This window comes from Felis catus, chromosome B3 (genome assembly GCF_018350175.1).
Source record: "Felis catus isolate Fca126 chromosome B3, F.catus_Fca126_mat1.0, whole genome shotgun sequence".
Taxonomy (NCBI): Eukaryota; Metazoa; Chordata; class Mammalia; order Carnivora; family Felidae; genus Felis; species Felis catus.
Genome location: NC_058373.1, coordinates 105388916 through 105653426, shown reverse-complemented (window position 1 = coordinate 105653426; position 264511 = coordinate 105388916). Strand labels below are relative to the sequence as shown.

The window sequence follows — 264511 nt, the reverse complement described above, 5'->3', positions numbered from 1 at the left end:
TTCAGGAATGCTTGACATCCCTATGAGACAAGTAACTCACAAATAGTTATTAGAAGATTGGATTAAGAGAAGTTGAGTGTGTTAACGAATGAGTGGTGAGCAGATCTGGTTGTTATGGTTCCCAGATTGGTATTTTATCTCCTGGGATAAATCACATTGCCAGCATAGAACTCTATTTGAGAAGATCAGACGCTACCACAGTGAATGGAGGTTAATTCTAAGAGGTATCAATTTTAAAGTTGGGTCCTGAAAAAGACATGAAAATATCTAAGTAATCCAATAAATTTAACTAGTGTGGGGCTATTGACTGAATAATATGGCTCTCACTCTAACATGTGTGTATGTTTAACCTCATACATGTGTCCTTTGAAAATCCGTGTAGAGGGGGCGCCTGGGTGGCGCAGTCGGTTAAGCGTCCGGCTTCAGCCAAGTCACGGTCTCGCGGTCCAGGAGTTCGAGCCCGCGTCAGGCTCTGGGCTGATGGCTCAGAGCCTGGAGCCTGTTTCCGATTCTGTGTCTCCCTCTCTCTCTGCCCCTCCCCCGCTCATGCTCTGTCTCTCTCTGTCCCAAAAATAAATAAACGTTGAAAAAAAAAATTTTTAAGAAAATCCGTGTAGATATAATTTTTTTTAAGTTTATAATTCAAGTTTTATTTTAAATATCCCAGGGGAACTCACCATTGAAAGAAGGAAGCCTCTTTTGCACATGCCTATCCTTTTTAGAACTTGAATCCTCACTCTCTCGTTTGGAGGCTTTAGAGTCTCAGATTTAGTACATTTGTGTTTCCTGATAGCAGGGCTTGCCCAAAGTTTGAATTAATAGGAAAATAATATTTTGTAACAGTTCACGTTTGGCAGATGTATGAGAGTTGAATATATTCATGAAAGGCTTTTACTTGTATTGTAGGCAATGGTATGAGAGCAGTAACTGATACCAAGGCAACATTCTTTTTTCTACTAGATAAAATCTCATAAACATATTTTTAGACCGTGCCCATCTGCTCCCATGGCCTTAAATTGTTAGGCGTGTCTTATATGCATGGGTTGGCTCTCAGAGAGTTATCTCTTTCACAGATATCTGTCTAATTGGTAGCAGCTGTTAATCAAGCACATTGTCACAAATCCTGTAGTGTAGCATTTATCCTAAAGGTTTGTGGATTTTTACATTTTGAAGAGAAGCCATATGCCTTAGGCAGCATGGAATGGAGTAGATTTCAAGTAATTACATTGAGTCAATGTAATTTGGCCTGAAATATCTGATTTGAATGTTTATGTTGATCAAACTCCCTGGGAAACTGTCAGGGCTTATCAACACTTTGTGCTGTTCACACATAACCTAAGAGGAAACGTCCCTTTAACACTCTGGTTATAGGCCTTGGGAACAGAGAATTGAAACATAGCAGCGTGCTGTCAGCGGAAGCTTGGCTTCAGCAGTCTGGGGCTTGAATCCACATTCTATCATTAATTCGTTAAATTACTCAGCCACCTTTCAGTGTCTGGATACACGTAGCACTGTGCTAGATGCTGGGATACCAAGGTAAGTGAGCCATGATTTAGCCTCAGAGGCTCCCGTCTACTGGGGGACACTTCAATCACCGGGGCACAACAAGACCAGGCTGATGCTCCAAGACAGCCAAACCCATAGACCCCTATATCCTCCAAGCCTTCTACCCTAAAATCTGTCAGACCAGGCTGAAACTACCTCAAGTTCAAGGAACCAAAATATCCACCCTTGGGTCCAGCGCCTACCTTCCAATGGGAGACGGTCAGGACTAAACCCATTCAATCTTCTCATCCCAGTTCTTTTCCGTCAATGCCCAAGTCTAAGCTTCCTGCTCCTTTAATCTATTCTGCAGGCATTACAGTCGCTATAATACTCTGTCCTTCCTTATCCTCAACTTGATAACCTGACCTCTCCCTCCCCTGAGCTCTCTGAGTCCCCTCTCTGTTATCAGACTGCTCTTACCACCTCAACCTACCCTGCAGGGGCTTCCTCCACTTCCTTTCATGTACGGAAAGCTGACCCTCCTCAAATATATCCACTTCTATATAGTTCTGTCAAATGAGGCTCTTTACTCTCATACACCAAGCACCCAGGGTTGGTGGTATGCTTTATGTTCCCCCATGCCTTAACCCTTCAACCTCTTAAACATGCCTTAACCTCTTAAACATCTTCAACCTCGGTGGCAGACTGCATTTCCCAAAGGTGGCTGTAGCAATATCCCCCATTTCAACTGTCACCTTGCCATGGGGACAGGAACTCCCTCATCCTCAGCAAATGTACATGCATCTGCCTCATCTGCCTTCCCTCTCCTTCTACTTTGGAGTCCATTCTTGTATCCATTCTCTTCTCATTCCTGCATTTTAGGCTTGCCCCCTCTAGTGAATCCTTCCCAATGCCAATAGCATTTACACATTTTCATGTTTGGGGGCACCTGGGTGGCTCAATCAGTTGAGCATCCAACTTTGGCTCAGGTCATGATCTCACTGTTTGTGGGTTTGAGCCCCACATCAGGCTCTGCGTTGACAATGCAGTCTGCCTTGGATTCTCTGTTTCCCTCCCTTTCTGACCCTCCCTGACTTGTTCTCTCTCTCTTTCTCTGTCTCTCTGTCTGTCTCTTTCTCTCTCAAAATAAATAAAGTTTTTCAAAAGTCCATGTTTTTGCAAACTTAACAATAAAAAAAGGTACTTGATTGTCCAACCTCAAAGATAGCCTCCCTTATAGCCATGCTTGTCAAGAGTTGTTTATCCTTGCTTTTTCTGTTTCCTCACTTCCTTCCCACTCTGAAGCCAGCCCCATTTGATTTCCATCTTACTTATTCACCAAGAGAGCATTCACTAAGGAAAACACAGACCTCTGTGGTGCTCATTTTTGTAGATATTTTTCAGTCTTTGTTATAAATGGTGCCAGATCTAGGGATATGGTTTTAGGGGCGAAAATAGGGATAGGGATCCTTCAAGGAGAAATCCTGAATACCAAGAGAGACAGGGGGAGGGAGAGGAAAGGAGAAGACCCAGAAAAAAGAACTTCAGAGAAGGCTAACACATGGAAGGGATGAGAAAAAAAAATTCTGAAGAAGACTGAGAAGGCATGGTTACAATATAAGTAGAGATCAATATTATGGAAGCCAAGTGAACAATAATACATGTGTTATTGCTTATATGTATTCATGTAGTGCTCATGTATGACTGAGACTGAGAGGGCCCACTGGATTTAGGAAGTAGGAAGTGGATGGTGACCCAAGCACAACAGAATAATGAAGCAAAAGACTGATTAAAGACAACAGCAGGGGTGGCTGGGTGGCTCAGTGGGTTAAGCATCTGACTCTTGATTTCAGTTCAGATCACGATCTCACAGTTCATGAGGTTCAGCCCCACATTGGGCTCTGTGCTGACAGTGCAGAGACTGCTTGGGATTTTCTCTCTACTCTCTGTCTCTCTCTGCCCCTCCCTCACTCTTGCCCTCATAAGCTCTCTCTCTCTCAAAATAAACAAATAAAAATTAAAGAGGAAAAAAAGAAAAAAGAACAGGAATGGAGACACTCTTTTAAGAAGCTTACCTATAAAAGAAAAAGAGAGCAGGGTGCCTGGGTGGCTCAGTCATTTAAGCATCTAACTCTTGGTTTCGGTGCAGGTCATGGTCTCATGCTTCATGGGTTCGAGCTCCGCATTGGGCTCTGCACTGAGAGTGTATAGCCTGCTTGGGATTCTCTCTCCCCCCTCCCCCGCCTCTCCCCTGCTCGCACTGTCTCTCTTTCAAAATAAATAAATAAACTTAAAAAAAAAAAAGAAAAGAGAGAGATGAAGCAGCAACTAGCATTCTCTCTGCACCTGTTTTCAATTCTGTGAAGTAGTGAGAGTAATCACTTACTTGGCGGAATTATAGTGAAGGCTAAATTAGATGAGGAAGAGAAGATGTATGGCATGTAGCATATGCTCCATAAATGATAGCTATTGTTATTAAAGGATGAACATGAGAAATAGAGTACATTTGCAGTTGGCAGGAAGAAACTAATGGGGAGGGGTTGAAGATGATGGGTGCAGGAGAGAAACGGTAAAGAGAGGTCCTGTGACCCTACTAAATGAGATCGAGCAGGTAGGTGGAGAGGCTGCCTTGACCAGAAAGAAGGAAATATCATGGCCCCAGACTGAAGAGAAGGGGAGAGGGACAAGTGTGGCTACAGAAGGCTGCCTCTGGAGGGAGAAGAGCCGTGAAACTGAAGTGTGTGACTGAAAACCAGGATCTATTAGGCAAGTACATGGGGAGGTGATCTGCTGATAGTAACCGTGTGGAGGAAGATAAAGGGTGTGAGTAGGATAGAGTAGTTGCCAAAAGGAACAGGACACAGTGCTGCCCAAGACAATTTAAGTAGGTGGGCATTGCTGAGGGGGATCACTGAAACTGGAAACCAGAGATGTGCAATGGCCCCAACCCGCACCGTGGTGAGCCTTGTTCTCATTGCCCTGGGTTGATCCATGCATTGCCCATCTTCCACCAGGAAACACAAACTCCCTGAGGGTAGGATCTGTGTTGATCTTGGTCACCACTACATCCAGGGACTGTGCAGAGTAGGTGCTCAATAAATACCTATTAAAAGAACAAACAAATTAACGGATATAGAAATGCAAAAGGAAAACCATAAAGTTGTGTGGGTTTTGGATGTGTCAGATGGAAGAATTAGGATGGGAAAGAAGTGAGGGAACACATAGGAAAATTATGAGAATCTGTGGTGCCTGGGTGGCTCGATCAGTTGAGAGTCTGACTCTTGATTTCACCTCAGGTCATGATCTCACTGTTTGTGGGTTCGAGCCCTGCATTGGACTCTGCGCTGGTAACACAGAGCCTGCTTAGGATTCTCTCTCTTCCTTTCTCTCTGCCCTTCCCCTGCTCACATGCACGCATGCTCTCTCTCTCTCTCTCAAAATAAATAAATAATCTTTAAAAAGAAAATTATGACAATCACATAAGTGAATCAAACTATTACTGGAGATATTAAATCTAGGACATGTCCAAAGGACTGAAAAATTAAAAAGAAATGGAGACCAAAGTCAAAGGACCTGACGGTCAAGGAACTATGAGAACAGAGTGAAGTTTTAGTCATTTTTCTAGCTTTAGTACCATGAAACAGACTGAAAACAAACCATACTGGATATCTCTCCTCCCAGGGTTATTTGTACTCATCTTATCTTCCTGGAGGGTAGGGACTACACCATACTAATTTTAGGTCAATGGTTTGCACATAGATGGAACTTTGTTGAAGTGAATAAAAGATAAGGGAGAATTGCCTATTCCCCTTCACTCAGACACACCACGAAGCCAGAACTGTCAATCAAAGGTAATTATATGAAAATCTGTCCCATTCATGTTCCCAGGGAGGCTAGCCAAATGTTAAAAAAATAAGAGATTAGCAATTAATTTAGCAGCAGAGATGATGTCAATGACAGATTGCCTCAAATATCAGTTCTATGATTCCTCCCTTTAAATGACTCTTTGTTAAAGGTGAGATACAAAAAAGACTTCAAAGTTTAAAGTTTTACAAATATCGAATCAAAAAGATACAACTGGGATGAATTATCTCAATTATCAAAGTGCCTGGCCAATTGGTCAGCATATCCTATCCTCTCTCATCCTCAGTTTTCTCATATCTAAAGTAGGGGGATTAACAGTACTATCCCTCCAGGATGTTTGTAAAGACCTTAGCATAGGGCCTGGCACATAGTAAACATTTAAGAAATGAAAGGTATAGCTATATTTATCCATGAGAATGATGCAAATCCCAGGCCTCCTAACCTACCTCCTTATACCCAGTCATCCACAGGAATAGCAACTCAAAAGTTAACTCTGGCCTTCCAGTTCAATATGAGAGATAGAAAATAGGCATTGACTTCTCCTCCCCCAAACCCAATGAATCACAGTAAAGAGGCGTAAGAACAAATTCCCCTGGGGTGCCTGGATGGCTCAGTGAGTTAGGCATCTGACTCTTGATTTTGGCTCAGGTCATGATCTCATGGTTTCTGGAAACGAGCCCCATGTTGGGCTCTGCACTGACCATATGGAGACTTCTTGGGATTCTCTCTCTCCTCTTGTCTCTCTGCTCCTCCCCCACTTGTGCTCTCTCTCCCTCTCTAAAAATAAATACTTTTTTAAAAAGAAATTCCTGGGGTGCCTGGGTGGCGCAGTCGGTTAAGCGTCCGACTTCAGCCAGGTCACGATCTCGCGGTCCGTGAGTTCGAGCCCCGCGTCAGGCTCTGGACTGATGGCTGGGAGCCTGGAGCCTGTTTCCGATTCTGTGTCTCCCTCTCTCTCTGCCCCTCCCCCGTTCATGCTCTGTCTCTCTCTGTCCCAAAAATAAATAAAAAACGTTGAAAAAAAAATTTTTTTTAAATAAAAAATAATAAATAAATAAAAAGAAATTCCTGTGTGAAAGCCCTAAAAAAAATGGGAAGGGTGTTAGTTTGCTGGGGTTGCCATAACAACATATCACAAACTGGATGGCATAAACAACAGAAATTTATTTCCTCACAGTTCTAGAAGCTGTAAGTCCAAGATTGAAGTGGCAATAAGATTGGTCTCTTCTGAGAGCCTCTATTCTCGGCTTGTAGATAAGCATCTTCTCCCTGTGTCCTCACGTGGTCTTACTTCTGTGTCTGGCATGCCCAAATTTCCTCCTCTTACAAAGGCACTGGTCAGATTAGGGCCACTCTAATGACCTCATTTAACCTAAAGAGCTTATTCCCAAATAGAGTCACATTCTGAGGTACTGAAGGTTAGGGCTACAACACATGAATTTAGTGTGGGGACACAATTCAGTCCATTAAAGGAATACAGGTAAGAAGGAAAAAAAGATATACATAAATTTTTGGAAAACAAAATACAGTTGGAAACCAGATGATGGATAATCCAGAGTGGAGACAGATAAGGGTCAGAGAGGGGGATTCCAGAGGATTCAGAGATAATTGATGGGGGAGAAAATAATACAAAATAGAATTAAAAAAAAAAAGATATACAGAAATCAAGGAAAAATATTAAAAAAGAATTGAATGAAAGAAAAAGGAAGGAAACAAACCAGGACAGTCAATAGCGTTCTAACAGGAGTTCCTGAAGATGAGGACAATAAAAGTAAAGGCATGGGGATTATCAGAGAAACAACAGAAGAAAAATCTTCCAAAAGACCAGTCTTCAGACTGAGAAAGTCAGACAGCACTGAACCGAATGGAAGAAAAAGACTCGCAAAACTCCAGGACATCAATCATGATGAAAAAGTTGCCCAAATTTTGAGAAATAAAAATCACGTTACTCACAAAGGAAAGAGAATCAGGTTAACATGATACTGCCTATCAGCAACCTTGAAGTTTAGTAAAAGAGGGACCAAGGCCTCTAAAGTTTGAAAGAATGGTCTTGAACCTAATATTTGGTATAAATAAATAGAATTCTCTATGCAGAAAAATTCTAATGGAGTGAAAAAGTGAAATACAGACTTTCAGACACATACATACTCAAAGTCTCCCTCCATGAATCTTTACAAAATAATTTTAACAGACTCTTAGCTACAGAGAACAAACTGATGGTTACCAGAGGGGAGGTCTCAGGCAGGGGGGTGATGGGTGAAGTACGTGATGGGGAGTAAGGAGGACATTTGTGATGAGCCCACGTGTTGTATATGAGTGTTGAGTCACTAAACTGCACACCTGAAATGAATATTACACTGTATGTTAACTAACTGGAATTTAAATAAAAACTTGGAAAATATTATTTAAAGGTGAGGATGTATTTGTGCAAAACAAAGAATAAAAAGAATAGGCAAAGAGGGGTAGAGGCAGAGAGAACTGTAGGAACATGAATTGCCTGTGTTAGCTATTTTTAAACCCTTAAATAAATGTAATAAATTAAGATATAGACACTTAACTATATGATTTGAAATTATGAACACTACCAGTAGATTATCTGAAAATAGAAACACATGGAAAAACTAAATTGGGGGCAGAAAAGGATTACTGTTAGTTAGCTAAATTCCTCAATCCCAAACAGGAAGATAATAAAGCTAAATGTCTATTACGTGGCATCATGCGGTTAACTACTAAAAGAAAAAGACACACAAATAATCAGAAGAGGTTATCTTTGAACTTGGAAGGATAAATAGAAAATGCAAGAAGGGCCGTGGGTAGGTCAGTATGGGAAGACTTATTTCTATCATCTGCACTATCTGAATTTTATCTCCATGTAAGTGTATTATTTTCATAATAATTAAAAAGGAAACTCTTCTCAAAGATTCCTAAATCTCAAAACCATCCCCCTGAATCACAGTTATATCCACCTCCACTGGGCTTAGGGACATTCTTCAAATAGCTACATGCTCTCCACCTGGAAGAAATGTCATCAACACTGAAAAACTGGACACTTGTATGTTCAGCAGTTTATCTAATACAGCCTTTTCCTAGCTAAGCAATATTTCATAAAATGTTGATTATGGTTCTATTCTCTACCCTATCCCCACTCCTTTTTTATTCCCATCTTTCCTTTTTTTTCTGGTCACATTGCTATGAACTCACACATTCTGTGTAATCTAATTATGAAATATCTTCTCACAAAAACTCATTAGCACCTTTAGTCTGCAAAATACATCAAATCTATATCTTTCTAATGATAAAGTTAACAAATGTGATAGTATTTTTTAAGTGCTATATTTCACACGTATGTGTATGTAAGTCTGTGATATAACATAGCTACAATTTCCATCTTAAATGAGTAGCAGAGGACTGACTGGAATAACGCTTTTATTCAGGACCTCAGATTGAATCACCGCGGCATCACTGTAATTCACTCCCCTCTGCTGAAAGTGGAGGGCAAAGGTTAAGCTTTCAGAGGTCCCTTTGCTCATGTTTGTGCTGGTTCCTCTTGGCCATCTTGCCCAAGAATCTCACTGATAAGGGTCATTTTTCCACTTGCCTATTGTAACACCGTCAGTAAACTTCAACCTCACAGTAAATAAACTGAGGTCTCTCTGTTTCCAATACCCTGAACAACGAACAATTGAACTTTAGACATAACTGTTCTACTGCTTTTCTCACTGAGAAAGTGCATAAGCAGTAATATAAGACTTTTCCAGTTTTGCCTTATTGTACTAGTTTCCTATTGCTGTTATAACAAATTACCACAAACTTAGAGGCTTAAACAGGGCACATTTATCTTACTGTTCTGTAGATCAGAAGCCAGATATAGGCTCACTAGACTAAAATCAAGATGTCAGCAAGGTTGCATTCCTTTCCGGAAGCTCTGAGGGAGAATCCTTTCCCTTGCCTTTTTTGGCTTCTAGAAGCTGCCCACATTTGTCGATTTATGACTCCCTTCTTCCATCTTCAAAGTCAGCAATGAATGGGTCCTTCTCACATTGTCATCTCTCTGATTCTTCAGAGCTGAGAAATGTTTTCCACTTTTAAGAATGCATGTCATTAGGTTGGGCCACCTGGTTAATCCAGGATAATCACTCCTTTTCAAGGTTCTTAACCTTCATCACCCCTTTTGCCTTCTACATAACATATGCACATGCTCTGGGGATTTGGGTATGTATATCTTTGGGGGACCATTATTCTGCCTGCCATTCTTATCAATTGTTATTCTTTGATGCCCTGGACAGATTATGCCTGTAAATGAGAATGAAAGCATGATCTTGATTTAGGGACCAACATTTTAAGTACTTCAAACACTTATCAGAGTTACATATTGATAACCAGGACTCTCAGTGAAGGAATCTACAATTCTAAATGGCATAAAAGAAATTCACATACCACACCTGATAACTTACACAAATATAACTTAATAGAGTGTGACTTTGAGTCTATGGATGTCCTTTATAGCAGAGAAGAAATAAGCTAGGCTCGTGGCAGGGACTCGGTGCATTAAAGGGGTTGTGGGAGGTGGGAGATTTTATATTCTTTATTTTATTTTTAACACAATTTTTTACTGAGTATAAAATGAATATATGCTCATTTTGAAAAACTTGGGAAATATATAAAGATGTACTAAAAAAAAAAAAACAAGAAAACTGTAAATCGTCTCATCTCTTCCAAAATTCTTATTTAGGTTCACATTCAATAGATGACCATTGATAGCACTTGTTGTAACACCACCACCATAAGAACATCCCCAGATATCACATTTTCTACATTAACACTAGAGATTATTTATACTCAAATGAAACAACTTTTTTTTTAATTTTTTTTAAGTTTATTTATTTTTGAGACAGAGAGAGGCACAGCATGAACTGGGGAGGGGCAGAGAGAGAGGGAAACACAGAATCGGAAGCAGGCTCCAGGCTCTGAGCCATCAGCCCAGAGCCCGACGCGGGGCTCAAACTCGCGGACCACGAGATCGTGACCTGAGCCGAAGTCGGACGCTTAACCGACTGAGCCACCCAGGCGCCTCCAAATGAAACAACTTTTAAAAGACTGAAGATCACCTTCAGTTGATTCTCTCCGCTTGAAAATCTAGCTTAGTCTAATATCTCAACACCTCCAGAATTGACTTGCCCAAAAAGCAAGCAGTTGGTAAGAATCTTGAAATGTGACCACATCGAGGCTCTTACAACAACAATAATAAAGATTTATGGGGTATTTCTAACGTGCCAGGTGCTGGTCTACATTTATTAACTCATTAAATCTTCACAGCCACCTATCGGGTCGGTGCTATTGCCACTCCCTTTTTACAAATGAGCACAGGCAGACACCCAGAGATTAAGTGCCTACTCAGGTCACTCAGTTAGTATACAGCATTCCCGGGGCTTCGGACCCCTGCTCGCAACTTCGATTTATTTTTCCAGCATCCCCGAAGCTCCAGGATGTCTTGCTCTTTGCTTCCCATCAACGCATCAGAGACCAGAGAAGATAGATATTAGAAAAACCGCATCTACCTCAAATTACAGAAGGAAAGGTCTTTAATGGTGTCAAAATCCCAATAGCGGCTAACATTAGGAGTCACTGTGGGCCACGTGCTGCCAGATGCTTTATCTCATTTAATTCAAACAACGATTTCATAAGGGAGGAGCTATTATTGACACCATTTCACAGATGAGGAAGCTGAAACTTAAAGAAGTTCAATAACTTGGCCATGGCCACACAGGAGGCAGAACCATGATTCCACCCCAAACCTCAAACTCCCGGGCCTGCCCTGTTAGCCAATGCCTTTTACGTGATTCTGTGCCTGTCCCAGTCCTGTTCTGTAATTTTATGGATAAAGACACAAAAGGCACAGTGATGGACCACTTCAAAATTCAAAATAAAAACCAAAATTAAACTTGACGGCCTGGAGTGATGTACAAAGAGAAGAGAATGGAGATGTCAAGCCATGCCCCAGGGGCCTCAAAGTAGTTCACCATGCTACTGGAACCTATGAGAAGCTGGAATCTAGGAGGGCTACTGAAATATAAAGTCTATCTAAGACAAGATAATTTGACAAAGATAATTTGTAGTTGCAGAGGGAAGGTGTGGGGAAGGGCACAGTCCTAAGCTGGGGAGCAAAACCAGAGATCTGATGGCCCAGTCAGTAGAGCCCTTCCCCAAAATCTGAGCACAAAGAGGCTAGACTGTGTGATATCATAGGTATATCTATGAAAGGAGTCTGAGGAAATGGAGAAGGGGAAATCAAGTAAGTAAACAAAAACAGAAAGGTTACAAGAGCTGATTTCAAATATTTGGAAGACTAGCTATTGTGTATAAGTGGAATTAACTCCAGGGAGGTAGCTTAGGGTCAACAAATATATTTTAAAGAGATTTTGATGAGCAGGTAAATTTGGTTGGGCAGAAGGAAGACCTGCAAACAAAGTTGTTCAAAATGGAAATTGTAGTATTATGTTCCCTCCTCACCTGGAAGATTCAGCCGCAGGCTTCATGACCACCTGCTGGGAATGACATAGAGGGCCCAGTGAATGTGTGGATTGGGTAGGGGATCAAAGGGGAACCATTTGCTTTAAGTTTATTTTCATCTCCACAGCTCTGTGATTTCACGAAATGGGCACCGGCAACTATAGCTAGGAGGTAAGAAAAAGGAGGCAGGACATCAGTAATGGGAAAACATGAGGGGGACAAATTTCATAAAGATGGGAAGCTTGATTTCTATCAGTCTTAGGGCTCCTACCCACTATAAGATTTGCAAAGAGTTTTCTGTTGTGGCTTTCATCTGAGAAAAGGAAGGGTTCAGTGTTGTTTCCTAGTTCTCAGGAATTACATTTCTGCCTAACTAATTGTCAACCTGATTATTAGGTTGTAAATATGTTTCTACCTGTATTGTGAAATAAAAGTACATTTTGATGGATGTCAGTAATGAATGGAATATATCGGCCCCAAAACAACTCCAGGCTGTTGGGAGGAATGGAATCTCAGAAAAGGTGGGTGGCCACTGGAGATTTGGAAAGAAATAAAACACCTTCAGAATCCCTGGGATCTGGCCTTTGGAAAGTTGTCAAAATTATACCTTTGAAATGCAAAGATTCTATCAGGGGTTTAGTTTTTGTTCACTTTCAATGACTACAACAAAAAATTAAGGCAACGCATTCTTTTATTGAAAGGCTATAATTTGCACTTTATTGTCTGGCATTCTTGATAGTGTATTGACAGTGAAGCCAATCTCACGTGTAAATGTGGCTGTATGCACACCCGGAACACCTTCCACATTGGGAACACATGTAGTTTTGTTCTGCTGAGTAAGTGACCGCATGTTTCTAGGATTTGTCTTGTTGGCAGCTCAGTCTCTATGCTTTGCTAGGTATATATTTCTTTTGTTCAATGTGTGCCACACATTTCTGATTATAACATGGAGCTTAGGCTGCAAAACAAAAATCCCTGCAAATGTGTTGCCATATGGCCTGAGGCCATGCTGAAACATACTTTTATCACAATTTTTTCTACCTTCTTCTTTCGTGGTTTTGGAATCATAGCTTGCTACTAAGTAATTGGCTCAGAAGTCTTATTCTAATTTGCCTTCCTTCTTTGTCTAGATCAGGGGAAACGAATTATACGGAGTATCATTCTGATTCCAGCCAACTTGTGGGTCAGAGAGTCATTGCTGTGATCTTACTTCATGACAAATGACAAACAAAAGGATGCCAGTAAAAAGATGGCACTCATATTTGATGCCATATCACTGCCCCCATTAGATTTTTGGCCATAAAATAGATAAGTACCTCGAGCTATGGTGAAGCTTAAATATAATATACATAAAGTACTTCAAAGCTTGGCACATAGTAAACACTCAATAAAAAAGGCTTATAGCTAAAACCGGCAACTGAGCAAGGTGCCCTTGTCTTACATATTCATAGACTTAATCTCTATCACAGAGCTTATCACACTAATGTGTTGTGCTCTCTTTATTTATCTGTCTCCCCATGCAACCAGACTTCATGTCTGTATCCCAAGCATATAAATCAATGTAATTTGTTGAATTGCAAATTGTAGAAGACTCGCCTTTGGACTCCTAAATCAATCAACAGTTATGCTGACATCTAACTCCATTGGCTCTCGAAAGATTAGCAATATTTCTTGTTCACATTTTATAAGTATTCTTTTTATTGATGCAATCAACACATAAATCAAAGTTTTTAAAATATTTGGATGTAATCATACTCTCACATACGTTAATGAAGTAAACTTCACAGTTACAGACTGATCATTCTGGAACTCACAGTACAGTTCTGCAACATAGAGTATATGGTAGTTGACCATGTACATGCAACTATTATGTCAAACCACTGAACCGGACAACAAAAAATCTGAATAACAGACTTCCTTCCTGGTCGGGTCTGGGGAGACCGTGGAGACAAAATTCAAAAAAGTCACACAACCTGGAAAACGACGTACAGGGAAACTAAGAACAAAACCAATGATTCCTTAGCCTTAACCTAGGTATTATAGATAACCCAGCCACTAAAAAAATAAATAAATTTCTCTACCAAAGTATTAGAACGCTCAAGAAAAATAAAGAATAAGATCTTACATGGGGCGCCTGGGTGGCGCAGTCGGTTAAGCGTCCGACTTCAGCCAGGTCACGATCTCGCGGTCCGTGAGTTCGAGCCCTGCGTCAGGCTCTGGGCTGATGGCTCAGAGCCTGGAGCCTGTTTCCGATTCTGTGTCTCCCTCTCTCTCTCTGCCCCTCCCCCGTTCATGCTCTGTCTCTCTCTGTCCCAAAAATAAATAAAAAACGTTGAAAAAAAATCAAAAAAAAAAAAAGATCTTACAAAATGTGGCAGATTCAGTATGCAGTGGTGTTAAAGCAGGTGGGTAGAGGGGGAATGATTGGGACAAAAAAAAACACATCCTGGTTATGCCAATAAAACCCTAATTCCATTTTCACCATTAGCTCACGTGCCATTAAAGATTCTAAAAAATAAGTACATATTTTCTCCAAGTGGATGAGTTTTGACCCAAATTTTTGGGCCACAGCTTTTCTCATTGAGTTCAGATGAAGACCATTGCCTATTTTGGATAATAATACCATGGTTTCTATCCTGCCACTCTCAACCCTGCCTTAGCAGAAAGACAGAGACCAAATCCTACTTGCCCAGTACCATTACCCAAGTCCTGGTTCATGAAAAGATGTAGGCAAGAAGAATTTTAGCCCAAGTGGACTAACATAAATGTATAATGAGCATCAAAAATATTTTTAAATCAAAAGTTCTCCTAACATTTTTAAAATCAAACTACCTGTATAATTTATATACGGTTAGTCACATGTTATTTAATTGCCTGTCACAAAGAGGAGATTGTGTTCTCAAAATGTAATTTCCAGAGGATTACAAAGTATGGCAAGATGCCAGTCACTGAGTTGGTTTCCCTGTAATAACCAGTAGCAGGCTTGTGATTTTACAAGGACAATTATGCTTCCCAAGGCCAGTCACCTACCCCACAGAAAAGCCTGCCGTTCCCAAGCAGCATCCATAGTTACGCTCTGCTTTGTCAACATATATCCGTTACGCACCCACTGTGCCCTTGATTCTGCCCTGGGCAATGGGGCACACAACTGTGACCAAGACTCAAAAAATCCTACAACCCAAGTAATGAAATAAACTAAACATAGTTGCAATGCAGAGCAATGAGGACTCTGGTATGAGATAAAAGCACTAAAATCATGTGAAAATTAGTAACTACAGAGCAGCAGAGGATAAACTGAGTCAGCTAGTGAACTGTAGCAGTTATTCAGAAATTAATGCGATTGTCTAAAGGTGTTGAAATTTGCCTGCATATAAAGATCTTTTTTTTTTAATTTTTTTCAACATTTATTTATTTTTGAGACAGAGAGAGACAGAGCATGAACGGGGGAGGGTCAGAGAGAGAGGGAGACGCGGAATCTGAAACAGGCTCCAGGCTCTGAGCGGTCAGCACAGAGCCTGACGCGGGGCCTGAACTCACGGACCGCGAGATCGTGACCTGAGCTGAAGTCGGACGCTTAACCGACTGAGCCACCCAGGCGCCCCAAGATCTTAATATTCTTTCACATTCTTCTCACAGGATTGAGGGGATCCTTGAAGCACTTATGTTTCTCTGGCCAAGTGTGGTTAACCACATAACTCAAACCATTAGGTGAGCCTGATGGAGAGGACAGGAAGGAATAGAAATACATTTTTGGAGCAACCTTTAGTTCTTTATTCCTAAAGCAATATATTGATATCACAGTATAATGATGGCTCACAACTCCCAGTAGGTACTTTCTACACTTTTTCTCCTCTTTAAAACGATAGGACACTTTCTGATTAACTCATTTTTCAGTGGCATATTTAAAAAACAAGGATAGTAAGAGGGGTATGTGACCAAAAGCAACCATAAGAGGATGTCACAGACCTGGAAGAACGGTGTCAAAATACAGGATGCTTTCAGAACTAACTGCATTGAAACTTGAGGAAAACACCAAAGATGATGCATAGAAACTTTTGTTATACTCAAGCACAAAGGATGGAGTGATAAATTTGCTCTTGAGAGATCAGCTGTAGAACAATTACAGGGGAGTGTTAAAATAGAGACACTGATGAATATCTATGTTGCTTCTCTTTTATGAGGATGATGATCTTCAGATGGAAAAGGACAGCACTGGTATCAGCTAAGAAAAGATCACAAGCAGTTGGGGATATTATAAGGGAGTCCCTAACTCCAATGAATATTTCTCAGGGTTTCTAGATGATTATTAGGAATGATCACCACAGCCCCAGCACATGATTTTTCAAGTACAGAGTATTCTAGGCCAATTTCCCAGGAAGGTGATGTAAAGGTCAGGATTTTGATACAAGTGGTTTATTTTGGAGGTGATGTCAAAAAGCATAGGTAAGGAAGTGAGAAAGAGAGACAGAAATGAGAAAAAAGACAATATAAGATGGGTTAGTAAGCAGGTGATCTCCATAGGCAACTAGGACTTCATTGTGCTAGGGAACACTGTGTGACAGCATGAAGATGTCTCAGAGTAGTCCTATCCAAGGCACAAGGAAGTGGGAAGTTTTCTCTAACTCTAGAAGTTTCTCCTCCTGGGTCATTCACTCTTCACCATTCCAACCTGTCACACTGCCTAAAAGAAAACCTTAATGTAGGGTCATAGGTGTTTGTGGTAAGACTCTACGGGCACACCAGGAATGGGTGAGCGCTGAGGGAATATGAGTGGGACCCCCAACAATGCCTCCTACAAGTGGCAAGGAGAAAATGGGCAAAAAACTAGTAACCAAACAATGTAGACCCAGTTTTCAAAAAGGGAAAGTGGAGTTCTACAACCAATCTTGGAGATCTTGCCAGTATTGTGGGGGCAAAAACATACTGTTACAGGGTCAGTTTGGGGTACCTAAAAGAGGAAGCAGAAGTGATGGGAATCTAACAAGAGACTCATCAGATTAATGTCATATCTCTTTTTTAACAAGGCCACTAAACTGAGAAGTGAGGGAAATAGGATGAACCAATCTAACTGATGTATGCAGCTCTAGGTTCTTTGAATAACATGAAATTGACCAAGCTGAATCAGAAACTGCCATAAGCAAATGGTTTACTCAGGATCAGGTGGTACAACTTCAAAGAATGCAATCTACATAGTATTCTGGGCGAATGGTGCCCCCTGGAACAGAACATAGACTATAACGTGACTAGAGCTATGCAATACCACTGACCCTGTGGCACACAGGTGTAGTGAGAGGACATAAAAGGACGTTCAACATGCAGAGAAAGGCTTCGACCCTTCCCCTGAGAGGCTTGCAAATCTGGAGGAGGAGCCAAATAATCTGACCAAGGTTCTCAAGTTTATGCAGCTCCTCTTGCAAGCCCTTTAAGTATGCAAGGCAAGTAGGATGTTCTTCAACATAACAAGACAGAGCTTAACAAATTCAACATTTTCATGCCCATGGGCATCCATGGATATTAATCTATAGAAAAATCCTTGTGGCATGCCAAAACGTTCCTACCAAGATTTTTATTAATGACTTAGTGTCTCTGTTTATTCTCTCCCTTCCCTCCTCCTCCTCCTCTCTCTCTCTCTCTCTCTCTCTCTCTCTCTCTCTCTCTCTCTCTCTCACACACACACATGCACACACACACACACACACACACACACACACACAACCATCTTACGTGCACAAAATGCTCACTCACCTGAAGCCAAGTGATACTAAATTTGCAGATCACATACATTTGGGAATTGTGATAGAGACTGAAGGTTAAGCTTCTCAACCTCCATTTCACTTTCCTTCTGTTAACGATGAAGAACAGTCAAAACAAAGAAACAAAACACCTCTTATAAGTAGGATTCTGGGTGCAAACTGCATTCCACCAATCAGGGATGCTCATGTCGAATTTGGAAGATGGAAGTGAAGCACATCCCATTTTCCTACCCCTTTCCATTGTTTCAGTACCCTGTGAGGTCGTGGAGCAGGAGTGTTCCTGCAGCTGTGTTCCAGTGTCTCTTTTACATCCTTCTAGATGTAAGGAGTTGCACATCAGTGGTGGTAGCATCTTTATCCCTGGATCACAGCTAGGGCTCCGTGTTCTTGAATTCATAATTTCAGAGGTGGCCTTAGAGACAACTGTGTAATATTCTTGGAGCTATCTCTAAAGACTCAGCTTAGGATCCATTCTTTCCCTCCTTCCAGTAATTTTCCAAGCACCTAACTGTGTGTGTTAAACTTCTTCCTGTTGAAAGTGCCTGGGGAAGTTTCTATCTCCTCCTGCATTGGATACCGACTGACATAACAGTGTTGATAAATAGTATGTTGAATGACAGAATTAGGGTAAAAGGCAAATATAACATAGTTGAATAGGGAGAAGTGGAGAAGTTCAGTGCTTAGGTCCAAAAAGTCACTGCACATCTACAGGCTAGAGGAAATATAACTTAGCAGCTTCATGTAAGAAAAGTCAAGAAAGGGGCCACCAAAGATGCTAACGTGGTATCAGAAAACAAACAAACAAACAAAGATTAGACATGGTCTACTAGTCTATTCTGGTTAAGACAACACTTAGAGAATAGTGATTAATCCTAGGCACTGTGCTTTAAGAGGGATACAGCCAAAATAGAGATCCTTCAAGGGAGACTAAATAGATTAATTAACCTAAATAATAGATTAAATTAAATCAAGGAAGACCTGAATCTATATCACAGAAAAAAATGCTTGAAGACCATGGGAGAAGTATACCCTGAAGACTAGAAGAGATTTAAGGTGGACCATGATAGACATCTTTAAATATTTACCTGATTTTCCGGTGAAAGATTCATTAGACTTGCTCTGTACATTTCAAAGGTTTGGAACCAGGACCAACAGGGGGGAGATACGGGAGGCAAGATAAAAGTTCTTCAGTAAGAGATGTCAGAATATGAGAGGACTATTCTGGGAGGCAATGAATTTTCCAACATTTGGAGTATTCAAAAATAACCTGGAGATTCACTTGATGGGGTGACTGTCGGACACACTCAAGCATCAGATGAGTTGCTGGTCCAAGAAAGTAACCTTTGAGGCTTATTCCAAAGCAAATAATTTTTATACCAAAAATTTTATAAGACTCATTAGATATTCTTATAAAACTCATACATAACCCATATTCTTGGAGATACAAATAACACACACACACACACACACACACACACACACACACACACACACACTGAATGGAAGATGTATGGAGGTAGCTGAAAGAGCCCAGGATTCAGAATTAAGTAGGTGCAGGCTCACAGCTAAGCACTGCTGGGCTCCATTGCTGGTTAGTTGGATGACCTTGAACAATTTAAATAATCTCTAATTCTTTGTTTCTTTCTTGGTGGGAAATGATACCTACCTTATGACTTTATTATGAGACTTTAAAAAAATATGCCCTATGCCGGATAAATACAATTGTTACCAAAAAAAGTTGTCTTCTAAGACTTTTTAACTTTTTTTCCTTAATTTTTAACTCTTTCAAACTGCTAGATAGGAATGGATGAGTGAGGGTTTTATAACTATCTAAGTTGAGGTAGTTTCCCCTCAGATTTATAATTTTGCCATAAAGTAGGCAGTATAGCACAATGGTTAATAGTAAAGGCTCATAGTCTAGCTGATCTGGGTCTAGCTTAGCCTCTTCTTACCATGCAACTACATAGTTCGTAAACAACTGAGAATTCTAGATCTCTTATCTGTAACATGGTACCAGTACCTAGCGTATAAAATCTGGTAAGGATAAAATCAAATAATTTAAGTAGAGCATTGTGCTCAGTGGGTGCTCCAAAGCCATTCACCAATAAAAAAAATTATGGTATGGGGCGCCTGGGTGGCTCAGTCAGTTGAACTTCTGACTTTGGCTCAGGTCATGATCTCGTGGTTCATGAGTTCGAGCCCCACATTGGGCTCTGTGCTGACAGCTCAGAGCCTGAAACCTGCTGGATTCTGTGTGTGTCTCTCTGCCCCTCCCCTGCTCGTGCTCTCTCTCTCTCTCTCTCTCTCTCTCTCTCTCTCTCTCTCTCTCTCTCAAAAATAAATACATATTAAAAAATTTTTAAAATTATAAAACCATTATGGTGAATAATAGTGATGGTAATGATGAAGACACAAACTATAGGGAGCATCAATCTAAAACATTAATGCTGTTGACTTTCTTATCCTTCAACATGTTTATCCTGGATCTATTACAGCATTCCTCATGTGGTAAGATTATTTAGATATTTACACTTTTTTTTGTAGCTACACCACATTTCACATTGACTTCTAATTGCCTTCATGTTTCATGAAGGTGACAAAGACATACAGCCATAACTTAACTTAGCACATACACTGGCTATAGACCTATTTGGGAGGCCAGTATACCAGGAAGGCTAGGAAAACACTATTTTTTACTAGCAGCATTAACTCAATAAACCTCCCAGGGGTGCAATAAAAATGCAGTAGCCAGCGGTCTTAATGAGGACATGCTCAGAGCATAGTGAAATCTTATAATGTGCTCAGTGCCCTGAGGAATCCATAGGAATTTGATTTAGCAACATTAGATTCCAGTTTCTCAAGATATTAGCAAATATGATTTGTAATAACTGGTTCTTATTTTAGTGGATGACATTGCAAATTACAAGTGTTAATATGGCATCGTTTATAATTCAGAGATGTTGCCACAAGAATCTACCTTTCAGCTGTTGGCATATGTGAGTGGAGTTTGCCTTTGTTAACACAGCACACGCCAAATTTTTCCTTAAGGCCTTTAATCGGTGTGGTGCATCTATCAGGGCATATGAGAAATCCATTTAGGCAAAACAATTTAAAAGGCAACCTCTAGGGGCTCCTGGGTGGCTCAGTTGGTTAAGTGTCCGACTTTGGTTCAGGTCATGATCTCGCAGTCTGTGAGTTCGAGCCCCACGTCGGGCTCTGTGCTGACAGCTCAGAGCTTGGAGCCTGTTTCGGATTCTGTGTCTCCCTCTCTCTCTGCCCCTCCCCCACTCGCGCTCTGTCTCTCTCTGTCTCAAAAATAAATAAACGTTAAAAAAAAATTTTTTAAAGTCAACCTCTATTCTATCATTATGACATTTCCAATGAATCTTTGTCTCTTTCACTCCCCAAATATTTTCAACTGGGCCCCTATTTTGCTCTCCACTAATCCCCTAAAACCCCGAGTATTGGAATGGCCTTATAAATTGAAACGGCCAAGAAAAAGAAGTATGAGAAATGTCTTAGCACTTCAAGAACTCCCAGGTTCCACTTCTCAGGAACTTATTATCTTTGAAGTTAAAGGTAATAATAGAAATGATAATCACACTTAAGTGATAATTCATAGGCAATGCCTAGGGATAGCTGGGAGGGAGTACAGAGAAAAAGGAAGGTTTAGGGTGAATATTAGTAACTTCCCCCAGATGAAAGAACATTTATCAGCTATTTCAAAGGCACCAAGATCAATCTAAAAAGAAATCATGATAGAAATGAGCTGAATATGTCCTAATTGGGAACTAACTTAGGGGGAATTTTCAAAGTAATTATCTGGCAAGTATAAAAAAATCTCCTACAGCGTCACTTGAACATAAAAACTAATCACTCAGCATGTGGGCCTATCAACTGAGTTAACAGGAAAAAAAAAAAAACTGCGCTGAAATACACCATCTAATTGAGAGTCCTACCCAGTAGTGGCACTTATTCAGAATATAACTGAGGGACTCAAGCCTAGAAAGTCAGCCCCTCTGAGCAGCCACAACAGATGTGTGACCCACAGCATCTGTACCTCAGGCAGGTTGTATCACGTCTCTGTGCTTCAGTTTCCTCATCTGTTGAAGGAGGTACAAACATAAAGCACACGGTGAAAATACTCAATGCTTTTGTTGTTAATTTTATTGTTATCATTTATATTACTGTTTTTACTACTGCAACAACTACTATTTCTACAAATGTCGCCACAGGGAAGCCTCTTGGGCTCTACTGACCTTTTTCACTCACTTCTAACAAGCGTACAGATAGCTATGTGGCAAGCACCTAAAAGAGTATCTGGCGTGTAGTAGGTCCTAACTAAAAAAGTTTTGAGTGAATAAAGGCTTTTGAGTGATCAAGAAGGCCCCCAGTATTTATTGGAACACATGGATATCAGAACAAAGGCTACATTTCTCAGCCTCTCTTGCAATTAGATACAGCACACTGGAAGGATGAAAGATTGCTAGAGAAGGCATGTGTATTATAGCACAAATTAACAAGGCATCTTCTGAACTCAGCAACGTTAGTTTTCACCCTTCCCTATGAAAACCAGACAGAAGAACTCAAATGTAGCAAAGGAGCAATTTCACATACCTCTATAGCCTTTAAGGGAAATCACTGATGTTGATAATAGTGATCCTGAGTTATCACTATATCGGGACAAATTCTCTTTGCCAAGGACACATATACATTTAGTAAAGATTACATGTATATGTAATATATGCATAAAATATTTAGAAATACAGCTAAAATAAGTCTTAGCGTTCAAAAGATAGTAAGGTCCCATTAAGAAGTCAGAGACAAAAATATTTAGCAGCAACCCAGTCGGGATCCCTCACTCTTGACAGCTTTGTACTTTCATTCAATAAACTCTGTATCACTTTGCTAAAAAAAAAAATAGTAATCTTTATCAAGAAATCTAGCATTTTCCATTAATGTCAGATAAAGTGGGTAATATTAAACTTTTTTTTTTCTAGATACAAAATTAAGTAAGCCACTTATTTTGAAGTCTTTTACAAGGTGTTGGAATACCTAGTAAAGAAATGCAATCACCAGAAGGTCTGAGAGGTGTATTGATCTCAGTTGGTATTTTATTCATTCCTTCAATAAATAATGACCAATGTGTAAGGCCCTGTGTTAGGTGCAAAGTTTGTACAAGGTGGAAGTCTATGTTCTCATGGAAGTTACGATTTGGGAAAAAGATGAGATGTCCACTCAGAAGCCACTTTGAGACAGGATACAGTAGATAATGTTGAAGGAGGAAACAGCAAAGACCTATAGAAGACAGAGAGCCACTGCAGCAGAGAAAAAAGGAAGCATGGATCTTGGGTTTAATTAATTAATGATCCAAGAGCCCCTCAAGGTGAGCCAAAGTTGCCCAACATTCCACTGAGAGCCTAGAGATGATTCATCCTAAAATGTCTTCCAGCAGCAAAATTCTGCCTCTCGAAATTCCCTTTCCTTATCACTAATAGCTGTTTTCAATCTATTACCCCACCTCTGCTTCCTTTATCCTAATTATCTTGCCAATTTATCCCCAAGTGATGGTTCATGAAATTATTTATAATAGCTAAGATTTACAGATTGCCCACGATGTGCCAAGTACTGTTCTAAGTACTCTATACAATATTAACTCACTTAAGTTTTACAATAACACTGTGCATGCAACAGGTACTATTATTATTCTCATTTTATTATTTTTTTAATGTCTACTTATTTTTGAGAGAGAGAAAGAGACAGTGCTTGTGGGGGAGGGGCAGAGAGGGAGACACAGAATCTGAAGCAGGCTCCAGGTTCCGAGCTCTCAGCACAGAGCCCAACGTGGGGCTTGAACTCACGAACCACGAGATCGTGACTTGAGCCAAAGTTGAATATTTAACTGACTGAACCACCCAGGCACCCCATTCCCATTTTGTAGAAGAGGAAACCAAGTCACAAAATGGCTAAATAACTGTCCCAAGGTTATACGGCTAGTAAATGGTAGTGAATGGACAAAATATTCCCTATTATATGTCAAACTGAAAAAAAAATAAGGTAGTGATTTCTGATAAATATGTCTGATTTTCAAAAATATAATTATACATGATGGGGCGCCTGGGTGGCGCAGTCGGTTAAGCGTCCGACTTCAGCCAGGTCACGATCTCGCGGTCCGTGAGTTCGAGCCCCGCGTCAGGCTCTGGGCTGATGGCTCCGAGCCTGGAGCCTGTTTCCGATTCTGTGTCTCCCTCTCTCTCTGCCCCTCCCCCGTTCATGCTCTGTCTCTCTCTGTCCCAAAAATAAATAAAAACGTTGAAAAAAAAATTTTTTTTTAAAATATAATTGTACATGAAAACATATACAATTAAAATTTTTTTAACGTTTATTTATTTTTGAGGAAGAGAGACAGAGCATGAGCAGGGGAGGGGCAGAGAGAGAGGGGGAGACACAGAATCTGAAGCAGCCTCAGGCTCTGAGCTATCAGCACAGAGCCCAACGCAGGGCTCGAACCCACAAACCGTGAGATCATGACCTGAGCCTAAGTCAGACGCTTAACCAACTGAGCCGCCCAGGCGCCCCGAAAACACATACAATTTCAAGAACTGTCCTGTATTCTGAGATTATGCTCAAATGTCTAAGCTTTCATGAAATGATAGTCTAAGGAAGTTACACAATCACCATTTTTTTAAACAGACCCATAAAAATCTAAATCCACTGAACCCTCCTTCCTGCTTGGGGAGCAAACCCTGCCCCCTGGTTGCCCCCATCCAGCTCTGCTCCAAGTCCTTTCCCTCCCTGCCCTTTCCTTCACTAGCCTTTCATGTTCCCCTACGAGATGCCGGTTAAAGCATGATCATAATCCGTATTTCCTTCCAGTCTTCCAGGTAGTTGAAACCTGACTCCCGTCAGTGGAGCCACTTCCTTGGCTGAGCATACTCCGTACTTTTCAGATTGCTCTTCTGCTACCATTGGACAGGCTCTCCTCCTCTCCTTTACCACCCATTCTTCCTCAATCATTATGCCTTCACCTGCTTACTTCTGGTACCCTTTCTCCGTTTCCTCCATGACTTTACCACTGATAATTATGTCCTTCTCCAACCCAAACCCCTGCTACCTGCTACCTATCATCAGTGTCCAGAAAGATGGCCTTTATAACATCTAACCATTAAATAGCCTCCCCAGTTCCGAGAGTATTTATTGTCACCCTACTTTGCTTAACCTTGCCATGTGTGTCCCATGCTGAAAACATGGGGAAAGAAGAAGGTGAGTCTGTCGGATTTGGCAGTTAGCATATCAGTGGTGATATGCTTCCAGAGAGCAGCTATGGTAAAGATGTGGAAACAGATCCCTGGCTGCAGGAGGCTAGGAGGTGAGTGGGGGGCAAGAAAGTGGAGGCCACCATCACTCAAGAAACGTCCCTTATTGGAATCCATTTGATCCCATGGCCAAGCACCTTCTCTTTTTAAACCCTATTCCCTTAGCTACACTGACACTAACCTGATTTTCCTCTTCTATCTCTGACAGGTCATTCTCTGCTTTCATTTAATATACAAAACATTTCTTGAACCCCGATTGCATATCAGGCAAGTTGCCAAGCACTGAGGACACCAAAGGCATAGTTCCTTCCCTCGAGTTTTTCAGTCCTAGACAGGTGATTATTATAGATTCGGTACATTATACCCACCTTTAATGAATAAAATGGGAATAGAGAAGAGGAAAATATTATCTCTAGCAAAGGGCAGGAATGAAGGTCAAAAAAAGCTGCCTAAAGGAGGTGACACCGTCCTGAGTGTTGAAGATGAGGACGTGTCAGCAGCAGTAAATTGTTAGGGAGCTGGCATTACAGCCGATCACACAGTACCAGCAAATGCATAAAAGTGTGGTCTATGTGGGTATAGAAAATAGGTTGGTGTGGTGACAGATACTAGCCAGAGAGTGGTTAAAAAAAAAAAGATATATATATATATATATATATATATATATATATATATATATATATATACATACACACCATTGAGAAGGGTATAATACCACTGGGACCAAATTGTGTAGGATCTAAAAGAAGATGCTTATAATTTGAATTTTACCTTGTAGGCCACAAACAATTACTGAAAGATATTAAGACAGTGACACCGTAACAGGTATGTTTTAGAAAGACAGTTCTAGAAATGATATGGAAGATGAAAAGAAAAAAAGAATACAGAAATACAACTCAGCTGGTGCAATGTCCTAGGACACATAAGCCCTACCCTGTGTTTCTTCTCCCTTTTTTTTTTTTTAATGTTTATTCATTTTTGAGAGAGAGAGCATGAGTGGGGGAGGGGCAGAGAGAGAAGGGGATGAAGGTACCAAAGTGGTGTCTGTGCTGACCACAGGGAGCCCTATACGGGGCTCACAAATTCATGAACCGCGAGATCATGACCTGAGTTGAGGTCGGACGCCCAACTGACTGAGCCACCCAGGTGCCCCACCCTGTGTTTCTTCTTGATTTGCCTCATAGCCTGTCTCAGTGAGAGCTGCAGGAGTAGCTCTGATAATAGAGAAGGAAAAATAATATGAGTCCCCTCAAGGTGATTTAATCACTTCAATCAATGGGACCTGATGACCAATTAAATATAGAAATTTGGAGATCAGGAAGAATCAAGAGTGATTGAAAGTTTTAAACTTAGCTGACTAGTGAAATAATTATATTAGCACCCAAGACGTAGAGATTCTTTGCCAACTCTCCTCCCATGTCCTACTCCAAAAGTTTTCTCTTTTATCTTCTTTTCATTTTCTAAACTCTTTGCATGACATTTTCACGTCCTTCGATTGTTCAGCTGTCATGTGGATGATGCCCGAGTATTTTCCTTATAGCCAGTATCTCGGTGGGTTCCAAGCACACTTTCTCAATTTGCGTTCTAGAGACCTCTGGCCGATTCTCTCACTACGATCACAAGTTAGCTTTCAGATGTGAAACTATCCTCTCCTTACCTTCCAACCAAACCAGCTCCTCCAGGCTTCTCTCTTCTGTGCTTAATACCCTCCCACCCAGCCCTAAACCTCTCAGTAATCCAGTCCCACAACAAGAGTTCGCTGCTGGAACATGTTGAGTAAACCTCGATTCACCCTCCTGTCATCTCTCACCCCCACCCCTCCTTTCCATTCCTCCAGCCAGCTCTTTCCTAAATTAATCCCTCACTTCACTTCACCTCCAGGACTCCCAGCAACACGGGCTTACTGACACATGCTTAAAGCTCCATTTTATTCTGTCTCTGCCCAGGGCAACAGTGTTCAGTGGGGTCCTGACAGTGTCCCCAACCCAGTGATAGACATTTTCACGTTTCATCATTTTAAGGTGCTCCCAAAGCAGTAAGAAAGTAGCATTTCACCAAAGCATCAGTTGTAGCTCTCTTGGGCAAGAGCTGCTTTTCACTTAATTTGTTACTGTGTGTAACACATAAGGCAGGCCCATGTTCCTAGGATAATGCACTTTCTTTTTTTTTTTTTTTTTAATTTTTTTTTTCAACGTTTATTTATTTTTGGGACAGAGAGAGACAGAGCATGAACGGGGGAGGGGCAGAGAGAGAGGGAGACACAGAACCGGAAACAGGCTCCAGGCTCTGAGCCATCAGCCCAGAGCCTGATGCGGGGCTCGAACCCACAGACCGCGAGATCGTGACCTGGCTGAAGTCGGACGCTTAACCGACTGCGCCACCCAGGCGCCCCTGCACTTTCTAATCATAGAAGAAAAACGGTTTCATACACCACCCTCCGAAATGTCTACCCCTGAAACAAAATTTTCTATTCGAATAGATTTTTTTTCTTAATCTTTAAACTAGTTCCACAGCAAGATTCCGCTCGCGTCTACACATCAAATTCCTTTCCTGAGATTCCGTTTTCTCAATATGAGCTATTAGACACACCGCAGTAATTGGCAATCATGGGAAAACATTTGCAAACCAGAGCCCATGGGTCCGTTTATTTTCTCTAACACAGTCCTACTAATCGCTCTGTCTCATTAGCAGACTTCTGAGTCCACAACTGACTCCAGGTTGACGCCCCTTCACAAAGGCAGCACAGATGTTCTGTCCCTGCCGCAGGCTGCAGTTTCGCACTGTTCCACGTGAGTGAGATATAGGTCACCAGTAGAAAGTAATTGGATTTCAACCCAGGGAGCCCAAAGTGCCACTTTGGAAAGGCAACCTCTTGCTCGGTCCAAGCGCGCCTCTGAGTCCAACGGCACGGCTTGCCTCTGAGGGAACTTTCCAGTCTCTACCACCCAGACCCGGGAATAAAAGAAAGGAAACTCCTTTCCAGCTGCCTTAGCAGCTCCACTCCACCTGGCTGCAGACTCACAGGGGAGAGTTCCCTGGGCTCAGAGCTCTGGTGAGCAGTCGGGAGGGGCTGTGACTCCACTGCTATGGTTCAGAGATCAGCACAAATGGATGGGGTGCCCTGTCCAAAGAGGACACTTTCGAGAAAGACCTCAAGATGACAAAGTGATACCTGTGACTCAGTCTTCCTGAGCCCCGAGCCCGTGAGCAGAAGCAGCTGACTTCACCATTTTCTGAAAACAAGACAAACTCTAAGCAAGCATCACACTAGCACACAAGCCTTACAGGAGCTTCTGGTACTGCTCCCCAGCTACAGGTGGGCTTTCATAAGAGAAAAGACACGGGGCACCTGGGTGGCTCAGTCGGTTAAGCAACCGACTTCAGCTCGGGTCATGATCTCGCGGTTTGTGAGTTCAAGCCCCGTGTTGGGCTCTCTGTTGACAGCTCAGAGTCTGAAGCCTGCTTCACATTCTGTGTCTCTCTCTCTCTCTCTGCCCTTCCCCCACTCATGCTCTGTCTCTCCTTCCTTCAAAAATAAATCAACATTTTAAAAATTTTTTAAAAAAATAAGAGAAAAGACAGGAAGATTCTGATTAACTCACCTTTTAGGGTCATTTTTAAAGTGACCATTTTTTTACTGCAAAAAGAGTACGTGTTCATTGGAGAAAATACAATAAAGAGAAGAGGAAAATAAAACATAAAATAAAATCATTATGATCCCAAGACCTAGAGATATCTACTACTAATAATAGACGACATTTTCAAGAATATGCCTTCAATCAGTGTATGTGCATGTATGTGCATATATTGCATGCATATGTATGTATTTTTTTATTCCCATATATTCTTTTCTCCTCCACCATCCTAAAATGGGATAGAGCTGTACTTAGCATCTTGTAACCAACTTTTCTCACTTAACAGTATATCATAGACATTTTCCCATATCACTAAAAATTCTCCCATATTGTTTTTAGTGGATGCTTAGTATTCAAAAACAAATTTTACTTTAAAAACATATTTGCATCAACCTAAGGTTACTATTGTTTGCGAGCCATTCATAGGGCAGAACAAAGGGGCTGGTCAGGCATTGCTTCAGCCTGATGGATTCTAATATTTGGAATAGATATTGCTAAACTTCTTCATAATTCTGTACCTCAGACATATTTTTATCCAGAGCTCAAGGGCATCAGAGATATTTTATGTCAAGAAAATAGAAATATATAAAGAACTTATAGAACTCAACACCAAAAAATAATCTTATTAAAATTGGTTAGAGGACTTGAATTGACATTTTTCCAAAGACATACAGTTGGCCAACAGACACGTGAAAAGATGCTCAACACCACTAATCATCAGAGAAACACAAATCAAAACCACAATGAGATATCACATCACATTTGTCGCCATGTCTAAAATAAAAAACACAAGAAACAACAAGTGCAGGTGAGGATGTGGAGAAAAAGGAACTCTCCTGCGCTGTTGGTGGGAATGAAAACTGGTGCAGCCATTGAGGAAAACAGTATGGAGGTTCCTCAAACATTAAAAAGAGAGTTACAATAGGACCCAGTAATTCCACTACTGGGTATTTACCCAAAGAAAACAAAGATGTTATTTCAAAAAGATACAAGCACCTCTATGTTTATTGCAGCATTATTTACAATAGCCAAGATAAAGAAGCAACCCAAGTGTCCATCCATAGATGAATGGGTAAAGATGTGGTCTATATATACAATAAAAAAGAATGAAAGCTTGCCATTTGCAACAACATAGATGGACCCAGAGGATATAATGTTCAGTAAAATAACTCAGAGAAAGACAACTACTCTCTGATTTCACTCATATGTCAAATTTAAGAGCCAAAACAAATGAGCAAACAAAGAAAAAATGAGACAGACAAACAAGCCAGACTCTCAAATGCAGAAATCAAACTAGTGGTTGCCAGAGGGGAGGTGAGAGTGGGGGCTGAAATAGAAAGAGGGAATTAAGAGTACACTTATATTGATGAGTACTGACAAATGTATAGATTTGTTGAATCAATATAATATACACCTAAGACTAATATAACAGTATGTTAATTACACTTCAGTTAAAAAATAGACATAATAACGTCTAACTTTTTTTGCATTCAAAAATGCCAGGCACTGTGCCAAGCAAGTCCCATGCATTATCTCATTCAATTTCATCAACACTCTTTAATATAAGGAGGACTGTTGTTTTCCATATTTTTCCCATAAAGAAACTGAGACTTACTGAGTTATATGACAGACCTAGCGCTCAGCCCAGTTAATCCAGAGAACTGGACTCATGTATAACTCATCCCATGCTTTTCCAATAAGAATTTCTACTCTCGGGGCACCTGGGTGGCTCAGTTGGTTGAGCAGCCAACTCTTGGTTTCAGCTCAGGTCATGATCTCACAGTTGGTGGGGTGGAGCCCCGAGCTTTGGGCTGCTGGTGCAGAGTCAGCTTGGGATTCTCTCTCTTCCTCTCTCTCTGCCCCTCCCCTGCTCATATGCACTCTCTCTCAAAACAAATAAATAAATAAACTTAAAAAAAAAAAGAATTTCTACTCTCTAAGAAATGAAAGGATAGCCCACGTTAAAATGAACTCCTTGGGGCGCCTGGGTGGCGCAATCGGTTAAGCGTCCGACTTCAGCCAGGTCACGATCTCGCGGTCCGTGAGTTCGAGCCCCGCATCGGGCTCTGGGCTGATGGCTCAGAGCCTGGAGCCTGTTTCCGATTCTGTGTCTCCCTCTCTCTCTGCCCCTCCCCCGTTCATGCTCTGTCTCTCTCTGTCCCAAAGATAAATAAACGTTGAAAAAAAATTGTTTTTTTAAAATAATAAAATAAAATAAAATGAACTCCTTATCCCTTCACACAATTACTCAAAAGGTCATAAAGTGGGAGAAACCATATAATCCTTGTGTCTGTGAAAGGAGTCTTTAACTTTGTGTTTTGAAGCAAATGATAAGAAAAACTGAAATCTTTTGTTCCAAGTGACTTCTAACATTTAAAAATACAGTCTCATGTGTAGATATTTTTAAGAATGATCTCCTTCACCACCTCACACTGCCTTTTAACGAGAGAGCCACCTCTCACATCCTGCGCCCCCAAGCTCAGTACAGGCGACCGATGAAGCCAGGCTCTGCAGGACAGGTAATTTGCAGACAACGGCTGGCTTTCAACACTAGATGATTTCTGCTCACAGAATGACTTTCTAGGTACTACAGAAAAATCTTACTTCTCTGGAGTAAAAGTCACAGACCTTAAATTTCTTTTTTTTTTTTTAATTTATTTATTTTGACAGAGAGAGCATGCACGAATGCGGGCAGAGAGAGGAGGAGAGGGAGAGAATCCTAAGCAGGTTCTGCACCATCAGCAAAGAGCCCAACTCGGGGTTCAAACTCACAAACTGTGAGATCATGACCTGAGCTGAAATCAAGGGTCGGATGCTTAACTGACTGAGCCACCCAGGTGCCCCCCGGACCTTACATTTCTTAAACACAACCTTTAACATTTGCTTAAAAATTTTTTTTCTTCTCCTGATGATACAGCATAAATTTAAGGACATAGATGATCGGATCAAGTAGCAGCCCTTAATCTGTAAATAATCTCTCTGGCTTCGTGGCAATCAGGAAAACAGTGGGAAACAGCTGGTTTAAAATGAAAGCGACAACCTATTAGCATTCAGAGAGAAATTATTTCTCTCATCACCTTTACTGGAAGATGCTGTTGCTATGGCAGCTGGTCCCTGCATTCATCCCATATCCAATTGCTGAGATGACAAGGAAGCTGGTCAGGCCAGCTTTTAGGTGACAGCCAGTAAGACCTGTGAGGGAGATTCCTCATACAAACCCAGCCCTTTTCACTGTGGTGAAATGCTGCTTGACTAAGCTTCCCTAACTTGGGTCTTTGGCTAAAACTTAAGTTCTTTAATTTAATTCAACTGGTTAACACTTAACTCATGAACTAGGATATGCCTCAGGGACATTTGAAACGTTTTTCCTTCTATGCTTTGCTCCACAAACTAGGTGTGTCTGGGGTATGATATGTTCCTAAGGGATACAAAACACGCTGGACAGAGATAATCTGCAATTGGGCTTATGGCAGGAGTAGGGCCACAGCTGTCCCCTCAACACCTTGGCAGTCAGATTTCAGGCTGAGGCTGAAATGCGGATCACGGGGCTGTTTTCTTATATTTTGCCCTACTCTCAGAAGCCCAGTGGGATTCTCTAGAAGCTCTAAACTCACACTAAAATCACAAATGGGGGTACGTGTGCACTCTGTGGTAGCTACCTTGCCGTAGAACCCATGGAGTGCGTTTCTTTATAAGTCTGAACACACAAACACATCTCCGGTGGAAACAAAGTACGCAGCCAAATCATTTAATTCTATTTCTTGAAGGAAACCCAAAGGACTGGCTTATCTTGGGTGACCACCTCAGATGGTTCCTGGAGCACCTCAAGATCGTGATGTTTTTAAACCTGTTGCAAGAACAGAGAACCTATATTCATCATCCTGCTGAAATAATAAATGCATAGCTTTTAAAAGTTTCATGTGAGCTGGAAACCAAATGTCCTTCAGGGAACGCTCTCATTCATCAGCAAGCAATTTCCATTCATGACTCGTGCTGTGGTAGGCTTAAGAAGAATGAAAAGGAAGTCCATTTTCAAAATTATACGGTCCTCTAGTGCCCACTGATAGCCCTTTGTCTTCCGTTTCCAGGGGGCCGTGTCTATTCCCTCCCGACTCCAACATGACATAATAGACCCAAGTAATTTCTCTGGGATTTTGCAGCTAATATCCCTTGTTAGTTCTGTGCCCCAAATAAAAGCATTCTCGTGCTTTGGCCCAATTGCAAGGGAAACTCTCGGCTACTTTGAAAACTTGATGGGCAGAAGAGAGAGTAAGCAGCAACAGAAATAATTGCTTTGGGGTTAATAGTTATCAGCTAGGGAGACTCTTACGTGTGATGTATGGCTTGTGATTTGATACGCACAGGTTGGAACAAACTTTTTGATTCCAGATTGAGAAAGCTTTTTGCTTTTTAAAGACATGCTGCTATTGGCCTTTGGCCATTCCAGGAGTTTCTGGAACGCCACTGTCTTACATACTTCTTCCTTCGCTTGAGAGCTTGTCTCTTTTCCTGACTTGCCACGCACTGTGTGTATTTTCCCCTACTGGACTCACAATGCAGATTTTAGAATGCCTTTTGTAACCGATGATACTGAAGGACCAAAGAATGCATCTTGTTGTCGGATTTTGTTAAGCCAATACGGGCCAGCCCTGGGCAGTTTTAGAAGAATAAGGATTTTGTTTCCCCAACATTAAATAAAAGTATGGCACTCGAAAAAGAAAACTGCCTCAGGCAGTAGCGTGTGGCAAAGTTCCAACCCACTAAAGCAAGGTTTTGAATAATCTCTACAGTCTTGCAACGCCTCATTTCATATCCTAGAGAGCAGAACAAGTGTCTGTTCGTGGTCCCATGAAGGCCTTCCAGCCCCAGGTTGCAGGGCTTCTCTCCCTGCTAATGACAGACACTCACACAAACCCACACAAGAGCAGAATAAGCAGTGCCAAAGCAATTGATCATGGGGTGCATATGACAGAGCCTAGTGACGTCTACTTTGGGTTTTGTTTTGTTTTGTTTTTTTAATTTTTTTTTTCAACGTTTATTTATTTTTGGGACAGAGAGAGACAGAGCATGAACGGGGGAGGGGCAGAGAGAGAGGGAGACACAGAATCGGAAACAGGCTCCAGGCTCCGAGCCATCAGCCCAGAGCCCGACGCGGGGCTCAAACTCCCGGACCGCGAGATCGTGACCTGGCTGAAGTCGGACGCTTAACCGACTGCGCCACCCAGGCACCCCTACTTTGGGTTTTTTGAGGGGGGCGGTTATTTCTTTTTTTTAGTTTTGAAATTTAAGATAACAAAAATTACATTGTAGAAAACTGGAAAAGACGAGGGGCGCCTGGGTGGCGCAGTCGGTTAAGCGTCCGACTTCAGCCAGGTCACGATCTCGCGGTCCGGGAGTTTGAGCCCCGCGTCGGGCTCTGGGCTGATGGCTCGGAGCCTGGAGCCTGTTTCCGATTCTGTGTCTCCCTCTCTCTCTGCCCCTCCCCCGTTCATGCTCTGTCTCTCTCTGTCCCAAAAATAAATAAACGTTGAAAAAAATAAAAAAATAAAAAAAAAAGAAAACTGGAAAAAACGAATAAACCAAAAGAAAATTTAAAACACTTATAATCCCATTCCACAGAGATAGCATTTAGTGTGTATGCTTCCAGAACTTTTCTATTTTTCCTTTTCTCAAGAAAAATGGATTATGATATACCTATTGTTTTTATAAATCTCCTATATGGTGAACACCTTTACACAGCAATAATATTCACCTGTGCTGTTATTTCAATAGTTGTATGGTCCGTCTTATAGGATTAAATCACAATTTCTTCAGCCAAATTCTCTGTTGTTGAACCTTGAGTTGCCTGCACAAATACTTTACTGACCATCCTTGAATGTAAATCGTCACATCCTTGTGATTTGGCTGAGATTGATTCCTGGAGGTGATCTTGCCAGATCCAGGGATATGTAAGTTTTTAAGGCTTTTGATACATGGCTTCAAAATGTTTTCCAGAAAATGTCAATTTACCCTCTACCGACAGTGATTCAGAGTATCCTTTTTTCTTCTCTTAATCAAAATCTCACATATCCTAGAGTCAGATAGAAATACTTTTCGGGAGCCCGCACCGTTGCTTTGCTCCGCTGACATTGGTGACCACAATTACAGAGGGCCACAATGAGCTCTCACACCTTACCACATTCCTGTAGCATTCTGCTCTTTTTCAGAGGGAGTAGGTGTGGGACACACCTGCAGACACTGCCCTAGGGCACTCTTCCCACAGGGGCTGCCCAGCACCCCCGTGAGTCACAGAAAGGAACCCCAAGTAGGAACTGGCTTGTCTGTGATCACTCATCTCAGGACAGTGGGCTTGTTGGGTCAAGGTGAATTCCAGTCAAAGGTACAGATCTGATTTCAAGGGTCTCGTGAGCCAAGTTTATATCAGGGGCCGCCCAGGTTCATGGATTCCTGGAGAGGCTATTCCAGACTATTGGGAAAACATGCCTTCCTTAGCCCCTCAGGGGAACTCAGAGGTTCCCCTGAACCAGAGTCAATTGGCTCAGGCTGGTACCCCCAGAGCCCTACAGCTCACCCCCATTTTCCTGTCAAAGCCTTTCTTTGTCGGCAGGATGGGGCGGGTTCCCCCGCCAGTGTACAAATGAGAAGAGTCCATATGCAAGGGTACCTTCTTTAATAATTAAACGTCAAACTCTGTTCTGGGATGGAAAACAGTTATCTAGTATTTCTAGAGTGGGTTACAAATGATACACTTGATTCTCGTTCTTTCATTCACTCATCAAATAATTATCGCATGCAGTAGAGACATTAAGAGTATGACCCCTAGAGTCAGACTACCTGGGTTCTAATCCCAGCTGCAGCTCTTATTATGTGATCTTACACAAGCTACTTTTCCTTCTGTGCCTCGGTCTTCTCACATATAAAATGGAAGTGATACAGGAGAGCATTTCTGTGAAGATTACATTATATTTTTCCTTACTTTGCTTAACTTAGAACTTACATAAAGCAATGTCTGGAAGCTAAGGGCTCAATAAATCCCAGGTATTATTGCTCCTACGTACCCAGGGGCTGGCTAGAAACTAGAGACACGAAGACAAAAATTCCCTGGATTCCCAAGGCTTCCTTTTCAATAGAGAAGGTGATTATGTAAACAAATCATTAGGGCTGCGTGCTAAGTGTGATAACTGTAGACGTGAAGAAGGCGCGACAGGACAGGATCGCAGGGAAGGAGTATTTAACTCTGCCTGAGGATGCTGGGGAAAGTTTCTTCTCTCCCCTGGGAGTCTGAGTCTTTAGGGTAGGTTGGAATTTGTCATGCAGAAAAGGGGAGGAAGGGCATTCAGGCAGCACAACTCACGTGAATTCATGGAGAGGAGCTATGCAGGGAGAATTCAGCTGAGTCAGGTGGACTGCATGTGACTTGTTGGTGTGGGGAGAAGGGGAGATGAGCAGGGAAACGTTGGCAGAGATCTGTTCGTGAAGTCCCTCCTATTTCATGCTTAAACGGGTTCTCCCTTTATCCTGTAAAGTCTCCCTTTCTCTCACCCTGGGGTCTTGGGAGCATGTGCCAAGATCTTCCAGGCGTCAGAAGCATAGTTCACTCAACAATAGGTATGATAACTTGCATCGTTATTTCCCTATTACAAAAAACCTCAGGGGGCGCCTGGGTGGCGCAGTCGGTTAAGCGTCCGACTTCAGCCAGGTCAGGATCTCACGGTCCGTGAGTTCGAGCCCCGCGTCAGGCTCTGGGCTGATGGCTCGGAGCCTGGAGTCTGTTTCCGATTCTGTGTCTCCCCCTCTCTCTGCCCCTCCCCCGTTCATGCTCTGTCTCTCTCTGTCCCAAAAGTAAATAAACGTTGAAAAAAAAAATTTAAAAAAATAAAAAATAAAAAAATAAAAAAATAAAAAAAATTAAAAAAAAACCTCAGATATTGTGGAGTGGACTATAATATTTGCATAACTGTCCAAGGAGCTGCATGAAATGTAGAACTTGTAGTAGAATGGTTAGGGCTGGCTATATACCTCCAGCCCCCAAGAGCAGGAAGTTTTTCTCCTCTGCCAGTCAGGTCCACCAGAGGAAAAACAGGAAAGATGGCTTGTCTGAGAAAAGCAGAATACAATTCTGTGATGGATCTTGTTCAAAGACAGCTTTGCAAAAGTATTAGGGAACCATAGAAGGATTTGGAGGCGGGCGAGGTGTTACTAGGTAGATTTACCTTGAGAAGGATCACCCTGGCTTCAGGGTAGCCCCAAAATAATAATAATAATAATAATAATAATAATAATAATAATAATAACAGAGGCAGAAAGGCCAGTGAGATTATTTTCATAACCAAAACCCAAGATAGCTCCTCCTTTCGTTATTCTCAAATACCCTGCACTTTTCTTACATAGCTGGAACTTTATTCAGTGTATGTGCTCCTCACTGAACTAGAAACCCCATGAAAGAACAAGCTAGACATTTATTGCTACATCCCCAGTGCCCAGCACTATCTCTGGTATATATTAGCTGCTAAATAAATGGTTGTCAAATCAATGTACGAATAAACAGCACTACATGGAATTGTTGTGAAATTATTCTCAGAGGTCTAAAATTTTTCTTTGGAAGAGTCTAAAAAGATAAATGCCTAATTTCATTCATGATTTGATGTTCCTTCTTATTGTTGGAATTTAAACTCGTGAAATGATACTTGTTCAGTTCATCTCAGTTTTTTTTAATTTTTTTTTAACGTTTATTTATTATTGAGAAACAGAGAGAGACAGAGCATGAGCATGGGAGGGGCAGAGAGAGAGGCAGACACAGAATCTGAAGCAGGCTCCAGGCTCCGAGCTGTCAGCACAGAGCCCGACGCGGGGCCTGAACTCACAAACCACGAGATCATGACCTGAGCCAAAGTTGGCACTTCACCAACTGAGCCACACAGGCGCCCCTCATCTCAGTTTTATTAATACTATTTGTTGGTTCTAAATATATTGTCCTTTTTACAGATGATGGACTGAGAAGCTCAGATTGAGATTAAATACCTTGCCAGGGTCACCCACTCAGTAAGGAAGAAAGAACTTGACCCTGTGTCTGGCAGCTGGAGCCTGTACTCTTACTCACTGTACTAGGCTTTAGACTTAAATGGGCCAACTAGAGAAAGCTTGGTGGAAGCCATGACATTTAATCCGGTTCCCAAATGGAAGGTAAACTTCCACGTTTGAGATGGGGATGGGACATTCCAATTCCAGGGAGCAAACAAGAGCAGAATCCGGTGTCTAGAGAATTCCTAGTACCCTGGGAGAAGAGTGAGTAAACCAATGTGGCTTAGATACATAGAAGATGGAGAGAAAGAAAGTCAAAGTGGGAAATCCAGTTAGTGAAATGGGTTAGATCCAGATGTTGTTAGGCCAATGCAGTCCAGGAGAGAAGTGAGCCACTGCAGGTTTCTAAGCGTGAGAGGGCACTGCCTAAGCTGAATGACATGTGCATTGTTTGAGGCTTGAGCTTTTATTTTAAGTTTTTTAAATATTTACTTATTGTTATTACTTTTGCACAGTTTTTTTTAAGTAATCTTTCCCCCAACATGGGGCTCAAATTCACAGCCCTGAGATCAAGAGTCACATACTCTATCGACTGAGCCAGCCAGGCACCCCAAGGCTTGAGCTTTTAAAGGTAACTTTGGGGAAGCCAACTCCTTTTGCTTATCAGTTTCCATACCTGTAAAAGAGCAACAATGTAACTCAGTCTTGAGTCCTCATTCCTCAGCTTGCTAGGAATGTAGCCTAGTTAATTACCACAACTTTACTGAAAGTAATTATGATGACAGGTTTTCCTTTCAACTTCGAATTCATCAGTGGATGTAAAAACTAAAATTGCTTTTCTCTGCTGCTTTCTCTGCTTCTGGCTTTTGTGAACCTCTTATTTACTTAAGCCAAGTATTCCTCTAGTTCATGAAATCATACTATGGACGGATGTATCATTTGTCTCTTCATTACAAGACCAGGAAAAGATGCATCTGGCCTTCTTGGTTTCTAGCCATCATTCGAATCATCTTGGCTCAGGGTCCACAATTTGTTGTGGATCTTAGTGGGAAGGTTTGAAGCTTGCTTCTCATTCTCCAGGTCTTACAGAGTTAAATGAAACGACATGGGAGTAGGAGCTATCTGGCTCCTTCCATTTGTCCCTCCCTCCCTTTTCCTTAATGTTAGATGTTCATCAGCCTTGCCTTAAAGGAGGTTACAAGCCAAAACTAGCACATAGTTGGGTGAGGTCTGGAACACAGAACCCTAGTCAGGCAAACAGCAACCACCCCCACCCCAGCCCAGAGGATTTCGACATTCACATTCCCACGTCTGAGCATATATGATATGGTTATATCCTAAACATCAAATGTAAGCTATGGAAACAATATGGAAAACACTCCTTGTGTATTCTAAAACATGGTAATTGAAACCAGACTTTGGATCCTTATTTCTTCTAAATCCAGGTGAAAGTTCCTTATCCTCAGAAAGAAATTAATGTGATCAAAGTGTTTTTCTTGGACTTGGAGAATATTGCTCAGACTCCACTCCATCTTGTCCGTTTGAACCCCCTCTGCCCCCACACCCACCTATTTTCTTCCCCTCTTTCACGGGTTTGTTGTCCCTCACTGTGCTGCCTGCCCTACCCCGTTCCCACTCACGGCTCCAGGACCTACAGGAACACACAAGGGTTATTTCCTCAGTAGGCCGGGCTTTCAGTAATGTTAAACTGTTTAGTTTGGAGCTGTGGACTGACTTTGTCAAAAGCCATCTGGTGCTGAGACAAAACTGGGGAGAGGAGAACACAGCTAAGATCCGCAAGATGTGTGGCGAACCAAAGCTGTGAGTTTAATGAGGAAAGAAGAGATTAAGGGAGTTCTGGCTTTTTTGGAAAAAGCCCCAGTTGAACACAGGAATGCCCAGAGGCAAAAGCAACTCAACCTACAATAAATTAATAAAACAGCCTATTGATTCCAGCTTTGTTGTCCACACAGTAGACTGAAGCTGCTTCTCAATTTTCAGGAAATATGCGCTCTCGGGCCTCCCAATTTTACACGTAGGCATATGCCCCATCTCCAGGGACCACAGAGGATGAAGTGCTCTTTGCAGGCCTTTCTCAACTGGGTAGTAAACTAGCAACGTGTCGCATTTATAGCAAAGTTCCCTTTCTTTTGTGAAAGAATTTTGTACACCCGTCCCACATGAGTTACCAGTGTGTCAGTGGGTTAGTCCGTATAAAATCACACTATGAAGAGAAGCCTCTTCATATTGGTTTCGCTGGAAATAAACAGGAGAGAAAAATATTCTCTTTTTAAAGATGTTCCCATGAACGAGAAAGTAAATTACCTTCTACAAGTTAACATCCACAAAAGTCATTCACCCCCCCTTAACCCATCATATAAAATCAAAATATGTTTATTCGAGTGGAATTTCTATTCAAATATTTTTGACATGGGGTGCATCTTGTCATCTCCAAGTCTCTCATTTCTAACTTAAAAAAAAAAGACTTTAATGACTCCAAAACACAGAGAAAGTGAAAAAACTAGCTGTACTTGATAATAAATAAGTTGATTGCATTCATCTCAAGGCAAAGCAAAGACAGCCCTAATAGCCTGACAGCCCTAAATAGGCCACTGCACTGGAAAGAATTAGAAATGGACAGGTGCATACTGGGTAAACTCACCGTGCGGATTGTTACGTATGTAAGAAAGTCAGGCCATGAACTGGACTCCTAATTTGGTAAGGGTAGAAAGTTGAACAATTTACCGAAGATATGCTAATATAAGACTCAGAGCAGCACTCAATACCAGCTAACACAGAGGAAGAGAGTGATACCCGAAGCAAGCTCTGAACAAAGAGGTGAACACCTGCGTGGGAAAGGAAGAACTTCAGGCACAACAGTAGAAAGGACTATGAATGTTTAAATTTTTTTTTAAAAAATTTTAATTTTTTTTTTTGAGATAGAGAGAGAGAGAGAGAGAGAGAGACAGAGTGTGAGTGGGGGAGGGGCAGAGAGAGGGAGACACAGAATCTGAAATAGGGTCCAGACTCGGAGCTGTCTGCACAGAGCCTGACGTGGGGCTCAAACCCACAAACTGTGAGATCATGATCTGAGCCGAAGTCTGATGCTTAACCGACTGAACCACCCAGGCGCCCCAAAGATTTGGAGGAATATTTAAAATTTTGTTTAATGTTTATTTGTTTTTTAGAGAGAGACAGGGAAACAGCGTGAGTGCGGGAGGGGTAGAGAGAGAGAGAGAGAGAGGCAAAGAATCCGAAGTAGGGTCCAGGCTCTGAGCGTCAGCACATAGCCCGATGCAGGGCTCAAGGTCACGAACTGTGAGATCATGATCTGAGCCAAAGTTGGACATCATGACCTGAGCCAAAGCCGGACACTTAACAGACTGAGCTGCCCAGGCGCCCCAGGACTATGAATGTTTAGTTGGGCTAAATATTCCTGCTTCCCCATTCCCACAGGGATCTGGAAAGCATCGGGTCAGCAGCAGATGGGAACTCCAAAGGAGAGAAACTGAATAAAGCTGACAACTGAGGTAGGAGGAAGAAGGAGAGATACCGAGAAGGGCAAGGCAGCCCAGGAAGAGAAGCCAGACAGAACAGCCAAGACTGTTCATTTTGCCTTCCATTAAGGCTTCAGCAGAAGATAAGGAAATCTAAGCCACGTCAGTGAAGGGAGGACAGCAGGAAGGCCTGCGGGTGGGGGCTGGGGGGTGGGTCATGATGTGGATTCACTCAGCATTGATGAGAGCAGCTCCCCAGAGAGAGATAGTGAGGTAGGAACTCTGGTTATTAATGGAATCGGGATGAACTCAGAGAGTGTCATTTGTAATCGTTTAAATTCCAGGAAACAGAAGAGCTTCAAATCATCAATATAACTAGATTATGTAAAGCCTATTTCAAAGAAAAAGACTAGGTCTAGGAAAATAAATTTGTGGCAATTCTGTTTAGCAGTCCAAGGTCAATGTTTCAGTTCTTCAAAAATGACAACGAAAGTAAGCCATCTGTGCTCAGGTAAAAGGACATTGTGATGTTTTAACAGTTGTGGGAAAGTAAAAACACATTTGGAATTTATGCATGAAGATATACATGAGAAAAAAATATAGCAAGAGAAGTGGAGTTAAATGCCCATGATGTACTTTTCAATTAGAGGTGGAAAAGGTACAACAAGATAGCCAAAGGCAAGACAGAGGGATAAACAGAAATGGATGGGTGGATGGATGGATGGATGGATGGATGGATGGATGGATAAATAAGCCAAAAGACTAATGGATACAATTAAAAGATAGGGCAATGTGCAGAAAAATCTATTTAGGTATTTGAGGAGATTCAGTTTCCAGTTTTGCATCCTTGTAAAAATAGAATTTTATACAACCTTGGTGATGGCAAAACTAAAACATACTTAGGCAAACGGTCCAATTCACATCAAAACAAGAAGAGGCCTACACAGCTGGGCCAGTTAACATGAATGAATGAACAACTGAGCCAGTAACATTTGCCAAGATGAATTTAGACAAGACTCCAGAGGTTGTAAGAGGAGAAGGCAGACAGGAGGCTTCCGGAAGAAAATGAGAAAAATAAAGGTGGTGAATTTAGGATTTAGGAGTGAGAGTGGAAAGGTCAGAGAGTACAACATTTTAATAAATGCAAGTACAACATTCTAATAACTAAGCCAGCAGGAATTACAGAACTTAGGAAACAAAACAGAGATGCATGGATTCATATTACAGAAGTGAGGTGTGTGTGTGTGTGTGTGTGTGTGTGTGTGTGTGTGTGTGTGTGTTAAGACATGCCAGCCCATGGGCCAGAGAAGTTGCTGGCTGCCAGCCTCTTGAAGACTTTGCATGTGCTGATGTGCTCACCCAGCTCCAGGGTCTGGCCTTCAGCCTTGCAAAAAGCTGGATTTTGTCAACACTGGGACTGGATCCAAAGCCCAGGCTCACAGAGATATATGAACCCAAATGTCCGTGTATACACGCACAAGGACAGTCTTCCCCACAGACAGTCTCCAGGGGAAAGCAAACAACTGGAGTATCGCCTGGTGTAGATGGTGTTATGCCCAGAATTCGTGATCCCCAAAGACCACCAGGGAGCCGAGTCCGATGCAAAAGCAAAAGAGCCTTTATTCGAGCTAACTCGAGCTCAATCCCCTACCTGCACCAACCCAGCGGTGAGATACCAGGGAGAGAGAGCAAGTTTCAAAAGGACAAAGGTTTTATTGGGGCCTAGGGGCAGTTGGTGAGGTAATGGCTATGGCCTCAGCCGATTGGCTGGGGAAGGGTCCTGGGGAAGGGTCCGAGTCCTGTTAGGCAGGTGAGGGGGGGGTTACTCAAGGGGAGGAGGTGTGGTCAAGGTGAAGGACACAGAACAAGATGGAGTCAGCAGGCGTAGGCCCGCCCTTTCAATGGCACTGGCACAAGAGAAGTCCTGAGGCACAGAACTAAAACCCCACACTGCGTAGCACATGGATTTGTCACTTGCTCGCTACGTGGCCCTGAGCATTTGATTTAATCTCTGTGTCTCAATTTTCTCCTCTGTAAAATGGGACATTCCGGTTATCTAGTCCTACATACCAAATCACTAAAATTCAATGACTTTACTCAATAATCTTTTTTTTTTTTCTTTCGAATCTGCCATTTGGCAGGACTTGACAGGGACAACTCATATATATAGCCCATGGCATTAGTTGGGGTGGCCCAGTGTGGGGCTGCGGGATCCATTTACAAGATGGCAAGTTGGTCCTGACTGTTATTTGGGTTGTCAGTTGGGACTATGGTCCCAGGATTCAGTTCCTCAACGTGGGCCTTCCCGTAGGCTTCTTTCTGAGGCTTCCTTAAACTGTGGTGGCTGAATTCCAAGAGCAAGTGCCCCTAGTGACAGAAAGCAAAAGCTGTTCCTCTCCTAAGGCTCTTGACCAGAAACTGGCACCTGCCATATTCTATTAGCCCAGCAGCCACAGCGCACAGATGCAAAAGGGGCGGGTGTAGGGCCACGCATGCCTCTCAATGGGGAACGTGTCAAAGAACTGTAGGGTAATGCTTTAAAACTGCAAGGTCTGCTCTCTGGCCACAAATAATTTATGTTCTTCTCATGTGCAGAATACATGCACCCTTCCAAGACCCCCATCACAGCATCACACTTCTTTTTTGTTTTGTTCCATCTCTTTAGGCCAAGCTGGTATTCCACTACAACAATTTTCTGACATTTTGGGTTTTGTATAAATCACATTGCGGTTATTCTATTTGACATAAGCCCTAACCGCAAATCTCTTCAAAATAAGTCCTTCTTTACTTGGGCTCCCCGCGAGGCTGCTATGGAACAAACATCCTTACGATACTTAGAAGCCTTTTGTTTTTAATGAGGAGCATCTAAGAGGCATCCCTTCAAATCCTTACTGGACCTTTTGTCTGTCTGAAAAATTCTACGAGGCACTGCCTCAGATCTTTCTGAAGTCTTAACAAAGGATTTGATAGTCCCACCCTGGATTTGATCTTTGGCCTGAGGCCCTCGCTTAATTTGAGAATTGCATGCCATCTGGAGAAGCTAGGAGAGAAATGGCTTCGTTTTCAAATCCAGCAAGTCCTGGCTTCTTTATATTTAATAGTTCATTCTTTATCTCCCTATCTCTTCTCATTTTTTAACCATAGACAGTGAGAGGAAACCAGGCAGCACTTCTAATATTCTTCCTGAAAGTCTCCTTAGCTAGAGCACTCAATAGGTACATTTCTTATTTTCCACACTACTTCAGGCAACAGTGTTTCCAAACCTTCTACTGCTGCATAACAAGGATCCCTTTATTCTCGCTTCCAATAACATTTTCCTTAATTTCCTTTCTGCCCTCAACCAGCAGCTTCCTCCAGGCTCTACAGGCTTCTGCCAACACCCTCCTAGAGGCCCAACCACCTTGTACCCTCCACCCGGTCTCAAACCAATTCCACATGTTTTAAGTTTTTGATATACAGAGCCCTCCCTCCAGGTAGCAAAATCATCTTGGTTTCTTATGAATCAATTCATACTTTATTAAAAACTATGTCCTTAGAGAGTAATTGTGATGATCAACTTAACGCCTATAATGTGTTGAGGGCATATAATAAGGACTCGGTAAAGGTTTTCTGTTATTTAAATGCTTTTGATAGATGCTTGATGTATTGCTTGAGAATATTCAATATTGCTATAGAAGACAAGAAAACAAATGGGATGCATGAGACTCAAGATGTTTCAAGTATATGTGTGTGTGCGCATGCAATTTAGTAACTTGGATGACATATTTAGAAATAGGAAACATAAGTAGAGCATAATGAGTGTTCAATATGCTTCACTTACATTTTCTCGATAAAAAGAAAACAATAGGATGGAAGATAAAAGAGATAAAAAGTATGGAAGGGCCAAATAACACTTGGTCATGAATATTATAAATATTCGTGTATATTCATGATACATTAAAACAGGAGATATGAGGGGCACCTGGGTGGCTCAGTTGGTTAAGCGTCCAACTTCGGCTCAGGTCATGATCTCACGGTTCGTGGGTTCAGGCCCTGCGTTGGGCTCTGTGCTGACAGCTCAGAGCCTGGAGCCTGCTTCGGATTCTGTGTCTCCCTCTCTCTCTGCCCCTCCCCCACTCATGCTCTGTCTCTAACTCTCAAATATCAGTAAACATTAAAAAAACAAAACAAAACAAAACATTAGATATGAGACTCCATTCCCGAAGGCTAATTTGATCATCCACTGGTGACATCCATCCTGGTCCCTTGTGTTTTCTGCCCATAGCTGCTCAGTAGACTAAATGATAAGCTACAGTTGTATCTCTCTAATAAAACAAGTGCTTGTCATTGAACCCAGATACTTTCTTTTTAAAAGATATCTTTTCAACATTTATTTTTGAGAGAGAGAGAGAGACAGGGTGAGCAGGGGAGAGGCTGAGAGAGGGAGACACAGAACTCGTCAGCACAGAGCCCTACATGGGGTTCCAACTCAGGAACTGTGAGATCATGACCTGAGCCAAAGTCGGACACTTAACTGACTGAACCACCCAGGGGCCCGAAGCCCAGATACGTTCTTATTGGATCCTCTTACTCAAACCTCAACACTGGTCCTTGTAACCACATCAATAAAGGAGAAGGCTGATGTGGCAGAGAGATGGAAAGTCATGTGATCATTGTATAACTCGGGAATTTTGTGGTGTGAGCTTTCCACCATTTCTTTCCCCTGTGTTGTGAGTGGAGTTGTGCATCACTACCCATAAAAGATGTGCTGACGTCCTAGCCCTACGTACCCATGAAGGTGAATCTTTTTTGAAAGTAGGGTCTTTGCAGATGTAATCAAGTAAAGGTGAAGTCATACTAGAGTAAGATGGGCCCTAAATCTCATCACTAGCGTTCTTACAGCAAGACACACAGAAACACACACACAGATAAATAATGTCATGTGTAGATGGAGGCAGAGATTGAAGTGAGGCATTTACAAGAGAAGGGGCATCAAAGGATTGGCAGGAACCAATCGGAGCTAGGAACGGGCGAGGAAGGTCCTCCCCTGGAGCCTTCAGAGGGAGTATGCACCTACCAACGTCTTGATTTCAGACTTTCATTTTCCAGAACTATGAGAGGATAAATAAATGTCTGTTGTTTTAAAGCTATCCGGTGCGTAGTATTTTGGTATGGCAGCTCTAAGAAACTAAGATACCTAGCTTCTGGCTGTGAGTTTTAAATTGATCTGCGGAAATAAATCGGATTATTAGAGTTATTAATGTGGTCCGTGGGCCTTTCTGTTTTGTGACTCCTCAGGTAGCCGTGTCGCCATGTGGTAGTATTCTTGGCAGCTGCCATTGCATCAGGACATTTCCCTCACGCCAAGTCACATACAGTCACGTCTGCCTTGGACAGTACTTCAGTAGGGGAACTGCCAACTTCTGGCCCCTGCAGTGTTCATGTTTTGTCCTCTAGGGAACAGATTTCCAGCATTTAATATCACCTGGGGCTCTTCTTTATTTGATTTTTTATGATAAAATTGAGATAAAACACTGTATATTTTAAGGTATACAGTATGTTGATTTCATGTACTTAATTTTGCAAAATGATTACCACGATAAAGTTGGTTAATAACTCCATCACTTCACATAATTATGATTTCTTTGTTTTGGTGAAAGCATTGAAGATCTACTCTCCTAGCAGTTTTCAAGTATATGAAAACATTATTACCAACTATAATCACCATGCTGTACTTAGATTCCCTAGAACTTTTTCATTTTATAACTAGAAGTTTGTGCCGTTTGACCAACGTCTTCTCACTTTCCCTACTCCCCACCCCCTGGTAAACACCATTCTACTTTCTGTTTTTATGAGTTTGGCTTTTTTAGATTCCACATATACGTGAGATCATACAGTATTTATTTTTCTATCTGACTTATTTCATTTAGCGTAATACCCTCAAGGTTCATCCCGTACTGTCACAAATAGCAGGATTTACTTTTTTCTCATGGCTGAAAAGTAACCTACTGTGTGTGTGTGTGTGTGTGTGTGTGTGTGTGTGTGTGTGTCACATCTTTATCCATTCATCCATTGACGGATGCTTAGGTTGTTTCCATATCTTGGCTATTGTGAATAATGCTGCAATGAACATGGAAGTGCCAGTATCTCTTCAAAATATTGATTTCATTTCATTTGGACATGTGCCCAGAGTGGAATTACTGGATCATAGGGTATTTCTATTTTTAATTTTTTGAGGAAACTCCATACTGTTTTCCACAGTGACTGCACCAATTTATATTTCCACCAACAGTGCATAAGAGTTCCCTGTGGGGGTGGAAACTTGTTTAAACATGGATTTCCTCCCCCCAAACTCACACCCACATTAAGTGTCAATTCAGTAGGCGTTGAAGACATTACTGGTGCTCACCCATGTATCTAATTCTCCCCTCCTTCCTGGCATAAGCGACATTATACTTACTACCTCCCCTGGAGTTGGGCAGGGCTACATGACTGGTTCCAGACAATAAAATGTGATCGGAAGTGACATGTGCCACCCATTTAGGCAGAGGCAGTGAGAAACCCTAGTGTATTTCTCCATTCATTCCTCTTGCCCTGCTGCCACGACTGCAAAGTCCTCATGTGAGACGGAGGGGCCCCAAGAACAAAGCAACTTAGGTGAGTGAGTCCCTGAATGGAAGTAGGCTGTTGTAGAGAGTTGCCAGACATGGATCTGAGTTTGGGTTACCAAGAAATAAACTCCTGTTGTATTAAGCCATGAAAATTTCGGCAAAACCTATTTAGTTCTGACTAGTAGATACGAAGTGGGGTCCAGACGTAGGTACCTCAAGGTTTACTTTTTCTGTCATATAGGTCCATGGACCACATTTGGAGAAACATCCTGTCAGGCTGACCATTTACCACCTTCTACTCATGGTCTTTTTCTAAACTGGGAGCTACGCAGTTGAAATGTTCTTTTGTAATTCTCTTAGAATCATATTACCAACTTCTTTTACTTTCAGATCATTTCCATGCACATTTTGGTTGCTTTCCAAAGCACGTATTCATGGTCTCTTTGTTCTCTCAATTGTTGGAGATTTTGGTAAATTTCTTTTAATCTGATTATTATCTTGTAAGTACATTACCACTACTCCAATATAGTGAAAAGAAAATGCCTGCAGAAAAGGAAATGGAGAAGGAAATAAAGGAAGCATCCAGAGAAGGTAATAGAAGGACAAGTGCGGAAAAAATTACATGATCATAGTGGATGGAAAGAAGTGAAATATAAAAATTTATCAAGGGTAGATCTTATTTAAGTGTTCTTATCACAAAATAACAACGATAATCAAAATGAAGAGGGCACGAGGAAACTTTTAGAGGTGATGCATACGTTTGCAGCATAGATTGTGATGGTGGTTTCATGTGTGTACTTATCTCCAAATTCAGCAAGTTGTATTTATTAAATAGGTACAACATTTTGTGAGTCAATGATACAATACAGTGGCTTAAAAAAAAAAAAAAACCTGACAGGTAAAAGATAAGGTGCAAAGAATCAACGAGGGAATAAAAAAAAAAAAAAAAAAAAGACAGAGAAAGTGCAAAGAACAACCGAATGGAACAAAAATCACAAAGTCCAACTAATCAAATCCAAGTTACCGAATGTAAACGCTACAGGCCATCGGGACCAAGTAATCATGACAACACTCATCATAGCAGCTGCCAGTTATACAACATTGGCTATATCCAGGCATATATTCTTTTCCTTTCATCCCTACAACATCACAGAGTAAATTTTCTTACCACTAAGATGAAAAATCAGGCTGGAGGACATTCAGTAGTTTATTTAGGGTCACATAAGAGAGTAAATGGCAGAACCAGATTCAAAACCGGTTCTGTCTTGCTCCAAAGCTTTGGGCTTTTCCAGGATATCACAGGGCCTCCTCATAACATAAAGGTTAGAATGGGAAAGCAGGGCTAAATATAAATAAGAAAATGTACCGTAAACGAAAGGCCTAGAACAAGGGCTCCAGAATTCTAGTCAATACAGAAGGGAAATGAGACTGGAGGGCAGATTTATTTCTTTTTCCCCCTTTTTAAACATACAATCTGGGGGTGCCTGGGTGGCGCAGTCGGTTAAGCGTCCGACTTCAGCCAGGTCACGATCTCGCCGTCCGGGAGTTCGAGCCCCGCGTCGGGCTCTGGGCTGATGGCTCAGAGCCTGGAGCCTGTTTCCGATTCTGTGTCTCCCTCTCTCTCTGCCCCTCCCCCGTTCATGCTCTGTCTCTCTCTGTCCCAAAAATAAATAAACGTTGAAAAAAAAAAACACTATGAAACATACAATCTGGAAGCTTAAAAGGCCAAGATTTTTGTGGGAATATGCATGGTCACAGGGGTGAATTGGAAAGGGGGAAGGAGAGGGAGGCCCTAGCTCTCACTTCCTACATATAATACTAAAAGCCGCAGTGGCAAGAAGTTTCAAGTGAGATTTTGGAAAAGGTGATGGGCCTGGAAATAAATCAAAGTGGCCCCCAAATCGAAACATTTAGAATCCCTCGATAAGAACAGATAACTTAAAGATTACTTACTTAGCACACATGCTAACTGTCCCCCAGAAAGGCCTTGAGCCCAGGAAGTTTAAGAGCCACAAAAGGAATAAAATCACTTTATTAATGATAAGGAAATAACTGAAAATAATTTATCAAAATGAGGGATATTTTACAGAGGTATATGGCAGGTAATCAAGTTATCTTCAAACGAAATACCTTTGTAAGAAGAATCATTGAGTTGATGAGAGCCCTCCTGGCTTTGGAAAGGATAAAAGAATGGCAGGGCATGTTTAAAAAATGATACAAAGAAACTCAAAGGAAGGAAGAAAGCCAAAGTCTTTTTTAAAAACAAATAAATGCTCCCAGCTGTGGTAATGGCTAATAAAATGCATAGAGAAAGGGGAAAGTATGGAAACTGAAGCCAAAAAACAAATAAACGAACAAATAGGAAATGTTGGAGGCAAAGTTGAGGTAATGAGAAATGAAAAAGGAGATCAAGAAAGAGTGAACTATCCTCTTGTGAAGATTTTAGTGTTCAGAGAGAGAGCAGAGAAAATGGTGATGGGTTAAAAGAGAGGCAATAAAATTGGGAGAGAAGTTAAGAGACTGGGTTTAAAAGTCAGACACATGGGGTTCCCTCCCAGCCCCAGGTCTTAGGCAATTTTCTTCTTCTTTTTCTTTTCTTTTTTCTTCTTTTTATTCTTCTTCTCCTTCTTCTTCTCCTCTTCCTCCTCTCCTCCTCTTCCTCCTCCTCCTCCTCCTCCTCCTTTTTCTTCTTCTTCTTCTTCTTCTTCTTCTTCTTCTTCTTCTTCTTCTTCTTCTTCCTCTTCCTCTTCCTCTTCCTCTTCCTCTTCTTCTACTTTTCTTCTTTTTTTTTTTAAGGAACTTTCTTAACTCTCCATGCCTTAGTTTCTCTTTATGTATAAAATTGGAGACAAGGGAGATTTCTATACTTATATATTACATTTACTAGCCTAGAGATGATAAAAAATGAGGAATAAAATGAGATGATACATACGAGCCTTTTAACATGGGGACTGGCTCATCAGGAAGAGTCAATAAATATTCATGATTGATGATTAATTATTTATGATAACCTTGGAAGATAAAAACCAGCAAATAGCACTGAAGGAGAAACTGCAGACAGAGGAACTGTTTCAAGGGGGAAAACGCACAGAGATGCAGACTCATGTTTGAGAATCAATAAAAAAGAACAGGGGCGCCTGGGTGGAGCAGTCGGTTAAGCGTCCGACTTCAGCCAGGTCACGATCTCGCGGTCTGTGAGTTCGAGCCCCGCGTCAGGCTCTGGGCTGATGGCTCAGAGCCTGGAGCCTGTTTCCGGTTCTGTGTCTCCCTCTCTCTCTGCCCCTCCCCCGTTCATGCTCTGTCTCTCTCTGTCCCAAAAATAAATAAACGTTGAAAAAAAAAATTTAAAAAAAAAAAGAACAACTCTCAAATAATTGATTTAGCAAATGCAACTCAACAAGTGAGCCTCACTGTTGAAGTGTTTATTGATGGGAAAGGATTCCTGGGTCTAGCTGACTTACTGCTGGGTTCTTAAGAAGACAACTGACAATGTCCAGCATCCTGCCTTCAATGAAGTATGAGAGAAGACTGAAACAAGATCCACGGTGAAATAATGAGGGTTAACAAGAGCTGCTTGAGGAAAGAGGAAACATATTGACAATTTGCAGTCACATCCTAAATGCCCATCAATAAAGGATAGTTAGTTAACTAAGTTATGGTTCGTCTGTATCCTCAGAGATTGCTACAAAGAATATAATGGTTCTGCATGCACTTTTCATGGGATAACTCCTCTATAAGGTGTTTAGTAATAAAGTGCAGAACATTGTGTATATTAAAATGCCCTATTTTAGGAGAATATTTTATATGATTATATGTACATAAATGAATCAGATACACAACAGACGAGGAAATGGGGCTGGGATATGGGAGGGACTTTTCCTTTTTATTATTTACCCAGAGGAAGGTGAAATGGTACAGTGGTTAAAAACCCAGGATCTGGGGGCACCTGGGCGGCTCAGTCAGTTGAGGATCCAACTTCAGATCAGGTCACGATCTCTAGGCTTGTGAGTTCGAGCCCCGCATCGGGCTCTCGGCTGTTCAGTGCGGAGCCTGCTTCAGGTCTTCTGTCTCCCTCTCTCTCTGCCCCTTCCTCGCTTGTGCTTTCTCTTTCAAAACTAAATAAATCTTTTAAAAAAATGATATGCACCACTTAAGTAATCCTGGGTAAGTTACTTAACCTCTCTGTGCCTGGTTTACCCATCTGTAAAATCAGGACACTAGCTCGATAAGGCTGTCATAAGGATAAAATAAGATCATGAACGTTTCCTCCAAATAACACTTGGAACAGGGCTTAGCACCTAGAACTCTCCATCACTGTCCGCTGTTGGTGTGACGGCTGCACCTCGCTAATGTTTGCCGTCACGTAACCACAAGCCCAAGTTGCTTCTGTAAATCTTTAAAAAGCCCAAGTGAGGAGAATGGAGAAGATTTATAAAGTTATAAAAATAAAAAGAAGTTTTCTCCATTCTTGAATGTTTATTCCTCTGGGAAAGTGTCAGCGCCACTTTGCTAAGTTTTCCACAAAATCTTGTATTTTACTTGGCACTGTATTAAATTTTTGGATTTGTTGAGGGAGAACAGACACTCTCACACTGTTGAGCCTTCATATCCAAGATCAGGGCATGCCTTCAAGTTTTTCTTACATTCTCAGGATACTTAATTTTTTTTCTTTATTTGGGTCTGCAGATTTCTTAGGTTTGTTGCAAAATTCTTTTTTATGTTAACGTTGTAAATGGGATCTTTTCTTCCATTATTTCGTCTTACTTGATGTTGTTTGTATATAGGAAAGCTATGAGGGGGATGAGCCCTATCAGATAAAATGTATTAAAAGGACTATAATAATTAAAAACAGTTTGGTTCTGAAGAGGAAATGAGAAGAGCAAAGGATAGAATAGGGAATCCAGAAATAGACTCTAATTCATATGGGAATTTAGCATATTCAAATCAAAATGAGAAAAATGAGTTAACCTGTAAATCACAATGCAAAACTAGCTAACACTTAGGAATACATAAATGCCTTCCTCATTCTTTTTACCAAGCAAATTCAAATTAATGTGAGGGTTTTTTTTTAACTAAAACTATAAAATTAATCTTTGATTTAAAAACATCAATTTAGTATAGGAATAGAAGAAAGCATAGATGAATTTATAATCTTAGAATAAGAAATGATTTCTAGGTAATACATATAAAGCCTAGACACCGTAAAGGAAATTAAAATATTTACGTGGTCAACTTCATCGAAATATTTGTTTAGAAAAAAATACGCATCATAAATAAAGTCAAATGACAACAAACCAAAAATATATTTTTGGTGGATATTAAAAGGGCCAATTTCTACAATTCCTTAATTCATGCAAATCAATTAGGAAAAAAATCTGACAACCGAACTGAAAAATAAAATGAATGAAGACCATCAGCTCATGAACACGGTTGGTAGAGATGAAGTAGAACTTCATAACCACCAGGAGCAAATCCAAGCGTACAAACAAGTCCCAACAATCAGGCAGGACCTCAGGGAGGACAGAGGGGATCGAGGACTAGACATCTCACTTGGCAGGACACAGAGCATGGATTGTTCATGGGCCCAACAAGTCCATAAGCTGTAACCCACACCTTTTCTGTGCTTTTTTTTTTTACTGGGATGATCATTTGGAATGGCTTTCACGTCAGCATAGTATATGGTTAAGTCAAACTCACATGGATGAGCTAGGTGTGAACAATAAAGAATTACTTTACTGTCAGGAATGACTTTTTAGTTTGGTGTTCTCAAGTCGCAACTTTAAAAAGAACTGTATCTTGGTGTTGTGGTCACCTAAACCTGATTGAGTTTCGTCCTTCCTGTAGCCTTCTGTCCTCAAGTGTTCCATCTCATGTGCGGAAATGTTACGCTAACAGTTTTGTAATGTAATATGTTCTGAGTAGGGTCTCTGCTGAAGTGCAGTTATTCTTCCTGAAACCTCTTAAGGTTTTTTGAATGTCCCAATTCTCTTGTCTGACACTTTTTCTTTTCAGTATAGGTTGCCGCTGGTGTTTCTCCATACAAGATTTTCCGTTTCTTTTCTAGATCCTTCACCTTCAGATAGGACTGTGGCACATCTGTCACAATAGCCTTTAATTTTTTTTTTTAATGTTGATTTATTTTTGCAACAGAGAGAGAGAGAGAGAGAGAGAGAGAGAGAGCAAGAGGGAGAGGGGCGGGGAGAGAAGGGGACAGAGATTCCAAGCGGGCTCTGGGCTGACAGAGTCTCAAACCCACGAACCGTTAGATCATGACCTGAGCTGAAGTCAGAGGCTTAATGGACTGAACCACCCAGGCACCCCTGTCACAATAACCTTTTCACGTGTGATCTGTCTGTGTTATTTGAAAATCTTTCTCTTAGGGGACCACCACCTTCCTTCTCCCAGTCTTTGGGCATGGAAGCTTGTTCTCCAATAACTGATTATATTCCATCTTCTTTTTTTTTTTTTTTTTTAACGTTTATTTATTTTTGGGACAGAGAGAGACAGAGCATGAACAGGGGAGGGGCAGAGAGAGAGGGAGACACAGAATCGGAAACAGGCTCCAGGCTCCGAGCCATCAGCCCAGAGCCTGACGCGGGGCTCGAACTCCCGGACCGCGAGATCGTGACCTGGCTGAAGTCGGACGCTTAACCGACTGCGCCACCCAGGCGCCCCTATATTCCATCTTCTTAAAATTGAGACTTGAAAGCACAAAACTGTAAAATAATTCCAAAGGAAAATAATTCTGCCAGCATTCTCTGTTCCCTGTGAGAACCTACCACCTGATGTTCTGGCTCCTCTCTTAAAGGCTAATGGACTGAGTGTCTCTGCCATTAGCAACTCAGGAATCTAACACAGAGGAGCAGGTCAGTTGCCCTCCTGTTTAGTTACATTTAGTTGCATTTAAAAGAAAACAACTAAATAAAAGAACTCTTCCTGCAGGGATCTATTTCCCACAGTAAGGAAAGAGATTCACCATGCAAATACTAAGATACGAAAATAACCTAAGGATTGTTAATATCCACAATGGCCATCTTTTTGGTAATTATATAAATATAATTAAACATGTAATTTATACATATCTATAGCCTCTGTACATGTCAGGTAGTCACAAAATATATTTTATAAGTTTTATAATTATATATGTATGTATGCATATATATACATATATGTACTATATATATATGTCTATATGTCTATATATATGTCTATATACTATTACTACATACAAATATGTTATATATACGTACATATATGTATATATATATACGTATATATAACATATTTGTATGTAGTAATAGTATAGAGAGAGACATGTTATGTATATATATGTACATATATGTACATATATGTATATATACGTATATATAACATATTTGTATGTAGTAATAGTATATAGAGACATGTTATGTATATATATGTACATATATGTACATATATGTATATATATACACGTATATATAACATATTTGTATGTAGTAATAGTATATAGAGAAAGACATGTTATAACATCTAACACTTAATGGAACATTTAGTCTGTGATGGATGCTGTCGAGTACTTTATATATACTGTCTTAATCCTCTCCATTACTTGATTAGATTAGAACTATTGTAATCAACACCTGGGGTTGATTTAAAAGGCCCACAAATTCTTTGACCCTCCTCCCATTGAGAGGGGAGGTCTAAAACCCCTCCCTTGAATCTAGGCAGGCTCCGAGACTGCTTTGGCCAGTAGTTTGTGGAAGAAGAGATGCAGTGCCAGTTTCCAGGCCCAAACCTCAAGAGTCGCCCTTTCCCACCTCATGTAGGCTCCCTCTCAGAGCCCTGGGCTGCCACTGTAAAAGCCCAACTACCCTGCAGAAGATACCACCCGGAGAGGCTCTGAGCCCATCTGGAGAGAGAAAGGGGCACAGCTGAGCCCAGCCTCCCTTCTGGACCCCCCCCCCAAGGTGCCAGACCCTAAGGGAATTCTTCTTGGAGCCTCTAGACCAAAGCAGCTGCCAAATGAATACCACCAAATGACCCAGTCAATGCCACATGGAGTGGAAGAATTGTCAGTAGAGCTCTCCCTAAAATTAACTGGCTCACAAGATCATGAGCTTTAATAAAATGGCCATTGCTTTAGGCCACTAAATGTTGGGGTAATTTGTAATAATACAGCAAGAGACGACTGGGATTCCATATCCCAGATGCAGAAGCAAAACCACAGTGAGTGAGGTAGGGGGCTCTGAATCACATGCCTTGTTAACAGTGCAGCTGAAATTCCAACTCGAGCAGGCTGCCTCAAAAGCCTATAATCTCAGCCACTCAACTGAATTCTTTTAAAATTATAATTAACTCTTGGAGATAGGGCATATATAACATCTTGATTCTTCTTAGCATCTAGTCTAATTCCAATCTAATGAAGAATTTGTGCCAAAGGCATATATCCTCTCTGCATTCACAGTTACCTATTTATGCTTATTTTCACACCCTTCTGAATTTTAAAATGTGATGATTTTCTCCAACAGATTTGCCTGTGTTTATTTTAAGAGGGCAGGATAGAGATCCTCATTTCTCTTTCGCCCTCGGCATAGATCATATCAGCAGTGCCGCTTAATACCAAAGGGCAGACTAATTCTGGGACTCAGGAAGTTGATTTCTATAGTATTAAATGCGGCTTAGTAATTTTCCAAGGAGACAGAGACTCTGAGGTCTTGGTAGTTTCCCCGATAAGCTATCATCCCATCTATTTTATATTAGAATGTATTGTTTACTGAAAAGGGTTAGGAATGGGGCAAAAAGGAGCCTCGGTAGCAACTCCTTGACAGGCAAATAGATCTGTACCTGCAGCCTTTCTGGAGCCGAAAAGGTCAGGGGTCGAGGACCCAGAGGTACTGATGAAATCAAGGCCCTTAAGCTAATTAAACACTTCAGCAATATGCACTGTAGTGTAGATACTGTTGTTTCCACCACAGGATAAATAACATGATACACTACATCAAGGAAAGCAGATTCTCTGTGCAGGTGTCATCCTCTGATCACAACAAATAGGAATAATCAACAAAGCCTAGATGTACGTTTTTTGGCGTCACTCCCAAAACATTTTGATTTCCGCTTCCCAAGGACTAATCCCATTGTGACAAAGAGCCCAACAGTGATAGGCACACGATTATCAACATTTCCTAGAGCTTAAAACATAAAGTTAGGAAGCAAGCACAAAACGCTTCTAAGCACTCCAACGATTCTTGTTAGATTTGACTTTCTGAGGTTACACTTTAGAAAAATCTAGAAAAAAAACAACAACATAGAATTCTGAGATTTTAGAGGAGATCAATTGGCCAACTGGCTCATTAATAAAAGTAAAATCACAATGTAATTTTATTTTCTTCCCTTGGCTTCCAATAAAAGTAAAACCACAATGAAAAACAATGGTCCTATGTCCCAGTACTGTTCTAAGCATTTTATATTGACTAGGACATTTATCTTCACAACCACTCTATGAGGTGATTATAATTATCCTTTTTATAGATGAGGAAACCAAGACTTAGGTTAAGTGACTTGCTAAGATCATACAGACAGGAAGTCAGGGAGTCTGGACTTAAACCTAAGTTAACAGTTTACAGTTTACAGCATACAGTCAAATATTTTCTTCTGTTATATCCAGCTGTTCATGACTGACCATAAATTAGGTTGAATATTTTTACTCTTTTTTTCTTTCCAGCACTATCCCAACTTCTTAATTTAGAAATCAGAACAGTTCCTTTTATTTAATTTTTTTTAAACATTTATTTATTTTTGAGAGACAGAGAGGCAGAGCACAAGTAGGGGAGGGGCAGAGAGAAAGAGGGAAGCACAGAATCTGAAGCCGCCTCCAGGCTCCGAGCTGCCAGCACAGAGCCTGACACAGGGCTTGAACTCACGAACCGTGAGATCATGACCTGAGCCGAAATTGGACCCTTAACCAACTGAGCCACCCAGGTGCCCCTGAACAGCTCCACTTTTATTCGCTTTTATACATAAGATTGAGAAGTATATTTATTTTTCAATTAGAGCTCAATAAATTGCTGGGGGAAAAAAACCAGACAAATCCTAATTGAGAAACATTCTACAAAATATATGACCAATATTCCTCAAAATTATCAAGGTTATTAAAAACAAGGAAACCTGAGAAACTGTCACAGTCAAGAGTTGCCTAAGACATGGAGATTAAATGTAATGAGATGTCCCGGGACAGAAAAAGGACATTAGAGAAAAACAAACACGTTATGGACTTTGGTTAATAATAATAATGATATCGGTTCATTAATTTTGGCAATATCCTGCTAACATATTATTAATAGGGAGAAGTAGTTGTGGGGTATTCTCTCTCTACTATCTTCATAATTTTTCTGTAAACCTAAAACTATTTTAAAATGAAGCTTATTTTTTCAGAAAAGAAATATATACTTGATTTTTTTAAAAACTCCTTGAAAATCACTTTTTTAAATGTTTACTTATTTATATGGTAGGGGAGGGGTAAAGAGAAAGAGGGAGAGGGAGAACCCCAAGCAGGCTCTGTGCTGTCAGTGGGCTGGAACTCATGAGCTATGAGATCATGACCTGAGCCAAAATCAAGAGTCAGACCCGTAACCGACTGAGCCACCCAGGTGCCCCTGAAAATCACTGCTTTAATCTAACCATTGCTTAGTTCTGTGAGGCAGCAGAAGTGCCCAGTGGTTTCTAGACCTGCCCACACAGAACTGGGGCATGCACTGAGTCCAGAACCAGAGATCCTCCCTGGTGTACAATCAAATGTTTCTTCTGCTCTAGCCAGGAGGTATTCTTGGCTAACCATAAATCAGATTGAATATTTTTACATTTTTCCTTCCATGTTATCTTTCTCTCTATATAAAAACACACCACTGGTGGGGGAAAGGACCATTATTTTAACCCGCTTCCACTTCTAAAAAGGAAGACCCCATGAGAATGTTAATGCCTTGAATTTAAGCACATGACATTCCCACAATTAGTCTGGGGCCAGGAGGAATTGAGCATCCACGAATCTTGGGCTACCCATAGGACACCAGCAATGGTAAAAAAAAAAAAAAATACTATTTGCAATAAATATAAGCAAACTAAAGAAATAAAATCAAGGAAAGTACATTAATGCTATTAAATTCTCACTGAAAACAGTTGCCTGCTGACGACAGAGCCTGAGGTCTGCTCTCTCTTTTCATAAGAAAAGGAGATTGTAGGGGTGCCTGTGTGGCTCCATTGGTTGAGCATCCAACTCTTGATTTCAGCTTGGGTCATGATCCTGAGGTTGTGGGACCAAGCCTGGCATTGGGTTCCATGTTGAGCATGGAACCTGCCTGGGATATTCTCTCTCTCTCTCTCTCTCTCTCTCTCTCTCTCTCTCCCTCTCATCCTCTGCCCCTCTCCCTTACTCACATGTTCTCGCTCTCTAAAAAAAAAAAAAAAAGACAGAAAGGAAAGGAAAGAAAACGAGATTATAGAAAGATGTTAAAGACGTTCCTTTCTTAATAACTGAATAATGGTAATAAACTTCCTTTCTTAATAACTGAATAATAGTAATAAACTTTTTTTTCTTTCAGTAAACAAAGCCAATCATGGTCCTTTCATTGTTGCTTCCTCACAGAGGAATTTTTACTGTTGTAACAGGTTCGGCAGTCTTCCAGAGATAAATTATGATGGGGAAAAAAATTACCTCTTAGTCTTCTTGAAAATGAGAGCAAACCAGTGAGTAGGAAGAGAAGAGGAAAAATACAAACACATTTTATGTCGTAAGAACCGAAAACTGCACTGAACATCACATGATAACGGTGCACCCAGCCCATCCTAGGCTGCTCAAGCCTAGAACTGTGAAGCAAACGCCTTTCTGCATGTCTCCATGACTGCCAAAATCTGGCGTGTGTAGTGGATACCTCCATAACCGGCCTAAATCTCTACCCACAACCCTGGGCAGCTGGCAAGAGCCGACCTAGATCTCAAGTTCAAACAGTTCCTTTTTTCTATGACAACGCAGAGCTACAAGAGTTAGATCGGAGGAAGGTGGCTACCAGCCTTGATTCCAAGGGGCACCAGTGGTGATCAAAGACTAGCCCTGCAGCACACAGAGGAGGTTCGCATGCCTGTGTACACATGAGGCAAAATAACCACGAGGGGGCTTTCCACTTAGGGTCCACAAACTATTCAAGGTCTGCTGTGAAGTTTATATGCCCGGTTATAAACGAGAAAAATTCCACACGTTCGTTTTTCAAACTTTGGTCTTGGTAGAACATATATTTCAGAGTATAGTACGAAGTGTGCACATCGGTGAAAAGGAAAAATAACATAGTCAACCAAAAAATGAGTGTGGAATCCACTTTATCAGCACTTTAAACGCAGTTCTTAAAATAATATCTAAATAGAGGCTTTCCATGCCAAAGTGGAGACAGATGTGCTTTAATATAATATCCCGATGTTTGTCTATTTCCCGATGACCCTTAGACTTCTAGGGTGGGCTCCTATTTTCTCTTTTGAAACAGATGTCGGTAAATGTCTACTCCTAAAACCAAAAATTCTGATCTACAGAGAGTCCAACCAGTTTTTTTCTTCTTTCTCTCAAATTTGCCTCAGCCAGATCACATTCTTTGTCTGCAGCTATGACTAATAGACTGTAATCGGAAAATAAAGTAGGAATACCTTGATAATTCAGGACGAAAGCTTTCGTTTCAAACATTCAAAATGTGCTAACCTAAACACAGTTCCAGAGACAACTCAGGAAAAGTGTAATTTTCCCCTCTACCTCCTAAAACTGGATATTCAGTAAATGTAATTTTATACAGTCAAACATATAATTACTGTGCTAACCAAATGTTGCCTAGCAAAAAGCCTATTAAAGCACTAATCAATAAGAATGGCTTAAAGCTAACATATTACAGCTTCAGCATAAGCATTGTTAGCCTCGACAGGACACTAACACGGCAGTTTGTCTCTAAATTACTATTTCTTAAATGCTTGAAAACACTTTGGTTCTCTTCAATAGACAATCATTTCCTTTGAACTTTGTTCATAGTCTTGTTAACAGGCTTTTATTTTCCTCCAAACAACATTTGCAAAAAAAAAAAAAAGCCAACTTCATGACCCCAGTAAAAATATCACAAATTCTAATTACTCAACTACAAATCAAGGCAATTTTACTATAATGTCTTTATGGTGCTTTCTTAGAAAATTATTAATAAATCAAATTCTTTTTTTAAAAAAAAATCCACCAGGAGCTCATTAAAAGAAACCTTTGATCAATCCAAGAATTTTTGACAACACTGATAATTATCTTCTGATGGACTTGTTTTGTGAGTTCAGACATTTAGCAATGGATTATTTTAAAAAGGTCACACCTGTGATTTTGGCTCATCAAGATACCATACATTTCTCTCTTTCCTTTTAAAGTAAGCCTTATTTATTTTATTTTTTGAGTTTATTTATTTATTTTGAGAGAGTTGAGAGAGAGAGCGCAAGCAGGGGAGGGGCAGAGAGAGAGGGGGAGAGAGAATCCTGAGAAGGCTCCACACTGTCAGCCCAGAGCCTGACATGGGGCTCAATCCCATGAACCTTGAGTTAATGACTGGAACTGAAATCAAGAGTTGGATGCTTAACCGACTGAGCCACATAGGTGCTCCCTAAAAGTAAGCTTTATGAATAGCAAAAAGGACTCTGAAAACTTCAAATATTAGAACAATACTAAAAGACAACAATGAGTAAAATTCAGTCTTTAAAAGTATAATTTTGACAAAAATAAAGAAAATTGTTTGCTTTAGTCCGTTAACCCGTTTTCTACAGAAAGAAATTATACCTTGTTATTTCTAAAGGTTAAGTTTATGTCTTTAAGGAAAATCACTAAACCAGAAGTGCCACAAATACTCTTTATTTAACCAGGTGTTTTGCACATTAACAAAAGAACTAATGCAGAAGTCCAAAGAGAGTAAAATTTTGCTAAACAGGGAATATGATAAGAAGAATTACCGTATCATCCAGCAATTTCACTTCTGTATATACTCAAAAGAACTGAAAGCAGGGACTCAAAAAGATATTTGTGCACCAGTGTTCACAGGAGCATAATTCAAAATAGTCAAGAGGTGGAAACAACCCAGATGTCCGTTGACAGAGGAATGGATAAACCAAATATGGTCAATTCATACACGGACTATTATTCAGCCTTTGAAAGGAAAGAAATTATGACACATGCTACAACATGGATGAACTTTAAAGACATTATTCTGGGGGCACCTGGGTGGCTTAGTTGGTTCAGCATCCGACTTCAGCTCAGGTCATGATCTCACGGTTTGTGGGTTTGAGCCCCGTCTCGGGCTCCGAGATAACAGCAAAGAGCCTGCTTCAGATTCTGTGTCTCCCTCTCTCTCTCTCTGTCCCTCCCCTCTTGGGGGGTGCTCTCTCTCTCTCTCTCTCTCTCTCTCTCTCTCTCTGTCTCAAATATAAATAAATATTTAAAAAATAAAGACATCATGCTAAGTGAAATAAATTAGACACAAAACAACAAATATTGTATGATCCCACTTATATGAGGTACCCAGAGTAGTCAAATTCATAGGGACAGAAAGCAGAAAGGTGGTTGCCAGGCACTGGGGGGAAGGGGAACTGAAGAGTTACTGTTTAACAGGCTGAAATTTCATTGTTACAAGAGGGCAAGTGGCCTGGAGATAAACGGTGGGGGGGGCTGCCCAACAACATAAATGTATACACCTAAAAATGGTTAAAAAGGTAAATTTTATGTTATGTATATTTTACTACAATTTTTAAAAATGTGGCATTTTCAGCTGTGATAATAATCAGTGATGTTTAAATTGGAACTGGGTATCAGGGAAACTCAGATTCCCCAAAACCATGCTGAGGGCTCAGCCCAGTCTCACAGCAAAGGGTCAGCCACCAACAGACCTCTCCTGACGTCCAAGATAAGAGCACTGCCTTGTGAAACTGAACTAGGCAACAAAGGGAGTAGAGTCATTTTCTATTTCATTCTGGTCTCTTCCTTTTCCAAAAGGCCATTTCCATAAATGGTTCCTTCTGGGTAGAATTTGAATAAATTTCATGTATTTGCTGGTTTTTTACTAGAACAAAGAGAAAAAAAGGTAAGAGAAATCCCTTTGGGGGAGAACTTTGATGGAAGTGAAAGTTGACTCAGAAGAGAGTTTGATTTTATTCTTTTTAATGTTTATTTATTTATTTTGAGAGAGAGCTGGAGCGCAGGGGAGGGGCAGAGAGAGAAAGAGAATCCAAAGCAGGCTCTATGCTGTCAGCATAGAGCCCGACACAGGGCTCGATCTCACAACCGTGAGATCATGACCTGAGCCAATATCAAGAGTCGGGCACTCAACCAACTGAGCCAACCAGGCACCGCAGAGAGTTTGATTTTTAATAAAATGCTAGACATAATTACCAGGTGAGAGAAGGGAACTTACTGATACAAGGAAGTAAAGGACAAGAGATAAGATCATCTACACATTTATTTCCCAAAATGCAATGAATCCTGCATAAGAACGTTAGATTAATCAAAAACATTGAGTTCTGTGAAAAAGAAAAATTCCAGGTCATTATACATTCTCATTTGCTAAAGATGTGAGATACTTACTAAGCTGAATGTGGGGATAAAGTTAAAAATGTGGCCTAATCACTACATTTTACATTACACTAAAATAACCAAAAATAAGCAAAGGAGCATAGCACCACAGAAAGATTTTTAATATCAGTACTATGTGCTTAGGCATATAAGGACTGTGCTTTTGCAAATTGTCTAGAGGCTATTTGGACGCATTCTGAAATAAATAATCTCTTGTCCAATAACAGAGTATGTATGTTATTGAAAACAGGGAAAAGAAATTGCAGTAGATGCTGATTTTAAACCCCCGGCAGTGGAGAGCAATGAGACTGACTATATGGAAGGTATAGGTCTCAGATGCTATATGAATGGACATATTAAACCATTCACAGCCCATCACTTGGCATCAAAAAGTCCCACATTACATGAAGAGCAATTTTGAGCCAGTGAGCACAAAAATAAACCCAAGGAAAATCTGCACTTGATGATTACATTAAATCTTGCACTGATGAGAGCCACCTAAGAAATCCTAGCTTTTAATAAGTATATCAGAAAATAGGAATTGCAGAGAATATCCACAATCTAAATAAGTAAGTACCTGTATGAAATGAGTGACAACGTTTTTCCAAAAAGCTTATATACTAGGTTTGATCAATGTAAAATCTGTCTTTTAAAATTGAAGAGTAATTTGAAGTGTATTTCAGAGTTAGAAAAATTGCAGCAATAACAAAAAAACCCATGGTTCCTAAAGTCCAAAAAGGACATCACGAGAAAGACTAGTCACTGTCTCCATGTACACATCCATTTATAAGGAATGATCTATTTTTTATTGGTATGGAAATATATGAATCTTTATAACTTGCAAATCTGTGATTAAAGGGAACAGTGTGGCTCACATATTTTTCAAAAGCATAAGAAAAATGGAAACTATGCCCTTCAAAATTTTATCCCAAATGTAAATGTTAATTTAAAACAATTACTTGGAGGAAAAGTAATTTTAAAATCCCAAGCAATAGCAAGCATTTATTAAAGCAAATTGTTTCAGGTAAAATCACATAATTGCTCTTGGCAAAATTATGAAGTTTGTTTAGGAAATAATACACAATTATACAGGGGAGAGCATTAATAAAGCATCCAATATAGCACTTAATGAAATGTTTTCTGAAGAAAATTTAAATTAGCTTGGAAATAAACATTGTCAAATAAACTAAAAGTTGGCTATATTATTTTAAACAAAAGAAATTGATAAATGGCTCCGTATCCAACTGAGACAAGATATTTGGCAGAAGGTCTATTCTCTCTGGTCTCAATAAAAATTTTATAAGTGACTTGGAATAGAGAATGAGCATTAGATTATTGATATTAGAAGTTCTGTTTTGAATAGGCAAAGATTGTGCTCAAAATACGCAAAGATCAGAAGGGACTGGATCTAAAGCCAAAAAATGATAAGCTAGAGTCAGCTTAGAAAAGTCAAGCTACCATAGCATGCGAAAAAGAATTTGAAACTAATTCAATTCCGTGAGAAAACATAAGGAATAGTAGACAGAATATTAAGTACCCACTTAGAGAACAGTAGGAAATAGAAGCGGGCCAGTGCTGATTTTCCAAACTGTCCATGTCCGTTGCCCCGCGGTGGCCGTTAGCCACAAGTAGATGTCAGTGATTAGGTAAGGTTAGATTGGCAGGCCTTTCCTACCTACATAGTCTGACCACTTCCATCACAGACAGTGGGAAGGAAAATGGTAAAATTTTCAGCAGAACCCCATGGTTGCTGAACCCTGCCTCATACCAATGTCTGATTTGTTTGCTTTAGCTGAGGTTGGATAGAAACAGAAATGAATCCTCTAGCCATTGATAGCAATTCAGTGAAATGGGGCTGAGCACTAGACTGGAGCTAGACTGAGAGCACTAGCCTGGGAGTCAGCGCATCTTCCACTGACCCAGCCTTCATTGCCTCCTTCAGACGGCAAAGAGGTTGAACCTTTACATTCCTAAGATCCTTCCAGCTCCAAATCTACACGGTGGTTACTTGGGTCTTTTGAAAATAAACTGTATTTAGAACAAAGAGCCTGTGATAAACTTATAGAATATATTACTCTGATAGAAGAGGCTGAATATATAGGTGGATTCAAGAAAAAAATATGAAACTCTTTGGGTTCTGATTAATAATTCATGTGTATTGAGTATTTCCTATTGCGGGGCACCATGCTGAGCCCTTGACACGGATTGTCTCATTTCATGCTTAGAAGACTTTTTCAGAGTAGGTGGGATTTTTATCTCTCCTTTACGGACAGTCTCACTGAGTCTCATAGAGCTTAAGTAACTTATCCAGGGTTGCACAACTAGTAAGGGGTAACATTCTTGGACAAAGTCTTCCTTAGTGAACTGAGAAAAATAAGGACAACAGTGCTCCAGAAATATTTGTTAAATAAGTAAAGTGACAACTGGGGGACACCTCCCTGCACACTGTCTTTTGGGAGATAGCGCAGTGAGGGAACTGGCATAATATCTGTTAAATGCTGCCAGGCACAGTACTAGGCACTTTACCAATATCCCATTTCACCCTCACAATCAAACTCTGCCTAGATGAGATAGATGTTGTTATCCTCATTTTACAAGTAAACAAACAGAAGCCAGCCTCTCATTGATGTGACCCCACCTGGACAGCTACCCCCAGAAATGTGGCATTTGGAAGTAGGTCTGGAGCAGAGGGGAGCAGAGAACCCCCCCCCCCCAACCAGCAGCATCCCAGTCCCTTCTGGCTAAGTTAGGAGGCATGTGGTAGACTTGAATCACTTTTTAGCTTGACAGCCTCCAGCTTCCCACTGCCTTGCTTTTGTATCCAAATGTCCTTTTTGGAGAGTCCCCATTTTGTACGGCTCCGGTGAGAAGGGCAACTGCTACCTACTGCACCTTAGAGGCCGAGGAGGCCAGGCCCTTCTCTTCCCCGGCCCGCGCAGCCTTCTCATGGAGGGTTGGGAGGCCTTGAGTTTAGATTGAGCCAGATGAAGGTTTTTCTCCCAGAACTTTGAATCTCGAGCATGTGAGAAAAGGGCGGATGGTTGGGGGTCACACTTCTCACAGCTGTGCAGGTGGTGCATGGGGCAGCCTGTCCCTGCAGGGGACCTGAGAAGCTATAGTTCTTTCTGAGGACTGTCTTGAGGAGACTTTGGTTACTTCCCATTTTTCAAGACTATTCTTCAGCTTCCCAGTGATTTTGTGAACCCCAAATATCCTTCTAACAAATCCTTTTTGGTTTAAAATAAACACAGCTGAAGGGGGGAGGGGTGCCTGGGTGGCTCAGTCAATTGAGGGTCCAACTCTTGATTTAGGCTCAGGTCATGATCTCATGGCTCCTGGGATGGAGCCCTGCATCCAGCTCTGTGCTGACAGCATGGAGCCTGCTTGGGATTCTCTCTCCCCCTCTCTCTTTCTCCCTCCCCTGTTCGTGCGTACCCTTTCTCTCAAAATAAACAAAGAAGCATTTTTAAAAACTACTTTCAGATAAACAGAACTGGTTTCTGCTGCTTGCAACCTAGAAGCCTAAGTGGTACAGACTGTGGGTAAAAAAGCAAAGGCAGGGATTTGCAGAGCACTTAAAATGCATTCTTGTTACAGCACTCTCTCAAGTGATAACTTCTGTCCTCCCGCTTCCCAAGTACCGAAGGATCATTCCCTGATCTGTGGCTGAATATCGGTACCAATTCATATCTTCACCCCCAAATTCCTCAAATTCCTCCTCTCAGCTCCACCAGCTTTAAACAAAAAGTGTGCAAAGGCACGGTATAACAATCGAGTTTTGCGATTTGTGCTGTTTATGTCATTTTGATATTTGACCCCCTTAAGATGAAATCCTTTAGGTAATGAGAAAAGAATGCTTGAAGTTCTGTTGTAGGTACTGCATGTATTGACAGAAAAGACAAGGCTTCTTACAGTAGCTCAAGTGTCCTGCATGAAAAATGACTGCTCACTACTGAGTTAAGCCACGAAAGGTTCCCCTCTCCTTTTCTATTATCCTTCTGCACAGACACACACGTGCTCACTTGCAAATGCATTCACTCACAGCTACACACCTTGCTTTATTTTTCCCTCACAGCCAAAGCGAAAGGTATAGCCACCGCTCTAAGCTAACAGTACCTTTCTGAACAGAATGGAAGAACATCCATTCAAAGAGTTTCGCACTCAGATTCTGTTATCTCTGTGTTGGAAGAAAACCCTCCTCAGGCTATTCTGAGCTGTTCTCCACACAGGTCTCTAGGTAGGTGGGGAAGCTGGGTGAGAAGCTCCGAAGTCAAGAGTGATTGAGGTCCTCTGGGAGAAGGTGAGGCAGGGCCTCTGGGGCAGATCACGAAGAGGGTGGAAGGAGGTGTGAGGGTGGCCCTGGGCAGCCTCTGGAGGACAGGACCGGGAGGGACATGGGGCAGCCCTCCACTGTGGCTGTCCACAGGAAAACTGCTGCCTCCGTATTTGTGCTTGACAGGAGAAAACCTGGGAACAAGAGTTCCAGGGAGAAACCCAGGAAAGAAGCAATGAGTAGGAGAATGGTCCCTCAAAGTATGTGGAATAAGAAGTATAACAGTTTCTTTCCTAAAGTCTTATTCCTAAGAATGTTGTTAGACCATGAGCCCGTGAAGAGTTATAACTGGATTTTCTCAGACTGATTTTCCACGGATTCTAATATATGCCAATAGAAAAATGCTTATATAAACAGAGTGCAGTAGTATTTTATGCTACAATGAACCAGTCCACTGGAATAAAAAAAAAAAAATCTCTTTATTGCTTATATGCACTAAGCACATTTTTGCCCCAATTTCGTCTGGCTGCAAGCCAGGATCTTTGCAAACTACCTCACTACTATTCATTTTCATAATGCTTATTACAAAGCACTATACTGTAGGTCCCTTGAAAGTCTAGTGTAACCCAAAGTCAATAGAAGGGTCTTCTGCCCTTTGGAGACCTAGGAAAAACTGACTCAAGTCTCCAGATTCTGTACACTGGAGAAGTCCAGATTTCACCCCAAGATTTCCACAAAGCCCCTTAACGGCCTAACCCTTGTGATGGCTTCCGGGCCTCCTGTGGCTCCAGGATGGCTCTGTGCTGTTCTACCGCTCCCGGGGCCCTCCTGCTCACTCACAGCAGGAACAAATCAACATCACCTTCTTTACTCAAGGTGTTGGGAGGGAAATGGAGGGGGATTTCCATGTTAGAAATTCAAATGGAAACATTGTCGATACGGTTCTTCTGTATGCTTCAACCCCTCCATGTCCAGGGGCCCATAGGCCCTCCATCCCACACTCCCAGTTGGCAGGCCTCCCTGCTTTGTGCTCTCCTTTTCCACCCCCTCAGGCACCATTTCTCTCTTGTCTTCCTTGATGAGGTGTGGGCACCAGTCCACCCCCCAGCCTCACATCTCAACTTCTGCCCTTAACTATTATTATCATTATCGTGGCCCCTTTTCCCAACAAAGAAATTTACTTTGTGTTGGGGCCCTGGGTGGCTCAATCAGTTAAGCATCTGACTCTGATTTTGGCTCAGGTCATGATCTCACAGTTCATGGATTCAAGCCCCGCATCGGGCTCTGTGCTGACAGCTCAGAGCCTGGAGCCTGCTTGGGATTCTGTGTCTCCCTCTCTCTCTGCCCCTCCCCCACTCACAGTCTTCTCTCTCTCTCTCTCTCTCTCTCTCAAAAAATAAATGAACATTAAATTTTTTTTTAAAAAAAAGAAGAGGGATGGGAGCTGATGATGTAAAGAGTTCAGGAGTTTCTGCTCGCCATCCCTGAGGTAAGTCTGAGTGTGGCACACCCTCAAAGGGCTCAAGCAACCAGGGCTTGAGTTGACTTTCGATGAGACTCAGACCCTCAAGTTTCTCCCTGACTCAGTGACCAACCCAAAGCCATAACCTTGCACCCAATGGCCTGTGCTGTGAATGCTTAAAAAAAAAAAAAAGTTAAGAGACAAGTGTCCCAGATCTTTTTCTCTGCCTATTTTAATCTCAGATTTTCTATGCAGTCTGACACAAGCTGTTACTCTCCTAATACTACAAACCCACTACTAAATGTCATCATGAAGAATAATTTTGAACAGTGCCAGGAATTATGGAAGGAACTGGAAAGGTGGTAACTATCTGCGGAGAAAGAGGGAGAGAGAGAGAGAAACAGGAGAGACAGAGACAGAGATGAAGAGACAAAGGTGGACAGAAAGAGAGAAACAAGGGGGAAAAAACACCTCAACAGAAGATAATGCCCTCAAACAATAGCATCCAAGCTTCAAATAGCAGTGACTGCCTTCTAATTTCAATTTGACGTGTGCAGAATTCTTTCTTTTCCAATGCCAAATCCTGAATGAAACATGCAATAAAAATTACTGCCTGAAACATGGTGATAGCATTTAATCCTCTGGCAACACATTAGAAAGGCTTTCAGCTTTAAACCGAGGACTGCCACACTGCAGTCTTGCTCGTGAAATTATTTATTCATGCCTTGGTTTATAAAGTCCTTTTTATATGCTTTCTATCGGCTAATAATGGGCTGGAGCACTTATGTTCTCAGCCTGACAGATTCCACATTATGAGGCTGGAAGACCAATGCCTGGCAGAGAGTTGAGGCCTGGAGGGAGCCATCCCATCTGCTTGAATGGGTTTTAGCATCAGGAAGCCGCAGGGACCATGGCAGGTTGGGGCACCTCGGTGACCAGAGGGTTGACATGTGGGGAGACACAGAGTGCAAGGCAATGAGGGAGGAAGGTGATGTTTGAATACGCAGTAGCTGCTGGCAACTATGTCCTAAATGTCTAGGACAGTGCGGGCAGAAAGGGAGGAGAAAACTCCAAGGACACAGAACAAATCTCTCCATAAGCCAAATATCAGTGATCATTAATTAGTGGCAATATGTAAGGGCTGACTTCCCTTTTGTGACTAGGAAAAAAATGGAAAGAGGGTATTGATTTGCTGAGCAAATGAAAAGCAGACGCATCTTACAAAGAAAATGTTATATATTTAGGAGACCAAATTAATTTGAAGCGCTTTAGTATGTATTTATTTACGTGCAATTTATCTCTAAGGAAAGGTAAGGCTATGGTGGGGATGGATAAAAGCTTACTGAGATCATTCCAATCCACTCCTTAAAGTAGGACTGCTAGAATATAATACTTATGTGGGTTAACTCTTTCCTGACATTTTGATTTGGTCCACTCCTGCTATTAAGTATTTTCATAATACCATACAACCTCTTTTTCTCAGCACCTATCACAGTTAACAATTTGATTTAATTTTCCATATATGTGTGCGTGCGTGTTCCAAGAGGATTCTCTGAGGGACTGTGGTTTTTTCCCTTCAACTAGTACCTATGAGTGCAATAAAATTACTTTAACTCAGACTTTCCATTACATATTGGTTATAGTGAAATGATAGTAAAGGGTACAGCAAATCACCCAAATAATAACATACATTGAAAGGAAAAATATTATTCTGGTAAAATATTGGCAATCGTGGACAATGTTAAGATCTCTTGGCTTTAATGTGAAAATAACTATTAAAATTAGTAAAGTTCAAAAATCCTTAATGGTATGGTTTTGTAACTGTAAATATACTAAAGTACCGTTCAATGAGCTAAGTTTCCACCAGAATTAAACAAGTCTTCAATGCTTTGCTCTCTATTGTCAGAGAAAATACACTGATTTCCTCTTTCTTTTTTTTTTTTTTTTTATTTCCAGGCTCTGAGCCATCAGCCCAGAGCCCGACGCGGGGCTCGAACTCACGGACCGCGAGATCGTGACCTGAGCTGAAGCCGGACGCTTAACTGACTGCGCCACCCAGGCGCCCCTGATTTCCTCTTTCTTGATCATTCTGTGCAAATAGACCATCTTTCCACCATCCAACACCTCGACTGTTTTGCTTCAGCCCATTGGCCTTCTTGCCACTCTATTCCCACCTCAGAGTGTTTGCACCTGCTGTCCCCACGCCTTTGTAGGACTTCTTTCTTCTCTTCCTTCTGGTCACTCCAGAGAGGCCTTTCCTGACCATGCTGATGATACTCATCCCCACTTGCTCTGAAGCACATTTCCCTCTTTCATTTTCTTACTGGCACTTGTCCTTATCTAATATTATCTTACCTGGGGACTCATTGGTTTGGAGGTCCATGTATTTTAGGTCTCCCTACAAGAATGCAAGGTTCTGGAGAGGAGGGTACTATATCTGTCTTTTCATGTTTGAAACCCTAATGCCTAGCATGGTGTCTGGTAAGTAGTAGGTACGTCATGAATGTTTGCCAAATGAATGAATGAACGGAAAGCAGCTGGGGGAGTAAGTGAACCTTCTTTGCTGCATAGTTGCAAAAGAGTTTGATACCATATTCTTAGATGAGGTGAGACAACAATGTGTAAATCTTGCCATTAAAGTGTCTCATGTAGGGGCGCCTGGGTGGCGCAGTCGGTTAAGCGTCCGACTTCAGCCAGGTCACGATCTCGCGGTCCGTGAGTTCGAGCCCCACATCAGGCTCTGGGCTGATGGCTCGGAGCCTGGAGCCTGTTTCCGATTCTGTGTCTCCCTCTCTCTCTGCCCCTCCCCCGTTCATGCTCTGTCTCTCTCTGTCCCAAAAATAAATAAAAACGTTAAAAAAAATAAGATAAAATAAAGTGTCTCATGTTAGCTGAGTTGGCTGGCTGTCTATGCATCTAATAGCTTAGAGCTTAGGTCAGCATTTACAGTGTACTTGAGCATGTGCCTACATTTATTTATTTGTTTCCCACAACTATCTCGTAAGTAGGCAGGGCAAGGACAGAGGCAGGATCATTGTTTTTACAGATGAAGAAGCTGAGTTCAGAGAGGTTAAATTACTTTCCCAAGTCATGCACATAATAGGCAATAGGACCCGGTCTCCAGTTCAGTTTGGGTTTTTTTTTTTTTGTGTTGTGTTTTTTGTTTTTGTAGCTTTCCTGCTATACTAGCCAGAATCTGACTCTTTTGTTTCCAAACAAATTAATCATTTATTTAGTTATTCTTTCCAGAATCCTAAATCAGTCAATCCTAAACCTACTATTGACTGTGAAGGACTCTCTTAGGCACTATGCAGGAATAAAGACGTGCAGACAACAATTTTTCTCTCTGGAAGATTAAAAGCACAAATGGCTAACCCACCTAAAGTTATATGAGTTAAGCGTCTAATTAGTAGGAAAACCTCAGTGTTATCAAGGTAGAAAAACCTGGCTTGTGTAATAGTGGGATGGGCCTCCAGCAAAAACAATTTTGTAGCTCTCCTTGGAAAGGTGGATGGATTTTAACAGAAGAAAAGTAGAGAGAGGACATTCTAAGGAAAGGGAACAAAATGAAACAAGAAAACGTGATCTGCTTTCAGTAACCAGTATGGCGCTAATCGAAGGAAGTGTTTGAAGCAGGGAAAAAATTGGAGGAAAGACTGGAATTCATCTTAAATGACAATTGCTGTTTGATGCCTTTAACATATCAGGGTGGAGTCTTGTGAGTCTTGTAAAATGCTAAGCCAGCTGCCTTAGAAATGCATTAGTCACATGCCATAGAGGAAGGTAGGCGCCCAGCTGGTAGCAGGAGCAAGAAAATGGTATCCCAAAGCCAAAAAGTTCAAATTGCGACAGGTCTGGGGCCAAATGTACTCATAGTTAAAGTTTGAAATGCTTGGTATGGAATATCTACTTATAGTAAAATATATATATTTTTTGCACCCAGAGAATATCAATTTAAGTTCCATGAAGGCAAAAAGCCAGAGAAATGTATAAATTAGCTTGGCGGGGGCGGGGGGTGTGGAGAGTTCTTTCCATGGTTATGATTTAGTTAGTAAGACTCTATGGCTATATATTTAACATTTATTTTATTTTTGGGACAGAGAGAGACAGAGCATGAACGGGGGAGGGGCAGAGAGAGAGGGAGACACAGAATCGGAGACAGGCTCCAGGCTCTGAGCCATCAGCCCAGAGCCTGATGCGGGGCTCGAACTCCCGGACCGTGAGATCGTGACCTGGCTGAAGTCGGACGCTTAACCGACTGCGCCACCCAGGTGCCCCTATGGCTATATATTTAAGTAGATCTATAGAAATACAGAGATACAGCACAGAAGCATATCAGACACACACACACACACACACACACACACACACACACACACACACACCCCACACTGTACCACCACTTTCATTGGTACGTGGATGGACAGTTCCATCTCGACAATACTTTCCTTACATGTTGGGATACGTTCAAGTTCACTTTTTACAACAGAATCTAATCATTTTAATAACCAAACCCGAGTTAAACTTGCGATTCACTTACGTTGGTGGAACATTGGCAAGGTGATCTAAGAGATCGATGGTGAGAGCTTCTTACTTCAGAGATGTGGTGTTCACAGAGTAGGTAGGTCTCGCGCATCCTCATAGACAACACCATATTTGCATATACACACTCCTTGGTACTCTCAGCGAATGGGCTGTTTTATTCGAAACCAAATTTTCTTGTTACTGTGGTTACGAAGAGTGTGCACTATGTCATCAAAAGGAAATGGACTCAAATCCCAGCTCTTTCCTCTGGTCACTGTGTGATCTGAGGAAATAATAACCACCTACCTCCCTGGGGTGTTGTCAGGATGAAATTAAATTTGATTTGTGCGCAATGTTTTGAACAATATCGCACGCCTATTAGCCACTTAGTAATCATACACATTAATAATCATCATCATAATTACCTTTAAAAATCAATGACGATCATTTCTTGAGCGCCTAATATGTTCTGGTTACCTCAAACACATTAATTCTAATCTTCACAGAAACTCTGTGGGTTACATTATACTATCCCACTTTACAAATGGAAAAAAAAAATGAAGTTTTTAGGGACTCATAAACAAACAAAATTGCCCAATGATAAACAGGGGAGCTGAGCTCCGACCTGTATTTGACCCACCTTATTCTTCTTTGTTAATTTTGCTGTCGCTCTAGTACCTTGAAGTACCTCATATGTCTCAACAGGCAGAATTCCTTTTGTCTGGAATAATGCCTCATAAATATTATGACATACAAAAAAGCTCAAATAATACACCATTTACTGAATGGGACTTGAGAGATCTAACAAAGGAATTAAATAAAAGAATAGTGTGCAAGGCAAAACCTGTGCAAGTAAGCAAACAGACAAAAATAAATTCCAGTTGATGGGTCATCTAATAGTCATTGATACGTGACACTGGTGAGGCGCCTGGGTGGCTCAGTCGGTTAAGCGTCTGACTTTGGCTCAGGTCATGATCTCGCTGGGTTTGTGAGTTCGAGCCTCGCATCGGGCTCTGTGCTAACAGCTCCTGTGCTAACAGGAGGCCTGGAGCCTTCTTCAGATTCTGTGTCTCCTTCTCTCTGTGCCCCTCCCCCACTCACACCCTGTCTCTCTCTGTCTCTCAAAAATAAACAAACATTAAAAAAATAATAAAAATAAAGACATTATCAAAAGCCAAAATAACAAGCCTGAAATAAATATAATAAGGCACATAACTGTTTCTTTTTGATTCTTTACAATAGAAAATTGAAGGTATGTAATCTTCATTTCATTGCAATTAACTTTAGATCACCTTTAAAACCTAAAATGAGTATTTTGTGGGCGGTATAAATTATTCCAATAAAGCCAACTTCGTTCCCTATTTTATTTGGAGGCTGACTGGGCAGGGACCCCCTGGGAGGCAGTGCGGTATGATGGTTAAGAAAGCAGAGTTAGGTTCCCACTGCATTTTTCCCATTTATTCGCTGTGTTAGATTGCACACGTTAGGTAACTTTCTAAGCCTCAGTGTTTTCATCTGGGTGGACATGATAATAAAAGAATCTGTCTCGCGGAGTTGTTGTAAGGATTAGGGAAGAATACACGTGAAGCTCTTATTTCACTGCCTTGCCAGAATAAGTCTTCAATAAATATTCGTGGTTACTCTTTTTACTATGGAAAAGTAGAATGGTTTAGCAGAAAGCATATGAGATTTGGATAGGATATACAAGGCCTCATTCAATTACTTCCTATTTATGGAACTAAGCACACACAAAACTGTCTTCCAAGAAGGAAATCTTGGAGAGGTTGGATTCTTTATTGGAGGGGTTCTAAGGGTAAAGCCAGGATAGATCTTGAGGGATGAAAGTAGTTTTTTTCTAGGAAAGCCGCGATAATGTATAAGTTGTCATGCTAAATCTTCAACCCCAGCGAAGATATTGAACTTTTAAGCGGAAATAAAAAGTTCTCCAAAAAGTGACATAGACCAGAAAGCTGGCAGGAAGAAAAGGGGTTTTTGATTCAAACAGCTAGTGTGTGCCACCGAGAATCACATCCAGTGGTACGAACCGCTCAGATGCTATGACCTGCTCCACGATCTCAACGAGCCTAGAAGGAATGCATGTCAAAAATTATAAAGGATCTGGTATTTTATCCAACTTGCAAGCTAGCAAGTTAGCGTACCACAGTTTCATGGATGCTGATAGAAGAGGCAACACTCCTGGATCAGAGATGAAGGACAGTTAACTACTCGCAGCAGTAGCAGTAGCCGGAGTATTGGCATTTGGTTGTGCAAGTTTCTCAAACTCCAATGCCTAATTTTAAGGCTGTGCAAAAAAAAGGGGATGATAACATCTGCACACACAGGAGGTTGCATTGTGAGAGGGAAGTCCGAGCTGAGGAAATCCAAATCTTTAATAATAGGTAGTAGATGTTTGCCTGCCCTTTTCTCCAGAGGTGGACGCGATCTTTATTATAAGGGACAATAAGCATGCCTGCCCTTCGCCCAAGAGGGAGATCCTATCTTCCAGGCTGATCACTATGCACACATTCTTGTTCAGGACGAAGGTCAGCCAGTGTCACTGCTCACAAGATATGCAGCCATGTGAGTGACCCACAGAGAATTATTGCCTAACAATGCGGCAAGATGCATAGAAGCTTCTCAAGTGACCCATGTTGGGAAGGAAAGTGCCACTCACAAAAATCTCTTTAGGATTGTGAAACCCATCTATCAAGGCCTCGTGTTCCCTACTCTAAGTTCCCCTTGCCTAAAGCTGGGCTGATCACTGCAGGAGCCAGCTCTAACAATGTACTAACCACCAGCTTTGCAGAGCCAGAAAACACCCCTTCTGATGTGCCAGCTGGTTTGGGGCCTGATGCTTTGCATCCTCACAGCTGCCCGGGGCGTGTTCTTTGCAGTGGGTGAGTGATTCCCTGGATGATGAAGAACGATAGGTGATTTTTTTTCACCTGAACCCCGTTCTCTATTGACACACTGTGAAAAAGCAAAAGACGGCTTATTTCAAACCCACTCTGTAACCGTCCCATTGTTGTGAGAGGAGCACAGTGTCACAGTTCTGACTGGGGGGTCTCCCTGGGGAACCCTGGCTTGCCAGGCTCCCGGGACAGGGCAGCAAGAACCAGAAGAAGAGGCAAATCTCTCAATCTGCCCTGGAGCTCCGTCCATGAAAGTGAAAGTTTGCTACCCAGGGATGGTCTGGGATTCTTTTCCGGGGACCTTCTTTCAACATCAGGTTGCCCAGTCCTTCCCATCAGGATCCATTCTGAGAAAGGCATCAGACATCACACAAATTTTACCTTAGTGTGGTTTAAGGTAGTCTCGGTTGTTGTGGGGGCAGGGGAGACTTGATTTTTAAGCCTGTTCTTCTAATGAAGAAATAAATCACTGTCTCTAATTCAGAATAATCATAGCATTTGCCAGGTGCCAGGCACTCATACAAGTGCTTGGCATATGTTTACCCATTCTGTTAAGGTTACCTTTGTGTTATAAATGAGGAGCTTCAGGCACAGAGATGTTATATAACTCCAAGGTCACACAAATAAGTGGCAGAGCTAGGATTTGAACCTAGGCAGTCCAAGGCTAAGTCTGGGCTCTTAGCCACTAACCAAGACAGCCTGTGGGATAAGAGAGTGTTACCCCCATAGTTGGCAGACTCCACCCTACAGGCTGAACTTGAGTAGTGCATATTGATATGCTAATGGCTTTTAACGTGTGTATGGGAAATAAAGTTGAGTTTAGAATAGACGAAAGCTAATTCTCACTAAAAAACAAAGAAACTTCTCTTCCACTCCAGATATGAGGCAACAAAACTCACCCACCCAAAGTGATTAGCAGAAAGATCTCCTAAAAATAAACCATGAGTATGGTGGGGCTGGGATTTACTTTCTCAGATCTTTGGAACTACATTCCCTAAAACAATGACAAATTACATCTCCATCAAGCACATGGCAACTGAAGCCCAAAGCTCATAAATCATCATCGAGAAGCCAGGACGCCTTATTGCACCTGCCACACTCTCTCCTGATGGGACAGCTGCAGCACACCTGTTCTTCCCTGCTTCAAAGTCAGGAGTTATTTGAAAAGAGTTGTCCCAGATTCAGGTTTCAGGGACAATCAATCGGTGCTGATATTACCTCCTTCTGGAGCATCCTATTTACCAATTTCCAATTGTTTTTCCTTCTTTTCCTGAATGGCAATTTAAAAACCCTTCTTTGACACATTGACACCTATGCTCATCAACACCTGAAGTTAAGAAGTGACTCCAGGAAGGGGTGCCTGGGTGATGGCTCAGTCGGTTAAGTGTCCGACTTCAGCTCAGGTCATGATCTCACAGTTTGTGAGTTCGAGCCCCGTGTCGGGCTCTGTGCTAACATCTCAGAGCCTGGACCCTACTTCGGATTCTGTGTTTCCCTCTGTCTCTGCCCCTCCCCGACTTGTGCTCTATCTCTGTCTCTCAAAAATAAATAAATGTAAAAAAAAAAAAGAAGTGACTCCAGGTAAATAATTGAAAGCTGTGTTTCTATGTAACCATGTCATATATGCAGTTGACAACCCCCTCAAAGTGTTTACTGTCTAAAACTTGCTGGTTTGGGTTCCATTTATCATTTGTGGCCCATTTAACATTTTTATCTGGCAACAGATGGAGAACCTCATGATTGCCTACACCCTTATCACCTCCCACAACCACACATGCACACAGATAAGCACACACACAAACATTTAAAATTACAGAAATCAGAGGAGTCGCATAGATAATTCAGTTTACACTGCTTATTTTATGGATAAAAAAAAAAAAACTGAGGTCCTGAGATACATATATGTCTACTTGGTCACTGTATTAGTTAGGCCCTTTAGTTGCAAGCAACAGAATGTCACCTCAGACTAGTTTAAGCAAAAAAGGAGAATAATTACCACATGGATACAGAAATGCCTCCAGGATCTTGAGGGCAGAAATATAAGCAGACTCAGGAACCTGACGGAATCCAAGCCCTGTCTGCAGCCTTGATTTCCCTTTCCTCTACACCTGCTGCTTCAATGCGTTTTTTCTCTCTTTCTCTCTCAACCTGCTTCCTTGACTTCCCCACCTGAAGCCCAAATTCAGGGAATAAACTCACTGACCCAGCTAAGTCAGCTGCCAACTTCTCAATCAAGAACTCAAAACCCAGGAACACGGTCACATGGTAACATGACTGCTTCCACCACAACAATGTGGTTGGGAGGAAAATTCCCAGAAAATGAGCAGAGGACAAAATGTTCCATGTGAATCTAGAATTTAGAACTCCTCACTCTTGGTTGTGTTGCCTTTCCTGCTTCATCTCTTAGCCTGCTTTTTGGGTGTTTTTTTTTTTTTTTCAATTTTTTTTTCACTTTTTCTTTGTTTGTTTGTTTGAGAGAGACTGAGCGCAAGCAGGGGAGGGGCAGAGAGAGAGGGAGACACAGAATCCGAAGCAGGCTCCAGGCTCTGAGCCATCAGCACAGAGCCTGATGCAAGGCTTGAACCAACAAACACAAAATCATGACCTGAGCTGAAGTCGGAAGCTCAATTCACTGAGCCACCCAGGTGCCCCTCTTATCCTGTTATTTGTAAATTAATAATTCAAATATATGCAAAATCTATACTGTACTCATTCATAACTATTATTTATTGAAGACCTCCTAGATATCTTCTGTGTACTTAACAACTACATAGTTGCATTTTATTTTCATGATTGCTTGGCAAAAGAAGTAATATTAACTCCATTTTCTAGATCCACACTGAATCTCAGATAGAAAGAATGAATAAATAACAGCCAAGACCCAGAAACTAATGTTCATCAACACATGAACGGATAAAATAGATGTGGTACAGATACACAATGGAAATTAGCCACAAGAAAAGAGGCTATCCTTTCATTTGCAACAACAGTGGATGGACCATGAGCACATTATGCTAAGCAAGTTAAGTCAGAGGAAAACAAGTACCATAAGACATCATTTATATGTGGAATATAAAAAAAAGTCAAACCTTACTGTAAAAAAAGAAAGAGGGGCGCCTGGCTGGCGCAGTCGGTTAAGCGTCCGACTTCAGCCAGGTCACGATCTCGCGGTCCGTGAGTTCGAGCCCCGTGTCAGGCTCTGGGCTGATGGCTCGGAGCCTGGAGCCTGTTTCCAATTCTGTGTCTCCCTCTCTCTCTGCCCCTCCCCCATTCATGCTCTGTGTCTCTCTGTCCCAAAAATAAATAAACGTTGAAAAAAAAATTTAAAAATAAATAAAAATAAATAAATAAAAAAAGAAAGAAAACAGAGAGTAAAATGGTGGTTACTGGGAGGTGGGGTGGAGGTGGGGATAAGATGGACGGTGTTTAAGAGAACAAACTTTCAACAAGTAGTGAATAGAGACCTAATACATAATATAAAGAATATAAATAATATTGTACTACAATTGCATCATGTGGTAAATATCACTACAATGGCAACCATATTATAATATATAAATGTATCAAGGTAAATTTAAATTGTATAAACCTTCCATTTACACAATGTTACATGTCAAATTTATTCAATTAAAAAAAAAAGGTGAAAAGGAGGAAGATGGGAATGAGCACAGGGGAGAGTACATGGTAGAGGGAAATAAATGAAATCGACTCTGAGCTTGAAGAGAAGCGTACCAGGAGGCAAACTCTAAGTTCAAAACACCAAAATCACTTATCCTATACAAGAGAAAGATTGTGAGTTTCTTTTTAAGAACCCACAGGCAAGCCAGCCTCACTAAATTTAAAGGCTATCAGTTAAGGTTTCCAGGCCCCAAAATATCAATGCCACGACCAGTTATTCCACCATTTTTCATCATGATTTCATGGCAAGGAGGTCTAAAATATTCAAGGAGACTATTATAGAGGGAGTACGTGATTATTACAATCAAAATTAAAAGTTAGAAGTTGACTGGTTATGTTGATTTTTGTGTACATTTGGATTGTAGAGTAATTAAGCAGGTCAGCCCAAAAAGATGTGTAAGCAACACATTGAGCTGCATCCTATGGAGGGTGAACTGGAGAACCAGTGCTTTGCAGGCTACTGTGCTGGAGACAGATGAAGTCCTTAAGTTCCATCTCCACTAGATGTGGGGGAACTAGAACTAGGCCTGTGAGGGACTAATGGCCACTCCAGTCCCAGAGAATCATGTGCCCCTCAGTGATTGTCCCTGGGCATTCTCACAGAGCAGTAACTCCCCATACCCATGAGGCAGTTTTCTGAAAGAGGCTGAGAGGAGATTAAGAATTAAATTCAGGCACATGGCACAGTATCTCATTTCCAGCAGCAACTTGGGGAGGTAAATACTCTCATCTTATTTTACAGATGAAAAGCCTGAGGCTCAGAGGACTCAGCTATTTGCCTGAGGTCACAGAGGGAGGAATAACACATCTGTCAGACCCTACAGGCTCTATATGGTATCTCTTACCACCGGCAGGACAGTCCCCACACAACCTGTCCTAAGCTGGGAAGAGATGAAGAAGGGTCTCCTCATAGCCCCCCGATCCTTGTTCTCAGTTTTAGAGAGAGAGAGAGAGAGAAGAAAGCAGACACAGAACACTCTAGAAAACTACTTCCTCACCCTCTGAGACCAATCCTCTGTTCCCGGTCTTGTATGAATCACTTCCTATTCTTAATGTTCTTAAACAGAGGCCAGCCCCTCCTTTCATACCCTACCTTTCATCCTTGTGTACTTTACATACCCCTCACTTCCTCTTCTGTCAAGTCTCTCCCTTCTCTTTGGGTGTTCTCTCTCATCTCTTTGCTCCTTTGTATTTTCTTTAATTTAGCTCTTCTCAGCCCTTCCTCATTTTCTTGCCACAATAGCTCGCCAGCTGTGCTTACCTTGGGGCTCCTCCTACCCTCCATTCCCCCTCTCCCAACCAACTCCAGCCCCCCAAAGGCCTCCAGTATCAAGTGGGTTGTGCACCCTGGACCCTCACCATTTACACTCCCCCCACCCACGGCACTGGCCCCACCCTTGCCCCAGTCTGGCCTGCATGAAAGTTGATGCCTGCAAATGCTCTGTAGGGGATACACAATAGCAACAAAAGAAAAATGGAAGAGGAAGGCATAAATATTTATCGAGTCAAATATATTCCAGAAACACAAATGTGTATGTTTAAAAATGAACTTTAAAAATTAAGTAAAGTGTTGAGTATCGTGACACTTTTGTATCCAAATGTGTATGCCTTCGATAAAGAAATACAAGATATTGAAATTAGATTGCCACTAGGGACCTATCTTTACCCCTGTGAATTGTAGGAATTTTTATGGTTTCCATCCAAAAACAAACAAACAGACAACTAGTAATTCTAATTCTCCAACACTTTTCTTTGAATGAACTACATGCCTTATAGATCAAATCCACAGTTCCACTGCTTTACTTTCTTTAATCAATATCTGAGTAAAAAAGAATTATATTCAGGAGAAGCAGCAGTATGGGAAATCTGATGCCCTAATTGACTTTCCAGATAAAAGTTCTGGTGTAGAGTAGACCACACCATATATATATATTTTAAAGGTTTATTTATTTTTGAGAGAGAGAGCACAAGTGGGGAAGGGGCAGAAAGAAGGGGAACAGAGGATTCAAAACAGGCTCTTTGCTGACAGCAGTGAGCCTCATGTGGGGCTCGAACTCACAAACCATGAGATCATGATGTGAGCCAAAGTTGGACACTCAACCAACTAAGCCACACAGATGCCCCCGAGAGCAGACCACACTATAAAAGATCATCCCATTTAAAGTGGATCTGGTACATGAAAAACCTGGGTTCCCCTGAGTAAATGAATTATTTGGTCATTCTTCACCATGCAAAGGTCTCTCTCACACACACACACACACACACACACACACACACACACACAAATTCTTTAAAATGTGCTGACCTTAAAGAGTTAAAGCAGTATTCAATTCACCATATATGCATTTGCATACAACTTCTCCAGACTGGAATAGTTCCTCTGAAAGAAGTACACTTGTAAGCAAAGCTCAAGTCAAGAAACCCCAACCACTGATTCACAGGAAAGACAAAGAGGGGCACCTGGGTGGCCCAGTCGGTTAAGCAACCAACTTTGGCTCAGGTCATGATCTCACAGTTTGTGGTTGGAGCCCCGCATCATGTTCTATGTTGACAGCTCAGAGCCTGGGGCCCGCTTCAGGTTCTGTGTCTCCTCTTCCCCTCCCCTGCTCATGTTCTGTCTTTCTCTCTCTTAAAAAAATAAACAATTTAAAAAAAAATAATAACAATTTAAAATAAATAAATTTTATTTAAAATAAATAATTTTAAAAAATTAAAAAAGAAAGACAAAGAGAAAATTGTTAGCTTCTTGGAACAGCCCACAAGAAAGCCAACCTTAAAAATAGTAGAATTGAGGGGCACCTGGGTGGCACAGTCGATTAAGCGTCTGACTCTTGGTTTTGGCTAAAGTCATGATCTCACGGTTCGTAAGTTCGAGCACTGTGCTGGGCTCTGAGCTGGCAGTGTGGAGCCTGCTTGGGATTCTCTCTCCCTCTCTCTCTGCCCCTCCCCCACTTGCTCTGTCTCTGTCACTCTCAAAATAAATAAATAACCTTTCAGAAAAAATAGTAGAATTTAAAGGATATTGTTTGATGTCCCCAGGCCCCCAAGCACCCATCACATTACCATTCATTTCATCACTCACTAGATTGAGATTCAAGTTCTCAAGAAACATCAATGCTAAGTACAATTCCTCAAGTCCTTTGTTTTTAAGATTTTTGTTACAAAACTCTTTCAGATTATGATTTTTTTTTTAAATTTGAGAGAGACAGAGAGAGCACATGAGCCAAGAGAGGGGCAGAAGGAGAAAGAAAGAATCTTAAGTAGGTTGCATGATCAGTGTAGAGCCTAACATGGGGCTTGATCTCACATACCAAGAGATCATGAGCTGAGCCAAAATCAAGAGTCTGATGCTCAACAGACTGAGTTACGCAGGCACCCCTAAAATTCTGATTTAAAATTTCCCCTAAAATATGCTCATCTACCAGAGATACACCAAATTTGGCCTTTTTTTTTTTTTTTTTTTTTTTTTTGAAGGGTCGGTCAGTCCCCCTGCCTGAAGCTAAGGCCTTAATTATCACTTAGCAACTTAGCAAGAAACTAACAGTCAGCTGAGCACAAAAACAGAGCAGAAGGCAAGGCCTAAAATCATGGCATCAAATGAGTGGGAAGTATCCCACGAACCAACAAATTCTTTACGATATTACAGATCACCAGACCAAGCTGGAAGAACACATCCTTGAAGGCTCTGAAATTTTTGCACTGGGGGAATGAAGGTAGCAGAGGTTGAGAATTGTTTTAGAAGAGTTTACATAACTTTCAAGTGAGTGGCAATCCATTCCCTGAGAATTCTTTAGATCAGAATTCTACCATATCTTTACAATTTCTTAAATTATACATTCTCAGACAATGAATATCCAAGATGTGGCCAGAGCTGTTACGAGACACTTCAGAGCATGTGAGCATAATTTCATACTGCATTATAAGGGATTTCTACGAAATTACACGATGCATCTTTCTGAACCTCAAGTCTACCCAAAAACAAAAGTGCTCTGAAACTTATCAGTACATTCTGACTACTTGGCTTTCTTATAACAAAGCTTTCAGAAATGAAGAATATTCTTTAAGACTACTTAAATCGGCCAAAATAGACAGTCCCCAATTTAAACAAGAGAAGTTTTGTCATTAAATGGCTGACTTGGCTAAGCATAACATTCTTTTCATCACTTTGTTTTTTACCCAGTGTTTTTCTGTCTTAAAGATATTACGTCTCCTAAACTTTTCTCCAGTTTTTCTTTCCAGTGAATCCACTTAAGTCACAAAAGCTACTCATTGGAAACAAACTTCTTCATTAGCCAATAGGCAATTACAAAGCTGGTCAAATTTTAGACTACAGCTCTATTTTAAGGCAAAAACGATTCTTATTCTTGCTTTGATCTAAGATCACTTGGGAAATCCAGAAGCGCTTCTTAAGGAACTTAGCTCACCGTTTTTGGCAAAGAACTCAGAAAACATGGAATAAGGATCTGACCACCCAAGATGGACCACCTAATACATGTGTAAGAGAAGGGCAAAGGTGTATTGTCCATTTGTTCAGGCATATTCTAACGGAACTCAGGGTCCCCCAAGGATCACCATCCCATTTGGACAAATATGGTCTAAATCATTAGTATTCATCTCTCCGTTTTGCTGACACCGGTCCAATGTGCTAATAAGAAATTTCCAGCTGCTTGAGGAGTGCTCCCCGTTCATGTATTTCTGGGAGTCTCCAGAGTCTGTCTTCCATGTGCGGTTCCCACAGCACCCACAGTGCATGGCTGGCAGAGGCTGCTCTGGGAAGCACGGCACACTTCTGCTGGGGGCCACCTGGCAGACAGGACAATTGCTGCCTGCAATTGCTCCCAGCCCTGCAATCCTCCCGTGGAGAAGAGGCTCCCTGCCTTTGTGGCACACTCTATAGATGGGTCCCTATGCAGTAGGTCACTGAGCCCCCATGTGTCACAGATTGGCATGGCATGGCTTTTATTTACAGTTGCCCCTCTCTTCCAAGCCCAGAAGGGCTCCAGGAGCTGGGCTGTGATTCGAGTCTCATATCAACTCCATGGCTGGACTCCATCTTCCTCCTTCTCTCTGATGAGTAAGATGTTCAGATAAAATCCCCCTCCACCCCAAGGGCTGTTTCTCACAAGATCTCCTTAGCCCCCTACAAACAGTCATCAGGTCAACTTACCTGTTGTGGATACAGCTGAGGCCCAGATGAGGTCCTTGCTGCTCAAAGCCTACCTCGACAAGGCTCCAAACGTTCCCTTGGAGGTGATCAGACACGATCTATGATGTAAAATTGTCTTGATTAGAGGAACTAAGATGTCCCACATCATAAAGAACAAAGAGGATTTGATTCAGGAAACAAAAGACCACCAGGGCAGGCAAATAAGGAAAGGCAAGGGGAACAAAAAAGGGAAAAATATAAGAAGGAAATAGAAAGCAGTGGGTTTGTGCCAGCAAAGGGCTTCCTGGTAATGTGGCTGACAAGGTTTAAAAGCAGCTTTTCATTCCGGCAATGATAAGATGGTCATTCCCAGTTGGACCAGGCCCCAGGCTCCACTCCAAAGCACTTTGCATAAAGGGTGGGTAAATGCAACGTGACCTACTTGTGTCTGTAATCCAGGAAAGCCAGAAGAGGAATAATGACAGGGTAAAGAAAATTCATTATGCTATTTACCCCCCTCGGACTGAATGCCCCAGCTGTTTGATTTTGCTGATCCTAACAAGCTGTAGTATGGTGTTGGGGATGGCAAGAGCCTGCCAACAGTTGGACGTTTCCATGGGTTTAATTATTCTCTGATAATAACTTCTCCCTATTTCTATAAAGAACAGATGATCAACAATACCAGCCCAGGGTCCTGCATACTACGCAGGGGGAGATACAGCTTTTCCCAAACACAGTTTACGAATGTCGTATCCACATTGTGATGTACTCACTGCAAAGCTTTAATATCAATAATAACAGTCTTTCCATTACACATATTTAAATAAATGCTTTCCACGTGAAGCAAGAGTAATTATTATCAATATTTGGGTGAGCCAGAATACCGGTGACAGCTCCAGCAGCTGCATTCAGCTTTGGCTCAGTAACAAAACGCAGAAAGCTCCCCAGTGAGAAACAAGGCAGGGTTTGATGAGTTCCACTCAGCTCTTCAGTTACAGATTATTAAAAGATGAATTATAAAATTGGCACAATAATGGCCAGGCACATTCTTTCTGGCCAGCATCATTCCCAAGACTCTGATAGTCACAGAAGAATCTTTAAATCAGAGGACACTTCGGGTCTAACTCAAACAGACAGTGTTTGTAAAACTGCCACGCATCATTAGCACGTTCACTTCCCTGAGCGATTGTTCAATTACTCACCACAGACAGCCACATGCGGTTGCTAATGGGACAAAGACAATACGGGATGACATAAGGGTGTGGACATTGCCATTTTCTAGTCCCTGGATAAGAATGAAGGACATGGAGCAAGTAGACAATGCTTTCAAAGATTCTTAACCAGAAGCCCTGGACCAAGAGCAGAGTTCTACGTGGTTTCCCAAGCAGACAAAGGTTTTTAGCCGCATGTTCATGGGAATTCTAGGTAGAAGTCAGCAAAATATGCTGAATCTATTAGGATGTTGACTAATTCCAGTACCACACACTAAATATTTATTCCCTTTCAGATTTCCTGTTTTAGTAAGAGTTCTCCAGATAAACAGAACCAGTAGGACAGATGGATCTAGATCTAGATATCTGTAGACACATAAATAGATAAATAAGGATACAGATACAATATAGATAGATATATTTATATTATGTTATATAATATAATAGATACAATGTATATATATATTATATATTATATTTATTATACATAATTATATATTATATAGATACTGTATACAGAGAGAGATAGAAAGATAGATATATCTAGAGAGAGAGAGAGAGAGAAAGAGAAAGAGATTGAGTTTTAGGAATTAGTTCATGTAAGTCTGGACATTGGCAATCTAGAATCTGTAGGGCAGGCCAGCAGGCTATATTCAGGTAAGAGTTGATGTTTTAGACTGAAATCTGCACAGCAGGCTGGTGGGCAAGAGATTCAGGCAAGATTTCTATGTTGTGGTCTCGGAGCAAAACCCAACTGATTAGATGAGGCCCACCCGCATTACAGAGAGTAAACTGCTTTATTCAAAGTCTACTGATTATAAATGTTTATTACATCTAAAAATTATCTTCGTAGCAACATATCGACTGGTGTTTGACCAAACAACTTGACACCATAGCCTAGCTAACGTGACATTAAAATTAACCATCACAGGGCACCTGGGTAGCTCAGTTGGTTCACCATCCAACTCTTGATTTGGGCTCAGGTCATAGTCCCAGGGTCATGGGATCGAGTCTCATGTCAGGCTCTATGCTGAGTGTGGAGTCTGCTTAGGATTCTCTCTCTCTCTCTCTCTCTCTCTCTCTCTCTCTCTCTCTCTCTGCCCCTCTCCCCTGCTCACGTGCTCTCTTTATAAAATAAAAATTAAAATTAAATAAGATAAGATAAAATAAATAAAATAAAATAAAACCATCACATTACTTTTTCCTAAAATATAATGGCTGAAAATAGAATATGTATATTAATGAGGGTTCTCAGCATTCCACATATGTGGCTGAGTATGGCTGCCACTGTGTGTCTCACACTCACACACATCCCCCAGGACATGAAGATAGCAGGCATCTTTCAGAGTGGACCCAGGAAGGATACATGTGCACAGGACTTCAGTGAGCTGAAGTGAGGGCTGGTGTCTCCCTCCCTGACCCTTCACCCTTTCTAGGTTGACCTTTATCTAGCACACTTGAGGGGAAGGGAGCTTTGACGGGTCCCTGTGTACCTATCACTTGACCCTCTCACTGGTCTCAAGACGACATTGGACCTCCACTTGTGATGCTTCTGGGAATCCCCTGAAGAAGGCTAAGAACATGGTTTGTCCTTAACAAGAGGCTAGCCTAGGCAGATGAGGCCAGGAGAAGAACTCTTCAGTGCTCCTTCCTTTAGTTCCTCATCTAACACACCAAGTGGTATGGGTGCAATAGACTTTACTGAAGGTTTGGAGATAGCTAGAAGATACTACAGCATAGAAATAAATTAATATTGAACACTAAGCATGATTGTTCAATGTCTGTAGAAATTTACCAAGATAAACTCTTCTTAGGGACTCCCCCTAGGATACAGCCCAATTCCAAATCTCAATTCCCTGTTTTATAGTCCATCTTTCCCTTACCCTTTGAAGACAGAGCTATTTCTTCTGTCCTTCCCAGAGTGACTCTCCATCCCCTCTCTAGGACTGATCTGCAACCGTACCAAGGCAATCTGTGGTCCTCCACAGTCTCCAACAATATCTTTCCAATCCTGGGATTATTCATCCAGAATGTGTTCTGGTCAATAATCCAAGTTAGGTTATGGTATTTCAAATATAGTCGCCCGTGGAGATTTCTCCACAGTGTGATGTGACACATGATCTACTATACCCCAGGTTCTTCCTTTAGTCTTCTAGGGTACTACAGATAACTTCTGGACAAAACACACACATATGATGCAGACATACACATAACAAGAACAAAAATAATTCTCTGAAGCAGTGCAGTCTAAATTTAGAAGAACAAAGAAAAATATTTTCTTCAAACAAGAAATCTGTCCAGCTTTGTCTACCCACAACAGGAAGAATAATTTCTGTTTTTGTGCATAGTGATACTAGTTCCCCTTTTCATCAGCTCCCTATTCCTGATGACTCTCGGAAGCCCAGCTAGGCATGGGCATTGGAACACATCAGAGGTCCTTTCCTAACAGCAGAATTCCTCTCTGCCTGAGTAATACCCTAAGACAGTCCTTCCCAATCTTGATCATGGCACATAATAAACTCATAGTATGATAAACTCATATAGTGCAACAGGACAAATGGACTAGTACGTTTATGGCAAGAGGCTGCCCCAGGCCCCATCTGGCCTCCCAGAGTAAGAAAGGAACAGCACCTTGGCACGTACCTACTCTATACATAACACCCCCAAGGAACCCCAGCATACCTGTAGGGAAGCTCTGCCCGTGCTACGTGCATCTCCCTTGAACCAGATCAAAATTTTAGACAAAACTTCCTATCCCAATGTCATTGACAAGTGGCAGGAGAACCATATAAAGATAGATTGTCCCACCATGACAGTAAAGCCTCCAAAACTAGACTGAGAACCTGGGCTGTGGTTTATTAGATGCATCTATAATAACTGGCCTTCAAAACATTGAAAGAGAATCTCTCTCTGAACTCAGCTATAACAATTCCTGAGTTGACAAAATGTGGTTTGAAAAAGATGATTGGAGAGGTTGACTACTCTTTTTATAGGGGAGAAAACAAAGTTCTTATCCTCTAGAAAAATCTCCCTCTTTTTCACCTGAAAAGGTGAAGAACAACAAGAACAGAACTGTAGTCCCAACCTTCTTGATAAACATGAAAAATTCTATTACTTAAGAGTATTTGTACCCAAATCCTGGTTTTTGACTGTCATTAAAAAATAAGGACAGTGTCTTTCTTATTTTCCATTGTATCCCAGTTGCTAGGAAAATGTTTGGCACCCAGTAAATGTTCAATAAATATTTATGGAAACAATGTGCCCCACACTTTGAAGGACTGGACAACTTTTAGTACACTCATCCAAAATTTAGGGAATTGAAATTCATTCCACTTGTCAATTATAGTTTAAGGAGATTATCTAGCGGGGGGGGGGGCGGCTTTCTTGAAATAAGATTTCAGACAGAACTCCATCTGTTGACTAATGATACAGATATTAAGAAATAAGAAGTCTCTAACAAAATTGTGAAGTCTGGCCTCCTGCCTGTGTAGAGAAGCAATTCAAGTGCCATTATCTGCTTACACGGCAGGACATGAATCCTTCAACTCCTGCTCTTCACCTTCAGAATTTGTTGAGAAAGCAGATACCCCCACCATGGAGCAAACAGGCGCTCCTGCCGGTTAGACTATAAGACATCCTGCTGGCCAAATTCTTCTCTGAGCATTCAAAATGTTTCTAAACATATTCACTAGTTTCTTGATGAGAGTCAGTAGTTAATGCAATGCATATGGCTCAGTTAAAATAAACACAAGCACAGTTAAAAATTTATTCAAATCATCATTCTTTTTGTTGTTGTTGTTCATAATAACTGGACCAGAAAGGAGCCAAAGTTTCTATCTTTCACATCTATGACAAAAGAAATTGTTTAAGCAAATACATAGTATATATAAGCAAATATATTAATAAAATTATAGGAGACCTCACTAATCCTACTGTGAAACCTAAAATTTCAAATATCTTTATAATATTTATACATAAAAGGGTTTAGGCTTAAATTTTTTTTTAATGTTTATTTATTTTTCATAGAGAGACAGAGTGTGAATGGAGGAGGGGCAGAGAGAGGGAGACACAGAATCTGAAGCAGGGTCCAGGCTCTGAGCTGTCAGCACAGAGCCCGATGCAGGGCTTGAACTTATGAACTGCGAGATCGTGACCTGAGCCAGTGTCAGATGCTTAACCGACTGAGCTACCCAGGTGCCCCAAAAGGTTTAGGCTTTATCAAAAAGACAGTCATATATTTATTAAAGCATGCTAACCGGATTTCTCCATCAATGCTTTGTTGTAGTCTGTTACCTTTAATGATGCACTAAAAAGTGCGAAGTACGTAATCCACAGTATTTCGCTTTATAGTATCTTAATTTAGTCTAAATTGGTGAGGTTTTGTTCTATGAAAACACTGAGCTTCTGAACACAAATAATACTGCTTAACCAAATATATGGGATTAAAAAAAAATAGAATGCTTCCACGCCAAAACATACAACTCTTTTGCAAATACCAATTCTTGTCCTTTCTCCTTGACTATGGCCAACATGTCACCCTAGAAATAGTGACTAACACAATGGAAAGAAGGCAAAATAAAGGAAAATTTTTTTCTTATCATCTGTATTCTTATATTTGTCTAGTTTGTCACTAAACTATTCACTTTCTAAAATTTAGATCCTAGGTCACAGAATCACAGAAAAGAGAGTGAGAGCCAGACCATGCCTCTGTCGGCAAAGACAAATGGGTTTTTATCTTGGTCTTAGATTCCCCACAAGGTATTTTTTGTAATGTTATTTGAGATTCATTTCACACATACTTAATATGCATCTTCCCTGTGCATACTCACACTTCTATTATGCTTCTAGAAATATTTCCCTTATTTGGTGACTTAAGTCGGAGGACACCTAATTAGCCACTTCTGGAACTACTCGTTTCTAAGTTTACACTTTCAAGAAGCATTTTATGACCTTCTCTGGACCCAGAACTGGGCCTACAGGGAAAATTAGGCAGTCCTCTGCCTAAGAAACAAACTCACAATCTAGAGAAAAAATAGACCTGTAACAAATCAAGTTAATGCCACTTTATCTGGAATACAACAGAGGTAGTTACAAAGGAGGGCCAGCCAACTCTGTCTGGGTGCCGAAGAAGGACATATGGAGAAAACAATAGTTCATCTGGTTCTCTGAAAGATAAGGAGATATTCTCTGAAGGAAATATGAGCACAAGGCATTCCAGACAGCAGGAATAGCTGTGCATGGTGAGGGAAAAACAGTAGGCAAATGATGCATAGGCCATTATCATCAGAAAACAATAGCATAGGGGATGGGTAAATGCTAGAAAGCCAAATTCAAAAAACAAATCATGAAGGATCTTATATGCCCAGGATAATGCTGCTCACTTTTATAAAAGCCAGTGTCTTTTAACCTATTTTTAAGTGACAGAAAGCTTCAATTAATTGTTGGAAACTATGACTCTTCTCCCTAGCAAACACACGACATGTATACACAATGTGTTCCCTGACCACATGGTACCTCTCCACTATCCAGACACACCACCCTTTGTCTTTTCATTGTCCTTGCATCTCCAGACTTCTTAATCCAAAGATCAGGGTCTCCCTTCAGACCTTGACACAGGAACTTGAATATGAGTGAGAAAGTCCCGAGAGATTGTCTTCACAACTCAGACTGTTTTTCCCTCCTATCTCCAGTCCTAAACTTGCCAATAAAATCTGCCTTTCCCATGTCTTTTTATTCTCTCCTGCAGCTATGCCATTGAGGAGCCTTCAAATTTTGAAACATCTCTTTCTTTTGGAAGATCTCTTTCTGCTCTGGCTCCTTCATTTTCAACTTTGGGTTGTAACAACCACGCCACCAATATCTGTGATCACTCTCATCCAGCACAGCCCAGCCTATAACTCTGAAGATATTTAGAGTCCCTCTTGTTTCGTCCCATCTACAATTAGCTTCTAGATGTAAAGATGGGCAAGCTAAAAATAGCTATAACTTTAACATTTCTTCTTTGAGCTTATTTTTCTATTTTAGTAATTTCTGTTACCTTATTATGGATCTTTTACAGGTTCTCGGGAACCTTTTTAATAAAGAGATGTAAGATTAAGGCTAAAGGCAACGAGTAATTAGCAGTTCCCACAATTTGATGTACTATGCATGCATCCTACATCACACTGTCCTTCCTAACCCCAGAGTCTGATTGCCACTTTATTATTTTTTTAAGTTTATTTCTTTTGAGAGAGAGAGAGAGAGCACGCACATGAGCAGGGGAGGGGCAGAGAGAAAGGAGAGATAGAATCCCAAGCAAGCTGAGCTGTCAGTGCAGAGCCTGATACAGGACTCCATCTCCTGAACCATGAGATCACGAGCCAAGCTGAAATCAAGAGTCAGAGGCTCAGTTGACTGAGCCACCCAAATGCCCCTGGCTGCTACCTTAAATATAACTTAGGGCTCATGACATGTTTTTTCTAAACATCTCAACCCACCATAAAAATATCAAACAGATCATTGTGTCTCCATGGGTAAACAACAAAGCCTGGAGGCCTATGAACAAGTCAAGAAGGAGACATTCTCCATGTTTCCTACCCCTGCTTGCCCATGTGTGCTTTAAATATCTCCAAAAAAGTCTCAAGAAAATGTGCGAGCTGAAGTCCCAAAGACAGAGGAGTCAAACTCATGCCTGGAATAAGTATAGATATCTGTCAAAATAAATCACTGCCCCTTTAGGGTGAAAAGGGTCCAATGTGGTTAATTTATGACCGAGAGGCTGGATGGTTTCCTCAAATGATAGTCTGTGCTTCTGGCCATTGAGCATGTGCTGAAGCAGTAGCTAGATCTGCTGTGGTAACTGGGAGCCCTTATTGTTGAGCTCACACATAGTCCCCATCTCAACCACCATGACTGCTGGTATTCACAGGCTTATTCAGGCATTTTCCCTAATAATCACTGCCACTGAAGGCCAACCCTTGAATGGACTATCATGCAGCTGTATTATTTCCTCACATTCTATTTCTGAGTCAACCCGTCTGCAACCCAAGCTCAGGATTTTCCTTCTCTCAGTTGGTCAGAAGAGATTACTCCTACGTCCCTCAGGTGTAAACTGAGGGAGAGGTGCCGAATGCCTTCACAGGGAAATCTGAAGCTGGGATGACAATTCAGAGTTACTTCAAACTGAGGTGAGGGGTACAGATCTGTATATCCCCACGTAGACCAGTCTACAGAGAAGAGCTGACCTAGGAAGGAGGTGTGACCATGGATTAGGAGACTCTCCATCCAAGACAATTCCATCTGGTAACTAGGAACTATCTTCTAGCAACAAACACTCCCAGAGGCAGACCTGAAGGAGGATCTAGGGAGCATATCACAGAATCCATTACACAGCCGGAGTTCAAATCCAGAATTTGCCAGTTTTTAGGTCTATAATTTTGTGTATTAGTCTGGGTTCTCAGTGAAGCAGATACCAAGACAGGATTAACATACAAGAGATTTGTCAGGAGGGTAACACTAGTGTACCGAGTTTCATAGTGTTCCCACCAAATTCAAAGCCTTCCCAGGACCTCAGAATGTGACCTTCTTTGGAATTGGGTTTGTTGCAGATGTAATTAGTTAAAGTGAGGTCATAGTGGAGTAGGGCGGTCCCTCAATCCAATATAACTGGTGTCCTTTTAAGAAAAGGAGCAGAGACATGCACAGAGAGAACACGTACAAAGGCACAAACACTGAGAGAAGATGGTCACAGGACAAGAGAGGCAGACACTGAAGCTATACAGCTGCAACCCAAGGAGTACCAAAGACCGCTGGCAATGCCAGAGGCTAAAAGAAAGGCATGGGACAAGTTCTCCCCCAGAGCCTCCAGAAAGACTGGCCCTACTCGCGCCTTGATTGGAGACTTCTAGACTCCAAAACCGGGGACAATAGATTTCTGTTGTGCCAAGCCACCCAGTTTGGGCACAGTAGCCATGGTAAACTAATATAGCCTGAGAGGAAAAATGGGGGAAGGAGTTGGAAAATGTTGGGAGTGATGTGAGCCTGTGGTGCCTGACTGACACTTGTGAAGAAAAGCAGACGAGAAGGAAGAGGGATGGAAGAAAGGAGATGTTTCTGCTTGTCACAGTGAAGGGGGTGCTCAGTGTCCTGCAATGTCCAGGAAAGCCCCCGCAACAAAGAAGTATCTGGTCCAAAATGTTCTTAGTGCTGAGGTTGAGAAACTGAGCTAGAACAATACAATTAACCTTTAAGTTTCCCTGGCTGTAAAATGAGGTCATTTATTTATTGCACAGCTAGTACGTGTGAGTGAAACAAAGTCCTCATGGAGGTTATACTCTAGTGAGGATAATAATATCACCTACTTCAAGAGGTGATATTATTTAGGCTTTGAAGCTTAAAGGATTAATAAATGTAAAACACTTAGAACAGTACTGGGCACATAGTAAGAGCTTTTTTAAAGCAATGATTACATTACCTATTACAAAGTATGTGCTCATTAAAAGGCAACTGATAGTACTGTAAAACATAGATGAGTCAATATTTCCTAGCAGAAAGTTGGCTTCCTGAGTACCTCGTGTCTCCTGTGCCTGTCATTCATCCTCAACTTCCCATGGGGACCTAGAGGCATTCCAAAGCTTCAGAGGGGTAATAAGCCCATGTTAAAGAAAACAATTAGTAGATCGAGGTGGTGCTTTTTTTTTTTTTTCTGAACAAGTGTAGTAGTTTCCTAATGTTCTCAAAGAGGAACAAACAAAGAAGGATACAAATATACAAGGGGGAAAATTCCTTGGCAAAGGCAGCCTAACTCTATCTCATACTAGAATTCTGAATTAATGATGCCCCTCCAGAAAGCTCAGTACCCATCTAATGGAAAAAGGTGGTAACAAGAAAAAATCATGGTGGTCCTTTGCACAAATTTCCACCAAAGTTACAGATACGGGCATCATTTTGTACTAGGCTTAGTCAGCTGATCCTTGTTTACACATTTTTTTGGTGATTTGTTTTGCTTCGCAGGCTTAGCCACCCCTGGCTCAGGAACAAGAAAGCCCTAAACATTTCATTCTGTGAACTCTTGACTGATTCAAGGGAGAGGCTGACCTAGAAAGGCAAATCACACAGCCCAAAGGACAGAAGCTTTGATTCCACGCAGAAAAAGCTCTGACTTCAACTCTCTCCTACATTGCTTGCTAGAGAATTTGGGGAGGATGAATTGCCTGTGTGTGCTCCTTGCATTCCTGCCGGCATAAGAGGTTGTGTCCAAAATTTGATGAGGGATTGATAAACAAGAAAACCTCACTGGAGGAAGGGGAATGCAGAACTCATTTTTCTCTAATAGAGCAGAGCTAATTAGTCAGCATCAGATTTTTAGGTAATTATGAAATCACAGAGAATCACCATTGAAATGATTTTCTGCTGCTTATATTTCTCATGGAATTGTTTCTAGACATGAAAAATGGATCCCCCTCCTATACTTGCCCAAGAGAAAAGAATGACTATTAACAAGATTTGTGTGTTTAATAAGGATTTGATTAGGATTGGTGTTCTTTCCAACTGTGACCCTGACTTGGGTCCAGAATGTAGATTTGCATTCATTGACAAAGATGAAAATGAACAATGGGCACAATGGAAAATACGGAGAGAAGTTCCATGGATGTTTAGGGACATGGTCTGTTTCATCATGACTAATGAGTTGTAACTTCTATCCTCTCTTCTATGGCATTTAAAAAAAAAGGGGGGGGGGCGGATTCTAACAGATTTCAGTAATACTTTCCATACATTCTTCCTTTCCTCTCCAGGGGACAGGTATACTTTATTACCTATGGTCCCTTCCCATACTTGACTGCCCCATGATAGAATTTTAATTATTTGTTTTAAGATCCAAGAATGAAATTGTGTTCCAATGTATTGAAAGAAAGAAAGAAAGAAAGAAAGAAAGAAAGAAAGAAAGAAAGAAAGAAAGAAAGAAAGAAGAAAGAAAGATTGAAATAAAGAAAGAGAAAGAGAAAGAAAAAAAAAGAAAGAACGAACCTGTCTCTATTTTCCACTCTTAATTTTAGAAAATTTTCATCACACTTGAAATAACAGCATTCATCCTCCTTAGCTTTATGGTACAACTTTAATTTATAAATGTCAGGGATTTGTAAATCTGTTGTGTGAAACATTATAGGAGAGAAATGAGTCTTTACATTGTTTTTCTTAAACAGCACAGGTTTTGCAATTAACTCCACCCTGCCTTAGAGGCACGTAAGTTAACATAGCTCAAGGCCACCTCCCTGACAATATCTCCTCAAGGGAGTTGGCTAGATCTATTTATACACTTTAAAATGCGTTAGGGTGTTTTCTGAAGTTGCAAATTTCAGTGATAAACTTCTTCTACCCTAGAACTAATAGACCAATTTTTACAGTTATGACTATGTGAATAGAGTTTAAATGGACCCTCAGCAAAAATTTTTTGAAGATCCTTTTCTTTGACAAAACATACAAATGACAGACATCCTTTTGATTCTAGCACCAAATTTCTAGTCTCCCAGTGTTTACGAATAGCACAATCGGGGATATATCAAAAAAACAACACATAGAACTTTTGATATTCTACCTTTCTCCTCATGAGAAGTCGGACAAAACCGACGTACTCTACCAAGAACATTATGAGCAACCTAGACTCAAGATTGGATGTGTTAGCAAGTTTCAACCTCTTTTCCTGTCTGATATCACACAAAACTAAACTTTTTTTGCTAGAGAATCTAGAAGAATGGTTGCAATATAAATGGTCAAGAAAATTCCCTCACAGTTTTTTTTTAAAGATGGTTTATTTTAGTTATATTCTGTTATATATGCTACACATGGCACAAAAGTGAGGCAAACATATAACACGGAAAGAGAATATTACCTCGACCTCCTCAGTCTCATGTCGCTTTCCACACGCCTCTGTTACGACGCACATGGTGTACTATCTGTCTGCCCTATATTCCCACTAAGCTCAGCTCTGGGAGAATAGAGAGCAAGCCTTGGTCTTCATAAGACCTAGTTCTTAGTAAGTATTCAAACATTTGGTCTTCGTAAGACCTAGTTCTTAGTAAGTATTCAAACATTTATTAAGTAAATAAGAATCAGGTAGTTCACTTCTACTGTTACTTAGTAGCCAAACAAGGACTAAAACTGGAAAAACTGATAAATAAATTAATTACACATTTCTTGTCTAGTAATCAAAACAATCTCAGCCCTTCAAAACCAGGATTCCTCCAGAGAAATCAGCCCTGCAGAAAATGATTTGCATGCTCGTTTTTTTCAGTTCTCTCAAGGATGGTACATTCTTGATGCATAGAAGAGAAATTAATTAGTTCATTATATACAATAGTTCCTTAGGGCATTAGGGCTTAAGTCTCTCAAACTCTTGTTGAGAAGGGTTGGTATTGATCGCTATTGCACAAATTTAAAATACGAATATGAAAAATATTTAAATCAGTTTTCTGTCTGACCTTAGGGAAAATAATGTCATGTATTGATTAAGTCAATCTGCTAATGAGCTGGTTAAAGGTTTAGTGATTAGTGTGGTATCCAAAGCCCAGACACCCTAGAAAGCAGAGCCTGAGACAAGGGTTTAAGGTATTAACACTTTATTTGGGAGATGTAAGCCCAGGGCAGGAAGGAAAAGAATGAGTCAAGAAACAACATGATGCAGGTTACTATCTCCCTTCCCCGCACCACCCCCACACATGAGCTGGGAAGGGACACAGCAGGTCACTTGGCAGGCATGTTCACATAGCACCTGAGATTTGTCCAGAAGGACAAGGAGGAACTGTACCCCAACATGGTCCACGGAAGCTGGGATGGAGGGAGAATTTATCTATCCGGCCCCCCTCTCATTTCTCATTGGTCAAGGCTCACCCAGAGGAAGCCAATACCCACCCACTTCTTGGCTGCATCATCCAGCCCCTCTGCAGTCCCTCAAGATTCCAGATCTCACACCCGCAGAGCAGTATTTTAGTCAAGTCCAAAAATGCAGGGGCTACCAGTTGAGGGTGGGGTCCACTGACAGGAAAAAAAGAAGCAGCTATGGAAATCTAAGACTTACTACCTAAGACACAAGGCTTATGCCTCAGCGCAGCTAGATTAAACCAGGGTGAGGGGCTTAGAAAGCACTTTCTCCCTGGAGACCAGTTGTTAAGGCATACATGAAGGCGCGTTCCATTATAATAAGAAAGGATCCTCCAAAGACTCTCTCTGCCTTAGATTTCATGTTCTGAGGAAGTGGCTCTGGTCCAAAACACACACTCTCCTTTTACCTTATCTTGGAGAACGCTGGGCGTTAGTCCAAGCTACTAGTTTACCATGTCTCCCAAAAGCTAAATTGCTATGTCTGGGTAGAGTTTGAGGAGACCACTCCAAGGAATTGTTTAGCTTGGGTTGTTTTCAAAAGCTTACTATTTGTACAATTCTTCAGGCAATTTGTGTTAAGACCTGGTGTCATCAGTCTTTCACCTTTATTTAGTCTTTTGGCTAATTCACCTAGACTCATGAATTAAGTATTTCAACCAGCCCTATCTAACTCCAGATAAACTAAGCCAGGTAAGAGTTAGTATGATCTGTCTCTTAAAATGGGTAGGTGACCACAATTCTTAAATTCTCTGCTAGAATTTATTCTCCTACAATAAAACTGAACACTGATGAACTAGAGGTTACACAAATGTCTAGGGGCACAACACAGCTTTTCTAACAGCAGAAAACTACACTCAGCGAACCTTTCTAGGCTTTGGTCCACTTCGACACTACCATTTGGAATGATATATATCATTCCTTAGGTACCCTGTGGAACAAATCTACCTGTAAATCCTGCCACTCATTTGAACAGTTAAATGTTGAAACGCATCTACCCAAGTCCAATCTATCCAGATCCAACCATACATGATAAGATATCGGTAGAGACCACCAAAATTTTGTCAAGGGTTACAAGCATTTGGGATTTACCATCCAGTTTCCTTAATCTTCTGTTATAATGTTAACAGTCCCTAGAGCAATTACTCACCTTGGAAAATTTAGATTAAGAAAATACCTAAGTGTATCAAAATCCATTAGGCAAAAAAAAGTCTAAGAACATTTAGTGTTTTCAAGTTAAAGCTAAATAAACTGGAGCAGTGCATTGAACTAAGGCCCTGAGGAAGAGAAAGGCTGCTAGATCCCTTGTGTAAAGGAGCAACTCCACTCCTGAGTTCTCCCTCTGTGAAGCCATTTTTTTTGGCATCAGGCTTGCGTTTGATCCATTAGCCTTCACCCATTTGAAAGGCTCATGACATCATCTGTGCATGCTCGCAGTACTGAAGGTTCCTTTTTGTGGAATACTCTACCATGTCGCATCATTTATCAAAAGCAGCTGGCCTCCATCTATACCCTGATTTAGTCTGAACTGTGCCTAAGAGCTCTGCAATCACTATGGAGACTGACTTATTACATTTCTGCTGAGATCTCTGCTGGAATAAGTGATTGATGGCCAAAGCTCTCCCCCTTGACCCATTTTTCCCAGTAGCCCCTTCTTCTATAATTCTTTCTATTTGGCTCCACTGTAACCAAAAGTTTGTGCTCATCTTAATAGAACGAAATGTATCGTGGTGAGACAAACACAAAATGTGGCCCCTGCAGTGCCAATCCTAGCTCTAAGGCCACCTGCAACTGTGGTCTTAGGCAACGTGCTAGATACAGTTTCATAGACCACAGAACATGTAGGACTGAAATCTAGCAGATATAAACTAGTACAGTCACAGTGATAGTCAAAATGTTGAAATATTTTTATATTTCTTGCTAAGGAGCTGCTGCCCCAAGCTCCCTACTCCAGCTTCAACACCCAGCTACCCTGTCTCCTCTCCCTGAATCTTTGATTCAGTAACTACCATGCAGTAACTAAAGGGGTAAACCTAGTCCGTTCTCTGCTCCAGCATTAGAGCTGGCACCCACTCTGATCCATCTTGACCCATCTGTGCCTGAGCTATATCAGTTGTTCAGTCATCTGAACAGCACCCCTGAGAAAATGTACTTAGAAGCAATAGCCATAAAACTGCGGGGCCCTGAAGAATATTGAGAACAATTGAAATGACCACTCTAGAATAAATTTACTCCCCTTCTAAACATCTGTTGCTAATTTCTCTTGTCACTTAACTGAACACCAGGGACTCTTTCCCCTGCTGTCATTTTGGCCCAGTCCTTATTTTCCCAGTGCCTATTGTGATTTCAATTAGTTTCTCAAAGCAAGACACGTGTTAACCATCCTTTGAATATAGTTATAGAAGAACAAAGTCCTCTCTGAATTGATGTATTAACTCAAAAAACTGCCAATCAAAATTTCTAGGAAAATTCAGTATTGGCAAAATAGAGCAGAGAGAAACTGAAAAGAGTAAGAAATTGAGCCTGAAAAAAGAGAAAAGTAATGTGAAAGAGAATCCAAAAACTCCCCCTTAAACTTAAGCTACCGAAAGAAGAAATGGAGAGAGCCAAGATGTGCCAGGCTTTTCAGTAATCCAGGAGCAGCAAAGTCCTCTAAATTCCTCTGGAATGTGGATGGCTAAGCTCAACTGACCCAACATATGGAGATTATGCCACTGAGAGACCCAGCTTCTGAACAGACATGAATATCACAGTCATTGTCACCAAAGCCACTCAACAGCAATATTTTAATAGATGACATTTTGAATTAAACTAAAAATAGTCTGAGAATCTAAAGACTCTTGCACCTCACAGATACAGGAGAGAAGGACATGAAGAAAAAAATTACTGAAATACACAGGCTTTTGGGGACTCTGTAGCTCTTTGGGAAAGAAATCAAAGAAATAACCACAGCCTGTTTAGTCATAAGTGACCACCAGTCCACTTACACCTGTTCAGTGAACAGGTTGTAAGAACTGAGTGAGAAATGCCTTACTGAGCCCTCACTGTATGCTGGGCACTGTACTAACAAAGCATTTGTATCCCCTATCACACTTAACTCCATAACTACAATAACCCCATCTTAAAGATGAGGAAACTCTCGCACAGAGAGGTAGAGTAATTTATCCATATTCAGAGGGCTATTAAGAGGCAGAAGCAGGATTAACCCCAATCAGTTTGTTTCCAGAAACCTTGCTTCTAAGATATTATATAATTTCAGAAGTATTAATATCCTAAAACATTCTTAAAGTAGAGTCGGTATTTTCCTAGTGAGCGCATTGTTATTCTCTCTTGCCCTTTTCCAGAGTTTAATCCTACAACTGTCCAGTCAAATAAAGGACTATTCTGTTATCCTATAATTGCAGTAATCTTTTAATCTGAGTTCTTAAAACAGCCATCTATTCTCTTAGCAGTTAAAATCCACACTCACCTCAGTTTGCATTCTCCATACCCTCTCCAAATTCAGTATTAACAAACACGGTCTTTATTATATCATGTTTCCTCCTCAGAAGGACAACACTCAGTCGATGACTTAAATGCCACATTTAACTGCAACACCAGCCAAACAGAAGTGGTTGGATTTTTTTTTTTTTTTTTTGACATCTCTTAAGCAGTTGAACAGCTCACAATTTGTCTAAAGCCAGTTCAGTGCTAACTGAATCCTGGGAAGGTCTGTTTTCATTATCTGTACCCCAAGACAATGGCTGGTAAGGGCTGCATTTCAGAAATCAGATCACCAGGACTCTAAAGGAAGGTCCAGATGAGCCCAAACCTAATGAAGAATTCCTCCTTCCCTGGAGGAAGATGAAAAACACGATATTGGGTTCTCCTCATAGTGCCCAACTGAGACGACTAATCCATACCTCCAAACTGAAATTAAGCAGGCAAAACCAAACTGGCCTTCAACAGAGCACATCTCTGGAAAACCACTGAATTCTCTATCCTCAGCTCTTTGCAGTAGTTAAGGAGTGTTCCCATGACTAAGGACTAATTCCTTTCCAATGAGCAGGGAATAATGTCTTCTGCTTTGTTATATTACTTTTCTCCAGTGAAGACTTAATCACAATCAGCAATGTATCTCCAGGTTGTACCATGACATATGAGAGATTTCTATCTCATCTGCTCTTACAAGGTCATAAGAATTTTCAAATCCTTGGCCGTGTAGAGTTTTGAGAACCCTACATGCAGTAGAGTTTTGCACCAAAATTCACTTTTTTTCCAGTGTAGTAATCTCAGGGTATATTTAACAAGAATTATAAAGCCTGAGGCTTCTATGATTTTGAGATATGTCATCTATTTTTTTCTTCCTAGCAATATAAATTACCAGTTGGCAATCATTTCCATAAAACTAAAGTATTTGCAATTCTAGTCCCCTGAAATACTCATCTATCAAATAATTTTCACTCACAAAAGGCATGAAATAGTCAACATTTTCTAAGCTTATTTTATTCCTTCTCTTTGGTATGGAATCTCAGTTTTCAATCCCAAGATTTAATTTCATTTAGTTGTGGTATTTATATTTCACTAAATGATTCTAGAACCCCATGGGTAAAAGGTATGTTTAAACATATAACAACAACATAAATTATTTCCACAACTGCTTGATTCTTCCTAGTCCTTTCTCTTCTCACCCATTTATTCCCACATAATTCCTTCACAAATCCCTCCATTTAATACAGGAAAGTTGATGATTCCTAACACTGAAGTATCCTTGAATGTGGAAAAGCAGTTAACTATTTCAAAAGAAAATGCTACAAAGAAAGTAATACATTGTGTAAGTATAGAATCAAAATGAACATTCATATTCTCACATTCACTAATCTGCCTCAAAAAAACACATGATCTGAGTCTCTAAGATAATCTAACTGGTGCAAGAAGAATATTCCCATGTGAATGTCTTGTTTATCAATCATTTCAGCCTCAATTCAATCATTATTCCAAAATGATTTGTATGCCTACTCTTTATGCCTATTGAGGCTTCATTCTTAAAATGGAGATAGTAAGTAAACATGATTATCTTATGATGATAAGGTATGAAAGGAATGTGCTGTGGTTGACATGGAAAAAGTGCCAAATATAAGCTAACAATGGATGACAATGTTGATAATAATGGTGGGCAATGGAAATAAAAAAAAAGATAAATATTATTTTATTGACCTCAGTTTGGTCAAAATCTAGCAGGGAAGATATGTGGCTATAATAAGAGTACAAATGGCACCATAAATGCAGAAACATTATATTCTGGATATTCCAGGATAACTAGATTTCAAATATTTTGCCCCATTGACAGACCCTTGAGTTCAATACATGTCTCATTATGTTATTCATGAAATATGATTTCTATATCCATAACAAAAACACAATTGAAATAAGAGAATAGGGAAAAGGAATTAGAAACTCTTGCTTTTAATAAGTATATAGTTTTGTTAAAAGCTTTATGCATATAAAACCATTTAAAAAGCAAGGTAAAATAGCCTGCAGCCTGGGGCATCTGGATGTCTCAGTCGGTTAATTATCTGACTCTTGATTTCAGCTCAGATCCTGATCTCACAGTTCCTGAGATGGAGCCCTGCATTGGGCTCTGTGCTCACAGCAGGGCCTGCTTGGGATATTCTCTCTCTCTCTCTCTCTCTCTCTCTCTCTCTCTCTCTCTCTCTCTCTCTCTCTCCCCTCCCCCCTGCCTTACCCCCTCACTCATGCACACTCTCAAAATAAATAAATAATCTTTAAAAAAAAAAAAAGCCTGGGGGTGCCTGGGTGGCTCAGTCGGTTAAGCCTCCGACTTCAGCTTGGTTGGTGGGTTCGAGCCCCATGTCAGGCTCTGTGCTGACAGTTCAGAGCCTGAAGCCTGCTTTGGATTCTTTCTCCCTCTCTCTCTGCCCCTCCCCTGCCTGTGCTCTTTCTCTCTCAAAAATAAATAAACATTTTAAAAAAAATTAAAAAAAAAAAAGCCTGTAACTAGGCTCAACTACACAGACCAGACAATAAGTACTAAAAGGAATATAATAATTCAGAGGAACTTTTAAGGATAAATTGGACTTTCTGGAGAAACTTGGATTTTAGCGTAAACTCAAAATGGATAGGAATTTCATAGCAAGAAACAAGATTACAGGGAAGAGGCTGAGCATCATTACATTGAAGAGGATAATAAAGGTACAGATAGATCTAATTTCAGATTCTAAAATTGTTCCCTCAAAGAGGTAAAAGCAAATGTGTTCAGTATAGTGGGGGAAACACTACTATGGATACAATAATCAGGAACAATGTCCTCAGACAGTGTGTTTCCTAAAGCAGCTTGAGAAAGGGAATTCACTGGTTCCTGGACCAGTGGAAACTGAAGGTATAAAAAACATTTTATTTAGCTGCAAATCCCCTTGCATTTATTTAGTACTTTTACCTTGGCAAAGTCCTTGCTATATGGGCTCAACGAGTCTGCCATGTAACTGTAGCTAGTGGCTGCATATAAGGCAGCTCCCTTCCAGCCCTGAAGCGGTGTCTGCAGTTCAGTGTTCAGAGTCCTAAAACATTGGCTAAGGAATCCATGCCTGTCCCTCACTGAGTCAGAAAGCACTGCTAATGGAATTGGGCCCCTAGGAAATGTAAACTCAGCCTTGATTTAGAAAGACCTTTAGTGTTATATAATCACTGACTAATTGATTGGTTTCCTTCTTACATTTAGATATGGTTTGAGACCCTTTGGAAGCGAAGTAAGCACTCCCACATCATCAATTCCCTCATGTAATGAGTGGTGGGTATTTAGCTGTGTTCCATAAGGATCCAGACGCAAAGAACAGCAGAGCATTAAGGGTTTTTTATTGACCAATAATACAAAAGAGTAAAGGCTGTCTTTTTTGATTATGGAAATAGATGTACCATAATATATGCAGCTCTCCAAAAAATGTCCTCCCATAACCAACTTGTTAGAGAAGTAGAATGTTCCCCTTCTACCAGAGCTAGGAAATGTTTGGAAATGATGCATGTCAAGCAATTTTATAGTACCCCAATTGCTCCTTAGCATTTTAGTCTGTAGTAGCTAGCTACTCTTGGCAAACTAAGAAGTCTGGCTTTAAGTGGAGTTAAAAGCACCATGTAGACCCAACAGATCCCTTCATGACCATAAGACTGTGCCTTTCGCCATCTGGAAGAGAATTATGCCTTGAATTTAAAGAACATCTTGACCCTGTTCTCTCCAAGTACATTTACATTTAGGGCATTGACTTTTCCTATAAATCTTTCCAACTTTCTCATCACTGCTTTTCAAAAAGGTAACTTCAATATTTACAGGCTAAGTGATTTGTCCCAAATCATCTGGGGAGCCCAGATTTCACTAAAATAGTCATTTTGGGGAGCCACAGTAAGGAGCTCCTAGAAAAATAAAATTGGGAAAAGTTCTCCTTGGAGAATGAAGTCAGTAGGAACCACTATACGTGGAGTTTAAACAATTATAGAAACAGACACCCCTATGAGATAGTTTATAATAATATTGTTCCTAAAACTGGGCAAATCAGTGAGTATCCTCAGGAAAACAGCTGAAATGTAATTGATACAAAAGAAAACTCAATGAAACTTATGTATTATAGGGCAAGGATAGCTTTGGTGAAAAGTTTTTAAAGGCAATATAATGTTGAAAATCTCTTCATGATTATCAAGCTGTCTTGAAGGCAAAACAACCCTAACTTGAAGAATCCATCCCTCAGAAATATCTGCTCTGATCACTATCATTCTGTCTTGACCAAGAGACATTTAGGCCTCTAACTTAGGTACCTGCATAGAGGTACATTACTCACCAGGAGGAAGACTCCCAAAACTGTGTATGACTACAAAAAATTATTCTGACAGATATTATTTATACCATAATTTAATGCATAGGAATCTGATTTTCAAACCAATGCCTTGTGAATTTTATTAATGAGACACCACCTAGTCATCTCTGAGTAATTGAACAAATCATTTCTGGACCTGTGAAGTTGAGGATCTGTTCATCAAATGTGATGCCCTCTCCAAGGTACTGATTCCCATGGGGTTCTGGCCATATCTGCCACACAGCCTCTGTACCCGTTCCTACCCGTGGCATCTTTGATCCAGTGCTCTAGATCAGTCTTTCTCAAACTTTAATGTTCTTTCAAATCACCTGGAATTGCTTTTAAATTGTATTCCTTTTCAATTGGCTTCACAAACCAAACAGATGGCTTAAATTCCTTTTAAATTGGCTTCACAAGCCAAACAGATGCATTATTTTTTGCTGCATAGAATCTAAAATATTTCTATTTCCTTATCTATAAAATAAAGGGGGTTGATGATTCTTGATGGTGAGTAGGTTTGTTCTCTTGAACCATTTATGAGCTGTTGGTCATGACTGTGGTTGTGCTATCTTGGGAAGGAGTCTGAAGCTGTCTCAGGAAAGGGTGACTGATTAATAATGTCTGCCACATATTTAGGTTAGAAAAAACATGGCAGACATGTGACATATTTAAAATTCCATATATATATGTACATATATATATTCCATATATATATATATATATATATATATATATATATATATATATATATACATATATATTTAAAAATCCTATACAGATATCCTGTAAACTTCCTAACTTTCCATGATTCTTGGAATTCATAATGTTCTAGACATCTTGGGAAAGATAAATGTTTCTTTGAATAATGAAAACAAGCTATCTACAATCCCAATATTCAACATTTGTGAGTGTGCTTGTATATGTGTGTAACAGAAACAGCTGCTAAGCCCAGACTTTTGAAAGTTCATATTTTCTCTAGGGAAGTTCCAAAAATAACACATACCTCTGGCTCACTGCCTCTACCAGAGTGGTACTACAGCTTTGTGTGTGTGATCAGGAGTGAACGAGATGTGTCTATCACACTGTCACAGCTTCCAAGAGCTGCTGTAAAACAAATCCGTTAGATTTTAATGAGACATGGGCAAGATCCAGGTAAAATGTGAGGAAGTTGTGAAAAGATGAAGAAAAGTTCCTCAGTCCTTCTTGAACTCCTCTTAATATATATATTAAGATCCAGTAGAAACAAGTCACCTTAATGCTTAAGGTTAAGGTATATCCATTTAAGGGGATGTTATAAGGCCATTAAAATTGTTTATGAAAAATATGTAGTAGCAATTTGAAGTACTCATGTTCCAAGTAAGGCAAGAGAAAAATGAGATGAAAATTTTCACAGCTATTAAAATATATGCTCGTGGAGGGAAGGAAATAGAGTGAAAATAGCCTTCAAAGCAACAAACTTGTTTTTGAAGAGTCAGTCTAAAGGCACAATGTTTCTTAAATTTCCATATTTGCTACAATGAAGATGTATCTATATTGCTTCTATAAAAGGAGATAAATTACAAAGAAAAGCTTACCATGTTTGATTTAAAGGAATTTTTGCCTTGTTAGTTATAGAAGTAGTTTAACAATATTAAGACAAACTGGAAATGTGGATTCACATATAATCTAATCACTTGGTGACATGACTTTTTTACTTTTTGAGTATTACCATAAATATATCTTAAAGTTTTAAATAAAAGCAATTGCACCTTCCAAGGGAAAAGTGTCTGTGACTGGGGTGTTAAGCTGTAAAACTCAAAGGAAGCTAGCTGTTTGTAATTAAGAAAAGAGTTATGTTAATTCAAAACCCATCTTTATATAAGCTTAGGACTTCAAAAACCAGAGCAAGAAATACAGTAATAGCCAGAAGACTATGCCCCCTTCTGACTAGAAAATAACTGACGTAAGGGATTCAAATCTGGAGTGATTCCACAAATGATTATAATATCTTCTTTCCAGTTTGGGGCTAGCTACATGGAACCAAAAATCAGTATTTCCTGTGTGCAAAAAGACATCATGACAGTAATGGTAATATAAGTAAAAAATACCAGCATTTTCCCATTTATGGAACACTTCAGTTGATTTTAGCTTATTCTTCTCAACAACCTTGGAAGGGAGGTACGGTTATTCCCACTTTACAGACTCACATCCTGAGGCTCAGGGATGTTGACTGGTCCACACAATTAGAATAAAACTGAATGCTTACAAGAGAAACTAAGCTGCCTATGAGAATGAGGAAGGTCATGTCCTCAAGAGACTCCTGACTAAAGCACAGTGATTCTCAGAGGAGCACAGAGGCCTACCAGAATCATTTGGAGGGGCTTTTTCAAATGGTACACCAACACCCCACAGGGTTCTCCATAGCTTTCTAGAGGCACCATGTTCCCTTCCACAGAGCAGTAGACCTCCATTGCATACTAGCATCACCAATGTGTGATGTGTACTGACACTGTGTTCTCCCATTCCTGTCTTTTGAAACAGAAAAAAAGGTTTGAAAACTACTACTGTTTTGGCAGAAGAAAAACTCTAAGGAACACAAAGCCTAATGTGGCTGAGAGTTATGAAGGTCTTAGAGCCTTAGTCAGAGACTGTGCATATCAAGAAAGATTCCAAAATTGAGTGGCTTCTTAGAGAAGGGTCAAAATTCACTAGAGTGAGATGCAAGATGCTGATTCTTCTCCATTTGTTCACCAGCCCAGGCCCTTCCTCTGTGTTTCTCTGGCTGTCTGTGTCCCCGCAAGACTGATGCTCACGGGCAGTACTACCTAGGTTCAGCTCTAGTGTCCTGTAGGGTTCTGTTAATGGAAAAAAGTAGCAGGAGGTCAGAGGGTGGGAAAGAGAGATGCTTGTTCCTGCTCAGCCCCATGGTTCTGGCAATGATTAGGTCCCGCTTTGACTACAGCTCCTGTCAGGCAGCTACTCTTCCATAGCATGAGCTCTCAAAGGACCCCAGAAACACTGTTTCTTCTCTGCCCCCTCAGTCCCAGGAAACACTTTCTCGTGCTGCTGGTCCCTGGGTGCGTCAACATTCCTTCTTGGTCCCTTTAACTCTGCCACAGCTCGGTAAATTGTCCTTTTACTGAATTCTCTTCAAGGTATCTATTGACTAGGGGCACCTGGATGGCTCAGTTGGTTAAGCATCTGACTTCAGCTCAGGTCATGATTTCACAGTTCGTGAGTTCAAGCCCCACATCGGGCTCTTCACTGACAGTGCAGAGCCTGCTTGGGATTATCTCTCCCCCTCTCTCTGCCCTGTCCTGCTCATGCAATAAATTAATTAATTAATTAATTAATTAATTAATTTAAAAAATCTATTGAGTATGCTGAAAAAATGATAACAGGCAGAGATTGATGTAAAAACTCTTGCCTGTGCCTAGTTATGCATATTTCTTTCGATCCTGCTCAAAACAATCTTTAAATGCCATGGCACCATGATTAATTGACATTAATGTATTGATATTTTACTAAAGAATATATTTGTATTTTGTAATATGTAATTTAAATAATCTCCAAGGCCCCATGTGACTCAGCTTGGAATTACATTCAAAAGAAACACAAATCTGACTTCATAAACTTTGGATTATATTGTAAATATTTGTTACTTGTTTTAATGGATCATCCAGGAGTTTCATAAAGAGTACCAACCAGGAAGTTTTCCAGAAATTAACTTCAGACCTCAGTCCTTATCTCCCAAATTTCACACCCAGTATAGCTGCTTCTAAACCTTTTCCTGTCCTCTCATTTTTGAGACTGTCTCACCATGATTCTGCCCTCTTGTTCACTTCCTCCATTTGTCTCTGAGCCCTTTCCCAGGCTAACTAGCCAGGTGTGACCATCCCGATTGACCCACACCTGGCCACCTGGCTGGAGAACTGACTGTATAACCCCATGTCACCAGATCCTTCCTCAATTCCCTGAGAAGGAAGCGTGCAACCTTCTGGGAATTCTTCTGACTTCTTTTTGTTAATAAATTTAATGGAAAATTTCTGATGAATAAAGTTCTTCCTTCCATTTCAGTGAAAAATATGTTATATCCTCAGTTACCCTCACCTAAGGAGAAAGCTTTGCCCTTTGAACCTTGGATCTATAACCTAAACAATATGGAGTCACCTAAATACAAACATACTATACCCAGAAGGAAGTGAATTATCTCCTTTAGGGAGAGAGCCCATCACTGAAGACAGATGAAACGTCCCACCAATGGAAAAACCACATTGACTAATGGCATCATACCCAATGTTTATTTATATTTTAAAGAATAATTTATCCACTAAGGAAAAAAATTAAGATGTTTTCTTCTACATTCTAGAAAGAAAGAAACAGATGAAAATATTTTTTGAAGGGGCATAAAGCAACTCACTAAATCAAGAAAATATGGTAAATCTGTGGCCAAATCTATGATGAAAAAGTCAAAAAGAGTATCCAAATCATTCAGGTATCTTTCTATAAGAAATCCAGACTGCAAGTCATTAAATCTATACACTTATCTCAATAATTCAGTTCTGTTGCACAGAATCTAGAATAATCATATGAAATTACAGGATAGATTCTAGCCAAAAATAATCTCATCATTTTCAATGTCACTGCCATCACACAAAGGGAACAAAAAACTAAAGGCAGACTTATGAATTGCACATACTTCTTCTCAAGTTTTAAGCCCCCTTTCTAACTTACATAAGATGCATTAACATTACTTGCCAGAAGCAAGCCCAACAGCCAAGGGAGTTGGTTGAGAAGCACAGATGAAAACAGCAGACCACAGGTGCCAAGCATTTGGAAGCCAGCCTGCCCCTGGAACCATTCACCCAGGACTGACTGATAAGGAAAATTGCTCCTTTTTGTTTCTGAGTCAACATCAAGTTCTGGCACATCTTCCTTTGTATATTCAATGACAGTTAAAGAAGGTGTCTGAGAAAAGGTGGGCAATCAAGTTAGATATCTCTACTACTCTATTGGTCCATTCAGACCACCCTACAAAATACCAGAATGGGTAGCTTATAAACAGCAAAAATTTATCAAGTGCTTATCATTATATCCAGAGGCTAGGGATCCTTAGCCTCTGTGGGATCTCCCAAAGGCCTCACCTTCTAACACCATCACACTGGGCATTAGGATTCCAACATGGGAATTTAAGGGGGACACAAACATTCAGACCATAGTAACTATTATAATCCTGAATGATTCACAAAGAATTCACCTTATGAGCAAGTAGCTGGACCAAGAGGTCACCCCCAACGATTCACTGTGCTAAGAATCTCTAGTAAATATAACAATACACAGAGGAAGCCATCCATGGCCCACATCTTCAGCATCTACGAATACTTATGTAAGAGAACGCGATAAATGGGAACACCTTGCCCCTTACAATTCCCCAGGGCTTGGACAAAGGTGTACAGGTATACATAAATATTAAACGTGATAGAGTAGGACATAATAAGAGCTCTTAGCAGACTAAAGGAGAGGTCTCCATCACAGGTGACACATTCCCACTGGGAAATCCAAGAAAGCACTGAGGTAGAGCAAGGCTGAGCGCCCTTCTGGATGGGTCTTTGAATGGTTTCCCAGATAGAACTTCACATAGGCGGGAAATCCCAGTAGGAAGGGAAATACGATGAGGGCTTAACAGCCTGGAAATCTCACACTTGAATCCCAGCTCCCTCATTGACATTACTCCTTTCCCTCCCCAGCCTCAGCTGTCTCACGGGGTTTCAAAATGGGGTTGGTGTAAGGATTAAATGAAATTACTTGCATAAAGTGCTTAGCATAGTGCCTGGTGTATAATAAGCACTCAATAGGATCGTGGCTCTGGCATCATTACCCATATATTCCCTTATACTTTTCTCTTTACCTTTTTATATTTGAAAGTTACTTTCCAGAAACCTTTCCTAGGCTCTGAAGGAGGCACACTAGAAGAATCCTGTCTTTTTCTCTCCGGAGCTTGGCCACAGAAACAATGATTTGACATCCTCTCCCACTTTCTCCTCCAAACCACCTTCCCTTATGCCTCACTTGATAAGCCAGAGTCAGACCCAGATGGAAAACTAGGTAAAATGTAAAAATCCATGAAGTCAGCTGTTTTCAATTATAAACATAATACACTAATCATACCCACAACCTTCTTTGTAGGAAGCAATGAACTGACGGAGAAAATTGCATGTAAAAATATTACAACATGCAACAGTAAGAATGAACTGTTATGTTCCACTTTTACAAAAAAACTTGCAGGGGGTGGGGGTGCAGATACGGAAATTGTGGCACAACCAAACTAACCTTAACTGGAATGGAATTCTGAGATGCCAGTGCATGGCTTGTTTGGAAAACTGAGCACCGTCCTGCAAATCAGAACCAGCTGGAAGATTCTATCTAAAACAGATTTGGCCGTGGAAAGGGAAAAAAATCTTAAACTGCCTTAAACTGGCTTTGTCAGCCTGCCCTTGGACTAGCAGAAAACACAGGGTGGACCCTTCGGTTTCAGCCTTTTTAAAAATTTTTATTTTCCTAATGGGGTTAACTTTTTAGGGCCAAAGATACCAGATCCCAGCACAAAGTATAAAGCCCGTTGTCCTAGTTCCCCCACCTTTACAGTCAGTTTGGCACTAACAAAAAGTCGTGTCACTAGGGTAGGGACTCGGCTTTGGCATCAGGTTCCACTTATTTCATTTTTCTGTTTCCAGGCTTCCTCATCTCTAAACACAATGATCTTTTGAGGATCAAATGAGTTCATGTACATAAAATGGTGCTTAGCATCTAGCGAGCCCTCAAGAAATGTTAGCTATTATTATTTCAATTCCCCGCTCTTACTGGCCTTATTATTCCAAAGCAGTTTTTTTTAATTATTAATAAAGAACAATTAAAAAATACAAGGTCTGAGAGCAAGCCTCCTCTAAAACTTCAGATCCTTGAAGGATCTGAAGGAGCACCAGCTTCTAAGTAATGACCCTCCAAATGCTTCTGCAAATACAGTATTTGCACTACAAAGGCCAAAAGAGGGCGGGAATAAAAACTTTCCTCCCTGTGTTCTCAAGAGCTCTGGCCAAGCTTGTTTTAGAGAATTCTCCTCTCCCTAAAACTCGGGGTGTTTTAGACACTGTTGTGTTCTAACACATCAGGATATGTGTTTCTCCATACCATAATACTAACAGTAAAAATTTATTCACAGCCAAACTACAATCCAAAGCAACTAGTAGAAATGCAAGGATGTTTTCACAGCCAAATTGCTTCATTTTCGCTTCTTCTTTTTTTTTTTTTTTAAGTAAAATTATCAGTGCTCTTGGGATTTATAGAAAGCAGTCAGCAAAATGTGTTATAAACACCTTCTTCAAAGAGACCCCAGAGAGCTTGACTACAAAATTTCTCACTCTTATAATCCTCCCTATGCCAGTTCCGAATAATCTTAGAGGCACTCTGACATAGAAATTATGGAAGCTCAGATGGTGGGCTACTATAAAGATGTGCTTAGAATGTTTCATGAAGAGTCTGTCAATTATGTTAAGGCTCTGTATAAATGCAACAGCTATTTGATAATCCTATACAAGACACTGGGGATGGTGGGGAGGATACAAAATGACCCATACATGACCCTTGCCTTCAAGAAACCTATATCCCAATGTGAAAGAAATAATCATCTCTTCTTATATAACATTAAAAACAAAATCACTACATATGAAAGGTTTGCTTCACCCTTGTTCTCCCACAAGCATCCTTGAATCTTTTTCTCTTATCTGCATATGAACTCATCTTCCCTTGGCCACCATCGTGTGGTCTTTGGTCTCAGTACTCTCTACCCTGTATTGAAGACATTACTTCTGACTCCTTTATTGTTCAGGCTTTGCCAAAATTCCAGAACTGTCTGGGTGCTATGAGTGTGCTGGAGGTAAGGGGGATAGTTGTAGATGTGAGGGGAGATGGGGGGCAATGTTTATACATGTTGGGGGTGGGGTGTTTGTTAAGAGATGGGTATACCAGTAAACTCTCTTCCAGACTGTTCTTCATCCCACCCACACCCACACCCACCCCCGAGGCCAGAGTTATCTTTAGTCTCAGGCTTGAGACATACCAGGAAATAAAAAGAATAAACAGGTCAGCTCAGTCTCCTCAAACAGCCCACATATCTACCCCAAGGCTCTAAGTTTCCAAGGTTATTCTAAGAGAAAAGTTGATGAGGATGTTACCAGGTGCCTCTCAACTCTGTTAGGAGCCCCTTCTGGAGGCTAGGAGTCCTGGTCTTGTCTACCTATGTGCCTTGGGAAAAACACAGGTAGGCTAAGATAAGGACAGGAAGGAGGGGAAGGAAGCAGGAAAGGTTACGCTGTTGGCATCAGGACCCTCTGCATCTCTGAGCTGACTCCAGGCAAGAAAAGATTCACAGACATGGTGGGAAGGAGAGAGAAGCAGCACCCACAGCCATTCCAGGGTTGTGATCTCTCTTTGCCAAGCAGAGGCATGCTCTGATCACCAAGTCCTGCCTACCACTTCCTGCCTACACTGATATTTGAGCATAAATATTACACTCACCCAAACCAACCCAACCATCCATGTTGCACGCTGCCATAACTGGTGGGTCTTACCTAACAAGATATACCTTTTTCCTCTCATAGGAATTCATGAACCAATGAGAATCCACAAAGATCCAGAAACTATAGTGAAAACCAGGATCCCTTAGGTAAGAAGGCTACTGCAATGGTGTCTTCAAGTAGGATGGTGGTGAAACAGATAGACAATCTACAGATACATTTTGGAGGTTGAACAACAGGGCTTGTAATTGGGTTAGATGTGAAGAATAACATCCAGAAGGCATCAAGAATGTCTTTCAGTTTTCTGTAGTTTGGCAAGTGGGTGGATGACATAGCCATTGACTAAGGCAGAAGAGGATGAGAAAGGACCAGTTAAGATAACAGATTTGAGAAATCTACTAGGTATTCAAGTGGTCATGTCAAGACAGTGGTTGGGTATATGTTCTCAAAGGAGAGGACTCTTCCCTAAATCTGTCTTCCAAATTACTGCTCAAACTAGACAGTAGTGAGGCCCACCAGGAGCTGAGGATCGTTGAGTACCCTGGGAAGAGGAACCATAATGAAATAGCAGGACACACACAGTGAGGCAACTATACTCATTTCACTTTTTATTCATTATTTTAATAAATATTTACTATATGCCAGGACCATGCTAGGTCCCAGGGGAAAGATGATGAATAAAACCTACATAGCTCCTGCTGTCACAGAAATTAGATCTAATGGAAGAAAAAAGATTAAAGGTTTATTTTTGGGGTGCCTGGGTGGCTCGGTCGGTTAAGCATCTGACTTCGGCTCAGGTCATGACCTCACGATTTGTGGGTTCGAGCCCTGTGTTGGGCTCTGTGCTGACAGCTCAGAGCCTGGAGCCTACTTTGGATTCTGTTTCTCTCTCTCTCTCTCTCTCTCTCTCTCTCTCTCTCTCTCTCTCTCTGCCTCTTCCCCACTAGTGCTCTGTCTCTCAAAAATAAATAAATGTGAAAAAAAATTTTTAAGTTTATTTTCAAATAAATAAAATAAAACAAAACAGAGCACACATTCTGAAGCCAAACAGACCTAGAATCAAATCCTAATTCAGCTGCTCATTAGCTATGATAACCTTGACAGATTTCTTGACTTCTCTGTGCATTTGCTTTATCCTCAGCAAACTGGGGATGAGAATTCCTACTTCACAGCTGTGAGAACGAAATGAAATAATCAGTCATATACAATACTTAGCACGGTGTCTGGTGTGCCCTAAGCACTTAAAAGATGTTAACCAATATGACAGGCGCCATGGAAATCATAGGAGGTTTATGTTTCTAAAGATTTATTTATTTTTTAAGCTTTTATTTATTTTTGAGAGAAAGAGAGAGCATGAGTGGGACAGAGAGAGAGGGAGACACAGAATCCAAAGCAGGCTCCAGGCTCTGAGCTGTCAGCACAGAGCCCAAAACAGGGCTCAAACCCACGAACCGTGAGATCAAGACCTGAGCCGAAGTTGGAAGCTTAAGCGACTGAGCCACCCAGGTGCCCCAGGAGGTTTATGTTTCTAGAAAGAGCATGTGTGAGGGCCTGAGCAGGAGGGAGCTGGACAGGTCTAGGAATGAGTTATGGTGGAAAGGTTAGATGGCACATTAAGCACAACGGAAAGCCCTTGAAGAGACTTGGGTAGGAGCTAGGACTGTCCCTCATGTGCCCCTCCAGTCCCCACTCACCACCCCACCTGTATTTACATACTAAGTCTACGCCCTCCCATGCCCAACACATGCAGGGACATGCCTTTCTTCCAGACAATTCCTTTCCAATCTGTGAAAACTCTGCACTTTAAGGAGTGATGACAGGATGTGAAGGAGGTTAAAACAGGAGCTGAAAGCATCTGCTTTGTTAAATGGACCATTGTCTTTTCATCATTCCTTCTGAAGGTGGACCATTTGGGGCAGGGGAGTAGATTTGTCATGAATAATACTAGCACGGGCTGCGAGAACTCACAAGCATCCTTGCTCTGCATAAGCCTTTTTCTCTGGCCTCCACAGACATGGCTTTCCTAGTTCTTTCTACACTTGGGGGAGAGCAGAGCTGCCCTGCCGGACAACAGCACAGGCCCAGGCTCCTGGTGCTAATGGCAACGCTTCTGGGAGTCTCCTTTCAGACTCAGAGGGGCGAGATCATCCATCACCCTTCTCTTCCTTTCCCCTCTGCTCCTCTGACTTCAGGGACGGCTCAGATAGGGAGCCTCTATCCCAAGCCCTCGACAAAAATCGAACCACAGAAGTCACAGGCATTTGAATGAGAGCTGGCCGTGAAGGATTAGCAGTGGGTGATTGAAGGCCCAGGTCTGGCTTAAGTGAGTCAAACCGCAGTAATGGATGGAGCAGTGCCGGTCTCTGCTCTGCAGCCAGCTTGGTCCCATTTCTTTTTCTTTTTTCCCCCTCAGCTTTACTGAGGTATAATTGACAAATAAAATTATATTTAAAGTATACAATTTGATGATATATATATATATATCAAATATATATGTCAACAAATATATATATACACTCACACATACACACACGTATACATGGTGAAAGGTTTCCCACCACTGACTTAATCAACACATCTATCACTTCACACTTACTTTTTTGGGGGGTGGGGGGGGTGAGAACACTTAACATTTCTCTTAGCAAATTTCAACTGCACAGTGCAGTGTTATCAACCATACTCACCACGTTATACATTAGATCTTTAGACCTTACTCACCTTATAACTGAAAGTTTGTAGCCTTTTACCAACCTCTCCCTATTTCCCCCACCCTCCAGTCACTGGGCACCATTTTCGATGAGTTGGGAAAATGATAGGATTGTCATTTTTAAGGCTGAATGATATTCTACTGTGTGTGTATATATATATATATGTATATATATGTATATATACATATACATGTGTATATATATGTATATATGTATATATACATATATATACATATGTGTATATATGTATACATACATATATATACACATACATATGTATACATACATATATATACACATACGTACACACCACAGTTTTCTTATTCATCCATCCATAGATGGACACGTAGGTTGTTTCCATATGTTGGCTATTGTGAACAATGCGGCAATGAACCTCGGAGTGCAGATATCTCTTCAAGACAATGATTTTGTTTCCTTTGGATATAAGCCTAGAAGTGGGATTGCTGGATCATACGGTAGTTCTATTTTTAATTCCTTGAGAAACCACCATACTGTTTTCCTTAGTAGTTATATATCAATCCCATTTCCAACTCTTGAACGGTGCACAGTTCGGAAGAGGGCTGGGTCTCAGGAGAGTTGACCGGCACAGAGACAAGAAGCATCTGATTGGTAAGAATATGTATAACTCCAAGCCACGCAAGGAAACATGCACAAGAGTTTAGCTGGCTTGAGCACATAGTAAGAAAAAAAAAATGTAAGGACAACGGGCAGAATCAGTGCAATGCCTTTTGATTTTGGACTTTTAACCCCAGGACAATAACAGAAGGCTATTTCTGTGATTCCGGTTTTACATTACTGACTGTTGGACACTGCGTCAAGATACTGTAAATGTGAAAGAACATTTTTATGAGATCATCATTGTTTAATAGAAAATTTCAGTTAATTGGGGAAAAAATATGTGCTAAGTGTCAAAATGATGGAAGAGTCGTTTCCAAATGATGTATCCCTGACTCTCAGTTAATAGGGATATCATCATTGATTTAAATATAAAATCTTATTTGTAACAAACATTTTCAAAGGGCTTTCAAAATAAAGGAAGGATTTCTTGTCATTCCTAAGTCTATCACTAAATAAATACAAGAGTGAATCTCTATTGCAACAGTATAAATAAATATCCACTTTATTTATCCTTCAAGTTTCCTGGGAACTATAGGATCCACACACAAGGAAAACAAATTAGTGGGGTAATTTGATGACAGAGGTCCCAGCATTCAGACTCCTTCTGTGTGTATGCAGCCACAGAATGTTCAGGCACAACTAAAGGGCTCCTGCTACTTGAGGAACCAAAGCCTGGCTGAGCTGAGAAAGGAAATGACTGGATTCTGGAGTGGAGTGTGGAGATGGTGGTAAAACAGCCCCTGTACTAGGCCCCCTCAGTCCCTGGGGAACAAGCACTGTCCTCTAATGACATTTTCTCCGAGCTTATATCACCTGTGTCCTGATGAAAGAGAATGTTGGGGCCCATGACTGTGGCAGCACACACAGTGTCACATGGGTGAGACTTTTGGATGAAAGGACATATTTTTCCCCCATTCACTTTGGTCAAGTTTCACAGACTTCAAGGAGGGGGGGGGGGTGGGTGGTGAGCTCTGTTACTTAATGTACACAATTTTTCATTTGGAGTCCATGACCGATTGGTCACTGTCTCCTTCAGCTATCACCTGACAAAACTCCAACGTTTTGCCTATTCCACATACCTACCTAGGTAACTGAGCATAGTCAGAAAAAAGTATGCAACCACACTGACAGATCTTTCCTCAAATTCTCACATAAGACCTTGGCTCTGCATCAGATATACCATTTTATCAGTTTCCTCTGCCTCTCTTCTAGAGAGGCTATTTCACTTCTCATCTCTCTTCAAATCTCTGGCACAGCACTCCGCATCCACTTGATTAGCCCCTGGCCTTGCCTCTCATTTCACCAGGGTAAAAGAAGCAATCAAAAGAGGGCTTGCATACTCTCCCACAACTCCGTCAACCATCCTACCTGCATCTGCGCCCATAGGCTGCCTTCCATCTTGTTGATGAATGAGTTATCTGTGCCCTAGCAAAGGCCAAACCTTCTTCTCTTGTACAGAATCCCACTCCCTCCCATCTGCTCAAGAACAGAGCTCCTACAGTTAGGTCATCTCCCTCCTGTTTCATCAATTTTTTTTCTATTGCACTGGATCACCCCACTATTATATACTGTGTTGTACCCTCACCTTTTTGTAAAAAAAAGATTCCCTAGATCCCACATTTCCTCCTCTAGCTATATATATCTCTCTGTTCCCTTTTATAGCAAAGCTGCCACAAAGACTTGTATATACTTGTTATTTCTACTTCTCCTTCAATTCTCTCTTGAATTCATCCCCATTTGCTTTCAATCCTACACGCCATCAAGATTGCTTAAATTCTCCAATAACCTTCTGTGGCCAAAAGCAATGCTCATTTCTAAATCCTCATCTTACCTAACGTATCAGAGGTATTTGACGTAATTGATCCTTTCTTCCTGAAATACTTTCTTCACCTTATTGCCAAAAAACCTGAGTTGGTCACTCTTTCTCAGTCTCCTCTGGCCTCTAAATATTGGAGGGCCCCAGACCTCATGTCGTCTCTATCTACACTCACTTTGATTTTATTTAGTACCCTGACTTGAAATATTCTCTATCTGCTGTGGCTCTCAAATGTACATCTCCAATCCCAGTATCTTCCCTTTAGGCCAAGTTCACATTTCCAATCACCTACTCAACATCTATGTCAAGCCCTATCCTCTTCCAGTTGTCCCCATCTCAGTAAATGACTTTTCCATTCTAACCAATTGCTAACGTCAAAATCCTTAAAGTCATCTTCTCTTTCTCTCATACTCACATTCAATCCATTACCAAATTCTGTTAACCCTTCCTTGTAAATATATTCAGAATTTGACCACTTCTCAGCACACCCACCATTACCTCTATATTATAGGACATTACCATCCCTCTCCTTGACAATTGCAGTGATCTCCTAACTGGTCTCCCTTCTTCTACCCTTCTCCTCGCCCCCTACAGTGTATTCTCCACACAGCAGTCAGAGAGATTTTGTTAAATTAGAAATCAGATCATGTCACTCATCTTCTTGGTACCCTTCAATGCTTCCTGTCCCACTCGAAGTAAGACTTAACATTGTTCATGGGGCACCTGGGTGGCTCAGTCGGTTAAGTGTCCGACTTCGGCTCAGGTCATGATCTCACAGTTCGTGGGTTCGAGCCCCGCGTCGGGCTCTGTGCTGACAGCTCAGAGCCTGGAGCCTGTTTCAGATTCTATGTCTCCCTCTCTCTCTGCCTCCCCCTGTTCATGCTCTGTCTCTGTATCAAAAATAAATATTTTTTAAAAATTAAAAAAGGACTTAACGTTGTTCCATGGCCTATAAAATCCCATGGGACCTGCCTCTACTGCCTCCTACTCTCCTCTCCCTCCACTATTCCATTGCATCTATATTGGCCTTCTTCCTGTTCCTTAAATATATCAAGCCTGCTTGTACTGCTTTGAACTCGCTATCTCTTTGCCTCAAATACTCTTTCTTCAGATAACCAGATAGTTCCCTCTGTCACTTCCTCCAAATCTCTGCCCCCAAATCACCTCATCTGTATTAAAGAACACCCACACCCACCATTGCTCTATCCCCTTTTCTTGCTTTACTCTCCTTTGTATCACATACTACCACCTGACTTGTACCGATCCATTCCTGGAGCATCTCTTTCCCCTCTTTAGATTGTAAGCATGATGGAAGGAGGGACTGGATCTATTTTATTTATAGACATACCCATACTACCTAGAACAACGCTTAGCACGTAATAGGCACTCAATTTAAGTGTTTGTTGAATAAATTAATTAATGGGGCCATTGGTATGAAGTACTGAGAACTTCCCTCCAACAGGATGAAAAAGACAAATGAGAGCATTATGCTGCGGTGGGTAGATGCTCTACATTTGTCATTTTCCACGGAAAATCAGGTAACTGGGTAGAATGTGGAGAAAGATGGCAATTTTCAAGATGCCACAGAGTCCCTCTCCCCTGTCCCAATCCTCCTGCCCTGAACCCAAAGGGAGAACTTAAAGGGGGCTGAAGTTTCTGCAGTTCATTGAGAAGATAGCTGAGCCTGAAAAATAGCATTCTGTTACTATTTTGGAGACCGTAATGTACCTCCAGCTGGCACCCTAGGAAGCACCTGTTACCTTTATAGTGATAAATGGTATATGTGTTTATACAGGTCAATAAACAATTCCATAGTAATGCTCTAAATGACCACAATTTGAGATACTCCACAAAGGGGATGGAGTCCATTAACAGGCTCAGTCATTCTGAGTCTCTCCAGAGGTGGTTCAGATTCCACAGGATGGCTTGAGATCAAAGGTTCCGTGGCTTCCTGGGCCAGGGTCTTAACCCAAAGGGCTACTTCTGCCTCCTTCTGGGAGACAGGAACCAGGATGATAATTCTGGCTGATGAGGATATCATAAGGGGACTGTAAACCACCCAAACCACATCCTAGGATTAGGTCAACAAAACTCTAGGAATTGGGGCAGGGGGGATGCTGCTGACTCATAAACTCTATGGAATAAAACTAAACCTAACGCTCAAAGTACATTGGGACCTCAAGGCACCAATTCCATTTGAGAAAGGAAATCAATAAGAAAAGCTGGAATAGATCCTTTTTTCCCTAAGGGACCTTAGTAAGAAAAGAAAATAGATGCACTAAAGTCACATTTATGACCTCAGAATCTAGTAATGATTAATAAACATGCCTGTGATATACTTATCAGCACGCTTAGCAGATTATAAAGCCAAATAAAAGCCTTTTTGTATTTTACAGACATATACCCTCCCTCCTCTAGAAATGCCAAATATATTGTTGAGCAATGTTCAGTATATGAGGAACTTTCCTATCCTGGTAAAATCAAACAAACATCTATTTTCTTAATGTATATTTAATCCATTAACGCTCTACTAATCCATTTCCAAGTTCTCTAAAATTTTCTTCTTTTTTTGTAAAGACTTCCACATGCAGCAGAAGCTCCACAGTATAGCTAATCTAGTTGTTTAAGAGAGATTCCCTTCATGTGCTTGTTCTTTCTGCCTGTGTTGCTTTCTGCATGTGTAGTGCATGTATGCGATGGTCAACTCCTAAGGGATTCGTCTCCTGAGCTGCTCAAAGTATTCTGGGTGCTGTGGGCTCATAGCTACATTCTCTCCCAGAAGTGCTCTAAGCGCCATCTAAAGTTATGCTCCTTCCTGGGGCAGCTCACAGCTTATGACTGGTAGGCACTGGGGGATGAAGGCCTAACCTCCTGTCTCAATAAAGAACAAATCCAAAGAAGAGTCACATGTGCAGAGCTCCTCTTGGACCAGCTGAGGCTTCTGAATTAATTGTACTTAGCTCAACTATCTTCTGTCCCCGTTCCCTTCCAGTGTTCTCAGCATTTATTTCCCAGGGAACCCCACCTAGGAGATCCTAGGTGAACTTCTAGGAGTACCAGGTAAGTAAAACATGGTCCTGTCCCTGTCTCAAGTTACTCAGAGGCTGAAACACCAAAACAACACAAAAATACACATGCTGTATACAGGCAGAAGGTGGGGCGAGCACCAGCACTTACTTTAGAAGACTCCACAGGGGCAGCGATGCTGGGACTCACCCTTGTCGGATGAGTTCAACTGATGGAAAAGGTGACAAGGTGAGCAAGTGTTATAGGTGGGTGCGACAGCATTGGCCAAGTCAGAAAGGTATGACAGAGCCTGGCTGGCTTCAAGTAACGGTAAACCTGTCAGTGTGGCTGAAGCATACCATGAGGCAAGAGGGGAGATAGAAAGTGTCAGAAATGAAGCTCAGAAAGCAGGATAAGTGCTATTACTAAGGGATAATCTAGAACTTCACCAAAAGCTTGGATTCTGGGGGCGCCTGGGTGGCTCAGTTGGCGAAGCAGCCGACTTCAGCTCAGGTCGTGATCTCACGGTTCATGGGTTTGAGCCCCGTGTCGGGCTCTGTGCTGACAGCTCAGAGCCTGGAGCCTGCTTCAGATTCTGTGTTTCCCTCTCTCTCTGCCCATCCCTCACTCGTGCTTTCTCTCAATCTCTCTTTCTCTCTCTCTTTCAAAAATAAAACATTTTTTAAAATTAAAAAAAAAAAAACACACCTTGGACTGCCTGGGTTTGAATGTCGAATCCACAACTCACCAGCTACGTCACCACAGGTGAACTGCTGAATCTCCCCAAGCCTCAGTTTCCTCATCTAAGAATGAACATAAAACTATGACCTACCTCATAGATATTGCTAGGGAATTAAATAAGATAATGCACAGGGGCGCCTGGGTGGCGCAGTCGGTTAAGCGTCCGACTTCAGCCAGGTCACGATCTCGTGGTCCATGAGTTCGAGCCCCGCATCGGGCTCTGGGCTGATGGCTCAGAGCCTGGAGCCTGTTTCCGATTCTGTGTCTCCCTCTCTCTCTGCCCCTCCCCCGTTCGTGCTCTGTCTCTCTCTGTCCCAAAAATAAATAAATGTTGAAAAAAAAAATTAAAAAAAAAATAAGATAATGCACATAAAGTGCTTTGTAGAGAACTGGGCTCAGAGTGGGCTTTCCAAAAAAAAAAAAAATTATTTGTTGTTACAGGCTTTCTCTTAGAGGGGCTGGGAAATTATTAACAAATCGTAAACAGATTTATACTTTTAGAAAATAGCTCTGATGAGGTGTCTCCTTTCTGGAGAAAGGTTAACACTGGAGAGGGAAATTTACAAGAGACTTAAAGCCAAGAGCCCAGGACTTGAAGCATGGGCAACGCATACAGAGTGAGAAAGGAGCCTGTTTAAGGGCAGACCGAGCAGCAGCAGCAAGAGAGGACAGAAATCAGCACGGGCTGCTGGGAAAGCCAAAGATGCCTGCAGGGAGGACTGGAGTCCCATTCTGAATATTGCAGACCATAAATTATAGGAAAAGCTCTGAGAGCTAAGTAAATAACATTCCAAGTGTTGCTGCAAAACATGCAATGCGAACATCCCTGAAAACTAACATGCTTGCTGTCTTCATTCATTCAAAGACTACATCCTCAGGAGTCTGTTTATCAAAGCCTATTCCTAAAAGCACATCCCTTATTCGCTTCCTAAGATACACCTCCCACCCAAAGAAGTGTTATAATGGATATTCTCGTACGAGTGAGTATTAATGAACAGCAATCAGGATGATTTGTAAAAAATGTATTTAACTAAGCCTCAGGATAATTTAAGAAAAGTGCCTATATGCTCCAATCTACTTCTGGAAAATGAAAATTAAAGTTAAAAGTCCAGCCAGGGATACTGATCAATCAAATGTCAATATTTAGAACAATGATATACCTAAGTTAAACTGAAAACTATATAAGTCAAACCTTTAATTATATAGTTAAACAAGTATGGAAGTTAAATCTTTAACATATATAAAAATTCATGTATATTAAAGTTAAACTTTTATTAAAATCATACTGAGATATCACCATATATGCAGCAGAATGGCTAAAATCAAGAGGAACAACAACACCAAATGTTCACAAACACGTGGAGCAACCAGAACCCTCACACATTGTTGGTAGAGTGTGAAATGTGAGAATCGCTCCGGAAAAAATATCCGCCAGTTTCTTATAAAATTAAGTCTACGCATACTCTGTAAGCTAGTCATTCCATTTCTAGGTATTTATCCAGGAGAAATGAAAACATATGTCCACAACACGACTTGAACAAGAATATTCATTGCAACTTTTTTTTTATGTACTGACAACTGGAAACAGCCCCGCCCCAAAACTGGAAGACTGGAAGAACACAGAATGGAATATTCATGCAATGGAATTCTATCCAACAATAAGAAGGAACAAACTACTGAAACAGACAACAAAAGAATCTCAAAAACATTATGCTGGATGAAAGAGACTTTACACAAAGGAAGCAAAGTGCATGAGTCTATTTCTATGAGGTGCTGAAACAGGTAAACCTAATCTATGGGAGGAAATAGAGCACTAGCTGCTGCTGAGGGAATAGAGGTAGGTATTGACTGAGCAGGGAACTTTCTAGGTGATGCCAATGTTTTATATCTTGATAGGGGTTTGGGTTACCCAGATGTATGCATTTGTCAACTCACAAACATACACTAATGATACGTGCGTTTCATTGTATGCAAGTTTTATGTTAAGAGAAAAAAAAATGCTTTATGCCCCCAAGAGAGAAGCAACTATACATAAAGCAAATATTAAAAAAGAAAAATAAAATAAAAACTAAACAAATATTGAAGTCTAGTTACTGATATACGTAACAAAGTAATTAGGGGTTAGGGTACAGACGTCTGCAATTTACTTTGAAATGTGTCAAAAATGAGACGAATAGATGGATAGATATATGATAAAGCAAGTATCATAATATGTTAATAGAACCTGGGTACGGATTTACAGGTGTTCACTGTAAAAACCTTTCTACTTTCATGTAGGCTTTTAATTTTTCATTAAAAATGTTGCGAAGGTGCTTTTATTTTAGAAGACATAGATTCAAGGGGCACCTGGATGGCTTAGTCAGTTAAGCGTCTGACTTCGGCTCAGGTCATGATCTCACAGTCTGTGAGTTCAAGCCCCATGTGGGGCTCTGTGCTGACAGCTCAGAGCCTGGAGCCTGCTTCGGATTCTGTGTCTCCTTTTCTCTCTGCCCCTCCCCCACTCACTCTCTGTCTCTCTCTGTCTCTCAAAAAATGAATAAGCGTTAAAAAAAAGTTAAAACACGACACGGATTCAAGTCAAAGGATGGAAGCTTAATCTCGCAACTGCCACAGCCGGTTTCTCTGGGTGGGTCAGAGGCCAGCTGGAAAGTGAAAACCCCGATGAAAGTATCAGGGGTGGGGGAATGTAGGGTGCATGGTGGGAAGAGCAGGGGTGCCGAATATATCAGGACAAGGCTTCCCTTTCTTGCTCAATCCGGTATTCGGCAGACCAAATGAAATCCAACAGCTGAATATTCCATAGACTGAGCACTTCCCCATTAGCTTTGAAACTTAGACCTAGCAGACAGTCTGTGGGCAACTCAAACAAATAAATTAGCTAGCAGGTCTTTGCAGGGGTGAGCAGTAAGTGGTCTACATGTGCAGCGCAGAGTGGAGCAAGGGGGGGGGGTCTTCTTCCTCCTTCCTGTGGCACAGACAGGCAAAGCTGCTGTGAAAATAAACAAATGGATCTGTGGGGTTGAGGGGCTGTTTGGCTATGCTTGGGCTAAGCCCCCTGCCCTCTGATCCCACAATGTTTGTGGAGCCTATGTTACTGTCTAGCAATAGGGTCTATTTTTCTATCCCATGGCACTGGTGGATGCAGCTGTCTGTGGCTGATTTATAGGAGGAAGTCACCAGTAGGAGCCCCAGGAGGCTCTCACAGCCCCCATCTTCATTTTCACTTCCCAGTTCACAAGCAGCCATGGGAACTCAGGGGTGGGGTACTCAGTGAACTGAGGGGTGTTGGGGGCTTTATCCTTCAGGGAGGCACCCCTCACTCCCAAAGAAGCCCCAGAAGGCTGTCAGACTAGTCATTTTCTCTGCAACTGATTGGATTTAGATACTGTTTGCCATGCACATTTTTCATTGTTCTTCGTCTCTAGCTCTAGAGATGCTATTTCCCCCTTCAGGGGAGGGTTTAGAGGTGGGGCTTGGGGTAAAAATGGACATCTTTTTTCTTCAGTTTATTAAAGTAACACTCTTCTACATTTGTGTACCTTAATGGAAGCAGTCCTGCCTTTCAAATACGTACGTAAGTATACAAAGAATCCAGAGTCTTTCCAAGAGGGGCAACCACAGAGAAAACACTTTCCATCCATTATTCTGTGCAATGCTTGCCATAGCCTATAGAATGGGTAGTATTATCTCCAGTTTACTGCTGGGGAAACTAATGCCCAGACAGGTTGAGCAATCTTCATGAGACGCACAGTTAGAAAGCTTTAGAGCTTTCTGTCTGACTCCAAGTTCCACAGTGTGAAAAGCGATTACCTACCATTCAGACTGGGAGACACTTTCACCCATATTGTTTATTTTATATCCATGGTAGAAGCCAATCAAGTAAATCCTCATTATCATAAACTCCCTGAGATTTCTCTCTCAGGCTGAACTTCAAGAGCCAGTAACCCTAACAGCAATGATGTGGCAGGCTTTATATACGATGTGGCCCAGTCAGTTGAGCCTCTGACCTTTGATATCAGCTCAGGTTGTGATCTCGTGGTTGTGAGATCAAGCCCCACACTGGGCTCTGTGCTGACAGCACAGAGCTTGCTTGGGATTCTTTCTCTCCCTCTCTCTCTGTCCCTTCCCTGCTTGTGCCCTCTCTCTCTCTTCCTCAAAATAAATAAATACATTTTAAGAAAATAAATATAATGGGGTACCTAGGTGGCTCAGTCATTTAAGCATCCAACTTTGGCTCAGATCATGATCTCATGGCTGATGAGTTCAAGCCCTGCATCAGGTTCTGTGCTGACAGCTCAGAGCCTGGAACCTGCTTCAGATTCTGTGTCTCCTTCCCTCCCTTCCCCTTCCCCACTCACTCACTCTCTCAAAAATAAGTAAACATTTAAAAAATAATAATAAAACTAAAAATACTGATTATACTCAAAGCCATCACTAGGTATGAATCTGGCCTAAACTGTGAGTTGCAGTTTATGCCCCAAATTTGCCCCCCAAACCCCATCAAAACCCCTGAATCATTAGCACCCTACCAAACCCCAGGAAAAATCCAAGCCCAGCCCTAAGTCGTGACTCTTGAGAAGCTAAGTAGCTCTCCGGAGCTTCCTTGAACACCAAATAAGGAGATTATACATGTTTTCATCTTTAATCTTTGTATATATAATTTATAACTTAACATTAATAACTTATAGTAATTTTAGTTATAGTAATAACTTTAAGTAATTTATAACTGAAGTAATTTAATATATTATTTAATTCTTATCACCACCCTACAAGGCAGATACCATGATCGTTTTACAGATAAAGTAATTGAGGCCCAGAGAAGTGAAGAAATGTCCAGCAGCCAGGGGTGCCAAGATTCACATCCCGGTCTGTCTCTCTCCTAAAGGAATCTAATAACCATGGTGTAGCCATTCCATTCTCAGACCTGTCATTGCCATGTTATACTTCTTCCTACAGGTTTCCCTTCCCCCTCTGCTATATATGAGTATCCACTGGAGAATGTGGGAGGAGCTAAAAGTGGAGGCAGGTGATAAGCATGTCTCAGCAATAGACTGGAGCCTGGAGGTAACTGCTGGGCTCGAGGGGATGGAGAGGAGGAATCTGTGAGTGAGCACAGATTTCCAGTTTGATGGCCTCCCATAGGGTATCCCCTCTCTTCACAAACACTGCAAAGCAGTAAATCCCTAGCCGCAACAACACTCAGATAGCCTGTGGTCTTCTTCAGCTGGCCCACCGATGAATTTTCTTGGGTCTTTTAACTGAAGTAAACGTCAACAATTAAAAATGAGATTTCACATTAAAAGCCCGATTTCTAGCTTCTCTCAAGAAATCAGAAGATTCAGCAAGACAAGGCTCATGTTCCCAAATGGCCAGGTCCAGCTGAACCGACAGTAATGGCTGTGTGCCAGTATCTACATTCTCCAGTTTGCCCAGCATCACCACCATGTGCTCGTCTTTCCCCAGGGTCACCACCATGTCCCAGTCTTTCCCAGGCATTCAGACATTTACTTGGCTCCAGGAGCTTTTGAGGTGGCAACCTCTACATATGTACCAAGAAGCAAATATTCATTCAACAAGCATCTTAGGCCCTTGGCTGGCAAGGCATAAGCTGCTACCAGGGATATGAGAAATATGATATGGCTTCTGCTTCCCAGAGAGTATGGTCTAGTGGGAGATGTGAGTGAACATGCCCCCTAGAACATGAGCTCCCCAGGACAGGAACTATATCTATTCTGTTCACAGTTGTCTCTAGCACCTAGAAAGTACCACGCATACAGATGCCCATTACTTATTGTTGAATGGAAGGAAGGATAGAACAAAGGAAAGAGAGAGTGAGAAGAGGGAGGGAGGGAGGCAGGCAGGCTGCTTCAGTCCCTTCTAGAACATTAAGCAAGAGATGACAGGGAGTTTGGCATGCAGGGCAGCCAGTGATTAAAGCCACAGAGAAGTGATACTAAGTGCTCTAGGAATACAGAGGAAGAATTTTTCTATGTGGCATGACCAAGGAAGGCTTTTCAGAAGAAAAGAGGCTTACTGGATGTTTAGAAACACTCCTGATATTTAAATATTTGCCCTCTCTTTAGTAACCTGGATTGACTTGTTGAGATTGCTTCATCTCAAAAGAGAAGGTCCAGGTCTAAAGCCCACAGACTGCTCAAATATGCTCCCTCCATCAGAACAGACTCTGGCCAGGAGGAGCATTGGATGGGACCCCAGGCTGCTGTTCCCATGAGTCACAGGGGTAGCCAGACCACAAGCTACTACAGTGGTAGTCTGTGCAAAGAAACCTATCTGGTCCCAAGGCTCAGGAGGTGGGAGTGGGAGCAGCCTTTATTTCAAAGTGGACCGTGCAGAAGCTCCCAGTTTAGTACAGTGAAGTGCTGTACTAAATTGACTGACCTCAGATTTCTGATTGTTCTGTGGACAATTCTCTTGTTTCACCCTGAGCCATTCAGTGAAGCACACGGGCCTCCAGCCACCTCTGCCTCTCGCCTGGTCTTCTGGAGCTTCTGTCACACAGGGCCTCACTTTCTCTCCCCAAGGTAGGAGAATATGCGTCTGTTCAATATCTGAGCTCTTGATTCAAGTCCAACAACACACTGGGCTTTCCTGAGGACTCCTGGTAAGAAGACACTACTTATCTCCATTAACCTCTGACCCAGCTAAGATGAAACAGCTTCCATCTGCAGGTCTGAGTGCCCTTGTCCCTGAACTGAAGCTAAATAAAGTATGAGGGAGGGGGCCGGAACCTGGAGTGGCCCCAGACTCGCTGCCTTCATCCCCAGGGAACGGCTGCCCCCTCCCTCTCGGGTATATACAGCCCAGAGCCTGTTAATAGATGATGCCTTGGGAATCCCTCCAGGTGGCCTCGGGGTTAAGAACTACATCTGGAGGAAGCAGTGCCTCCTAGGAAGATGGAAGGGCCATAAACCCTCAAAGACCATCCATTTGATTTATGTAATAATCATGGGAATGTTCATCTCCAACAGCAAAGCCATTCATCCAAAACTCCAGCCTCCTCTGTCTCCACACCTGACTTTCATTGGCTGTTCCCGTGAGCTGTGAGCCAGGCTTTTTACGTGCAGCATCCCATTTAATTCCCTTCACAAGCCAGAGAGCCATATATTCTCAGGATGCTCTGTTTACAGATGAGGAAACAGAAGCTCAGAGAGATCAAGTGACTTGCTCGAAATCACAACTACTGGTTGCTGAGTTGTTCACAAGAGTGAGTGGCCCAGCTTAGAGCATACCACGTCTGCCTGACTCCAAAGTCTATGCTTTTCACCCCTGTTCCACACTTCCCCAGCAATCACACCGCGAAGTGCCTATTTGGTTAAAAAGAAAAAAGTCCAGTTCATCCAGAGGCTACGATGATCCTGCTCTTCAGTTCTTTTATCGAAATCTTAATTTATAGGACAGCAGAATAGGAAATGTATTATCTGCCCTCTGAGAACTGTACTTCACTCCAGTTAATACTAGATGCCTGCTCGGAGGCATCACAATCCCAGACTTCAAGCTATACTACAAAGCTGTAATCATCAAGACAGTATGGTACTGGCACAAGAACAGACACTCAGATCACTGGAATGGAATAGAGGACCCAGAAATATAATATATATATAGACCCACAAACGTATGGCCAACTAATCTTTGACAAAGCAAGAAAGAATATCCAATGGAATAAAGACAATCTCTTTAGCAAGTGGTGCTGGGAAAACTGGATAGCAACATGCAGAAAAATGAACCTGGACCACTTTCGTACACCATACACAAAAATAAACTCAAAATGGATGAAAGACCTCAATGTAAGACAGGAAGCCATTAAAATCCTCAAGGAGAAAGCAGGCAAAACCCTCTTTGATCTTGACCGCAGCAACTTCTTACTCAACACATCTCTGGAAGCAAGGGAAACAAAAGCGAAAATGAACTACTGGGACCTCAACAAAATAAAAAGCTTCTGCACAATGAAGGAAACAATCAGCAAAACTAAAAGGCAACCAACAGAATGGGAGAAGATATTTGCACATGACATATCAGATAAAGGGTTAGTATCCAAAATCTGCAAAGAACTTATCAAACTCAACACCGAAAAAACAAATAATCCAGTGAAGAAATGGGCAAAAGACATGATTAGACACTTCTCCAAAGAACACATCCAGATGGCCAACCGACACATGAAAAAATGCTCCACATCACTCATCATCAGGGAATACAAATCAAGACCACAATGAGATACCACCTCACACCTGTCAGAATGGCTAACATTAACAACTGAGGCAACAACAGATGTTGGCGAGGATGCGGAGAAAGAGGATCTCTTTTGCATTGTCAGTGGGGATGCAAGCTGGTGCAGCCACTCTGGAAAACAATATGGAGGTGCCTCAAAAAACTAAAAATAGAACTACCCTACGACCCAGCAATTGCACTAGTAGTAAAATGGCATTTATCCAAGGGATACAGGTGTGCTGTTTTGAAGGGACGCATGCACCCCCATGTTTATAGCAGCACTATCAACAATAGCCAAAGTATGGAAAGAGCCCAAATGTCCATCGATGGATGAGTGGATAAAGAAGATGTGGTGTATATATATACAATGGAGTACTACTCGGCAATCAAAAAGAATGAAATCTTGCCATTTGCAACTATGTGGATAGAACTGGAGGGTATTATGCTAAGTGAAATTAGTCAGAGAAAGACAAAAATTATATGACTTCACTCCTATGAGGACTTTAAGAGACAAAACAGATGAATATAAGGGAAAGGAAACAAAAATAATATAAAAACAGGGAGGGGGACAAAACAGAAGAGACTCATAAATATGGAGAACAAACTGAGGGTTGCTGGAGAGGTTGTGGGAGGGGAGATGGGCTAAATGGGTAAGGGGCATTAAGGAATCTACTCTAGAAATCATTGCTTCATTATATGCTAACTAATCTGGATGTAAATTTTAAAAAATAAAAAATAAAGTTAAAAAAATATATATATTAGATGCCTGCTATCTGCCAGGCCATATTATTCCATGCAATACCCACTGTAAATACTACAGGAGGCATCACTAAGTATTAGACAGACCAAGAGTCTGTTTGTATCATTCTCTGAAATTTGTGGATTTTAATTCCCATAAGTAATAATTCTCTTTGAAGACGATAAGCAGTGATAATCAGAATGAATTAAAATTAATTTAAATAAAGAGAAATCAACAGTATTTTTTTTAATGGTCTCCTGCTCGGTGGAGTTGACCAATCAATGGACTCAAAATGAAAGCAAGGCCACAAATCTGAGACCATAAAAGAAGTCTTTTTAAAAGGGTAATTTAGGTAAATTTGGATGGGTCCATAAAGAGCCCCTTGGGGGTAAACTATGTCTTATTTGTTTTTATATTCCTAATGCCCAAGACGTAACATGTGCTGAGTGAAGAAGCATATGAATGAATGATTTGCAGGCTTTTCCAAGCAGAGGCATTTCCTGGGCTATGCCACGAGCATGCTATGCCAACTGCATAGCATATAAGCAAACTTAAATGAATTCATCACGGGGAAAAAATAACCTCTGAGGACTTTCTTCATACTGCCTAGGTACATGGAGGTGTGTTCTCTCATTTGATACAATAAGACTATGAAAGCTCTATTGTGCACCTTGAACAATGAGCAAACTAAGGTTTATAGAGTTGAAGTGACTTACCAAAAAGCCCAGAGCAAGAAAGCAGCGAAGCCCCAATCCAGACTCGGGTGAAGGCTCTTGAGCGCACTCCCTCTCCCTCACCACACCTTCAAGGAGTTCGTGTTTCTCTGCTGAGGAGGACGCTGCAGTGGACCTCCAATTCTGCAAAGAAAGGCAAATGGCAAATCACTTTGCAAAGAAGAGAACTATAACCACTTAAAATGGAAGTGAGGCCACATTGTGACTAAACTGGAAGTTCTTAATCTTTTTGTTTTGAACATCACCAGCCAGAGGAGAGAGGGCTGGGCACATCCCTGTCGTGCAGTCTGCCCTGTTAGTGCACGATTGGTGGAAAAGCAGACACTAAGAGCCCAGCAGTTAACCTCCTTACTCTCAGATTCTTGCTCTAAAACCAGCAAATAAAGCCCCTCGCTAGCACCTCCACCAGAGACTTTAGAGAAGAAATAAATGAACAAATAGATTCAAAGGGGGCATTATTGCTGTTTGTAACCAATTATAGGTTTGTTTTATCTTTCAGGAGATGAGGAGTATTAGGAGGATACAGATGGGGAAGAAAGTTGAAAGGACATTGTTTTTAAAAATGTGTGTAATTTTCTTTAAATTTAAATGTAAACTCCTTTAAACTCCTTCTTCTAGCTAACCCCAATTGGCTGTAAAACCAGGCAAGTTTGAACTGTTAGTCCTGTACACGAATTAACAAAAATATTTTATTGTGTGTACCTTATTGCCCGATGCCCATTTTGCTGCCTGCACAATTTCTTTGCAAAAATTTCCAAGGTCCGATGCAACTGGTTTAATTTGGCCTGTAATTGAGCTTTGCAGACAGCTAAACTCTTTTGAAGTAGGGTGGATAAAGAGGGAACCAGGGAAGCAGAGTTCCCTAAAAATCTTTCCATGTGCACACATTTTTTTCCAGCCTGGTGTGCTCTCTGAACCATTTCCTGCATTTAGCAGGTGGAGCAAGGGCTCATGTGAAGAAGGAAGCACACACATCATGACTCCTCACTGAGAGTCAGCTCTTTTACCCTCTGTTCCTGCTTCCCCCGTTGTGAACATATTTGCTGGATCAAAAATTGAGACACATGGTCTGGCCAGGAAAAATGAAATTAAGAAAATTAAGAATGCTCCAGAAAATCTAGGACATACGTTCTCCAGAGCTGTAGCAACCTGGCACTATGTACACAGTAGGTGCCTAATAAATGCCTGCATTGAAAATCACAGCGGCATTCCAAACGGCACTTTGAATTTTCTTCAAAAATCTTATCTGCAGCTAGAATTTTTTCTAAACCCTAAATTCCTTCAGAACCCAGGAGTATGCTGATTTGCTATAGGCCTCTGCTGGGTCCATTCAACTTAAGTACCACTGTTTTCATTTTGAGATTTAAACTAAATCTAAAACTGAAACCTGGGGTAACCGGGTGCCTCAGTCCATTAAGCATCCGACTGTTGATTTCAGCTCAGGTCATGATCTCAGGGTCTTGATTGAGATGGAGCTCTGTGCTGGGCATGGAGCCTGCCTGAGATTCATTGTGTGTGTGTGTGTGTGTGTGTGTGTGTGTGTGTGTGTGTGTGTGTGTGTCTGTGTGTGTGTGTCTGTGTGTGTGTGTGTCTGTGTCTCAAAAAAAAAAAAAAAACACCCAAAACGAAACAAAATAAAACCTGAGGGCTCTCACTTAAATCCTGGGAACTTTAAAATATGGCGAAAGATGCAATATATTCTTTTCCACTTGAAAAATAAATAACTGGTTTGATAAGTAAAGTGCTACTCCAAACATACAACAGTAAAATGCCCCCAATGAAGTATTAACTGTTGGTGTGTTTAGATAAGAAATACATCGAGTCAAAATCAAGCTGCAATTACAGGACTTCAAAGCAAAATAATTTGGCTCGGCAATGTTCGCTCTAATCTCACATCAAAAGCAGCTGTATCATACTCAGCTTATGAAAAGAAAACAATTCTTTTGAACCGATGTGAAGCATGGGAAAACAAGGATAATATTTCCTGAAAACTTCAGGGAAATAGAGTCACACGTGGAACACACAGAGAATTTCAGAAGTTTCTAAAAATATAAGATGCCTAGAAACACTACATTTCATGAAACAAGAACAAGCATAAAAACCCCAAAGGGAACATCCAATTTTCATTTTTAAGACTTCTAGAAGAGCATTCATATGAAAGAAATCACCATAGCTAAGATCCGTCCTGGACACCTGGGGATGGAGAGACGAGACACAGAGGTGAAGAAGGGTGAAATCCTAAAATTCATCCAACGAATCCCATTCTCTGGACTACAAAGTGGACCAGTACTTCTCACGCTTTAATGGGAAGGAAACCTGTTAAATGCAGAGTATGGTTCAGTAGGTCAGGGGCAGGGCCTGGGAGTCAGCATTTCTCACAAGCTTCCAGATAATGCCACTACTGCTGGTTCACGGACCACACTTTGAGCAGCAAGGATGTAAAACTTCTGACCTCTGAATCCCATACATCAATCACTCCTTGCAAAAAGCCAGCAGCCTAACTAGATAAAATGTGGCACAGTGTGCAACCCTGAGGAGGTAAGGGGTATTTTCATGTGTTAAATGACCTCCCTTAGAGCCAACACAACAATATAAAGCAAAACAAAAGCAGAATTTCAATGGCAAAGACCAGCTCATTAAAAGCATATCATTAGAGAGATTTAGATAAAAGGCAACTGAAGCCAGCTGAAGAGGGTGCTGGAGCTTTTACCTGAAGCTTTTGATTTCTCTGTAAAGTTTGGTGAAGAGTCGCAGAGGGAGGGCAGTCGAACAAGTTGGTAGCCAAAGTCATTATCCGTCCCAACTTTGACAGATTGAAAAACATCCATGTGAATTTGCACCAGAAACAGCTGACTTGGAGAAGATTTCATCAGACTTAATGAAGATTTGTAAGTTCGTTACTTATATTATTAGGCTTATATTACATTGATTTGGGATATCCAAGAATCTAGTTCCAACACAAAAGGATCATAAGCTATGAAAATGTATGGGGCCTCACTAGGAAAGTCATCCACTGAAAACAGCCTATTAATCTAAAACTGGTGACAATCACTCAACTAGATACTACTTGTTGGAGACAGACATTTATGGGAGGAGGGGGGAACCTGTTAGTACTTCATTCCTCGCTTAACACAGAAATAATAACATGGGGGAAAAAGTCATTTGAAAAGAAGATATTAGGCCTACATGAGTTCAAGGAGAAATATAATTTTTCAACCTCCAGTGCAGAGGTTATTCTTAGTTTAAGAACAGTAAACAAAACAGCCACTAAAAAAATCTATATTTTGTTGCTGATGCAATAAAATAAAAAACAGCAATTAAAAAAAGCAATATTTTCTCAACAGTCCCCAGCCAAAGCCCACATTAGTCAACGCTATGAGTTGAAAAAAGAGCATGTCTTTGCCAGCGGGTGGTAATGTTCAATTTTTCAAGAGAACAACTGTATGCTAGTGAAGGAAAATGTCAGCATATAATTTTATTACAGAAGGTTCTCCCACACATTTGCCTTGGTCCTTATAACTCTAGCATCAAATTTCAGAAGGGTCATTGGTCAAAACACTGCCTTCTTTGGGGGCACCTGGGTGGTTCAGTCAGTTAAGCCTCCAACTCTTGGTTTTGGCTCAGGCCATGATCTCATAGCACCTGAGTTCAAGTCCCACATCAGGCTCTGTGCTGATGGCGTGGAGCCTGCTTGGGATTCTCTCTCTCCCTCTCTCTCTCTCTCTCTCTCTCTCTGCCCCTCCCCCGCTCTCTCTCTGTCTCTCTCAAAAACAAATAAATAAACATTTTTTCTTGCCTCATGAAGAACTCATTTCCAGCGAGAAGTGAGATCTGGAAAGTGAGTATGGTATAAAGAACTGGGCAGAGACTGGGAGATGCTGGAGACCCACTAGAGAGTACCTCAGTGAGGGCAGGAGTTCTGTCTGGTTGGATCACCAAAGCGGCCACATCACCGAGAACGGTGCATGAATGTGTAAACCCAGCTTCGTAAATCTGACCACCGGGCTTTACTTCTCTCATTGGCCAAGTAGGGAGTTAGAACCCAACATGGTCCCTCTCCATTAAGATTCAGTAACGTCCTTCCACCGTTAACATTCCAGGATTTTATGACTATTGCTGTGTATGGCAGAAACCTCACGGGATACATATTCCCAATGTTAGAATATCCTAAAGATTGGCTTCCTGCTGAAACAGGCAAGATAAACTGGACTAGTCTCCATTTTAACCACTCTTCAACAGACAAGAGGTATTCAAGTCCATTTTTAGGCTGGACAAGCAGGAGCCTCCTGCTCTCTAGGCATTCTATGCTAACTTGTGTTTGAGCGCATGAAATGCTTGGCTGAGTCTCTGAAGAAGCCTGGACTTCGCAAAACCTTGGACATCTTTTTTTCCAGGCCAATGAGGCTAGAATCCAAGGAATTTCCCAAAGGGAGCTCCTCTGCTGAAGCTATACCAAGGACTATACCCCCAAATAGTCATACAGTTGCCCATGTATACATTGCTCCTGCATCAAATCCCAGAAAGCCTTCCCCAACCTCTCTGACTAGTCACATCTCCATATCAGGAGCGCTTATACCCCGTATCCCTCCCTTGCATGGCACTTAGCCCAAGGGAAATTGCACAGTTGTGTACTTATTTGAGTATACTAGACTCCAGCTTCAAGGGCTCATCATCCATGACTACTGTTGCTTACCATTGTCTGCCCAGCATTTAGCATTTGGCACATGTTAGACACCTAACAAACACTGAATGAGTAAGTGAATGATTTAAGTGATCTGCTTAACTAGGGGAAAAAGGGGAAATGCCTAGAACACCTAAATATTCCTTCTAATTCTAATACCAGGAACAAAGCCCTGTGGGCTTTCTATAGAAAGGCAATTTCAAAATCAACCGGGCATCCCCGTGCCACCAAACTGAAATATAATCCCATGTGCTGTGGTTGGCATCCAGATGCGTAGCCCACACCATGGCAGGGTAATAGTGAAAACATGTGCTTCAGATCCTTTCAGAGCTGGGTTCAAGCCTTGGCTTTTCCACATGACGGCTCTGTGACCTTGCAGAAATTGCTGAATCTCTCTAAGCCTCAGCCTTTCTTATCTATAAAATAAGACTCATTCATAGGACTGTTGGAAAGATGAAATGAGAATACATCCAAAGTGTTTAGCAAAGTGTGGGAAATATGGAGAGTGTTAGGAAAATGTTAACTCTTCCATGGGGAGCCTGGGTGGCTCAGTCGGTTAAGCAGCCGACTTCAGCTCAGGTCATGATCTCGTGGTTCGTGAGTTTGAGCCCCGCGTCAGGCTCTGTGCTGACAGCTTGGAGCCTGCTTCGGATTCTGTCTCCCTCTCTCTCTGACCCTCCCCTGCTCATGCTTTGTCTCTCTCTGTCTCAAAAATAAATAAAACATTAAATCAAATTGTTTTTTTTTAAAAAAAAAAAAGAAAATGTTAACTCTTCCCAAATATCATTCATCGTGTCCTGAAATCAAGTCTAGCATCCATACAGCCAACAGAAAATACTCAAAAATAATGATTCTCAAACATTTTCAATCCTATGACCATTTTCTATCATACCTGGATCTTTTGTTTGTAAATTACTGCAATTCAGTGAGGAACATCTTGGATGAGCTCTCATAAATAAATCATTGGCTTATCCCAGAAAGAGAAACTGAGAAATTGTTAAGAGCCGGCATAAGACCCTAGCCAGGGGCCACATAAACATCCCCGTGCTTAAACACCAGGCTGGAAGAACAGAGTGAGATGTTGTGATTGGAAGGTCAAGAGGGCACTTACTTTACTTTGACTTTCTCAGCAGCCCCCGGGGCCCCCACAAATACTGCCCTCTTGATAACAAACTTCCCAACATTCATTTGCCCCCTGTCCCGGGCCAATGTGACAGTTCAAACCAGATCCAGTCTCTATCAACTACAACAGAGCATTTGAGGATGGCAAGATTAGTAAACTTCAAAAGGTTAGAAGGACTTGATAAGCCAAGGGCAGGGGTGGGGATATTTATTTAAAAGCTTACAGTGCCTGAAATATTCCATTTGAGGCCCCTCATCACCCCCTACCACCCCCACCTTCTTTCCCCTTGACCTTTCTGCGACCCTCTCTCAGCTCTGGAGGCTTCTTGCCTTGGGTCAGCTGCATTTCCAGACATAATGCCTTTTTTTTTTTTTTTTTTTTTTTTTTTGCCTAGTTAAGGTTCCAGAGACATCCCTCTCCTCAGGGTCCCTTGAGGGTTTAAAAAAGGAGATCAACATTTACATTGGTAAAATACACTCAGCTGTGGGGAGGGTTTAATCTTTTTTACAACCTTCCCCTGCAGCTGTGCTGTCCGCTTACCCCCCCACTGGCCCTCTGCCTTCCTGGAAATAGCTCTCCCCACACAGCACTGATCCCAGCCTCACTAAATATAGTTAAACCGAGATCTCTCAGAAGTCTCCTAACCAGATGGGATAACTTCAGTGGGGTCAATGCATCCAGGAAAAGAGCACAAGGAGGGACAGAAGGGGACCTCCTCGTGAAAATAAAGCCCTACTAAATGATCCTGTCTGCTCAGGGAGGGGCATACAGAGAGAAGCACCAGGGTTAGGGAGAGGTGCAAGATTCTTTGGTGGGAGCCATCAGGAGGGGAAATAGTCTTTCCTGACATTCCTCCCTGAAGCAACCAAACTAAATTCCTACAGCCTTTCCCTCCCTCTTTTGTATTAATTTTTTTCAAAAATATGTAGGAAATAGAGAATGAATCAGCCCAAAAAGTTCCTGGGCAACAATTCAGATCCAACTGGGCCTCTTTCACAAGTCGAAAGAAGAAAACAAGAACAAAGGAGAGAAACGGTTTGTTTAAGGGGAAAAAAAAAATGTTCCTTAAAAATACAACCTTAAAGTCACTCAGAGGTCTACTTTAAGTATGCTTTAGGAAATAAGGAAACCTGGCATCACAAAAATAATTTTTTTTCCCCACAAAGCTTAGAGGTGGCCCTTACCACATCCAGAATAGAATTCCACATTATCACCATTCAAAACCCTACATGCTCACCTTTGGATTCTGGGTCATGACCTGAATCTCCCTGTTACAATGGCAAGCTGTGGTTTACCATTCAACTTTTAAGGAGTCACAGAATGAAATAACGATTTAGAAAAGATTAAAGTACAGCATGAAGACAGCGAGCTAGGAGAGCAACACAAAGATGGACAAAAAAGTAGCGGCATATTCACACAGTGTAAATTACAGCAGTTAAAATATTATGGACTACATGTTTCAACACGGATAAATCCCCAGAACAGAATGTTGAACAAAAGAAGCAAAGTATGGGAATCATACAGTCTGATGCTATTTATGTCAAGTTTAAAAACATGCAAAATTTGACTGTACACTATTTACAGATAAGTACATATATTTATAGATACATATGTAAAGTATAAAATGTGTGGAAACAAATGATGAATGCCAAAGGCGGAGTAGTGTTTTCCTCTGGGGAAGAAGGAGGGGGAAGGAATCCTCAGGGCACTTCACTGTACCTGTTTCATTTCTCTTAAAGGTGATGTGAAACAGATATGGCAAAAAAAATAAAAAATAAAATAACAAGGATTTGAGGAGCTTCGGTGAGTAAGTGTTCGTTAGTGTGTGTTTAGTGTTTTACTGCATGCTTGAGACATTTCATCATAAATATGTTAAGAATCTCAGGCAAGAGTCTTCATATGAAAGTCAGTGCAGAACTTCAGACACCCACTGAGTTCAATTATAGGACTTCCTGTACTTCCCCAAATATCTTCAAGGACCTCAGATAGGGCCTCTGTGGTGGGAGGCCTGAAATCTTCATCCTAGCACAACCCTAACCAGCCTTGGGTGCGGGAATGCCTTTTTAAGTCACTTGTGAAATCATTTCATCTGAAGGAGTCACGAAAAAGTAAGCATTCGGTATCTAAAAGCTTCCATTAGGAATTCTTAGGAGGAAATGGAATTTAACAAGCCTCCTTCAGACTAAAACATGGATACTTGCAAACCTGGTCTTTTGTCAATTCCACTACTGGGAGAGGCTGGCTCTCTCCCCAGCTTGGATGCCTAGTGAGTGACATAATCTTGGGTAAAACCATTCACGTCCCTGGGCCTCAGCTACTTCATCTGGGCCTAGAAGACCTTTCATGTCTAAATTTGAGAATCTGTGGTTCAAACTGGAGAATTAAGAAAACAAGGCAGATGTGGGCAGGTAACAAACGCTACCTCCCAACTATAATTTATTCTAAGGGTGCTGGCATCTCTTCATACGTGGCCCTAACCCCCAAACACACACCTATCTCCCCCACAAGGCTTCCATAGCTCAATCGTCACCAACGGACACTCCTTCAGATTAAATGCCACGTTAAAATGCAAACGATACCTGGGACCACAATCACACCTTAGCCTCAGCAACATGGATTATCTCTTCATTCACACACAACCACTTTTAACATAGGTGAGAAAACTTCAGTGATTTGCCCAAGAAAACACGGTTCTTGAGGGGGAAACCCAGGTTTCAAGGCCAAATCGTCAAGATTTCAAGCTTAGGTCCTTTTCAGGACAAAGCACTTGCCTCAGATTAGCGTTAAGAGGTGACAGAATCCCAGAAGAAAGCAAGAGTTAGGGGGCAGGGAAGGACGGACAAGGAGATGCAAAGATGCATCTGTAGGAGAGTGAAAGGCACTGAAAATCCCTTTGTCCCCCTTTGTCATTTTGTGTAAGGCCAGTTCCCTTCACAACCTTAGGGGTTTCAACATGGCACAAATCATCATGGGTCTGGAAACAAGCTACTGAGGTGTGCAAGACTGTTATTTCTATTCCGAGTCTTCTGACTACAGGCAAGCAACTGTGCAACCCACGAGAGAGGATTTGTGTCAATCACTATGTGCAGCCCTTGGCGTTGTAAGTGATCAGTGAACGATAGCAATGATTAAAGTGTGGCCGACAACGACGGTGAGGACCAAATCAACAAATGACCCAAGGTCACTCCAAAACATTGTATAGAAAACGCTACCCAACTTCATCAATAAAAAAAAAAAAGAAGAAGAAGAAGAAAAGAAAATGTCATGCAATCTGACAGGTGCACCACGGGCCTTTCATTATTCATGATATTTTCAACAGTTAAAACCGTTTTAACACGATTCAGTCTCTTTCCCTGTCCAAAGTGCTAGGTTCAAACAGGTTTGCTCGGCAAACATAATCCTCCCTGTCTCTTTTCTAAAGGATTTTTAATCCCTAAGAGAAACAACAGCAAATAAGCAGAGGGGCCTTCTCCAAGTTTCATCCCATTGGTCAATCAACCTTATTTGTAAGAAGAAAATAAAAGAAAGGGATAGACTAACAGGTACTTCTACATATTAAGCAAATTAAATGGACACTTTAAATAGGAAAATAAAGTGTTTGTATTCCTTTCATTAGGGAAACTCACAATATTATATTGCAAATGCCTATTATAAAGCAAAGATTTTCTTTCACCTCCCTGGGATGTCCCTTATAATAGGAGTTGTACGTTAGGTTCTTTACAACATCTCACAATACTAAGGTGTTTTCTCATTTATTTTATTTTGAATTTCAATGTGCTTTGAGAGTAAGGCACAAAAGCCCTAAAACAACCCCAATCCATGATTGTTTGGGGGTACTTACAGATGTCAGTGTGGAATTGGTTAAAAAAAAAGGAAACAAAAGAAATGTAACCCAAATTTAGTCATTTGTTCTTGTAGGTAAAGACTTACATTTGCAACTACTGAATGTAGTTAACAATAAGCCAACAAGCCTTTAAAAGTAACTTTTAAAAGTAGGACCTTAGGTGGTTACATTTTAGAGATCACAAGTACGTACCTACATGACCATAAAAATTCAACTACCTAATGTTAGCCAAATAAATACTTGTTGCTTGGCACAGTGGTTCTTATGACCACATTAAACAGGTACTCAAAAGTGCTATTTTTCAAATAACTTAGAAGAATTATGAGCTCTGAAAGCTGTATCAGGTCACCGAAGCAGAAATCACTCACACACACACACACACACACACACACACACACACACACACACACACACAAATACATGTAAAGAGAAAATAAATAAAATTATTTTTGGAAACTGGGAATGGAAAAAGTAATATTTCTGTTTTATTATTTTAGATATATCATCTTAAATATAGATGAGTACTTGTATTAAGTAAATATCAGTTAATATTTACTAGCTCAACTAACATTCGTGAAAGTATATAAGGAATTTTCAAACTGACCAGATCCCTTTTTTTGGCTCTTAATTGTCTTTTATTCCTATATTCAGGTATATATAGTATGTAGTAGTTAAGCAAATGGGACTGCACTTAAAAAAACAAACACAAATAAATCATTCATAGCCTTTGGTGGGGGGAAAAAAAGAAGACAGAAGCCACTTGCTGGAGCACCCGTGTGAGATGAGCACAGCATCGGAGACCTCAAGCCTTCCTGATTCCAGCATCTCCCCACAGGACTCTCCTTTGAAACACACTATACAATGAGATTTTCTTCCACCAATCTTAAAGGTGGCTGGCTCTGAATTAAACCACCCTTCTCCCACATCAGGCTAGCAGTAACCTATAGAGAACAATGAGGCCTGTAGAGAACATTTTGTTGTGTTGTGTTTTATTTCTAACATCCCTAAAAGTCTGAACAGGGGCACCCAATAACCATGATAAACTGGAGAAGCCAGAATGAATTAAAAATAGCTTATGAAGATTCTGACTCTATGTCATAAAACTCGACTCTATACAGAATCATAGAACTGGAGCAAGAAGAAATCCTAGAGATTTTCCAGGAAACACTTCTGATTCAAGGTAGAAAAAAAAAAAATCCCTTCACACATTTTTCTTGTGTTCGAAATAAGGTATTTCCTTTAGGTCCTGAGAAAAGCTTACCAGACATTTTTCCCCAGGCTAAGTAGAACCAAAACCCCTCTTTCTACTGAGATTAAAATAAAATTAAGTTTAAAGCTCTTAATACTTGCCGATCTTTTTGAGTGAACTGTTAGCTTTGATTTACAGGAAAGGTAGACACATTTTCACACTTCATTGGCATCACTACATCTACAAGACACCTGCAGCTCCTCCCTGACTTCATGTCATATGGTCACCATTTGAGGTCACCCCAACTGAAAATTCAATTCATACTAAATCATCTAGGAGACTATAGCTACAGGCCTGAGAGCTTCACATGAAAGAATCCTTACAATAAAGTGGGTAGTGTGTTATCCTCAAGCTTTTAGTTCTGTTATTGTTTTTAAAGCCAAAAATATATTTATAGATACAAATAGAACTCTACATGAGATTCTAAAACTTAAAGCATTTCCAATTTTGCTATTTTAAGTCAATAGTGTGTGTGTGTGTGTGTGTGTGTGTGTGTGTGTGTGTGTGTGAGTGATAGTTGCAGCTGTAGATTTTCCATGTGATCAGAACTTTTCCAGTCCAACTTTCAACCAATAACAGGGTAGAAGAAAGTGAAATCAGGCTGGTGAACCACTAATTCAAAATTCTTGAAGATAGTAAAGGCAAGGACACAAAAGATGAATGTTCCAGTACATAGCCCACATCCCATCCCTTTGGGTGATATTCAAACTTGGGTAAATATTGTAGATAAAACTCTAACTTTAGGCACCTTGGGCAACATTCAGAGAAACAGATTCATGAATGAACCTGAAAGTACTGATTTTTAATGAAACAGAAGCTGGTTAAGATGAGATGCAATAAAGGTGAGGAACACAATGTGTTGAGACTTCTCAAAGAGTATAAGAGTATGAAAGGCGAGTCAAAAGGGGTGCCTAGAAAAGACCAGGTTGAGGAAAGAAGTATGGGGAAGATTAATCAGTGAAAAAGAGACTGAAATTTGAAGCATAGTGTACCTAAGGAATGATTCCAAATGGTTTGGAATCTAAGATCCCAGGAATTAAGTACTTACTGTACCCATGGAAATCAGTTTTCACTTGAACTCACGAGTTGTTTCTGAAATGTATCCAAGAAATGTATTTTCCTTCAGGATGAGGGAATCCATACCCGTAAATGAAGGGGGAGGGGGAAAAATGTGTTATGCTAGGTCACAAAGCTCTACCATGAGCCGTCTTCATGTGTCTTTGTGGGTCTTTGGCTCTTACCTTGGGAATCCTCACACTATGGAAAAGTGGAATTTTCGATGTAAACATCTGGCGGGTGAATGATACGTGGATGTGGCACCAGTTTTGTTCTTATTCATTGGGAAAAGGGAACAAAGAACATTGGGAACAAAGAACAGAAAATTGACCAATGAGATTCTGATTTAGGCTTTAAGAAAAGTGTGATCCAAAATCTACTGTGGCAAGGGCATTCTCATCCCTCTCTTTGGGGTTGGTCAAATCACAAAAGCTGCAGTGTTGCCTTGATTTAGATGAAGGGAATGTATCTACTTCTTCCACCAAGCTTTATGCACCATGAGGTCAGTTCCAGCCCATCTGTGATAACTTAATACTGATTCCTACTGAGCATTAAAAAGTTTTGTTTCATTTTTTTGTTTCATGTTTTCCACTTTAGAGTCAATTTTTTTTAATTGCTTGATAAACGGGGAAATGGTGCCCCTAAGACCAAAAAAATATTTTAAGTCACATTTGCTTTCTTATTACTTCATGTATTACTTAATCATCACTTCTTAATATTTTACATTTTCTTCATAGTTTAACCTGTACCTCAAATCATCATCTCAGTTCACATCTTGAACAAGAAGGAAAAACTCAATGCATGGGCTTGGAAGTCGGGTAAATCTCTGCTCAAATCTATATCCTGCCACTTATTAGCTATATGATCTTTTCAAGTTAATTAGCCTCTCCGAAGGTAATAGTATCTACTTTACATAGTTATCGTTAAGATTAAAATGAGGAGGAAATGCATTTAGCAGAATGCTCGGCACACAGTAAATATCCAATAAATTTGTTTAAAAACATTCTTCCTAGGGGTGCCTGGGTGGCTCAGTCAGTTAAGCGTCTGACTCTTGACTTCTGCTCAGGTTTGTGAGTTCAAGCCCCACCTCAGGCTCTGCACTCACAGCACAGAGCTTGCTTGGGATTCTCTCTCTACCCCCCTCTCTCTGCCCCTCCCCTGCTTATATTTGCCCTCTCTCAAAATAAATAAACATTAAAAAAAATTCCTCCTATCTTTTTATAGTCACCAGATTGGCAAAAAGTTTAAAGGTTGTCAATACTAAGCATTAACAAGGATATGCACAACACAGACTCCCTTATTTGACTGCAGGAAATATGTAGCAGATTTAAGATGGTGGCCAGAAATTATTGCTCTCTCTTATATTTACCACCAAAAGATTTGGGGGGGGGGTCTATGTCCCCTCCCTTTGATTCTGGGCAGGCTCTGTGATTACTTTGACCAATAGAATGTGGCAGAAAGGATGCCACGTAAGTTTCTAGGTCCAGACCTGCCACTTCCAGACTCTTAGAACATTTGTTCTTGGGACCCTGAACTACCATATGAGAAGTCAGGCTACCCTGTGGCCACCATTCTGTGACAAGCCCAAGCTATGTGGAAAGGCCCTACAGTACGAGATGCCATGTGAAGACAGTTACTGAAGAGCACCAAGACATAGGTACATGAATGAAGAAGCCATTCTAGAAGTGGATGCTCCAGCATCAGCAGCCTCAGCTTACACCATATGAATTAGAGACAAACTGCTCTTCCTAAATTCTTGACCTACAAAATCATGAGCAAAATAATATTGTTGTTTTAAGCCACTCAAGCTGGGGTAGTTTGTTATACAGCATTAGATAACCACGAAAGGATGAAATCAATGCAATCACTTCAGAAAACCATTTGGCATCATTTTATAAAGTTAAACATACATATACTGATGATCCAGTGATTCCACTTCTACAGAAACTCTAGCACATAAACACCACGAAGTAGGAATAAGAATACTGATAACAAGCATTGGAAACAGAAAAAAGACACAGGAAACAACACAAATGTCCATCAAGGGAGGAACAAATAAAGAAACATGGTATATGCACACACAAAAATGCAACAGCTATCTTTAATGAACTAGGGGAACCCAGGTGGCTCAGTCAGTTAAGCATCTGACTCTTGATTTTGGCTCAGGTCATGATCTCACAGTTTCATGAGTTCAAGGCCCTTGTTGGGCTCTGCACTGACAGCACAGAGGTTGCTTAGAATTCTCCCTCTGTCTCTGACTCTCTCAAAATAAATAAATAAATTTTAAAAAAAGAAAGAAAAAGAAGATTGATAAACACTAGCTACATATAGGTACCTGGATGGTTCTCAAATCTTAATACCGAGAAAAAAAGATAATATTGAGAGAATAAGGCATGTGATAGAAGAAAATATAGAGTATTATTTCAATTACTCAAGACTAAAAAGACTAAACATCTTATATATTTACATATACATATGATAAAAATTTTTCAAGCAAAGGAATGAATACATAAAATTCAAAACCATAGTTAGCTCTGGGAGAAGGCATTGGATGTGCTCAGGGAGGGGCACTCACAAACTTCAAAGATATTGGTGATATACTGTTTTATAAAGTAGGTAGAGGTGAAAGGAGGGCTAATTTATTTTTCTTTTTTTTAATTTTTTTTTTTACGTTTATTTATTTTTGAGAGAGACAGAGACAGAATGTGAGTGGATTAGGGGCAGAGAGAGAGGGAGACACAGAATCCGAAGCAGGCTCCAGGCTCCGAGCTGTCAGCACAGAGCCCCATGCAGGGCTGGAACTCACAGACCATGAGATCATGACCTGAGCCGAAGTTGGATGCTCAACTGACTGAGCCACCCAGGCGCCCCTATTATTCTTTAAACCAGGGGTTAACACACTTTTTTTGTAAAGGGCAAGATAGTAAATATTTTAGGGCCACGTATGGTCTCTCTTATATTTTATTTTTTCTTTTTTTTCACGATCCTTTAAAAAGGTAAAAACTTTGTCAGCTCCAGGGCCCCACAAAAAGAGGTCATAGGCAAAATTTGGTCCACAGCCTATAGTTTGCAAACCCCTGCTTTAAACTATTTGTACACGTTATATCATCTTTTGTGTGCATGACATATTTCTCTCTCACAAAAAAGGAAAAGAGTGAAACAGGAAGATGGTAGCCACAAATTTTTTTTAAATTTTTTTTTAACTTTTATTTTTGAGAGACTGAGAGAGACAGCACAAGCAGGGGAGGGGCAGAGAAAGAGGGAGACACAGAATCCGAAGCAGGCTCCAGGCTCTGAGCTGTCAGCACAAAGCCTGGTGCCGGGCTTGAACCTACGAACCGTGAGATCATGACCTGTGCCAAAGTCAGACGCAACCGACTGAGCCACCCAGGCACACCTATTATTTACTATTTACTAATATTTACTATCTACTATCTTTTTACAGAGAAAGCATACATATTCCTTCTAACTCAGATCAAAAATCCATCAATTAATCCTCCAGTCTGTTGACAACTCGTCTGTACCATTTCACCTTAAAGAAAGACACTCTACCTTTTCTGTTTGTAAAGGGGGAAAAGTCACGTAATCCTCCATTATTCTTGTCCACTGTAGACTTTAAGCAGATTCTAAATGCCAAAGTCAGCATGGTAGTAGTAGTTCTCTGTTGCTTGAGCAGGAGGGTGGGAAAAAGTCATAGATAAAATGCCAATTTGGCCAAATAATAGTAATCATTGAAAGCTATCATCCAATGAGTGTCTGCTCTCAACTCAAAGCTAACATATCCTGGGCCTCACCATAGGCTGGGCATTGGTCTCACACTGTACATGTAATTTCCTTTTGTTTCTCACAACAATCCCACAAAGCGGGTACTATCATGAACCTGATTTTAGTGTGGTGGCAACTGAGGCACTGAGAGATTAAGTCACTTGCTCAAGGTTACAAGGCTAGGAAGTGACAAAGCCCATATCCACACCCAGGCAGTTGGATCCTGAGCCCACAATCAGCCATGACACTATTCGAGTTGTTAAATACATTTGTCTGCTCACCACAAATGAAGTGGTATTTTTATTCTCATTCTACAGATAAAGAATATGTACTTGGGCCTGACGTTGGTCCAAGAAGCTTGGCTGGAGGCTAGGACTAGAGCTAAGGCTGTTTGTGCTGGTGACATCCCACTTTGGCTTATTTAAGGAGCATTTTACAAGTCTCAGCTTGTCAGTGGTGGGCGAGGAGCTGCTAAGAAAAAAATAGGTAAAATGAGAAGTCAGACTTGTATCCACACGTCTTCAGAGTGACAGGGGGCAATCCTTCACCAAGGCCAGATGAAAATAATTATACTCCATCTCCAGGCTCATACTTGGTCTTTGAGGGGAGCGGGCAGGGCATGAAGGTTATTCCTGAAGTAAGGAGGAAATCTTGGTAGCTATGAAATGGAAAAATAATCAGCATTCATCTGACTATAACTAGAACGTGGAAACGTCATTACCATTTATTCAACAAACATTTTAAATCACCCACTATGTGCCAAGACCCATGGTGGATGCTGGGGTACAATGACAAACATGCCACAGTCCCCCTCCAAGGGTTTGGAATATCTCCCCTGGGCCTTCAGTGGAACATGTTTTTAAAAGAGCAAAAATGGAAGGACATTAGTTCTTTAGTCAAAGGCAGGAGAATGGCAGAGGTATGACATCTCTGGGGGCCACTCTGCTGGCCATACCAACACTTCCCACCCCGTACCTGGGCAGAAGGCAGAACCACACCCTGCTCTGATGAACTTTCCCTGCAGAATTCTCTCTTGGTAAGAGTTTACAATTGCCTTTTGTCCTGAGGGATAGGGTGGGGATGGGGTAGGCAGAAGAAGGAAGGTGGTTGTCAAGAAAACGGATCCTCAGAAGTGCAGTTTCAGGACCTAAGTGATTCAAAAGTCTCCCTTTGGTATCTCAAGCTCAGGTTACATAAGACTAGCACATCTGCTCTGAATCATTTCTTTCCTCTGTCTACACCCAGCCTGGGCAAACTCTCCAAATTATAATGATCCAGAAGGAGGGCTGAGTTTGTATTTTTCCTATATGGATATTTTGGGGGAAGTGAGAGGAGAAAGGCCATGTAAAAGGCCATCCCCAGGGAGATTACCAAATAACTTTGCTCAAGACTACCTTCCCCCACCAAGTATTTCTATGCTGGGGACATTTATTTCCATGCTAGAGAAACATGGTGATCACAAGCCTGAAAGAAGGCCTTGATGAAAGGACTGATGTGCAAACAGCAGGCACAACCCGGTCACTGGGTAGAAATGTCCCCGAGAGGAGGTGTCACAAAAGGCGCCAAAGCTGCTGGCTTGTAAGTACTGATATACTTACATACTGATGCTAATTTCAGGGCCAGCTGCCAGCTGCTAGCTCCTCCTCTCCCCAGCTGCTCTGCACAGCCCAGAGCCTAAATATCATTCAATTTGGCACACCCAAAGGAGGCCTCTGAAGTGGTAAGGAATCTCCCTCTTTTTCTAATGGCAGCAGAAATTATCTCCCAAATGACTAGCCCACGCTAGCTAGAAACCCTCTTATAAAGACTGCTCCCATTTGAACACCAAGCCCCATTTAAAAACAAGCCCCCTATTGCAGAATCTCACTAGGCCTGTCCACACATTCGGGCTTAGGTCCCATTTTCAAATAGTCAACATAATGATTCTCTGCCACAGGGAAGCACTATGCTATAGTTAGTGACTACAACACTTCAATTAAGTATCAGAATCACTTGGGGTGTTTATAAAGCAGATGCCCAGACCTGTCAAACCAGAATTTCCAAGAGTGAGGCCCAAGAATTTGTGGGTTTTTTTAAGAGCTCCCCAGGTTGAGAGCAACAGCTGATCAAAAAACCTTTGTGGCCCCCCCTCATACTCTTTGGAGCCTGTTTTCTCAAGAGTCCAACAGCTCAAAGGATCTGAAACTAATTCACATTTGGGATTGAACAAGCAAGAAGGCTTAACCATGTAGGTTCCTACATTTTGACTGAACTCTGCCCTAAAGGAAAGAAATGACTCTCTAAAGAGTGAAAACTCGGATCCAGCTATAGGGTTCATGGAGATTATTCTGATGAGAACATAGATATAGCACATCCACATTCAAGATACAGCTCAACCATCCCAATTTCAAATGTTTTATTCCATAGTCCCCATAGCATTCACATATTAAAAGCCATGGGACCCAATCTGAGAGTATAGAAAGTATGTGTTCTATGCCCAGAAGTGACCTCTATTTACTTAAAATCCCCTATCAACATTTTTTTCAGGTTTTTTATATTATTATTGAAGTATAATAGACATATAATGTCATTTTTGTTTCAGGTGTACAAAATAGTGATTCGACTATTTTATATACATTACTCAATGTTCACCACAGTAAACGTAGCCATCATCTTTTACTATACAATATTATTACAGCATTTTTCCTATATTCCATATGCTTTACTTTTCATCTCCATGACTTACTTATTTTACAAGTGGAAGTTTGTACCTCTTACTCCCCTTTATCTATTTCACTCACCCCCATACCTACCTTCCCTCTGGCAACTACGAGTTTGTTCTCTTCATTTAAGTGTCTGTTTGTTTGCTTTGATTCCACATATAAGTGAAATCATATTTTACTGTGATAAAGACCACAACTAAAAAAACAAATAAAAACAAAACAGTAGAATAAAAAAATGATGGACTTTTTCAAGTGAGAAATCAATTGTGTACTGGGTACTGTAATTTGAAAACGATTGGTATAAGATGACCCTGTGAAATAGTTTAGGAAACCTCAGATTAGTAGAGTCCATTGGCTGGGGGAAGCTGGAAGCAGTAAGAAATATTTGAGGGCAGTGATAAAGTGAAGTGGAGGCATCTGAGCCAGAAAGACTGAAAGAGGTAGAAGGATAGGAGCAGAGAGGAGAATGGTGGTGCCTAGGGAAGATCTTTCTTCCTAGAACTCCTATGCATTCTCCACTGCCAGTGTCATGGCCAGAATCAAAAGACAGGGGTACTCATCCCTCTTATTTCTACTCTGAGCTTTGTTCAACTGAAACCTGCCATGTGGGCAAAGCCACAGAGCTCTGGGCTGCTGGGGACCTGCAGGGGGCAGGGGATCCCTGCCTAGTGAACAGTTTGCAAAGATATTAAGAGCACGCTCTCCTAGGTCCAGATCCACAGTAGGGAGAATAGGAGGCTCATGACAGAAAGGAAGGGCCAGAAAATGGAGAGGCGATGTATTGCAGTCTCATTAGCAAGACTTCCAAAAAACAACTGGATATCATTAAGAATAGCCAAGATTCTTCCATTGCCTTGCGTGGGTAGATAGAGAAAGTCTTACATAGGCTGGGAAAAGGAGGAAGCGACTGGAAGGCTCGAGAGGCCTGGGAAGAAGAGAACAGAAGAAGATGAATTCGAATAAACCAGAGGGAAAGAAAGATAGGGACCAAAATATAACACAAAAAAAAAGACATTCATTCAATAAATATTTGTTAAACACCTTCTTCCATTCTTAAATTCCAAAGTCTTCATTAAAAGCAGTCCAGATGCTGAAGCATCCCAAGTATGGTTTTCCACTACGGTTCAGTACAAGTCTTTAATTTCACCAGAGCTTCCCTATTAACATACCCTGTTTCCTATCCATGATTATTTCCATGTTCATGTTTTTGCTCATTTTGCCTGAAATGCTTTCCCATTTTCCCTTCACCCTTCAAATGCTAGCCGTTCTCCAAAGCACCTCCCATGCAAGCCCTGGCCTGATGTCTTCTCATCACTCCTTGAAACATCTCATTGAGCTTATTATTGCATTCCACACAAACACAAGACATTTTTCATTTTAAATCGTTCTATTACTTTTGACGGGAACAACAAAAAGCCCAGAGGAGTTGGTTAATTAGATGGAGATTTGATTTAAAATTAGAATGAGAAACTGATTTTCCTGTAGAAATAATTATATATTATTAATAGGATAAATTTTACTGCATTGATAGTTGATTGAGATTCTAACTGCTATCTGTAATATTCTGCGGGTATGTATTTTTAGTTCCCAGCTATCAGTTTACAAAGAATTTTTTTTTTAATTTTTTTTCAACATTTATTTATTTTTGGGACAGAGAGAGACAGAGCATGAACGGGGGAGGGGCAGAGAGAGAGGGAGACACAGAATCGGAAACAGGCTCCAGGCTCTGAGCCATCAGCCCAGAGCCTGACGCGGGGCTCGAACTCCCGGACCGCGAGATCGTGACCTGGCTGAAGTCGGACGCTTAACCGACTGCGCCACCCAGGCGCCCCAAGAATATTTTAGAATAAAGTATGTTTGTGAATTAAATATTGCTTCTGTGAAGGACAAGTGAAGACAGAGATTAAAGAGGTGTAGGATATAAGAAGTATTAGGAACTGAGAAACAACTGCCTTCAAAAAAAATTGCAAGGTTGAGATTTTTTTAATTTGTAATTAAAATATAGAGCTTAATGCCTCCTCACTTTTATATGTGGTCACATTTTATTGTAAGAATTTCTATCTTCTGTTTCTTTTACCTTAATAATTTAAGATCCCATTACATTTATTTTTATTGGTTAAATCAGCACCAGGAAGGTTAATCTGTTAAGCAGTAACATTTAAGAGTCTCATGCTCTACTGACTGAGCTAGCTGGGTGCTTAAAACAGTAACATTTACTAGAAAAATAGGAACTAGTAACATGGGTATGGACCCTTTCATAAAACATGTGATGATCTATCCTCAGAAGTCACATAGTGGACTAATGGGAGGAGGGGCCTTCTTTCAGTTTTCTTAGCTTCCAAGACTCTTGGGGCAACCTGGAACCCATTCAGCAAAGTTTCTAAAAGTTCCCTGCCACTGCCTGCCAAATCTATCAGCAACACTTTTTTGCTCTTGCCTTTTGCTTGGGACGATGTTTCCTACCATTGCCTGTAACTGTAACTTAGCCTAGACCTTGCCAGGAATACTCCTTGATTCACAGCACTTGACTGGAAGTATTAATAAAACCCCAATGAGTATGGGCCATACTCTGAGTCTGGAATAAACACTGGATTCACAATAATTGTGTGTTTACTGAGGTTTTCATTAAAATATCACATCATTTCATAGATTTAACTTAGAAGAGGCCAATTTTTCTTCCCTCAAAATACAGTATGTGTTTTGCATGAAAGAGACATAGAACAACTATGCTCATAATTTAAATGACTTGTTTTATGGAGTGAAACAAAGTATTCCCAATTTGAATTAAGAAACACACTGAAGCAGGTCATTGTGGCTTGAGTTAGTCTTGAGATCAGCGTGGGTCTTAGCACCCAGTGACAAAAGCTGTAGCTCATGTGTCCGACCTTTAGTAACTCAAAGGTAACCATGACGTTTCCTTCTTCATCAGCTAGTTCCAGGCTCCTATTCTTTCAAACAGCAGCAAGCTGCTCAGAGGACGTTTGCCAAGTCAGGCGTTCAGTTAAAGTTAGCCCCTCATCTATCTAAATATATAACTTTGGGCCAGGTACTTAACTTTTCTAGGTCTTAGTTTCCTTATCTGAAAAATGGCCACAATGATTATATTTTCCTTATAAGACTTCTGTAATGGTTTAATTGGACTGTGCCTGTAAGATGATGCGACTGGAATGAAGAAAGGGAGGTTGGCACTGTGGTGGCTATTTGTTGAGTGATACTATTGCCCTAAAGCACAGAGAAAATTAGTCGTCTACCTTATTCCGTTTACTAAGTCACACACACAGCTTTTAATCTCACTCCCATCCTAAATGCTCACAATGGGTAGAAGCTCCATCATTTATTACAGTGTTGAAGCTCACTATTCTATTTCCTTTGTGATCTGAGTTGGCTCACATGTACCGCAGAATAAGTTCCAAAGAAATGTGAACAGAATACTGTCCAAATTGATGACTTCTTAGCTAATTGTTTTCTTCTGGCTTCTGCAAAGCTACTAGAAGAAATGAAGGCAAGGATGCAGGATAAGAAGAAGAGACAGAGAAGGGAGGTTAACAGAGCAGATCATGCAGAGACTCTTATAGCTGGAAAAATCAGCAGTCACATTTTAGTTCCTTTGTCTCCAAGTAGGACTATATTTAACCCTAACCCTCAAAACGAATGAGTGAGCTGTCTCAGATCTTAAGGATCCTTGGGAAGAGTCAAAGCCAGCAATCCCATGTCCCCTATTAATTCAAACTTCATTCCAGCCCAGCAGCTCCAGGTCTCAACAGAAATCCAATGACATGTCTTTATTTCAAATTTCCATGAGCCACTGAAAGATGTCTATTGTATAAGAATAAACATAGTGAAAAGTAAGAAATCTGTTTCTTTGGTTTGAAGGAAAATATACAGACCATTGGCCAGTGGGCCACAGAAATTTGAAAAAAAGATGAAAAGTGCCCACCAGATTGGTGTTTCCATAGGGAGCCCCAGGAGATGAAAAGATAACTATCAAGGAGGGGGAAATAGCCCCCACCTATTAAAAAGGAGGTTGTGATAGAATGATATATTTTCCTTCCTAACTCAAACATTTTCAACCATTCCACAAACACAAAAGAAGACAAATCTGCAATTTTCCCCCATGTTATTCTGTCCATGGCATGTTATTCTGTGAAAACAGCAGCATGGAGGGTCTCTAGAGTTTTGGTGAGATCAAATAATAAATTTGTGAGTGGCCCTATGAGTTGGAAGTAGAAAGTTTATGTGGTAAGAGGAGCCAGTTGTGATCAAGTTTGCAGATGTCCTTACTGCTGACTCCACCCCTATCACAATTCCAACCCTCGTTTTGTTGGCACTGCTGTGGCAGATACTCTACTGATCCCTCTCCATCTAAATCACTCCTCACCAGCTCCAGAAGACATGGGCTTTGGTCCAAAGGTAAACAACTCTCTGACTCATTTAAGCTCTGAAAACATCTGTCTGACAAGACCTCTTTGAACACGTTGCCAACTTTTCCATATTGCTGCATTTGCCCACCACCTTAACCCCCTGAGCACTCACCCTCAAGATTATTCACAATTCTCATGAGATCTCAGAAAGAACAGATCTGCTTCATGCCCTGCGAAAATTAAACTAGACTTGTTCTTAAAAATACAACTCCTAGGGGCGCCTGGGTGGCGCAGTTGGTTAAGCGTCCGACTTCAGCCAGGTCACGATCTCGCAGTCCGTGAGTTCGAGCCCCGCGTCAGGCTCTGGGCTGATGGCTCAGAGCCTGGAGCCTGTTTCCGATTCTGTGTCTCCCTCTCTCTCTGCCCCTCCGCCGTTCATGCTCTGTCTCTCTCTGTCCCAAAAACAAATAAAACGTTGAAAAAAAAATTAAAAAAAAAAAATACAACTCCTAGAAAACCAATGGGCATTATCTTTTAAAGCTGACCGTTTTTATGCCCTGCATTCCATTCCTAGATATATACTCAAGGGAAACGCTTGCTGTTAGTAGTGAAGTATTACTCTTAGCCTTGAATAGTGTAATATTAAAAAACCGGAAATAACCAAATACCGTCAACAGTAGGAGAAATAAATGGTAAGGTGTTGATGTAGTGAAATATTATATAGCAGAGAAAATTAACTATAACAAGAGAGAAAAATTTTAGTATATAATGTGTGAAGAAAGCAAGTTCCAAAAGACTTCATGTAATATGATATTCTTTGTATAAAGTTTTAAAGTAAGTAAAACTAAATAGTACATTGCCATAAACCAAAAGAAAAATCAAGTAAGAAATGCCTCTGGGAATGGGGGAAGAAGACAGAATAAGGAGAAATCGTTGGTTGGTACAAGTGGTTGGTCATGTTCTCGTTCTGCCATGGGTGAAGGTTTCACAGGAGTTCATGGCATCAGTTAATTTTTAAAAGGGTCATGCATACACAAATGATGGCAATATATAAAATAAATAAGCAAGTGATAACCCCACAAATATCCACTGCGCCTTTGTGCTGAATATAAATCTAACAAGAACATCTTCGTAGCAGTAGGAGAGAAGGTTAAAAACCACTGTAGGTGGCTTCCCCACTGCTCCTCTCCCTGGCATGCTCAGAATTCATTCTTCATAATAAAATCAAGCTACCATTCAGGATAATATTTCACATAGAGGGGGAGGAAGTCCCCAGAGTCAGGATCTCTTATTCAGCGGCAATTTTGTAAATGACAATTTTGTCAGCCTCCAGCACGGCAAAGTGGAAAATTGGTCACTCTCCATCATTACTATGTTTATTTTGCTGGTCTTGGGCAATGCTGAAGCAAGTTTAATAGAACTCAATTATTGCTCAATAAACCCCGGTCTTCTTGCTTCTTGCAGCAAATAAAATTAGCTTCTGTAGGTCCCCTCTGAGCCACTGTGGCTACCCAAGATCCAGGGAGGTCTGTTTATGGTTGGCCTGGTTGGCAAAACCTAGCAGAGTAAGAGCAGAGTGAGCTAAGCCAGAAGGGAGCGATGTGGTGGCTGTGACGTTCCTCCTCGGAGAAAGGTTTGCCCACTGCCCAAGTCATCCAGAACTGCTCATCAGGGCCTCCCCTCTGCTCACCCGCATTCCAGAGGTCAGTAAATTCATGAACACCCCTACCGGTGAATGAAGGAAACCGGTTAGGAAGAAATAGTTCTGTTTTATTAACTATTTTCAAATCACTCAAGGAAAACCTAAGTTACCAATTACTAAAATAATTGCCTGATTTAGAAGTGTTTAGTCTGTTGTCTGCTGTGTGAAAAATGACCAATTGAATTGACTCTATTTCTTGTACCAGTTTACTGCCAAAAATAGAAATTCTTGCACTCTTTCCCCTTCTATGCTGAATATAATTAGTCTCTGCCATTTAGGAGCCAACTTTCTGTTCAGAAACCTGAGATCTTCTCAGTTAATCCCCATGTGAATAACACAAGCACCATTAGCAATCCATATTACCAGCGGCATACTTGCTATTTTGGAGCAAAGAAGCCCTGTCGGAAAAGTGAGCTTTCCGGAATCTGTGATTAATAAGAAATGGGCACAAACCCACGTTGCCTAGCCCTAAAAGCATCTTTCTCTGCTTTCAGTTCATCTGCAAAACAAGGACATTCTTATGTGCTACCTGCTCATCAACATGCTATCAGCATAATGAGCTGCTGGGGCTATGAAATTCTTGGACAAAAGCCATTATAATGCAGCGTAACTACCTCCTAGAATTCTATTTGCAAACTCAGATGACACAGTAACCTCAGTGTGAACTACATTAAGTCCTTGTCATTTATTATGCAAGCCGCTTCCCTGAGGAAGTCAAATGCAGCAAATCAGACTACATTCTTACCAATCTTCCTGAGAGCTCTTCTAAGGAATCCATTTATAGATACAGTGGTCCTTTATCTTGGATTGGTATCTTGTTATAAATACCCAGGTAAGTCTGAGACACCTCCGATATTTCCCACTATTCCTCTTCCAGGAGAGGAGATGAGTAACTATACAAGTTACTCCTCTGGATTGTGTGACTTAACTCAAAGAGAAGAAAAGAGAGACAAAGACAGAGACAGAGACAGAGACAAAGAGAGAGATTCAACAAGATCCCTGACAAATTCCAAACAGGGGATTTTACCAGGACAGAAGCAGTCTCAGAAACTATTAGATTCAACACTGCCAGGGTGAGTTGTCTTAACTTTGCTTCAGTCTTGCATAAACCCAATGGTGAGGCCACACCAAGGTAGTAGTGCCCTGGGCACAAAGGGGTAAAGCAATGGCACAATTATGCCAGCGTGGTAAGTCTTAACATGGACTCTGGTGCCTTTGGATAAGGCGTGTGATCATCCCGGGGTCTGTTCACCCTCTCTGGGGATGGGATGAGAAGGGCAGACCTTCCCATCAGCTCTGTCCTCTCCATCTTAGCATTCCTTCCCCTTCTCTAGGGTTCCCTACAGTCTCTCCTTATCCCACAAAACCCTCCCTCCTCACCAAAGGACACCCAGCTTATCCACCAAACAAGAACCTCATCTTTGCTTGACCAAAACCACTTCCCCTGCTCGAAAGAGAAAAGGGCAGGGAGGCATTCTGGTTATTGTTAGCAGGGGGATATTAGATTTTGCACTGAGGGCCATTTTTATTTGTTCTGCCATGACATAAACCATTACTTCTTGCCAAGAAGAGAACCACACTAGCTTCCCTTTTGGACATGAGAGATTGCTAAGCTACAGACTCATCAATGGCATTCTGCGTTTCTATGGCCTCTTCCTGAGAAACAAGTTCTACTCAGGTGTGCGATGTCATATTTCCCACCCCCAACTCCTCGAGGGTGCCCAAATCAGCCCCAGACAATACCGGTAAGAGCTGTCCTCAGGTTTATCTGCCTTAAAATCTAGAAGTTGAAGAGAAGATTATCTGAGGGTATCTTCTGCCTTCTGCAAGGAAAAGATTGATGGTTCGGAGTTCTGATTATTCGCCACCCACCAAGCAGGCTTTCCAAAAGCTTTATAAGCAAGCAACAGTGGAATGTGGCTGGGAAAGAACAAATTAATCAAGGCTAGCAGGAGCCTGCTTGAGTAATGGATCGACGAGTTTTCCAGAAATACATCAGCCTGGTACCATCAATATAATAGCCAAAATTAAAAAAATAAAAAAAATAAAAAACTGCAGCACAAATTCTATTTTGTGAGACAAGATGTCTGAGAGCTGACTTCTTTTTTTTTTTTTTTTTATCCTTGCTGAATTGACTCATGCTTACCAACAGTTTGTATGGCTCCATTTACACATAAATCAATCACACTGGATGCTAGTCATAACTCAGTCTGTGTTCTCAAGCATGCTGAGTGCCTGACACTTTGGTACAAATAAAACAAAACCCTGACATCCACTGCCTTTGCCCTACTCTGAGTGTGGAGACTATCAGGGTGTCATTCTTTTGTTTCATGTCTCCCAGAAACAATTCCATATACTTCCTTAAGTCCTAAATGTCACGTTAGGATATTAAATGGAATTTGCTTCTGAAATTTAAATGTCTATGTCTCAACTTTCTGTTAGAATCAAGCTTTTGATGATGGGTAAGATAGCCCCAAGTTGGGTCTGCTGGTCTTCAAAACATATGAGATTATTCTCTGATACATTAACACCCCAGAGTCAGTAGGGCCTTTACTCACCTCAGAGGGGTATTTTGTCTGTGCACATGAAGACATTAAGAAATATATAGGGAAAGAATCATTTTACAAATATATAGTCTCCCTGTCTGGCATGATACAGACAAGGGGAAATATGGCTTACTTATTTCTGCCCCTTGCAAATCCTTTATTTCCTTTCCGGAAAATACTCAATGGCATACCAGCTATGACCCTGCATCTGGGGTGTGTGTGTGTGTGTGTGTGTGTGTGTGTGTGTGTGTGTGTGTGTATTTCAATTGTGTGTTGATGGTAATAAGAAGCATCCCTAAACCCACTGTACAGGAAACCAGTCCATAGCTGCTAATATGAGATTACATTCTAATTATGTATTCTATGTCCCTTTTCACACCATTATTCCATGTCCAACAGATCGGGGTTTTCCACTGAATACTAATGCTGCCATTCATCAGTTTCCTAGAGCTGTATTTCTGTGTCTCTCTGGACAGAGAGACCAATCAGAGGACAAAACGGGGATCCACATTCTGCTCAATATCACATTAGCATGTCTCTTCCTATTTCAGTCACAAAAAGTCATTTCTCAGTTGTCCTGCATGAATAGCCCCTTTACCACTTATCAATATGGATGAAGCCCAAACTACCCACTTTATGCAAAATAGTAAAAGTGAATTGTCCTTTCTTTAAAAAAATAAATAAATAAATAAATAAAAGCAGGCAAGTCGATCACCTCTGCCCTTTTTCTTTGTCAAAGCAGCTGCTTCTGCAGCTTTACTCTCTCTCCTAGAATTGCCAGCCTACCCACATCAGGCCCAAACAGGAAACTCCCCATGGAAACTAGAAACTGAAGTTTAAATGCAAGGGGAATGTCTATCTAGAAAGGCAATGAAACAATAAATGACCCAGGAAAAGAGCATCCCTCTCCCCTTGTTCTCCCTGGAAAAGTGTTGTAGCTCAAGTCCAGTTGATGAACCTGATGCAAAAGCAGCCACCCAAGCTAGCATGGGAGCCAAAAGGAAGAAGGCAAGCACGACTACCTAGATGAACTACCGGAAAAGACGGGTGGCTGAGGCACCATAGGATGTGTTTTTGAGTATTTAAAAAATCAGGCGCGCCTGGGTGGCGCAGTCGGTTGAGCGTCCGACTTCAGCTCAGGTCACGATCTCACGGTTCGTGAGTTCGAGCCCCGCGTCAGGCTCGGGCTAATGGCTCAGAGCCTGGAGCCTGCTTCCGATTCTGTGTCTCCCTCTCTCTCTGCCCCTCCCCCGTTCATGCTCTGTCTCTCTCTGTCTCAAAAATAAATAAACATTAAAAAATTTTTTTTAAAAAAATAAAAATAAATAAAAAAAATTACCTATAGTCAGAGGTTTATCCTCAATTTTTATTTTTTTATTTTGTTTGAAATTTTTTAGTGTTTATTTTTCAGAGAGAGAGCACAAATGCGGAGGGGCAGAGAGAGATGGAGACACAGAATTTGAAGCAGGTTCCAGGCTCCGAGCCATCAGCCCAGAGCCCGACGCGGGGCTCGAACTGGACCGCGAGATCGTGACCTGAGCTGAAGTCGGACGCTTAACCAACCGAATCACTCAGGCGTCCCTCACCCTCAATTTTCAGATGGAGCTGGATGAGAGGCTACTAGTTACTGGTTTTGCTAGCTGTAATGTAAACAGATCACTAAAGACAGATCTGTGACAGATCAGTAAAGACAATTGGCAAATATTTTATATATTATATATACTGTGAGGGCTGAACTCCATCCTACTTCTTGCAGTTAGGTACTCAATGAGCACTTGCTTTTGGTTTTTTTTTTTTTTTTAACGTTTTTTTATTTTTGAGACAGAGAGAGACAGAGCATGAACGGGGGAGGGGCAGAGAGAGGGAGTCACAGAATCGGAAACAGGCTCCAGGCTCTGAGCTGTCACCACAGAGCCCGACGCGGGGCTCGAACTCACGGACCGCGAGATCATGACCTGAGCCAAAGTCGGGCGCTTAACCGACCGAGCCACCCAGGCGCCCCAATGAGCACTTGTTGATAGTGATAGCTGACATTTATTGAGCTCCTACTATATTCCAGATCATCTTCTAAGCACTTTAAATATTATTTCTAGTAATTACCAAACAGCCCTGTAAGATAGGTAGGTCGAACCTATTTGTCATGGGTAATTTGGTGTGTTAATTTAATCTAGCCACAGGGCGCCTAGATTAAACACTATTTCTGGGTGGGCCTGTGAGGGATGAGATTAGCATTTGAATTTACTCAGTAAAGTAGATGGCCTTCCGTAATGTGGGTGGGCATCGTCTAATCTGCTGGGGACCAGGAAAGAATAAAAGGAGGGCAAGAAGGAATTTACCCTTTTTTTTCCTCCTTCACTGATTAAACGGGGACATCTCATCTTCTTCTGTCCTCAGCCTGAGATTCACACCATCAGTATCCCTGGTTCTCAGGCCTCCGTAGTCAGACTGAATTACACCACTGACTCTCCTGTGTCTCCAGCTTGCAGACAGCAAGTTGGAGGGCTTGTCAGCTGCCATGGCCTTGCGGGCCAATTCCTTACAATAAGTCTCCACATACAGAGAGAGATCCGGTAGGATCTGTTTCTCTGGAGAATACACTGCTTTAAAGAAAACTGTGACTCAGAACAGTTAAACAACTTGCCCAGAGTTACAGTGCAAGTAAGTGGCAGGGGCAGGATTTGAGCCATTTGGAGTTCTGTGTGACTCTAAAGCTTATCCACATTCTTCCCACGACACCAATCAATATCCACTACAGTAAAGTGTGCTGACTTTACTGAAAGTTCCAGGCTAATAAAAATGAGGAAAGCCCAAAGTTAAAAGGCACGGTAAATGTAAAGGTTTTCTCTTCCAGCCAAATGGAAAGTCAGGCTCAGAATTACCAGCTGTTAAAACACCACTAAGGGGGCGCCTGGGTGGCTTGGTCGGTTAAGCGTCCGACTTCAGCTCAGGTCATGATCTCACGGTCCATGAGTTCGAGCCCCACGTCGGGCTCCGTGGTGACAGCTCAGAGCCTGGAGCCTGTTTCCGATTCTGTGTCTCCCTCTCTCTCTGCCCGTCCCCTGTTCATGCTCTGTCTCTGTCTCAAAAATAAATAAACGTTAAAAAAATTAAAAAAAAAAAAACACCACTAAGCATCCTTTCCTTAGTTCTGAAGGTCAAAAAAGTCACCGATCCAGATATTCAAAGTGCAAGTTACTTTATCTCAAGAGTTTAACACAGAAGACAGTAGAATAGGCTTCCCAATGTTTTAAGCCCCCGCTTGGGACTCAGGAGACCTTGCTCTACTCCCAGATCGGTTACGAAGTAACTATGTCCCTAAAGCAAGCTGCTTGACTGCCCCAGCCTCAGTTCTTGTCTGCAAAAGGAAGGGGTTTGACTCTACAAGCTTTCTAAGTTCCCAACTTGGTTTAAGGCTAAAATCTCTCAGAACTGATATTAATTCACCTCATGACATCCTGGAGAGGTATGACATATTTTGCAGACAAAAGGGAGAGATTCAGAAAAGTTAGGTACCTTACTCAGCACTTTAGCACAGGACTTTAGCAAGGACTCAGCACTTTAGCAAGGACTAATGGCCCTCTGTTTCGTGTGTTGTCAGAGCCTCCTCCTTCCCCATCCTGCCTTGGGATACTTCATTGACATTGGCTGAGGGGAGGCCGAAAAGAACCAGAATGCCTCTCTCCACCCTGCTCTAATGCTGACCACCATCCCTCACTCTCTACTGTCACGAAGTTTCCTGAAGAAGTAGCCATGTCCCTAACTCACCCCATGCTGGCAACTGTCCCATTGGCATGACGTATATAGGCGGGGGGGGGGGGGGGGAGGGAGGACTGTGATTTAGTTACCATCCATTTGTGTGGATATGATTAACAGTAGACTCACGCAGTCACCAGGGCCCCAAAAAGGATCTGTTGTTGAGAGGCAGCACTTCCCCTGTGTGTGTACTGACACCTCAACACAACCCCACAGTCTCCTTTTTGGCCACCTGCCTCCCACTCATTCCAGTCACCTGGGCACAAAACCAAGCCATGCTGTTCTTCCGTACAAAGATGTCCTTGAGTGAAAATTCAAAACACAAACTTACCATGTTACACGAAGGCTGTTAAACTTTTTGAGCCAGCCTTCTGCTAAATCACTTGGGTTTGGCTGTCTCCCTCTATACATCACACACGCACACCTCCCCGCCCACCTGGAGAAATCTACTTTTTTCCCCTCGTCCAAATTTTCACCAGTGTGCCTTTTAAGAGCCCTTCACCCCTTGTTTACTTCTTCTTTCACCACCTCAAGGTATTTCATTCCTAAGTGCCTTCTTTTTCCATTCCATATTTTCTCACTCTTGCATGCCACTTACTCCTTCATTCCTTCCTCTGTCTTTATTATTTTCCTTTCCCCTGGCAGAACAACAAACAGACCAAAAAAAAAAAAAAAAATCCTCCTTTGTTAGTACGCTAAAGCGTGCTACATTGCTTTTTCTTTCTCTTTGTCTGCCTTACGCGTTACTGACCCTGGAGACAGACGCCTCCTTCTGCCCTCTCGGGATTTACCAAGAATATTTATTAAGCACCCACTTACACACCTGCATGTATTAGATACTCTGTGCCTGCTTTCTCATGAAATCCTTACAACCACCTTATAAAACAGCTCTTTCCCTAAACCATTACCTCTTAGACTTTAACGTGCACATAAATCCCCCAGTGATCTTAACATACAGATTCTGATTTAGAGATTTTGGATGAGGCCCGAGAATCTGCATTTATTTCAAGCTCCCAGGTGATGCTCAAGATACATTTGCAGGTTTGGCCCGTATGGGAACGGTGGCAGTGTTTTTATGTGATTGAGCGGCTGATGTGAAAATTCTGCTTCTCGCGAGCATTTTTGGTGCCCGGTGTCAAGCATTCCACGCTTCCCACCTTCTTCTCCTAAAATGAAAACATTCTTCAGAAGGTCAACAAGTTCATCGTGAACAGTGAACTGGTGACAATTTCAGAATGTGCAACATGAGAGCAATAAGAGCACAGGGAAAGAGAGTGCCACCCAAAGGGAAGGGAAACAGGAGGAGCAACAGTTGTTGGAGGTGAAAGGGATCCAGCAAGAGACAATAGGATCAATCTTCAAGAGGGACATCGTCAAAGAAGATGTTTACCCCCGCTTCCCGCAGGGGTGAGAAACAGACATAACACCTCGGAATTCACTGAATCTCCTCTCAAAGAGCCTTTGTAGAATGCCTACTGACATGAATGTATGTGCCAGGTACTCCGTCCATCCATCTTCCCGTTAAATGCTCATGACTACTTTTGGAAGTAGCCACCACCCTCCGTTTTACAGATGAGCAGAACTGAGGCACAGAGAAATGGGCTAACTTTTCGCAATTTACATAAATTGAATTCGATCCATCACTTCCCCCTGCAAGCTCAGGTCTCTGTTATCACACAAACTATCACAACACTGGAAAAAAAAATAGAAAAGCCCACTAAAGTGCCAGAGACAGACAGGAGCTTCTGTCTCATCTATGACTCAGAAGAGTATAAATCAATGTATGCTACTCATGGCTTTGGATGCAAAGACAGAAAAAGAATCTTCAGGAATATAGGGCAGAAGAGGGTCTGTATAACATGTAGTGAAGCCCTTCTGTGCCTTATTTGGGGCACTTCTAATCCCTCTTACTAGGCTGGAATCCTTGAGAGCAGGGAGACTTTCTTTGAGATCAGCTTGTCTCTGAAGGAGAAACCACATTCAGCCTGTGTTTCATCGCATCCTTTCCCACTTCCTCTCAGCCTCCTGATACCTATGTGCTATAAATTACCTGAAGCATGATTATATCAGTTTCTTCCCCACTATTGGGTCCAGACTTCTAATAAACTCTAGTTATTTCATTTAAGAAACTGCATCAAGGGGCAGCTAGTGACTCTCTTGGTTAAGCATCTGACTTTTGCTTTGGGCTCAGGTTATGATCTCATGGTCTGTGACATCAAGCCCCATCTCTGGCTCTGCACTGGCTCTGTGGAGTCTGATTAGGATTCTCTCTCTGCCTCTCTCCCACTTGCTCACACATGTGTGCCCTCTCTGTCTCTGTCTCTGTCTCTCTCTCAAAGTAGGTAAATAAACTCAAAAAAACTATCAATTCTGTAGTCCTACTACCTCCTCCTTTTCTCTATTTCCCCTTTCCCTCACCACAAGCTCCTTAAGAAAAGTATATCTGCTCTTTGCTTTCACAACTGAAAGACCCACTCATTGTTTTAAGTCTTTGTGATCTGACTTCAGTCCCCACTGCTCTCCTAAAACTGCTTCCCTCCATGGTCACCCACAGCCACTTAACCACCTTTTCTTTCTGACTGTCTTATCTCATGGCCGATCCTTCTTAATTTGGTGGTACTATTTAATACTGTTGCCCACCTGCTTCATCTTGAAAAGCTCCCTCTGACTTTCAAAATGCAGCAGTCCCTCATCCTGTTCCAACCTTTATGGTTTACCTCTGATCTCCTCTAAGATTTTTTCTCTTCCTCTCATCCCTAAGTGTGGATGACCCCTGATTTTCATCACTGCTCCACTGGCACTCCCTCCTTTGATGAGTTTCTCCCCTGCAGTGGCTTCCGTTATCATATTGTAGGTCAGTAATTTTTTGGCTCTAGACTTACATTTCCATCTGGCAACCAAACATTTCCAACCATCATCTTCTAAGGAGCAATACTAGTTAAACTAACAAAATCTTTGCTCAGATTTTCCAGTTTCTATTAATGGTATCGCGATTTTTCCATTCATCTAGAGTTAACGTGTCATCTCACAATACTTAGCCCTCAAGATCGAAGAGAGTGTCAAATCCTATAGATCTTCCCCAACATTTCTCACATTCTCTCCCCTTCTTTTTACTCTACTACTACCACCACATCTCAAATCCTTGGTGGGCCTTTAATCTGTTTCCTCTTTTCCATTCTCACTGCCATTGCTTTCATAATCTCTCAGTGTCTTCCTTCCTCCATTTCCTCTTTTTTATCAGATAGATCTTCCAAAGACAGAGGTCTGGTCATATCACTCTCCAAAACTTCTAGTTCTCAAATGCCCAAATAGTGGAGTCCAAGCTTCTCATCCTACTGTTTAATACTCACCAAACAATGACCCTAACTTATTTTCTAAGCTTTAGACACCACATCGACTTCATTTATACCCTGTTATGCAACCACCAAACTAGACTGGTCTTTATCCCATGAACATCCACTATACTTTTCCACCTCTGAGTCTCTACTCATGCTTCCTCTGTCTGAAATGTCCTCCCCAACATCAAGCTCAGTTCCCCAATTTTCTGGATTAATCAGGAAGGATCTCTCTTCCCCATGCTTTGAGACTCCAGAAGTTGTACTTCAGTATCTTTAATAGTTTCTTCCTCAAGTTATTTATAATAGCTTGCAAAATAACTCATAATAGAGTGTAGTGCCTACTTTATAATCTAGAAGCAAAGATACACATGTATCCAAATGGCTGTGATCAAAGCAGTCCCATGATGACCAAAGCATCCCAAATTTTTTCTCCATTAGACACCACAGAATTAGAAATCCATAAAAATATGTATAGAGGGACAGGAGGGAGTCACATGAGTTTTTACTGATAACACCAGTAAAATATTACTTGTTAAGTATTCAAAAATATATAATCTTAGCAGTAATATAGAAGCAGCTCCTAAAACAGTTCGATCAATTTTACCTCCATAAAATCACACAGGGGTCTGGTGTTAATTGTTAACGAATTTTAATCAAATTGATGAGAATCCCCTTTAAGAGACTAACTAGAAATTCTCACATCAGACCATTGAACAGAATTCCCTGCAGATTTATACAGTCTTCCACTCTAATTCAGTAATGGGGTAGGGCATAAAAATTTAGTTTTAATCATCATCCTAGGTGTCTGATAAAAACAACAACAAATGTGTATACACACACACACACACACACACACACACACACACACACACACACACATTCCGAAATTTCTCAAACATTAAATGCATTGGAATTATTGATGATATTATTAAAGTGCAGATCCCGAATCAGTAGGTCTGTGGGAAAGGAGGACAGGCTGAGATTCTACATTTCTAACAAGTTTCTAGGTTATACCTATGATGCTTGGTCCATGGACCACACTTTGAGTAGCAAGGGGTCTTAAACCATGCTTGAAAATCACTCAATATTTTCAGTCTGGGCCCAACTCAACTCCTATGTCGTGTTTCCAGTGCTATTGGTGTAATGCATATTTAATTTCATTACTTCTAATTTGCATCACAAAGCTAGATTGATGCAAACATTTCCCAGAGTTTGGCTTTCTTTATAGGTCATTTGAAATTCACATAATGATCCCCAAAATTCCAGAGATATTTTTCATTTTGGTAGACAGACTTGAAATTTGACTCAAGCATTTCTTTTTTAAATTAGGGTATCCTGAATGGGGATGCTTGATAATTGGGATACACTCTGAGGTTTATACTCCAACAGATAGTTGTTGAAATTTAAAGTAGGATTCTAATGGATCAAATTTTGTGGTATCAGTCAGCAAATGGGGCTTTATCTCTATTAAATAGCCATGTCCTTCTTTAAATTTTGTGATTCTGTGGAGTTCAGAGCAATTCGGCAATGAAAAATGAGTATAGGGGCGCCTGGGTGGCTCAGTCGGTTAAGCATCCGACTTCAGCCGGGTCACGATCTTGCGGTCCGTGAGTTCGAGCCCCGCGTCGGGCTCTGGGCTGATGGCTCAGAACCTGGAGCCTGCTTCCGATTCTGTGTCTCCCTCTCTCTCTGCCCCTCCCCCGTTCATGCTCTGTCTCTCTCTGACTCAAAAATAAATAAATGTTAAAAAAAAAGAAAGAAAAATGAGTATAGTACCTATTCATGGTGCCTGAACACAAATACCTACACTTCTTTAACCATATCAGCAAGCCTTGACTTTTTTCCCCTCACAGTTTTAAGGTGAATGTATTCAGATTTCTTCTCTCATCAGTAAGAAAGTATAATCTTATGAATCCCTGGGACCCAATAAATTGGGTCTCTCAAAGCCCCTTAATCCCCAAAAGCCCTTGATCTAAGAAAGCCACTCAATAAATCCCATCTTTTCAAAAAGTTTCCATGACCTAGCCATCTGCATGCAGAGACATAAACTAAGTTTCCATACCCTGCATCAACCAATTGCTTCCCAACCTCTCATAACCTGGCAAGTGTTAAGGGCACAAATGAGAAGAACATTCATAATGCTGATCATTTCCTCAATCACATCACACAAAAAAACCCAATAGAGTTCTCAGTACAGACTTTCCCCAACAAATGATGCAATGGAAAGGCACCCCACCTTCTCATATGATCTAAGCAAAATGTTGATGTCTTCTTTCCCCTCAGATTGCAGGTGCCCCATATGTGACCACTGGACTCAGCTTTTCCATGATAGGACTATGTAAATTTCTTACTGGTGGTAGGTTAGGTTCTTTGGGTTTATGTTGGCTAATTTTATAAGTGCATTTTTACTAAATATTTCCAACACACTGTATCCTGCTGTTAAGAAGACCACGTTTTAGAAGACTCAAATCATGGTTTTTATTATGTCATTATATACACCCTTCTACATCATATGCTGGAAGTTTCTTCCAAGGAAGAAATAGTATTCTCCTCTTGCGGAGCATCTTTTCCTAAAAGTTTCACCATAAATCAAAACCATTATACATCTGAAGGAGCTAGTAGATTCTAACCCAGTTACTCAATCTTTTGACGAAAACAACCATTCCCTCATTCTGGGAACAGCACTGCATTCTGCTTCAGATTGCCTGTCTCGAACTCCTAGTTTTTGTGGTCCTGGTGGGCTCGTAACATGAGCTAATCCAGGCCAGTGAAAGTAATAACCAACACTGTGGAAAACTAGGAAGGTAGGACTCCCTTTCCACTGGGTTGCTAAGATGGAAGCCATCTTGGCACCCACAGGGAGAGCCCATCTGAGAGTAGAGCTAACACAGAAGAAAGAAGTATCAGATTGAGATACCATCATTATGAGCACCTGTTAAAATACCAACATACTCTTTTTGTTTAACTTGAACTAGGTTTCTGTTAGTTGTAACTACAAGTGCCCTGGCTGATAGAGGACTTAGGAGATGATCATGATAATAATAGCTAACCCTTATACAGTGCTTATACAGTGTGCTAGGCACTTTTCATGTATTAACTCATTTATCTTCACCACAGTCCTATGCAGTAGATGTCGTCGTCGTCATCATCATCATCGTCACCATCATCTCCATTTTACAAATAAGAAAATGAGGGGCGCCTGGGTGGCGCAGTAGGTTAAGCGTCCGACTTCAGCCAGGTCACGATCTCGCGGTCCGTGAGTTTGAGCCCCGCGTCGGGCTCTGGGCTGATGGCTCAGAGCCTGGAGCCTGTTTCCGATTCTGTGTCTCCCTCTCTCTCTGCCCCTCCCCCGTTCATGCTCTGTCTCTCTCTGTCCCAAAAAATAAAATAAACGTTGAAGAAAAACAATTAAAAAAAAAAGAAAATGAATACAAAAACCTTCCTGAAGGCCACCCAGCTAATGAGTGACGGAGTCAGTGTTCACACTTAACAATCTGGCTCCAAGTCAGTCCTGTGAATCAGGGCTGGTCAAAGAGTGGCCTGCAGACTGGTCGCAGTCTATAAGCTCTTAACCATGTGGGAGGAGAAACTGAAAATACGTGTATAGAAACCTTCATAGCAAGTTGACCTTGCTACAACACTTTTTATTTATAGAAGCATTGGTCCATGTTGGATTGGAAATTTTTTAAATCTTCTTTTTCACCAGAGTTTGAGGAACATTTTTTAGCTTATGCTTACAGCATAAGCATAGTGATTTAGATATAAATCACAACTTCTCTCCAAATGCTCTTAAGTTTCTATGAATAAGGTTGGTGTCACATTGTAATACCAAAATATATTACTCCTTGACTCAATTCCAATGTTTCAAAATAGAGTTATTTGAGGTATTTTTAGTTCTCATGGCACTGGATTAGAATAGGATCCTGAGTTCTTAGTGGGCATTTTGAGAGACAAATGTATTATGAGTTAATGCTACATAGCATTAAGGAGCTTGGCAATGGTTTCTTCCCAGTGAAACTTGTACTAAGTAGACAGAGCAAAAGCAAAGGGAATCACAATCCTAGACAAAGTAGAAGTCACAGAAGGCAAGTACTAGGGAATGAGTGCTTCCAGAGAATTGAAAGAGGGATACAAATGGAGGAAAAAATCTATAACAAGGCCCAGAAGCAAAGTGTGATCCTACAGAGCTTTCCTATACATCCTACTTGGAGAAATATACTTCTAGCCTAAACCCTGGCACAAAGAAATAGTGCCTAGGACATGAGCTTATTCCAGTAGATCTGAACTAAGGGTTCTGATTCGAACTAAGGTTTAGAAATCTTTGCTGAACAGTCTGACGCCTCACAAATGGGCAATAAGACCATAAAAAAATGCTTGATAGGGGCGCCTGGGTGGCTCAGTCAGTTAAGTGTCTGACTTCGGTTCAGGTCATGATCTCGCTGTCTGTGGGTTCGAGCCCCAAGTTGGGCTCTGGGCTGACAGCTCAGAGCCTGGAGCCTGCTTCTGATTCTGTGTCTCCCTCTCTCTCTGCCCCTTTCCCTGCTTGCTCTCTGTCTCTCTCTGTCTCTGTCTCTGTCTCTCTCTCTCTCTCTCTCTCTCTCTCTGAAATAAATAAACATTAAAAAAATTTTTTTAAATGCTTGATACTGTTTATCATCAGGGAAATTCAAAATAACACCACAAGATACCACAATACACCCACCACCATGGCCAAAATTAAAAGGACTGACAATAGCAAATGTTGGCAAGGATGTGGAACAACCAGAACCATCATGCAGGACTGGAAAGAATGGAAAAATGATTGGCTGTTTCTTATCAAGTCAAAGTACACCTACTTTTAAAATATGCTACCTTTTAAATTCCAATCTGACATGTTTACCCAAGAGAATGGAAAACATGTTCACACTAACATTTATACAAGAATGCTCATAGCTCCAAACAGGAAAGAATCCAAATGTCCGTTAGTAGAAGCATAAGTAAATTGTAGTCTATTTCTACAACAGACTATTATTCAGCAACAAAAATGAACAAACTACTAACACGCAACCTCAGGGATGAAGCTCACAGACGTACTACTAAGTGAAAGAAACTGCACACAAACAGAATGTACCACATGATTTCATTTACATGAAATTCTAAAATAGGCAAAGCAAGTCTAATGTGAAGATCATCAGAATGGTGGTTGCCCAGGGCAGCTGGGTGGCTCAGTCAGTTAAGCAGCTGACTTCGGCTCAGGTCATGATTTCAGGGCTCTTGAGTTCGAGGCCCATGTCAGGTTCTGTGCTGACAGCTCAGAGCCTGGAGCCTGCTCCACATTCTGTCTCCCTGTCTTTCTGCCCCTCCCCCATTCATGATGTGTGTGTGTGTGTGTGTGTGTGAACAATAAATAAACATTAATTTAAAAAAAGAAGAAGAATGATGGTTCCTCCTTGGGAAAGGGAGGCGGGCAGGAGAATTTCATGGGAAGGGACATGAGGGAATTTTCGGGGGAGATAAAAATGTTCTATATCACTATAGGTATATGAGTAATAGAAGTGTACTAAGTAGGAGGTCTGGGGAGAGGATAAGAGTATACGTGAAGCGGGGCACTTGGGTGGTTCAGTCAGTTAAGCATCTGACTTGATTTCAGCTAGGGTCATGATCTCTCAGTTTGTGACATGGAGCCCAGTCTGGAGTCCTGGGTCGAGCCCTGCATTGGACTCTGCACTGAGCAGGGAGCCCGCTTGAGATTCTATCTGCCTGTCACCCCTCTCTCTTCCCCTCCAGTGCTTGCATACGTGCATGCTCTTTCTCTCAAAAGACATACACGTTAAAAAAAAAAGTATAGGTGAAGCAAGGATGGCACACTACTGATACCTGTTGCAGTTGGATGATGGGTACATGACTATCATTATACTATTGTTCACTTGGTATCTATTTGAAATTTTATATAATACAAAACTAGAAAGTAAATAAAGTCTCTTGCCATTTAGTCAATGTCATCAGCAATTTTTCCGAGGAAAAAGTACGTCTAGGAATCGAAGGCCATTGCCAGAATAAGTACCACCAGCTAGATATCTCCTGAATATGAGGCAGAACATGTCACAATTTGGAATGCAGAGGGTATGCTTTTCTCTTGCCATATACTGTCCACCATCATTGTATCCAATAACCCCAAAAGCCTAGCGCCAGAAAAAAAGTTCTCATTGATTTGCACACAATTGTTGGTTGCTTTATTTAAGACACAGCGCAACTCAGCTTCAGTGGTAAGTCCTGGATACAAGGTAAAGGGTTATGAAATTAAAATACTCTTTCTTTTATCTTCACCTTACAGCTTATTATTTTACTGTAAATGCCAATACTGATTTGGAACCAAGCTATTTAAGATTTCAATGGAGTAAATTAAAATTGTTCTCCACATCACTTAAAAAATATTTTTAAAAATTCTAACAAGTCCAACAAGGGAAAGAATGACTACATTGTCATACAGCACATTCTGTAAAAGTATAGTTTATAAAGAATGATTTAAAGCATATTTATGCTATCTATGTCAAGTATAAAAGAACACAAATTTCTTCATCATGCCAACTCTTTTAAATATATTCACACTTGTGGACAAAAAAAAACCTCGAGGAAATAATGACTCCAACTCAAGAGCCGTATATTTACATCACTGGAAAGTGAGATAATGAGTATATTTTTTCTTTATACTTTTCTGAATTCTCCAGTTTTATATAAACTCACTATTAAAGCAAAAGCAAAATTTTACCTATAAGTGGGGTTCACTTCTTGTTAGAAATCATACTCACTCAGCAGCAATAGAAAAACCAAATGTATCCTTTTGTTTTATCTGGGTTTTCTAAGGAAGAACAATCGTGTCTGGTGAATTAGTGCTGTAACAGCTTGCCCACTAAGATTCCTCTGTTCCTAACTGCTTTTAAAATAAGTTCAAAATACCCACTTTGCTTATTTTGGTATGGGGGAAGACAGGGATAGCAAGCCAACAGTCATTTTTCTTTCTATTTTAAACCTCCTTTATTCCAAATCCCCTCACTATTTCTAGCCCTCAAGTGATTCCAACAATGTGCCATCCTTCAGCCAAGGCACTGTGGCACACAGACCTTGGTTGACAGACCAAACCATATGGGTTAAATCTCAGTGCAGAAAAGAAAATAAATTTGACTTAGCTCTTCTCCCAGTGGTCTGTCCCAGTGTGAAAGACCTATGTGGCTGCCTGAGTATCGAAAACACTAGCCAATCCTCCCTCTTTCACTTACAAGAACCTCTAACTGACAATAAATTAATACATTGCTATTGTCACCCAGGAGCACACCATATAGAGTCGAACCGGTGGGGTGATTTAATCACAAAATCTTCACCAAAGCTTCTGTGGAGAATTGACTGTCTCACCAAGTCCTGCCTCTGGACCCCATTATAACAAATTCAAATTTGGTGAGAATCCAGCTGACTGTTCTTAATACTCTTTTATTTATTTGGTTGGTTGGGGGAGTAATTTTTTGGTTATCGCTGTTCAGTAATGCAGGTTTAAAAAATAAAACACTTTGTTCATAAAGAAGACCACCTGGCATATTAAGCCTAAAGTGACACCATTCAATACAGAAGCCGTGAGCCACACATGGCCATGGAGTATGTGAAATGCAGCTAGAACAAACTGACATGTGCTATAATTGTAAATTTTACATCAAATCTTGAATACCTAGACCAAAAAGAAATGTAAAAGACTTCATTAATAATTTTAAATTTTTTTAAGATTTATTTTTTTTAGAGAGCGTGCATGTACAAGTGGGGGAGAGGGAGGCAGAGGGAGGAAGGGGGGAGGGAGGGAGGAAGAGAGAGAGAGAGAGAGAGAGAGAGATTGAGAGAATCTTTAAGCAGGCTCCATGGTCAGCACAGATCCTGACTCTGGGCTCGATCCCACGACTCTGGGATCATGACCTGAGCTGAAATCAAGTTGAACACTCAACCAACTGAGTCACCAAGGCTCCTTTCATTAATAATTTTTATACGGATTGCATGCTAAAATGATATTTTAGATACATTAGGTTAAATAAAGTACATTATGAAAGTTAATTTCATTCATTTCTTTTTACTTTTTTAGTGTGACTACTAATTTTAAATAACATGTGCCATGCATATTTTATTTCTATTAAAAGGTGTCACTTTAAAAAATTAGTAATGTTCATTAAATAAGTACTTGTGACTACTCATCCTGGAGCACCTTAGATAGAAATGTCCATATGAGAGACAGCTTTATCCTAAATGAGCTATTGTATCTCAGCATGTCTGCTCTTATGTCTTTCAATTTGGGGTTCCTATGTAACCCCACTCTTCATTTTCTCTGTTCTTGGGAGATTCAATACATATGGCATGTCTCCCCTTCCAGATGTCCCACATGGGGCCCATTGTTATCCTTGTTCACTGCTCTTGCAGGAATGACTATGTAGCTATTTGGGGATCCATAGACATCTCCGTTGGAGCAGTTAAACCAGGAAACCAAGTACTGCTTAAGAGGAACTATAGGAAAACATCACTGAGTACCCTAATGAAAAAGGCAAGTACACTTATCCCTCCAAAATCAGGTATGCTTCTCCCAGCTGGGACTCTAATGACTTTCCAAAAGATTTTTGAGAGAAGAAAAAATTCTTAGCCAAAAGACACAAATAGCAAACTCTGGTTCTGAGACAAAAAGGCTAATATAGGCCCCCTAGAGAATAGAGCTCCTGATCCCACCTGGATGGGTAAGGTCCAGAGTTAGGTCACTAAGCCTTCTCCTCTAGCTAAATGGCTAATTATTTTTGATAGTGGTGATCTCTACTAACCCCTCACCTGCCCTATAGCAGAGCAGATCTATCAAGTGAGGAGGGTAGTAATTACTGATGATACTTGAAAACACTCATTATGGAAGCTCCAGGGTCCTTAGGAGACAGACACAAGATATAAAAGGGATCAACAAGTAATAATGCCAAAAGGAAGCTGAAGTCATTTGAAAAGCAAATTCAAAGAATGTTATAAGTAAGACTCTAATATTTTACTGTTATATATGTCTTCTGACATCTAAGAATTGTTTCTGGCCTTCCTTTCCCTATTAGCTATTGCAACTGCTGCTAAGACCTCTGCTTCTACAACATGCTAAACCTCTTTTGCTTCGGGATCTCTTTCCAGACTCCAATTTTTCATAGACAGGGGTTGTGTCATCTGCTGAATTCCCCATAGCTCCTTGAACATTGGCAGGTCCAGAGAATGTACATGATACATACAGATAGATTGGTTACACTTTGTCTTCAGCTATACCGGTTGCCCACTCTTTATAGCTAAAATCCTCAAACATTTCACTATTCTAAAGTCTGATGAACCAAAGTGATCATCAGTTATGGTTAATAATATGAAACTTCAAGGCCACATGTAAACACTCTATGAATATCATATTGTGTTATAACAGACAGTGGAGACTTCTTGTTCTCAAAGATTTCTGATGCTACTGAGGTATCAATACAGAATTTATTTTAGGCTAAGGAATTACTGTAGGGGAGAATGCAGAGAATGTGAATTCAACTGTGAAATCACTTTGCTGGCTATTCTAAGATTCTCAAAAATACTCTCCTTTTCCTTCATGAAAGAAAGTTTATAGAGAGTCATGATGGACAGAACAGTGGAGCCTTTTCCTTTTAAGACACAACCAGGGTTTAATTTTGGAGAGAGGAAACGAGATTTCAAAAGACAGACTCTGCTGGAAAGTCACCAATTGGCTACAGACAAAAATGTGAGGGTTTGATATTTCTCACTCCAGCTGGGAGTTTTGTTGTTTTTCTTTTTATATTTTCTGAATGTACTTCTCCTAAGATAAAATCCCAAATTCCCAAATTCTATTCCTGGATAATCTGAAAAGGAGATTTCTTTAATCTTCAGATCAGTCTTGACTTTTACGGAGAAGAAAAGTGAAGGGATGCCTGGGTGGCTCAGTCAGTTGAGCATCGGACTTGATTTTGGTTCAGGTCACGTTCTCACGCTTGGTTGAGTTCAAGCCCTGCATCGTGCTCTGTGCTGACAGTGTGGAGCCTGCTTGAGATTTTCTCCCTCCCTTTCTCTCTGCCCCTACCAATCAGATAAATAAATAAATAACTAGAAAAAAAGAGGAAAAGTGAAGGTTCAAAATATTTAAATCATATATATATGATTTTGAATATGTTTACTATTTATATTTTTTAAATTTTTTTTCAACGTTTATTTATTTTTGGGACAGAGAGAGACAGAGCATGAACGGGGGAGGGGCAGAGAGAGAGGGAGACACAGAATCAGAAACAGGCTCCAGGCTCTGAGCCATCAGCCCAGAGCCCGACGTGGGGCTCGAACTCCCGGACCGCGAGATCGTGACCTGGCTGAAGTCGGACGCTTAACCGACTGCGCCACCCAGGCGCCCCTACTATTTATATTTTATATTTTAATATAAACATATCAATTTAATATATTTATTTTATAATAAGTTAATATAAAGTTTTATAATTTACTATATATATGCATAGTCAACCCTTTTTTTAAAGGTTATTCCAAGAAATAGGAGCTAAAAACAAAAATATAAAAGAGAAAATGTATTAGGAATAAAATGAAAAATATAGATGTACAAAACTAGATATGTCATATGGAAAATCTTTTTCATAGGAGCATCTCAAGAAGGCTTTACTCTCAGTATGAGTCTGAATCCACTCGATCACTGGGCACATGAGTGATTTCATGCCATTGGGGTTTGGGGGGTTTGGGGCAGGTTTTGCCTTAACTTGCAAACACTTAAAAAAAAACACTTCATTTACCAAAGCTCTAAACATATATTTATCTTTTGAAATGAAAGCCCACACAGACATGCACACACACAAAGTTCTGCATATTATCAGAAGAACAGTGGCATGTTTATTGCCATGGTTGTCATGTTTAATAACTTACATCCCATCTGCATCTTCAAATCCACATACATGCATTACAAAAATTTTAAGAAACCTCTTCGTGAAGACTCTATTACTACATGGTTCCCACTAAAACAGAGCAGCACTTTGTAATATTATAGCACTTTTCATGCAAAACTAGGAAAACTTTTATGATTTCTTTGTTTTCCTCCAGATGCCCATAGACGAAGGTTAATGGCATATGCATTTTCTTGACACTCTCGTCCAGGAAAACATAAAGCCAAGAGAAGAGAGTAATACTGTGACCTCCTTGAGGTTAAGCACTACTTTCTTAAGTTATTGAAATGTTTTTTTAAATGTTGATTGATTGAAAATGTAAAGCTCCGATTTCACCTTAACATTATTCCCAGTGAAGTATTTCTTATCCCTTCTACCACTATCCTGTCTCCAGGCAAAAAACACTCTTCACCCATCTGTTATGCTTGACCCCTGATAGTCACTGAAAATATAAAATATAGAAATCCAAATACTTCTCATGTAGGACTGGGATAAACTCAGCTTACTCAAAACATGAGTGTTTTAGTACAATGTGAAAGGCATCAGGCAGTCTAACTACCTGAGCCACGAATTGGTCTCCAAATGAGAGTGAGGACAAGATGTTGTTTCAATCAAGTATCCTGATAAGTATCCTTAGTATATGAAGTGTTCTTCAGAAGAAAGTAAGAGGAGAGGAGAAAGGAGAGGGAAGGAGGGGAGGGAAGGAGAAGGGAGGATATAGAAGAGGGGGAAGGAGAGGGGAGGAAGGAGGGGAGGGAGGAAGGGAGGGAGGAGGGGAGGGAAGGGAAGAGGACAGGAGGGAAGAAGGGAAGGGAGAAGAAGGGAGAAGAGAGGAAGAAAGGGAGGGGAAGAGACGAGAAAAGGGTATAAAGAAACCTCCCAATATTAATACATTTTTAGCAACTATGAAACCAATGGGACACATTTTGGTCGTTGATAATGCTTACAAAATATCAGACTCAACTGCACTGTGACTTAGAGCAAAGTTTATATGCCTAGGAATTAATCATTTTCTACTTTGAGTTCTTTTGTGAACTTGCTAAGCAATTATTCCATAATTTGCCAAGCAAAATAATTCTACTGCCCACTAAGAAGAGACTAAAAAGGAAACAAATAATGTGTTTTTATTTTTTTTTTAATTTTTTTTAAACGTTTATTTATTTTTGAGACAGAGAGAGACAGAGCATGAACAGGGGAGGGGCAGAGAGAGAGGGAGACACAGAATCGCAAACAGGCTCCAGGCTCTGAGCTGTCACCACAGAGCCTGACGCGGGGCTCGAACTCACCGCCCGTGAGATCATGACCTGAGCCGAAGTCGGACGCCTAACCGACCAAGCCACACAGGCGCCCCAATAATGTGTTTTTAAAGAAAAATACATAAAATATACATATTCTCCTTTTTTTAATTTTCTGGGTAAAATTTACAAACAGCTGACATATCTGAGGATAAGCCATTTTGTATTTGCAATATATTCATTTATCCAGATGGGTGTTTGTAGTGATCATATTAATAAAATTCAAAGATTTAAAAAATCCTTGAATTACATTATTTTTCAGAAAACAAAGTTATGTATCTCCACATCATTCTCACTGCCCTTTCTTCCATCTGCTATAAAGTGGACCAGGTGAGGGCACTCAGCCCAATCTCAAACAGTATGTTTAAAATCAGGGTGGGAAGGTAGTAAAAACAATAAGGCCTGGTGGGTGGGGGGATGGGTTAAATGGGTGATGGGTATTTAGGAGGGCCCTTGTGCTGATGAGCACTAGGTGTTATATGTAAGTGATAAATCACTAAATTCTACCCCTGAAACTAATATTATACTATAGGTTGATTAACTGGAATTTAAATGAAAACTTAAAATTAAAAAAAATACAAAAAACAGAGTAAGGCCTGAAGGTCTGAGTCTAAGGATTCATTGGGCATTAAGACATTAACCACATTTCCATGGCCTCAATTTCTTCCTCAAAAAATAATAACTAAAAAATCTACATGATTTCCTTGATTTGAAGCAAAAATAAATCAAACTTAATAAATTGTAAAAGGATTTTGGGGGGTAGGGGACACAGATAGAATGAGAGAGGAAAAAACCACTATGTGGACCACAAACATGTTTTCAGGAGAATCTGGTGGTCTGCAGGTCACATCTTGAGAAACACTGTCAACAGTGACCTATTTTTTCAGCTTATTCAACCTCTTTACTTTTAATTGCTTCCTTAAAAACAAAGTTTTGTTAATAGATGTTCCACACATGAGAAAAGTAAGAAGATTTGTTCAAATCCATTCTGAAATTTTCAAATAAACATTCCTGATGTTCTCTACCATGTGGTTATATTACTCTTGCATTCAATAGATACAAGCACCAATCATGCACCAGCCATTGTGCTGGGCAATGGAGTCTTAAAGATGAAAAGGCAGGGGCGCCTGGGTGGCGCAGTCGGTTAAGCGTCCGACTTCAGCCAGGTCACCATCTCGCGGTCCGTGAGTTCGAGCCCCGCGTCAGGCTCTGGGCTGATGGCTCAGAGCCTGGAGTCTGTTTCTGATTCTGTGTCTCCCTCTCTCTCTGCCCCTCCCCCGTTCATGCTCTGTCTCTCTCTCTGTCCCAAAAACAAATAAACGTTGAAAAAAAAAATTAAAAAAAAAAAAGATGAAAAGGCAGACTTCCAGGGGCCTACAGTCTAATGGGAAGAGATAAATAAGTAAACAAATCATTAAAACACAGTGGGACAAATATAATGAATGTAAGTAGAGTCCCATTTAACTTCCACATACCAACTGCTTAGCAAAACGAAAAATCTAGTAGAGCAAGGGCTCCATCTGTTTTGAAATGGTAGAAAATCAAGAAAATATTGCTATCCCTGTCAAGACCATGACTCTCTTTCCTAGTGGAAGCCAAGAAAATATAAGCCAGCCAAAACCTGATTTCTCAGTTCAGGCATTTTAATCCAAAAGCCATGAAACAGAGCAAGTAAAAGTCTAAAAGAATATCTCAGTTTCTCCTGACCTAGATCTCAAGGGTATGGTAATCCTCCTCTCTGAACAGTTACTTTTCTCATGTAACAAATCTTTACCCATGCCTGATTTTGGACCCTGGTACCTACCAAGAATAAAGTGTTGCTGTAAGGTAATCCAAGGCTAAGTAGGAGAAAGAAACTCGTTTAATATAACAACAGGAAGTGCTAGCAGAAAACTAATATTTGCAACTCAATTATTTAAATTCTCCATCCTAAGGTAATCTTCTTATCCTCTTCTGCATTTAGAACCCAAAGCCCCCACCTCACTCCTGCTCCCTCTCCCAGGAAAGCAAAAAATAACAGACAACTCTCCCCTGAAACTAGACACAAAGTTAGACAGGAAGGAGGTCAGAAGAACGGAAAAATAAAGGAGCCAAGCAAGGCAAGGAAAGAGGCAGAGAGACTACAAGGGAAAGGGGACAAAACAGAGTCTTACTTATCCATGTGGTTGACTACATAATGTGTCCCAAGCATTTAAGACTAAAGTCCCAGAGGCAAAGTTCAAGGACAAGTTGAATTTTCCAACTTCCACCACCCTAACGACTCGGAAGGAAATATAATATAGCACTTGGATTTGAAATAATTAAAAGTGTTTCTAGAGTCCATGTGCAGGCAGGGTTAACCAGCTAACTAGGGACTCTGCTATTAACTATAGTACCTCTTCCTTCCAGAATAAGGAACACTAGTTTAGCAGTGACATCTAACAGTGGTTGGTCTCTTCTTTAATCCAAGGGAATTTTGAAATAACTTACTTCCTCTGCATGTGCTATTCTAGCATCCACCAAATAATCTGTTGAGGATATATCCAAACTCATAATTCCCCAATAAAAGAATCCATCTTAATCCAAGACATAGTAAGACTACTAAACAGAGCTCCTAGGGGCATCTGGAGAAAATCCACTGTTGGAAGAGGGCCAACAGGGCCCTGTTGAGCATCATCATGCTCATTAGGCTGTCATTCTTAATCTGACCTATTAAATTAACATGTAGTCTCCATGTTGCCACTTAGGAAACTATATTGCCTTGATTTACCTAAATTCTAAAAAAGTCAAAGACTCTCCTTGTGAAAGTTGTGAAAATGCCTATGCTCATGAATAATTTCCATGGGAACTATGACTGAGGCAGGTCAAGTCTAGGTTTATCAGACTCCCACCTCCATATTCTTTCTTCCTTAGTCCTCCCTATTGTGAGTGGTTGGGGTAGAAACCTCCATGTTCCTTCCCTTCCCAGCTCACTCCATCCTTTACTTTGTATTTGAATAGAAACAAAGACTCAGACATAATTCCATCTTCTCTCATTTAGTATGGAAACTATCTCTCTCCTTGCCCTACTTGCTTCTATTTTTGCCTTCTCCAGTTTTTATCTGTTCTTCTTCAAGTGGGGCAAGGGCAAAATATAAGGATATAAAAGGTGTTACGGAGCAGAGAGAAATAACTGAGATATTAAATGGGGTTGAGTTATATATGACAGAAAAACCATCCCCAACTGGCTTAAGGAAAAGAAGAGAAAAGGGATATTTTATGGGCTCACAAAAGGGTCCATGTTGGATCTTGCCTACTGGAGAAGCTTGGTTCAGTCACAATGTTTCTGGGCCCCTATTTCCTGTTCTTCTTACTTTGGATAGGCTCTAAAATTTGACTCCACAGGATGGTTCCTAAACTACTTGCTCATAGCATCACAACCCTAATTCAATGAAAAGAAAATCCCCTTCCCCCCAGTAGCTCAAGCATCAGTGTCACAAGTGAATTTCATTTGACTTTGATTGACCCACTTTTGATCATGTGCTCAAACCTAAACAATGGCTGTGGCCAAGGGAATGGACTACACAGATTGGCTCTGCCGAAGTCACGTGTTCTACCAGCTCAGGCCCAGGGATAAAGTCAGCCTCACACAAAGCACATAGACTGAAATTAGAAAGGGGTACCATTAAAGTAAATTTGTGTCCCCAAGACGGGTGTGCAGGTGATGAATGACAAAGTTAATATGCATTCATTATGCTTCCCCAACTCTTCAGGGATGAGCAAGAAATGCTTCGTAGAGGAAACTGGAAGAAACTCTAAGTTGTGAGTATCAGTAGGAGTTTGACAGGCCAAAGAATGCTGGGATGAGAGTAGTAGTAGGCCATCCAAAGCTAGGAGAACACCGTGCACAAATGCAGTGGGCAGGCAAAGTGTCATGATCTTTTCTGGGAAATTCAAGTAAGTTCTGTATAAATGTACCTGTGGAAGTTGGTGATATTTGAGCCTATAAAGTAGGCTAATCGTGTTGGGATTTTTATGCCATACCCAGGATAATTTAGATTTTTATCCTTCATGAATAAATGAGAGCACTGAAATAGATACATTAACCCAGCATGTGAGCTCTTGAGCAGGATGTTTGGTGTGTTGGCTGGACGGGACAAGGGTTATGAGAATGTAATGGAATCACAGTCAAAAATATCTCATATAATCCGAACCAAAGTCATTTTCATGGAGATTAAGAGGTGAAGCTAACAAAAAAAAAAAAGAAAGAAAGAAATTTTTGCCATTTTTAACAACAAAGATGGACTCTGAGGGCATTATTATTAAGGATAATAAGTCAGACAAAGATAAATACTGCGTAATCTCACTCATATGTAGAATATAGAAAAAAACTGAACTCCTAGAAATAGAACAGATTAGTGGTTTCTAGAGGTGGGGGGTGGAGAGTGAAGGGAATGGGTGAAGGTAGTCAAAAGGTACAGACTTGCAGATATAAGATAAATACATTTTGGAGATCTAATGCACAGCATGGTGACTATAGTTAACAATCATGCAATGTATACTTGAAAGTTGCTCAGAGAGTAGATTTTAAAATTTCTCATCATAAGAGAAAAAGAGTACATTTGTGTGAGTGATGAAAGTTAACTTACTGCGATGATCATTTCACAACAGACACATATATCAAACTATTACATTGTACATCTTAAACTAATACAGTATTACATGTCAATTATATCTCAATAAAACTGAAAAAGAAAAAGTGGGGAGGGACTTAATACATATCTAAGTCTGATGGGTTTGCTGACTGATTGGATGTTGGAGATGCAGAAGAAAGAAGTTTTCTGCTTAAGTTTCTGGCTGGAGGAGTGCATAAAATGGAATGCAGTTTCACTAAAATACCGAATCCATGAGGACCAGCCACGACATCATCATTAAGCTATGGCTCTAACATTCCCATTCAGGTCTTCAATAAAAATATATGTCCGTGATTTTAGCTACTTTCAATATTTAGAGAGGGTTTTATGTGACTAACCATTTCATTCACAAATTTGTCCCGCAGCACCTCCAACCCACCCACATACCCACCCACAGTGCATCTGTTCTGTGTGGGTTATTTATGATGCAGCTGTTTTAGCAGTTGGGATCCTCATGCTATTCTATCACAACACAAAACAAACAACTCCTCTCGACCATCTTGACTCCACTGGATTTCCAGCTCCATAAAGTAGCATATTGAGGAAAAGTCCTTATCATCCTTCCTAGTCCATAAATAACAGAGCTAAGATCATTCTTGAAGCAGTGAAATTCTCATGGTGACATTTTATCTCTGAAAAGTGAATTTTTAGTAATGACAAAGTCCGTCTGAAACAACCCTGATATTTATTTACATATGTTTGTGTTTGTGAAAGATATCCCTGCAGGATATCCTCTTTAAGCTTTGCAGCTGTTGATAATGGGTGCCTGCCCAAGTGTGGATTTATTTTACAAACACATTTATCATCTATCAAACATATTGGCTGGCAAAGGTTTTGTATATTCCATGACTTGTAACATTCTTGTTCCAGGCTATTCGGAAACACACTCATATTGTTCTTGCTCAGCCTTTAAGAAAGAACTGAAAGACTGACTTTGTCTGAGCGGTGATAGGATTAAATTGCACTTATGCTGAATCCACAGTGTGTATGGAGCATGAAGCTGTTTTCTAGATGAATCAGCTGATTCTTTGTGCTTTATAAGCCAGTGAAGGCATTAGTTAATGAAAATATAAGAAAATAGCTCATGTAACCAACACTAGGAAAATAAAGGAGGAAAATGACGCTACAAGACAGATACATCATCTTCCAGAGATACTGCTTATTTCACTCACTCCAGGACCTAAACTAGGAGCTGTATTTCCAGAGAGATGAGCAGATGCATGCCCCAATTTTTAAGTCAAGGAGGAAGCTTACAGGGTACTACATGAGTTCCTGGGTTCAAGTCATTGCCATCAAGAGAGGCTAGGGAATGGCATTCAGGATATCTGACTGTTCCGGACAGCATCTTTTTGAACCAAAGAAACCAGGTGCAATTGGACCCATCCCAAATTGGGCAGAACTTATTTTGGCTCAGAATATCCTGCCCAAAGCCAAGTCAAGACCAACCTGGATGGCAAGTGAGTGGGAAATACTACTAAGTATTACTGCTGGCATTCATTTCTTAGCTAAAACTCACTCCAGCTGGACAGGAAACCGTGGGTTGGAACTTTGCTGTTACTTTTGATTTTTTTCTCTTCTGGAAGCATGAGAAACTCTCCATTTCTTCCAAAATAGATGAAGAGGATTCAAGCTCCCTATTTAGTTTCTTTTTGGTTTCACTGATCTTTCTACCCTATTTCCTGTTTCATGATGTTTGCCCTATGACTCCTTAACTCATTTTCCCACCTCCTTTGTTGTATTCCTTCTCTATCTGTCTTTTTCAAGGTCTACATTTTCTCTCTTCTCTACCCAATTCACTACTTCCAAGGCTTTCTTTCATTTGAGGTATTGATATTTTTGCTCCAGAAAGTTAGGTCAACCTGAAAAGTTACAACATTTAGATAGAGAAAAGATAAGCAAGTTTGAGAAAGCCATCAGATTCAACAGCTAGAATTCCTTAAAGTCCGATCCAGATATTATGAAGATATTGTATTGGTATAAACAATACAGTTTAGAAAAACTGCCCACAGTTTAGAAAAACTACAATCAGACTCTTTCAGGTTCATGTTTCCTTAATACTTTGGTCAGCAAAGTATGCCAAGTCAACAGCCCTGTTATTCCAAGAGCAGCAGGAGTTAATGCAATGGCAGAGCCCTATTAAGCTACCTCTGTGTGATTTGAGGCATATTGCCAGGACTCTTCACCCTCTGCCAAGCCCCCAAGTCCCACCTTACTATCAATAATTGATAAGATAACAAAACAGGGAAGTTTCTCCAGAGTCTAGTGGGAAGGGAACTCACCTATGCTTCCTCTAAACCATGAGTAACTGATTCTTTAATCAAATTAGATAGTTGCTGGAGGGAGGGGCTTGGGGTTGTTAGGACTCTTGTGGTTGCAAGTGACAGAAATCCAATGTGAACTAGCAGAATTGAAGGCAGGAATGTGTTAGTTCACAAAGTTCAAGGAAGAGTTGAAGTACCAAAGTGAGAGAGAGGCAAGGATCCAGCTTTGCTTAGGAGCACTCGGTCGGAACCAGAAACACAAATCTTGGTCCCTTCTCATTTCTGCTTCTGTCTACATAGCAGCACCATTTCTGCTAGGAAACAAAGACCCCAAGAGCTCTCCTGAACTTTACAACCCACCTCTGGGACCTCCATAGAGGAACTGACACTACTCTTCATCTAATTTGAAAAGTTCCCAGGGAAGGACTCTGATTGGCCCAGACTCAGTCAATGCCAACTCTGGACTAATTAGCTATGGCCATTGGGCCATACTTCAAATACACAAAACATCATGGCAGCTACACTGGAGGCACATGATGAGAGGAAGAGGAAGAGAAGTTCTCAAAAAAATTTAGTAGGGGAAGGGGATGCTATGTTCAGACAATAAGGATGTATTGAACAAACAGAACACTGAGTGCCTGTTACACACAGACCCTGGATGATAGGAATAACAACAAACAGTACCAAAGATACCAGACCTGAAGGGCCTGGAGGCACTGATAATCTATGCCCGAGGTGGAGGGGTTGGGAGCAAGCTGTGCCTTTATCAAAATTCTATAAAACCCTATTCTTCTCCTTGGCTTCTCAGACACAGAGGTTACTAGACCCAAAACAGCAGACATATAGAACCCTGGAGCTTCCAAGCTACAAAGTCTAAGTAGTTTGAGTAACATCATCTCTTCTATATGAAATAACAGAAAATATATATTGGTCTCCACCCCCAGTTCCTGACATGGACCTCCCAAAACCCTTGTAATTTCCTACATGATAAGAGCACTAGGAGCATCTTTTGTTCTAATATTTGGTCTTTGACCCTGATTCCTGACACAGAGCTCCTAAATCCTTTGGAATTTCCTGGGTGATAGGAATGTCTTTTGTTCTAATGAGGTGAATCTTGGTGGGCTCCTGGATGGGGGTTGGTAACAAGAAAGACCAAACTATGATTAGAATGTTAGAATTTTCAGCCTCACCCCCTCTTCTCCAAAGAGGGGAGAAGGGCCGGAAATTAAGTTAATGATCAATTATGCTTATGTGATGAAGTTTCCATAAAAATCCCAGAAGTACGGGATTCAGAGAGCTTCCAGTCTGGTGAACACACCCATGGACCTGAAGGTGGTGCACCCCAACTCCATGGGGACAGAAGCTCCTGTGCTCAGGACCCCTCCAGACTTCCCCCACGTATCTTTCATCTGGCTGTTCATCTGTATCCTTTATGATATCCTTTATTATACAATAAACTGGGAAACATAAGCAAATATTTTCCTGAATTTTGTGAGCTGTTATAGGAAATGAATGAATCCACAGAGTGGGTCATGGGAACCTTTGATCTATAGCCAAGTTGGACAGAAGTTGTGGTAATCTGGAGAACTACTACTTGTCCATGATATCTTAAGTGGGGGGCAGTCTTGTGTGACTGAGTGAGTTCTTAACCTGTGGGGTCTGCATTAACCCTAGTTAGTGTCAGAACTGAATTGTAGGACACCCAGCTGGTATCACAGAGAATTGCCTGGTGTGGGGAAAAACCCCACATCTGATATCAGAAGTGTCCTAAGTGTGGTAGTGGTGTGAGAGTAAAGGAGAAACACATCGAAGTGTTTTTCCATCACACCTAAGTATCTTAGGTACCCTTAATGAAGCAAGATGACAAATACTATACCAGTGTAGAATCAAATGCATGTAGTGTCCCCTTAAGAAGCAACATCTCCAGGGCTCTGGGTGGCTCAGTCAGTTGAGCGTCCAACTCTTAATTTCAGCTCGGGTCACGATCTCCAGCTTTGTGGGATCGAGCCCCACATCAGGCTCTGTGCGGACAGCGTGGACTCTGCTTAGGATTCTCTCTCCCTCTCTCTCTACCCACCCCCCGCCCCGGCTTGCTCTCTCTCTCTCTCTCTCTCTCTCTCTCTCTCTCTCTCTCTCTCTCAGTAAATAAACTTTAAGAAAAGAAAGCAGCAGCACCTCCATCTCCAAGATGATACCAAAATGGGGAACTTTTAAACAAATGTCTTCTTCAAAGTGAAGGTAAACTGCAGACATGTCAGAAACCTTTAAAACCCTACTCACCTACTAACCACCTTGCTTTTAGGGGAATTAAAACTGAAGTGTTTTCCATAATCTAGAAAATTTTAGAAGTGTAATATCATGAAAGACTTGTAACTATTGAAAGGATAAAATTGAGAATGTATATAAAAGAACTATGTGCAAACATGAGAATTTTTACATTATTACTACTTTATGAAGAATGTGTGTTCATGGGGTGCCTGGCTGGCTCAGTCAGTTTAGCGTCCGACTTCGGCTCAGGTCATGATCTCACTGTTCCTGAGTTTGAGCCCTGTGTCAGGCTCTGAGCTGACAGCTCGGAGCCTGGAGCCTGCTTCAGATTCTGCGTCTCCCTTTCTCTCTGCCCTTCTTCCCCTATTCATGCTCTGTCTCTCTCTGTCTCTCAAAACTGAATAAAAGTTTTAAAAAATTTTTTAAAAAAAGCGTGTTCACTCTCCTAGGCTCTTGTTTTTTAGAGTACTGTCTACCTGCCTTTCAGGAGTTAACGCTGAAGCTGGCATTAAATTCCCTTCTGTAGTGGGGGGAGGGGGAGTGGGGGGGTGTAAGATGTTTGTCAGGTTCGTATCTATGAGGAATTATGCTTGAGGTTATCATGCAGTCAAATAAACTTTTTTTCTTATGGAATACATGAAGAAAGGTCCAGAGGACTGGAGGGGCCCTGTTTTTTATTGAACAAAGTGATTTTGTTCTGAGGTTAAATCTGTATGACCCACAGTACAGGCTGGTATGCAAAGAGTCATGCATTGATTTAAACAATAATAAATTGTGGTTCAGAATGCAGGGGAAAGTCTGTTCCCTCATGGACACTGAAGACCATACAATTTCACTGCTGTGATTTCAAAATAAACCTTGAACTTGTTAAGTTTTGGATTTGCAGCCAATGCTAGGAACTTTTAAAACGGATACTTAATCCAGACTTATCATGCTTATGAAACAACTTTTAATGAGTAGAACATAAATCATTATAAATAGCCAATAAAATTCAGAACTCAACAGTCAAACAATAAATTTTTAAATCATAAAATCGGGCAAACACCATATAGTGACTTTAGTCCATGTAATCCAGGGCTCAGGGGCCTTTTAAGCAAGATGATTTAGGAATGGGCTCATCCATGCAAAATCTATGGGACCTGTGGAGGCAGGTGTAGTTTTTAAGAGGCAAAACAAGTCATAACTGTGCCTGGTATGTGGAAGTTATTCAATAATTATTTGTTGAATTAATTAGTTAATTGCTATGGAGTGGTTATGCTGGCACAATAGGTAAGATCATCACTAACTTCTACCAGTAAAAAGGGGAAATACAGCACCATTCATTCCTAGGTGGCAGGTTACCAACATGGGCTCTGGGTATGCCAAGCTAGGTACACCATGGTCTTTGCTTTCCAGAAGCCACCATGACACATAGTAGGGCACCATCAGTCCACTGTCTTATTATTATTCTTACACTGGTGGAGCAGCCTTGGATGTTATGAGCCAGTAGGCTCCTTTCACTAAGCCCCACAAAGCCCCCTGTGCCCCAAGATATCTTTCTCTGGGCATCTGTTGATATCTGACAGTTCTATTGGTGGACTCACCCTCACCCTCAAATGAGGACCTAAATATGCTAGGAACAACACCCCCCAGAGAAGGTTATCTATGACAGCCTCTTCATCCCAGAAGATCCCTTTATGCCCTTGACTAAATGATAATAGCAACAACAACCCACTAACAATAAAAATAATTCCTTACATTTCCCTTGAGCTTTCCATTCAGTGCGGTACTATTGTCTTGTAATAAGAGATAAGCTACCCTTAACAGATACCATCCCATACTCCCCTTGAACAATAAACAGAGAATCACTATAATAAGAATGTTTCAAATGTAAATGGAGGCCCATTAATGAAACAACAAAGAAAAAATGAGCCATGGGAAGAAAGATAAAAAAGAAATCTGGAGGCCCCAGAGCTAGTCCCTTGTGCCACCACAAAGATATTAGCATTATCTCTTAGCTTCTCAGTGCAGTAATCTCCTCTTCTAAGAAATGATGAGTTTGGACTTTATTGTCTGCCTGGATTTTCAAGCCAGGCTGACCCTCCTGTATCCTAGGTACCTGCAAAATATAAGGCATCCATATACCCACTCTTTTAAGCAAGGACCCTCCTTGTTTTCTTCTAGCTCAGTTCCCCTCTCTTGACTCCTTCTCCTGTGTCCCTGCTGCTCCATTGATTTGGTGGTTGGTTGTGCTCTTGACTCTCCTAAAAGGATAATGATTTTGGGGGCGCCTGGGTGGCGCAGTCAGTTAAGCGTCCGACTTCAGCCAGGTCATGATCTCGCGGTCCGTGAGTTCGAGCCCCGCGTCAGGCTCTGGGCTGATGGCTCGGAGCCTGGAGCCTGTTTCCGATTCTGTGTCTCCCTCTCTCTCTGCCCCTCCCCCGTTCATGCTCTGTCTCTCTCTGTCCCAAAAATAAAAGGATAATGACTTTGGCTCACCCTTGAACCACTCTCTAGTTTGGGCCCTAGTTTGCTACATTAACATCCCAGTTGTGCCCACCTCATTCGGTTTCAAGTCGGGGGAAAGAGGAGAATTCAGACAATCATTTCTGAGTCCTCTTTCACTTCCAGACTCCTATGAATCCATCAGCATAACAAAGTCTGAACAAATAAAGTTTTCTTTGGCCAAAATAAATCTTAGCTGTGTTTGAGCAGCATGAAGAATGGCAGGTTCGTTTTCAGCAAAGAAGGCAAGGATCTTTTGGCCTTAGGTGCAGAAGGAAGTCTATCTCATTTTAGAAGGACATCTCTTTCCTTAGTTAAAATTAGTCAGTGTTGCTATCTATGAACTTCATAGGCACTCAGCTTCAATTACTTATGTACTGGGGAGAAATTGCTGCAGAATGGAAAAATAACCTTGAAAAAGAATAATAACCTTGAAAGATCTTAACACCCGACACAAAGCTGCCATTGCCCCTCATTTGTTGGAATTAAGTCACATTTATCGAGCTTCATGTCTTGTAAATGTTTATTGACATGGAGCCTCTGACAGGCATCAATCTGGCTGACAGCTTTTTCCTGTTAAATCCCAAGTTGCTTTTTGTTGCCAAGAGTTTTTAATGACAAAAATTAGGAAGTTGTGTCTACAGCAAGAGACAGAATCCTTGAGCTTGATTTCACCTTGTCCCACTTGGCCTTCTCTTATTTTTTTTTAAAGTTTGTTTATTTATTTTGAAAGAGAGAGAGAGCAGGGGAGGGGCAAAGAGAGAGGGGAAGAGAGAGATTCCCAAGCAGGCTCCATGCTATCAGCATGGAGCCCAACGTGGAGCTCAAACTCACAAACCATGAGATCATGACCTGATTAGCCTTTCCTCAATAAAGAAGGGCAGCCATGCCAATGTCTTTTGATGAGGAATAATTCACAAACTGGGAAGAAATTGGCATTTAAGAGTTTCATGAGAAGACTCTAAAAGATCAGAGAACTAATATTTATTGAACATCTACTAAGTACAAGGCACGATTTCAATGACCTGAAAATTATCTCTTTAAAATTATCTTTCATTCCCATGAAAATCTTGTGAGACTGGTAATATTTCACAGATAAAAGAAGCCACCTCAGAGAAATACATAAGTAGTTCAAATTCAAATAAGAGGTGGGGAGCTAGGATATTATCCCAAGTCTATAAACCAGATCTTACTTATTTCTGATGTGTGCTACAGACTTTTGACTCCAATTAAACAAAAGACATAAATACGCATGTGGGGGGGAAAATCATAGAATCATATAATTTTAGACCTTAAATAAACATTAGAGGTCACTTAGTGACTCTAATCTTTCATGTTATAGATAAAGAAACAGACCTACAGAGTTAAAGTGATTTGCCTAAATTACATGGTTCTACTTGTGCAAATTGTGGAGATCTCTCTTTATTGAAATATTAGTGATTAAGAGGCAGGCCTCTTGTAGTTAATTAAAGAAGAAATGTCCTAAGTCAGCACAAACTGTTTCATGTGTTTTCAAATAACTGAGATATTTGAAAAATAACAAAAGTTCTAGGTGGGAATTTCTAAGATAACCCAAAGACATAAAGTACTATGGGCTTTAAGAAAGCTTTCCTATCCAGGCAACAACCTCTTTGACCTTGGCCGCAGCAACTTCTTACTCAGCATATCTCTGGAGGTAAGGGAAACAAAAGCAAAAATGAACTATTGGGACCTCATGAAAAAGCTTCTGCACAGTGAAGGAAACAATCAGCAAACCTAAAAGGCAACCAACGGAATGGGAGAAGATATTTGCAAATGACATATCAGAGAAAGGGTTAGTATCCAAAATCTATAAAGAACTTATCAAACTCAACATCCAAAGAACAATCCAGTGAAGAAATGGGCAAAAGACATGAATAGACACTTTTCCAAAGAAGACATCCAGATGGCTAACAGACACTTGAAAAAATGCCCAACATCATTCATCATCAGGGAAATACAAATTAAAACCACAATGAGATACCACCTCACACCTGTCAGAATGGCTAAAATTAACAACTCCGGCAATGACAGATATTGGAGAGGATGCAGAGAAAGAAGAACCCTTTTGCACTGCTTGTGGGGATGCAAACTGGTGCAGCCACTCTGGAAAACAGTATGGAGTTTCCACAAAAAATTGAAAATAGACTACCATATGACTCAGCAATTACACTACTAGGTATTTATCCAAGGGATATGGGTGTGCTATTTCAAAGAGGCACATGCACCCCAATGTTTATACCAGCACTATCGACAATAGCCAAAGTATGGAAAAAGCCCAAATATCCACTGACAGATGAATAAAGAAAATGTGGTGTGTGTATATATATATATACATATATATATATATATATATATATATATATATATATATATGTGTGTGTGTGTGTATACACACACACACACAATGGCATATTACTCAGCAATCAAAAAGAATGAAATCTTGCCATTTGCAGGTAGATGGATGGAAATAGAAGGTATTATGCTAAGCGAAATTAGTCAGAGAAAGACAAATATTATCTGACTTCACTCACATGTGGAATTTAAGATACAAAACAGATGAACATAAGAGAAGAGAAGCAAAAATAATATAAAAATAGGGAGGGGGACAAAACAGAAGAGACTCTTAAATAGAACAAACTGAGGGTTGCTGGAGGGGTTGTGGGGGGGGGGAATGGCTAAATAGGCAAGGGGCATTAAAAAGGACACTTGCTGGGATGAGCACTGGGTGTTATATGTAGGGGATGAATCACTGGATTCTACTCCTGAAATCATTAATTCACTATATGCTAACTAACATGGATGGAAAGAAAGAAAAGAAAGAGAAGGAAGGAAGGAAGGAAGGAAGGAAGGAAGGAAGGAAGGAAGGAAGGAAGGAAGGAAGGGTGGGTTCCTATCAAACCAAAGGCCTCCAAAGCCTAACTGTTTTCATCTCAGCATCCAAATTGGCTGAGCAAGTCCCCCTTCAAAACGAGGAATTCACTCCACATTGGGTCAATAGGTTAAAAGAAATGGTAGGAAACAAAACAGGAAGGAAAAAAGGGGGAGAAGAAATAGAAAAGATGCATCCAATTAAACACTAGAAAACAAAATCAATTCCACATATTTCTCCATTGGTAAAGGAACAGTTTTCCACACAAGCCCACATATATTTGCATTTCTTGACCATGGGTCAGAGATTTGAACAGACTTGTCTGCCCAGAGAGAATTCAGTCTTAATCATCAAGCAGTTAGCCAATCTCAGTTATATTTTACTGGAAAAAGCAGACATTTAATAGACCTCTCTTCCCATAATGCTAATGCTCTAGTGTAGGCAAAGATCACCCACAATTTTAAAAAGCTTAAGAAGGACATTTACGTTTTGGCTTTTATAACCTTAAACTCCAAGGTCCAGAGAGTTATGTAAATAACAATACTCAGGAAAGGGAACTTATCTTTTGAATTTGGGCTTGCGCAAAGCTCAGATACAAATAGTGCCTGTGAGAGGGATAAACATGATTCATAAGGGTTGTTTCATGTGGTTAATCCTTCCAGACAGAAAGGGACTAGATTCTCCATAGATGTTTTTACCAACTTTTTCTCTTAGATCACCCAAATGGGCATAACTATTATTAAGCATCTTATTGAGTTGTCTGTCTGTCTACTAATCCTGGAGGACTATGGGCAAAAGTAGGAGTAGTAGATGATGAAACAAAAGTTGAAAACTGTCAAGGAACATTATTTGATGCTCTTAATTTCTACGCAATTTATTGTAATACAACTTTTATTGTAAATTAACTGAAGCTTAAAAGATGAAGCCATCTCACGTTTGTTTGTAATGTTGCAAACAGTGATGCTATCTGTTAATCTACTTAACGGATCCTCACTTGGACATAAACTGAAGAGACCAGCAAATGGAAAGGAAAAATCACACAATATAGACTAACAGCATCAGTCCATTGATTTACACAAGTTTTCTCTCAAAACTGGTTACATTGTGCAACAGCCTTCACCCCTTTGACCAATACGTGCTGATGCATTCACAATGATTAGCAACTACCTGGCTCAAAACCCTTTATTCCATTTGTACTCAATAGGAAGCAAATCACCCCCTCCTGAAGGTTAGGAGATGGTCTGGGACTTATCAGAAAATCCTTACAGGCTGGTCTCTACAGGCTGGAAGTGCTGTCAGAATGACTAATGCAGAAAGTCATGGCAACTTCAAATGTTCTCCATTTAAAATTTTCACAAAAGTTAAACAAGATAACACTGTGAAAATATTTTTGGAAATTTTTGTTGTCATACCTAGAAATAGAATTTTTCTCATAATAATAATAATAATAATAATAATAATAATAATAATAATAACCAATAGTGATAATTCCGGGGGTTCCTGTGTGGCTCAGTTGGTTAAGCATCTGACTCTTGATCTCAACTCAGGTCATGGTCTCAAACCTCGGTTCCTGAGTTCAAGCCCCACATTGAGCTCTGCACTGACAGCGCAGAGCCTGGTTGGGATTCTTTCTCTCCCTCTCTCTGCCCCTCCCCCTCTCACTCACACACTGTCTGTCCTTCTCTCTTAAAATAAATAAATAAACTTTAAAATAATAATAATAATTCCATCCATAGCTAGCAACCAACCTGGGTCTCACTTGCATCTGGTTTTCATGAAGAAGTGAAAGGACATTAGGAAAAGGTTGTTTTCATTTTAACTTAAGGTTTTTTAATTTTTACCCTGAAAAGTTATTGTTTATGTATGCCAGGGTTTCTCCAATTCAGTCCTACTGACATCTAGGGTTGGATAATTCTTGTCATAGGGGCTGTTCTGTGCATTGTAAGATGTGTAGCAGCATCCCTGATTTCTATCTTCTAGATTTCAGTAGCACCCCCTCCAAATCCCTCCCCAACAGTTATGACAACTAAAAATGTCTTCAGACATTGCCAAATATCTCCCCATTGAGAACCAACAAATGTAAGAGTTTGGCCCAGGGAATCCTGTTTCATATAAGTATGTTCTGCCACAAAGTAATATGGCTGTCAAACCAGGAAATGGAGGCAGAGAGGAGCCATCAGCAGCCATTGCCTATCGCAGGGCACTGATCGGGCAGCTTTGCTTACAGTCCAGTGATGATGGGTCCAGAGCTTACACCACCACTGCAATGGCCCTTTTGGGAACCTGACTGTTTATTTACCAAAGGCTGGCCAAGAAAAGTCAAACTTTCATTTGAAAAAATCACAAGTTCCTTAGCCATATTCAGTCTTTCTAAACCTCTGCAGCTGAGGAAAAAAGACTACCTTACTGCTTTCAATCACATCAGCCCTACTAGGTGAATGCTATGCCAACTGCATTACCTTCTAATTGAAAAAAATATATATTAATAATAATTAGAAAAATCGTGGCATTGAGAAACACACTGCCAAAAGGAGATACCTTCATTAAAAATTCTAGATATCCAAGTTTGCAAAAACTTGTGGGCCAGAGGCAAGAAATTTGCCATTTTTTTTGGTCAAAAGGAAATTCCTTTTAAGGACAAAATAAGGTAAACAGGTCCCAGAAGTTCCTTTATCTTAGGTTGATGTCATTAAGATATACCGGGGCGCCTGGGTGGCGCAGTCAGTTAAGCGTCCGACTTCAGCCAGGTCACGATCTCGCGGTCCGTGAGTTCGAGCCCCGCGTCAGGCTCTGGGCTGATGGCTCAGAGCCTGGAGCCTGTTTCCGATTCTGTGTCTCCCTCTCTCTCTGCCCCTCCCCCGTTCATGCTTTGTCTCTCTCTGTCCCAAAAATAAATAAACGTTGAAAAAAAAAATTTAAAAATAAAATAAAATAAAATAAAGATATAAAGTATTCATCACCAAGGATAGGTCAAGAAGGAATCTCTGCCCCTCATGTAGAGTTCTCAAGCAACTCAGACTAACCAGTCTCAGCCAGTCCAAGTTCTAAAGAAGAACCACTTTGCTGGGACACTGGCGTTTGTTGGGCATACTTGCCTTGGCAGAGTTTTCTGGTTGCCTATCCAGTATCCATCCTCCCTTTTACTAATCCAATTTTGTATGATATGACAAGATACCTAACATTAAAAAAGAAAGAGGGAGGAGATTTTTCCCAGCCTCTCTTGCAGACGGAGTGGCTGTTTGACACAGGTCAGGCAAATGAGAGATACTAGAAAATTATTAGGTGAGGCTTCCAGGAAAGCTCCTTAACATAGAGGCAGACTAAATTATCCATGCCTTTCCCTTTGCTCTTGCTTCTTGGAACACAGACACCATACAGAGATAGAATAGCCACCTCATGGCCATGAAGCAACAAGCTCATGCTAAGAATGGCTGAGGAGAAAGACAGAAGGAAATTTGGTTCCTGGTGGAACCTCTCTCTACCAATGCTGGTGTATTAGTTTCCTAGGGCTGCTGTAATAAATTATAAACTCAGCAGCTTAAAACAACACAGATGTATTCTTTCACAGTTCTGGAAACTAGAAGTTGGAAATCAGGTAGGGCTGTACACACACTTTGGGGGCTGTAGGAAATAATCCGTTCTTTGCTTCTTTCAGTTTCTGGTGGCTGTCCCTGGGCTTGTGGCCACATCCTTCCCATCTCCACCTCTGTAGTCACACTGCTGCCTCCTCTTCTGTCTGACTTATCTCCCTGTGTTTCATTCTTACAAGGACACCTGTCATTGGATTTAGGTCCACCTGAGTAATACAGGATGATCTCAAGATGTTTACTGATGTCTGCAAAGATCCTTTCTCCAAATAAGGTAACATTCAGTTTCCAGGAGTTTGGATGCTTCATACATCTACTGTTGGGCCACCACTGGGAAGCCACCACTGGGGGGCCAGCCACTACCCCTGGATTGCCTATCTCAAGACTTCTCATTTATCCTCCCCTCTCAAAAAAAAAAAAAAAAAAAAAAAAGTCCTTATTAGCTTAAGCCACTGTTTTCCAGGCATTCTATGACCTACAGCCAAATTCTCCCTAACTAATAGATTGCTTAACTCAGTGAGGACGTTAGGAGGATTTCAGAGATGGACCCTGATTATAGTTTAAATACTGAGATTCTGAATCTTTGCATTGGCACTTTTGCATCGAGGAGAAAGATCCTCTTTAGAGCACGAGTCCACTTCTCAATGTGTGACCCCAGAATATCAGAATCCCCTAGGGTGCTTGTTTTAAACTCTGGTTCCTTGCCTTTGAAATGGTTTGATGAATCAGAATCTTTGGGAATCTACATCTTTAACAAGTCTTCATGAAGGCTTTTACGTCCACTGAAGTTTGAGAACCACTGCAGTCGTTCCTGCCTTTTACAATGCTTCTCTGTATATTGACTTTAGTTTGAACGAGTAGCCTTTATCACTTAGGGTGGATTGTCTATCTCAAGTTCTATTGATTTTGTACTTAAACCGCCTTGTGCCCCCTTAACTAACTAAATCCGTGTTTCCTTAACAATGAAAAAAATTATCTTTTTATATTGAGTCTTTACAGATTTCCAAAGCTACCTGAATAACCCAGCCCAGACTTCTATTGTGGATGCTATGTAAAAATGTGTTCACCTTTCTTAGCTACAAATTGCACAGCCAAAACATGGTATCACAAAAGAGCACCACCAATATGGCAGCACCAATATGACAGGATTTTTGTTTCAACAGAAGGGCACCATGCGTCCTGAAGTACATGAAAAACAGAACTTCCCTCAGTCAGATTCATGACTCCGTTGGGATTAGTCAAATCCCTGGTTTGTGAGGGAGTTTAATGTACATTCCTTTGTCCCTAACTTCTTAAATTCTTGCTTTTCGGCTTCCCTCCGGGGAGCATGTGTGTCATCTGGGATCAGACGACAATTCCAAAGTGTGGCTCCAGACCATCCAATCACTGGTTCTAAGTCCTTCCTTAAGCCCCTGCAGTTTTGTCATTCACAAGGAAGCCTGTTCCCCCTCATCATTTATAGGAAAGGAAGGAGAAACAATTATCTGAGGATTCAGGCTTTGAGCTGGGTTTTGAACTTCTCAAGCATCACCAATACAAGAGTCAGAGGTTGAGCTCTGAATCGCTAGGTTTCCCACTCAAAATTCAGGCTGCTGGTGACAGAAGAAGCATAAAACTGGAAGTCAAGTGGCTGCACTTATAGCAAACTGACTGCACAGAAAAGGCTTTGTGCCAAGGAGACGCTGATCTGAATCACATTAAAGGTCAAAGAAAAGGATTGTTTTATTTCCTAGGAACTGAACCACCAGAACCACACCCCCCTCACTCAAATCCTTTCCAAATCTCTTAAACTCAGCTAGAAGCCAGCCCCAGATGGGGGGAAGGGGCGGTGAGATTCTTCTGGCTTTAAAAGTGTGCTGTGTCACATTAACTGCTTCCCTGCTAAGAACCTTTGCAGTCTCCAGAGCTGAAACCCATGTGTGCTGTTCAAGGCGCCCAAATGAACATTTGTACATTTGTTTCCCAATGTGTGCTGGGATTGTTCCTCTGCCAGGCCTCCCCACCCATCAGGGGACCTGCAAACCTACAGCAGAGAAACCACCACACCTACTGATGTTTCAAATATTGGCACCAGTTGAGAGGACATGAGGCCGCCTTCCATGGGGCTCCACGCAGGCTCCTCCTCTGGTTGTCTGGTTTCTGTTTAGAGGGCACAGAGGGGGTTAACTCACTTTGGTCTCCCCACGCTGCTTCAGTATGCTTACAAAGTGCTGCCAGAGAAGCAAAGCTCCATTCCCTTCCTGGTTGCGTTGGGCTCTGTGTTGAGACTGTGTTTAGCTCTAAACTTGGGCACATTTATCTATCAGAATCCTTTTCAGAAGACAACAGATGCCACCCCGTCCTGAGTAATTTCTTCCATCTCTTAATCCCGGTGGCATTTCACATCTGTATCCTCCATATGGCCTTTAGTGTAGGCCTGTATCCTCTATATGGCTTTTCGTATCAAGATATACGTCTATTCTTGGGGCGCCTGGGTGGCGCAGTCGGTTAAGCGTCCGACTTCAGCCAGGTCACGATCTCGCGGTCCGTGAGTTCGAGCCCCGCGTCAGGCTCTGGGCTGATGGCTCAGAGCCCGGAGCCTGTTTCTGATTCTGTGTCTCCTTCTCTCTCTGCCCCTCCCCCGTTCATACTCTGTCTCTCTCTGTCCCAAAAATAAATAAACGTTGAAAAAAAACTTTTTTTTTAATTAAAAAAAAAAAAAAAGATATACGTCTATTCTCTTCTCTGCTGTAAGTTCCTAGAAGGCATGTGGTATAATCTTAAACGTTGTTAGTGAGAAATTATCTTTAGCTGAATTAATGAAATCTTAAAGCATCATGTGTTTTCCATTTGGAGGCTATCAGAAGAAGTTGTTACTGTGTGGGAAAGGAATGGATCAATTTTACACTTTAGGCCAAAGCAGACTTGACCCCAAACTTCCCCTGAGTGAGTCAGACAGAGACACAATGGTGGCCCCTTCCCCTACCTACATTCAAAAACAAACTTTGAGGACTAGATCTCTTATGAAAAGATGGGCTGTCCCTGTAACTAACACCAAACTTCTAATGGTATGAATTAGAAAGGATACGCAATGGCATTGGAGTAACTTTATTATGTTTAACAACAGCATATGTGATGGGAGATTTGGCTTTGGTGCAGCTGCCTCCCTATTCAGAGGCAGAAAATGAGGATAAATAGGAAAATATTGGTTAGATAACTAAGGATAATAGAATCTTGGAATAAAATATCCAGTTGTCAGTAGGATATAATTACGCCCATAAGTGAATTTCTTTGAGGTTACTTGCTCCTCTGAGATTAGATTGTAGCTATGCCAAAGTCTCATTTTTCATGGCTCAGTCCCTGGGCCCTCCCCATCAGTAAAGGAAATTAAGGTCAAATGGCTTTTTTAAAAAACCATTTATCCCTAGTTTCTAGGTTGCTCATTTAATAAGAACTTACTGAATGCTAAGTATGGATGTAATGCAATCAATGTGAGGCACCTGTGGTAGCTTGTCTCCAAAGATGCCCTTCCAACCATGCCTCCTGGTATTTACTCCCCTGGGTAGTCCCCTCCTCTGTAAACAGGGCTCTCACTTTTGAGAACTCTGTGACTCCCTTCTGATCAATAGAATGTGGCTACAGTGATACCACATGATTTCTAAGACTATGCCATAAGAAACCTTGCAGCTTCTAAGGTGATCTCTTTGGAGTACTTGCTCTGGGAGAAGCTAGCCCCACATAAGAAGTTCAAATGCCATAAGACTGCCATGCTTTGAGAAAGCCCAATGTTGCCGTGTGAAAAAGCCACAAAAGAGAGGGAGAGAAAGAAAGGTAGAGGATAGAGAGCCCAGACAGCCCCTACCTGCTCCAGCTATCTCATATGAGGAGTCAGACACGTGAGACAAAAAGCCATCTTGGGTGCCCCATCCAGTCGAGCTTTCAGATGACTCTAGTCTCTAACACCATGTGACTACAACTTCAAGAGATACCTCAAGCAACAATAGCCTAGCTAACACACACACACACACACACACACACACACACACACACACACACACGAAACGTGACAGATAGTAATAAATTAGTATTGTAAACCTCTGAGTTTCAAGAAGATCTATTACATAGTAATAGATAATCAAACCAGTTCCAAAGAAATATTTTCTTTTCATTAAAAGCCAAAGAACTGGCCTTTGAAGAACTTGGATTATAAGGGAAACAACAACACGCCCACGGAAAGCAACATAAATACCCTACAACATAACTCATCTGCAAATATGAAAACAATCTTTTCCAACTAAGGAACTGCTTCAGGAGGCCTGCAAGTGGGTTTGTGAAGAAAGTGGCACCAGCCTTGCCAAGGAGAGTAGCCAAACTAATCCTGGCAGTCAGTGAGGGGGACAGCTGTCACATCTACAAAAAAAGTAAAGACAGAGCCTAGAAACATGATGAATTGTAAAGCAGAAAAGTGAGCAGAGAAAAACTGGCAAAACACATTGTAAAATATTCAAATGCTCACATTAAAAATACAAGCAAAAGAAATACAAATTAAAGCAAGACATTATTTTTCAACCATCAGATTAGCAAAGATCTTTTTAAAATGATAATACTCGGGCTTGCAGGGTTCAGTGACACCCTAGTGCCCTTTTGGCCAGAGTATATTGGAAATGAATCTAATCTTTCTGCAGAGCTATTGCATCAGAGCCTTTAAAATAATCATACCTTTGGCCTGTTACTGAGTTTCTAGAAATTTAACCAGAGGAAATTATTAGCCATTTATACAAAAATTATTGTGTGTTTCTTTTATAGATTTACTTATAATAGCATGAATTAAATATAACCCAAATGTCCAATAATAAGGAAAAGGTTAACACTGTAATGATATAACTACTGGTGATATTCAAAATATTTGACAACTGGTATGACACAGGCACCAACCAATTATAACTACAACCAACACACCAACCAATCAAAACCAATAGACTAACCAATCATAACAGATGCACCAACCAATTAGTAACCATCCATGTTACCTAACGGCTGGATATCAGCCTAGGGTTCTTCCATTTAATTGAAAATCATACAACTTTTAAAAACCATGTTTAATGATATCACAGAGTAAAGTTAAGCGAGAAAAAAAAGAGAATAGACCTCATTATATACACACATACAAATGTACGCATAGAAAAAGGAAGGAAAATACGAAATATAGTGGTTGTCTTGAATGGTGAGATAATCAGTCTTGACTGGTGGCATTTGGGGTGAGTCATTTGTTTTCTTTCTTTGTGCTTTTCAGTGCTTCTCAAAATCATCTATGGTAAACAGGGACTATTTTCATAAGTTATCAGAAAAAAGTCACATTCATAAAGGAAGAGATTAAGTAATCAGAGAGCTGTGGTTGGTTGAAGTGTATGAAGTTGGAGTTAGAGTGATTAGCAGAAATGAAGGGAGGTTCTGTTTGGGAATGGAGTGTGGAAAACAATAGTAACTTCAGGATGAGAATGGAGAAATCAGGAACAGAAGGAATTCTAAGTGCTTGAACAAGGCAATCACAAGAGGAAAGCAGTGCTAGATGCAGGTAATTCTAACTGCGAGGAGCAAGTCTGGTGGAGAGAGGAGAGAAAATGAGAAGCACTAAAGGGCTTCTGCAATATCCCTGGCAGCTAAGTCAACATGTACATGAGTACACCTCCACGGTTTAGGTTTCTTCCACCTTGTCAGGATTTTGACTTTTGCCAAACACTTCTGCTCTGGTCATGCATCTTGAGCAACTCAACATCTATCTGATCAACAAATGAGGCTTTGGTATCTTCTCCCAGTTAAGTATCTTTGTAGAAAGGGGAAAACAGAAAAAAAGTAGAACACTAATACCAAAAAAAAAAAAATCCAAAAAAACAAAAAACCAAAGTCAGAATTTTCACTTACCCCATGGCAAAAGAGTTTTGGATGAGGCAAGATTTGGCTCAGATATCTAAAGGCATCCCTTCCTCTTACCTTTTTATTTGGAAACAATTTCAAACTTACAGAAAAATTGTAAAACTAAGAATAGAAAAAAGAGTACCCTTCACCCAAAATCACCTATTAACATTTTACCCATTTGTTTTATCATTTGTTTTCTTTGTCTTTCCCTTTCTCCCTTCTCTCTCATATACATATGTAAAAATATATGTGCAAAACATATGTGTAATTTGTAATTACTTAAAAATAAGTTGTGTATATCATGTGTATTTTTCAAATTACGATATTCTTCTATGTAGCCATACTACAGTTGTCTATCAACTTCAGCAATTTTTTTATTCAAAAAAATTTTAGTGTTAATTTATTTATGTTCAGACACAGAGAGAGCATGTGAGCAGGGGAGGGGCAGAGACAGGGGGAGAAAGAGAATCCCAAGCAGGTTCTGTGCTGTCAGCACAGAGCCCTATGCGGGACTCAATCTCACAAACCGTGAGATCATGACCTGATGATGCTATAATTTTATATGATCTATTGCCCATATTCCGAATTTACCAGTTGATTGCATCGTGTCTTTTGTAACCCTGCTGTCCTCTTAGACCAGTCTAGAATTAGGTATTGCATTTAGTTGCTATGTCTCTTTAGTCTCCTTTTATATGCAGCTAATTTGTAGGATTAATTTATGCTACACACACACACACACACACACACACACACACACACACACACACACAGAGGCATTCCTTCTCCATTTAGACATCAGTTTCATTTGAATTACACACTTTCCAAATTAGTTTTGCCAGGAGATTGCCCTCAATGGCACTCATCCTGTCTGACCTCTCTTACACTGTAACGCCAGGCAACACAGAGTCTGTTTGAGTGGGAGGTATAGTTATGTCCTCCCAAAACATTTTTCCCCCTTAGCCTTAAAAGGACTCATGGCTAGAAACTTTGTTGCAAATCAATATGAAGTGGTGACCATTTACTTTAAGAGAACATATTCTTCAATGCCTGACTGGGGAACAGTGGTACAGATTCTTTTGTGGTGGTGAATTACCAAATCACTTCACTGCCTGAAAATATTTTCCAATCCCCTCCTCCACCTGTCTCCTTCTGAAGTACCATGACCTTTGGACAGCCAGCCTGACAGAGAGAGCCCATTCCTCTTCAATTACTTTGATAAATGTAAGAGCAGAGATGGCTGCAGTTGATAGGCACAACCTAAACAAAGGCTCCAGTTGAGAACTTCTGATGGCTACAGTTTCCATCTGAGCCTAGCAGACAGGTATTAATCCCTATAAATGCTGTAGCCAAACCATATGGGTGGGGGAAACTTGACCACTACAGTGAAATCACAGACACACTGCAAACTGAAAGACTACACCTCTCCCAATGTCACGGTTTATTTGCATGCAATCCCAGTCAAATCAATATCGCCATCTTAATCAAGAGGGAATTACAGGCTTCGGCAGAGAGGTAACATTGTTAGTAATTACATTCAAGCCATTTTTAGACCTAAGCACTGCACTCTGAGCTGAAATGTTTAAACAGATATAAGGGAGGGAAAAAAAAACACATGGCGAGAGCTTGAGGGCTGTTTGTGCCCAGAGGGGTGATTCAGAAGTCATTGTGTTCATGTTCAAACTTTAGAATGGAAGTGCCAGACCAGGAATCTAAGGATCAAGGAGAGAAAACAGCAGTGGCATTGTGGATGTGAATAACATGAGTAGAGCGTGTTGTAATCTTCATTGTAACCAGCCAGACTTTTTTTCTTTTAATCAAAATACACCATCTCTGTGCATCTTTTAAGGGGAAAATTCCTGGCATGGTTCCCATGTAAGACATAGTGGGTTTACAGCTTGCCAGAGATACAATGTGGGAAGAGGACCCCTCTGGCTGGCTGTGACATGTTCTTGTGAGCCCAGGGCACCGCACCCTGCCCAGGCCTTCCAAGTAGCAAGTAGAAATTAACGGAGGTGGGGGTGGTGGGGAAGCAGATCCAACAACATTCATTTGTACTTAAAGTTTTGTATTGTAAATTCTTTTCATCCATTTTCCACCCCACCCCACCCCCAATTTGTGTTCCAGTTCTTGAGAAAGAGGACTTGCTTAAATTGAGAAAGTCTGAAATGGTGTTTGTGGATAAGGAAATGTGCTTTTTCAAGTTCAAATGCAGTTGGCATCAAAGCAGAAGAGGTGCAGTGGAAGAGACATGCTTTAGTTAAAGAAGAAAAAGGACTTATAATTAACTCTAAAATGGCATCTTGAACCAGGCTGGCCTCAGCTGGAAAGGGCTTTGTTTATATGCAAAGGACTTCTTCTAAAGGCACTAGAAAATCTTATCCTGGAGGAGGTAAACTTCTTGATATCTTACCTTTTCTACTCACTTGGTTATCCTCCCTCCCACTTTTTTCCTGATATATGTCAAGAAAAGGTCAGCTTTAACTCCTATCAGGAATGATCACATATTTCAAATTAATCTATTTTCACTGGTTAAATACTGCCCCACACACATGGTTTTACCATCATAATTATTGTATAATGGTGGTTTATTAATAGGCTCCCATGGGAACAAAGTCAGCCAGGTCATCGAGAGGATGATGATGTTGGGACCCTCAGGACTGGCTTGGTGGCAACAGCAGTGAGACACAGAACGTTCCCTGTGTGCCCCTGATTCTGGACATGTCTGTGGGGCCAGGGCTCAGCCCAGCTCGACACAGAGCTACTTTTGCAGGCTGGTGCATCCCGGGTGTGGTGTGGGTGTGCTCAGAGTCCCCTTGGCACAGGGCTATCTGAAAAAGGAAAGAATGTCCTTTGCCAGTCACCCTGTCCTCTGCAAAACAGAGCCTTAGTCCACCTTGCCTAGAAGGAAGAGGGTGAAGTAAGGGGCTCTGAGCTCTGGGGCACAGCTGTATGCATCTCACATTACTTCACACCATTATAAATTTCCACCAGTGAAAGGTGTTATTAAATGTGGCCAAACCCCCCCTCCATAGGATTCCATTACCCTGCATCTGGCATTCATTGGCCTTTCCCTCTGAGGAACGCCCACCCCGTATATCCCATCACCAAACACTGCCAATTTTACACCTGAGAATTGGACACCTGCTTTGTCCCTTTCTCCCATTCCCAATATACTGCTCATCACCTGCCCATTCATCTGACCACTGAAAGAACTGCTTAGCTATATTCTTGCCTCTGGCCACTAACTTCTAGTACGACCTTCACACTGTCACTAGAGAGACAGACAGATGGGTGAGTGGCTAGAGAGAGAGAGAGAGATTGAGAGAGTCATGCCACCCTATGACCCAAAACCTTTCCATGGTATATTAGTCCACTCGGGCTCCTAAAATAAAATACCACAGATTGAGTAGCTTAAACAACTGAAATGTGTACTCTCACAGTTCTGAGGGCTAAAAGTCTAAGATCAAGGTGTCAGCAGGTTTGATTTCTTCTGAGGCCTCCCTCCTTGGCTTGCAGATGGCCACATTCTTGCTATGTCCTCACATGGTCACCCCTCAGTCTGTAGGTACAACATGTCTGGCATCCTTACAAGGGCATCTGTCATGCTAGGTTAAGGTTGACCCTAATAATCCCATTTTAAGTACCTCTTTAAAGACTGTATCTCCCAATACACTCCTATTCATACGAACAGGTAGGGGGACAATTCAGCTCATACACGACTTGACCGATAGAATACGGTGGATGTGATGTTCTATTTCTGGTCCCAAACTTTAAAAAGCTGGGAGCTTCCTCTTCCTGTCTCTGCAAACTTGTTGTTGGAACCCAAGAGTCATGCTCTGAAGAAGCTCAGGCCATGTGGAGATTCCACGTGTAGGTGTTCTGGCTAACGGCCCCTGCTAAAGTCCTAGCAACCACAAGATAAGTGGGTGAGATGTTTTCAATTTCAATTTCAACTCCAATCCCAGCCACCTGCTGACTGCAACCACATGAAAAACCCTGGATGAGAATCTCTAGCTGAGCCCGGTTGTTCCTAGAACCATGAGAGTTACTAAAGTAATGGCTCAATTTCAAATCAGTAAGTTTTGTGATGATGTCTTATGAAACAGCTACTTTTGTGTGAAGTCTTCCAATTACAGCATTGACAAATACAAATTTAGAACACAAAACACTGCTTCAGCCAAATTCTACACTTCTGTGGGCTGCCAGATGTTCTGCGTTTTTTTTTAATTTTTTAAAGTTTATTTATTTATTTTGAGAGAAAGAGAATGAGTGAGGGAGGGGCAGAGACAGAGGGAGAGAGAGGATTCCAAGTGGGCTCCTCCATGCTGAGCACAGAGCCTGACTCAGGGCACATTCTCACAATCGTGAGGTCATGACCTGAGCCAATACCATCTGCCCAACCAACTGAGCCACCCAGGGGCCCCCAGAAGTTCTGTTTATAACTTCTGTGTGTTCTAGCAATACCCAAACACTTGGCGTGTCTGCCAGCACCTTGCTTGTTCATACCTCTGTGCCTTTGCAAATGCTATTCCCTCAATCCAAGCATTCCAGCTGCTTAGTTTCCCTCAGAGAAGACCTTGTGAACTTTGGGGGAATAAATGAACAGGTGACCATATAATCAAGGACTGACTGTACCGGGATCACTTCCTGTCTTCCTTGATTCTCCCTTGAATCCTTGTCTTACGCCCTTTCACTAAGGTAGGCAGTCTTGGCTCTGTCCTTGCCACTTGCAACACAATGGCCTTGACATGTTATATACTTTTTATTTTCCAGCTTCCCTCACCCAGGGGATGTTTAGTGGCCTCTTTCCCCGTGGACGGCTTCCTTATTCTCTTCCTTCATCTTTCCTCGGGCAATTCTGTTGTTTATCCACTTTTCTCTTTAATGGCTTTCAGTTATTCAAGGAAGATTGTCAAGTGCCACAAGGTCACCCGGAAACGCACTCTGCAGTCCAGAGGGCACAGAGATGGGCACAGCGCACGCAGTCCCTGAAGAGCCCACCTGCTCTCACCGCACCTTCCAGCAACGGGAACACCCCTAACTTAATGCTAAAAGCCCACCTGCAATCAGAGATGACCTGTGGATATACAGGTCTATGGCAGTCCAGATCGAATCCTTTCTTTTTCACAAGTAGTAAATCGTAAGGAAAACCTCTTTTCACAGTGGTAAATGCTTGTCTGCCTCTCTTTTTGCTTCATCCCAGCAGCTTAGTGACACTCAACTTATTTCTTTGTCCTTAGATTGAAAAAAAAAATTTTTTTTGATCTTGCAACTCAAATGGTAGTTAGATGCCTCGTAAATATTTCCCCTGCATCTAGTGTCTCTGCCACGCCAGGTCCTTCCACATAACATGGTAGATTTCATCTTTTTTAAATGCCACCTAAAAACTATCATCAGAGGCTATCCATATACCCAGAAGCAGCTCCAAGTGCCATGGCTAGAAGTCAAAGGCGTCTAAGGCCTGGCCCCAACCGATTTCTGCCCCCTCCTCTCCTGTAACTCCCTGCATGAACCCCGGTTCCAGTCAGACACAATCCCTCATTGTTCCTCAGGACACTGGGATGCCTCCCCCAGCTCAATAGTTCTTCTCCTACTTTCCTTCCTCCACCTACCAACCCCACACTTGCTATAGAGGCCCTTCAACCTTTCATGATCTTTTCTCCAAAATCTTGGAGAAACCCAAACGTCTCTGCACCCAGATGATTGATACAAGCTCTACAAACTGAGATACATCCCTCACCTTGTCCTCTCTCTGCATGCACGTTCCACAAATCCAGAGAGACCTAGCCTTTCAAAGGCAGAAGTCATGTTTTGTAAAACTTTATATCCCGAGGACCTAGCATGACTCCCCATGGTAGATGCTCTGTACATGTCCGACATGCAGACCTATGTATAAATTGTTTGCTTTTGTTATTGATTAGACACAACCCAACTGACAGTTATACATCTTTGGACGGTGACCTTGACTTTCCTTCTGACCCTGTAATAATGTGTAAAACTTAGCAGGATTTACTGGGTACTCATTAATTAAATAATTGATTAGGGGCTCTACACTGTAAACACCACCTACAGAAATGTGAAATCCTGTCTCTAAAACAAACTTGCTTACCTCCAAACCATGACACTCGATACTCCTGGGAAGTCACCAAAACAGTATCAGAGAAAAAGGCTATAGGCACCAAAAAGGGAATCAATATGATTATTGATTTTATTATTATTTTTTTTTATCTCACAGGATCCTGGGATTAGTATCCATGCTGAAGCATGCAAGTAGCAGGCCAACAAGTGTCTGACTTTAAATATGTAAAAACTAACTTAGGAAACAAGTCAATAGGCTTAACTCAGAAAGCATTCGGCTAAGGGGAGTTCAGCTCACTTCTCACTTCTTTAGAATGACTAGATTCTAAAGACACTGCTGAATGCCAATGAAAAGAAAAGGGGTATAGGCTTCAAGTAAATAGGGCCATGTTGGCAAATCTATATGCAATTAATATAAGGATTAAAAGTTAATAAGCATCCTGGATTCTGGTTAGATTTTAAATGGAGCTTAATAATACTATTAGGACAGAAAAATCTGACCAAGAATTGGCAAGTTGAGGTAGAACTTTCTAAATCATTTTTTTTAAAGCTAAATAGGGTGCTTTACAGCTATTCATGCCCCAACAAATGCAAACAACATATTATGACTTTTACTTAAATGACAATGACCAGACACATTTAAGTATTTCCATTGAAGACTCCCCATTTTGTGGATGATTAAAAGCAAGGTCAGGAAGCATTAAGTAACTGATTCAGTCACAGAGGCATCCTAACCCAAAGGTCAGCAGCCTTCCCCTGCACCCACTGCTCCTAATTCAAAAAGAATGGGACCTCTGGAGAGAAACGGTTCAAAGATAAAGTGTCTGCAGTGCGTGACTCTTAAATGGACAATACTAAATTATTTAGCATACATTTGTACTTATGAAAAATTGGAGTTCTTTTTTTTTTTTTAATGTTTCTATTTAGTTTTGAGAGAGTGCAAGCAGAGGAGGGGCCGAGAGGGCGGGGGGGACAGAGGATCCAAAGCAGGCTCTGCGCCGACAGCAGCCAGCCAAAGAGGGGCTGGAATTCACAAACTGTGAGATCGTGACCTGAGCTCAAGTCTGACACTCAACTGACTGAGCCACCCAGGTGCCCCTGAAAAATTGGAGCTCTTAAGTTGACTTCCTGGACCAATGAGGGCAAACTGGATTCTCCCCAGGAGCTAATCTGATCGATTGTCTTAAGCCCAATGTTGACAGTTTCCAAGAATACCTCTGGGTTTGATAGGAAAAGTAAATCAACAGAGAGTGATGTCTGTCACAGGCAAGGAGAGTTGTGTGTTAGTAGTATCCATGCCACATATTTACCATTCCTGATTTAGACACTTAGATGTTGATTTTGTTGTGGATTTCCTCTGTTTCTGACTGGGACTCAGATACAGTCCTCCCAGCATAAAAATAGCTGTTTGGACAGGTCAGCTGTAATAGGGGAGCTGTGAAACACCTTGTTTCAGGTAGAACCATCCCATTGGAAGGCTGAATCAGTGTCTCTGAATTATTTGCTTTGTGATATATCTCAGGGGAAAATGCACAGAATATGAAGATTCTAACCTCCCTCAAAGAAAAGCACAGGGTTCATCTTGTTAACAACTGGTACCTCACAGTGAGAAGAGTGTTGTTTGCAAACTGCCATGCATGAGATAATATCACGTTTTAAAATATTAACTGATTTTTTCCTCCCATTATGTATCCCTTTTCTTTTCTCGGTCGGTCACCCCCTACTCCCACTTCAACCTGTGAGGATCTGTTTTCAATGGAAGGATTGGACAAGACAATGAAACTAAAATAGCCAGTCACACACTCGGACACATTTTTGTTTATCCATTCTGCAGTCTTGGACATGTATGTAATTTCTACTTTGTGTCCATGATGCATACTGTTACTGTGAACATTCAGGTACAAATTTTTGTATGAAGATATGTTTTCATTTCTCTTAATGAAGCAATTCCTCTCTTGTATCTGTTTCTTTTATCAGAGAAGTCAAAGGCTTACCAATATGCTTCCTCTTTTTTCACTGGCCAGAGTTGACTTGAATGATCACCTTTGTCTATGAGACTGGAAAAGACTGATAAATGTTCCTGGTTTATTTTACTATGGCAGTTGAGAAAGGGAAAAAAGGAATTGGGGATGACCATTGGCTCATCCAACTAACAATGTGCTTCCAATGGAGATGTGCCCGCTGAATATCTCCACTTGTGTGCCAGGCACCTCAAAATCACCATACCCAACTCTCAACTCATCATCTCCACCCTCCTAGCAAGCCTGGTCCTTCTCCACACCAGGCTTGTCTTCCTTGACCCCTTTCTTTCCCTCACCCCTGGACCTAATCGATCTCCAAGTCCTATTTTACCCCCTATACATGTCTCAAATCAGTTCTCTTCCTTCCATCTTCTCCACACTATTTAAGAAACCTTCATCTCCTCCCTGCACTGACACGATAGCCTCCACCCTCTCCTCCTTCCAACCCACTCTCCTCACTGTGCCCAGAACCATAGTTTCAAAATGCAAATTGACTCATGATGCTGTGATACTTTAAAACTCTCAAAGGCTTCTCATTGTACAAGCAACGAAAGATTAAACTCCATCAAGTCCCTTTATGATGTTGCCTTCCCCAGGCCTTTGCACATGCTATTCTTTCTGGCTTAAATATTTCCCCCCTATTCTTTTGTCTAATTAATTCCTACTTGTCCTTCAAAGCTCAATGCAAGCATCCTTCACCCTAAAAATCTTCCCTGATTCACCAAACAAGGGCAAGTCCTCTTTACATGTTCTAACAACAGGTATTTTGCCTTCACCCATTTGACATACACAATTAACTCAGTACGGAATTGTGTGTTTAGCATCTGTCTTTCTTGCATGAAAGTAAGTTCCATGGGTCAGGGAAGCATTGTCTTGCTCTCTACCCCTTCTCCCACGCCTAGCACAATACCTCATATATGGAAGGCTCTTGTGTAGCTATCGAATACATAACAAGATTAAATGAGTTCATGAATAAATGGAAAGTGTTCAGGGCCAATCACTAACACAAAGAAAGCCAGTCAAGGAACTCTGCATCTGAGGAGCAGAAGAGGAAGAGAAGATTAAAGAGATTTGTTTTCCTTCAGAAAGTACAATAATGTTCTTGTGGACAAAATTGTTAGGCAATAATAGCCTGTGGGTGCCTGATTACTAAAGCATTCAACGATATTTGTTCAGATATTATTTTCTGATCCTTTTCTCAAGTTCAAGTCTCTTGAAGGCTAGGACAATTTCTTTTTTTTTTTTTTTTTTTTTATGTTTGTTTACTTTGAGAGAAATAGAGAAAATGAGTGGGGGAGGGAGAGAGAGAATCCCAAGCAGGCTCTGCACTGTCAGCACAGAGCCCACTGTGGGGCTCCATCTCACGTACTGTGAGATCTTGACCTGGGCCAAAATCAAGAGTCCAACAGTTAATTGACCGAGTCACCCAGATGCCCCAAAGGCTAGGATACTTTCTGCCAAATATCTGAAGAGTACTAGTGTGGAGCCAGGTGCAACTCCTGGACAGATACCTAATAAATACTTTGAGTTTAATGGAATCTGATTATCACTAAACTGTAGCACTACTGACTTCTGGTCTCCAAAAATGCTGTAAGGAGAAAGCAAAAAGTTGTGTTCTGAGGGCAAGGATAGTATCTTACAATCTTCACGGTGCCTGACACAGATGATCTATAAATGCCCACCGAACTGGGACCAGGCATGGGTCAGGCATTCCACAGGGTACTGGCACTGACCAGCCTGTCTCACCAGCCCTACTTTTTTACGAGATCTCCACTTTACGGAAGAGAAAGTACCCAATGCCCATGTCTGGGGAAATGACCTACTTTAGAAGAGCTCCTGTTTGGGGTGACTGGATGGTGCAGCTGGTCAAGTGTCCGACTCTTGATTTCAGCGCATGTCATGATCTCATGGTTCGTGGGTTCAAGCCCCACGTTGACCTCTAAGCTGACAGTGAAGAGCCTGCTTGGGATTTTTTTCTCTCTCCCTCTCTCTCTGTCCCTCCTCCACTCATGTTTGCTTGCTCTCTCTTTCTCTCTCTTTCTCAAATAAACTTAAAAAAAAAAAAAAAAAGGAAGAAGACCTCTTGTTTCAAGTCCAGAGATAGAGCCTCTGGGTCACCTCAAAAGAGATTACAACTTGGGGCGCCTGGGTGGCTCAGTCGGTTAAGCGGCAGACTTCGGCTCAGGTCATGATCTCGCGGTCCGTGAGTTCAAGCTCCGTGTCAGGCTCTGTGCTGACAGCTCAGAGCCTGGAGCCTGTTTCAGGTTCTGTGTCTCCCTCTCTCTGACCCTCCCCTGTTCATGCTCTGTCTCTCCCTGTCTCAAAAATAAATAAAACGTTAAAAAAAAAAAAAAGAGAGAGATTACAACTTGCCCTCTCATCTTAAGGAAACAAAAGAAGATACTGTGGTGCTTGAGCTCACTCTCTTCTAAGTCATGGAAAAAGCAACTTTCTCTCAGTTGATCAGAACATACCTATTGATTTCTTTTTCCCTAGAACAGTGTGCAATTGTGTGATTCAGCCCAGTCCCACTGTCCCTAAATCTTAATACTCTAGCCTTCTCTTTGATCTAATGATTTCATGGAAAAGAACATTAGTGCCCAACTGGACTCTCCTTGAGTCCAATTCTGATTCTGCTTTGCTGCTCAGCCCCAAATGATAAAGCAGAGCATTATTTCAGTCTGGGTATCCCCACCAAACCCACTTAATGTTGACCACTTAAGCCACTCGGTCAAGTGGAAATATGCTCTTTGTGATGTCTACATCACAAACTGTGCCAAGAGACACCGACCAGCTCCCCACAAATGCTGGCTGGAAAATGTCAAGGCCGGTAAAAACCTTTTTAAGAGAAGTCTAGAAGTTTTTCAACCAAATGTCAAATGAACATCTGCAAAGACAGTGATATTATAAAGGCTTTTGTTCCAGCGCCTATGTCCTATTAAAATGTGTTTTAAAAAATGTATTAAAACTAACTCACCTGATGTTTTGCACCAGGGATTCAAGTCATTTGACACAGGATGAGATGTGTGACTATGCTTTATATTTTTCACAAACGATTTTTACAAATAGTGCATCTTTTATGGGAGTGGGGATTATATGCTCTATAAACAAGGACCAATCTGTACAGTTTGGGGTACAAATAACACACACCATTAATTCCTAAAGAGTGAGGCTGAAACACCATATGGTGACGATAGCAGGAATTCTGATCTATCCAAGGCCCTGACACCATTTCTACTCTGTGCCCTCAAACTGCTCAGGCCCTTAAGGTGCCTAAAGAGCAAGTTCAGGGGTGCCTGGGTGGCTCAGTCAGTTGAGTGTCCGGCTTCGGCTCACCTCATGACCTCATGATTTGTGAGTTCAAGCCTCACATTGGGCTCTGTGGTGACAGCTCAGAGCCTGGAACCTGCTTCAAATTCTGTCTCTGTCTCTCTCTGCCACTCCCTCCCTCATACTCTGTCTCTCTTTCTCTCAAAAATAAACACACACAAAAAAAAATTTTTAATAAATAAATAAAGAGTAAGTTCAACCCAGCAGAGCCCCATCACAAGGCACAGACCGAAGCTGAGGGTTGCTGGTAGCCTACAGTTGATGAATCATTTCCCAAGTGCAGAGAAGATGGTCAGTATCTCCAGTTCCCACAGGAACCACAGAGGCTAAGTTGGTAACAATTCTTCAGGGGTGGGCTGTCCACTCTCCACGTTTAAATTCAGTAAATAAAGAAGCTTTCTGCCAGGGCGTCTGGGTGGCTCAGTCGGTTAAGCATCTGACTTCAGCTCAGGTCATGATCTCGTTGTTTGTGAGTTTGAACGCCTCACTGGGCTCTGTGCTGACAGCTCAGAGCCTGGAGCCTGCCTCAGATTCTGCTTTTCCCTCCTCTCTGCCCCTCTCCCACTCACGCTCTGGCTCTGTCTCTCAAAAAAAAAATGAATGTTGAAAAATTTTTTAAATAAATAAATAAATAAACATTAAAATTTTTTTTTTTTTTTTTTTTAAAGAGAAGCTTTCTGCCAAAGCAGCCACTACCCTTTGGATCCAGCCTTTTTCATTTTCTTATTCTGTTCCATCCATCAGGAGCCAACTCTTCCCGAGTGAGTCAGGTGGGGAGGGCTTATAGGTCAGTTCTTCCAGGTGTGAGGAAATGGGAATGCAGGCTGTGGTCAGCCAAGAAGATATGAGTGGAGGAGGGGAAGGGCTTGCTACCTGCACCAGGAAAGCTATCCAAAATGCTGGGTAGAAATCAAGGTGTCACAGCTAAGGCCACCATGAATGCCAAAGAGAACTCCATCATGAGAATTCTTCAAGGCGTGATGACCCTTCCCTCCGCCCCCACCAGAATCCCTCCTCAAAAGGCCTGGGCCCCAGGCAATTCCCTCTTAGGGATCAGTTGTTTCAGTTCACATAAATATCTATATCTGAGTGAGCAAGCTGACCCTAGGAGGGCTGAATGAACACCAGCTCCCACATCTCACCCATCCCTCTCTTCAGGTCATGACACCCACTCATTCACACACTCAACTAAGAAGAGCTTGATTCTGTTAAAGAGCGTGGAAAGTAGGCTTCAAAATTCTGTCCTGGACTGGTCTACATGTGAAGCGGCTGGCAGCTTCCTCTTCCTGGAGAAAGGGGAAGGTGGGGGGGCCACAGAAACGTAACCTCTGAACAGAAGCTCCTCTGGCAGAGCACCCCACCACACTCCAGACCCTCTGCTCCCTCGCCAGACCTTGCCAGCAGGGTGCCACCCACTGAACACCCCAGTTCTCAAGACCATCATTGTTGATGACAGTTTCACCGAATAATGCTACTTAGACTCAAAATGGGCTTTGCAGCCCAGGATGCTGAAACACTTCCCCACCTTCTTTGGCAATTTAATGTACCTCACACCTCAAAAACAGTAAAATGAATCACACTTCAGTACTCTGCTTTGTGTTTCTCCAATTGAGAGGAAAGGTCTTCAAGTACAGCACCTTAGCTATTCTTTTCTCGCGTAGGGAGTTCCTTTATTTAAAGAGAACTATCTGTCCTGCGTCCCAGGGGTTTTGAGTCCCAGGTGGAGCTTCTGGGCAAATGCTGACAGGATGCACAATTAAAGCTGGAGAATGTTGTAGTTGCCTTTCTTACATCACTCTGCTTTTGAAACTTCAGAATAAATTGCAACCCATACAGTCTTATTGGAATTAGAAGTCTTATTCCTGTTGGCAATTTCTCAACTCCCGAAGTTTAAAAAAGAAAATCAAAGGCATACATATCTTTCTAAAACAGCACTCTGCCTTCTCCTCCTAACGCTATTTTCTTTGCCCTGCCTTAAAAACTGTGCTTTCCCTCCCTGATGAAGTCTCTGATGTGAAATCTGCCTGTAGGCACTTTATCGAGATGGAACTCACCCTCCATTCCTGCCTCAATTACCTTTCATAGAGAACCCAAAATTCCTTATGCCAGGTTTCCTACTCCCAAACCATCACACAGTGCCCTAGAATTTTCCCATTATGTAAAACAGAGAACTAAATAAAAAACAACAACATAAAAATATTTTATCCTAGTGATGGGTGATTCTTCAAGTAATGGAGTCAAGAAAATTTGATTCTGCCTTCAGCTCAATTTATGTGATCTCCCCCAAAACTGGAAACTAAAAGGAAGCAATTTATATATAATTGGAGGGAAATCAGATTTTTGTTCAACCTAAAAAGCAAAAATCAATATACAATTAATGATGGAGAAGATGAGTCCAACAGCTTCAAATCCCTCCCAGATCAAGCTAGCAACATACAATAAATAAATAAATAAATAAATAAATAAATAAATAAATAAATAAATAATGAAATCAACACGGTGCTGTTGGTTCTTTTGCCTTCAGAACAAACATCAGCATCATGTGCACCTGTCCAGTGATTTATTGAGCCACACGCTACCTCTTACATGAGTTACACATCCCAGTTATATTCTAGTCACTGTGTGCAGTTGTGCGCCCTGAATCTACAAGGCACTACGTGGCACAGTGGCTAGAAATTGGGACTCTGGAGTTAGACTGCCTGGATTCAAATCCGAGCTCTGCTACTTACTATGGGGTGTGTGCCAGATGGACCCGGCTCTCTGCCCTGATGCTGGACTGTACAACTGACATCGATAGGCTTCAAAAAACTTCAGATAAAGTTCTGCCCAAGTCCACCTCTGAAGTTTCCTGGCAGGAGTCCACAGGAGGAAGGAGAGGGAGATTAGGGTATTTATTCCCTGGGCTCTTTCTCTGCAAGGTTGCCATGGGCTAACAGTGCCCCTGCCCAGAGTTCACTGCTCTGTACAAAGTGCAATTGGCTTCACACACATCTCCCTCCTCCTGAGTTAGCCCATTTTGTAAACAAACCCTCCCAAGTTAACTATTTTCGTGTGTCATCTGTACTCCGTTTGGACCCTGAGTGATAAACTGTGTGACTCCAGATAAATTACATAACCTCTCCATGCCTCTAGCTATATAAAATGGAGATAATAATACTAACTTACCTCCTAGACTTCTGAGGATTGAATGAGTCATTAATATGTGTGAGATACTTAGAACAATGCCTGGTATGTAATACGCATAATTATTGTAGTTTTATCTCTACACCATCGTCATCATCATTGTCAACATCAGGCAGCACTAGTGAACAAAGGTGACAACGCCAATGTCCTGTAGGAGCTAACCATCTGATTTCTAGCATGCTGAGTTGTTTGTGGAGAGCCGTTTTTTAAAGAAAGGATCCAGAGAAAGCTGGCAATTACTACAGAAGGCAGCTTAAGGGAAATCCAGGGGTGATTGAACAACAGTCAGCAGTTAAGATCAATGGTCATTACTAGGGTTCCCATTACTAGTGGTTCAGCTGCTTGCTCTATTTTTTCTCAAAGTCCTTTTGATATACCTTATCCTAGATTCATGGACATTTAGAGCTAAAAAGGACTCTAACTAGAAACATAACCTTTCATTTAGCACTTTATTTAGAAAAGAAAACTGATTTAACCAAAATAAATTTTTAGGCCATTTAGATGTGGACTGTGCATAAGCAAAATAAATGGGAAAAAAACATTGAAGCCTTTTAGTCTTGCTCAAGGGACTCTCACCTAACCATTTGGAGAGATTTATTTCTAACCAAGGTTTCCTAAATCCAAGAAAGAATATTATTGTATTCTCTCTCTAGAGAAGGGAAATGGATCTTAATTTTTAAAAAAAAGAAGAAAGAAAACAAAGAGAAAACGGAAGTCCCCCATCCATTCTGCAGACTGATTTATAATACCCATTAGGTTCAGAGGAATATGAATTGCTATGTGTCCAAAGCATTTGACCAGAACTTATATTCTATTCCAAGAGTGATAATAAACGGTGGTGGGGGTCCTTATACCTCAAAAGAAGGGAGAAACTTATAAGAGATTATGTGTGCCCAAGCAAACTTGTGAGAGTCCCATTCCCCTGATAGAATGAAGGTCTAAATCCATGCATTTAAAAATTGAAATCTTCGGGGGAAAAGAAACTAGATCTCAACCCTGAATATTTTATTTCATCTCCCTGAGCTTCTATTTCCTGTAAAATGAGAGGGTTGAACCAGATGGTCCCTGTGATTCCTTCTAGTACTTTATTTCTAGAATTCAGTGAATTTTAAATTGGATATTACAGATATCAAAGAGCCCCCTTCCCAGCCTCAGATTCTATTACAAAGAAACAGATGAAGGCCACATCTTAGTTGTGAAAGGATCAAAGCTACTTCTTTCTTTCTTTCTTTCTTTCTTTCTTTCTTTCTTTCTTTCTTTCTTTCCTTCTTTTCCTTCTTTCTTTCTTTCTCTTTTTTTAAACATTCCTGAGTGGGTTTCTGATCCTTGAGTCCAAAAATTCATTTTAAACTCATCCAGTTGTTTCAAAATCCTGGTGAACAAATTTAGTTAAAAGAAATGATTTATGAGTAGCATGCCAGAGGTCACTTCATTAACATGTTCGATTAGGAAACCCACTTGGAAGATGGAATTGAAAGTAGAAGGGTGAAAAGACACTTTGAGCAATGAGAAAACAAATCATCCACTGAGAGAAGTACTTGCGTCACAGACAACGAGTAAAGTGCTAGTAGCTGAGACATGTTTTTAAAAGCAGCAAATCAGCAAGGGAACCACACTCCAAAAGAAAAATGGGCACAAGATTACACTTTATAAGAGAGAAATGACCGATGAGCATGAAAAGATGCTCAGCATCAGGGTGCCTGCGTGGCTGGGTCGGTTAAGCTTCTGACTCTTGATTTAGGTTCAGGTCTTGGTCTCACAGTCTTGGGATCAAGCCCCGAGTCAGGCTCTGCACTGGGCATGGAGCCTGCTTAAGATTCTTTCCCTTCCCTTCGCTCCTCCCTTACATGCATGTGCACATGCTCTCTTTCTCTCAAAAAAAACCACACTAAAATTAAAAAATATTTTCAGAGAGATACTCAGCCTCACTAATAATCAGGGAAATGCAGCTAAAAACAACAAAGACTATTTCACTCCTATCACTTCGGCAACAATTTAAATGGCTGACAATACCAAGGGTTGGTGAAGATGTGTAGACATAGGGATACACATGGCTGGTCATAGTATAAACAAAAACAAACATTTTAGGGGCACCTGGGTGGCTCAGTCAGTTAAGTGTCTGACTTCAGCTCAGGTCATGATCTCACACTCTGTGAGTTTGAGCCCCATGTCAGGCTCTGTGCTGACAGCTCAGAGCCTGAAGCCTGCTCAGATTCTGTCTCCCTCTTTCTCTGCCCCTCCCCTGCTCATGCTCTGTCTCTCTCTGTCTCAAAAATAAATAAAAACATTAAAGAAATTAAAAAAAAAACAAACATTTTGGAGACAAAATCTAATGAAGTGGAAGACATACATACACTAAAGCCTAGTAATTATATTCCTAAGTATATAATTCAGGGAAACTCTAACATAATAGTTCAAGCTGATAGCTTACAAGAATATATTTATAATTGCAAAAAATGGGTTACAATCAACATGCCTATCAAATAATGAAAAGGTAAATAAATTTGGTATAATCCTATAATGGGATATTACGCAGAAGTTAAAATAAATGAGCTTTTCAGAAACAGATCAACAAACACAAAGAACAAATTTATGGTTGCCAGAGGGAACGGGGTAGGGTAAGAGGCAAAATGGGTGAAGGGGAGTGGGGAGCACAGAGTTCCAGTCACGGGATGAATAAGTCGTGAGAATAAAAAACACAGCATAGGGAATATAGTCAATGATAGTGTAATAGTGTTGTATGGTGACAGATGGTAGCCACACGTGTGTAGAGCATAGCATAACATGTAGAGATATAGATGGGGGCACCTGGGTGGCTCACACTGTTATCTGTCTGACTTCAGCTCATGTCATGATCTCACAGTGAGTCTGAGCCCCATATCAGACTCTCTTCTGTCAGCACAGAGCCCACTTGGGATCCTCTGTCCTTCTCTGTCTCTGCCCCTTTTAATATTTTTTTTATTAAAAAATAAAAGAGCCCCTCCCCCCAAAAAAGAATAAAAAATAAAATAAACATTAAAAAAACACATAGAGATATAGGGATGTTGAGTCACTATGTTATACATCGAATATAACATTGTGTGTCAACTAGACTCAAATAAAAAATTTTAAGTAATAAGTGAAAACAAAATGAATGAGCTTTTTCAGCCACATGTACCAACAATAATTTATAAATGTCTAGTCATATGTATTTATAATATTATTTCATTTATCTAGTGTTATAAAATGTGCAAAGAACTATATTATTTATGGATACATATATACATGTCGTTAATATATAAAGTCATGGACCAGAATGTATTTAGGGTTGATGTGTCTGATATCAGGAGAGTGGAAACATCTGATGAAGGAAACTAGGAAATCTGAATAAGAAAGTGTTCACAGGGCACAGGGGATTTCCATGATGTTTTGTTTATTTTAAAAAAGAGGAAAAAATGTTCTGTGGATAGAGTAGGGAAATTACCAGATGAGCCTGGAACACCTTGTGATAACAGAAAGTAAGGAAGTACTCAAAAAAGATGGGGCATCTAGAAAGGATGTAGAAGTCTGGGGCGCCTGGGTGGCGCAGCCGGTTGAGCGTCCGACTTCAGCCAGGTCGCGATCTCGCGGTCCGGGAGTTTGAGCCCCGCGTCGGGCTCTGGGCTGATGGCTCAGAGCCTGGAGCCTGTTTCTGATTCTGTGTCTCCCTCTCTCTCTGCCCCTCCCCCATTCATGCTCTGTCTCTCTCTGTCCCAAAAATAAATAAACGTTGAAAAAAAAATTAAAAAAAAAAAAAGAAAGGTTGTAGAAGTCATCTGGAAGGAGCTACCGATGGTCAAATCTAGGATACTTTGAGTGGCAAAATAATGACAGTAGTGGGACATAGCTTATAGAATAAAGCAAATTCCATGAGTCCATATTGATGTAACTAACTAACTAAATGGGAGAGAAAGCATGATGGAAACAGAAAAATCACCATTTGACAAACACCAAAGTAATAATTGTTGCATGCAGGAATCACCAATGGATGCCTAAATTGGGGCTTAAATTGGTAGGTAAAAGATATGATGAAAAAGAGGACATGTTCGGAGTCTCGATGTATTCTGCACAAGATATTTATTAATATTACTAATTACAAAGAGGAAAAGAGTAACTTCACAGGGGAGAAACCCAGAAAACATCTCCTTAGCCACGTGATCAAAGTGAACATAACCACTAGTGGAACATATCAACATTGAAAACCTGATACGACGCACTGAAAAGGACACAAAGTCACTTCTGGGTAGTCTTGCTAAAATGTATAACATGAATTTAAACATAAGAAAACGGCAGACAAATCGAAATTGAGTCAGTCCACAAAACAAATGACCAGTACTTTTCAAAAGCATAGGATCATAAAAGAAAAAAGAAGACTGAGGAACAACCCTAGATGCAACGTAGTATCTTGAACCAGAAAAAGGACTTCAGTGGGGAAAAACTGGTGACATCTGACTGAGGTCTGTGCACTAGTTAAGGGTATGGTATCAATGTTAATTTCCTGCCTTTGATCTTTGTACTATGGTTATGTAAAGTGTTAACACATTTGAGGAATCTAAGTGAAGGGTTTATATAGTCTCTGTCTTGTTTTTTGCAATATTTTAAGCCTATAATTATTTCAAAATAAAATGTTTTACAAAAGCTGAAGCAAATATGACAAAAGTTTTAATGGTAAGGAAGTATCTATTATCTATACTCTGTGTATTTAAAATATTTTATGGTAAGAAAAAAATGAAGGATGGGTAAACTTAAAATCTGACTATAAAGAATTAGAGAGTCTAAAGAGATGTTGTAATCACAGAGCAAGTTTTAAACAATGAGTCACTGTGGTGAGGGGTTTGTATCTGCCAGGAGCCTTGACAGAAAATTAGAAATTCAAACACTAATGTATTTGGTAGCCCTGGTCTTCTAACTCTCTTGTAAGCAAAATGCATGATGTTGATTTCCTGTCCCCCTGCTGTTTTTCTCTCCTGGCTCATGTTAATTTCACTGGGCCTGCTACTACTCTAATATTTTTCCTGATTTGCTTTCCATCTAATTCCTCGCCAGCCTAGAGGTCTATGGGTTAGCTTATTTTGCAGCTTTAGAAGTAATTGTCAAGTTGTAAGAAAAAAAAAACATCTGAACAAAAATAGGAAAATCAAGCGTACAGACTATTTGTGAGGAGATGATGAGCTGAACTTTGAAACGCTGAACTTAAATGGCTTCATCATGACCTTCAAGTGGAGAAGTTTTGCCAGCAGCTGGAAATGCAGGACTGGAATGTGGGACTGCTATTAGCAAATGACCTGGGTATTTGGGGATTATCTATAATAAGACGTGTGACCTGATAAGGTTTGTGGACTTAGAACCTTGGAGAATACCTACATTTAAAGAGCAGGGAAAAGAGCCTTTATCGGGAAGGTGGGAATGGAAACAGAATAATGCTTTATTACCAGTACTGTTAAATGATGTAAGGAGTTCAAGAAAGATGAGAACTAAGTAAAACCCAGCAATCGTGGTTATTAGATGTGTGGCCTTCAAGGCATCGGATTCAGCAGGACAGTTAGGGAGGGATAGGACTGCAAAAAGCTAAGGCCAAAGTGAGTGGGAATGAAGAAAAGGAATGGATATGTGGAGGTGAGGAGGAGGAAGGTGGGGTGAGCATCAGCCTTGATGGAAAGCTGCACTAAGGGAAAGACTGTAGGGGTGCCTGGGTGGCTCAGTCGGTTAAGCAGTTAAGCGTCAGACTTCAGCTCAGGTCATGATCTCACAGCTTTTGAGTTCCAGCCCCACGTCAGGCTCTGTGCTGATAGCTCAGAGCCTGGAGCCAGCTTCTGATTCTGTCTCCCTATCTCTCTGCTCCTCCCCTGTTCACTCTCTCTCTCTCTCTCTCTCTCTCTCTCTCTCTCTCAAAAAATTAATAAACATTTAAAAAAAAAATTTTTTAAGGGAAGGACTGTAGAAAAAGAAACATGGGCACACTTGTAGGAGAGAAGGAGCCAATGGAGAAGGAGGGAGAAGTACACTCTAGCCGGATGGAGGAAAGCCAGGGAGGAGCTGAGAGACAATGCAGGCCATAGATGGAGAGGTGCACCAGGAGGAAGAACTGAACCTACCATCTGCAGTGTAGCAGTGAGAGAAAGATGGAAAGTGAGGATCTGGGAGACAGAGAAGAGAGACACGGAGGAAGCCTTCACCTAGAGTCTCTGGGAGGTCAGAATCAAAGTCATTTGCTGAAGAAAGAGTACAGGGGACAAGTTGAAAAAAAGAGAGGTTGAGGGGGAAATTGCAATTTTAAATAGAAGTGAAATCGACTGCTACTCCATTTTCTCAATTGATTCTCAAGCAGCCCTGGAGTAAAAAGGATCGATTTACATAGCATTTAATAAGGTTGCTTGTGCATTTGTTTGGTAACTTCATTCCAATAACTGTGTGACGTGACCGGGATGGATCTCCCTAATTATGTTTCGTAAATGAAGAAATCAAGGTGCTGCAGTTAAAGGCCTTCCAAGGTTGTACATCAACTCAAGGTAGAACTCTGTTCTTTTCACCTCGCTTTGTTCACACTACACGCTTTGGAAGATTGTGCTACTTTACACAAATTACATGCAGCCAAGCAATTTTTTTAAAGCTCTCGAGAAACGCTGCCAACGTGCACACTGTCAACAGAATCATGCCTAATAATCTTCTTAGCTGAACAAGATTCTTCACTAAATTTGTTTCATGGTTAGATGGGGGTCGGTAGCAGATGGTAGGTATCGAAAGCAGCTCCTTATAGCTAAAAGCTGTTGGCAAGAGCATTAGAATGTACAATGATGGACGACATAATAGTCAATTTGGGGAAGGTAGTTGAGCCTAACAGGGTGACCCCGGGGTCAAACTCAGGCTTAGTCCTATTCATCATTTCTTGTGATTCTTTCAGCATGCATAACCAAATGTTAACAGAATCTGAAGACAATCTTAACTGATTGGTGAGAGAAATATACTAACAAGGCAGGGGAAAGAAAGTAAGAGGAGGTTGATGTGGTTTAAGGTTTAAAGAAAAGAAGCAAAGGTAAGGAATTGCATCAGGTTTAAAGTGAAAACATTTTTTAGGAGACACCTGACTCTTGATCTCAGGGTTGTAGTTCACGCCCCGTGATGGGTGTAGAGATTACTTTAAAATGTTAACTGAAGAAATGCATAAAACGTGAAAACATTTTTCACCCAAAAAAGAAATGCAATTGTACAATGTACAGAATTGTTGAATCCCTATGCTGTGCACTTGAAACTAATATGACATGGTATGTCAATTAAACTTCAGTTAAAAAGAAAAAAAAAATTGGCCAACTTTTCCCCAGAAAAGAAAGAAGTAGGGAAGAATCCCTAAACGCTTTTTTTTTTTTTTTAACGTTTATTTATTTTTGAGACAGAGAGAGACAGAGCATGAACAGGGGAGGGTCAGAGAGAGAGGGAGACACAGAATCTGAAACAGGCTCCAGGCTCTGAGCAGTCAGCACAGAGCCTGACGCGGGGCTTGAATTCACGGACCACGAGATCATGACCTGAGCCAAAGTCGGCCGCCTAACCGACTGAGCCACCCAGGTGCCCCAGAACCCCTAAACTCCTGGAAGAGGACCAAGAAGAACATAGAAGATGATCAGAAGAGAGGTAACAAGTGTTCATGCAGACAAGACAACAAACTGTCATCCAAAAGGCTCAACTGAGTCTGGAGTTAAAATTGCAACTGACATGCTGTCATTTGCTTTACAAAAAAGTGGGAAGGGGCCCCTGGGTGGCGCAGTCGGTTAAGCGTCCGACTTCAGCCAGGTCACGATCTCGCGGTCCGGGAGTTTGAGCCCCGCGTCGGGCTCTGGGCTGATGGCTCGGAGCCTGGAGCCTGTTTCCGATTCTGTGTCTCCCTCTCTCTGACCCTCCCCCATTCATGCTCTGTCTCTCTCTGTCCCAAAAATAAAATAAAAAACGTTGAAAAAAAATTTTTTTTAATAAAAAAAAATAAAAAATAAATAAAAATTAAAAAAAAGTGGGAAAAAGCATGGATTTATGTGTTTTTGCATGTATACAATATGGACATACACACAGAATATCACTGAAAGGATAGAGAAGAAAAATAATAACCCTGATTACCTGCTGTGAAAGAAACGGATGGCCCGCAAGCTAAATGCAGCCTACAGATTGTTGTATGTGGCCACATATTATTGAAACTTTGAGTATCTTTAGGTGAAGTATAAGTGCTCCCGTTCGGCATAATGCTTGTCAGTCTCTAATTAGCCTTATATCCAGCTGATTTCACACATTTATCTGCCTGGCCCTTGGGGGGAATTTAGTTGGCAGCCTCACACATGCCCACACTCACAGACACAGCCATATATGGAAACAGATAAACATAGAAACGGCCTTTACAGATATATATGGATATATTCCGAAGGGTTAGCAAGAATGATCTCTGAGTAGCTAGATTATGGGTGACTTCTATTTCTCACATGTCTAAATGTCCTGCTCTAAACAGATAGCATATTTATACAATAAATAATAAAAGATGGTTGATCTTAAGTTCATGTTTACATTAACATGAGTTAGCAGTCTCTAACCAATCACAATCATTGGCCCTTCCAGGGAGGTATGGGACAATGAACCTGATAGATTTGGCTTTCTGTTAGCCCTTTGCTACCCCTGTGCCTATGCCTTTGTACCTGTCTTCAACACCAGCCAGGGCAGGTGAATGTATACTATGGATAGATCATGCACATTAACAGACAAAGCACACCAGCGGGCCTGGTGTTCACCTCACAATAAAGGAAATATTTTAAGAGAAATTTTTTAAATTTTCATTTTCTTTAATTCTTTTAATGTTCATTTATTTATTTTGAGAGGAAGAGAGAGCATGAGTAGAGAAGGAACAGAGAGAGAGGGAGAGAGAGAGAGAATCCCAAGCAGGCTCTGTGCTCTCAGGGCAGAGCCCGACACGGGGTCCGAACCCACAAACCACGAGATCATGACCTGAACCAAAATCAAGAGTCAGATACTTAACTGACTGAGCCACCTAGGAGCCCCTTAATTTTCATTTTCATAGGTAATATTCTAATAGGTCATTTTTAAATTATTTAATAATAGCCCATTCCCACAATCATCCAGTTCCCTGACACAGAGGCAACCAAACTTATCAGGTTTTATACATATTATTTCAGACGTAGCCTATGCATTAAAGTAATTATAAATATATAATCTTTGAGAAAATGTTGCCCATGACAAGTCCATTGTTTTTATCTGAGTACTATAAAAATATATTCAAAATGTATTTTTTTTACATAATGTGAACAGAAGTCACTTTCAATTTATTGTGGAAAAACATGATGCTTGCCACAACAGGTACGTGTCTATTTCATTATCATGGTGGCCGCAGGCACCAGTGGTTTCCTCACTCTTCCTGGTGCAAGAGAAGCAACGAGACAAGCAGCTTAACCAAATATTTCAACCAAGCAAACCAACTGCCTTAGTGCTTTTAATGAGATTCCTCTAATCTGATCATTATTACCCCATTCCTTTTCCGTTGCTGACAAAAAGCCTATAGAGAATACCTAGTTTCAAAAGTGAAATGGGCTTGATTGTGAAAATATGCAACCTTATGGTTTTAGTGACAATTTATCTTTGTCAGAGCTAAGCGAATTCGAATCCAATCCATCATATTTCTACCTCCACATCTCCTACTAAACAATCCTGAGAAGACATGGTTGTGCCTGCTTCTCCTAAGTCATTTATCATTTTTAAAAGGGGGGGGGAGAGAAAGAGAGAGAGGTTTTCCGCATAATTAAGAATCAAGAGCTCCCCCTGAGGATGCCAGGATTCTAACTGTGGCAGGTGTCTCTGCCGAGGGAGTTGGAAAAGGGGCCGGGATGTGTGTGGACGATGGCCCAAGTGAGATAAACATCCTTTCTTTAATAATCCATGCAAAGATCACGTTCAGAGGATTAGGGGAGAGGCATTCCACTTTATCATCAGGATGTTACCGCATGACTGGTGACCTCTGTGACCTGGTCCCGACTCTGGGGGACGGAAGTGTCTAGGAAGCAGGGGCCAGCTCTCTTCTCTCTCCTGCCTCTTCCCTGCTGCAGTCTGTGGTGTGATGGAGGCCCGCTGAAAGGTGAGCCTGTCACACAAGTCTCTCCAACAGCCTGCCAGAATGCTGAGATGTGACAGGAAAGGTCACGACGCCCAAACAGAAGTCTCCCTTGGGATTTTCAGCTGTCACTATGCAGGGTAGCAAGGCTGTCTTCTACTTATTCCAGAACTTGGAATGTTGACTTTCCTGACTCCTCTTCTGACCAACCCTCCCTCCCCAGCTCCAAATTGGGAGGGCATGCTATCAGCGACTTAGAACGTTTGGGTTCAACTGCGCTAAGAACCAGGCCTGAGAGGTCAGGCAGTAGGGGGTCAGTCCAACTGCTGAGGATTCCCACAGTCCTCCCTATTTCATTTTGCTTTGTCTCTGGGCTGGCTGGCTCACTCCTCACAAGCCCATAGGTGGCCCGAAAGTACACCAGCCCTACCTTTAGGAACAAATCCTTTGCTCTCCTGAAGCCATCTGACCTCATCACCCCAACACCTCTTTAACAAGATGCTCTCTCTCCTGCATTGTTCTCCCTCTCCAAGCTTCTTTCTTTAGCGAATCTAAAAACAGACGTCAGGAAGAGATTAAAGTTAAGCATATCTCTTCAGGATTCTGCCAATCACTTCCACTCACCCACCCTCACTCCTATTTCACTCTGTGTCCTCAGTGCTTACAGCCAACAGACCCTAACAGCACAGCGCAGTTTAATGGTAGGACGTGAACACTGTCTCCCCTTACCAGGGGACTCAGGAAAATCACTATTGCTTCAATGGCTACATGACATCTGCCCCCTTCGCCCTGCTGAGAGAAACACACGCACAAAAATGTGCATTTCTATTTGTTGTAAAAATGTTTACAAAGTAATCACCTTAGTTTTACTTTTTTAACCAATTAAGGGAATGTATGCCATCTAAAGTATAATGTATCGAGACAGCCTCACTTTGGGTGAGCATGTATGCTTTTCCCTCACTGAATGTGGGCAAGTCACATAGATTCATAGCGCCATGGACTTACTTTACATAGGACAGGAGTTGCTTTCAAAGGACCCTTACTCTTAGATTTGGGGTGCCTAACTGAAAGCAAAGCCTAAGCATGATAAGGGAGAGGGAGAGTACCTAAGTAACTCCCAGGATGGCCTTGCACCCAAGGGATAGAGGGCTGGATAAATACTGGAGACCTGGCACTCAGTTTTTGCCTTGGGCCACTTGCAAAATCTTGTTGTACAAATCTTCCTCGTCTGATGATGGGGTTACATCCCAAAAAAACCTATCGTAAGTTGAAAACATAAGTTGAAAATTCATTTAATATATGCAATCAACTGATCATCATAGCTTAGCTTAGCCTACCTTAAACATGCTCAGAATCCACAGTTCTGAACCAACAGCTAACGCAAAGCCCATTCTACAGTCAAGCTAATGTATTGAATGTTGTCCTGAAAGTGAAAAACAGTACAGCTGTATGGGTACAAAATGCTTGTTAGTGTACGGGTCGTTGACCCTTGTGACCCCGTGCTGACTGGGAGCTACAGCTGGCTGTGACCACCCGGCATCACAAGAGAGTATGGTGCCACATATCTCTAGACCAGGAAAAGATCCAAATTCAAAATTCGAAGTATGGTTTCTAGTGAATGCATATCACTTTTGCACCGTCATAAAGTCAAAAAATCTTAAGTCAGATTGTAAGCTGGAAACCATTGGTACTGGGATAAAGAACATTATCATAAGAAAAACAAGAGAAGCTTAACGGTTTTAAAACTAGTGCTTGGAGATAATCTGAAATTAGTATGAAATGCCCTGTCTAATGAGAGTACCAACATTTCTAAACAGATTTCTGGGTGAAGGCCTGTAAGGGCAGACATTGCCTGAGTAGCAGCCAGATCTCCGATGCCAACATCAGTTATTCATCCAAAAAAAAAATGACTGTGGGGTGCCGGGGTGGCTCAGTCAGTTAAGCATCCGACTTCTGCTCGGGTCGTGATCTCGCAGTTCGTGAGTTCGAGCCCCACATGGGGCTCTGTGCTGACAGCTCAGAGCCTGGAGCCTGCTTCGGATTCTCTGCCTCTTCCCAGCATGCTCTCTTGCGCTCTCTCTCTCTCTCTCAAAAATAAATAAACATTAAAAACGAAACAAAACAAAAAAGAATGGCTGAATTCCACTTCTGGCAGCCTCACTGTGCCCTTGACTTTTTCTCTGGCCTCTCACTGCCTGCCCACCCCGAAGGGAAGACACTTCCCTAGCCTCTATTACATCTGGGTCCACTATAAACTCCTGGACCACACAAGCCATTTGCAGCAGCCCAGGCTGCCTTGACGCCTCTGCTGTCCCCTGTCATCTGACCCTTTTGTCAGCTGGTGGGTTCAAGCAGCACCCTGTCTTCAAAGATACGTCTCCCCTGAGTAATGGGTGCTGTGCAACACTAGCACACCTCTGTACACAATTCTTTGGAATCTCACCCAAACCTAATACAGAGAAATAAAACAAAACGGGAGTAAATATAATATTGGGTCCGTAACAACTTGTGATAGATATGAAGTTTCTATCATTAAGGACTAAAATGGTGAGGAAGTCAGTAGAATGGAAGAGAAGGCATTATAAAGCATGATTTAAATTGACGTCCATTTGGAAGCAAAACAGTCTATCGGTGTCAAAATGGGTGGTGCATACAAATTTTGTGGGTAATTATCAGAAACAGACGTTGTTTATTATTATTCTGAGGCCTTATTTTTTGTAACAGCTTCGTTCTTCTAGAAAAGAATCCTGCTCACCATTAAACTACTTTCAGCTGGTCAGAGACACCAGCAACCTAGAGAAGGACTTGCAGTTGAGAGATGAATGGGCCCGGGAGAGGAATCAAAATGTGAGGTTGAGTTTTACTCTAATGACTTTCTAGGCACTAAACAACCCATTACAACACTCCTCTTTCATTGTAATTTTTTTTTTTTTTTTTTTTTTGCCATGGTGTCTTTGGCTGGGAAACATCTGAAGACATTTTTCTTGATAAGTACTAGATGAAAGTTTCAAGTTTCGATGGACTTTTTGCTATCATCTGAAGGTTTCCGTTGAATGCATAAGACAGCCAACATTCAAAGCTAGTTTTGAGGATTTCATCGCCAAATGTTACTCCCCCCCCCCACCTTCACTTTATGAGCCGAGCGGTATACTTAAATCACATGTACCTGAATAAGGTAAATGTTGAGTTTAAAGAATTAAGAGGAGGAGATATAAATCATTTTTCTTTTCAATTGGAAGGTATATATTAATTAATTTTATTTTAAAAATCAAATCACATGATTGAAAACAAAACAAATAAGCATTTCAGTCTCATATCTGTGAAATAGTCGCTGGATGCTCTGAAGGCAGGAAGCAGCTTGGACGTCATATTATTTAATCATTTTCTAAATAAACAGCAACATATGCCCCAAACCTAAAAGTCTAACATAAATGTACTTTGTCAGCTAGACACTGAAACTTGAGACTAATGAACAGAAGGTAGAAAATTATTTAATGGCACAATATGCTTGTAACCCTGAGAAAATACCAAAGAGCTTAAGAAGTCCCTTCAGACACTGGCCAGACAAAACAAGAGCTTCTCTGACCCAACAAACAATCTGTCCCCAAACTAAGAAGGGCTGACAGGCCCTTCCAGGTCACCACCCTGCCTGAAGACAGAGCAAACATCATTCCAGAGAGACAAGAATCACCCATTTGTCCAAAGAGCTCCTCCACTTTCTCCCAAAAGCCATCAAGATGCCTGCAGCCTCCACGGCCACTACCTCCTACTTTTCATCCAGCCCGAATCCGTCTTTGCTGTGATTCAAGTCTGTTCCCTCTTGGTTTATCCTTAGTGAAGACAAAGAACAGTCAGTCTGTCGCCATCTTCTCACACTGATAATCTATCATATACTTAAGACGATTTTGCTGTCGAATTGTGGACTTTTCCTCAATGAATTATTCCCAGTCCTCTAGCCTCTCCTCTCGGACCTGTTTTTAGCTCTTCAATCGTACCTATGGCTCCCCTTCAAACAGACTTCATGCTGTCCCCTCCCAACTCGGAGTGCAGGCCTGGACACTGTATTCCACTGGTGTGCTGACAGTGCTGATTAGAATAAGGTTGTTTCACAACACACCAAGCAGAAACACAGAGAGGAACAAACGCTAGAGACAGAAAGGCCTAACAGGCTTCCAGTCTTTGCTTCTAGGCTAGTCCCAAGATCCCAACGCACCTTGTCTCCTAATAATAGCTACTTTCGCTTAGGTTGACTTCACTATTTTCTGACACTTGCAAACTTTTTCTCACAAGTACAACATCTGTGTTTAACAGCTGCTTCCAAATACCGCTGCTTTAAGACTGACAAGGCCCAGGTACAGGGCAAGGCAGAAAGAAGTTCTTAACAGCAAAATGCTAAAGCATTTGACCATTTGACCCTTTCTGGAGACTCTATCCCAGATATTGCCTCTTCCGTCTTTGACCCACCACCACTTAAGCTTCATGACTCCTGAGGATTTGATACTTCTAGCTAGCTCTACCTAGATGACTGGTCCATTATCTTGGACGATAACACCCAACTCAACATTCCCAACTGCACAGCCATGGCCCCTTTCCCAGCCTTTGCTAGGGTTACAACCACCTGTTCGATGCCAACATTTCACAGAAGCTGAGAAAAATATAAAGTACATCTCACTGTCTGGGCCTAAAACATCCTACCTACTTGCCTTCTGCTGATTGATCCACAACTTATCCCAAAGTCACTGGATTCCTTAGCAATATCTAAATCATCAAGGAATTTGCTATGCCAATAGTGAGCAGTGTAACCTTCAACAAAGTGCTTTATGATTCTCTAGTTCTGTTGCCTCATCTGTTTTCAGACTTTTTTTGTTTCTCTCAGCACTGGCACCTATGGACACATAGCCCAGTGGCCAATAGCCTTGACTGTCAAATCACAAGACTCCCCTTAGTCCCTGATCTCAATTCCCCTTTAAAAAGCTACTTATTTTAACTCCATGACTATTAATAGACAGAATAGCTTCCAGGCAACGCACCTCCAAAAGACTGTCCCCTGGAAACATGTGGCATCTTTCTCAGTCTTTGAATTTTCCCTTACCAAAAAAATAAAAAGGATCCTTCTGAATATGCAGAATTCTACTTAACATGTGAAACCTACTCCAACTCTGGCTCTTTTACCTAAAAAACTATTTTTAGCATTTTGAAACATTTTTATTTCCATACCGTGTAACAGTTATATCTGCAATTATTTCCCTTCCTCCCGTCCTTTCTTTCTTTCATTTCCCTCAAGTTTATATCTCTGCATTAATCCCCCTTGAATTCTTCTGTTTTTATCTTCAGTTACTTCCCCAGCTTATCTAGCCTAAGGCTACCCTTACCTTTCCAAATTCCCATTCTGGGATCCTCTAAGAACTTAACCAGGTTTTATTTTCATTTAATTTCCCATCAATGATTAACACTGCTCCTGAGCAGTGAACTTCTATTTAAATAATCAGCCATATCAGGGGAGAGGTAACATGGCTTACTTGGACAATTTTGTTGTACACATTTTGTATCCTATTTCTGGACTCCCTTCTGTAGTCTACCCACAGTTGCTGGGATACTACACCCAATCCATTATCCAGAAAATGGAAATAGTTAATTCTAAGTGATTTATTGCAGCCCCATCTCTTTCATAATGTCATAAAAATTTATAACGCTTAAAAGCCAATGATCCCTGAGGTCATTTATCCACTAGAAAGAACAAGTTTGGTCTTGTGGAGCAGAATCTATTTCAGGTGCAGTTCTCATATTATAAGACATGTCCCTCAGTGCACAACATCAGGGCAGCCTGCAAGCACCCAGCATCCATTTGGTGCCCTGATGGTACAAAGCCCATTAGATGGAGGCAGGTGGGCTCTTACCATTCAGAGGTAAGGACCAGCATTTCAGCAACTCACTTCAGCCTCACTGTCAGATGTGGTTTCACAGAGAGATAATGATCCCCTTCAAACAATAGGAAATCACTGAGGAAAGTTATTATGTCACTGTTAAAAAATGTACTTGATTATCCCACCCTAGCTGCTACCTAATCTGAGTTTTATTTCTAGAGGCTCCTGAGTGGGAAGACTTAAGCGCTTGCACATTCCTAGCTCATGAAGTAATTGCATTCAATGTACACCAGATATTGGTAGCAGAATGTGAGCAACTGGTGAATAAGGGGGTGAGGTAACTGAGGAATGAGGTAGCAGTCAAAGAAGGCACAAATCTACACCCAGTGTGACAGAGCTCTGACCTCCTAATGCCAGTTGGAGAAAAAGGAAGGATCCAACAAATGAGGGCTGCTTACAGAACACCAGCTGGCCTGACGTGACTTCTCCAGCACCATCTGCCTCCAAACAGGCTCTCACCTGGGCTCCAGGCTGCTTCCTGGGGGAGCCCCAGGCTATGAGCAATACTGATCCCCACTGATAGCCACCTCTCCAGAGGGCCTCCTTTGGGAGCGACCAGTTGTCCAGGTATTAGATTCAGTCTCTCACCCTCAGGCAAGCGTGAAACTAACCTTCTCTGATGACCTTCTTTCAAGCCTTCTGCTCCCTGTCTGCTCCTGTAAGTAAGCAGTTCTCCTAAATTCCTGATAAAAAGGAACACAGACATATTTCATATCACTGAAAGTCGGGCTTTCCACATTGCCCCCACAAAATATTATGTAGCCTTTTGAAATGATGATGCAGTTATACTTACTGACCATAAAAGAGTTCATGCTAGATCGTTAAATTGAAAGTGTAGTGAACATTGATCTGACAGTATTTTTTTTAAATAAATGTTTATGTGAATATTTTTTGAGGCATAAAAAATATTAACCGTGGTCATCTCTGGAGAGTGGGATTATAGGTTATTTTTTTCATTTTGCCCACCCATGTTTTCTAATTCTTTGATGAATGTCATTTTGCCCACCCATGTTTTCTAATTCTTTGATGAATGTGTACCATATGTATAATTTTTTAAATAAGTTAAGAGAAAGAAATCCAGTCTCTAAATATGTGGAACAATTTTTCCCCCCTTTTTTTTTTACATTAGGGACTTTTGAGACAGCAGTTGTTGAACAGGGACACTACAGTTCCCTAACTCTGGGAGAAATCTCCATTGGCCACAAGAGTTCCCTAAGAGTACTGTGCCCCACAAAGGAACAGTGGAGCCTTATAAAGAAAATTGAGGCCTTGGAGAACCACTGATTAAACACAGCAGAATTGCAGGAGGCTTGAAGGGAGAAGTCCAAGTAACAGGACCTTAAAAATTTGTTTAAAGGAAATAAAAGTACCCTTTAAATAAAATATATTGATTTTGAAACCTTGACTATGACCTTTTCTTGATGATCAAAAGCAGAATTTTATTCATAACCACCATAATTTTCGTTTTTTATTTTTACCACCACTACATAATATAAAACATCTGCTGCCCTTGGACTATCCTCCAATTTGCCCACTACCCTCCATGTATCCAGGCCCACGCCTCAACCACGATGCTGTTTTTAACTGTATTCTTTCTGTGCTTCCTATCATCTCTACAACTTGTTTGGTTTCAATAATATAAAACCTTCATGTGATTATTTAAAATTTAATGTGTATATGGCTTCATCTCCTAAGAAGATTTAAGTGTACTACCAAGAGATCTTGCGAGCTGTCCCCAAATACATTTTTTCCTTCTTCCAGAGTAATGGACTTCCAATTTTACCTGGGGCACATAGCCAGCCATAACAAAGTCCACATTTCCTAGCCTCCTTGCTGTTAGAAGTCACAATGTGATTAAGTTCTGGCCAGTGTGAGATAAATAAAAGAGCTGTGTGCAACTTACAGGAAGTGCCTTTCAAGAAAGGAAGCGTGCTCTTCTTTTCTCCTTTTTCTTGGAAATGTTGATGTGATGGCTGGAGCTCAAGCAGTCAGCTGGGACCCTGAAGTGAAAGTCAGATGCCAGAGAATACAGAGCAGTAAGACATGGATACACTGGGCCCTGATGACATTATGAGCCTTCCCTAACTGCCTGGGTTGTTTTCCTCTAGATTAATTTCATGTAAGAAATAGATTTCTGTCCAGCTTGAGTCTTTGTTACTTAAAAAACATTTTTTTAAGCTTATTTATTTATCCCGAGAGAGACAGAGACAGCACGAGTGGGAGAGGGGCAGAGAGAAAGGGAGACAGAGAATCCCAAGTAGGCTCTGCACTGCCAGCACAGAGCCCAACATGAGGCTCGAACCCACGAAACAGTGAGATCATGTCCAGAGCTGAAACCAAGAGTTGGACACTTAACTGACTGAGCCACCCAGGTGCCCCTAGTCTTTGTTATTTTGAAGTTTCTGTCACTCACTGATGAACCAAACCCTAACTGGTAAAAACGATGAACACATTTTCATTCACTCCACAAATATTTCTTGAGCACCTACTGTGTGCCAAGCACTGTCCTGGTGCTGTAATATAGCACTGAACAAAGTAGACAGAATCCCTCTCCTCTTTTCCACTCATGGAGCCCACATTCTAGCTCAGCATCCACATAGCTCCTAACACAGTGCTATGCACATGGGAGGTACTGAAATAGCTGATGAATAATTCAACAATGAGCCCTCCTGTTTATCTTTTGGCTTAAAACTGATTTTGTGTTCATAAATCTGACAACCTTTGTACAAATAATGCTCAAAGGGAAAATTCACAACTACTTTTTAAAAAGAAACGTCATTGGGGTGGCTGGGTGGCTCAGTCAGTTAAGTGTCCGGCATTGGCTCAGGTCGTGATCTCACAGTTCATAAGTTCGAGCCCCGCATCGGGCTCTGTGCTGACAGCTCGGAGCCTGGAGCCTGCTTTGGGTTCTGTGTCTCCCTCTCTCTCTGTCCCTCCCCCACTTGCATTCTCTTTCTCTCAAAAATAAACATTTTTAACAATTTTTTTAAAAAAGAAACAAAATTATTTAACCAACCTTTCCTGTTACCATACTCCCCCCTCCACCAAAAATAGGCAAACACATTAACAAAGCCTATTGTTGCCTTTTGAGTTATAATAAACAACGACAGAGCCATTTTGATAGCTCAAAATAATGCACTGTAGTGTTAAACATACTCTCTATGCATCCATTTCCTTATCCATAATGAGGATATGTATATGACTGTTGTGAGAAGTAAATGAGATAATGTCTCAGAAGCAGTTAATAAATGTTAGCTATATTCAGTTGATAATAAATATTAACAGCTTTAAAAATAGTCATAACCCCTAATTTAGTAATTCCATTTCTGGGATTCTATCCTAAAAAAATAATCCTAAGTATGAGGGGAAATTTTATGAAAAAAAATTGCTCATCCCAGAGTCATTTTTAATAGGCACAAACCAGAGATTTAGTGGCCTTTCCCTGCCACCCTGACTTTTATCCAGTGGAGAGCTGAGGCCTTGTGCTCTGGCCCAAGCCAAGATCTATAAACCTAGGACTAGCTGGGAAAATATAGACAGGGTTAGAAGCAAAATGAACAGAGAATTTAAGTTCAGCTTCCTGGCAAGTTAGCCTTACCAGAAGGAACAGTTCAAAATGTCAAGTACATCAGGGTAGAGCAGAGCAAGAGAGCCAAAATGAAGCTTGACCTCTGAGATCAAGCTCCTTGAGGGAACAGTCTAGAATGTGGATTCTGGAGACATGCCCTGAGAACGGGTGGGGAAAGGAAGGAAGAACATCTCAGGCCCAGTTGGTGGGTGGGCCAGAGTTGCTGGGTCCTGAATAGAAATAAAATAAATTTCCATCATGGGAGGAATGGCTAAATAAACTATTGAATACAACAATAAAATATTATATATCATTTAAGTACATATATAATAAATATATATTTAATATATAATATAAATATATATAAATATATACACACTTCCATATATACAGCATATACTTTTATATAAGTTTATATATAAGCATATATATGTATGTGTATATACATATACATATTTTTATGTATAGGATAGCAACTACGGCATATGCATAGAAAAAATACTTAGAGGAACCACATCAAAATATTAAGAATTGTTTGATTAATAGAGTAATGTTGATTTGCCTTATTTTTGAGACAGAGACAGAGTGTAAGCAGGGGAGAGGCAGAGAGAGAGGGAGACACAGAATCCGAAGCAGGCTCTAGGCTCTGAGTGAGGCTCAAACTCATGAGCCATGAGATCATGACCTGAGCGGAAGTCAGATACTTAACCGACTGAGCCAGCCAGGCACCCTGATTTGCCTTTTTTTTCAATTTTATTTAATGTGTAGGTTTTAAATAACTTTTAACTTAAAAACTTGGGTGTGAGGACAAACAGAAAATTAGGCACATTTATCTAAATGTTACAATGCTATCTTCCACAAATTTGTTTTTTAAGAATAAAATATGTGTGTCTTAGGCAATGAGCCATATTTTCAGCCTCTTAAATCCTTTCCTCTAAATATCAACTAATGAGATTCTGGAGAAAGAATGTTTCTCCCTTGGCCTAATTTTGGCTTTGGGGGAATAACTGTAACTCTTTCCTAACATGGGATATCATTTAGGGGACAAAGCTCAAAAAAGTCATTTATGGGATAAATGCTAGTGGCCAGCAAATCACTGGGTCCGTTCCAAAGATTCTAACTTCGTAAACCTTATTCACACATTACATAAAGAGATACAAAAGATAGCAAAGGCTACAAATATAAGGACTGTTACATTCTTCTCATTGTATGTTCTTTTCGTTCCTATTAGGAACTTCTTGACAGAATGGGTGTCATTTCAGTCTCTGAATTCACCAGAGCACAAGTTCATCTTTGATTTTGGTAACTCTATAGCTATGATCAGAATCAATCAATCCATACAACAGATTCACCACATGATTATCAATTTCAACCATTAGGCCTACTAAACACTTCCCATGAATGCTCTGAATCAACTGAATTTAGGCAAATATTTAGAATAACATCCTTTTATCAAGGATTGATTTTGAATTTAATTTTTTAATTTTATTTATTTATTTATTTATTTATTTATTTGAATTTTTAAATTTTTTTAAAAGTTCCTCTAAACACTTGAGGAAATGTAAATGTGCCCTAGATATTACATATAAATGCATTTACATGGGAAGGCAGAGACCTTTCACTTTAAAAATCAAGTGGCAGGGGCGCCTGGGTGGCGCAGTCGGTTAAGCGTCCAACTTCCGCCAGGTCACGATCTCACGGTCCGTGAGTTTGAGCCCCGCGTCGGGCTCTGGGCTGATGGCTCAGAGCCTGGAGCCTGTTTCCGATTCTGTGTCTCCCTCTCTCTCTCTGCCCCTCCCCCGTTCATGCTCTGTCTCTCTCTGTCCCAAAAATAAATAAACGTTGAAAAAAAAATTTTTTTTAAATCAAGTGGCAAAATAGCAAGTAAGGTATGATTTCATTCTAAGAACCAAAATACATATATATGCATGATTGGCTAGGGATCTGGAAGGATATACAACAAAAGGTACATAGGAATCCTCTCTGAATAATAAAAAGTGTTTCATATTCTTATTTTTTGCTTATTTGTATTTTTAAATTTTCTATAATACACATATACTGTATTTGTAATCATAAAAGATTATTTTCAATAAAAAAACTCCCCTTACAGTTGAAAATAGATTTATTTCCTGCTTCTAGCTAAGCACAACATTCAGAATAAAATGTCAGAACCCACTAGAAAGCCAGAAATGTGGGAATAGCCTCCACTTAAGGAATATAAATTTAAAAAGAAAATCTCATGGGGAAAAAGATGCTTCTGCAAGATTTCCCTGCCCGAGTTTGCCAGTTCAAAGACTTAACACATTTTGCATAAGAATTTAATAAATACATAGACTTTAGGATTGTTTACGAAAACCAAATTCTACTCTGATCATTTTGTTTCATGAAACTCTCTAGGCTGCAACTCTATATCCTCATGTCTGCTTATAGCATTCCCTTTAAAATATAACAGCTAGAGGAACTAGTGATATATAGGACATTTTTTATATTTCGGTAAGCCTGAAATATTCATCTGTTATACTTAAATATAAAGGTAAATTATTCATTGACCACTTCAGCTGTAATGATTCTAAAGCAGCTGTTATTTACCTAGGCAACAGTCCTCATATTAAAATAATTCTCTGAATCAGCTCTTGGCTCTGTGCTGCTACTCCTTATGTTTAACAGATAGATTGTATCAGCTCCAAAAAAGCACTATGAGCCAAGGAGTAAATAACCATTTTCAAAAGCATAATAATATACCATAGTTATATTACAGTTAGAGATACGATGATCAGGTAGATAATTAAAAGCGACAAGTCTAAAATCAAACAAAATGATCCCAAGGAAACAAAAGGCACTTTTATGTCACCTTTCCAGCATTATATGTACGTATAAAGAATATATATATATATATATATATATATATATATATATTTTAGCCCCAAAAGAAAAAGTAGTATAGAAATAAATTATATAGCTGCCCTCTACCTTCCAAATTAAAGGTTTCCACCTAGAAATAAGTAAAACAAAATTGACTGTGCCAATCCTAAACACCACTCTCCTCCTAACATTGATAAAAGATTTTCTTGCTTTTAATGACTCATACAATTATATGACATTTGAAAACCAGAACACTGAAAGCCTATATGTGTTTATGTTTTTCAGAGTAGGTGGGAAATTTGGGGGGGGGGGGAGGGGAGCGCACATTGATGGGCTCTCTGGCAGAACTCTTCTGGGTCCTTGAATTCCATCCATATAAAGATAAACGGGTCAGTGGATTCTGGTTCTGCCATGGCAGTGTGAGTCCACTATAGCCTAGCCCTCCTAATGTTTACAATTAAAAACTCTGATAAAAATATGAGAGCTGGAAGGAACTACCTGAACACCGTGAAAGTAACAAAAGCAAGTGGCTCTGGGGGTATGGGTGAGTTTTCCATTTGCTTTCTTTTCTCGTGCCGCTTTATCCTGAGGACAGGACCCAGTTTCAGAGCAGTGTGTGCTATAGGCAGCTAAAAGTCCAATAGAAACGTGTCTTTTCTATCCAGAGGAACCAGGAAATGTTAAGCCTATGGGGTGGAGTGAGTGGGAAAAATTCCCAAAGAGGAATGAAGTATAGAAAGAGGTTCCCTAATTCTGTATATTGGCTCCATCTACCATCTGAGCCAAGCATGCAAGGTACAGATGTGGCAAAAGTTTTGAGAATTTTTTGTTTTAAGTAGGCTTCATGGCCCAGCATGGAGCCCAATGAGGGGTGGGGCCCAACATTGGGCTTGAACTCACCACCCTGAGAGCATAACCCGGGCTGAGATCAAGAGTCAGAGGCTTAACAGAATGAGCCACCCAGGTGCCCCAAGGCTTTGAGAATTTAAATGAGATATGAACCACCTGCACAAGTCGCAATCTAATCCCTGAACTATATACGTGCAGGACAGACACAAAGTGGTACAGCAAAAGCTTGTATGAATTAACTGAGACTTAAACCACTGCCCACAAAGGTATGAAGAACTTAGGTCAGAGCCTAAATGGGTTGATTACCTGCTAAAGCAAAACCATCAATATTCTCCTAAGGATTATAAAAAGCTCAGACAGAACCCATATAATATTACATTGACAGTGTTCAGAATACAATCTGAAATTACTTGACAACCAAAAAAAAAAAAAAAAAAAAAAGGAAGATGTAATTAATTCTTAAGGGAAAAACAACTGATAGATGCCAACCTGAAGATCACCTAAATGATGAAACTACCAAAGACTTTAAAGGAGCTACTATAGGGCACCCAGGTGGCTCAGTCGGTTAAGTGTCCAACTCTTGATTTCAGTTCAGGTCATCATCTCACAGTTCATGGGATTGAGACCCGCCCATGTCGGGCTCTGCACTGACAGCACAGAGCCTGCTTGGCACTCTCTCTCTCTCCTTCACACTCCCTATCCCCCACTCATGTGCACACTCTCTCTTTCAAAATAAACAAACTTTAAAAAAGAAAATAAAAAATAAAGGAGCTATTATAACTATGCTCCATGAGGTAAAGGAAAACACATTTGAAATGAATGAAAAGACAGAAATCTCAGTAGAGCAATAGAAATTAACAACAACAACAACAAAACACACCCACTTGGAAACTTTAGAACAGAAAAATACATTATCCAAAACTATTTAAAAATTTTTCATTGGATGGGTCCGATAGAATGTAGATAACAAAGCAAAGTGAAGATAGATCAAAAGCAATTACCCCAACTAAAGAACAAAGAAAAGATTGAAAAAAAATGAACAGTTTCCAGATCTTTAGGATAATATCAAAGAGCCAAGGATTAGAATTCTACAAACCCATCACTAAACAAATAAATGAAACTAACAAGGTACACGGATCAAGGTTAATATATAGCATCAATTGTATTCTTTTATACCACTGGCAATTGGAAAATAAAATTCACAAAACTTACATTTATATTATCACCATGGGGCACGTGCATGGCTCAGTTGGGTAGACATCTGGCTTCAGCTCAGGTCATGATCTCACAGTTTGTGAGTTTGAGTCCTGTGTCAGGCTCTGTGCTGACAGCTCAGAGCCTAGAGCTTGCTTCAGATTCTGTGTCTTCCTCTCTCTCTGCCCCACCCATGCTTACGCTCTGTGTCTCTCAAAAATGAATACACATTAAAAATAAATTCATATTATCACCAAAAATCATAAAATACATAGGAATAAATCTAGCAAAAGATGACCAGGACCTGTACACTAAAAATTACAAAACCTTCCTGAAGAAAATTGAAGACTTAAATAGATGGAAAGATACAGCATACTCATGGATTAAAAACTCATTATTTTTAATTTTTTTTAATGTTTGTTTATTTTGAGAAAGTGAGAGTGAGAGAGAATCCCAAGCAGGCTCTGGAATGTTGGTGCAGAGCCCATCCTGGGGCTTGATCTCATGAACCATGAGATCATGACCTGAGCCAAAGTCAAGAGTCAGACGCTTAAATGACTGAGCCACCCAGGCACCCAAAAACTCATTATTTTTAAAATGGCAGTATACTTGTGCAAACTATATTCCATTTGATACCAATAACAATTTAAGCAGGGTTTTTATTTCATTTTTGTTTAGTAGAAATTGACAAACTGATTCTAAAATGTATATGACAATGCAAAGAATCTAGACCAATCAAAGGAATTAAGAAGGAGAATGAAAAAAGCGAAGTTGGAAGTCTTGCCTTACCTGATTTCAATACTATAAAGCTACAAAAACCAAGACAGTTTGGTATTAAAAAAGGCATACAGATAAATGCAGCAACAGAATCCAGAAATAGATACATACATGTATCAATTGTTTGGTTGAGTGTGTGTTTACAAAAGTGTCAATTCCTAAGGGAAAGTTATTTCAACAAATAGTTACAAATTTTTATGTTTTATTGTATATTTGGGAGAGAGAGAGAAACAGAGCACGAGCAGGGGAGGGTCAGAGAGAGAAAGACACACACAGAATCTGAAGCAGGCTCCAGGCTCTGAGCTGTCAGCACATAGTGCAATGGGGGGCTTAAACTCATGAACCACTAGATCATGACCTGAGCCAAAGTCGGACACCTAACCGACTGAGCCACCAGGCACTCCTCAACAATAGTTATAGATCAACTGGATATCTGTTTGGAAAAATTGAACATCTATTCTTACTTCACATCATACCCAAAAATTAACTCAAAAGAAGGTCAATGGCCTATGTGTAAACCTAAAATCATAAAACTTCTAGAAGAAAAACTTTGCAACCGTGGATTAAACAAGATTTCCTAGATGAGACACCAAAACCACAAACCATAAAAGAAAAGATAGAAAATTGGACTTGATAAAAGTGTAAAACTTTTGTTTTTATAAGGCGCCATTAAGAAAGTGAAAAGGCAAGCCACAGACTGGGAGAAAACATTCACAACATTTATCAAAGGACTTGTACTTATAAACAACTCTTACAATTCCATATGAAGACCAATCACCCAGTTTTTTAAATGGACTATTTGAGCGGACAACTAACCGAAGATATATAGAGATGGCCAATAAGCACATGAAAAGATACTCACCATCATTAGTTATTAGGGAAATTCAACTTAAAACCACAATGAGTTACCATTATACATCCACTGGAGTGGCTGAAATGAAAAAGACTGAGCATGTCAAACAATAGCAAGGATGTGGAGTAAACAAAACTCTCCTACCTTCCTGGTAGGAATGTAAAATGGTACAATCAGTTTGGAATATATTTTTGTAATTTCTTAAAAAGTTAAAAACATACCTGCCCCAAGACTAAGACATTCTACTCCTGCACATTTAACCAAAAGAAACAAAGACGTCTTTTCCCACAAAGACCAGTACGTGAATGTTCTTGACAGCTTTTTTTTTTTTATAATAGCCCCAAACTGGAAATAACCCAAATGTCCATCAACAAGTAAATAGGATAAACAAACTGTCATGTATCTACCAAAGGAATACAACCCGGCAATAAAAAAGGAATGATCTATTGAGGCATAAAATAGCATGGAAGAATCCAAAAATCATTATGTGAAATGAAAAATTCAGGCAAAAAAAAAGAGTACACTACATACAAAGTAATCATTAGTGACAGAAAGCAAATCAGTGGTTGCCTGGGGAAAGGTGTGGAGGGAGAGACGGGTTAGAAAACGTATAGAGGCAACTTCTGAGAATGATGGAAATGTTTGTTGCATTGATTGTAGTGGTTACATGGGTGTATACATATGTCAAAACTGTTCAAATTGTGCAGTTCGGATATGTGCGTTGTACTGGACTTCAACTGCATCTCAATAAACTTGTACCAAAAACAAGAGGGGGGAGGGAAAATCCAACTTATTGACAAAGGCAACAAGTAGTTAGTTCATTGCTTCCAGCCATATGGTGAACTGAATAACCTAATCATCTCACTGCAAAACAGAAATGATTGATAAATTATTAACAAATATCCTGTGTATTAACTTCACTAAGAAGAAAGACACCCAAGTTTAGTCTACTCTGAAAGAGTTGGGAGAGAGGTTGCTGGTGCCTTAAGCAAGGGGCTTTGGTTTAGACAGGCGCTCAGGGACAGGAAGTTGGCTTGGATTTCGGACTGAGACTTCCTCATAATCCTGAAAGCAATGAAGGGCTACACACTCAGTAAAAGGTTGGTCCAGGAAAACATTCTACTTGCTAGCCCAGGATGAAAATAAGGAAGCTCTTCTGCCTTGGAAAAGGTCTTCTCTGAGAACATGCCTATCCTCATGTGGGCTCAGGGTTTGAATACATACTACCTCCACAGTCAGGTAAACCAAAGTAAAGAAATTAATCTAAAAGGTAGCCCAGGGGGCGCCTGGCCAGCTCAGTGGAAAAAGCATGTGACTCTTGATCTCAGGGTTGTGAATTCAAGCTCCACACTGAGTGTAGAGATTACTAAAAATAAATAAATAAACTTAAAAAATTTTTTTTAAATTAAAAAAATAAAATGTGGCCCAGGCTGAAAATGTCCCTGAAGCACCTGATGGGAAAGAAACACAAAACTTCCGTGTATGGTAAAATCTTGAATCAAGCCTCACAGGATGCACCCAATAATACCCCACTGGAAGTGAGCTCACAATACAAAATAACAAAATACACTAGAAACATAGAAAGGCAGTGTGCGTGCAAAGGTATAGCACTCGGGTTAACACTTTTGTTGCTAAAAAGTAGAATTTTTCTAAGCAGAGCAAACAAGTAGGCCATAAAATCTCGTGCCTTTTTTCCTCAGTGAGGACACACTTAGAACCCCATTAAAAAGAATTAGGAAATATATCTACTATACAGGTCCATGAAATGAAGGAAGCAAGTTACAGAATAATATATAATACATATAGCTTGAGACTTCGTTTTGAAGAAAAAATATAAAGATTATATATTTCTATGTGCATATAAGACAATATGGAAATATATACACCAAACTTGCTGGAGTAGGATTTGAGGAGGATTAACAGACAATTTAAACACCTGTGCTTTGTTCAGATATCATTTTTTCTCTTTTGAAAATGAGCATTTGTAATTTATTTCAATAAAGGAAAATAAAGAGATTTTTGTGTGTGACAACAATGGCAACTATTTTTGTCACTGAAACAGACAAAACCCAATTTTCCAAGCGCAGTGCAACTGCTGGGTACAGAGAAGTCAAGCAGGAGATAGAGGAGGACAAACCCGGGGTTCTTTGAAAATCCTGTTTTTCACGCTTTTCTTCGTTTGGCGTTCTGTCACCTAAAATGTAATTATCCAGAGGCTGGTTTTCAGAAAGCGTCTCCTTCCGAGAATAATGCTCATTGAGAACAACTTGGAAATGATTCAAGAACTGACTGCAGGTCACAGTTGCCTTACGCGATAAACTTTACAGCCTCCCCCCAAAGAGATGGGATCACAGCATTAGAAAAGATGGTGAGATCATCTCCTTGTTTGTGCTTGGCTTAAATTTAATCAGGTAGTCAAAGAAATTCTAGTCTAAGCAGAATGATTGGTTGCATATAAAAATATATGAATACTAAAAGACTAACAACATTTTGAAGAATTGAGTTGTCTAAGCTGTCTTGCTAAAAAAAAAATGTCTTGTTTAAAAAAAAGATATCTTACCTTTATAAGCCATGGAGAATCACTTGCTATGTTCCAAAGTTAAAAACCTTCTTAGAGATAAAAGGCATATAAAATATTTCCAAGACAAATTTAAAAATCGAATAGTTAAGGAATTTTGGTCACATTAAAATTTAGTATCTGACATAATTCTAAACATAAGAATAAAAATAAAATCTAGGAGTCCATTGTAATATTCAAAAAAGAAAAAGGGAATGTTATAGAATGTTAGCTAATAAAGCTAGAGGGAAAGCTCTCTAGAAAACCATCATTTGGAATCCCTAAGGCAACAACTGATTCAGGCAAGGATCAGCAGTGTCAGCTAAATCCATCAAGTGGAAGGTTGTGAAGAATATCCATATAATATGGAAGAATCACCCACAAATACTAACCACTTGCAAAGAGGAAAAACACCTTTATAATGGAGAAATCTCTGCTCACCAACTTAATCAAGGGAATCACTCTTGAATTCAGTAATAGTACAGCAACCTGATATTGTTTCCCACTATGAAGCAATGAAAACACACAAGACCACTAGTGAAATCCTCTTGCCAAGAATGTTTAACCTGAATCCAATCAAGCCTTACTGGGTTCATGGGAAACAGAGGGACTAGATGTTAAAAGACAGCATCAGGAAACACCCAAATCCAGAATGTGGGCCCTTCTGCAAGACAACTGTCCTGACTTTAATAGCCCAATGTCATTTTTAAGAAAAGAGGGGAGACTATTCTAGGCTAAAAAGACTAGAGATCTAAAACCAAATGCAATATACTGACTGAATCCTCGCTGGGACAAAAGGGAGGAAGCTGCTGTTAAAAAATTCTGAAACAAATTGGAAAATTTGCATAGAGATTAAATATTCGATGATATTAAGAATTATTATCAGTTTTCCTTGTGTGATCATGATGTTGTAGTTATATACAAAAGAGTCTCCTTATTCTTAGGAAATACATGCTTAAGTTTTTAGATGAAATATCACAATGCCTGAAATTTACTTTAAAATAATGCAGTAGCATGGTGGAAGGAGGATTGCCAAAATCTGTCTTTGATCTTTAAAATCAGCAATATGGTTTAACCTAATATATACAGAGTTAAAGCAGTATAGCAAAACGTTAGCAACTGCTGAATTGCTACACAGGTGTTCACTGTGCTATCATTTCCACTTCTCCATGTTGGAAATTTTTTTCTACTAAAAAGTTGGGGGATGGGTGAAATTCTCAAAAATTATCTTCCTTAGAAAACATCTACCAAATTTACTTCAAATTTTGAAGAAGTATCTTAACTGTTTTTTTTTTTTAATGGGTATTTATTTTTATGGAGAGAGTGAGAACAGGGGAGCGGGACAGAGGGAGAGAAGAGAAAGAGAGGGAGAGGGGGAGAGGGGGAGAGGGGGAGAGAGGGAGAGAGAGAGAGAATGAGAATCCCAATTAGGCTCCACAATCAGCTCAGAGCCCAATGCACTTGATCTCAGGACCAGGAGATCACCACCTGAGCCAGTCAGTTAAGCCACCCTGGCGCCCCTACCTTAACTATTCTAAAGAAGTGGTTTGCTTTCCCTCATTTATTTACTCACCATTCATTCGAAGACTACACCTAAAACCTGCTTTAATTATTGCAAATATTCTAATGCTAGAATAGAAACAGAAATACCAAAATCATCAGCACAAGATTTAGATGCGTAACTGGTTTTATACCCAAATAACAAACTTAACAGCAGTAAAACAAATTGTTTATTACAGCATAAAATGCGTTATATTAAATTTACACAATGATATATAAAAACACATACTGTTTATATCAAACAGTAATTTAACATCAATAGAAATATAAAAAACACTTGCTACTCATGCACAAAACATGCATATATTGGTATAAAAAAACAGCTTTACACAATACTGTTTACCAAAAAAAAAATTTTTTTTTAAAAAGCCCTTCCAGACAGGGTCAGTGGTCCAATCTGGACTGGATTGCACTAATATGTTCAGGCCAATGTTCAGGTGGCACAGTGTTCAGTGAGCAATTCTGGGCTTGGAGTCGCACTCAAAGGTTATGTCATTAGAAGTGAATTTTTCTGTACCCAAGGACCAAAATGTTATCCCAAAGGCAAGACCTTCCAGGAAGAAATGGCTGGATCTGCTGCAACTCAGAGAGGAGGAGGAAGGCATCAAAATGTTGGCTAATCGGCCCTAAAAGGGTAACTGTAACCAGGGCCTAGGCACCAAGTGTGGCAAAAGTTTTAGGGAATCCTTTTAAGGTTATTACCAGCCTCCCTTACCCAGGTCACCAGCTCTGGATCTAGGGTCTGGTCTTCGAGTTCTGAGTCCAGTTAACCAAACAGTTCTGGGAAGAAAACAGAATGGGGATACAGCTGAGAAAGGGAGACGGTATAAAAAATTCCGGAAAACAATGACTGTCCGACGTACCTACTTCACACACTTGTATGCGATGCCTCTCAACCGGAAAACTCTCGTGGAGACGCTGCCCTAAAGACCCAAGAAGCAAATGTATGTCCTAAATTCCATCCACCTGACCTTCAGGTCAAAAGTAATCTGAATCTCATCGCAGTAAGACTTGAGCATCGAAACCTGCGCCTTCACCGATGCTCAGAGTATTTCAAATAAAAATCACCTGCTACCACAAAACTCGTTCACTATCACCACCAGCAAAACTCAGTATTTACTCCTAACCAGCAAAACATTCTTTACCTTCCATCAAAGGCACTAGTGTCCCTACATGATGAAGACGAGACATAATTTACCTCAACAAAAGGAAAAGCATTCCAGGGAACTGTCACACAGAAAAAGAAGCCGCCACCTTGCTCCTGGGTGACTAGACAACAGCCCATCCTCCCCCCCCCCCCCCCCAATGATGTCCCTCAAACGGTCGTCATCAGTTTCAGGGAGCCGGACCGAAAGCGGAGGATCTTCTTCTTGAGGTTATGGGAAGCCTTGATTTTGACAAAGGTTTTCGTGGGGTTGCCGTGGAGGTCTGGGCCTGCGACCGCCTGGATGGGGAGAGTCTGCACGAACTGGGACCAGATGAGGCCCCCGCTCTCCTCGGAGTCACTGGAGCTCGTGCTGTCGCCCGCGAACTCCCCCTCGCTCACGCTGGACTCGCTGTCCCCGAAGCAGTTGGTGGTGTAGTTGCTGCGCTCGTCCTCGCTGGTGTCCAGCACGGTGGAGTGGAAGAGCGACTCGCACTCGGCCGAGTACTCCGAGTCGCTGGCCACGTACGCGTAGGGGCTGGCGTAGGGCAGCGGCACGGCGGCGGGGTACAGCCCCACGTGCTCGCGCCGGCCGCGCCGCGACCGCCGCAGGGCCTCTTCCAGGGACACCTCCGCGGCCGAGCGCCAGCGCCGCGAGTCGGTTCGCTTGTGCTTGGGCTTGGCCACCAGCGCCTCCCGGCCGTGGCCGTGCGCCCTGGCCGCGCCCGCCCTGTGGCCCCCAGGCAGCGGCCGGCTGGGGAGGCCCGCCTCGGGCTGGCCGCCCCCGCCCCTCCTGCCCCGCGACGAGGCCTTCCTGAGCTTCTTATTTGTATCCACGTCGTCGGGGAACCGGCACTTCTTGCCGGCCGCGCGGCTCTTCTCCCTCACGGCGGGCAGCGCGCCGTCCGGCCCGTGGAGGGCCTGGGCCCGGTGCTTCGGGCCGCAGCCCCGCGGCCCGGCCGCCGTCCGGACGCCGCGATGGGGCCGGCCGCCGGGCTGCGGGCCCGGGCCCGACTGCGCCTTCACGGGGGGCGCTTCCTCCAGGCTCTGCGAAGAGGAGCCCTCGCTCTTGAAATCCAGCGCGGGCCGCTCCTCCACCGCGAAAGCCGCGGCCAGCAGCGCCGCGGGGGCGACAGGGGGCGCTGCCGGAGGGGCGGGCGGCAGGCCGCCTTTCTGGGGCACCTTTTTCAGCGGCTGCCCAGCTTTGTTCTCCTGCGGCGGGGCCGGGCCCCTCCCAGGGCTCTCCTTCGGAGAGGCAGCGAGGACCTGAATGCTGTCTCTGGGGGAGTCCCCCGACACGGCGGCGGGCCCCCGAGCGTGTTCCTGCGAAGCTGGCTTGGCATTCTTGGGCACATGCTTACTTGGAAGTTCAGCGGCAGCGCCCTCCGGCGGGGACAACCTCTTGCCTTCCAGTGGTTCTGCCTTTGAGTCTTTGGACCACTGCTTCGGCGGGGAGAACGTCCCACTGTCCAAAGAAGGGACTCCGCCAGGGGGCAAAAGCACCTGTTTAGGATTCTTAAGGTTCCCGCTGTTGCCCTGTAAGACGCCCCCGGTCACTCTGACACAAACGCTCCCGTTCCTCAGAAGCCCCTTCGTGGGGTCAGCGTTCACACTGGTTCTTGGTTTGTTGGTCCTTACGGGGTGTGTTTTTTTCTGGACCAGGCTCAGAATGTAGCCGTCCATTTTCTTACTGGACGAAGGATGGGGAGCAGACCACAAACTGCTTGGAGATGGTAAGGAAGTGGCCATCTTGATGGCGTCCGGCTCAGATCCATCACAGATGTCACCGGCATGGTTACCAAGCCTCTCCTCTTCCCTCAGAGGGTTGCCCGTCAGGCAAAGGAGAAACATGGGGCTCTGCACGGCCACGGCGTGAAGCGGGCTGGGATAGCGATACACATCGTTCCCGTTTTTAGACACCAGATCACACTGGTACTTGGGATGCACATCTGCAATGACACCAAGGGAATTAAATTGTGATGTAGAGGGGGAACGGCCAACCGCCCCTGAGGCCTGGTCTTCGCAGCGGCCTTCTTTGTATTCCAGCCGTCCTATGAGATCTGAAAAACATTTAAAGGATACACTCTGAAGAACTGAATCGGTCAGCACCAGCTTGACTCAGGCCAATTTCTACGAAAACACACTCACGGGGGGGGGGAGAGAGAATGCTAAAGAGTCAACAACTATTCCTACAAGCTGTTCTAGTTCTGTTTTTTGGCTTTTGTTTTTTTTTTTAATGTTTGTTTATTTTTGAGAGACAGAGAGAGAGAGCGGGGGAGGGGCAGAGAGAAAGGGAGACAGAATCCGAAACAGGTTCCAAGCTCCAGGCTGTCAGCACAGAGCCCAACGCGGGGTTCCAAGTCACGAACCATGACATCATGACCTGAGCCAAAGTCAGAGGCTTAACTGACTGAGCCACCCAGGCGCCCCTTTTTTAAAAAGAATTTTTTTAATGTTTATTTATTTTTGAGAGAGAGAGAGAGAGAGAGAGCAAGCTGCTCTACAGCCCATACTACTGGATGAGGGAAACAAATATTTAACAAAGATATTTGTAACAAGATATGATACATCCTCTGAGGGAAAAATATTCAGCCATTAAAACTCCTTTCAAACTATTGAATAATATGTGGATATGCTTTAAAGGTTAGTGAAAAGCATGATATAATGCCAGACTATGATTACGATTTTAGCCAGACTATATATGTGAAGAAAGTCTGAGATGAAGCACCCCAAGATGCCAATAGCACTGCAGTATAGTGAGAAAGCAAGTGAGATTTACTTTCTTCTTCATTTTCTATTTTCTAAATTTTCAGTAAGTATGCACTGCATTTATAACTAGGAAAAAAAAAACGCTTATTTTTTGAGTCATTCTTTCTCTGGGCCCTCTGTGTTCTATTCTTGTTTTCCTTTTGAAATACTACAGATAGGGGCGCCTGGGTGGCGCAGTCGGTTAAGCGTCCGACTTCAGCCAGGTCACGATCTCGCGGTCTGTGAGTTCGAGCCCCACGTCAGGCTCTGGGCTGATGGCTCAGAGACTGGAGCCTGTTTCCGATTCTGTGTCTCCCTCTCTCTCTGCCCCTCCCCCGTTCATGCTCTGTCTCTCTCTGTCCCAAAAATAAATAAACGTTGAAAAAAAAAAATTAAAAAAAAAAAAAGAAATACTGCAGATAAACTGTACTTTCTCTGAGCTTTCTCCTCATATTTTTTTTTTTTTAGGCTCAATTCTTAATGACATGTTCGAGTATAACTGTCAGTTGAAAGGTCAAAGAAACCGATCAAATTTCACTGGAGAGTAACCAAACGTAAATAATTATCACTTTATATTTTTAAGAATGACACTAAAAAATAAGGCAATATTTTTTAATTTTTTTTTTTTACATTTATTTATTTTTGAGACACAGAGAGACAGCACAAGTGGGAAGGTGCAGAGAGAGAAGGAGACAGAATCTGAAGCAGGCTCCAGGCTCTGAGCTGTCAGAACAGAGCCCAACGCGGGGCTCGAACTCACAAACTATGAGATCATGACCTGAGCCGAAGTTGGACACTCAACCAACCGAGCCACCCAGGCGCCCCAATAAGGCAATATTTTTAACTGGGAAGGAATTCTTGATAACGGTTTTAAGAGATTGAGCTGTTGTATTAATGAATAAATTTTCACATCTCAAAAATGTAAATGCCAAAATACAATGAACTCAAGCTTTCTTGCTGAATTAAATGATTTTGATATCTTTCCTTGGTGACTGTTGTAAATATCAAATCCCTTTAATGAACTTAGAGAAAATCAAAGTTTTTATCACTACTTAAGATATCCTGTATTATATTTATTCACTCAAATATTGAAAACTTACTATGTGCCGGATTCTATGTAAATTATTTAAGTTAAGAGAAAGCTCCATGACCTTCGATGATAATTAGAAGTCCTGGGGAAAAATACAGTCTGGATCCAGTAATGATACGATTCATTTGTAAAGCAAAGATTATTATAATATAAAATGTGCTGTGTCCCTACCCCCCACCTCCACTCCCAATAGCTTATGGCAACAAGGAGAAGAACCCTTTCTAGCTAATATCGTTGCTCATCTTTCCTCCTCTACTACCATATACTTGCCCTACTTAAAGCATTGCCCTACATTTACCCACACTTTACTATTCTGTCCCTTTTCCCAACTTACAGTTAAGGAACAAGACTGACATCTCAGTCTCCAAGGCCCAGTACAACTGTCTCAATTATGTGAAGATGTGGCATTTGGGAGATCAGGAGTCTGTCTTCAAAGAAAACCTATACCAAACGCCTTTAGTGGGTTTTAAAGTTTCCCTCTGAAACCAGATCTGCAGAGTGAAGGGGAGCAATTACCAATGAACTTGAGGCCTAGACACTCTAGATAACACAGATGTGTGCTTCCCCAAATGATTGCTGCTGACAGCACAGTGTACAAACTCAAAGACACCAGCCACTTAGCAGCCTCAGTTGTTTGGCGTTATGTTTGCATTGCTTGGATCTCAAAAGTTCAGCCTTACGCCCAAGTGGAGAACACAGACAAACCAAGAGTGCAGTGACTTGTGCTATAGCACCTACAGCTCTCCATCTCCTCTCTGCTCTTCTGAGGAATCACAGTAAAGCAAAACTAAGAAAGGAGTCCCAAGTTTCAGCAACAATTCTGCCATTCAGAAAATGAGGAGCCCCTGGAGAACTGTTTTATAAAACCAAATTCCTCCTCTGTTCAATGAGAAGGTTGAACACAGAAATTTCTGAATTCCTAGTGTGGTGGGAAAACATGGACCTGACAACTGGTCCTGAGCTTGAGTCCTGCCTCTGCCACTCGCTAGTATATTAACCTTAAACAATGAACCTGTTAATTAACCTAACTAGACCTCATTTTTCTGACATACAAACGGCAGCTAACAAGACTTGCACACCCTGCAGAACTACTGGGAGGATTCAAAGGAGATAAATATATGCAGAGCATACGTGTTTGACACATAGTGGAAATGCAGAAACTTCCAATACCGACAATAGCATGACTCTCTCCTGAGGTCACTCCAAGGATAGCCCAAAGTGGAAACAATGGCACACGGCCTACGGGAATCTCATCCCACCCACCTCCTAAAAGAAAAGACAAGCTGCCATCACGCAAGACATTCTGGAGAATGTGGAGGGACCACTGCTCCCTGAAGTGCCAAGCAGCCTGACAGACATATTTAACTTACTGTAAGCTTTAGCTTTAAATGATTATAAAAAAAGAGATCCAAAGTGGCTTTCCAAAGAAATACAAACAAGTCAAACTCACAGCAAAGGCTCACAAACAGAGCTCAAGACCTGTAATATTGGGACAGGATTTCTAAAGAGAAGCTGTCTTGCTACCAGCACAATATAAAGCTATGTCATGAAACGTAGCAAGTTGATGAACTTCTCTGACCTTTTGTTTTTCTGTCAGTAGAAGGGGTTAAAGCTAGATAACCGTTAAGGGCCTTTCACCTTTTCCAGCTAAAAATGTCTATCAATTCTAAAAAGTCTTACCTGCAGATTTGGGGCAACCATCTGAGATAGTCAAGGTTGCCTCCAAGGGGCTGCAAAAGCAGGTGCTGGAATGACAACTGGATAAACACTCACTGAAGACCGAGTTAGAGGAATTGGAAAGGGATCCTGAAGCCCCATCACTCAGCTCATAAAACCCTACAAATAAAAACACCATTTGGAATTAAGATCATGTCAAGCAATAGCATACATTTGTGTTTAAAAGGAAAAGGGTTAATCATCTAGAAAAGGTAGGAAGGGGACACTTTGGTGGGGTGGGGAGCGATTCTGGTTCACTGGATTTAGTGTGAATTTCAAGTTTTATTTCAAGTAATCCTTAGGAAAAGGCAAAGAGCCCATATCTATGGATACATTTCAAAGCTACTCTCACCCTCAAACTGACCTGCCTTTTTGACCCCACCTTTAAAGATGTGCAAGGAAAGAGACTTAGATCTGTCAAAGCCCCAACTTTATCATGAATGTTTCAGAAAGAATAATTTGAAGAAAAAAATCTATTTAAGGAGCCAAATGGCTTAAAAGAAGAAGAAAAAGAAGAAGAAAAAAAAAAAAACTTTTGAAGTGGTCTCAGGAAGTTGAAGTGTGACTAATTTTCTAGCCCAGTTCTGACTTTCTCAAGTTTCAAAGGAGGACTGCTCTTCCAGAAATTTGAATAGAAGCTTTTATTTTTAAACTCAGGAGACTCCAGTCAGATCAATCTCATTATTAAAAATTTGGTCATCTGGTTTTATTTCCCTCTCATACAACTGAATGGCAGACTGCTTTTTTTTTTTTTTTATTCTCTCTGCACTAGAAACAAACTCCATTGCCTTTTGCAGGTCTGGGAAAGTTAAACAGTGGAATGAAGTAGAACTCAAGTGCAGAGTTCTGTCCTAGTGTCACACACTCACCTGAGCTGGGCCGACTGTCTGTCTCCAGGTGCTCTTCAGATGTCTTTTCTACATCCAGTCTCAGGTCACTTATCTGCTTGTCAAGTTCTTGCAACTGATTCAACAAACCAGCATCTCTTCTCCTCAAACAATTCTGATTGGGGGGGGGGGGGGGGCAGAAATGAACACATTTAGGTGACAAAGAATCAGAAAGTCTGCTCTAAGTACTCAAATTGCCATTTGGAAAGTTCACTAAATCTTCCAAAACCAAAATTTTTACTGGATGACCTGGAATTAAAAAAACAAAAAAAAACAAAAAAAAAAAAACACAAAAAACAAAACAAAACAAAAAAAACTTCAAGAATATGTCCTATGTTTCATTTCACTTTCTCACATTTTGCGGTGCTATAAAGTTTCTTCATAAAAACAGGACTTGCTTTTTGTTTCAACTTACACAAACTCACTTTGTATAGGTTAAGGATAAGAAAACACAACGAGATTCTTTTAAATCCTCTATGTACACCCAATTTCTTGCAAAACAGTGCTTCACAGCAGACTCTTTAATTTGAAGTCAGAGTGTAACAGATTCCCTACAATACACTATACCCTTACTTAGGTGAGATTTTCTGGCCAAATGTCCTGCAGAGTTTTGTCTTCTATTAGTTGCTTTGTGGGGTTTAATCAGTCTTAGGGCCTTTGAAAGTGAGAAACGAATACTAATAGCCAGTGCCAAGTATAGTGTGAGCTAGCAAAATCCAAAACCCTCAAGGGAAGGTCCATCAAGATTTGAACTCAACTCAGGTTTCCAAAGATGACAGATCTGTAGTGCTAACTCACACTGCCACCTAGTGCTTCCTATTGCTGGAAAAGCAAAAGGACCAAAAAGGCATCTGGTTCAAATCGCGAATGCCAAGTCTACACATGAAAATAGTACCACAAACACTGACTGGACTGAAATTCTCCTGACGCGCTGCCTCGCTCCCCTCCAGGGGACAAGAGGAATGTGCCACTCACAATCTTGAGATTCGTGAAGACAAAAAGGGGCTATTGTAAAAGACAATGCAGAAAAATGTCAATGACAAGGCATCACCAGCAAGAATGGAGTCAAACCAATGTTACATGCACATCTGGTCGGCGACCAAAGAAAAGGTAAAATGCCAAATAGGGATTGTACAAAGCAGGATACATCCTTGAAAAACAGATGTAACAGGAGTATCCATTCCTCCTGTCCGTCCTTTGATTTAAAAAGCTTGTAGACAAAAACCTTATATGCCTTTTTACTACAATGAGTTTCTTCAGGAGAAATGAACCAAAGTAAAAGTACTGTGATGCTGAGAGACAGAGAGGGAGAGACTGGAGAGAGAGAAATTATCTGAAAAGACATAATACAAGAAACCCTTTGACAAATAACCACACGGCATCACTATGTTCGCTGTTGTAGGAGGAGGCACATTATCTAGCATGCGTCTAGTTTCAGACAGTATCACATGGCCAAAAAAGATTTTTTTTCCCCTCTGTTTTCAAAACTACATTTTTGAGGTCACCGTAACAAAGCTGCCGCCATTATTCTGAGGCGGGGTCAAAAGCTGTTCATCAATACATTAAGCGCCAAAGTTCTTTTCCTTCCCCATTAATGAAGATGGCACAGGATGGCTGGCTGAGACGCTGACGGAAATCCAGTAAGATAAACGCTGTCTTAAGAGCAGGTTCTCTCTTCTTCCCCCTCCACCACCAGTCACATAAAATATGAGGGGACGGGGCACTTTCCCCAGCCAAATTTCTATCATTTGCATCTGTGTTAGCTGCTTCATACAAAGGGCTTCTATATGAAATTAAGCAGCAGCCCGGGCAAAAGCTGGCATGCGGGGGGGAGCCCTGGGAGTGGCAGGGCGCCCTACGTGCGCTTCCGCGTAATCGTAAAATTCTGCATTGGACAGTTAACCTCGCCACAAGCCCCCTCCTCGGCTTTTGTCCCTTCTCGGCGGGAGGACACGAAGCGAAGACCTCCAAAAGATAGGGTATTTTAAAGGAGGGTTTGCAAACATTCGGGGAGAGGGGCGTTGCATTCGTCGAAGTGGAGAGATTTGAAGGTTACAACCAGGCGACTCCAAGAATCCCGAAGGCAGAGCGGGAGGGGAGGGCTGCCACCCCTCCCGGCAATCCGCGCGGGGTCGCCAGCCCCTCACCTGACACAAAGCGGGGACACGCCAGGAACGCGTGGGCGACGGCGGCCCACGCGCCGCGCGCGCCCACGCAGGAATGGGGGTCCCGGAACGTGGAGCGTCTCCCCGGCCAGAGGCGCCCTCGCGCCCACCCCCAGGCCACCTGCCCGCACCCCAGTCCCCGTGCAGGGACAGCCGTGCCCCTTCCTCCAGGCACCGCTTACCAACTGCTTCCGCAGCAGCAAGATATTCTCTTCCAAGAACTTCTCCTCCAGGCGGCTGCGCTGCGCCGCCTCCCCCGGCAGCTCCCCAGCGCGGGGCGCAGCGCTCCCCGCGCCCCCGGCGCCACGCAGGGCACCCCGGACCAGCAGCTCCTGGCGCTGGCGCAGGTACTCCAGCTCCGCCAGCCCGGCCAGCGTGGCCTCCTGCCGCTCCCGGGTGCGCTGCCTCTCCGTGTCCGCCTCGCCCTTCTCCCGCCAGCGCCCCTCGGGCTCCGCCGCGCGCGGCTCGCCCCGGGCCGGCGCCTGCGGCTCCAGCTCCCTCGCCGTCCCGGCCGCACTCGGCTTCATGGCCCCCACCCCTGCAGGAGCGCCCGTCACCGCAGCCGGGCCGCCCGGGCGGAGGAGCGGGCGCTAGGGCTGCGGCCGGGGGCTCATGCCGCCCCCGAGTCGGGGCGCAGCGACGGGGCGACGGCCAGAAGCGCCCGGGACCCGCTCGCGGCCGCGGGCTGCAGCCGTCCGGGCCCGGGCGGCGCCGTCCGCTGTCGCCGCGCGTCCCTCGCCGCGGCCCCGCAGCTGATAACGCCCTGCTCGGCGCTACGTCACGCGCGGCGGCCCGGCAAACCCCCGCCTGGCGCCCGCCTCCCCGCGCCGGCCCCTCCGCTCCGAGGCCCGCTCCCCCAGGCTTCCCCCTCTCCTGTCAGGGGCGCCGCTGGCGCTCAGCGCCGGCCTCCTCCTCGCTAGGCCCTCCCCGCTCCTCCCTCTCTCCTCCCCCGCTCTTCCCGCGGGCCTCCTCGCCCCCTTTTCGGGTTTACTGCACCCAATTTTTTGCCTCGCTCCTTATTGGTTCTTTTCCCCTCGCACAAAGCAAGGGGCGAGCGCCTCGAGCCCCAGCATCCTGTTACAGTCGGCCTCGCAGGCAGGGTCGCGAAGGGACGCGGCAGTTGGGCTCCCCAGAGAACTTTCTGAAACTCGACCGAGTTGCAGCACACAATCTTAACCCTTTCCCCCCACGTCCACTGTTCACATCCACTCACACTGATTTCGCTTTCTTTCACCTTGCCGAGCAAGGTACTGAGAGTGCATTCAAAGACCATTGCTTTGGCTCCGCTTTGTAAAGACAGGCAATACCCAAAGCACAGTGCGATATCGTTCTAAAACTGCCTCAGTCTTAGTTTTGTTGCTGTTTTATCTTTTCACGAAAGGCGTGTAAAATTAGGCTGGAGGATGTCGCTGTAAAGCCAGGGGTTGCATCAACTCTTTCACAAGCCTGGGGTTTAATGTGTGTGCGCGCGCGCGCCTGCGCGCTTTGGTTTTTGTTTGGGCTTTTTATTGTTGTTATTTGCTATCTTGGGCAAACACAAGAGCTCAGACTCCGAAATCAGGCTGTCTGAATGTGAATCCTGTTCCAGCCTTGACTAGCTGTGCAAACAAGTTACTTCGCCTCTCTATGCCTCTCTTTGCCCAACCGTGAAATGGAGCTACTAACAGAACCTGCCTGTTCTAAGAATTACATTATATAAGTAATGTACATTACTGTTATAAGTAATATACATTATATAATATGTATTTGTGGGGCGGGGTGAGCGTGTGTTTTTACAACGTGGCAAGCTGGTAGATAGTAAGGATTGTATGAGTTGTGGCTTCCCCGTCCCCCCCCCCCCCACTCCAGAGAGACCTATAAACTTGCCCCCTGAAGTAGCATTTGTGGTATGGTCACCTCTGTCCCTCTTGGAACACTGGTCACAGGGAATTTCAGTGGGATAGAGAGGTCTGGAAATGCCACTAGCTGGCTTGTCTATGGAAAAGCAACGTATCTGTTCTAAAAAGCAATACATCAAAAAGCCTCATAAATTAAATACAACAAGTTACAATCTGCTGAAGTTCAGGCAAAGTGCTGTGTGAAGGAATGCATCCTCTATCATTATTTCAGACTCGAACACCGCTGCCCAGCTGCCCCTTCTACCTTGTGTGGTCTAACCCTCCCTCCAAGATCAGTTCACTTCCCTCTTCTGCACTCTGGTTAATTGTATGAATATCTGATTCTTACCAAATGCTATTTGTTTGGTTATTTATCTGAGTGTGTAGACACATATCTATGTATGTAGGGTTTTATGTGTATTTCTTCTCTCCAATTATGTTATAAAAATTGCCTGAAGGCAGAGACTGTTTTAATACCCTCTTAGTATTACCGTACTCAAAACAGTGCCTTGCAAGGATCCAACTGATGATCTCTAGAGACTCAAAAAAATGGAGGTTGATTGTAAATTGTTTCTACCTTAACATACTATCTAAATTAATAGCACCCATTTAATCTCTGCGACAAGTAGAATCAACTCAATACTTACTAAAAACAAAACAAAACAAAAATACACAAGTTCCCTTGTCACCCTCCACTGACCTCTCCATTGCTGTCCCTCACAGACATAAAAGAAACTATAACTACAACCACGATTCATAATTTACAAGGTTGTTTATCAGGTCTAAAAACAGAATTCTGTTCAAGTGTTCATCAGCATACAAAATCACTTCTATTCAGGTCACCTCTTCTTTATGCCAACTGTGTGCCAAACGCTTTTCTCGGTAACACAGGAACTAATTTTCTTCCATAACTTCAGTGAGGCGCTGAGGAATAATGACAGATCCTGCATGCCAAAGGCCACTCACCCACGTCCTCATCATTGTCTCATTCTATTAATTGCTAAGCAAGCTTCCTGCTTTCTAGCTCTGAATTAGATTCCTTTTGGCTGGGTGGAGTCGATTATTGTGGCCTGGGTTATGTCACACATCGACAACTATATTTATATAGTTGAGGGGGGAGAAAAGCTGAAACGTGTTTTACACCCTACTAATAAATCTTGCTAGAGCAGACAGACAAGTCGCTATGTCTCGGAACCTCCCCCCCATCCCACCCCCTCCCCACCAAATGCCACTTGGAGCTGGCTCATTAGTCCCAAGCAAACCATTTGCCATAACAGCTTGTACATCTCCATGAAAAAGTGTTCCCAGCAAGTTTAAGTATTAAAACTAATGTATTCAAATGGTTCCACCAGTAAAATGGTCACAAATAGGAAAAAGAGGTTATGCTTTCCAAAGTATCCATTACACATTAATAAATAATGCTGTTCATTCACATGCCAATTAAAACAAACTTGGGCCGTCAAGTGAAATTAGAAGCAAGGAGCTCAATGCTGTAGCTCTTTGTTTGTGTAGGTTGTTTTGTTTTGTTTTGTTTTTTTCTGAAAACTCCCAATGTCATCAGATTAAGTGTGACTAGCTGGGTTGCCCCTATTCTCTTCTTAACAGCCAAATTTTCTCCTCTCCAGTCTAGGCCTGGCTTTTCCTTCCTCTTTGATTCTTTGTTTTGGTGGCAGGTATTCCGGAGGCAGTTGAAGGTAATCACCCACTGCTCACAGCTCCCTTCTGCTGCCAGAAGGATCTCACTTCCTCCTACTGTTTTGATTTTTCTTTCTCTACTTTTTAAAGCAGGCGCTGGGTGCTTCTTCCTCCACGGATGCTACTTTGTTATCTCCTTTCTAGTATTGGTCAGCCCTAGTTAGTTCTTTTGCTCCCACGCCCCACCCAAGCCTCAGTTTCTCAGAAAAGCTGTTAGTCCCCAGCCTGAAAGTGTGGCACTCAAGATGGAGTGGATCTGCCACCTGGGGCACCTGGGGGGTAAGATTAAAGTTGCTAACATGGAAAAGTCTTGACTCAATAATATGTCGTAGTTGGGTAGTTTATGCTTCAACATATTTCCTGGGCACAGCCAGGAAGAGTCCCTCAGATCACACAGTCTGACCCTTTGCCCTTGGGCAGAACCCTCCCACCAGCACCCCCACCAAAGTCTCAGAATCCTTCTACAAATGCCTTCTCCACCAGGGAACATTCTACTGCAGCCGGGAAAAATAAGGAGCATCGATTGCACGTTTTGCTCTCCGGCAAAGCAACAAAATGATGCCTTGCAGCTTTTATGGCCAAACAAACACAAATGATGTAATTGGGAAAAGCTGTCTCCAAATAGGAGGGAGAAAAATAAAGGGCAATCCTTTGAGTTGGGGTGATGACCACCATTCGAGGGTCTGGGATCAAAGCTCCAGCCAGACATCAAAGCCCATTTGAGTCTAATGCCAAAAGAGCCACAGTGAATTAAACTTCATATATAAACTAATTATAGCTTGACCCCACAATCAGTCTTCAGTGAGCGCATAGGGGAAAGAAAGCAGACATTGAAACAAAGGATCAAGAAAAAGGAAAAGTTGGTAGCAAAACTGGGCAACATCATGGCCCTGACCACTTTAAAACTCTTTTGAGGGCAGGGGGGAATCAGGGAATGGTGGTGGAAAGAGCAAACTTGTGACAATGCGGGTCTTGTTTGCAAGCCCATGAAACAGCTCTTTCCACCCTCACTGACTCGTGCACAACCACACACTTCATTACTCCTGGAAGAAAAGGTTATCTGTTAACTGTTTTAGCGTCGTTATAAAGGTTCCCTGTCGCCAGGTTTCTGTTGAAGAAGCACTGGATGATTCCATGAAGTTTGAGGGTGAGTTCCTCAGGAAGCTCAGCTTCCTGATACAGCACACCCTAAGTTGCAGACTCTCACTGTGGGGGTAACGTGCATCCCCCGATGGTCTTCATCACTGATGTCTCCACCAACCTCAGACTTCAGTCCCTTAGCTCTGACATTTACAGATGGAAGTTGGTGTGTACCAAGAGTGCAAACACCCTAGAACATGGCCTTTACTAATACCGTGAAACTACTTCATTCCCAGGCAAAATTTAAAGGTGTTTCAGAGACAAGTAGTCACTTGAAACAATTCTGGTCGGTGGGTTTTGCCCTTACTCTGCTGTAGTGGGACTGGTCCCTAATTAAGTGAAATTCTCCAGCTCATGAACTCAAACTATTACACATGTAATTTGATAACCCACAGAACATTTTCAATCGTATTTATTTGTAGATGAGCATTAGTGATTTCTTCATTAAAGTAACAAAATCTAATTATAGCCTGAGTCGCTTTCATGAGAGAAAGACATTTTAAAGCAGGCGTTCCTATAAGATAAAAACAAATACATGCCATTATCATTGCCTTGCACCTCTTGAAGTAATCATTCATTTATTCAACAGATATGTATTTCTAATACATGACAGGCACTGGGGATACAGTTGTGAACAGATCAGACATAATTCCTGCCTTCATGAAGTTTATGGTCTAGGATTTTAACTGGCACTAATTAAATAATTACGTACATATATGGATGATATATATTCAAATATATACATATTTCCACATATATTTTCAAATATATGTATTTCTAAATATATTTCCAAATTTATATACAATTCCAAATTGTGAAACTACCACTGAATCAGCAAAGTAATGTTTTCAAAGCAGATATATGCTGTAATTATATCTAAAAAGTCATACTCAAGTAAAATCACACACAAAAAAATGGCATTTATAAAAAATGTTTTTTACAGGGAAAGGGGTCTTATATTTTACTTTTTATTGTCTTAAAATTTACTCCCCTAAAAGCTATACTTAAAATGTCTATAGGGAGGGCACCTGGGTAGCTTAGTTGAACGTCTGACTCTTGATTTTGGTTCAGGTCATGATCCCAGGGTCTTGGGATCAAGACTCGTATTGGGCTCATGGAGCCTGCTTAAGATTCTCTCTGGAGTGCCTGGGTGGCTCAGTCAGTTAAGCTTCCGACATCGGCTCAGGTCGTGATCTCATTGTTCATGAACTCGAGCCCCACGTCGGGCTCTGTGCAGATGGCTCAGAGCCTGGAACCTGTTCAGACTCTGTGTCTCCCTCTCTCTCTGCCCCTCCCCTGCTTGCATTCTGTCTCTTTCTCAAAAATAAAATAAAAACATTTTTAAAAAAAGATTCTCTCTCTCTTTCCCCCTGCCCTTCTCATGCTCACTCTCTCTCTCTCTAAAAAAAAAAAAGAAAAAAAAAAGTCTATAAGGAGATACTTGC

At 41.3% G+C, this 264511-nt stretch overlaps 1 protein-coding gene and 2 long non-coding RNA genes across 5 annotated transcripts; 1 reads left to right on the top strand and 2 right to left on the bottom strand.

Moving 5' to 3' along the window:
• Window positions 1-73470: 73470 nt before the first annotated feature.
• Window positions 73471-237241, bottom strand: LOC123386102. The gene is made up of 5 exons (XR_006599653.1): window positions 236288-237241; window positions 234996-235067; window positions 133313-133453; window positions 85286-85383; window positions 73471-73698 (listed from the first exon to the last, which is right to left on the bottom strand). It is a non-coding gene; the product is annotated as an uncharacterized LOC123386102 (long non-coding RNA).
• LOC109500861 lies at window positions 208323-208888 on the top strand. Its single transcript, XR_002158672.3, has 2 exons — window positions 208323-208432; window positions 208630-208888. It is a non-coding gene; the product is annotated as an uncharacterized LOC109500861 (long non-coding RNA).
• Window positions 237242-248756: 11515 nt separating the features above from the next.
• Window positions 248757-259689, bottom strand: DACT1 (dishevelled binding antagonist of beta catenin 1). 3 transcript variants are annotated; one of them, XM_045059980.1, is made up of 4 exons: window positions 259568-259689; window positions 256172-256304; window positions 255267-255422; window positions 248757-251808 (listed from the first exon to the last, which is right to left on the bottom strand). In XM_045059980.1, exons 1-4 carry the CDS (start codon window positions 259625-259627, stop codon window positions 249920-249922), a joined length of 2238 nt encoding a protein of 745 aa, XP_044915915.1. In that variant the 5' UTR covers window positions 259628-259689; the 3' UTR covers window positions 248757-249919. The 3 variants fall into 3 exon arrangements, with proteins under 3 accessions (XP_044915915.1, XP_023111499.2, XP_023111500.2); XM_023255731.2 differs by lacking the exon at window positions 259568-259689 and adding an exon at window positions 258537-259208; XM_023255732.2 differs by lacking the exon at window positions 259568-259689 and adding an exon at window positions 258537-259206 and having other exon boundaries at window positions 248757-251697.
• Between the last annotated feature and the right edge of the window lie 4822 nt (window positions 259690-264511).

Bases quoted from the DNA above. Each gene is read 5' to 3' on its own strand.
- DACT1 (XM_023255731.2), bottom strand. From the start codon at position 258,881: ATGAAGCCGAGTGCGGCCGGGACGGCGAGGGAGCTGGAGCCGCAGGCG. The intron at 256,305-258,536 runs GTAAGCGGTGCC...CCCCCCAATCAG, and splicing joins TGCTGCTGCGGAAGCAGTTG to AATTGTTTGAGGAGAAGAGA. The intron at 255,423-256,171 runs GTGAGTGTGTGA...TTTTATTTGTAG, and splicing joins AGACAGTCGGCCCAGCTCAG to GGTTTTATGAGCTGAGTGAT.